Here is a 288,358-nt window from a genome sequence, read left to right as displayed (position 1 = left end):
TGCACATGGTTTTGCCCATTAGAGAAATATTTTGCTGTTGCAGTCAGGTCTGAATTAGGTCCCTTATGCAGTAAGGATTGGAATTTCTGATATAAAGCAGTTTCTGCGATCAAATAGTTGCCGCCCAGCAATTGAGAAATAACGCCCATTGCAGAAACTGTGACTGCATCGCAATATGCAGCTGATCGCAGAACCATGCGCAATTACCGGAACATGGAAGATTTTTCCTATCTGCGCCAGGTAAGGTCGGCTACAATTCTTGTGACACAAGAGGCTGGAAGTGGTCATCGCTGAATTCAGGGGCCCTCCTTAAAAACTCCTGGGACGCCTGCGTTTTCTCACACACACCCAGAAAATGGCAGGTTTCCACCCAGAAATGCCGGCTTCCTGTCAGTCAAACAGTATCTGCATTGTGATCACGATGTGTACGCATTTACTGTCGCTATTATTACTCGCACGTGCGCAATGCAAACACTGCTCATGCGCAGCCGCTCCATAATAAGCCGGATTGTGATTCGCAAATTTTGTAATCCTTATTGAATAAGGTCCTTGGATGGAAGGTGGGCGAGAGGCGGATGGGGATGACCCTGCTGTGTAATACACAGCGCTCATTATATTTATACAGGTAGCATCATATACAGGGCCGGTGCTAGAGTATTTGGCGCCCCCCTGCAAATTATAAATTTGCGCCCTCCCATCTGTAAAAAAGGGACAGGACGTGACGCAAAAAGGGATGTGGTCACACAAGAAAGGAGCGTGGCCCACAATTCAAATTACACCACACAGTATTACAATCATATTCACTTTACCCCAAACATAGTGCCCCTGCTTCATATTACACCCTCTAGTAGTGCCCCTTATTCATGTTACGTCACACAGTAGTGCCCCTTATACACATTACACCTCACAGTACTTATGCACAATGCCCACAGTAGTGCCACTTATTAGAGGTGTAGCTAGGTGCCATGATGCCCGGAGTAAGGGTATGTTTCAGCACCCCTTCCCTGTGTTGAATTGGAGGTATGTTACATTTGAAAAGAAAAATATATTTTAAAATTGTTGACATGGCCTGTTGTAGACCTTGAGGAGCTCAGGGCAAACGTTTCCTTTGGCGTTAGCCATGCTCGAGTCAGGGACAGTGTGCGCACCAAAAATATAGGGTTGTGGACACAGAATAGTAAAAATTCACATTTGACATTACACAGTAGTGTCCGTTTGTCACATTATACCGCACAGTAGTGTCCGTTAGTCACATTACACCGCACAGTAGTGTCCGTCAGTCACATTACACTGCACAGTAGTGTCCGTCAGTCACATTACACCGCACAGTAGTGTCCGTTAGTCACATTAAACCGCACAGTAGTGTCCGTTAGTCACATTAAACCGCACAGTAGTGTCCGTTTGTCACATTATACCGCACAGTAGTGTCCGTTAGTCACAATACACCGCACAGTAGTGTCCGTTAGTCACATTACACCGCACAGTAGTGTCCGTTAGTCACATTACACCGCACAGTAGTGTCTGTTAGTCACATTACACCGCACAGTAGTGTCTGTTAGTCACATTACACCGCACAGTAGTGTCGGTTAGTCACAATACACCGCACAGTAGTGTCGGTTAGTCACAATACACCGCACAGTAGTGTCCGTTAGTCACATTACACCGCACAGTAGTGTCCGTTAGTCACATTACACCGCACAGTAGTGTCCGTTAGTCACATTACACTGCACAGTAGTGTCCGTTAGTCACATTACACCGCACAGTAGTGTCCGTTAGTCACATTACACCGCACAGTAGTGTCTGTTAGTCACATTACACCGCACAGTAGTGTCTGTTAGTCACATTACACCTGACAGTAGTGTCTGTTTGTCACATTACACCTGACAGTAGTGTCTGTTTGTCACATTACACCGCACAGTAGTGCCCGTCAGTCACATTACACCGCACAGTAGTGCCCGTCAGTCACATTACACCGCACAGTAGTGTCTGTTAGTCACATTACACCGCACAGTAGTGCCCGTCAGTCACATTACACCGCACAGCAGCATCCCTTAGTCATATTACACCGCACAGTAGCGTCCGTTAGTCACGTTACACCGCACAGTAAAAGCCGCTTATACACGTTATGCCAGGTATAGCCCAACCCCGTCATACCTACCACCCTGCTACTGTAAATGTAGTACCTTCTGCTTCATTACTTTGAAGGCATAACTCTGATGCTCTGCCTTGGATCCACACTTGGGCGCTACTCCTACTCTACCCTCCTGGAGGTCCGTCACTCCAGCAGCAGCAGCTCTGGAGGATGTCGTCAGGTTTGGGGAGGGGGCAGGTAGAAATAATGCAGGCCTGGGACTGATGAAGGGACTCAGCGGGGGCCCTGGTCCACTGCACTCCTCCCTCCCTTCTTACTGGGCAGCAGCAACAGCATAAGTTCTCATCATGGCAGAGTGTGCTGTGCTGCAGTGCCAGAGAGGCTGCTGCTGCGGAGCCTCTGCCTGTTCCTGTATGGGTAGGTGGAGAGTGATCACACTGATCACGCTCCCCACTCGAATTGCCACTGGCTGAGGGGCTCCTCAAGGCCCCCCTACCCCGCTGGACTCTGCAAAGTTTAAAAACTAAAATTAAAACCACCAAAAGGGGGCGTGGCCACGCCAAACATGATTAGGTCACGCCCCTAAAAGTCTATCTGCCCTGCAAAACACTCAGCATTTGTCAGCAGCGCTGTGAGGAGGAGCCTGGAGGTGGGAGGAGGATGGGGGAGGAAGCTAGAGGGACCTTGCACTGAGAGCCGAGCTACAGCTGTCAGCGCCGTTACCTGTCTTCCACTATGACAGGCGCAACGGAGCTGGCAGCAGCAGGGACAAGGGTATGCAGAGTAGAGAGACCTCAGCGCCTCTTCAGCTGAGCGCCTCCCTGCACTGCATACCCTTGCTGAGCGGGTAGCACCGGCTCTGATCATATACTGGCATATAATATATATATATATATATATAGTGTATATTATATATACAGATGTAGCCATGCTCATCGTTGTGTATCGCGGCAGTGATGTTGTGACAAGTGTGCCCACTGCGTACGCATGCACACACCATGTTACCCTATGGAGCTAACACCCGCTGCAATCAGTATCACAGCGGCGCGGTCACACTATGCAGCAATGCGTGCTCATGTGTGAATGCATCACGGTATAGATGAGCGTGGCTACATCTGTAGTATAGGTGTATATAGGGAGAGAAAGCTATATCTATATCCTATCATGTGTATAACCTAGGAGAGTATCCCTGCTGTATAATAACACTGCACATTATACATATACAGTATATATAAAGATAGATGTTATTGGTATATAGTCCCTAGTGTATCATGTGTATAACCTAGGACAGCGTCCCTGCTGTATAATAACACTGTGCACATTATACATATACAGTATATATAGAGATAGATGTTATTGGTATATAGTCCCTAGCGTATCATGTGTATAACCTAGGACAGCGTCCCTGCTGTATAATAACACTGCACATTATACATATACAGTATATATAGAGATTGATGTTATTGGTATATAGTTCCTAGCGTATCATGTGTATAACCTAGGACAGTATTCCTGCTGTATAATAACACTGCACATTATACATATACAGTATATATAGAGATAGATGTTATTGGTATATAGTCCCTAGTGTATCATGTATATAACCTAGGACAGAGTCCCTCCTGTATAATAACACTGCACATTATACATATACAGTATATATAGAGATAGATGTTATTGGTATATAGTCCCTAGTGTATCATGTGTATAACCTAGGACATAGTCCCTGCTGTATAGTAACACTGCACATTATACATATACAGTATATATAGAGATAGATGTTATTGGTATATAGTCCCTAGCGTATCATGTATATAACCTAGGGCAGCATCCCTGCTGTATAATAACACTGCACATTATACATATACAGTATATATAGAGATAGATGTTATTGGTATATAGTCCCTAGCATATCATGTGTATAACCTAGGACACAGTCCCTGCTGTATAATAACACTGCACATTATACATATACAGTATATATAGAGATAGATGTTATTGGTATATAGTCCCTAGCGTATCATGTGTATAACCTAGGACAGAGTCCCTGCTGTATAATAACACTGCACATTATACATATACAGTATATATGGAGATAGATGTTATTGGTATATAGTCCCTAGCGTATCATGTGTATAACCTAGGACAGAGTCCCTGCTGTATAATAACACTGCACATTATACATATACAGTATATAATAAGAATTTACTTACCGATAATTCTATTTCTCGGAGTCCGTAGTGGATGCTGGGGTTCCTGAAAGGACCATGGGGAATAGCGGCTCCGCAGGAGACAGGGCACAAAAGTAAAGCTTTTACAGGTCAGGTGGTGTGTACTGGCTCCTCCCCCCATGACCCTCCTCCAGACTCCAGTTAGGTACTGTGCCCGGACGAGCGTACACAATAAGGGAGGATTTTGAATCCCGGGTAAGACTCATACCAGCCACACCAATCACACCGTACAACTTGTGATCTAAACCCAGTTAACAGTATGATAACAGAGGAGCCTCTGAAAGATGGCTTCCTAAACAATAACCCGAATTAGTTAACAATAACTATGTACAAGTATTGCAGATAATCCGCACTTGGGATGGGCGCCCAGCATCCACTACGGACTCCGAGAAATAGAATTATCGGTAAGTAAATTCTTATTTTCTCTATCGTCCTAAGTGGATGCTGGGGTTCCTGAAAGGACCATGGGGATTATACCAAAGCTCCCAAACGGGCGGGAGAGTGCGGATGACTCTGCAGCACCGAATGAGAGAACTCCAGGTCCTCCTTTGCCAGGGTATCAAATTTGTAAAAATTTACAAACGTGTTCTCCCCTGACCACGTAGCTGCTCGGCAGAGTTGTAATGCCGAGACCCCTCGGGCAGCCGCCCAAGATGAGCCCACCTTCCTTGCGGAATGGGCCTTAACAGATTTAGGCTGTGGCAGGCCTGCCACAGAATGTACAAGTTGAATTTTGTTACAAATCCAACGAGCAATCGACTGCTTAGAAGCAGGTGCACCCAACTTGTTGGGTGCATACAGTATAAACAGCGAGTCAGATTTTCTGACTCCAGCCGTCCTTTAAATGTATATTTTTAAGGCTCTGACAACGTCCAACAACTTGGAGTCCTTCAAGTCGTCTGTAGCCGCAGGCACTACAATAGGCTGGTTCAGGTGAAACGCTGATACCACCTTAGGGAGAAAATGCGGACGCGTCCGCAGCTCTGCCCTATGTCGAATGGAAAATTAAATAAGGGCTTTTATAAAACAAAGCCGCCAGTTCAGATACTCTCCCGGCCGAAGCCAGGGCCAGTAACATAGTCACTTTCCATGTGAGATATTTCAAATCCACATTCTTTAGTGGTTCAAACCAATTGGATTTGAGGAAATCTAAAACTACATTTAGATCCCACGGTGCCACCTTAGGCACCACAGGAGGCTGTATATGCAGTACTCCTTTGATAAAAATCTGGACCTCAGGGACTGAGGCCAATTCTTTTTGGAAGAATATTGATAGGGCCGAAATTTGAACCTTAATAGATCCCAATTTGAGACCCATAGACAATCCTGATTGCAGGAAATGTAGGAAAACGACCCAGTTGAAATTCCTCCATCGGAGCACTCCGCTGCTCGCACCACGCAACATATTTTCGCCAAATACGGCGATAATGCTTCGCGGTGACTTCCTTCCTTGCCTTTATCAAGGTAGGAATGACTTCTTCTGGAATGCCTTTTCCTTTTAGGATCTGGCATTCAAACGCCATGCCGTCAAACGCAGCCGCGGTAAGTCTTGAAAAAGACAAGGACCCTGCTGAAGCAGGTCCCTTCTCAGAAGTAGAGGCCACGGATCGTCCGTGACCATCTCTTGAAGTTCCGGGTACCAAGTCCTTCTTGGCCAATCCGGAGCCACTAGTCTTACTCCTCTTTGCCGTATAATCCTCAATACCTTTGGTATGAGAGGCAGAGGAGGAAACACATATACGGACTGGTACACCCAAGGTGTTACCAACGCGTCCACAGCTATTGCCTGCGGATCTCTTGACCTGGCGCAATAACTGTCCAGTGTCTTGTTGAGGCGAGACGCCATCATGTCCACCATTGGTTTTACCCAACGGTTTAATAGCATGTGGAAAACTTCTGGATGAAGTACCCACTCTCCCGGGTGAAGGTCGTGTCTGCTGAGGAAGTCTGCTTCCCAGTTGTCCACGCCCGGGATGAATACTGCTGACAGTGCTATCACGTGATTCTCCGCCCAGCGAAGGATCCTGGCAGCTTCTGCCATTCTGTTTCTTGTGCCGCCCTGTCTGTTTACATGGGCGACTGCCGTGATGTTGTCCGACTGGATCAACACCGGTCTTCCTTGAAGCAGAGGTTCCGCCTGGCTTAGAGCATTGTAGATTGCTCTTAGTTCCAGAATGCTTATGTGAAGAGACTTTTTCAGGCTCGACCACACTCCCTGGAAATTTCTTCCCTGTGTGACTGCTCCCCAGCCTCTCAGGCTGGCATCCGTGGTCACCAGGATCCAATCCTGCATGCCGAATCTGCGGCCCTCCAATAGATGAGCCTCCTGCAACCACCACAGAAGGGATACCCTTGTCCTCGGCGACAGGGTTATCCGCAGGTGCATCTGAAGATGCGACCCTGACCATTTGTCCAACAGATCCCTTTGCATGGAATCTGCCGAAAGGGATTGCTTCGTAAGAAGCTACCATTTTTTCCCAGGACTCTTGTGCATTGATGTACAGACACCTTTCCTGGTTTTAGGAGGTTCCTGACCAGGTCAGATAACTCCTTGGCTTTTTCTTCGGGAAGAAAAACCTTTTTCTGAACTGTGTCCAGAATCATCCCCAGGAACAGCAGACGAGTTGTCGGCATTAATTGGGATTTTGGAATATTCAGAATCCATCCGTGCTGCTTTAGCACCTCTTGAGATAGTGCTAAACCCATCTCTAGCTGTTCTCTGGACCTTGTCCTTATTAGGAGATCGTCCAAGTATGGGATAATTAATACGCCTTTTCTTCGAAGAAGAAATATTATCTCGGCCATTACCTTTGTAAAGACCCGAGGTGCCGTGGACAAACCAAACGGCAGCGTCTGAAACTGATAGTGACAGTTTTGTACAACGAACCTGAGGTACCCCTGGTGTGAGGGGTAATTGGAACGTGGAGATACGCATCCTTGATGTCCAAGGATACCATAAAGTCCCCTTCTTCCAGGTTCGCTATCACTGCTCTGAGTGACTCCATCTTGAACTTGAACTTCTTTATGTACAGGTTCAAGGACTTCAGATTTAGAATAGGCCTTACCGAGCCATCCGGCTTCGGTACCACAAAAAGAGTGGAATAATACCCCTTCCCTTGTTGTAGAAGAGGTACCTTGACTATCACCTGCTGAGAATACAGCTTGTGAATGGCTTCCAAAACCGTCTCCCTTTCTGAGGGGGACGTTGGTAAAGCCGACTTCAGGAAACGGCGAGGTGGCTCTGTCTCTAATTTCAACCTGTACCCCTGAGATATTATCTGCAGGATCCAGGGATTTACCTGCGAGTGAGCCCACTGCGCGCTGTAATTTTTGAGACGACCGCCTACCGCCCCCAAGTCCGCTTGCGAAGCCCCAGCGTCATGCTGAGGCTTTTGTAGAAGCCGGGGAGGGCTTCTGTTCCTGGGAAGGAGCTGCCTGTTGCTGTCTCTTCCCTCGTCCTCTGCCTCGTGGCAGATATGAATAGCCCTTTGCTCTCTTATTTTTAAAGGAACGAAAAGGCTGCGGTTGAAAAGTTGGTGCCTTTTTCTGTTGGGGAGTGACTTGAGGTAGAAAGGTGGATTTCCCGGCCGTAGCCGTGGCCACCAAATCCGATAGACCGACCCCAAATAACTCCTCTACGCATCGCCTGTCCACTGTCGTGTCCATAAAGCTCTTCTGGCCGAAATGGACATAGCACTTACCCGTGATGCCAGTGTGCAGATATCTCTCTGTGCATCACGCATATAAAGAAATGCATCCTTTATTTGTTCTAACGACAGTAAAATATTGTCCCCGTCCAGGGTATCAATATTTTTGATCAGGGACTCTGACCAAACTACCCCAGCACTGCACATCCAGGCAGTCGCAATAGCTGGTCGTAGTATAACACCTGCATGTGTGTATATACCTTTTTGGATATTTTCCATCCTCCTATCTGATGGATCTTTAAGTGCGGCCGTCTCAGGAGAGGGTAACGCCACTTGTTTTGATAAGCGTGTTAGCGCTTTGTCCACCCTAGGAGGTGTTTCCCAGCGCTCCCTAACCTCTGGCGGGAAAGGGTATAAAGCCAATAACTTCTTTGAAATTAGCAGTTTTTTATCGGGGCACCCCCCGCTTCATCACACACGTCATTTAATTCTTCTGATTCGGTAAAAACTACTGGTAGTTTTTTCACACCCCACATAATACCCTGTTTAGTGGTACCTGTAGTATCAGCTAAATGTAACATCTCCTTTATTGCCAAAATCATATAACGTGTGGCCCTACTGGAAAATACGGTTGATTCGTCACCTTCACCACCGGAATCAGTGCCTGTGTCTGGGTCTGTGTCGACCGACTGAGGCAAGGGGCGTTTTACAGCCCCTGACGGTGTTTGAGGCGCCTGGACAGGCACTAATTGAGTGTCCGGCCGCCTCATGTCGGCAAACGACTGCTTAAGCGAGTTGACGCTATCCCGTAATTCCACAAATAAAGGCATCCATTCTGGTGTCGACCCCCTAGGAGGTGACATCCTCATATTTGGCAATTGCTCCGCCTCCACACCAATAACGTCCTCATACATGTCGACACACACGTACCGACACACAGCAGACACACAGGGAATGCTCTATACGAAGACAGGACCCACTAGCCCTTTGGGGAGACAGAGGGAGAGTCTGCCAGCACACACCAAAAAGCGCTATATATGACAGGGATAGCCTTATGATTAAGTGCTCCCTTATAGCTGCTTTTATATTGATATATTGCCATTTATTTTGCCCCCCCTCTCTGTTATACCCTGTTTCTGTAGTGCAGTGCAGGGGAGAGACCTGGGAGCCTTCCTGACCAGCGGAGCTGTGACAGAAAATGGCGCCGTGTGCTGAGGAGATAGGCCCCGCCCCTTTTCCGGCGGGCTCGTCTCCCGCTATTTAGTACATTTAGGCAGGGGTAAATATCTCCATATAGCCTCTGGGGCTATATGTGAGGTATTTTTAGCCTTTTTAAAGGTTTTCATTTGCCTCCCAGGGCGCCCCCCTCCCAGCGCCCTGCACCCTCAGTGACTGCCGTGTGAAGTGTGCTGAGAGGAAAATGGCGCACAGCTGCAGTGCTGTGCGCTACCTTAAGAAGACTGCAGGAGTCTTCAGCTGCCGATTCTGGACCTCTTCTTGCTTCAGCATCTGTGAGGGGGCCGGCGGCGTGGCTCCGGTGACCATCCAGGCTGTACCTGTGATCGTCCCTCTGGAGCTTCATGTCCAGTAGCCAAGAAGCCAATCCATCCTGCACGCAGGTGAGTTCACTTCTTCTCCCCTCTGTCCCTCGTTGCAGTGATCCTGTTGCCAGCAGGAATCACTGTAAAATAAAAAACCTAAGCTAAACTCTCTAAGCAGCTCTTTATGAGAGCCACCTAGAATTGCACCCTTCTCGGCCGGGCACAAAAATCTAACTGGAGTCTGGAGGAGGGTCATGGGGGGAGGAGCCAGTACACACCACCTGACCTGTAAAAGCTTTACTTTTGTGCCCTGTCTCCTGCGGAGCCGCTATTCCCCATGGTCCTTTCAGGAACCCCAGCATCCACTTAGGACGATAGAGAAATGGAGATAGATGTTATTGGTATATAGTCCCTAGTGTATCATGTGTATAACCTAGGACAGAGTCCCTGCTGTATAATAACACTGCACATTATACATATACAGTATATATAGAGATAGATGTTATTGGTATATAGTCCCTAGTGTATCATGTGTATAACCTAGGACAGAGTACCTGCTGTATAATAACACTGCACATTATACATATACAGTATATATAGAGATAGATGTTATGGTATATAGTCCCTAGCGTATCTTGTGTATAGCCTAGTACAGCGTCCCTGCTATATAATAACACCGCACATTATACATATACAGTTTATATAGAGATAGATGTTATGGTATATAGTCCCTAGCGTATCATGTGTATAACCTAGGACAGCGTCCCTGCTGTATAATAACACTGTGCACATTATACATATACAGTATATATAGAGATAGATGTTATTGGCATATAGTTCCTAGCGTATCATGTGTATAGCCTAGGACAGTATTCCTGCTGTATAATAACACTGCACATTATACATATACAGTATATATAGAGATAGATGTTATTGGTATATAGTCCCTAGTGTATCATGTATATAACCTAGGACAGAGTCCCTCCTGTATAATAACACTGCACATTATACATATACAGTATATATAGAGATAGATGTTATTGGTATATAGTCCCTAGTGTATCATGTGTATAACCTAGGACATAGTCCCTGCTGTATAGTAACACTGCACATTATACATATACAGTATATATAGAGATAGATGTTATTGGTATATAGTCCCTAGCGTATCATGTATATAACCTAGGGCAGCGTCCCTGCTGTATAATAACACTGCACATTATACATATACAGTATATATAGAGATAGATGTTATTGGTATATAGTCCCTAGCATATCATGTGTATAACCTAGGACACAGTCCCTGCTGTATAATAACACTGCACATTATACATATACAGTATATATAGAGATAGATGTTATTGGTATATAGTCCCTAGCGTATCATGTGTATAACCTAGGACAGAGTCCCTGCTGTATAATAACACTGCACATTATACATATACAGTATATATGGAGATAGATGTTATTGGTATATAGTCCCTAGTGTATCATGTGTATAACCTAGGACAGAGTCCCTGCTGTATAATAACACTGCACATTATACATATACAGTATATATAGAGATAGATGTTAGTGGTATATAGTCCCTAGTGTATCATGTGTATAACCTAGGACAGAGTCCCTGCTGTATAATAACACTGCACATTATACATATACAGTATATATAGAGATAGATGTTATTGGTATATAGTCCCTAGTGTATCATGTGTATAACCTAGGGCAGAGTCCCTGCTGTATAATAACACTGCACATTATACATATACAGTATATATAGAGATAGATGTTATTGGTATATAGTCCCTAGTGTATCATGTGTATAACCTAGGGCAGAGTCCCTGCTGTATAATAACACTGCACATTATACATATACAGTATATATAGAGATAGATGTTATTGGTATATAGTCCCCAGCGTATCGTGTGTATAACCTAGGACAGAGTCCCTGCTGTATAATAACTAGAGATGAGCGGGTTCGGTTCTTCGGAATCCGAACCCGCCCGAACTTCATGTTTTTTTTCACGGGTCCGAGCGACTCGGATCTTCCCGCCTTGCTCGGTTAACCCGAGCGCGCCCGAACGTCGTCATGACGCTGTCGGATTCTCGCGAGGCTCGGATTCTATATAAGGAGCCGCGCGTCGCCGCCATTTTCACACGTGCATTGAGATTGATAGGGAGAGGATGTGGCTGGCGTCCTCTCCATTTAGATTAGAAGAGAGAGAGTGAGATTGATTTGAGACAGAGACACTTAATTTACTGGAGCTTAGGAGTACTGTAGAACTGTAGAGACTGTGCAGAGTTTACTAGTGACTGACCACAGTGACCACCAGACAGTGCAGTTTTATTTAATATAATCCGTTCTCTGCCTGAAAAAAACGATACACAGTGACTCAGTCACATACCATATCTGTGTGCACTGCTCAGCCCAGTGTGCTGCATCATCTATGTATATATCTGACTGTGCTCACACAGCTTATAATTGTGGGGGAGACTGGGGAGCAGTGCCAGTTATAGGTTATAGCAGGAGCCAGGAGTACATATTATTAAAATTAAACAGTGCACACTTTTGCTGCAGGAGTGCCACTGCCAGTGTGACTGACCAGTGACCTGACCACACTGACCACCAGTATAGTTAGTAGTATACTATATTGTGATTGCCTGAAAAAGTTAAACACTCGTCGTGTGACTTGTGTGGTGTTTTTTTTTTTATTCTATAAAAAACTCATTCTGCTGACAGACAGTGTCCAGCAGGTCCGTCATTATATAATATATACCTGTCCGGCTGCAGTAGTGATATATATATATATTTTTTATATCATTATTTATCATCCAGTCGCAGCAGACACAGTACGGTAGTTCACGGCTGTAGCTACCTCTGTGTCGGCACTCGGCAGTCCATCCATAATTGTATACCACCTACCCGTGGTTTTTTTTTCTTTCTTCTTTATACATACTACATCTCATTATCATCCAGTCTATATTAGCAGCAGACACAGTACAGTAGTCCACGGCTGTAGCTACCTCTGTGTCGGCACTCGGCAGTCCATCCATAATTGTATACCACCTACCCGTGTTTTTTTTTTCTTCTTTATACATACTACATCTCATTATCATCCAGTCTATATTAGCAGCAGACACAGTACAGTAGTCCACGGCTGTAGCTACCTCTGTGTCGGCACTCGGCAGTCCATCCATAATTGTATACCACCTACCCGTGTTTTTTTTTTCTTTCTTCTTTATACATACATACTACATCTCATTATCAACCAGTCTATATTAGCAGCAGACACAGTACAGTACAGTAGTCCACGGCTGTAGCTACCTCTGTGTCGGCACTCGGCAGTCCATCCATAATTGTATACCACCTACCCGTGTTTTTTTTTTACTTCTTTATACATACTACATCTCATTATCATCCAGTCTATATTAGCAGCAGACACAGTACAGTACGGTAGTCCACGGCTGTAGCTACCTCTGTGTCGGCACTCGGCAGTCCATCCATAATTGTATACCACCTACCCGTGTTTTTTTTTCCTTCTTTATACATACTACATCTCATGATCATCCAGTCTATATTAGCAGCAGACACAGTACAGTACGGTAGTCCACGGCTGTAGCTACCTCTGTGTCGGCACTCGGCAGTCCATCCATAATTGTATACCACCTACCCGTGGTTTTTTTTTCTTTCTTCTTTATACATACTACATCTCGGCAGTCCGTCCATAATTGTATACCACCTACCCGTGGTTTTTTTTTCTTTCTTCTTTATACATACTACATCTCATTATCATCCAGTCTATATTAGCAGCAGACACAGTACGGTAGTCCACGGCTGTAGCTACCTCTGTGTCGGCACTCGGCAGTCCATCCATAATTGTATACTAGTATCCATCCATCTCCATTGTTTACCTGAGGTGCCTTTTAGTTGTGCCTATTAAAATATGGAGAACAAAAATGTTGAGGTTCCAAAATTAGGGAAAGATCAAGATCCACTTCCACCTCGTGCTGAAGCTGCTGCCACTAGTCATGGCCGAGACGATGAAATGCCAGCAACGTCGTCTGCCAAGGCCGATGCCCAATGTCATAGTACAGAGCATGTCAAATCCAAAACACCAAATATCAGTAAAAAAAGGACTCCAAAACCTAAAATAAAATTGTCGGAGGAGAAGCGTAAACTTGCCAATATGCCATTTACCACACGGAGTGGCAAGGAACGGCTGAGGCCCTGGCCTATGTTCATGGCTAGTTGTTCAGCTTCACATGAGGATGGAAGCACTCAGCCTCTCGCTAGAAAAATGAAAAGACTCAAGCTGGAAAAAGCACAGCAAAGAACTGTGCGTTCTTCGAAATCCCAAATCCACAAGGAGAGTCCAATTGTGTCTGTTGCGATGCCTGACCTTCCCAACACTGGACGTGAAGAGCATGCGCCTTCCACCATTTGCACGCCCCCTGCAAGTGCTGGAAGGAGCACCCGCAGTCCAGTTCCTGATAGTCAGATTGAAGATGTCAGTGTTGAAGTACACCAGGATGAGGAGGATATGGGTGTTGCTGGCGCTGGGGAGGAAATTGACCAGGAGGATTCTGATGGTGAGGTGGTTTGTTTAAGTCAGGCACCCGGGGAGACACCTGTTGTCCGTGGGAGGAATATGGCCGTTGACATGCCTGGTGAAAATACCCAAAAAATCAGCTCTTCGGTGTGGAAGTATTTCACCAGAAATGCGGACAACATTTGTCAAGCCGTGTGTTCCCTTTGTCAAGCTGTATTAAGTAGGGGTAAGGACGTTAACCACCTCGGAACATCCTCCCTTATACGTCACCTGCAGCGCATTCATAATAAGTCAGTGACAAGTTCAAAAACTTTGGCCGACAGCGGAAGCAGTCCACTGACCAGTAAATCCCTTCCTCTTGTAACCAAGCTCACGCAAACCACCCCACCAACTCCCTCAGTGTCAATTTCCTCCTTCCCCAGGAATGCCAATAGTCCTGCAGGCCATGTCACTGGCAATTCTGATGATTCCTCTCCTGCCTGGGATTCCTCCGATGCATCCTTGTGTGTAACGCCTACTGCTGCTGGCGCTGCTGTTGTTGCTGCTGGGAGTCGATGGTCATCCCAGAGGGGAAGTCGTAAGCCCACTTGTACTACTTCCAGTAAGCAATTGACTGTTCAACAGTCCTTTGCGAGGAAGATGAAATATCACAGCAGTCATCCTGCTGCAAAGCGGATAACTGAGGCCTTGACAACTATGTTGGTGTTAGACGTGCGTCCGGTATCCGCCGTTAGTTCAAAGGGGACTAGACAATTTATTGAGGCAGTGTGCCCCCGTTACCAAATACCATCTAGGTTCCACTTCTCTAGGCAGGCGATACCGAGAATGTACACGGACGTCAGAAAAAGACTCACCAGTGTCCTAAAAAATGCAGTTGTACCCAATGTCCACTTAACCACGGACATGTGGAGCAGGGCAGGGTCAGGACTATATGACTGTGACAGCCCACTGGGTAGATGTATGGACTCCCGCCGCAAGAAACAGCAGCGGCGGCACCAGTAGCAGCATCTCGCAAACGCCAACTCTTTCCTAGGCAGGCTACGCTTTGTATCACCGCTTTCCAGAATACGCACACAGCTGAAAACCTCTTACGGCAACTGAGGAATATCATCGCGGAATGGCTTACCCCAATTGGACTCTCCTGTGGATTTGTGGCATCGGACAACGCCAGCAATATTGTGTGTGCATTAAATATGGGCAAATTCCAGCACGTCCCATGTTTTGCACATACCTTGAATTTGGTGGTGCAGAATTTTTTAAAAAACGACAGGGGCGTGCAAGAGATGCTGTCGGTGGCCAGAAGAATTGCGGGACACTTTCGGCGTACAGGCACCACGTACAGAAGACTGGAGCACCACCAAAAACTACTGAACCTGCCCTGCCATCATCTGAAGCAAGAAGTGGTAACGAGGTGGAATTCAACCCTCTATATGCTTCAGAGGTTGGAGGAGCAGCGAAAGGCCATTCAAGCCTATACAATTGAGCACGATATAGGAGGTGGAATGCACCTGTCTCAAGCGCAGTGGAGAATGATTTCAACGTTGTGCAAGGTTCTGATGCCCTTTGAACTTGCCACACGTGAAGTCAGTTCAGACACTGCCAGCCTGAGTCAGGTCATTCCCCTCATCAGGCTTTTGCAGAAGAAGCTGGAGACATTGAAGGAGGAGCTAACACGGAGCGATTCCGCTAGGCATGTGGGACTTGTGGATGGAGCCCTTAATTCGCTTAACAAGGATTCACGGGTGGTCAATCTGTTGAAATCAGAGCACTACATTTTGGCCACCGTGCTCGATCCTAGATTTAAAGCCTACCTTGGATCTCTCTTTCCGGCAGACACAAGTCTGCTGGGGTTGAAAGACCTGCTGGTGAGAAAATTGTCAAGTCAAGCTGAACGCGACCTGTCAACATCATCTCCTCCTTCACATTCTCCCGCAACTGGGGGTGCGAGGAAAAGGCTCAGAATTCCGAGCCCACCCGCTGGCGGTGATGCAGGGCAGTCTGGAGCGACTGCTGATGCTGACATCTGGTCCGGACTGAAGGACCTGACAACGATTACGGACATGTCGTCTACTGTCACTGCATATGATTCTCTCACCATTGAAAGAATGGTGGAGGATTATGAGTGACCGCATCCAAGTAGGCACGTCACACAGTCCGTACTTATACTGGCAGGAAAAAGAGGCAATTTGGAGGCCCTTGCACAAACTGGCTTTATTCTACCTAAGTTGCCCTCCCACAAGTGTGTACTCCGAAAGAGTGTTTAGTGCCGCCGCTCACCTTGTCAGCAATCGGCGTACGAGGTTACATCCAGAAAATGTGGAGAAGATGATGTTCATTAAAATGAATTATAATCAATTCCTCCGCGGAGACATTGACCAGCAGCAATTGCCTCCACAAAGTACACAGGGAGCTGAGATGGTGGATTCCAGTGGGGACGAATTGATAATCTGTGAGGAGAGGGATGTACACTGTGATATATCGGAGGATGATGATGAGGTGGACATCTTGCCTCTGTAGAGCCAGTTTGTGCAAGGAGAGATTAATTGCTTCTTTTTTTGGGGGGGTCCAAACCAACCCGTCATATCAGTCACAGTCGTGTGGCAGACCCTGTCACTGAAATGATGGGTTGGTTAAAGTGTGCATGTCCTGTTTTGTTTATACAACATAAGGGTGGGTGGGAGAGCCCAAGGACAATTCCATCTTGCACCTCTTTTTTCTTTAATTTTTCTTTGCGTCATGTGCTGTTTGGGGAGGGTTTTTTGGAAGGGCCATCCTGCGTGACACTGCAGTGCCACTCCTAGATGGGCCCGGTGTTTGTGTCGGCCACTAGGGTCGCTTATCTTACTCACACAGTCGGCTACCTCATTGCGCCTCTTTTTTTCTTTGCGTCATGTGCTGTTTGGGGAGGGTTTTTTGGAAGGGACATCCTGCGTGACACTGCAGTGCCACTCCTAGATGGGCCCGGTGTTTGTGTCGGCCACTAGGGTCGCTAATCTTACTCACACAGCTACCTCATTGCGCCTCTTTTTTTCTTTGCGTCATGTGCTGTTTGGGGAGGGTTTTTTGGAAGGGACATCCTGCGTGACACTGCAGTGCCACTCCTAGATGGGCCCGGTGTTTGTGTCGGCCACTAGGGTCGCTTATCTTACTCACACAGCGACCTTGGTGCAAATTTTAGGACTAAAAATAATATTGTGAGGTGTGAGGTATTCAGAATAGACTGAAAATGAGTGGAAATTATGGTTTTTGAGGTTAATAATACTTTGGGATCAAAATGACCCCCAAATTCTATGATTTAAGCTGTTTTTTAGTGTTTTTTGAAAAAAACACCCGAATCCAAAACACACCCGAATCCGACAAAAAAAATTCGGTGAGGTTTTGCCAAAACGCGGTCGAACCCAAAACACGGCCGCGGAACCGAACCCAAAACCAAAATACAAAACCCGAAAAATTTCAGGCGCTCATCTCTAATAATAACACTGCACATTATACATATACAGTATATATAGAGATAGATGTTATTGGTATATAGTCCCTAGTGTATCATGTGTATAACCTAGGACAGTGTCACTGCTGTATAATAACACTGCACATTATACATATACAGTATATATAGAGATAGATGTTATTGGTATATAGTCCCCAGTGTATCATGTGTATAACCTAGGGCAGAGTCCTTGCTGTATAATAACACTGCACATTATACATATACAGTATATATAGAGATAGATGTTATTGGTATATAGTCCCCAACGTATCATGTGTATAACCTAGGACAGTGTCCCTGCTGTATAATAACACCGCACATTATATATATATACAGTATATATAGAGATAGATGTTATTGGTATATAGTCCCTAGTGTATCATGTGTATAACCTAGGACATAGTCCCTGCTGTATAGTAACACTGCACATTATACATATACAGTATATATAGAGATAGATGTTATTGGTATATAGTCCCTAGCGTATCATGTATATAACCTAGGGCAGTGTCCCTGCTGTATAATAACACTGCACATTATACATATACAGTATATATAGAGATAGATGTTATTGGTATATAGTCCCTAGTGTATCATGTGTATAACCTAGGACACAGTCCCTGCTGTATAATAACACTGCACATTATACATATACAGTATATATAGAGATAGATGTTATTGGTATATAGTCCCTAGCGTATCATGTGTATAACCTAGGACAGAGTCCCTGCTGTATAATAACACTGCACATTATACATATACAGTATATATGGAGATAGATGTTATTGGTATATAGTCCCTAGCGTATCATGTGTATAACCTAGGACAGAGTCCCTGCTGTATAATAACACTGCACATTATACATATACAGTATATATAGAGATAGATGTTATTGGTATATAGTCCCTAGCGTATCATGTGTATAACCTAGGACAGAGTCCCTGCTGTATAATAACACTGCACATTATACATATACAGTATATATGGAGATAGATGTTATTGGTATATAGTCCCTAGTGTATCATGTGTATAACCTAGGACAGAGTACCTGCTGTATAATAACACTGCACATTATACATATACAGTATATATAGAGATAGATGTTATTGGTATATAGTCCCTAGTGTATCATGTGTATAACCTAGGACAGCGTCCCTGCTGTATAATAACACTGCACATTATACATATACAGTATATATAGAGATACTGTAGATGTTATTGGTATATAGTCCCCAGTGTATCATGTGTATAACCTAGGACAGAGTCCCTGCTGTATAATAACACTGCACATTATACATATACAGTATATATAGAGATAGATGTTATTGGTATATAGTCCCTAGTGTATCATGTGTATATAACCTAGGACAGTATCCCTGCTGTATAGTAACACTGCACATTATACATATACAGTATATATAGAGATAGATGTTATTGGTATATAGTCCCTAGTGTATCATGTGTATAACCTAGGACAGTGTCCCTGCTGTATAATAACACTGCACATTATACATATACAGTATATATAGAGAGAGATGTTATTGGTATATAGTCCCTAGTGTATCATGTGTATAACCTAGGACAGTGTCCCTGCTGTATAATAACACTGCACATTATACATATGCAGTATATATATAGAGAGAGATGTTATTGGTATATAGTCCCTAGTGTATCATGTGTATAACCTAGGACAGAGTCCCTGCTGTATAATAACACTGCACATTATACATATACAGTATATATAGAGATAGATGTTATTGGTATATAGTCCCTAGTGTATCATGTGTATAACCTAGGACAGAGTCCCTGCTGTATAATAACACTGCACATTATACATATACAGTATATATATATATATATATATATATATATATATATATATATATATATATATATACACAATAGGAAAGAACAGGTGGCACTCACAGTCTTGTAACTGGTGAAAAGCAACCTCCATGCCGTGGAGTCTTTATTGAAACAAACAGGTGACGTTTCGGGGACGTATCCCCTTCCTCAGACAACAACATAGTGCAGAAACAGTGTTTAAATAGACACATAAATCCCACTTACCCCCACGATCATGACTCTCAGCTGCGTGGACCACGGAGTGTCCGGCGTCTCGTGTCCCGCACTTCCGGTTTCGGCAGCACGGCCCGGCCGGAAGTGACGCGATCACGTCAGCCGGTTCCCGTGGCAACGCGCTGGGAGCCCTGAAACAATAACAAAACACAAATGTGACAATCTCATGTGATACAGCTGCTCACAAGTATAAAACACGCTCAACTGAGCTGGAGTGAGCATATAAACCTAATTATAGTGAATCCAACAATATGTCATATAAAAACAATTTAAAATATCCTATGTGTACTAACACCCTGGGACCAATTAACAACGAACCTTCTAAGATTTCTGAAATCCTGTTTATTATTTCAATGTGGCTTAAATCATATTATATCAATATAAATACCCATTGTATCGATGTTAAAAAAAAAAAAAAAAAAACATCGATGGATCTTTTTTATATTTATTATTTAGAAATTTATTTTTTAAAACCAAATTTATTTATTTATATCTTTATTTTTGGCCTTTTTAGACTTTTTAAGCTTATTAAATCTGAGAGGTGGGCAAGCTGGTGATGTGGCTGCTGTCCTTGGCCTAGTGGTGATAGCTATATAAAATTCATGAATAGGTGATTAATGAGGCAGACGGCTGGTTAGACAAGATACCAACTGTCACTCAAAGACGGAAGGGATTTAGGGAGTGAAAAACTCTATGAGAATGAGAAAAAATGAAAACCATGAAAATATCTGTCAAAAAGTACATGTAAACAAAGGGGGGAACCTGTACCAAGGAGGTGGTTATGGGTTTTTTGGGGGGCTGGTTCACAGGAAATTAATTAGACCCAGGGACTCATTTAGCCCCTTGGGCGCCAGGCAGTCCAGGCGAAAAATCCACTTGGATTCGAGTTGGAGTAGCTTTCTCCCCCTATCTCCCCCCCGGATGGATGCTGGTACGTGGTCAATTGCTCTGGACCTCAAACTAGCAAGGCTATGTTTGAATCTGGCAAAGTGCCTTGCCACCGGCTGCTCACTAGTCCCCGTGGCAATGGCTGCCCGAATGGCCGACCTCAGCAAGTTATTAGGAGGAGTGCCGGGGCAAACTTTATATATAGATGTTATTGGTATATAGTCCCTAGTGTATCATGTGCAGGGCCGGATTAACAATGGGGCGGATGGAGCTGCAGCTCCAGGCCACCCCAGCAAAATAGGCCCACAAGACCTGCTGTGTGCTGCTGCTGTACACAGGAAAACTTCTTTCCTGTTACAGCAGCGCAGCCTGCCAATGTTGTCCACGGCCCCTCAGCCCCACCCCCACCCCCCGCTGTGACCCCGCCCCCCGCTGTGACCCCGCCCCCCGCTGTGACCCTGCCCCGAATGCGACTTCCGTTCACATCAGCGGCGGATGAAACGCTGATGCCGGCACTGTAGATCTATGGTGGTACAATCAAAGGCTTCACTAGCTCTAGCCGTTCTGCATCGCACATGAAGGGAAAGCAGCACATGGGACTTCAAAGAGGTGCCGCAAGACTCCACCACCGCTGAGCCCAGCAGTAGCACAATGACAGCTGAGCAAGCAGCTCCGTGAAGGCGGCCTCAGCTCGGCAGGGTGACTGATCCTCATGTGGTAAGGTGTCACCCCTGCTGGCTGCCAGCCTGTCACTGTTGATGTAAAAAGCATAATCGAGACACTGACTCTAATATAAATATATATATATATATATATATATATTTATAAATAAATGTGCGTACTGTATAGTATCTGCATCTGTACAATAAAATATACAGTATGTATATGTGTGCAGTGTAAAATAATACAGAATATAGGACATGATGTAGGTGCAACACTGTGGGTGTAGGTGCGGCACCGTGCTTAAGAAATCACTCTCAGACAGCTATATTGTGTCGTCGTATCATTGCCCGTTTATTAAGTCATTTTCATTATGAAAATGTCTTAGTAAACGGGCATTGAAACGTTGACACAATATAGCTGTCTGAGAGTGATTTCTTAAGCACGGTGCCGCACCTACAGCATGTCCTTTGTATACTACCCTTGTGATGGCAACCAGCTGAATATAAGGGGGTCATTCCGACCTGATCGTAGCTGTGCTAAATTTAGCACAGCTATGATCACTTACACTGACATGCGGGGGGACACCCAGCACAGGGCTAGTCCGCCCCACATGTCAGGTCGCCCCACCGCACAAGTATAAGAGCATCGCACTGCGGCGCCGGCATATGCGCAGTTCTGACCTGCTTGCTGCGATGAACTGCTGCGAACGATCAGGTCAGAATGACCCCCTATGTCTGCAAGCCTTGGGAGTGCCGGTTAATGTGTATTATGGTCCTTATTCAGTATGGATCGCTTCTTCCTGAATAACGGGCCAGTGCGCACACGCAGGCAGGGAGATGCGATCTCATCTTAGTAATGCACACGCCTCTGCCTGACTGAAAGGCAGAAGCGTTCGCAGATCAGTGACGGGGGCGGTGCAGCAAAAACAGGGGCGGGTGGGTCGTTTTTTGGGCCAGCTGTGTGATGCCACTGCAAAGCGGCCTTGGGTGGCCCCCAGCATGCGATCGCCAGTATATATATATTATGTTTGTATCAATATTATGCTCATATTACATTGTATGCCATAGGTATGTGATCCCTTTGGAGGAATGCCGTTGTGAGATATACACTTTAACTCCCGTTTGATTTATTCAGAATGTAATTGTTTCTGTAGTTTAGCTGGTCATCAAAACTTCTGATCAGTGCTATGATATAATCCCTACTGCCAGTGGCATAACTAGACATTTCAGCACTATATGCAAGAAATAGCACTCCCCCATATTTAAAATAGGGCCAGTGCACATGGTAGATGCGGAACAAAAATATAGGGCTGTGGCCACAAAATAATATCAATTCCTATTATGCTACACAGTAGTCTCCATTATTCAAATTACGCCGCACAGTAGCACCACTTACACACATTACGCCAGGTAGAGCCTCTGTCACACATTACGCCAGGTAGAGCCTCTGTCACACATTACTCCAGGTAGAGTCACTGTCACACATTACTCCAGGTAGAGCCCCCTTTTGCACAATACAGCAGGCAGAGCTTTCTTTTACACATTACGGTAGGCAGTGCTCCCTTTTACACATTACTGCAGGTAGAGCTCCCTTTTACACATTAGGAAGGTAGAGCCCCCTTTTACACGTTACGCCAGGAAGAGTCCCCTTTTACACATTACGGCAGGAAGAGTCCCATTCTACACATTAAGGCCGGAAGAGTCCGCTTTTACACATTACAGCAGGAAAAGTCTCCTTTTACACATTGCAGCAGGAAGAACACCCTTTTACACATTACAGCAGGAAGAGTCCCCTTTTACACATGACGGCAGGAAGAGTTCCCTTTTACACATGATGGCAGGTTGAGTCACAAGAGAGAGGGGAGGTGGCAGAGAGAGGGAAGGGAGAGACAGATATTGTTGGGTGGGAGAGAAACAGAAAGGTGGCAGATTGAGAGAGTGGTGAGAAGGATACAGAGACAATGGGGTGGAGCACATGGGACGCACGCACGCACATACACACACACCCACAAAACACACACCTCTTTCTACCTATGTGATGATGGCAGCGGCTTCTGGAATTTCCTGAGTGGCTCCCGGCATCCCCTGCCGGGCTCCCGGCATTCCCTGCCCAGCTCCCGGCATTCCCTGGGAGGCTGCCTGGAGGGTGGTGCAAAGACACTGCTGCACTAGAGGGAAGGAGCAGGGTGGAGCACACGGGGAGCACCTGCTGTGCTTCCGGCAGAAGAGCTGGGCGCAACCCTACTATTCAGATATATTAAATTGCCTGCGCTAAAGGATTGAGCTGCTTTCTTGGGATTGATTTTTGTAATGTTTAAAAGAAAGCGCTAGGAATGTTAAATATATAATTGCGTGTGATAATTATTAAAATATAAATATGAATATAGATATAATTGTAAAGCGGTACCTGTAAAAAAGAAAATATAGTTATTAATATAATGTTTACACTCTTTTGAGTGAATGGGGAAATGGAGGTGGCCGGCAACACTTTATTTCTACTGAATGTCCATAAATTCCTACCTTTCCCTGTGCTTAACTTCGGTGCCGTGGAGAACACTGATTGCGGGGACCGCCGGGTGCCAAATGAGAAGCCGCTGGAAGCCGCTGTGAGCACTGCGGCTCTGATGTTGTTCGTCCACGGCTGTTGGTAGTTGGCGGTGCTGGCGGTACTTACGAGTCCCGCTGAGTCCAGGGCTGGCCGCGTTTGCGTGTCCCGCTGTGTCCTCCGAGATGTGCTCCGGCGTGATGTTATTACCGGCTTAAGTTGCAGCGGGTGTTGAATTCTGCTTGTGTTGCGGCTGTTGAAGAGTTTTCCTCCTTAGAGTGTAAATGATGATCCCCAACGCGTTTCATGCACTTCAATGCACTTTCCCTGTGCTTAACTTCGGTGCCGTGGAGAACACTGATTGCGGGGACCGCCGGGTGCCGATTGAGAAGCCGCCGTGTGATCCGAGCATCCACCTACTACACCGACTCTAGTGTAGTAGGTGGATGCTGGGATCAGCCGCACGGCGGCTTCTCAATCGGCACCCGGCGGTCCCCGCAATCAGTGTTCTCCACGGCACCGAAGTTAAGCACAGGGAAAGTGCATTGAAGTTAAGCACAGGGAAAGGTAGGAATTCATGGACATTCAGTAGAAATAAAGTGTTGCGAATAGAAATTTATTTGCAGTTTCTGAGTAGCTCCACACTTACTCTGCAAATCTTTCGTTCTCAATTCTGCTAAGCTAAGATTCACTCCCAGAGGGAGGCGGCCTAGCGTGTGCAATGCTGCTAAAATCTGCTACCGAGCGATCAACTCGGAATGACCCCCACTGTCCGTATGTGCACAGCGTCTATTCACCAGCAGAGACGACGCAGGACATGAGCAGCAACTCACAGAGCGCTGGTCCATGCCCCCATAGTAACAAAAATAGGGGCATGGCTTGTACACGAGGCCATGCCGCTAATTTTGGGCGCGCGCCTACGCCGCGCACAGATGTCTCTCCGATATTGTAAAGTACTGGGTGTAATATGGGAGAGGGGGTGTGTGTATAATGTAATGTATTATGGTGCTGTGTGTACTAGATGTAATATGTGTATACAGAATGTAAATATGGGCGTAGTAGTGTGTGTGTGTGTATATAATATACACACACACACACACGCGCACCGACACACCGACACCAGTGTATGTAGATTTCAGTTTTGTCCATCTCTTCTCACAAATGTCTCTCAAATGTACATGGTACATTAATATATCGTGCACCTACTGTATATTATTACTCTTTTTTGCTGCTTTTAGTAGTATAGTTTTCACCTGCCGTTGCAGGACACACCCCTGATTGCAATAAATACGCCCATAGGGCGTAGAAATGCCCTTGGCGCGGAGCTAGAGACGTACCTCAACGGCGCATTCTGCTGCCGCCTGGAATCTCCCTGAAACTAGTTTTCAAAAGTAGGCAAGTATGCCCTAGTGTATCATGTGTATAACCTAGGACAGAGTCCCTGCTGTATTATAACACTGCACATTATACATATACAGTATATATAGAGATAGATGTTATTGGTATATAGTCCCTAGTGTATCATGTGTATAACCTAGTACATAGTCCCTGCTGTATAATAACACTGCACATTATACATACACAGTATATATAGAGATAGATGTTATTGGTATATAGTCCCTAGTGTATCATGTGTATAACCTAGTACATAGTCCCTGCTGTATAATAACACTGCACATTATACATACACAGTATATATAGAGATAGATGTTATTGGTGTATAGTCCCTAGTGTATCATGTGTATAACCTAGTACAGCGTCCCTGCTGTATAATAACACTGCACATTATACATATACAGTATATATAGAGATAGATGTTATTGGTATATAGTCCCCAGTGTATCATGTGTATAACCTAGGACAGAGTCCCTGCTGTATAATAACACTGCACATTATACATATACAGTATATATAGAGATAGATGTTATTGGTATATAGTCCCCAGTGTATCATGTGTATAACCTAGTACATAGTCCCTGCTGTATAATATCACTGCACATTATACATACACAGTATATATAGAGATAGATGTTATTGGTATATAGTCCCTAGTGTATCATGTGTATAACCTAGTACATAGTCCCTGCTGTATAATAACACTGCACATTATACATATACAGTATATATAGAGAGAGATGTTATTGGTATATAGTCCCTAGTGTATCATGTGTATAACCTAGTACATAGTCCCTGCTGTATAATATCACTGCACATTTATTATACAGTATATATAGAGATAGAGGTTATTGGTATATAGTCCCCAGTGTATCATGTGTATAACCTAGTACATAGTCCCTGCTGTATAATAACACTGCACATTATACATATACAGTATATATAGAGATAGAGGTTATTGGTATATAGTCCCTAGTGTATCATGTGTATAACCCAGTGTTCGCAAATACGCGCTATAGCGCGTATTTTACCCGGATCTGAAGGTGGGGACTCACTTTTCAAAAATGTGAGGGTCCCCGGGGACGCGCTCCGCTGCAGCCAACTCCTTGTAAACTGACAGCGACGGCGCTTCTTGCACATACAGAGCGGAGGTGGAGCCTTACAACTGGCAGTCTGGCGGTGCCCCCTCCCCCTCCTGTTCACGTGCAGCGGCTTCACACGGGGGCCGGGCAGAGAGAGAAGACGGCTCTGCGGCTGCTGTACGCTGTGCTGCGGGCGGGAGGTGACTCACCAAGACTCTGAACTGCAGCTCCCTCCCAACCCTATATCTGCCTCCCTCTGCTGCCTCCAGTGTGCTCTCCCACGATCTGTGTGAAGGAGAGCAGCGGTGATCGGCCAGGAACCTCACCTCCAGCCCCTGCCGTGCTCTGCCAGCACACTGCTGCCGTGAGAAGAGAGGGCTGCACCGTCACCATCAGGTGTCCTCAGCTTCCCTACGGACGCCCAGCTAGCGGGCCTGTGACACGGGAGCCAGTTCCCGAGGTGGCCGCATTGGGTACACCCCCCCCCCCCCCATTACAAACTTCTTTTCACCACTTTTACCGGACGGAAGCAGCGGTGACAGCACAGGGCCCTGGTGCGGAAGGTACGTTCCCATATAGCAGGCGGCAGAGTGGGAGTGAGGTGAATGCACGGCACGGAGTCCTAGCTTTCATGTACATGGGTATGTAACTGAGTTGATCACCTTGAGTAATCTGTGCTCTCTAGAGTAGCTTTGTAGTAAGTGTGCCCCATGTACAGAGTCTTTAGTATATATAGCATTAAGGTATATGGCCTTCTTTACTGTGCTGCGGCGTCCTCTACCTGGTGCAATGTGTATAACGGGGTGCTCTACCTGGTGCAATGTGTATAACGGTGTGCTCTACCTGGTGCAATGTGTATAACGGCGTGCTCTACCTGGTGCAATGTGTATAACGGCGTGCTCTACCTGGTGCAGTGTGTATAACGGCGTCCTCTACCTGGTGCAGTGTGTATAACGGCGTCCTCTACCTGGTGCAGTGTGTATAACGGCGTGCTCTACCTGGTGCAGTGTGTATAACGGTGTGCTCTACCTGGCGCAGTGTGTATAACGGCGTGCTCTACCTGGCGCAGTGTGTATAACGGCGTGCTCTACCTGGCGCAGTGTGTATAACGGCGTGCTCTACCTGGCGGAGTGTGTATAACGGCGTGCTCTACCTGGCGCAGTGTGTATAACGGCGTGCTCTACCTGGCGCAGTGTGTATAACGGCGTGCTCTACCTGGCGCAGTGTGTATAACGGCGTGCTCTACCTGGCGCAGTGTGTATAACGGCGTGCTCTACCTGGCGCAGTGTGTATAACGGCGTGCTCTACCTGGCGCAGTGTGTATAACGGCGTGCTCTACCTGGCGGAGTGTGTATAACGGCGTGCTCTACCTGGCGCAGTGTGTATAACGGCGTGCTCTACCTGGCGCAGTGTGTATAACGGCGTGCTCTACCTGGCGCAGTGTGTATAACGGCGTGCTCTACCTGGCGCAGTGTGTATAACGGCGTGCTCTACCTGGCGCAGTGTGTATAACGGCGTGCTCTACCTGGCGCAGTGTGTATAACGGCGTGCTCTACCTGGCGCAGTGTGTATAACGGCGTGCTCTACCTGGCGCAGTGTGTATAACGGCGTGCTCTACCTGGCGCAGTGTGTATAACGGCGTGCTCTACCTGGCGCAGTGTGTATAACGGCGTGCTCTACCTGGCGCAGTGTGTATAACGGCGTGCTCTACCTGGCGCAGTGTGTATAACGGCGTGCTCTACCTGGCGCAGTGTGTATAACGGTGTGCTCTACCTGGCGCAGTGTGTATAATGGCGTGCTCTACCTGGCGCAGTGTGTATAACGTGCTCTACCTGGCGCAGCGTGTATAACGTGCTCTACCTGTTGCAGCGTGTATAACGTGCTCTACTTGGTGCAATGTGTATAACGGCGTGCTCTACCTGGCGTAGTGTGTATAATGGCTCTACCTGGCGCAGTGTGTATAACGGTGTGCTCTACCAGGCGCAGTGCGTATAACGTGCTCTACCTGGCGCAGTGTGTATAACGTGCTCTACCTAGCGCAGTGTGTATAACGTGCTCTACCTGGCGCAGTGTGTATAGGAGGTTCTACATGGTGCAATGTGAATTGGCACTATTATGTGGCCATTCCCCTTCCCCATGAAGCCATGCCCCTAAATTTTTGCGGCGCGCCTGCGGCGCGCACCGCCTGTGTTTCGGCTCTGGGAGGTGGAGCTCCACCTCACTTTCTGCCAAAGGGCACCAAAATATCGAGTTAAAGCTCTGGGGCAGAAAGTCCTGCATGCTACACACCCCAGCAGCACTGTCACCCCATTCCCACACCTTGCAACACCTCTGTAGTGTCCAAATAAGATTAATATTAATAAAAACCTTAATTCCGATGGAACCCAGAAAAGAACCTGTAGGACCCCAATTTTTAAAAGTGAGGGGTCCCTGGGACCCACTTTTTTTTGTGCTCAGCGCGATCACTGAATAACCTAGTACATAGTCCCTGCTGTATAATATCACTGCACATTATACATATACAGTATATATAGAGATAGATGTTATTGGTATATAGTCCCTAGTGTATCATGTGTATAACCTAGGACAGTATCCCTGCTGTATAATAACACTGCACATTATACATATACAGTATATATAGAGATAGATGTTATTGGTATATAGTCCCTAGTGTATCATGTGTATAACCTAGTACATAGTCCCTGCTGTATAATAACACTGCACATTATACATATACAGTATATATAGAGATAGATGTTATTGGTATATAGTCCCTAGTGTATCATGTGTATAACCTAGGACAGCGTCCCTGCTGTATAATAACACTGCACATTATACATATACAGTATATATAGAGAGAGATGTTATTGGCATATAGTCCCTAGTGTATCATGTGTATAACCTAGGACAGCGTCCCTGCTGTATAATAACACTGCACATTATACATATACAGTATATATAGAGATAGATGTTATTGTTATATAGTCCCTAGTGTATCATGTGTATAACCTAGGACAGTATCCCTGCTGTATAATAACACTGCACATTATACATATACAGTATATATAGAGATAGATGTTAGTGGTATATAGTCCCTAGTGTATCATGTGTATAACCTAGGACAGAGTCCCTGCTGTATAATAACACTGCACATTATACATATACAGTATATATAGAGATAGATGTTATTGGTATATAGTCCCCAGCGTATCGTGTATATAACCTAGGACAGAGTCCCTGCTGTATAATAACACTACACATTATACATATACAGTATATATAGAGAGAGAGGTAATTGGTATATAGTCCCTAGTGTATCATGTATATAACCTAGGACAGAGTCCCTGCTGTATAATAACACTACACATTATACATATACAGTATATATAGAGAGAGATGTTATTGGTATATAGTCCCTAGTGTATCATGTGTATAACCTAGTACATAGTCCCTGCTGTATAATATCACTGCACATTATACATATACAGTATATATAGAGATAGAGGTTATTGGTATATAGTCCCTAGTGTATCATGTGTATAACCTAGTACATAGTCCCTGCTGTATAATAACACTGCACATTATACATATACAGTATAAAATGATAGTTGATATAATTAGCCACTATATTTGGTTATAATAATCAAATGCTTTTTTTATATAAGGAAGATGTGAACGAGCTAGCCTTGGACATATGTTACTATATTTGAACTATGGAAAATAATGTAAACTACACGTTAGGCACGTACACCCTGGTTTCAAAAGGGAAGCATCTGGTAGTTCTCAGAGGACTTTGAGCACAACAGGTAAGAAGAAGTAGGGCAAGGGGTATGTACAGTTATATGATAATTATGCTAGACATTTACTGGAAATCGCCTATTAAAAGGGCACGTAGCTTACACTGAACCAATGTTTAGTCTGTAACCAGGGCCGTCTTAACAGCAGTGTAGGCCCCTGGGCACAGCAATGCACTGGGCCCCCTACCTATCCTCCAGCGGTAGGGGTGGGGGGTGCCCTCAGCGGCAGCTTTGATGTCCTGCGGGCGGTAGGGGGTGTTTTATCTTCCGCTGAGCATGTAGGACCTGGAGCAGTCATTTCTGCTAATTACTCCTTTACTGCACAGATGAGGCTTAACTGTAGAAGGGGCATTGGGCTGAATGAAGGGTGGTAGGGGGTGTTTAATACGTAGGGGAGGGTGGATAGTGGAGTGGGCTTAATATTCATAATTTTCCGGTGGGAGGGCAGCTTACTTGACTGCATATATCTCCAGTTCCTGAAAATAGATTTCTTAGCTTTGAATGGGCTAAAAACACTAAAGAGTCCCACCTTTCAGGAGGTACTGGGGACACCTTTCAGGAGGTACTGGGGACACCTGTCAGGAGGTACTAGGGACTTGGGGATCAGAGGTCAGGTGCCAGAGCAATTCACAGATGAAAATATAAAACTGCATATTAGGCCTGTGGAGCTGGAGCAGGGACCAGCTGCTGGAAGGCTGATATCTCTGATTCTGGGCATAGTAGAGACAAGCTGTCAGTGACCACTGAAAGGGGAGAGTCCCAGCTTTTGGATTATACCCTCACAAAAACTCTAAATCAGACAGAACCTGATATATCTGGCTGGGAAGAGCAATTAACAGGCTCAGATGGGGACCACTGCTTTCACGTTGGATATCTCCAAATCCCCAGGGCCGATTTTCAAAAATCTGGTACTCCTGGAAAGAGGGGACCCTCAGCTATCAGCCTAGGGCCCTTATAATCTTGGGGCCCTTGGGCAAGAGCCCATTGAGCCCATACGAATAGACGGCCCTGTCTGTAACCCCTCCTTTTGGGGAGGATATGTGGGCGGCATGTGGCTGAATGTGGAAATGTATGTGTATAAATATACAAGCTGACCAAAGTAAAGCAGAATACTTGTGAGACATATCCTGTGTATTTGTTTCATTGAGTGTTCTCCCAACGCGTTGGCCCCTGCTGCAAAGAGGTGACTTGAAACTTGAAGGACATTTCTTTAGTGACCAGACAGCGCTGATGAGTTCAGCTCCATCAATATAGAGATAGATGTTATTAGTATATAGTCCCTAGTGTATCATGTGTATAACCTAGGGCAGCGTCCCTGCTGTATAATAACACTGTGCACATTATTCATATACAGTATATATAGAGATAGATGTTATTGGTATATAGTCCCTAGTGTATTGTGTATAACATAGGACAGAGTCCCTGCTGTATAATAACACTGTGCACATTATACATATACAGTATATATAAAGAGAGATGTTATTGGTATATCGTCCCTAGTGTATCATGTGTATAACCTAGGACATAGTCCGTGCTGTATAATAACACTGCACATTATACATATACAGTATATATAGAGATAGATGTTATTGGTATATAGTACCTAGTGTATCATGTGTATAGCCTAGGGCAGAGTCCCTGCTGTATAATAACACTGCACATTATACATATACAGCATACTTGCCTACTCTCCCGGATGCTACGGGAGGCTCCCGTTTTTTTGGGTAGAGTGGGCAGGTCTCCCGCATCCTGCTCGCACCATAGTGATGCGAGCAGGATGGAGAGATTCGCGGGTCCGCCGGGTGGAGAAGGGGTTAAATGGTGCAAATCGCGTCATTTTAGCCCCGCCCCTTTCCCGCGGACCCGCGAATTGCTGCATTTCCCGATGCGGGGCTTAGTGATGTCACAGTCCCCCCCCCCCCCCCCCATCCCGAAGAAACCTGCAACGTCTCCTCTCCGGGCTTCTCCCGGAGAGGAGACTTACAAAGTAGGTAAGTATGATATACAGTATATATAGAGATAGATGTTAGTGGTATATAGTCCCTAGTGTATCATGTGTATAACCTAGGACAGTATCCCTGCTGTATAATAACACTGGACAGTATGTGTGTATATATATATATATATATATATATATATATATATATATATAGATAGATAGATAGATAGATAGATAGATAGATAGATAGATAGATAGATAGATAGATAGATATATATATATATATATATATATATATATATATATATATATATATATATATATATATATATATATATATATATATATATAGATAGATAGATGTTATTGGTATATAGTCCCTAGTGTATCAGGTGTATAACCTAGGACAGAGTCCCTGCTGTATAATATCCCTGCACATTATACATATACAGTGTGTGTGTATATATATATATATATATATATATATAGAGAGAGAGATAGATGTTATTGGTATATAGTCCCTAGTGTATCATGTACATAACCTAGGACAGAGTCCCTTCTGTATAATAACACTGCAGATTATACATATACAGTATATATAGAGATGTTATTGGTATATAGTCCCTAGTGTATCATGTATATAACCTAGGGCAGAGTCCCTGCTGTATAATAACACTGCACATTATACATATACATACAGTATATATAGAGAGAGATGTTATTGGTAGTAAATCCCAGCATATCATGTGTATAACCTAGGTTTTTTTCGCTGCGCTGCGATCCGTTCCGAACTGCGCATGCACCGCAATGCGCAGGCGCATCAGACGGGTACACAGTGGATCGTTGCTGAGCGAAGGATGTAATGAAGAATAACATCTAATTGCACGGACATTGACAGGAAGAGGGTATTTATGGGTGGCAACTGACCGTTTTCTGGAAGAGTTTGGAAAAACGCAGGCGTGTCCAAGCGTTTGCAGGGTGGCTGTCTGACGTAAATTCCGGGCACGAACAGTCTGAAGTGATCGCAGCGGCTGAGTAAGTTCTGGGCAACTCAGAAACTGCACAAAACATTTTTGTATTGCTCATCTGCACAAGCGTTTGCACACTTGCAAAGCAAAAATACACTCCCCTATAGGCGGTGACTATCTGATTGCAGTGCTTCAAAAAGTAGCTAGCGAGCGATGAACTCGGAATAGTCCCTAGCGTATAATGTGTATAACCTAGGGCAGCGCCTCTGCTGTATAATAACACTTGGAAGGCATGCTGTTCCTTGTAGTGCTAATGGGAGATCCTGGGGGTGGCTCCCAGGTAAGTTAGCCCTCTGACTGGATGCATTTTAGTATGAGCCTTTATCATGAGGCCTACTGTAGACAAATCACATGGGCACTGCCATTAGAGGTAGTGAAGGGAATTTAACCCTTCTTGTGCCTCCTCGATGTAACCATCTCTGGTACCAGTGAAAGCAGTTCTTAACCCCATACAGACAGCACACGAGTCAGTGGTTAAGAATTACTCTGCTTTATTATAAGGTTAACAAAGGTATATAAAGACAACGTACATGGGTGTAACCGACATGTGTTACACTCTCATTGGCTCGTTAGTAGTTACTGGGCAAAAGACAAAAACCTCTAAGAGAGTTAGAAACACAAACAGAAATAGAGATAACAGTTTTAGTCTGGAATGCAGCTCTCCCTGAGAGGGAGTCACAGACAGGCCTTGAATTGTATGAACAGATAAAGGTACCCTGTACAAAGTGGTACGTATATCTATTCAAACCCATAACAGTTCATATAACATATTTAACCCTTCAATCCCCTCTTAGAATCATATATTTATATAACATGATTCTTTTCATAGAGCTTTTTATTTCTATATTCAGTTAGGTATTGCTTATAGGCTGCAGGGGAGTTAGGAGGGATTGTAAGGACGGCTTCATACATAAGCGAGTTTTCAATACCTTTTGTGGCGAGTTTTCTGCAGCAGGGTATAATGCAAAAGAAAACACAAAAAATTGCTATCACAATCAATATGCAGATTCCTAGTTGAACAAGACCCTGTTTCCAATTTTCAAACCAACCAAAGTATTGGCTCCATGGGTTATCAATACCTGAATTCCTGTTTAGCTCTATGGATAAATCATCTAGTTTTTTTATGGCTAGGGTAACTTTACCATTTGGGAGGTGGCTTCTAGTTGCTCAGAAAGACCCTTAAGAGCATCTTTTGTGTCATTTACAAACCTCTGCTGATTATAGTAGATAGAATTAATCCATGCAACATTTTTATTTACAAATATTATGGGGATTAAGGATTCAAATCTTGCAGCTACTTCATCTCTAGCTTTGAATTTGTCTGGCACCCCTCTTGGGACCCCTATTGCATCAATATATACATGTGGATCAAAAACTACCTCCTGGGAGTTCCCTCTTCCTTCTATTGGGGGAAACAACAGGAGGGGATATTTGTTCATCATCTGGAAGAATGTGGAGCAGTTATTATTTTGGCAAGGGCACATTCCCCTTTCCATGCAGTGTCTAATTTAGTTCTTAGCTTCATATCTCCACAGATGTAATAAATGTCACCTAAAGACTTAGTTTGATTAACTAAGACGGTAGTTCTTTTTTCTGTACAGTACCCTGGAGGAAAGATTTTTAAATCCTTCCCTGAGGTAGTGTTTGATATATAGCAGGTGTAATTACCTGGGTATATGGTTATTGTGCTACCTGGGTTGGGGTTCTTTGATAGTATGGGGTATTCCTTTTTCCATGTTTCACAATCACTGTCATTGGTTTTTGTATCATTGTAGAGACTAAAAAGAAAACGGCTTTCTTGAGATAGTGGGATATTTAAAGGGACCGTGCCTAAATGAGGTCTAGATTTACCACATACATAACAATTGCTCACATTATGCTTCTTTATATTATATCTCATCCATTCCAACCCAAAAATTAATATCAGAAAATCCAGTCTCAATGGCCATAGTGTCTTTAAATGTGGGGTTATCTATGGCTATTATATCCTTGAATGTAGTTATGTGAGGCATGATGGGGTTGGGCCGTGGTTTGTTAGATTTTGAGCAGGGCGTACATGTCTTTTAGGTGAAATGTTTGTATTCCCTGTTATTATCTTTTGACTATAATGTCCACTTCCCCATCATTAAGGACTTGTTATTTTTATCCTTCTTGCTTAAAGCCTCGCTGGGTTTGTGACCCCAATCAATACCAGTGTTCCATCCCACGGCTCCCCACTGATCACAGTTCTTTCCCCAATTCTTGCTGGTAACACAAACATAAACAATTTCTGTTCCTATACCTAATCTATTTGCTCTAATTTTCCACATATAGTTTGAAAGAAAATCTTTATATTCTACAGTATATGTGGCCACATGAGTGCTGGATGAATTATACCATAGGGAGGTTTGTCCATTTGTTTGTGTAATATCTACTTCAGTTCTGGATATGGGTGTCTGATAGGCAAGTATAAGTAGGGTAATCAGAGTCCATATTTGAGTAGAATTCTGGGTTTGTTTTGTCAGCAAAAGGGTCCTCTTCTCCATGTTGGAGGTCAGGGCTGTCTGCCCCCGTTAGTACCTCTCTGGAATCTCCCTCACGGTCTGGTCTGGGTACCTTCTTTACTCGGGATGCATGAATCCAGGTGGGCCCCTCTTCGGTAAGGACAGCCGTCCTGGTCACTGCCACGACTTCCGTCTCTGGACCATAGGTGAAATCTCCTGGACCTTTATTCCTCGGGAGCACCTTCACAACGACTTTGTCTCCGACTTGAAAAGGATGTGTTGATTCCTATGGGTTAGAAGGATTTTTACAAACAACCTTGTGTTCAATTTCATCTAATTTCGTTATAAGGGACCTAACATATTCTTCCTTTATAAGTTCTAAATCACCTTCCTGTACTATTAATGGTTTCTTAGCCCAAGGTGTAGGGAAGAGCCTATCCATAAGTATTTCAAAGGGTGAATAACCTAGGGTCTTCATTCTGATTTCTGCTAGGATAATGGGAAGGACCTGTTTCCATTTGTGGAAGGTACCTCCTGTGGCCTTCCTTAGTTTGTCCTACCCCATGGTAGTGAACAATGAACAAAGGGGCACTTGTTTGGGGTATACAAGGTTTCCCCTCTTTGCAGATTAATCCTAATTTGGGATTTTTCTGCAATACAGGATATATCCAGTCATCCAAATCCTTGTTGGAGGCTGTGGCCTGTAGTTCCGTGATAAGATATTGATCATTAATGGCAGGGGGGGGGTCATGACAGTCATATGGGACTGGGCAATGGGTTGTAGAGCTGCTTCTTTGGCAGTTCTGTCAGCAAGGGCATTTCCTTCTGATATGTCGTCCCTGCCACCAGTATGGGCCCTACAGTGCAAAATTGCAATGTCAGAGGGCAGTGTGGTGGCATGGAGGAGGTTTGTTTTGGTACATTTGGCAGGCTCTGGTAAGGGCTATGAGCTCTGCAGCCTGTGCCGATTGGTAAGGTATGGGCTTTGCTTCAAGAATGTCATTGGGCAGGCGCACAACGGCATAACCTGCTTGGTATGTGGAGTCACTTGGTCTGCTACAGGAGCCATCAACAAAGACATTATCTGAACCGGGTATTGGCACAGGGGACATGTCTAATCTCGGGGAGGTCTCTGATTCTATTGATGCTGAGCAGTCATGGTCGTCAGGTATGTCATCTTGGGGACCCTTTTGTCCTAGGAGTGCATTAAGAATGGGTGCTGGGCCTGATGACGTGTTTGCATATTTGATGATGAGGGATGGGTTGCTTTGCAATAGGACTGCATACCCACTAAGGCGTTGGGCTGACATATGCTGTGTATGCAAGCCATTAAGTATTGCTACTGCATCATGTGTTGTGTGTAGAATTGTTGTGTGACCTAAGGTGAGTGTAGTTGCCATCTCAGCCACCATTGCACAAGCTGCCAGTGCTCTGAGGCAGGCAGGCATACCTTGGACCGACACAGGAATACCACCGGGCGCAGTTTGCCTCCATGTGAGTTAGTACCCCCGCCATGGTTTACAGTTGTCCCTTGCATATAAATGAAACGGCAGTACAGTTTGGGAGGCTCAGTGCCGAACTTTTTACCAACACACATTTTAGACTTTCATATGCAGTTAACATTTCTTGTGACCATTGAATCTGTTTAGGTTTGTTATTGAGAGTAGCTTGTCTCAAGATATTGTCATATTAGGAACAATCAGATATCCACTGTCTGCAATAATTAATCATGCCCAGAAAGGATAACATTTCCTTCTGAGTAGTTGGGGTGACCAGGCCCAATACAGACTGAATGCGTTGTGGACTGATTTTCCTTTCTCCCTCTGTGAGTACAAAACCCAGATAATCAACATGCTTTTTACACCATTGCATTTTTGCTTTTGACACTTTGTGTCCACATTCACAGAGCCAGTTTAACAGTTTGACTACAGAGAAGCAGATCATCTGCATACTGTAGCAGGACAGGACCATAGGGGGGTGCCAGGGAGCCAATGTGGCTTGGAGTACAATGCTATACACAACAGGTGAATAAACATACCTGTGGTAATCTGCACCATGTTAACTGCTTGCCCTCAAAAGAAAAAGCAAAAAGTAAAAAGTAACTGTGTCTGGGGGGTCCACTGGTATGCTGAAAAATGCATTTTTTTAATCAATCACTGAAAAAAAATGCAGCATCTACAGGGATGGCTGAGAGGAGTGAGTTTACATCAGGTACAATTGGTGCAATGGGAACAATTAGCTGATTAATTGCTCTAAGATCTTGCACAAACCTTATAGTCCCATCTACTTTTGCTACAGGGTTAACTGGTGTGCAGTGGGGATACTACATGTCTAAGAATGCCTTGCTCTAAAAATTGCTGTACCATAGGTCTAAGACCTTCTATTTTTTTCTTTTAGGATTCATGGTACTGGTCCCTACACAGGACACTGGTGGTGGCTTCACTGTCCTTCCAGTGACCAGTGAGCTGCATGAAAGTCGGGACACTCTCCTCCGGGCCCCGTCAGCGGGGCTGTCCCTGTCAGTCAATTTGGAACCTTGGGGCGTCTCTGGGAGTATTGTTAGTGTGGGCAGGTTCAGGCAGCAGTGGTTGTTTAAGTTTGCTAAGGGGGTAAGGACAGTCCCTAGCCCAATGTCCATCCTTGCCGCAATTAAAGCAGGATGTATGTCGTCTGCTCGGAGGTGCAGGGGGCCCCCTATTCTGTGGGGTGTCCCGCTGGCGGTGAGGGTTCCTGTACTGACAGATTTCCTCATTTCAAAACAACCTGCTGCTTTTTTTTCATATAAATGTTTTTCAAAATCTTTAAAATTATCAGAGATCCAACTGGAAACACTCTGTTTTACAGTTAATGACACTGTTGGCAACAAGTTGTTTATAAATGTAGAAATGAGTAAGTTGTGGTATTAACTAGGGTGAGACCTGCCTCCTCTGACCAACACTTTTAAATCACTTCCAGAATTCTGTTACTGATTCACTAGGTTTCTGTTTGCAAGCTACTGCTGCTGCTGGGACAGACCAGCACATTCTTTGCAGGTCTCACCCGGGAGGGGAGGGGAGGGGGGTATTCAGTCTCTTTACTCTGATCTAATCTCATATTATCAACAAGTAACTAACGTGTCTAAACTGAATTAATAACAATCTTTATCATAAAAAAAAAACATAGATTGTTCCAAACACAGTGTCATATAATGCGTGTACACTTATCACCCACGCAATATATTTCTAAAAGAATTCACAAATAACAGGGAAGGGAAACAATAGTCTATGTATGCATTCGGCTGATCTGATCATAAATCATTGGTAACATGTGGGATTACACATTCCTACATAAACTACCAGAGACAGAACAGAGAAGATTATTATTATTATTATTTATATGGCGCCACAAGGGTTCCGCAGCGCCCAATTACAGAGTACATAAGCAAATAATCAACTAGGAAAACAGCAACTTACAGTTGGCTACAGGGTAAATAAACATAGCTACATCAGCAGATGACACTGGAATAAGTATCAGGTGGCAGAAAGCTGCTGGATTTGGTGCAGTTGAAGATTATTAAAGTAAGAAAAGGGTAAGCACATGAGGGAGGAGGGTGAGTACAAAAGATAAGGAATAACAGCACAACTTGTGATACCAAATGTACGTACACTTACTACCCGTACAATTAATATCTCTGCAATCGTGGACAATGTTATTTTGTTACAAATCAACTTTCAAATGTACTTAAAATCACTGTAAACAACAATGCCCTCTGAGACTCAGCGCCCGTGCACTTACCACCCGTTCACTGAGTGTCCTTAATAGAAAAAATTACAATATAAGTACTTATAAGACAAACATACAAACATTTAGGTGATCAAATCGAGGAGGCGTTGTTATTTGGACTTCTCGTCCATCTTATGGTATCCCAGATACCTGTGCCTTTTAAAAATTTCGTGGACCCCTGGTCCTGGTATCCCTGATACCTGTGCCTTTTAAAGATTTCGTGGACCCCTGGTCCTGGTATCCCTGATACCTGTATGTGGCGCCCGGCGCCTTTAAGAAAACAAGTTTCTTTTCTGCCAAGTCCCAGACTTGGATTGTATTTTTGGTCACGTGTTCCCGGAACACGGAATGAGTTCAAATCTAGTAGTAATCGCAATCCCTGAACGGAAAAGACAGACAATAAAATTCTCTATCTTACCGGGCAGGGGACGATCACCTAGATTCCGGACCTAGCCCCCAGCTGAAGGGAATTTAACCCTTCTTGTGCCTCCTCGATGTAACCATCTCTGGTACCAGTGAAAGCAGTTCTTAACCCCATACAGACAGCACACGAGTCAGTGGTTAAGAATTACTCTGCTTTATTATAAGGTTAACAAAGGTATATAAAGACAACGTACATGGGTGTAACCGACATGTGTTACACTCTCATTGGCTCGTTAGTAGTTACTGGGCAAAAGACAAAAACCTCTAAGAGAGTTAGAAACACAAACAGAAATAGAGATAACAGTTTTAGTCTGGAATGCAGCTCTCCCTGAGAGGGAGTCACAGACAGGCCTTGAATTGTATGAACAGATAAAGGTACCCTGTACAAAGTGGTACGTATATCTATTCAAACCCATAACAGTTCATATAACATATTTAACCCTTCAGGTAGCGTCTAGTTTCCCTTCATAGAGAGGACCTTTCCCGTAAGCCCCCGGGTCCATGTCACAAACTATTTGGAATAGTAACGTGTGGCGAGTGAAGCAGAGCAGAGTGAGACACCGAGCCTGAAGCATGGCGAGTGTCCAATGTTACATAGAAAAAAAACAAAACCCTCAAACAACCGGAGAACGGAGAAAATATTTAGGTGCTGTAAGGGCGGAAGTTATCTACTGCCCTCTCATTATGTCACTTCCAGGTCCTGATCACGAAGGGAACATAGACACAACTGCCATTATGTAGTGTTAGGACTGCTGATATCAGAGACGCGGCCAGCAGCTAAACATGTCTTTGCAAATGCATGTGACCAATTTCTTTGAAATTCTATTAGCAGATAGGTTCAGGTATTGTAATTTTTAATGTGCTGGTGGATACCAGGGGGGGGTGGCGGGGGGGAAACCCGCTCTCTCTCTCTCTATCTGCTGGGTATTATTAGGTGCATCTACACACATGCATTTGTTTCTGCTGCTGAGAAAGTACTTCACTTTTATAATGGTATAAAATATTGAAAAATGATTTGCGCCTGAATTATTAAGTGGCTTAATCTTTTGTATGCAGTGGCGGAACTGTGGGAGGCAGTGGAGTCGGCTGCCGCCGGGCTCCTGACCTCAAGGGGGCACTTCTCCACTGTCTCCCGCTGCCTGACCATCGCCGCTGCTACTTTTTTACATTTTTTTTTTATCATTCTTGCAGACGGAGGGACTAGGGGCGGATTGGCCCAGCGGGACACCATGCGAGTCCCTGCTAGGCCGATCCCATGCAAACATCCGCAGCTGCTGGCCTCCGTGCTTCCGGGTTTGTGTTCCAGCAGCTGGAACACAACACAGAAGCTAATATCTGCTCCAGGCTCCAGTTAGCTGCCACTTCTGGGTGCTGTTAGCCGGGAGCAGTGTGTGCGGCTGCTGGGCTCGAGCTGTGTGGCAAGCCCCTTTTACACCTACGAGCACGGGTCGCAGCCGGGAGCCTGACACGGGAGCTGCCCCCTGCTGCGACCCGTGCTCGGTCCCTTTCCCATTAGCAGTCACAACCCGGCATATGCCGGGTTGGTGACGCTTCTAGCTACACGGCAGGGGCGGCGCAGGAAGATCACATGATCTCCCAGCGCCGCCCATCCATACAGTGTAAACGGGAGCCGTGTCGCATCGACACGGCTCCCGTTTACACTACACCCTACCCGGATCATTCCCGTGTCCTACCCAGGTAAATAGCCGGGTAGGATTCACGGGTCACTTGATCCGGGTTTACCCTTTTCCACTTGCCAAAAACACGGGTAAATGCGCGCCCCCGTGCATTTACCCGTGTTTTTTGAGCTAGTGGAAAAGGGGTATTAGTGGAAACGATGCACACCTGTTCCCATTGCCATTTGCTGTGTAGGGGCCGTTGTGGCCGGACAGAGCTGCCAGGGTCATCAGAGGTGAAGCTGCTCGCTCACCAGTATCGGGTAACTCACTATCTCGGGACATCTGATCTGCACGGCCACAGTCAATCCGGGTTGTGTGCAGCCCACTGCTTATTCATCTCCCCCTCCTGCAGCTCCTGCTGTTAACTGTTTGTTTACTGCCATTCCTGTAGCCAGGGCCCAAGGTGGGAGCACAGGAACTGATACTGTATGTGGTGGGAGTCGGCATTCCTAGGGATTGTGTCAGTGCACCTGATTTATGTATAACACATCAGATCCCCTGCATGCTCTGCATTGCACCCACACAGTAGGTAAACATAAGGCTGCAGGACCTGGCACTGCAGGGGTTACTTCTCCCTTCATCTGCTTCAGACAGTGTGCTGGGAGATGAGGATTGTCTGGTGATGGAGGACGATCTGATTGGATAGCAAGGAGACAGGTGGACTGTGCCTTGCTGAACACTGTCTGCAAGTGAAGTGGGAAAGGTCCCATCCAGGAAGGTAAGAGGACACAGAGAGGGAGGGCAGGGGCATGGTAAAAAGGATCACTATTGCATACATGCCTTCATGGGGAATTTAATAGCAATTACATTGGCAGCATCCATTTTTATTAGTAATTATTGGCTGCAATTAGTTTTTCTCTGACGTCCTAGTGGATGCTGGGAACTCCGTAAGGACCATGGGGAATAGCGGCTCCGCAGGAGACTGGGCACAAAAGTAAAGCTTTAGGACTACCTGGTGTGCACTGGCTCCTCCCCCCATGACCCTCCTCCAAGCCTCAGTTAGATTTTTGTGCCCGGCCGAGAAGGGTGCACACTAGGGGCTCTCCTGAGCTTCTTAGTGAAAGTTTAGTTTTAGGTTTTTTATTTTCAGTGAGACCTGCTGGCAACAGGCTCACTGCATCGAGGGACTAAGGGGAGAAGAAGCGAACCTGCCTGCTTGCAGCCAGCTTGGGCTTCTTGGCTACTGGACACCATTAGCTCCAGAGGGACCGAACACAGGCCCAGCCTCGGAGTCCGATCCCAGAGCCGCGCCGCCGGCCCCCTTACAGAGCCAGAAGCAAGAAGAGGTCCGGAAATTCGGCGGCAGAAGACATCAGTCTTCACCAAGGTAGCGCACAGCACTGCAGCTGTGCGCCATTGCTCCTCATACACACCTCACACTGCGGTCACTGAGGGTGCAGGGCGCTGGGGGGGGGCGCCCTGAGCAGCAATAAAAACACCTTGGCTGGCGAAAATACATCACATATAACCCCCAGGGCTATATGGATGTATTTTAACCCCTGCCAGAATCCATAAAAATGCAGGAGAAAAGTCTGCGAAAAAGGGGCGGAGCCTATCTCCTCAGCACACTGGCGCCATTTTCTTTCACAGCTTCGTTGGAGGGAAGCTCCCTGGCTCTCCCCTGCAGTTACTACACTACAGAAAGGGGTTAAAAAAGAGAGGGGGGCACTAATTAGGCGCAGTATTAATAAAACAGCAGCTATAAGGGGAAAAACACTTCTATAAGGTTATCCCTGTGTGTGTATATATATATATATATATATATATATATATAGCGCTCTGGTGTGTGCTGGCATACTCTCCCTCTGTCTCCCCAAAGGGCTAGTGGGGTCCTGTCCTCTATCAGAGCATTCCCTGTGTGTGTGCTGTGTGTCGGTACGATTGTGTCGACATGTATGAGGAGGAAAATGGTGTGGAGGCGGAGCAATTGCCTGTAATGGAGATGTCACCCCCTAGGGAGTCGACACCTGAGTGGCTGAGCTTATGGAAGGAATTACGTGACAGTGTCAGCTCTTTACAAAAGTTTGATGACGTGAGACAGCCGGCTACTCAGCCTGTGCCTGTCCAGGTGTCTCAAAAGCCATCAGGGGCTCTAAAACGCCCGTTACCTCAGATGGCAGATACTGACTCCAGTGTCGACGATTAAGAGACGAATGTGACTTCCAGTAGGGCCACACGTTACATGATTGAGGCTATGGAAAATGTTTTACATATTTCTGATAATACCAGTACCACTAAAAAGGGTATTATGTTGGGTGAGAAAAAACTGCCTGTAGTTTTTCCTGCATCTGAGGAATTAAATGAAGTGTTTGATGATGCGTGGGTTTCCCCCGATAAAAACTGTTAATTCCTAAAAAGTTATTAGCATCATACCCCTTCCCGCCAGAGGATAGGGCACGTTGGGAAACACCCCTTAGGGTGGATAAAGCCCTCACACGCTTGTCTAAACAGGTGGCACTACCGTCCCCGGATACGGCCGCCCTTAAGGAACCTGCTGACAGAAAGCAGGAAAATATCCTAAAATGTATATACACTCACACGGGTGTGATACTGCGACCAGCAATCGCCTCAGCCTGGATGTGCAGTGCTGGGGTGGCTTGGTCGGATTCCCTGACTGACAATATTGATACCCTAGATAGGGACAGTATATCACTGACTATAGAGCATTTAAAAGATGCATTTCTATATATGCGTGATGCACAGAGGGATATTTGCCGACTGGCATCAAGAGTAAGTGCGCTGTCCATTTCTGCCAGAAGAGGGTTATGGACAAGACAGTGGTCAGGTGATGCTGATTCCAAAAGGCATATGGAAGTATCGCCTTATAAATGGGAGGAGTTATTTGGGGTAGGTCTAACAGACATGGTGGCCACGGCAACGGCGGGGAAATCCACATTTTTACCCCAGGTAGCCTCTCAACATAAGAAGACGCCGTATTATCAGGCGCAGTCCTTTCAGCCCCATAAGGGCAAGCGGGCAAAAGGCGCCTCATTTCTGCCCCGTGGCAGAGGGAGAGGAAAAAGGCTGCAGCAAACAGCCAGTTCCCAGGAACAGAAGCCCTCTCCCGTTTCTGCCAAGTCCTCAGCATGACGCTGGGGCTTTACAAGCGGACTCAGGCACGGTGGGGGCCCATCTCAAAAATTTCAGCGTGCAGTGGGCTCACTCACAGGTGGACCCCTGGATCCTTCAGGTGGTATCTCAGGGGTACAAATTGGAATTCGAGACGTCTCCCCTTCGCCATTTCCTAAAGTCTGCTTTACCGACGTCTCCCTCCGACAGGGAGGCGGTATTGGAAGCCATTTACAAGCTGTATTCCCAGCAGGTGATAATCAAGGTACCCCTCCTACAACAGGGAAAAGGGTATTATTCCACGCTATTTGTGGTACCGAAGCCGGACGGCTCGGTGAGACCTATTTAAAATCTGAAATCCTTGAACACTTACATACAAAGGTTCAAATTCAAGATGGGGTCACTCAGAGCGGTGATTGCGAACCTGGAAGAAGGGGATTATATGGTGTCTCGGGACATCAAGGATGCTTATCTCCATGTCCCAATTTACCCTTCACACCAAGGGTACCTCAGGTTTGTGGTACAGAACTGTCACTATCCGTTTCAGACGCTGCCGTTTGGTTTGTCCACGGCACCCCGGGTCTTTACCAAAGTAATGGCCGAAATGATGATACTCCTTCGAAGGAAGGGAGTTTTAGTTATCCCTTACTTGGACGATCTCCTGATAAGGGCAAGATCCAGGGAACAGTTGGTAGTCGGGGTAGCACTATCTCAAGTAGTGTTGCGGCAGCACGGTTGGATTCTCAATATTCCAAAATCGCAGCTGATCCCGACGACACGTCTTCTATTCCTAGGGATGATCCTGGACACAGTCCAGAAAAAGGTGTTTCTCCCGGAGGAGAAAGCCAGGGAGTTATCCGAACTAGTCAGAAACCTCCTAAAACCAGGCCAAGTGTCAGTGCATCAGTGCACAAGGGTCCTGGGAAAAATGGTGGCTTCCTACGAAGCAATTCCATTCGGCAGATTCCACGCAAGAACTTTCCAGGTAGACCTGCTGGACAAATGGTCCGGATCGCATCTTCAGATGCATCAGCGGATAACCCTGTCACCAAAGACAAGGGTGTCTCTCCTGTGGTAGTTGCAGAGTGCTCATCTTCTAGAGGGCCGCAGATTCGGCATTCAGGACTGGGTCCTGGTGACCACGGTTGCCAGCCTACAAGGCTGGGGAGCAGTCACACAGGGAAGAAATTTCCAGGGCTTGTGGTCAAGCCTGGAGACATCACTTCACATAAATATCTTGGAGCTAAGGGCCATTTACAATGCCCTAAGCCAAGCAAGACCTCTGCTTCAAGGTCAGCCGATGCTGATCCAGTCGCACAACATCACGGCAGTCGCCCACGTAAACAGACAGGGCGGCACAAGAAGCAGGAGGGCAATGGCAGAAGCTGAAAGGATTTTTCGCTGGGCGGAAAATCATGTGATAGCATTGTCATCAGTGTTCATTCCGGGAGTGGACAACTGGGAAGCAGAGTTCCTCAGCAGGCACGACCTCCACCCGGGAGAGTGGGGACTTCACCCAGAAGTCTTCCACATGATTGTAAACCGTTGGGAAAAACCAAAGGTGGACATGATGGCGTCCCGCCTAAACAAAAAATTGGACAGGTAATGCGCAAGGTCAAGGGACCCTCAGGCAATAGCTGTGGACGCTCTGGTAACACCGTGGGTGTACCAGTCAGTGTAGGTGTTCCCTCCTCTTCCTCTCATACCAAAAGTACTGAGAATTATAAGACGGAGGGGAGTAAGAACTATACTCGTGGTTCCGGATTGGCCAAGAAGGTCTTGGTACCCGGAATTTCAAGAGATGCTCACGGAGGACCCGTGGCCTCTACCTCTAAGAAGGGACCTGCTCCAGCAAGGACCCTGTCTATTCCAAGACTTACCGCGGCTGCGTTTGACGGCAGGGCGGTTGAACGCCGGATCCTGAAGGAAAAAGGCATTCCGGATGAAGTCATCCCTACCCTGATCAAAGCCAGGAAGGATGTAACCGCAAAGCATTATCACAGCATTTGGCGAAATATGTTGCGCGGTGCGAGGCCAGTAAGGCCCCGATGGAGGAATTTCAACTTGGTCGATTCCTGCATTTCCTGTAAACAGGAGTGTCTATGGGCCTAAAATTGGGGTCCATTAAGGTTCAAATTTCGGCCCTGTCAATTTTCTTCCAGAAAGAACTAGCTTCAGTTCCTGAAGTTCAGACGTTTGTAAAAGGGGTACTGCATATACAGCCTCCTTTTTGTGCCTCCAGTGGCACCTTGGGATCTCAATGTAGTTTTGGGGTTCCTAAAGTCACATTGGTTTGAACCACTTGAATATGTGGACTTAAAATATCTCACATGGAAAGTGGTCATGCTGTTGGCCCTGGCCTCGGCCAGGCGCGTGTCAGAATTGGCGGCTTTATCCTGTAAAAGCCCTTATCTGATCTTCCATTCAGACAGGGCGGAATTGAGGACTCGTCCTCATTTTCTCCCTAAGGTGGTTTCAGCGTTTCATCTGAACCAACCTATTGTGGTACCTGCGGCTACTAGTGACTTGGAGGACTCCAAGTTGTTGGACGTAGTCAGGGCCCTGAAAATATATGTTTCCAGGACGGCTGGAGTCAGAAAATCTGACTCGCTGTTTATCCTGTATGCACCCAACAAGCTGGGTGCTCCTGCTTCTAAGCAGACTATTGCTCGTTGGATTTGTAATACAATTCAGCTTGCACATTCTGTGGCAGGACTGCCACAGCCAAAATCTGTAAAAGCCAATTCCACAAGGAAGGTGGGCTCATCTTGGGCGGCTGCCCGAGCGGTCTCGGCTTTACAACTTTGCCGAGCAGCTACTTAGTCAGGGGCAAACACGTTTGCTAAATTCTACAAATTTGATACCCTGGCTGAGGAGGACCTGGAGTTCTCTCATTCGGTGCTGCAGAGTCATCCGCACTCTCCCGCCCGTTTGGGAGCTTTGGTATAATCCCCATGGTCCTTACGGAGTTCCCAGCATCCACTAGGACGTCAGAGAAAATAAGAATTTACTTACCGATAATTCTATTTCTCGTAGTCCGTAGTGGATGCTGGGCGCCCATCCCAAGTGCGGATTGTCTGCAATACTTGTACATAGTTATTGTTAACTAAATCGGGTTATTGTTGTTGTGAGCCATCTTCCAGAGGCTCCTCTGTTATCATGCTGTTAACTGGGTTCAGATCACAGGTTGTACGGTGTGATTGGTGTGGCTGGTATGAGTCTTACCCGGGATTCATAAATCCTTCCTTATTGTGTACGCTCGTCCGGGCACAGTATCCTAACTGAGGCTTGGAGGAGGGTCATGGGGGGAGGAGCCAGTGCACACCAGGTAGTCCTAAAGCTTTACTTTTGTGCCCAGTCTCCTGCGGAGCCGCTATTCCCCATGGTCCTTACGGAGTTCCCAGCATCCACTACGGACTACGAGAAATAGAATTATCGGTAAGTAAATTCTTGTTTTTTTTTTCTATTGATGACCAATACAGTTGCTCATTACATTGGTCCAATAGGTAATCAAGGGGGTAATTCAGACCTGATCTCTGACATGTGGAAGGACGCCAAGCACAGGGCAAGTTCACCCCGCATGTCGGGTCCTGCCACCCCCCTTCCCCGCACGCAGACACGCGAAAGCATCGCACGGCGGCGGCGGCGGCGATGCTTTTGCATGGTTTGAGTAGCCCTCTGCCTATGCAGCCTGCAAAGGCAGACAGCTACCCACCATGGTTTGGGCCGCTGCGTGTGCGTTGACGCCCCGTTCCCGCCCTCCTCCAGGTCTTAAACTGCGTTCTGAAGAGAGCGCAGTTTAGGACCTTGTACATGTGCTTATTGACGTACGTGCATGTGACAGGGTCTAAATTAAGCCTCAAGTTCAGCTGTACGATCAGTGCAGATACATTCACGTGACAATTATTTCTTATTGTTATACATTTGTAGATACTTTTCTCTAACGTCCTAGAGGATGCTGGGGACTCCGTAAGGACCATGGGGATAGACGGGCTCCGCAGGAGACATGGGCACTTTAAGAAGAACTTTAGGTATGGGTGTGCACTGGCTCCTCCCTCTATGCCCCTCCTCCAGACCTCAGTTTGATACTGTGCCCAGAGGAGATGGGTGCACTGCAGGGAGCTCTCCTGAGCTTCCTGTAAAAGAAAGTATTTTAGTTAGGTTTTTTTATTTTCAGGGAGCCTGCTGGCAACAGACTCCCTGCATCGAGGGACTGAGGAGAGAGAAACAGCCCTACTTCTCTGAGTTTCAAGGTCCTGTTTCTTAGGCTACTGGACACCATTAGCTCCAGAGGGATTGGTACGCAGGTTTCATCCTCGCCGTCCGTCCCAGAGCCGCGCCGCCGTCCTCCTCGCAGAGCCGGAAGATAGAAGCCGGGTGAGTATGAGAAGAAAAGAAGACTTCATGATCTTCACTGAGGTAACGCACAGCACTGCAGCTGTGCTCCATTGCTTCCATACACCTCACATACTCCGGTCACTGTAAGGGTGCAGGGGGGGGGCCCTGGGCAGCAATATAAACCTCTCTAATGGCAAAAAAAAGTACCTATATACATGTACAGGTGGGCACTGTACATGTATATAAAGAGCCCCCGCTGTACAAGTATTTTGAGCGGGACAGAAGCCCACCGCCGAGGGGGCAGGGCTTCTCCCTCAGCACTCACCAGCGCCATTTTCTCCACAGCACAGTGCTGAGAGGAAGCTCCCCGGACTCTCCCCTACTTACTAACGGTGACAGTAGGTTTTTCAAGAGGGGGGGGCACATAATTGGCGTATGTAAAGTTATAACAGCGTTACTGGGTAAACATTCTGTGTTTTTTCCTGGGTCACATAGCGCTGGGGTGTGTGCTGGCATACTCTCTCTCTGTCTCTCCAAAGGGCCTGGTGGGGAACCTGTCTTCAGAAAAGAGCTTCCCTGTGTATGTGGGGTGTCGGTACCCGTGTGTCGACATGTATGAGGTTGAAGGCTCACCTAAGGAGGAGGGGGAGTGTATGAATGTAAGGTCCCCGTCGGCAGCGCCGACACCTGACTGGATGGATATGTGGAATGTCTTAAGTGCAAATGTGAATTTATTGCACAAAAGATTAGACAAAGCTGAGGCTAGGGAACAGTCAGGAAGTCAAACCATGCCTGTCACAATGTCGCCGGGACCTTCGGGGTCTCAGAAGCGCACACTATCCCAAATAGTTGACACAGATACCGACACGGATTCAGACTCAAGTGTCGACTACGATGATGCAAAATTACAGCCAAGAGTGGCCAAGGGTATTCGATATATGATTATTGCAATAAAAGAGGTTTTGCATATCACAGAGGAACCCCCTGTCCCTGACACAAGGGTATACGTGTAAAAAGCCTGAGGTCACCTTTCCATCCACACATGAGCTGAACGAATTATGCGAAAAGGCTTGGGAAACCCCAGACAAGAGACTGCAGGTTCCCAAAAGGATTCTTATGGCGTATCCTTTCCCGCAAAAGGATAGAATACGATGGGAATCCTCTCCTAAGGTGGACAAGGCATTGACATGCTTATCAAAAAAGATAGCGTTGCCATCCCAAGATACGGCTACTCTCAAGGATTCTGCTGATCGCAAGCAGGAGGTTACCATGAAGTCCAGTTATGCACATTCTGGTACATTACTTAGACCGACAATGGCGTCGGCCTGGGTTTGTAGTGCTGTTGCAGCATGGACAGATTTCTTATCAGCGGGGATTGAGACCTTAGATAAGGATACCATCTTCATGACCCTAGGGCATATACAAGATGCTGTGTTGTATATGAGGGATGCTCAAAGAGACATTTGTTTACTAAGTTCTAGAATAAATGCTATGTCTGTTTCTGCTAGGCGAGTCTTATGGACCCGACAGTGGACGGGTGATGCCGACTCTAAGAGGCATATGGAGTTTTTGCCTTACACGGGTGAGGAGTTATTTGGAGAAGGCCTCTCGGACCTCGTCTCCACAGCTACGGCAGGTAAATTTAATTTTTTGCCTTATGTTCCCTCACAACCTAAGAAAGCGCCTCATTATCAAATGCAGTCATTTCGTTCTAATAAAAGCAAGAAAGTACGTGGGTCGTCCTTTCTTGCCAGAGGTAAGGGCAGAGGAAAAAAGCTGCACACAGCTAGTTCCCAGGAACAGAAGTCCTCCCCGGTCTCTGCAAAGTCCACCGCATGACGCTGGGGCTCACCTGAGGGAGTCCGCTCCAGTGGGGGCACGTCTTCGACTTTTCAGCCACATCTGGGTTCATTCACAGGTGGATCCCTGGGAAATAGAAATTGTTTCTCAGGGATACAAGCTGGAATTCGAGAAGGTCCCCCCTCGCTGTTTTTTCAAATAGGCTCTGCCGGCTTCTCTCTCGGAGAGAGAGTTAGTGTTAAATGCAATTCAAAAATTGTATCTTCAACAAGTGGTAGTCAAAGTTCCCCTACCGCAACAAGGGAGGGGATATTACTCAACTCTGTTTGTGGTCCCGAAATCGGATGGTTCAGTCAGACCCATTTTAAATTTAAAATCCCTGAACCTATACTTGAAAAGGTTCAAGTTCAAGATAGAATCGCTCAGGGCGGTCATCGCTTATCTACAAGCTACAAGAATCAGGGCTAGGAAGCACAATATGCACTTGGGTCAAAAACTGGTTAGATAATAGGGAGCAGCGCGTTGTGGTTAATGGATCTTTCTCTGACGTCCTAGTGGATGCTAGGAACTCCGTAAGGCTCATGGGGAATAGCGGCTCCGCAGGAGACTGGGCACAAAAGTAAAGCTTTAGGACTACCTGGTGTGTACTGGCTCCTCCCCCTATGACCCTCCTCCAAGCCTCAGTTAGATTTTTGTGCCCGACCGAGCAGGGTGCAATCTAGGAGGCTCTCCTGAGCTTCTTAGGAAAAGTTTAGTTTTAGGTTTTTTATTTTCAGTGAGACCTGCTGGCAACAGGCTCACTGCATCGAGGGACTAAGGGAAGAAGTAGCGAACCTGCCTGCTTGCAGCCAGCTTGGGCTTCTTGGCTACTGGACACCATTAGCTCCAGAGGGACCGAACACAGGCCCAGCCTCGGAGTCCGGTCTCAGAGCCGCGCCGCCGGCCCCCTTACAGAGCCAGAAGCAAGAAGAGGTCCGGAAAATCGGCGGCAGAAGACATCAGTCTTCAACAAGGTAGCGCACAGCACTGCAGCTGTGCGCCATTGCTCCTCATACACACTTCACACTCCGGTCACTGAGGGTGCAGGGCGCTGGGGGGGGGGGGCGCCCTGAGAAGCAATAAAAACACCTTGGCTGGCTAAAGTTACATCACATATAGCACCAGGGCTAAATGGATGTATATTAACCCCTGCCCGATTGCAGATAAAAGCGGGAGAAAAGTCAGCCGAGAAGGGGGCGGAGCCTATCTCCTCAGCACACTGGCGCCATTTTCCCTCACAGCCCCGCTGGAAGGACGTCTCCCTGACTCTCCCCTGCAGTCCTGCACTACAGAAAAGGGTTAAAAAGAGAGGGGGGGGGGCACTAATTAGGCGCAGTATAACTATATACAGCAGCTATAAGGGGAAAAACACTCTATATAGTGTTATCCCTACATATATATATAGCGCTCTGGTGTGTGCTGGCATACTCTCCTTCTGTCTCCCCAAAGGGCTAGTGGGGTCCTGTCCTCTATCAGAGCATTCCCTGTGTGTGTGCTGTGTGTCGGTACGATTGTGTCGACATGTATGAGGAGGAAAATGGTGTGGAGGCGGAGCAATTGCCTGTAGTGGAGATGTCACCCCCTAGGGGGTCGACACCTGAGTGGATGGGCTTATGGAAGGAATTACGTGAAAGTGTTAACTCTTTACATAAGAAGTTTGATGACATGGGACAGCCGGCTACTCAGCTTGGGCCTGTCCAGGCATCTCAAAGGCCATCAGGGGCTCTAAAACGCCCGCTACCTCAGATGGCAGATACAGACGTCGACACGGATACTGACTCCAGTGTCGACGACGAGGAGATGAATGTAACTTCCAGTAGGGCCACACGTTACATGATTGAGGCAATAAAAACTGTTTTACATATTACTGATAGTACAACAGGTACCGTTAAAAAGGGTATTATGTTTGGTTAGAAAAAACTACCTGTAGTTTTTCCTGCATCTGAGGAATTAAATGAAGTATGTGATGAAGCGTGGGTTTCTCCTGATAATTCCTAAAAGGTTATTGGCAACGTACCCTTTCCCGCCAGAGGATAGGGCACGTTGGGAAACACCCCCTAAGGTGGATAAAGCGCTAACACGCTTGTCCAAACAAGTGGCGCTACCGTCCCCGGATACGGCCGCTCTTAAGGATCCTGCTGACAGAAAGCAGGAGACTATCCTAAAATGTATATACACACATACTGGTGTTATACTGCGACCAGCGATCGCCTCAGCCTGGATGTACAGTGCTGGGGTGGCTTGGTCTGACTCCCTGACTGAAAATATCTATACCCTTGATAGGGACAGTATATTACTGACTGTAGAACATTTAAAAGATGCATTTATATACATGCGTGATGCACAGAGGAATATTTGCCGACTTGCATCAAGAGTCAGTGCGCTGTCCATATCCGCCAGAAGAGGTTTATGGACGCGGCAGTGGTCGGGTGATGCCGATTCTAAAAGGCATATGGAAGTATTGCCTTTATAAAGGGGAGGAGTTATTTGGGGTAGGTCTATCAGACCTAGTGTCCACAGCAACTGCTGGGAAATCCACGTTTGTACCCCAGGTAGCCCCTCAGCATAGGAAGACGCCATATTATCAGGCGCAGTCCATTTCGGCCCCATAAGGGCAAGCGGACAAAAGGCTCCTCAATTCTGCCCCGTGGCAGAGGGAGAGGAAAAAGGCTGCAACAAACAGCCAGTTCCCAGGAACAGAAGTCCTCCCCCGTTTCCGCCAAGTCCTCAGCATGACGCTGGGGCTCTACAAGCGGACTCGGGTACGGTGGGGGCCCGTCTCAAAAATTTCAGCGCACAGTGGGCTCGCTCACAAGTGGACTCGCTCACAGGTGGACTCCTGGATCCTTCAAGTAGTATCTCAGGGGTACAAACTGGAATTCGAGACGTCTCCCCCTCGCCGTTTCCTAAAGTCTGCCTTACCGACGACTCCCTCCGACAGGGAGGCGGTATTAGAAGCTATTCACAAGCTGTATTCCCAGCAGGTGATAATCAAGGTACCCCTCCTGCAACAAGGAAAGGGGTATTATTCCACGCTATTTGTGGTACCGAAGCCGGACGGCTCGGTGAGACCCATTTTAAATCTAAAGTCATTGAGCACTTACAATGGTGTCTCTGGACATCAAGGATGCTTAGCTCCATGTCCCAATTTACCCTTCTCACCAAGGGTATCTCAGGTTTGTGGTACAGAACTGCCACTATCAGTTTCAAACGCTGCCGCTTGGATTGTCCACGGCAGCCCGGGTCTTTACCAGAGTAATGGCCGAAATGATGATACCTCTTCGAAGAAAGGGAGTTTTAATTATCCCTTACTTGGACAATCTCCTGATAAGGGCAAGATCCAGGGAACAGTTGGTGGTCGGGTGGCACTATCTCAAGTAGTGTTGCAGCAGCACGGTTGGATTCTCAATATTCCAAAATCGCAGCTGATCCCGACGACACGTCTTCTATTCCTGGGGATGATTCTGGACACAGTTCAGAAGAAGGTATTTCTCCCGGAGGAGAAAGACAGGGAGTTATCCGAGCTAGTCAGAAACCTCCTAAAACCAAGCCAAGTGTCAGTGCATCAATGCACAAGGGTTCTGGGAAAAATGGTGGCTTCTTACGAAGCAATTCCATTCGGCAGATTCCACGCAAGAACTTTCCAGTGGGAACTGCTGGACAAATGGTCTGGATCGCATCTTCAGATGCATCGGCGGATAACCCTGTCACCAAAGACAAGGGTGTCTCTCCTGTGGTGGTTGCAGGGTGCTCATCTTCTAGAGGGCCGCAGATTCGGCATTCAGGACTGGGTCCTGGTGACCACGGATGCCGGCCTGCGAGGCTGGGGAGCAGTCACACAGGGAAGGAATTTCCAGGGCTTGTGGTCAAGCCTGGAGACTTCACTTCACATAAATATCCTGGAGCTAAGGGCCATTTACAATGCCCTAAGCCAAGCAAGACCTCTGCTTCAAGGTCAGCCGGTGCTGATCCAGTCGGACAACATCACGGCAGTCGCCCACGTAAACAGGCAGGGCGGCACAAGAAGCAGGAGGGCGATGGCAGAAGCTGCAAGGATTCTCCGATGGGCGGAAAATCATGTGATAGCACTGTCAGCAGTGTTCATTCCGGGAGTGGACAACTGGGAAGCAGACTTCCTCAACAGGCACAACCTCCACCCGGGAGAGTGGGGACTTCACCCAGAAGTCTTCCACATGATTGTAGACCGTTGGGAAAAACCAAAGGTGGACATGATGGCGTTCCGCCTCAACAAAAAAACTAGACAGATATTGCGCCAGGTCAAGGGACCCTCAAGCAATAGCTGTGGACGCTCTGGTGACACCATGGGTGTACCAGTCGGTGTATGTGTTCCCTCCTCTGCCTCTCATACCCAAGGTGCTGAGAATTATACGGCGGAGAGGAGTAAGAACTATTCTCGTAGCTCCGGATTGGCCAAGAAGGACTTGGTACCCAGAACTTTAAGAAATGCTCACAGAAGACCCGTGGCCTCTACCTCTGAGAAGGGACCTGCTCCAGCAGGGACCCTGTCTGTTCCAAGACTTACCGCGGCTGCGTTTGACGGCATGGCGGTTGAACGCCGGATCGTAAAGGAAAAAGGCCTTCAAGACGAAGTCATCCCTATTTTGATAAAAGCCAGAAAGGATGTAACCGCAAAGCATTATCACCGCATCTGGCGGAAATATGTTGCGTGGGTGCGAGGCCAAAAAGGCCCCAACGGAGGAATTTCAACTGGGTCGATTCCTGCATTTCCTGCAAGCAGGAGTGTCTATGGGCCTCAAATTGGGATCCATTAAGGTTCAGATTTCGGCCCGGTCGAGTTTCTTTCAAAAAGAACTGGCTTCAGTGCCTGAAGTCCAGACGTTTGTTAAGGGAGTGCTACATATACAGCCTCCTTTTGTGCCTCCAGTGGCACCTTGGGATATAAATGTTGTTTTGAATTTCCAAAAATCACATTGGTCTGAACCACTTAAAACGGTGGATTTAAAATATCTCACGTGGAAAGTGGTCATGCTGTTGGTCCTGGCTTCGGCCAGGCGGGTGTCAGAATTGGAGGCTTTATCCTGTAAAAGCCCTTATCTGATTTTTCATATGGACAGGGCAGAATTGAGGACTCGTCCTCAGTTTCTCCCTAAGGTGGTTTCAGCTTTTCACCTGAACCAGCCTATTGTGGTACCTGCGGCTACTAAAGACTTGGAGGACTCCAAGTTGCTGGACGTTGTCAGGGCCCTGAAAATATATGTTTCCAGGACGGCTGGAGTCAGAAAATCTGACTCTCTATTTATCCTGTACGCACCCAACAAGCTGGGTGCTCCTGCTTCTAAGCAGACTACTGCTCGCTGGATTTGTAGTACAATTCAGTTTGCACATTCTGTGACAGGCCTGCCACAGCCAAAATCATGTTAAAGCCCATTACACAAGGAAGGTGGGCTCATCTTGGGCGGCTGCCGGAGGGGTCTCGGCTCTGCAACTTTGCCGAGCTGCTACTTGGTCAGGGTCAAATACTTTTGTAAAATCTTACAAATTTGACACTCTGGCTGAGGAGGACCTGGAGTTCCCTCATTCGGTGCTGCAGAGTCATCCGCACTCTCCCGTCCCGTTTGGGAGCTTTGGTATAATCCCCATGGTCCTTACGGAGTTCCCAGCATCCACTAGGACGTCAGAGAAAATAAGAATTTACTTACCGATAATTCTATTTCTCGTAGTCCGTAGTGGATGCTGGGCGCCCATCCCAAGTGCGGATTGTCTGCAATACTTGTACATAGTTATTGTTAACTAATCGGGTTATTGTTGTTGTTGTGAGCCATCTATCCAGAGGCTCCTTCTGTTATCATGCTGTTAACTGGGTTCAGATCACAAGTTGTACGGTGTGATTGGTGTGGCTGGTATGAGTCTTACCCGGGATTCAAAATCCTTCCTTATTGTGTACGCTCGTCCGGGCACAGTATCTAACTGAGGCTTGGAGGAGGGTCATAGGGGGAGGAGCCAGTGCACACCAGGTAGTCCTAAAGCTTTACTTTTGTGCCCAGTCTCCAGCGGAGCCGCTATTCCCCATGGTCCTTACGGAGTTCCCAGCATCCACTACGGACTACGAGAAATAGAATTATCGGTAAGTAAATTCTTATTTTTTCAACTTGGACTGAAGTGCTAAGTGGTGTGCCGCAAGGCTCAGTATTAGGACCGCTATTGTTCAATATTTTCATTAACGACCTAACAAGGTCTAGAGAGCATGGTGTCAATTTTTGCAGATGATACCAAATTGTGTAAAGCTATAAATACAGAGGGGGATGCTGAGTCGCTTCAGAACGACTTAGTTAAATTAGAAGCATGGGCAGCCAAATGGAGAATGCGCTTCAACACAGACAAGTGTAAGGTAATGCACTGTGGTAACAAGAACAAAAATTACACCTACCTACTAAATGGGGTAGAATTAGGGGATTCTGTACTGGAAAAGGAGATTAGGTGTCCTCATAGATAGGTAGCTAAGCAGTAGTACCCAAAGTAGGACTGCAGCAAAGAAGGCTAATGAGATATTAGCATGCATAAAACGGGGTATTGATGCTAGGGATGAGAGTATTATACTCCCGTTATATAAAACACTAGTGAGGCCACACCTTGAATACTGTGTACAATTCTGGGCACCGTACTACAAAAAGGATATCCTGGAGCTAGAAAATGTACAGATGAGGGCTACCAAACTAATTAAGGGCATGGAGACAATGGAATACAAGGAAAGGCTTGAAAGTCTAGGCATGTTTACATTGGAAAAGCGGAGACTAAGAGGGGATATGATCAACATCTACAAATATGTAAGGGAACAATACACAGCTTGCGCTGGACCTGTTTTTGGTTAGATCAACACAGAGGACTCGTGGACACTCGCTCAGGTTAGAGGAGAGGAGATTCCGCACAATACGGCGTAAAGGCTTTTTCACGGTAAGGACGATACGTGTTTGGAATTCCTTGCCCGAGGGAGTTGTAATGGCGGAATCTGTCAACACCTTTAAGAATGGGTTAGATAAATTCCTAATGGATAAGGATATCCAGGGGTATGGTGCATAGTCGTGCATTATAGTTACTATAAATAGGGATAAAATGCAACAGCTGACAGCAGCATCAGTCAGAAATTTTAGTCAAATCATCATGCATAGGAGACCACAAATAGGTTGAACTCGATGGGCAATTGTCTTTTTTTTCAACCTCAGATACTATGTTACTATGAAGCCAAAACAGGTGTCTGTGCATCACTGCACTCGAGTCCTGGGGAAGATGGTGGCATCATACTAAGCCATTCCCTTCGGCAGGTTCCATGCGAGAGCTTTCCAATGGGACCTGCTGGACAAGTGGTCCGGGTCACATCTTCTTATGCATCGGCGGATCACCCTGTCTCCCAGAGCCAGGATATCTCTCCTGTGGTGGCTGCAAAGTGCTCACCTCCTAGAGGGCCGCAGGTTCGGCATTCAGGACTGGATCCTGGTGACCGCGGACGCCAGCCTCCGAGGTTGGGGAGCAGTCACACAGGGAAGAAATTTCCAAGGTCTTTGGTCAAGTCTAGAGACTTGTCTCCACATCAACGCCCAGGAGTTGAGGGCCGTATTCAACGCCCTACGTCAAGCGGTGGCATTACTTCGCGGCAAACCAGTTCTGATTCAGTCAGACAATGTCACCGCAGTGGCTCATGTAAACCGCCAGGGCGGCACAAGGAGCAGAGTGGCAATGGCAAAAGCCACCAGGATTCTTCGCTGGGCGGAAAATCATGTCAGCGCACTGTCAGCAGTGTTCATTCCGGGAGTGGACAATTGGGAAGCAGACTTCCTCAGCAGACACGATCTGCACCCGGGAGAGTGGGGACTTCATCAGGAAGTTTTTGCGCAGATCGCAAGTCGGTGGGGACTGCCCCAAATAGACATGATGGCGTCCCGTCTCAACAAAAAGCTAAAAAGGTATTGCGCCAGGTCAAGAGATCCTCAGGCGGTAGCTGTGGACGCCCTGGGGACACCGTGGGTGTATCGGTCGGTCTATGTATTTCCTCCTCTTCCTCTCATTCCCAAGGTGTTGAGAATAATAAGACAAAGAGGAGTGAGAACAATCCTCATTGTTCCAGATTGGCCACGAAGGACCTGGCATCCGGATCTGCAGGAGTTACTCACAGAAGATCCGTGGCCTCTTCCTCTAAGACAGGACCTGCTACAACAGGGGCCCTGTCTGTTCCAAGACTTACCGCGGCTGTGTTTGACGGCATGGCGGTTGAACGCCGGATCCTTGCGGAAAAAGGTATTCCGGATGAGGTCATTTCTACGCTAACAAAGGCTAGGAAGGACGTGACATCAAAACATGATCACCGAATATGGCGAAAGTAAGTTTCTTGGTGTGAGGCCAGGAAGGCTCCTACGGAAGAATTCCATCTTGGCCGTCTCCTTCACTTCCTACAAACTGGAGTGAATTTGGGCCTAAAATTAGGATCTATAAAGGTTCAGATTTCGGCCTTATCCATTTTCTTTCAAAAGAATTGGCTTACCTTCCTGAAGTACAGACGTTTGTGAAGGGAGTACTGCATATTCAGCCTCCTTTTGTACCTCCAGTGGCGCCTTGGGACCTTAACGTGGTGTTAAGTTTCCTTAAGTCACATTGGTTTGAACCACTCAAAACGGTGGAGTTAGAATATCTCACTTGGAAGGTGGTCATGTTGTTGGCCTTAGCTTCGGCTAGGAGAGTTTCGGAACTCGCAGCTTTATCACATAAAAGCCCTTATCTGGTTTTTCATATGGATAGGGCGGAATTGCGGACTCGTCCTCAATTCCTACCAAAGGTGGTCTCATCCTTTCATATAAACCAACCTATTGTCGTGCCTGTGGCTACGCGTGACTTGGAGGATTCCGAGTCACTTAATGTGGTCAGGGCTTTGAAAATTTACGTTGCGAGAACGGCTTGTGTTAGGAAAACAGAGGCTCTGTTTATCCTTTATGCTGCCAACAAGCTTGGTGCTCCTGCATCTAAGCAGACTATTGCTCGCTGGATCTGTAACACGATTCAGCAGGCGCATTCTACGGCAGGATTGCCGTTACCAAAATCGTTAAAGGCCCATTCCACTAGGAAGGTGGGCTCTTCTTGGGCGGCTGCCCGATGGGTCTCGGCACTACGGTTGTGCCGAGCAGCTACTTGGTCGGGGTTAAAACACCTTTGCAAAGTTCTATAATTTGATACCCTGGCTGAGGAGGACCTCATGTTTGCTCAATCGGTGCTGCAGAGTCATCCGCACTCTCCCGCCCGTTTGGTAGCTTTGGTATAATCCCCAAGGTCCTTACGGAGTCCACAGCATCCTTTAGGACATTAGAGAAAATAAGATTTTAAACCTACCAGTAAATCTTTTTCTCGTAATCCGTAGAGGATGCTGGGCGCCCGTCCCAAGTGCGGACTACTTCTGCAAGACTTGTATATAGTTTTTGCTTACATAAGAGTTATGTTATTGTTCATCGGTGGTGGACCAATACTACCACACCTGGTTGCCAATATGGATTTAACGATGACTGGTAGCCAATAAAAATCGTTGTCAATTTGTACAAAAAATACAGTATAGAGCTAGTAATACAATGTACTTTATTTAATTTAACTTAATTCGATTTGCAAAGTGTAATATTGGACTAGACTAGACAGTATGCATTGAATATTTTCGTACTCATTTTTTTTAAATTGTATTAAGATAACATTTTCTACACTTGGGGGTAATTCCAGGTTGATCGCAGCAGGAAATTTTTTAGCAGTTGGGCAAAACCATGTGCACTGCAGGGTGGGCAGATATAAATAACATGTGCAGAGAGAGATAGATTTGGGTGTGGTGAGTTCAATCTGCAATCTAATTTGCAGTGTAAAAATAAAGCAGCCAGTATTTACCCTGCACAGAAACAAAATAACTCACCCAAATCTAACTCTCTCTGCAAATGTTATATCTGCCCCCCCCTCAGTGCACATGGTTTTGCCCAACTGCTAAGAAATGTCCTGCTGCGATCAACTTGGAATTACCCCCATGGTCTGGGTACACGCTACCTTACAAATATATGGAGGGGTGTCTGTTTCTGAATGTGTGTAAGTGAGAGGCATGTGTGTGTTTAAGTGAAGGAGGTGTGTGTGTGTGTGTGTGTGTGTGTGTGTGTGTGTGTGTGTGTGTGTGTGTGTGAAAGAGGCATGTGTAAGTGAGAGGCGTGTGTGTTTGTTTTATATATATATATATATATATATATATATATATATATATATAAAACGACACACCGCTGCGCCAAAGCATCTCCATCGAGACCCGCAGGCGGGTGAGGGAGCACTGTAGGTGTACTATAAAGGCATGCTGGTGTCTGTTTTATTGTAATGACTGACTTGGAGTGCGTCCACTTTCTATGTGTATCTATATTACTATTGGGAAAGGTACCTGAGCACGCTTCTACTGTTCACCCTGAGTGCCAGATAGTTACATATGGTATGTGTGTGTATGTGTAGGGGGACACCAACATTTATCATGCCTCCGGCCGACTGGGACGAACTTACGGCACCGAGTGTATGTAAATGAATGGCTCATGCTGGCTTTGGTTGGGGAAGGGAACCCAGAAATAAGAGAAGGCACATTCATTTGTAAGGTATATTGGCACTGTGCATGCACCTAGAGATCAAGAGAAGCCTGGCATGAGTGAGCCGTCAGTTGCCGGGCAGCTCTGCTAACGTCGGGTGTCTTTTTCTTGCTGTAAATGCATCTTATACACATTGCTATGAAAATAGGATGCACAAGCAGCTCCTGCTGATTCAAATGATATGCGGCATGCCTGTATTGTGTGTGAGACTGCAGATGTATCTGCTAAGGAAATTGTTATATTGTTTTTCTGGAAATCACTGTAACGTAGAAGTTTGTATGCAGATACAGCTGGACTCACACAAATAATATAGGCATGTTGCATATCATTTTAATCAGCAGAAGCTGCTTGTGCATCCTATTCATATTATTATGAGTATAAGATGCATTTATGACAACAAAAAGATGCCTGACGTTAGCAGAGCTGCCAGGCAATTGACAGCTCAGTCACACCAGGCATTTCTCAGTGCATGCACAATACTAATATGCCTTACATATATTGGTTCCCTTCCCCCAACCAAAGCCAGCAGTAGCCTTTCATTTACATCTGGTAGTGTACCGGACGTGTTTTGTTTGTCATTTACTAAGCAGTACACCCAGTCCATGAAATTACAAGTCTCACAGAGGGAAGGATTAGTGGTGTAGGAGGCTGCCTATAAAAGCAATGGGGAGGCCCAGGAAGAAGTACAGAAAACTCAGTCTCCTAAAAATAACACTCCTAGGGGGATATTCAATTTGGCCCGAAGAGACATCGGGAGTAAAAAACCCAGATGTTTCTTCAGGTGCTGCGGTCAGGCTATTTAATTAGCTTGGCCGGTAAAACCTACTTTTTCATCCGTAAACACACAGGTTCAGTGAAACCTGTGTGTTTTCGGGTGAAATAGCCCCGTTTTCGGATGAAAATTGGGCTGTTATCGGGCATTTTGCAGGCGAAGCAAAACCCCCGATAAGCCACGGCACGTGCTGGCTTATCGGGGCCAATTGAATAGCCCCCGGCGGCGATACTTATCACCCGGCACCTTCGGGACAAATTGAATAATCCCCATAATTTGAAAAGCCAAGCTTTTGTTGCATATTTGTATAAAAAGTAGTGATGAGCGGGTTCGGTTTCTCGGAAACCGAACTCCCCTGAACTTCAGCCTTTTTACACGGGTCCGAGCCGTGCTCGGATACTCCCGTGTGGCTCGGGTAAACCGAGCGTGCCCGAACGTCATCATCCCGCTGTCGGATTCTCGCGAGATTCGGATTCTATATAAGCAGCCGCGCATCGCCGCCATTTTCACACGTGCATTGAGATTGATAGGGAGAGGACGTGGCTGGCGTCCTCTCCGTTTATATAGTTGATAATAATTAATTACATACACTTACAGTTGATCTGATTGCTTATGCTTAGCTTATTGTGGGGAGGATTGGGGAGCAGCTGTTAGGAGGAGTACAGTGCAGAGTTTTGCTATCCGTTCTCTGCCTGAAAAAAACGCTCCATACCATATCTGTGCTCAGCCTCAGTGTGCTGCATGATATATCTGACTGTGCTGAGTGCTCACACTGCTTAATTGTGGGGGAGACTGGGGAGCAGCTATAGCAGGAGTACAGTGCACAGTTTTGCTGACAGTGACCACCAGTATACGTTTGTCTGCCTGAAAAACACTCCTGTGGTGTCTTTTTTTTTCTTTATACTATAAGTATTAACGCAGTCTGCTGACAGTGTCCACCAGGTCCATTATACTGTATATAGCAGTACGGTAGGCCACTGCTGTACCTACCTCTGTGTTGTCACTCTTCGACGTACATAAAGTATACTAGTATATCCATACATCTACATTGTATACCTGTGGTGTCTTTTTTTCTTTATACTATAAACGCAGTCTGCTGACAGTGTCCACCAGGTCCATTATACTGTATATAGCAGTACGGTAGGCCACTGCTGTACCTACCTCTGTGTCTTCACTCGTCGACATACATAAAGTATACTAGTATATCCATCCATCTACATTGTATACCTGTGGTGCCTTTTAGTTGTGCGCATTAAAATATGGAGAACAAAAATGTGGAGGTTAAAAAAATAAGTAAAGATCAAGATCCACTTCCACCTCGTGCTGAAGCTGCTGCCACTAGTCATGGCCGAGACAATGAAATGCCATCAACGTCGTCTGCCAAGGCCGATGCCCAATGTCATAGTGCAGAGCATGTAAAATCCAAAACACAAAAGATCAGTAAAAAAATGACCCAAAAATCAAAATTAAAAGCGTCTGAGGAGAAGCGTAAACTTGCCAATATGCCATTTACGACACGGAGTGGCAAGGAACGGCTGAGGCCCTGGCCTATGTTCATGGCTAGTGGTTCAGCTTCACATGAGGATGGAAGCACTCATCCTCTCGCTAGAAAAATGAAAAGACTTAAGCTGGCAAAAGCACAGCAAAGAACTGTGCATTCTTCGAAATCACAAATCCCCAAGGAGAGTCCAATTGTGTCGGTTGCGATGCCTGACCTTCCCAACACTGGACGGGAAGAGCTTGCGCCTTCCACCATTTGCACGCCCCCTGCAAGTGCTGGAAGGAGCACCCGCAGTCCAGTTCCTGATAGTCAAATTGAAGATGTCAGTGTTGAAGTACACCAGGATGAGGATATGGATGTTGCTGGCGCTGGGGAGGAAATTAACAAGGAGGATTCTGATGGTGAGGTGGTTTGTTTAAGTCAGGCACCCGGGGAGACACCTGTTGTCCGTGGGAGGAATATGGCCATTGACATGACTGGTCAAAATACAAAAAAAATCAGCTCTTTGGTGTGGAATTATTTCATAACAAATGCGGACAACAGGTGTCAAGCCGTGTGTTGCCTTTGTCAAGCTGTAATAAGTAGGGGTAAGGACGTTAACCACCTCGGAACATCCTCCCTTATACGTCACCTGCAGCGCATTCATCATAAGTCAGTGACGAGTTAAAAATCTTTGGGTGACAGCAGAAGCAGTCCACTGACCACTAAATCTGTAACCAAGCTCCTGCAAACCACACCACCAACTCCCTCAGTGTCAATTTCCTCCTTACCCAGGAAAGCCAATAGTCCTGCAGGCCACGTCACTGGCAAGTCTGACGAGTCCTCTCCTGCCTGGGATTCCTCCGATGCATCCTTGAGTGTAACGCCTACTGCTGCTGGCGCTGCTGTTGTTGCTGCTGGGAGTCGATCGTCATCCCAGAGGGAAAGTCGGAAGACCACTTGTACTACTTCCAGTAAGCAATTGACTGTCCAACAGTCCTTTGCGAGGAAGATGAAATATCACAGCAGTCATCCTGCTGCAAAGCGGATAACTGAGGCCTTGGCAGCCTGGGCGGTGAGAAACGTGGTTCCGGTATCCATCGTTACTTCAGAGCCAACTATAGACTTGATTGAGGTACTGTGTCCCCGGTACCAAATACCATCTAGGTTCCATTTCTATAGGCAGGCGATACCGAGAATGTACACAGACCTCAGAAAAAGAGTCACCAGTGTCCTAAAAAATGCAGTTGTACCCAATGTCCACTTAACCACGGACATGTGGACAAGTGGAGCAGGGCAGACTCAGAACTACATGACTGTGACAGCCCACTGGCTAGATGTATTGCCTCCCGCTGCAAGAACAGCAGCGGCGGCACCAGTAGCAGCATCTCGCAAACGCCAACTCATTCCTAGGCAGGCTACGCTTTGTATCACCGCTTTCCAGAATACGCACACAGCTGAAAACCTCTTACGGCAACTGAGGAAGATCATCGCAGAATGGCTTACCCCAATTGGACTCTCCTGGGGATTTGTGGCATCGGACAACGCCAGCAATATTGTGCGTGCATTACATCTGGGCAAATTCCAGCACGTCCCATGTTTTGAACATGCCTTGAATTTGGTGGTGCAGAATTATTTAAAAAACAGGGGCGTGCAAGAGATGCTCTCGGTGGCCAGAAGAATTGCGGGCCACTTTCGGCGTACAGGCACCGCGTACAGAAGACTGGAGCACCACCAAAAATGCCTGAACCTGCCCTGCCATCATCTGAAGCAAGAGGTGGTAACGAGGTGGAATTTAACCCTCTATATGCTTCAGAGGATGGAGGAGCAGCAAAAGGCCATTCAAGCCTATACATCTGCCCACGATATAGGCAAAGGAGGTGGAATGCACCTGTCTAATGCGCAGTGGAGAATGATTTCAACGTTGTGCAAGGTTCTGCAACCTTTTGAACATGCCACACGTGAAGTCAGTTCAGACACTGCAAGCCTGAGTCAGGTCATTCCCCTCATCAGGCTTTTGCATGAGAAGCTGGAGACTTTGAAGGAGGAGCTAAAACAGAGCGATTCCGCTAGGCATGTGGGACTTGTGGATGGAGCCCTTCATTCGCTTAACCAGTATTCACGGGTGGTCAATCTGTTGAAATCAGAGCACTACATTTTGGCCACTGTGCTCGATCCTAGATTTAAAACCTACCTTGTATCTCTCTTTCCGGCAGACACAAGTCTGCATAGGTTCAAAAACCTGCTAGTGAGAAAATTGTCAAGTCAAGTGGAACGTGACCCGTCAACAGCTCCTCCTTCACATTCTCCCGCAACTGGGGGTGCGAGGAAAAGGCTACGAATTCCGAGCCCACCCGCTAGCGGTGATGCAGGGCAGTCTGGAGCGAGTGCTGACATCTGGTCCGGACTGAAGGACCTGCCAACGATTACTGACATGTCGTCTACTGTCACTGCATATGATTCTCTCACCATTGAAAGAATGGTGGAGGATTGTATGAGTGACCGCATCCAAGTAGGCACGTCAGACAGTCCGTACGTATACTGGCAGGAAAAAGAGGCAATTTGGAGGCCCTTGCAGAAACTGGCTTTATTCTACCTAAGTTGCCCTCCCTCTAGTGTGTACTCCGAAAGAGTGTTTAGTGCCGCCGCTCACCTTGTCAGCAATCGGCGTATGAGGTTACTTCCAGAAAATGTGGAGAAGATGATGTTCATTAAAATGAATTATAATCAGTTCCTCCGTGGAGACATTCACCAGCAGCAATTGCCTCCAGAAAGTACACGGGGACCTGAGATGGTGGATTCCAGTGGGGACGAATTAATAATCTGTGAGGAGGGGGATGTACACAGTGAAAGGGGTGATGAATCGGACGATGATGATGAGGTGGACATCTTGCCTCTGTAGAGCCAGTTTGTGCAAGGAGAGATTGATTGCTTCTTCTTTGGTGGGGGCCCAAACCAACCAGTCATTTCAGTCACAGTCGTGTGGCAGACCCTGTCGCTGAAATGATGGGTTGGTTAAAGTGTGCATGTCCTGTTTATACAACATAAGGGTGGGTGGGAGGGCCCAAGGACAATTCCATCTTGCACCTCTTTTTCTTTTTCATCCACTAGGGGTCACTGGAGTACTCTTGGGATATGGACGGCTTCCACAGGAAGTAGGCACTGAATAAATTAATTTTGGAACTATATCTCCCCTCCATATCCCTGAGTACCCTCAGTGTTTTTTCTGTGCTCGACGCAGTTAGTAGGCTTGTGGCTTTGCTGCCACAGAGGTCCACATTTCATTGGATTGTTTTCTAAGTTTTTCCTTTTTCAACGATTTACCACATCCCATCCCCCTTTCCAATAGGCGTGGGTTAGGGATAGTAAAGGCTGCTTTAGCAGCTGTGGGTGTCGGACCTCTCTAAAAAGAGCTCCCTCACTACCACGTGCAGGACTAAAACCTGCAGTAAAGGCTGGACGGAACTTACAGAGAAGCCCCGTCATAGCCCTCATCACAGGGTCCAGGTATGTTGAACGGGGCGGTCAGCTCAAGCTGCCGCCCCACTGTGTGGGATACTGTGTGTGTGTGTGTGTGTGTGTGTGTGTGTGGCCCAGGCCCTCGATGCCGCTTTGGGCTCCCTCTCCACCATAGCCCGGCTCCGTGTATAGAGAACGGTATACGGAGCATGGGGGGGCACACAAATGAGAGTCAAAAGGCAGGTTTCTTATAGTGAGTAACTTTGCTGCCACAGTGATGTTCCCTGCACACAAAAATGTCAGGGTCACTGGATAAAATCTCATGATTCAACTCTTATTGATAAAGGAATACAGCAGCGCTGCATATGTATTACAATAGGCTATGAAGTCTTTGTTAAAACAAGATTAACCATGTTTCCTGTTGTATTTCCAGAATTTCCTGTGTTAGATCTCTCCTCCATTGAAGGCGCAGGGGTGTTAAGGGGAATTTGGGATCAGGCATATTGCTGGCGTGCACTGCACTTGGCCAGATATATATTTATAGAGACAACTTAGTGCTATTTACTGAGTCGTGCAAGTTGTCTGTCTTTGTTTTGTTTTTTGTATTGTCTGTCTGCATGAGTAAGACACCAGCAATTACTAATAAGCAGTTTCCCTGCCATGTCTAAAACATGGATATACATAATTATTTATATCATAACTGTTTATAATGATATTATCCTAAAGACTACAAATCTGAATCATGGTTGTGGCAGCCAAATACTGGCTTTGTTCAGTGTTGTAAAGTAAGATATGTTATAACATTTGGTCAGCACATGGTGCTTATAAAACAGTATCTGTGGAGCAGTATGAGTTCAGGTCTCACCTGCAGCAGCTTTGGCTTAATTCACTTGGCCACACCACACTGGATACGCCCAATCTCATCTGATTTTGGAAGCTAAGCAGTGTTGGGCCTGATTAGCCACCTGGGAGTACAAGGTGCTGTAGGTATTTTTAAGCTACAGCCACACCACACTGGATACGCCCAAACTCATCTGAGCTTGGAAGCTAAGCAGGGTTGGGCCTGATTAGCCACCTGGGAGTACAAGGTGCTGTAGGTATTTTTTAATCTACAGCCACACCACACTGGATTCGCCCAAACTCATCTGAGCTTGGAAGCTAAGCAGGGTTGCATACTGTTTTGCTATCTGGGGAAATCTGGCGATCCAACTACCAGTGATACATGCTAGTATCATGTATCACCAGTGATCACCTACATACATGTATTACATGCATCACCAGTGTACTACCAGTGATACATGCTAGTTTAAACAGTTAAAAATAGCTCAGTTTGGGCTTACACTATCAATATAAACCTACCATAGGTTTTATAGTCAGGATAGCTCTCCAGAGCGCGCTCCCGGCGCCGGCCACTAGAAGGGCCCATTAACTAAGCTGTGGTCAAGCAGCAGTCATCTCAGGTTTTAAGCCTGTGTGAGGTCACATTTAGTTTCAGACTTGTAAAAATGTGTTATACCTGTGTATCAGGATATGTGTATATGTATATATATATATAAGGTGTATGTGTGTGTATATATATATATATATATTTATTTATTAAAGTCTGAATTTGTGTGAATATACATTGTTGTATGTATGTGTGTGTGTGTGTATATGTATATATATATATATATATATATATATAAATATATATAGTATGCTAACATTAAAAGTCTATTTTGCAGTAAGCAAGAATTATTGGTCAGCACTCAGTGCTTATTAACAGTATCTGTTGAGCACTGCAAACATGGCCACACCTGCAGCAGCTTTGCTTATTGTTTTACAGGTGGCTCTGTAGCCAAGTGGTTAGGTTTCCGGCCACAGTGAACATTGTGTTTGCATGGACACTGGTTCAGATCCTGGTTTAACAGGTGTTTAAAAAAAAAAAAAAAAAAAACCATGGTAGGACCATTTTTGCTTTTAATGTTACTTCCTGGTTCTTTCTCGGAAGTTGCTGCCCTACAACACTTAGACTCTGGAGGAGCGGGGTGTTGTTAGGAGTGTAATTTATTAATTGTTTTGTACAGCATGACTCTACAGGAAGATTCACTATTGCTGGTATCCACATGCACGGTAATGCAGGTTTATACACACGTTACTTCCGTGGTGTACTTACTGGTTGGAGTACATGATCACTAAGTCTAATGCATAATCAAACAAGCAGCTTCGCTGCAAAGTCGGTCACACAGTGTGTCGGACAAATACGAATCTGGGCCAGTGGCGCAATGTATAACGCATCTGACTATGGATAACAGGATTGTAGGTCGTCTCCTACCTGGCTCGTTTAAGTTGCCGTGATCGTATAGTGGTTAGTACTCTGCGTAAAGACTGCACAGACAGTTTCAGTTACATTGTTGCGGTTGATTTGCCGCCAGCCCTCATAGCACCAGGCCAGTACGTCAGGTTCTCAGCGAAGGCTGAACAATTCCCAATCAGAGACCATTGCAATTATTGGGTGTTTTACTACATATCGGAGTATACCCTACACAGCAGTAGGGCTGTTGCTTCGCCCTGCTTTGGTAAGGGTTTGAGGTAACAAGGCTGTAGTGGCAGGGCATTCCAGTTCAGGTTTGCCCTAAATAAAGACCACCTTACACTTCTTGCTGCCTACATCTTCTTTGGACGTTGACAGTTGGTTCTTGCGTTTTCAGCTTCGCTAGTAGCGCATAACGTCCACTTTGGCTACGTTCCTAACAGGCGGAGACGGATTCCAAACGAGATAGATCGCAGACCAAGTGGGGAGGAAAATCTGATTTCCTACCATTGTCTACGCGAATTCCTGAATGATTCCGTCTCAACGACTTCAATTCCTAGGTATGATTCTCAATACGGTAAATCAAAGAATTTACATACCCGAACAGAAAGTACAGGTAATTCGTCATCTGGTACAATTAGTGCTCAAGCCACGCACAGTCTCGGTTCACTTGTGCATTCGCCTATTAGACACAATGGTGGCGGCTTTCGAAGCGCTTCAGTTCGGAGGACTTCACTCACGTCCTTTTCAATTGGATGTGTTCGCACAGTGGTGGGCTCGCATCTGCAGATTTACTGCAGAAGTGAGGTTGTCTCCAAGGGCCAGAGAGTCTTTACTCTGGTGGCTCAAAGTACAGAATCTAACCGCAGGGAAACGGTTCGGTGCCTGGAATTGGATAATTCTCACGGCGGACGCAAGTCTCAGAGGTTGGGGAGCTGTAGTTCAAAATTATCAGCTCCAGGGTCTCTGGGCAGATCACGAAAGATTGCTGTCTATAAATGTCCTGGAACTCCGGGCAATTTACAATGCGCTACGACAAGCAGTGCACAGGCTGCAGGCTCAGGCTGTTCAGGTGCAGTCAGACAATGCGACAGCAGTCGCATACATCAACAAACAAGGAGGAACGAAAGCCGTATGGCAATGCAGGAAGTACAGATGTGTCCACATACATCTTTGCTATATCCCGTCATGTATGACACAGTTTTGCATGCTATATACTCAGAGATTTAGTCATGTCTTGTGTTTTTTTCTTAAATTTGCTTCCTTAATATGTTACTTTATACATATTCTTTTATGGCAAACAAAAATTTTAAAATTCATCCACTCGCTTCTCATGAAAAACAGTTTAGCTGTGTTTTGCATGTTGTGCCAAATTTGTAAAAAAAAAAAAAAAGCAAAGATGTAAGTTGTCACATCTGTAGCTTGAATCCTCTATTGGGCCGAGTATCACCAAATGATATTGTCGGCTGTAGTCATTCCGGGAGTGGACAACTGGGAGGCGGATTATCTCAGCCGTCTGAATTTTCATCCAGGAGAATGGGCATTAAATCCAGAAGTATTTCACATGCTGGTCCAGAAGTGGAGTTACCCGCAGGTGGACCTGATGGCATCTCGCCACAATCATCAAACGCCCCAGGTCGTGTCCAGAATGAGAGATCCAAAGGCAGTGGCGGTGGATGCTCTCACAATCACGTGGCCATACAGTCTCGTGTATGTATCTATTTCCACCGTTTCCGCTGCTCCCTCTGTGGCTAAAACGGATCAAAGGGAGTCCGTCACAGTTATACTAGTGATGCCTCTTTGGCCTCGGAGAGCTTGGTTCTCGGATCTCCGCGGTCTACTCGCAGTCGGTCTTTGGCCGCTCCCACTACGTTCTGACCTGTTACAGCAGGGTCCATTCCTTTTACCCGATTTTAGCGCGGCCGCGTTTGACGGGGTGGCTGTTGAGACAGCCCTCTTAAGAAGAAAGGACATTCCAGAATCGGTTATTCCAACCATGTTACGAGCTAGGAAGCCGGTTACGGCAGCTCATTATTACAGAATTTGGCGTGCCTAGGTTAGATAGAGGTCTGAATTTATCCACACTAAAAGTGCGGATATCTGAGTTGTCCATTTATTTTCATAGTAGATTGGCCCTATTGCCGTCGGTTCACACCTTTTATGCAGGGTGTCCTCAGAATTCAGCCTCCATTCACTCTACCTACTGCGCCATAAGACTTGAATCTGGTTTTTAGATTTATTAGTCTTTTTATTATGAACCCTTACAACAAGTGGATATTAAATTTCTCACTTAGGAAAATAATGTTTCTTTTAGCCTTAGCGTCAGCAAGGCGTGTTTCAGATTGGGTGCTTTGTCGTGGAAACCACCGTATTTAGTGTTTCATGATGACAGAGCGGAATTCCGAGCGAATTCTGCTTTTCTACCAAAGGTAGTGTCATCTTTTCACATCAATCAACCAATAGTAGTTCCTATGTTAATAGGAGACTCTGGTAGGTTGGATGTGGTACGCGCTTTACGCATTTATGTATCCCGAACGTCGACCGTTCGTAAGACGGATACGTTGTTTGCTCTCTATGATGCTGCCAAGATGGGTTGGCCAGTTTCTAGGCAGACCATATCCAGTTGGATTAAAGTGACCATACATCAGGCTTACCTTCGTGCTAGGTTACAGCCGCCTACATCGATAACAGCTCATTCCACACGTGCTGTGGGAACATCATGTTCAGCGAGTCGTGGAGCTTCTACGACACAGCTTTGCCGGGCGGCTACATGGTCTTCGGTGCACACGTTTGTGCGCCTCTACAAGTTTGATACGTTTGCGGCATCAGCATCTAGCTTTGGCCGCCTAGTGATACAGGTGCCAAACAGCTCTCCCGCCCGCGGGGGAAACTTTGGTACGTCCCAAGAGTACTCCAGTGACCCCTAGTGGATGAAAAAGAAAATAGGATTTTGGTACTTACCAGGTAAATCCTTTTCTTTGAATCCATAGGGGGCACTGGACGCCCACCCAGAGCAGTTTACCTGGTTTGTGGTAGGTTCAATAGATTTTATGGTAACACACTTTCACCGACCTGGTTCAGATTAACAAGTTATGGTGTCAACTGTTTAGTTGTCAGTAATGTTGGGTCAACTTTATTGTTGTCCGTTATGTTATATGTAATGCTCCATTGTCAACCTCTCTATCGCTCCTGTTCGGCTCAGTAAAAAACACTGAGGTACTCAGGGATATGGAGGGGAGATATAGTTCCAAAATTAATTTATTCAGTGCCTACTTCCTGTGGAAGCCGTCCATATCCCAAGAGTACTCCAGTGCCCCCTATGGATTCAAAGAAAAGGATTTACCTGGTAAGTACCAAAATCCTATTTTTTCTTTCATTTTTCTTTGCGACGTGCTGTTTGGGGAGTATTTTTTTGAAGGGCCATCCTGCGTGACACTGCAGTGCCACTCCTAGATGGGCCAGGTATTTGTGTCGGCCACTTGGGTCGCTTATCTTAGTCACACAGCTACCTCGGTGCAAATTTTAGGACTAAAAATAATATTGTGAGGTGTTCAGAATAGACTGAAAATGAGTGGAAATTATGGTTATTGAGGTACAATGGGATCAAAATGACCCCCAAATTCTATGACTTAAGCTGTTTTCTAGGGTTTTTTGAAAAAAACACCCGAATCCAAAACACACCCGAATCCGACAAAAAAATTTCGGTGAGGTTTTGCCAAAATGCGTTCGAACCCAAAACACGGCCGCGGAACCGAACCCAAAACCAAAACAACAAATTTCCGGTGCACATCACTAATAAAAAGTAGCATTATATCTGTGTAAACATTAGCATTCAGTTTTTTTTTCTAGTTATCCCAAATCAAGTTCTGTGATACTTTATGTACAGATGCAGACATGCACACAGATATACAGTCAAAATTAGAAAAAAAAATAGTTTACTGTACTTCTTCCCGTGCCTCCCCATTGCATTAATAGGCAGCCTCCCCCACCCCAATCTCGCCTCCATAAGACTTGTGATTTTACGGACTGGGTGCACTTCTTAGTAAATGACAAACACAATACAGCCAGAACACTACTGTATATAAATGAATGGGTCATACTCTAATTTACTAAGCAATACACCCAATCCATGAAATCACAAGTCTCACATGGGTGGGGTTGGGGGAGGATGCCTAATAAAGCAATAGGGAGGCCCAGGAAGAAGTACAGTAAACTCAGTCTCATAAAGATAAGACTCTCATAATGTGAAAAGTCACACTTGTATATTTGTGTAAAAAGTAGCACATCAAGTTTTTTTTTCTAATTTTGACTGTATATCTGTGTGCATGTCTGAGTCTCTTTTAGAAAAAATAAGGGCCCTCATTCCGAGTTGTTCGCTCGGTAAATTTCTTCGCATCGCAGCGTTTTTCTGCTTAGTACGCATGCGCAATGTTCGCACTGCGACTGCGCCAAGTAATTTTGCTATGAAGATAGGATTTTTACTCACGGCTTTTTCTTCGCTCCGGCGATTGTAGTGTGATTGACAGGAAATGGGTGTTACTGGGCGGAAATACAGCGTTTTATGGGCGTGTGGTTGAAAACGCTACCGTTTATGGAAAAAACGCAGGAGTGGCCGGAGAAACGGGGGAGTGTCTGAGCGAACGCTGGGTGTGTTTGTGACGTCAAACCAGGAACGACAAGCACTGAACTGATCGCAGATGCCGAGTAAGTTTGAAGCTACTCAGAAACTGCTAAGTAGTTTGTAATCGCAATATTGCGAATACATCGGTCGCAATTTTAAGATGCTAAGATACACTCCCAGTAGGCGGCGGCTTAGCGTGAGCAACTCTGCTAAAATCGCCTTGCAAGCGATCAACTCGGAATGAGGGCCAAGAATTTACTCACCCGTAATTCTATTTCTCGTAGTCCGTAGTGGATGCTGGGTACTCCGTAAGGACCATGGGGATAGACGGGCTCCGCAGGAGACTGGGCACTCTAGAGAAAGATTAGGTTCTATCTGGTGTGCACTGGCTCCTCCCTCTATGCCCCTCCTCCAGACCTCAGTTAGGGAAACTGTGCCCGGAAGAGCTGGCATTACAAGGAAAGGATTTGGAATCCAGGGTAAGACTCATACCAGCCACACCAATCACACCGTACAACTTGTGATAACTATACCCAGTTAACAGTATGAACACAAGAATGAGCCCCATTAACAGATGGCTCAAACAATAACCTTTTAGTTAAGCAATAACTATATACATGTATTGCAGAGAGTCCACACTTGGGACGGGCTCCCAGCATCCACTACGGACTACGAGAAATATAATTACCGGTGAGTAAATTCTTATTTTCTCTGACGTCCTAGTGGATGCTGGGACTCCGTAAGGATTATGGGGATTATACCAAAGCTCCCAAACGGGCGGGAGAGTGCGGATGACTCTGCAGCACCGAATGAGCAAACTCAAGGTCCTCCTCAGCCAGGGTATCAAACTTGTAGAATTTTGCAAATGTGTTTGAACCCGACCAAGTAGCAGCCCGGCAAAGTCGTAAAGCCGAGACCCCTCGGGCAGGCGCCCAAGAAGAGCCCACCTTCCTCGTGGAATGGGCTTTTACAGATTTAGGATGCGGCAATCCAGCCGCAGAATGTGCAAGTTGAATCGTGCTACAGATCCATCGAGCAATAGTCTGCTTTGAAGCAGGAGTACCCAGCTTGTTGAGTGCATACAGGATAAATAGCGAGTCAGTTTTCCTGACTCCAGTCGTCCTGGAAACATAAATTTTCAATGCCTTGACTACGTCCCGCAACTTGGAATCCTCCAAGTCCCAAGTAGCCGCAGGCACCACAATAGGTTGGTTTACATAAAACGCTGACACCACCTTAGGAAGAAATTGGGGACGAGTCCTCAATTCCGCCCTATCCATATGGAAAATCAGATAGGGGCTTTTACATGACAAAGCCGCCAATTCTGACACGCGCCTGGCCGAAGCCAATAGCATGACCACTTTCCACATGAGATATTTTAGCTCCACGGTCTTAAGTGGCTCAAACCAAAGCGATTTTAGGAAATCCAACACCACGTTGAGATCCCAAGGTGCCACTGGAGGCACAAAAGGGGCTGAATGTGCAGCACACCCTTAACAAATGTCTGAACTTCAGGCAGTGAAGCCAGTTCTTTTTGGAAGAAAATCGACAGAGCCGAAATCTGGACCTTAATGGAACCCAATTTTAGGCCCATAGTCACTCCTGACTGTAGGAAGTGCAGAAATCGACCCAGTTGAAACTCCTTTGTTGGGGCCTTCCTGGCCTCACACCAAGCAACATATTTTTGCCATATACGGTGATCATGTTTTGCGGTCACATCCTTCCTAGCTTTAATCAGCGTAGGAATGACTTCCTCCGGAATGCCCTTTTCCTTTAGGATCCGGTGTTCAACCGCCATGCCGTCAAACGCAGCTGCGGTAAGTCTTGGAACAGACAGGGCCCCTGCTGCAGCAGGTCCTGTCTGAGCGGCAGAGGCCATGGGTCCTCTGAGATCATTTCTTGAAGTTCTGGGTACCAAGCTCTTCTTGGCCAATCCGGAACAATGAGTATAGTTCTTACCTTCTCCTTCTTATTATTCTCAGTACCTTGGGTATGAGCGGAAGAGGAGGGAACACATAAACCGACTGGTACACCCATGGTGTCACTAGAGCGTCCACAGCTATTGCCTGAGGGTCCCTTGACCTGGCACAATATCTTTTTAGCTTTTTGTTGAGGCGGGACGCCATCATGTCCACCTGTGGCCGTTCCCAACGGTTTACAATCAGCTGGAAAACTTCTGGATGAAGTCCCCACTCTCCCGGGTGGAGGTCGTGCCTGCTGAGGAAGTCTGCTTCCCAGTTGTCCACTCCCGGAATGAACACTGCTGACAGTGCCATCACTCGATTCTCCGCCCATCGAAGAATCCTTGTGGCTTCTGCCATTGCCACCCTGCTTCTTGTGCCGCCCTGGCGGTTTACATGGGCGACCGCTGTGATGTTGTCTGACTGGATCAGAACCGGTTGGTTGTGAAGCAGGGATTCTGCTTGACTTAGGGTGTTGTAAATGGCCCTTAGTTCCAGAATATTTATGTGTAGGGAAGTTTCCTAACTCGACTACTGTCCCTGGAAGTTTCTTCCCTGGGTGACTGCCCCCCAACCTCGGAGGCTTGCATCCGTGGTCACCAGGACCCAGTCCTTTATGCCGAATCTGCGGCCTTCGAGCAGATGAGCACTCTGCAGCCACCACAGCAGAGATACCCTGGCCCTCGGGGACAGGGTGATCAACCGATGCATCTGGAGATGCGATCCGGACCACTTGTCCAACAGATCCCACTGGAAGATCCTTGCATGGAACCTGCTGAAGGGAATTGCTTCGTAAGAAGCTACCATCTTTCCCAGGACTCGCGTGCAGTGATGCACCGACACCTGCTTTGGTTTCCGGAGGTCCCTGGCCAGAGATAATTCCTGGGCCTTCTCCTCCGGGAGAAAGATTTTCTTCTGTTCTGTGTCCAGAATCATGCCCAAGAACAGCAGACGCGTCGCAGGAATCAGCTGTGACTTTGGGATATTCAGAATCCAGCCGTGCTGATGCAGCACTTCCTGAGATAGTGCTATGCTGACTAGCAACTGCTCTTTGGACCTCGCCTTTATCAGGAGATCGTCCAAGTTCGGGATAATTATGACTCCTTTCTTTCGAACTAGCATCATCATTTCGGCCATTACTTTGGTAAATACCCTCGGTGCCGTGGACAGACCAAACGGCAACGTCTGGAATTGGTAATGACAGTCCTGTACCACAAATCTGAGGTACACCTGGTGAGGAGGGTAAATGGGGACATGGAGGTAAGCATCCTTGATGTCCAGTGATACCATGTAATCCCCTTCCTCCAGGCTTGAAATAACCGCCCTGAGCGATTCCATCTTGAACTTGAATCTTTTTATATACGTGTTCAAGGATTTCAAATTTAAAATGGGTCTCACCGGTTTCGGTACCACAAACATTGTGGAATAGTAACCCCTTCCTTGTTGAAGGAGGGGAACCTTGACTATCACCTGCTGCGAATACAGCTTGTGAATTGACTCTACAATATACAGTCCATATTTGATTTTTCATGAAGACCGGACTGAACTCGGGACCCGGCCTCAGTTTCTGCCTAAAGTGGTGTCAGCTTTTCACGTTAATCAGCCAATTGTGGTCCCGGTGTTGGCTGACTCTTCTGTTGGCCCAGAGTCCTTGGATAAGGTGAGGGCTCTGTAGATTTATGTCAAAAGGATTGCTCGTCATAGGAAATCTGACTTGCTGTTTGTTCTTTATGATGCCACCAAGATTGGTTGCCTGGCTTCAAGGCAATCTATTGCTCGCTGGCTCAGGTTGACTATTTAACAGGCCTATACTTTGGTGGCTCTGCCTTTGCCAACGTTGATTCAGGCCCACTCAACGAGGTCGGTCGGTTTTTTCTGGGTGACTGGGTCTTGGCCATACAGTTGTGCCAAGCTGCTACTTGGTCTGGCTCGAACACGTTTGTTAAATTCGATACCTTGGCCAAGGATGAACTTCAGTTTAGTCAGGCGGTTTTGCAGGGCTCTCAGCACTCTCCCACCCATTTTGGGAGCTTTGGGACTTCCCCACGGTACTAAAGTACAGTTCCCAGTATACACTAGGATGTTAGAGAAAATAGGAATTTAATACCTACCGGTAATTCCTTTTCTCATAGTCTGTAGTGGATACTGGGCGCCCACCTCTGTGCTTCGATTTCTGCTTACTGAATATGTGTTTTTGTTGGACCACTGTTGCGGTCCCTTTGACATGTTGGGTTTGCTTTGCTATCCTTGTTGTTATGGATTTGGCTATCCTCTGTCCCGGGTTAGCGCTCCTTTGTTGAATCTGGTTGTGTGTCGACTTGTTGCCTCACTGCTGTTGTCTGTTTCTTCTCTCGTGGTATGTCTCCTTGGGCACAGATTTCCTAGACTGAGTCTGGTAGGAGGGGCATAGAGGGATGGAGCCAGCACACACAACCTAAAGGTTTTTTAAAGTGCCAGGCTCCAGTGGACCCGATCTATACCCCACAGTACTAAATTACAGTTTCCAGTATCCACTACGGACTGCGAGAAAAGGAATTACCAGTAGGTATTAAATTCCTATTTTTTCCCTTTGGGGGCCAACTTATTTTATTGTTTTCTGTTTTCGCCAATGTGTATGTTTTTCTCGTGCGGGCCATGAGGGTTGCTTCCATTAATTTCCCGGCCTGGCTTCCATCCCAATCCTCCCCTTGCTATTTCCCTCTTTCTCATCTTTTCTTTCCTTTTCTTTGTTTATCCTACTGGTTTTACTATACCGTTATATTTGAGGACAATTTCCTCACTGTTCAATTTTCCAAAAATGGATCACTCATTCAAATGTGTATTTTGAGGCATTTAATTAATTACAATGTTATTTGATTTTGTGATCCTGGCACTGTATGGTCAATGTACTGTGCTGTGATCATCTCAATAAAGTATTTAAAAAAAAAATGTGGAAAATTATATAAAGCAAATTTTTTCCAGAAAAATAAGCGCTCTCATTAAATTTGGGGTACATAAAAATGGGTATAAGTATATATTTGGGTCATTTTATGGTACTTTAACAAAAAAGTGTAAACAGACAGATTACTCCCACCTGCAAGCCTAAAAACACTTGTCCTACTCATTAAGCACCCCAATATACCTGCCCCATACCTTGTACCCCAGTTTCCATAACTTAGCATTTTTTTACCCCAAAAATGACATGTCATGATTGGCTAATAAAAATAATTAACTTCTTCTAAGTCCCTCATTAGTCATTCAGGGGTGTGTCCCAGGGGTTCAGAAGCAAATCCCAACATTTTTAATATGGATTTTGCACTGCTTACCACCAGCTCAAAGATGGTGAAGAGAAATCCACGATAAACCCTATGGAGATTTATCAATAGTAACTTATCGACGCTAATAGCATACCAAATTATTGCATTTGTGATAAGTTATTGGTATACTGCAGCTAACTGGATACTGCCTAACTGTCATTTCATTGCAATTTGATGACACCATTTTTATTATAATTTTATTTTATTTTTATATATTTTTACTTCGCTGTTCAAGCATACAGTGATTACTCCCATTTAAAAAAAACAAAATTCTGACCCTAACTCACTCTCAAACTACCGCCTTATGTCTCAGCTCCCTTGTCTCTCTAAGCTACTTGAGAGACTTGCCTACACTCGAATCACACACTTTCTTAACTCACACAACTTATTGGACCCACTTCAGTCAGGCTTCTATTCCCAACACTCCACTGACTCCACAGCACTGACTAAAGTGGTTAATGATTTGGTCACTACAAAGTCTAAAGGCCATTACTCACTTCTTATTCTTCTAGATCTATCTGCTGCCTTTGACACTGTTGACCACTCTCTTCTCATACAGACACTACAATCCCTAGGTCTTAAAGACACAGCCCTTTCTTGGTTCCTATCCTACCTATCTAATCGCTCCTTCAGTGTTAGCTTCTCTGAATCTACCTCCCCTTCACTGGCTCTTTCAGTTGGAGTACCACAATGCTCAGTCTTAGGTAATCTGCTTTTCTCTCTCTATACCTCATCTCTTGGTAAAATAATCAGCTCTTTTGGATTTCAGTATCATTTGTACACAGATGATACTCACATCTACCTATCCTCCCCTGATTTGTCTCTATCTGTATTGGGCCGTGTCACTGAATGTATTTCTGCCATTTTATCTTGGATGACATCTCACCACCTCAAACTTAATATTTCAAAAACAGAGTTAATTATATTTCCACCGGCCAATAATAGGTACCAACCTGATATCTCTATCACTGTTGAAAACTCAACAATCAACCCTACCCCACAAGCTGACTGCCTTGGTGTCATTCTTGACTCTGATCTGTCTATTATTTCCCACATTCAATCTTTCTCAAAATCATGTTACATGCATCTAAAAAAAACATATCCAAGATACGACCATACCTTACACAAGACACCGCTAAAACTCTCTAATCCATGCTCTCATTGTCTCCTGCATTGATTATTGCAATAGTCTCCTAACTGGTCTTCCCAAAATGAGACTCTCACCACTACAATCCATTTTAAATGCAACTGCGAGGCTAATCTTCCTTGCTAGATGTTCATCATCTGCAGATCTAGTCTGTCAGTCCCTCCATTGGTTACCTGTATTCTGCCGTATTCAATATAGAATACTTTTGCTCACATACAAAGCCATTAACCAAACTACATCTCTTCTCATCTCACAATATCTCCCAACCCAACCTCTTCGCTCTTCACAAAATCTGCATCACTCATCCACATTCATTACTCGCTCCCACTCACGATTGCAGGACTTTTTTTGGGTTGCACCCACTCTGTGGAATGCCCTACCATGCGCAGTAAGACTCTCCCCTAGGATCCAAACCTTCAAGCGTTCACTGAAAACTTACCTCTTCAGTATCAAATTCCAGAACCGCCCTCATCTTTCATAAACTTTCCTGTCAAATTGCATCCACTCTGCACAGTCCACACATGTCTTCACATGTCTTCACTTGCCCTTCCTCCCGACCCTGGTTCAACAGTGCTGTATGACCATATCATACAGCTCACCAAGAATATTTGCAATCTTGTGGACAACTATGCAATAGACAGCACCCATCCTTGTGTATCCATGCCTATATACCTATAGATTGTAAGCTTGCGAGCAGGGCCTTCCTACCTCTATGACTGTTTATTACTTAGTTTTGTTATATCATTCTTATTTCTAATTGTAAAGCGCAACGGCATTTACTGCACTATATAAGAAACTGATAATAATAATAAAAAATAAATAATATATATTGTATCTGTGGCAGGAGGAAAGTGGTCTCTGTACTGCACATCTGACTGGAAATGGGAGCCCAGCAATTAGGCAACATACATAACGATACATCATGTTCCTTATACAATATAACACTACAACTGATTTACAAGGGTGATCTTCAGGCTATTAAATAACAATTTGTTTTATTTATTTTTTAGAGGTAACTTAAGGAGCTGGAGTCCCACTAAGAATAGAAGAAAAGGCTGCGGAAAGAGACTACGTGGAAAGGCTCCTTGTTTCCTGATCGAGCCAACTAAATATATAATTTCTTCTTAAGCCTCTGGAGGGTTCAAAAAAACTATTTTCATTTTCTGGATAGAAGTATATATCTAATACATGATGAGTCTCACAGGAGAGAGACCACATCTGTGTTCTGAGTGTGACAAAAGCTTTTCATTTAAATCACATCTTGTTATACATCAGAGGAGTCACACAGAAGGAGAAACCATTTACATGTTCTGAGTGCAACAAGTGTTTTTCCCATAGATCACATCTTAATAGACATCAAAGGAGTCACACAGGAGAAAAACCATTTAAATGTTCTGAGTGCAGCAAGTGTTTTTTCCGGAAGTCACTTCTTATGTTACATCAGAGTAGTCACACAGGAGAAAAACCATTTACATGTTCTGAATGTAGCAAGTGTTTTTCCCAGAAGTCATATCTTGTTATGCATCAGAGAGTTCACACAGGAGAGAAACCATTTAAATGTTCTGAATGTAGCAAGTGTTTTTCCCGGAAGTCACATCTTGTTCTACATCAGAGGATTCACACAGGAGTGAAACCATTTACATGTTCTGAATGCAGCAAGTGTTTTTCCCAGAAGTCATATCTTGTTATGCATCAGAGTAGTCACACAGGAGAAAAAACATTTACATGTTCTGAATGTAGCAAGTGTTTTTCCCAGAAGTCATATCTTGTTATGCATCAGAGAGTTCACACAGGAGAGAAACCATTTGAGTGTTCTGAATGTAGCAAGTGTTTTTCCATTAAGTCACTTCTTATTACACATCAGAGGAATCACAGAGGAGAGAAACCATTTCCATGTTCTGAATGCAGCAAGTGTTTTTCCAGGAAGTCACATCTTGTTATACATCAGAGGAGTCACACAGGAGAGAAACCATTTACATGTTCTGAGTGCAACAAGTGTTTTTCCAATAGATCACATCTTAATAGACATCAAAGGAGTCACACAGGAGAGAAACCATTTACATGTTCTGAATGCAGCAAGTGTTTTTCCCAGAAGTCATATCTTGTTATGCATCAGAGTAGTCACACAGGAGAAAAACCATTTACATGTTCTGAATGTAGCAAGTGTTTTTCCCAGAAGTCATATCTTGTTATGCATCAGAGAGTTCACATAGGAGAGAAACCATTTAAATGTTCTGAATGCAGCAAGTGTTTTTCCCGGAAGTCACATCTTGTTATACATCAGATGAGTCACACAGGAGAGAAACCATTTCCCTGTTCTGAATGTAGCAAGTGTTTTTACCAGAAGTCACATCTTGTTCTACATCAGAGGATTCACACAGGAGAGAAACCATTTACATGTTCTGAATGCAGCAAGTGTTTTTCCCAGAAGTCATATCTTGTTATGCATCAGAGAGTTCACACAGGAGAGAAACCATTTGAGTGTTCTGAATGTAGCAAGTGTTTTTCCATTAAGTCACTTCTTATTACACATCAGAGGAATCACAGAGGAGAGAAACCATTTCCATGTTCTGAATGCAGCAAGTGTTTTTCCCGGAAGTCACATCTTGTTATACATCAGATGAGTCACACAGGAGAGAAACCATTTCCCTGTTCTGAATGTAGCAAGTGTTTTTACCAGAAGTCACATCTTGTTCTACATCAGAGGATTCACACAGGAGAGAAACCATTTACATGTTCTGAATGCAGCAAGTGTTTTTCCCAGAAGTCATATCTTGTTATGCATCAGAGTAGTCACACAGGAGAATAACCATTTACATGTTCTGAATGTAGCAAGTGTTTTTCCCAGAAGTCATATCTTGTTATGCATCAGAGAGTTCACACAGGAGAGAAACCATTTGAGTGTTCTGAATGTAGCAAGTGTTTTTCCCATAGATCACATCTTAATAAACATCAAAGGAGTCACACAGGAGAAAAACCATTTAAATGTTCTGAGTGCAGCAAGTGTTTTTTCCGGAAGTCACATCTTATGTTACATCAGAGTAGTCACACAGGAGAAAAACCATTTACATGTTCTGAATGTAGCAAGTGTTTTTCCCAGAAGTCATATCTTGTTATGCATCAGAGAGTTCACACAGGAGAGAAACCATTTAAATGTTCTGAATGCAGCAAGTGTTTTTCCCGGAAGTCACATCTTGTTATACATCAGAGGAGTCACACAGGAGAGAAACCATTTGAATGTTCTGAATGTAGGAAGGGTTTTTACCAAAAGTCATTTCCTATTACACATCAGATGAGTCACAGAGGAGAGAAACTATTTGAATGTTCTGAGTGTAGCAAATGTTTTTCCCAGAAGTCACATCTTGTTATACATCAGAGGAGTCACACAGGAGAGAAACCATTTGAATGTTCTGAATGTAGGAAGGGTTTTTACCAGAAGTCAGTTCTTATTACACACCAGAGGAGTCACAGAGGAGAGAAACCATTTACATGTTCTGAGTGCAACAAGTGTTTTTCCATTAAGTCACTTCTTATTATACATCAGAGGAGTCACACAGGAGAAAAACCATTTACATGTTCTGAATGCAGCAAATGTTTTTCCCGGAAGTCAATTCTTATTATACATCAGAGCAGTCACACAGGAGAAAAAGCATTTAAATGTTCTGAGTGCAGCAAGTGTTTTTCCCAGAAGTCACTTCTTATGTTACATCAGAGGAGTCACACAGGAGAAAAACCATTTACATGTTCTGAATGTAGGAAATGTTTTTCCCGGAAGTCCCATCTTGTTAATCATCAGAGAGTTCACACAGGAGAGACACCATTTGAATGTTCTGAATGTAGCAAGTGTTTTTCCATTAAGTCACTTCTTATTACACATCAGAGGAATCACAGAGGAGAGAAACCATTTCCATGTTCTGAATGCAGCAAGTGTTTTTCCCGGAAGTCACATCTTGTTATACATCAGGAGTCACACAGGAGAGAAACCATTTCCCTGTTCTGAATGTAGCAAGTGTTTTTACCAGAAGTCACATCTTGTTCTACATCAGAGGATTCACACAGGAGAGAAACCATTTACATGTTCTGAATGCAGCAAGTGTTTTACTAGAAAGAAAACACTCAGTAATCACATGCAGAGTCACTCTGAGGGCCTGAATGCAGCTTGTGTATCATAAGTAATATAACTTATCACAACTGTATGAATTCAATGGAGCCAATATCTATTTTGGGAATATGACTAGTAGCAATATCTTTTGGGAAGTTTTGCAAATATTGAAACTAACATTGTTGTCTGCAATACAGGGTTTCTTGTTTGAAATATCTATTCACTGTGGTATTTCTTTTCTTCTCACTCACGGCATATTGTATTTATCATGAATATTGTGCTAAGTTCCAAATGCAAGTTAACCATGTGTGAATTTATCCCTAAATTATGATTTTGGTGTATTAAATGTTATTTTACTGTGAACCTTGGATTGTCTGCATCTTGTAGGCACTACCTATATTTATTGGATGTGCTGTTTTCCATACCATTACAGCATTAACAGAATCATTACTGACACCAGACACTCTAATTAAAGAAATGGGTTTAACTATAGAAAGATTACTAACAACTTTTACCCTAACAGCAGCAGCACACTATGGATGAGTGCACACAAGTACAGATAAGAGGACCCTGCTGTGTGTGATCATGTGCTGCTGTCTCTCTCTCCTGTCAGGGGTTCCCACAAGGGAGGATAATGAGAGTTGTCATCAGTGACTCCTCAGCAGCTACAGCAAATCACTATTTTTGCAAACAAACTCCTTAGTGTCACCCCTGGTATAATCTAAATAATCTGGAAGATTTGACATAAAGCAGGGCAGGAGATTTATGATTGAAGCAGGAGCCTGAGGTAGGTGAGTGCAAAATTGAGTGGTGGAATCTTGAGGTTCCCCTTACAGTAAACTTCCCAGTCACAGGTGAGCAGAGTGCGGTCTGTAACAGGTATAGGTACAGGTTGTAATTCCTACACCGTTCTCCTGATTTGGATGTAAATACCCTCAAATTAAAACAAAGTCTGCAGTTATAGCACATCAAGACAATTTTTATATTTTGGCCTCTATACACCACCACAATGGATTTGAAATTAAACAAACTTGTTTGTTTCATTTCAAATCCATTGTGGTGGTGTATAGAGGCCAAAATATAAGAATTGTCTTGATGTCCCAATATTTATGGACCTGACTGTAGCTGGGCGCAATTTCCTGACAAGATAACGGTCATGTATTGTGAGTTATTTTATCAGTTATTAAATCAGGGAATCAGTAGAGACTAAAGTCCCATATTATGTATGTTTCTTATCAAACCATTCGCTTCCCAGAGCGGTCATCTGCCCAATTCTCCCCCTACTCAGAAAGCAATGGGTCTGTGGTCACTCAGAATGGCCGAGGCTGAGATGGTATCGGGATGATTGGTCAACACTCAATAGGTCAACAGGCATCTGGTTGATGGGTTCAAATGGTCAACATGACAATAGTTAACCTTTTTTGGTGGGGTTTCAGTTTTTTTTTCTACTTTTGCTAAATTTACAATCCATGTCACAAATGATTACCTGTAGTAAGCCCGAAGCATGGCGAGTGAAATGTTTCTAGTAATGGTGGTCACATATGGTTAAACAAAAAAAGAACCCCCCCCCCAAAAAAAATAGTCAACATTTTTGTGTCCATCTTTGTACCGGTCAGCATTATATACTGTCTACCTTTAACCTTTTGACTATGTTGACTGTCAAATTTATTACTGTAGATTTTATAATCTACAAGCAATGACACGCTGGAGATGTTGTTTTTTCCACAACTCTTCATTACCTCCCACGAAATGGCCACTTCCTGTCAGTCACTTGCGAATGAATACTCACTGTGAGCGTAATCACAAATAAATTGTGTGGTTGCCCTGCAGCAGTGGCATAGCATACAACAAAGGATCAGGCTCACTATCTATGGGATTTCAACATTTGATTTCACATTTTCAAAATCCTCCTCTCCCAGTACATTATCCATTGGATTCCCTGCACTGGGATGTGTGTATATAACTGGTGTGGTCCTCTTCAGGAGAGCTTTTAAATCTCCACGTAAGCCAGAGAAAGCAGACCTTGCTGGGTCCCTTGTTTTATATATATATATATATATATATATATACTAGGTGATTCATCGTGCCCTATGGGTGCTCTTCACAACGTCGTAAGGGGCTACGCCCCCTTAACCCTTGCACACCCTTGTGGCGTGGAATATTTTTATTATATGGAGCATTACATCCAATCATAATTGTGTGAAAGGTTAAATATTGCACGGACAAGGGCGTTCAATGGTTAAGGGGTCGTAGCCTCTTGCAACGGCGTGAACAGCGCAGACAGGGCTGGGTGAATCACCTAGTAGGTGCTTTGGTTGGGGAAGTAGGGGGTGGGGGAAGAGGCGGATGGGATCCTGGGGTGCCACGGGAGGGGCGGTTGTGGTGGAGCCGCAGGTGGGGGTGGGTGCTGCGGGTGGTGGTCCACAGCCGCTTCGGGTGGGGGAGGAGCAGTTGCGGGGTTGCACCTGGTGGGGGAGGGGTGGGTGCGTCGGGAGGTACGGGGTCGCTGGGGGAGGGGGTCCGGAGCTATAGCGGGTGCTGGAGGGGGAGTGTGAGGGTGAGGCGGATGGGGCTCGGAGGTACTGTGAGTGGGGTGGCGGCGGGTAATGCTTCTCCTGTCAGAAGCTAAGCTGCTGTCTTCCCTTTGGCAGTGGCTCTCCCAGAGACTTGCACAGCAGCCAGTCACTATTGTTTGCGCCGGTGTCCCAATGCGCCGTATTACAGGGAAGTAGATGCACTCAATAAACTACAGCTCCCAGCAGCCCTAAGGGGCGGAATGCTTCGGCGCTAAGGGCTGCTGGGAGCTGTAGTTTATGTAGTGTGTCTACTTCCCTGTAATGCGGCGCGTTGGGACACTGGTGCTAACAATAGACTGGCTGGCAGAACTGACTGCCTGCCTGAATCAATATAAAAGGTGAGAGTGCTGTGCAGTGTGTATGTGTTTGTATATATATATGTGTGTGTGTGTGTGTGTGTATGTGTGACTGCATAATGTGTGTAAGCGTCACTGGTACAGGGGGCGTTATGTGTGTAAGCATCACTGGTACAGGGGGCATTACGTGTGTAAGCGTCACTGGTACAGGGGGCATTACGTGTCTAAGCGGCACTGGTACAGGGGGCATTATGTATGTAAGCGGCACTGGTACATGTGGCGTTACGTGTGTAAGCAGCACTGTTACGGGGGGGGGCGTGACGTGTGTAAGCGTTACTGGTTCAGGGGTGGTTACATGTGTAAGTGTCTCTACTACAGGGGTCATTATGTGCTCTGTGCGTTTGTAAAGTATACGAGGGTGAAAATTTATAGTTTGCAGGGGGGCGCTGAACACTCTAGCAACGGCCCTGACTGCACACCCACTGCACTGCGCTGCACTGTCACCTTTTACATTGATTCAGCGTCCAGACATTACCCTCCGCGATATCACCCCCTCTATCCGCTACAGCCCAGGTGCTGTGTTGTGGAGTCAGGGCCTCTGGGGATCTGGGCACGGCTGTGGCGGGGAGGCACTTCTGTGACATCACACGCAGCGGAGGCGGTGCAGGGAGGCCTATGAAAGTCTTCCGCTGCGCCGCTTTCATACACATCTATGCCGGTGGCCGCAGCAGCTTTTGTTCCACCTGCGGGGCGGCTAGGGAGTGGGGAATGTTGCTGCCGGAGGGGGCAGGTGGACTGGCAGCAATACATTGGTGGTCATTCCGAGTTGATCGTTCGCTAGCAGTTTTTAGCAGACATGCAAACGGTATGCCGCCGCCCACTGGGAGTGTATTTTAGCTTAGCAGAAGTGCGAACAAAGGGAACGGAGAGCGGGTCCAAAAATATTTTGTGCAGTTTCAGAGTAGCTTCAGACTTACTCGGTGCTTGCGATCACTTCAGACCATTCAGTTCCTGATTTTACGTCATGAACACGCCCTGCGTTCGCCCAGCCACGCCTGTGTTTTTCTGAACACTCCCTGAAAACGGTCAGTTGACACCCAGAAACGCCCTCTTCCTGTCAATCACTCTGCGGCTGCCTGTGCGACTGAAAAGCATCGCTAGACCCTGTGTAAAACGACATCGTTCGTTGTAATAGTATGCCGCACGTGAGCATTGCGCTGCATACGCATGCGCAGAAGTGCCGAGTTTTTGCCTGATCGCTGCATAGCAAATGAATGCAGCTAGCAATCAACTTGGATTGACCCCCATAGGACGCTGCAGTAAAAGGATGTTTTCCCTATCTACAGCGCAGAGGCTTGCTGCAGATGCAGTGACACACCCTCCAGCTGCACCTTTCTGGCAGGTACAGTCCCTTTTTTTATAGTCTTTACCGTTTTTTGACTCTTCAAGCTTCCTTTGAAAGTATAGGAAAAGGGGCGTGGCCACGATGCTGTACCCGTGGCCACGCCCCCTTTTCGCATGTGTATCAGTGTTTATGTGTAAATTGTTGGAGGGTGTGATGCTGCAGATGCAGTGGGGACTATATTGGGGTGTGGGCCTGGAGCTGCAGCTCCATCAGTCCCATTGCTAATCCTGCTCTGTGAAAACACAGCAGGCAAAGGGCAGAGCCTTCCATTGGATGTAACCTGTGTGGGAGGGCATTTCTCACCCAATCAGGTGTGGACTGGGTGTGATAGACCTGCCACTAACCCAATGAGAGCTCCTAGCCACGCCCAGCGTTAAAGGGCCAGGCACAGAATCACAGGGCTATTATATAGGAGATATATATATATATATGTATGTATATATGTAGCAAGATGTACAATGCATATATATATATTGTGTATATATATATATATATATATATATATATGGGGTTCAGAGTGGTTCTAAGGAGGTGGTTCAGTTAATCTTTCCCGCCACCCCTCTCTTGGGGCGGAGCATCTCTGAGATGGTACCTTGCCCAATTTAATTGTGGTTGCAGCACCTGTGAACGACCCCCTGCAACCGAAGCTAGGCTGCATATGCAGTAGTGATGAGCGGGTTCGGTTTCTCGGAATCCGAACCCGCCCGAACTTCACCTTTTTTTTACACGGGTCCGAGCGACTCGGATCCTCCCGCCTTGCTCGGTTAACCCGAGCGCGCCCGAACGTCATCATCCCGCTGTCGGTTTCTCGCGAGACTCGGATTCTATATAAGGAGCCGCGCGTCGCCGCCATTTTCACACGTGCATTGAGATTGATAGGGAGAGGACGTGGCTGGCGTCCTCTCCGTTGTATTAGGGGGAAAAAACTGAGTGACTTAGTTTTAATTGTGGGGAGGATTGGGGACGGGGAGCAGCTGTTAGGGAGTACAATGCAGGGTTTTGAGTTTAATCCGTTGTTTCTCTGCTTGAAAAAAAAACGCTTCACCATATCTGTGCTCACTCAGTGTGCTGCACTGCTGCATGATATATCTGTGCTGAGTGCACTTCTCACACTGCCTAATTGTGGGGACTGGGGAGCAGTTATAGCAGGAGTACAGTGCACAGTTTTGCTGACAGTGACCACCAGTCCAGTATACGTTTGTCTGCCTGAAAAACACTGTGGTGTTTTTTTTTTTCTTTCTTCATGCTAGTTTGTTTAGCAGTCTGCTGACACTGTCCACCAGGTCCGTTATACAGTATATTATATATATAATTAAGCACTAAGCAGCAGTACGGTAGGCCACGGCTGTACCTACCTCTGTGTCGTCCATAAGTATAAGTAATACTATACTATCCATCCATCTACATTGTATACCTGTGGTGTTTTTTTTTTCTTTCTTCATACTAGTTTAGCAGTCTGCTGACAGTGTCCACCAGGTCCGTTATACAGTATATTATATATATAAGCACTAAGCAGCAGTACGGTAGGCCACGGCTGTATCTACCTCTGTGTCGTCACTTGTCGTCCATAAGTATAAGTAATACTATACTATCCATCCATCTACATTGTATACCTGTGGTGTTTTTTTTTTCTTTTTTCATACTAGTTTAGCAGTCTGCTGACAGTGTCCACCAGGTCCGTTATACAGTATATTATATATATATAAGCACTAAGCAGCAGTACGGTAGGCCACGGCTGTACCTACCTCTGTGTCGTCACTCGTCGTCCATAAGTATAAGTAATACTATACTATCCATCTACATTGTATACCTGTGGTGTTTTTTTTCTTTCTTCATACTAGTTTAGCAGTCTGCTGACACTGTCCACCAGGTCCGTTATACAGTATATCATATATATAAGCACTAAGCAGCAGTACGGTAGGCCACGGCTGTACCTACCTCTGTGTCGTCAGTGCACTCGTCATCCATAAGTATAAGTAATACTATACTATCCATCTACATTGTATACCTGTGGTGGCTTTTAGTTGTGCGCAAAATATGGAGAACACAAATGTGGAGGTTAAAAACATAGGGAAAGATCAAGATCCACTTCCACCTCGTGCTGAAGCTGCTGCCACTAGTCAAGCTTGACAAGGAGGATTCTGATGGTGAGGTGGTTTGTTTAAGTCAGGCACCCGGGGAGACACCTGTTGTCCATGGGAGGAATATGGCCATTGACATGCCTGGTAAAAATACCAAAAAAATCAGCTCTTCAGTGTGGAAGTATTTCAACAGAAATGCGGACAACTGGTGTCAAGCCGTGTGTTGCCTTTGTCAATCTGTAATAAGTAGGGGTAAGGACGTTAACCACCTCGGAACATCCTCCCTTATACGTCACCTGCAGCGCATTCATCATAAGTCAGTGACAAGTTCAAAAACTTTGGGCGACAGCGGAAGCAGTCCACTGACCAGTAAATCCCTTCCTCTTGTAACCAAGCTCGCGCAAACCACACCACCAACTCCCTCAGTGTCAATTTCCTCCTTACCCAGGAAAGCCAATAGTCCTGCAGGCCATGTCACTGGCAAATCTGACGAGTCCTCTCCTGTCTGGGATTCCTCCGATGCATCCTTGAGTGTAATGCCTACTGCTGCTGGTGCTGCTGTTGTTGCTGCTGGGAGTCGATCGTCATCCCAGAGGGGAAGTCGGAAGACCATTTGTACTACTTCCAGTAAGCAATTGACTGTCCAACAGTCCTTTGCGAGGAAGATTAAATATCACAGCAGTCATCCTGCTGCAAAGCGGATAACTGAGGCCTTGACAACTATGTTGGTGTTAGACGTGCGTCCGGTATCCGCCGTTAGTTCACAGGGAACTAGACAATTTATTGAGGCAGTGTGCCCCCGTTACCAAATACCATCTAGGTTCCACTTCTCTAGGCAGGCGATACCGAGAATGTACACGGATGTCAGAAAAAGACTCACCAGTGTCCTAAAAAATGCAGTTGTACCCAATGTCCACTTAACCACGGACATGTGGAGCAGGGCAGACTCAGGACTACATGACTGTGACAGCCCACTGGGTAGATGTATTGCCTCCCGCTGCAAGAACAGCAGCGGCGGCACCAGTAGCAGGATCTCGCAAACGCCAACTCGTTCCTAGGCAGGCTACGCTTTGTATCACCGCTTTCCAGAATACGCACACAGCTGAAAACCTCTTACGGCAACTGAGGAAGATCATCGCAGAATGGCTTACCCCAATTGGACTCTCCTGGGGATTTGTGACATCGGACAACGCCAGCAATATTGTGCGCGCATTACATCTGGGCAAATTCCAGCACGTCCCATGTTTTGCACATACCTTGAATTTGGTGGTGCAGAATTATTTAAAAAACGACAGGGGCGTGCAAGAGATGCTGTCGGTGGCCAGAAGAATTGCGGGCCACTTTCGGTGTGCAGGCACCGCGTACAGAAGACTGGAGCACCACCAAAAAAACCTGAACCTGCCCTGCCATCATCTGAAGCAAGAGGTGGTAACGAGGTGGAATTCAACCCTCTTTATGCTTCAGAGGATGGAGGAGCAGCAAAAGGCCATTCAAGCCTATACATCTGCCCACGATATAGGCAAAGGAGGTGGAATGCACCTGTCTCAAGCGCAGTGGAGAATGATTTCAATGTTGTGCAAGGTTCTGCTGCCCTTTGAACTTGCCACATGTGAAGTCAGTTCAGACACTGCCAGCCTGAGTCAGGTCATTCCACTCATCAGGCTTTTGCAGAAGAAGCTGGAGGCATTGAAGGAGGAGCTAAAACAGAGCGATTCCGCTAGGCATGTGGGATTTGTGGATGGAGCCCTTCATTCGCTTAACCAGTATTCACGTGTGGTCAATCTGTTGAAATCAGAGCACTACATTTTGGCCACCGTGCTCGATCCTAGAATTAAAACCTACGTTGGATCTCTCTTTCCGGCAGACACAAGTCTGCAGGGGTTCATAGAACTGCTGGTGAGAAAATTGTCAAGTCAAGCGGAACGCGACCTGTCAACATCTCCTCCTTCACATTCTCCCGCAACTGGGGGTGCGAGGAAAAGGCTACGAATTCCGAGCCCACCCACTGGCGGTGATGCAGGGCAGTCTGGAGCGACTGCTGATGCTGACATCTGGTCCGGACTGAAGGACCTGACAACTATTACTGACATGTCGTCTACTGTCACTGCATATGATTCTCTCACCATTGAAAGAATGGTGGAGGATTATATGAGTGACCGCATCCAAGTAGGCACGTCAGACAGTCCGTACGTATACTGGCAGGGAAAAGAGGCAATTTGGAGGCCCTTGCACAAACTGGCTTTATTCTACCTAAGTTGCCCTCCCTCCAGTGTGTACTCCGAAAGAGTGTTTAGTGCCGCCGCTCACATTGTAAGCAATCTGCGTACAAGGTTACTTCCAGAAAATGTGGAGAAGATGATTCATTAAAATGAATTATAATCAATTACTCCATGGAGACATTCACCAGCAGCAATTGCCTCCAGAAAGTACACCAGAAAGTACACGGGGATCTGAGATGGTGGATTCCAGTGGGGACGAATTAATAATCTGTGAGGAGGGGGATGTACACAGTGAAAGGGGTGATGAATCGGACGATGAGGTGGACATTTTGCCTCTGTAGAGCCAGTTTGTGCAAGGAGAGATTGATTGCTTCTTTTTTGGTGGGGGCCCAAACCAACCAGTCATTTCAGTCACAGTCGTGTGGCTGACCCTGTCGCTGAAATGATGGGTTGGTTAAAGTGTGCATGTCCTGTTTATACAACATAAGGGTGGGTGGGAGGGCCCAAGGACAATTCTATCTTGCACCTTTTTTTTTCTTTCATTTTTCTTTGCGTTATGTGCGGTTTGGGGAGTATTTTTTGGAAGGGCCATCCTGCCTGACACTGCAGTGCCACTCCTAGATGTGCCAGGTGTTTGTGTCGGCCACTAGGGTCGCTTAGCTTACACACACAGCTACCTCATTGCGCCTCTTTTTTTTCTTCTTTGCGTCATGTGCTGTTTGGGAAGTAGTTTTTGGAAGGGCCATCCTGCCTGACACTGCAGTGCCACTCCTAGATGGGCCAGGTGTTTGTGTCGGCCACTAGGGTCGCTTAGCTTACTCACACAGCTACCTCATTGCGCCTCTTTTTTTCTTTGCGTCATGTGCTGTTTGGGGAGTAGTTTTTGGAAGGGCCATCCTGCCTGACACTGCAGTGCCACTCCTAGATGGGCCAGGTGTTTGTGTCGGCCACTAGGGTCGCTTAGCTTACTCACACAGCTACCTCATTGCGCCTCTTTTTTTCTTTGCGTCATGTGCTGTTTGGGGAGTAGTTTTTGGAAGGGCCATCCTGCCTGACACTGCAGTGCCACTCCTGGATGGGCCAGGTGTTTGTGTCGGCCACTAGGGTCGCTTAGCTTACTCACACAGCTACCTCATTGCGCCTCTTTTTTTCTTTGCGTCATGTGCTGTTTGGGGAGTAGTTTTTGGAAGGGCCATCCTGCCTGACACTGCAGTGCCACTCCTAGATGGGCCAGGTGTTTGTGTCGGCCACTAGGGTCGCTTAGCTTACTCACACAGCTACCTCATTGCGCCTCTTTTTTTCTTTGCGTCATGTGCTGTTTGGGGAGTAGTTTTTGGAAGGGCCATCCAGCCTGACACTGCAGTGCCACTCCTAGATGGGCCAGGTGTTTGTGTCAGCCACTAGGGTCGCTTAGCATACTCACACAGCTACCTCATTGCGCCTCTTTTTTTCTTTGCGTCATGTGCTGTTTGGGGAGTAGTTTTTGGAAGGGCCATCCTGCCTGACACTGCAGTGCCACTCCTAGATGGGCCAGGTGTTTGTGTCGGCCACTTGGGTCGCTTAGCTTAGCCATCCAGCGACCTCGGTGCAAATTTTTAGGACTAAAAATAATATTGTGAGGTGTGAGGTGTTCAAAATAGACTGAAATGAGTGGAAATGATGGTTATTGAGGATAATAATACTATGGGATCAAAATGACCCCCAAATTCTATGATTTAAGCTGTTTTTTAGGTTTTTTAAAAAAAAACACCCGAATCCAAAACACACCCGAATCCGACAAAAAAGATTCGGTGAGGTTTTGCAAAAACGCGGTCGAACCCAAAACACGGCCCAAAACACAAAACCCGAAAAATTTCAGGTGCACATCCCTAATATGCAGGCAGTCAGCCATCATTTTTCTTATCGGAATGGCTGTGTGTGACGTCACCCAAACGCCCAAAAAATGTCCCCGCCCCCATTTTCCCTGCACCGCCCCTACAATGCTCTGTTGCCGCCCCCGGCCCACCCTGCGAATGCCCCTGCTGTCAATCAGACATTAATTTCCAGCCAATGCGATCAGATTGCATTGGCTTGTGATGCACGTGCAGGATGGGATCTCCGTGTTCGCATTGGCAACAGGAATGGGGTTTTTGCGGTCGCATCGCTTAGCGACCTGAATAACCCCCTATGTGTGATATTCTGGAATCTGATGTGTGTTGGTAAGTGGCAGCTCTGTCCCTTCTTGTGGAGCCAATGGCCCTCAACTGGGAGTGTATCTTAGCATCTTAAGTGCGACCGATGTATTCGCAATATTGCGATCACAAACCTCGTAGCAGTTTTAGAGTAGCTTCAACCTTACTCTGCCTGTGCGATCAGTTCAGTGCTTGTCGTTCCTGGTTTGACGTCATAAACACACCCAGCGTTCGCCCAGACACTCCCCCGTTTCTCCGGCCACTCCTGCGTTTTTTCCGGAAACGGTAGCGTTTTCATCCACACGCCCATAAAACGCCGTGTTTCCGCCCAGTAACACCCATTTCCTGTCAATCACACTACGATCGCCGGAGCGAAGAAAAAGCCGTGAGTAAAAATCCTTTCTTCATAGCAAAATTACTTGGCGCAGTCGCAGTGCGAACATTGCGCATGCGCACTAAGCGGATTTTCATTGCGATGCGATGAAAAATACCGAGCGATCAACTCGGAATGAGGGCCAATGTCTCCAACCCTAATGAAGAGAGAGACCAAACACCCATGAATGATCACCACTTTAAAGAAAAAATTATGGGGCCCATTTATTGAGTGATAAAACTTGTTGTGAATGATAAGTAGCGCTCCAGCCAATCAGCTCCCAGCTGTGATGTGTTCAGCTCCTCTCAGTCATGTGTTTTAAAAATGCTGATTGGTAGGACCACCATTTACCATACATAACGAGTTTTATCACTTGTTGATAAATTAATCCCTTAGTGTAAAGCACATGGGGGGTAATTCCAAGTTGATCGCAGCAGGAATTTTGTTAGCAGTTGGGCAAAAACATGGGCACTGCAGGGGAGGCAGATATAACATGTGCAGAAAGAGTTAGATTTGGGTGGGTTATTTTGTTTCTGTGCAGGGTAAATACTGGCTGCTTTATTTTTACACTGCAAATTAGATTTCAGTTTGAACTCACCACACCCAAATCTAACTCTCTGCACATGTTAAATCTGCCTCCCCTGCAGTGCACATGGTTTTGCCCAACTGCTAACAAAATTCCTGCTGCGATCAACTTTGAATTACCCCCATTATGCGTTTTGGTGAGTGTTTTCATTGTTCATGTCCAACCTACCGGGAAGCAATTATAGCACAAGGTCCATTATTTCAAAAGTGACTCAGACTAAAATATTTGGAAGCGGACATTTCAAAATAATTATTTCAGCATTAAAAAAATTTTGGCATTTGGTACAGTTGAGCTGACGTACAGTATATAGGCCCTCATTCCGAGTTGTTAGCTCGTTATTTTTCTTTCGCAACGGAGCGATTAGTCGCGCATGCGCAATGTCCGCAGTGCGACTGCGCCAAGTAAATTTGCTATGCAGTTAGGTAATTTACTCACGGCATTACAAGGTTTTTTTTTCGTTCTGATGATCGTAATGTGATTGACAGGAAGTGGGTGTTTCTGGGAGGAAACTGGCCGTTTTATGGGTGTGTGCGAAAAAACGCTACCTTTTCTGGGAAAAACTCGGGAGTGGCCGGAGAAACGGAGGACTGTCTGGGCGAACGCTGGGTGTGTTTGTGACGTCAAACCAGGAACGACAAGCACTGAACTGATCGCAGATGCAGAGAAAGTGTGGAGTTACTCAGAAACTGCTAAGAAGTGTCTATTCGCAATTTTGCTAATCTTTCGTTCGCAATTTTGATAAGCTAAGATTCACTCCCAGTAGGCGGCGGCTTAGCGTGTGCAAAGCTGCTAAAAGCAGCTTGCGAGCGAACAACTCGGAATGACCACCATAATGATTTGGTGAAACTGAAGAAAATAGGGGCCTGATTTCAAGCTGCACACCAGGGGGTCAATTCAATTGAAAGCAAATTGAACAGCTATTCAATTCAGCATGAAGTTAAGTCGGTGAATGCCCATTCTCCTGGATTAAACTGAGTTTTGTTGGTAGAACGGTCATTCTCTGACATAACTGCTCGGCACAATGCTGTTCTGTTGGGAATCCGCCTCATGCCAGCACTTTTTGTCAGATTTCTGCTTGCACCCCTTGGGGGTTGCAAGAAGAATCTGCTTCCTGTGACAAATGATTTATGTAACAGAAAAATTAAATATTGCTGGGGATCACACTTTTCATTGTCCTTCTCCCATCTTAGAAAAGTCTAGAACAGGAAATGAACATCCTTGCTTTCATGAATTGGAGTCTTAGCCTTACTTACCACACTCGATGCTGCCAAATCATTGCTCTTTACACATACCCAGTGTCTTAGCATAAACCCAGTTCTCAGCATATGTGTAAAAAAAATGCTGGCTGCATGGGTGCTCCCACTTTGAATTTTTCTGTCTGCAGTGCTCACATGATCATGACCGCCTATGGACTTCAACTGATGCCTATTTAAATCCCTTCAGGAGACCAGCACATTCTCAGCAACTTCTTGAAATAGTTCCTGGTCCCCAGGCTTCAGCCATTCCTGTACTGTTCCTATTTTTGCTATTGTGCTTCTGTATCTGACCATCTACAGTGTTCATCTGTCATCTGTATCCTGCTGAGTGGACTCCTGTTATCTACAAGCAATCCTAGGTTTGGAGTCCTCAGCAGTCTGCTACTATCCTGGCTTACACCCACTATTTCCATTTGCTGTAGTTGTTCCAGAAAATCCCCAAGCAGTGAGTGCATATCTGGAGTCTCACTCTTTCCCTCTGGCTGATATCCATAGGTCGATACTGTTTGGTTTCTCCTGTTGAGTTACTACATTGGGGCTGTTCCTGAGTGTCAAGTCTGGTTCCAGGTTGACCTGGCTGGGTCTATCCAGGGTCCCAAATCTCTGCTTTCAGTTTCAGAGTTTTGGATTCTGATTCCACTTCCAGGCCTGTGAATCAGGGTGTGAGTTCCAGGATGATATGACCCTTGTGGTTGTTCACCGCGAGTGCCTTCATACCAGACATGGGTTCTGAGCTGAGTTTCTAGGCTGCAGGTTTAGTACAATGCACATCTGAGTTTCTCCAGTTGTGTTGTCTGAGTTCCCTTTTAGCTCCTATGTTAGGGGCTGGGGTTTAATTTCTGTTCGTTCAGTTCCAGGCTCTCTTGGCTGGTATTTCAGTTATGCTCTTGCAGATTTCAGTCCAGATTGACACTCTGTGTTGTTGGGATTACCACAGACGTATCAGCTATAGTTCATTACTGCTCCATAAGCTGACTACTAATTAAGTCTCTTAGTTTCACTTACACTTCTGCTTCAATTGGTACCAAGGGTCCCAAGACAGATCTGAAACCTGTGAATCCTGTGATACTTACGATCTTGGTACTGTTCTCCTCTGAGACTCACTCCAACCTCCTCCCTCAGATTTACGAATCAGGTCCTCCTTTTCCTATGTGGTCCCAAGTTTGAACTGTCCTGCAGCTACTCTGGCCCTATGTACTCATGTACCACTTACAACACAATATTGGATTTTGAATAATTTCTCTGAGGCAACATGTCTGTATTCTGGATCCCATGTGGTTTGAGACATAATTCCATCTGATTGGACATTGGCCTTCTCCTTCTCCTTCAGATGAAGACCATTCAACATCAGAATTGCACTCTTGTCTCTGTAGTTGTATTCTCATTTATATAATTGCCTCCTCCCCTTCTTGTTTGTGTTATAGGCTATTGAAGTTGAAGATAATGGACGTGCTGAGAGCAAGGACCTTCGAACATATTGTTAATAGTTTACCCTTTTTTGGCCTCAATTATTTATTTCTTATACTGTTGCCATGATACTGTTATGTGTGACTGTTTTTTTAATCTAAATCTTGTTATGCTATATTATTTGCTCTTGGTTATGGGATCAGAAGATACCTTCTTTATTATTACAGTATTTTTTATTCTAGGCCCTATGCTCTTATCTGGTAAATTTGCTTCCCCTCCCCCTCTCAAAGCAGCTGTTCCTGCTCCATCCTTACCTCATTTTCTTTTTGATTTTCCTCTCTCTCCACTTACTCATCATCCCTACTTTTTTTTACTGTTTTGTACACATTCCCTGGTGTGTCATGCCACTCCCATGACCTCGCGCTAGGTTTTCTCCTTAGGGATCCTTGTGGCTTTGGTCATTCATCGAGACATCAAAGCCTTGGCAATACCTTTCCCTTGCCATCATTTTACTGTTATGGCTCTTTTCACCCTTATTCCACTCTCACATTGGCAATCTTTCAGTTCTCCTCCAATTCTACTGCAATTTGGTCATTTTTAGTATCCATGTGCTGCCCACCTTCCCCTGGTTTCTCAGCGCTCTTCTCCATATGATCCTCAACTAATCTTCATAAATAAACCCATTAGAGTCTTCAGTTTGAATGTGTTGGAAATAGATTCCTTATATCAACGTCCTACGGTTGTCTGTTCAATACCCTTGAACATCAGTCAATGGTTCTGTACTTAGCAGCCGGCTGGAGACCAGAAATAATGAGACAACACACAGGAGATATGTAGAAGCTCAGCAGGTCATTTCTGATCTGACTCGTTGCTCTAGGAGCCTTAATTTATACACAAATGAACAAAAGAATAAAGGTATGGCAGTGTGTCTGCCAATCAAAGTACACCGTGTGCAAAGATAAACAATTATTTAATTAAACCAATTATAGCATTCCTGAATATATTCTTATCACTGTTCGCTCATTAATTTAGTGAGAAGGCCTTCTTCTTATCGCCATCTGGACATTAATCTTAAAAGCCTTCTTTCCATTGCCACCTGTACATTCCAAAACATACTCCTTTAATGTTCTCATCATGCAATTAAAGTTTTATCTTAGCCTGGGAGTTAACTTAATGTCCTTATGACTGCAGCTGGAGAAATCATATTGCTCTTAACAAAATAGTTTCTCACAGAAATATCTAAGTAATTAATGTAAGGAATTTACATATACCAGCTGGCTATGTTCATTGATTATTGCAATAAATCATGCTAATCAAATTGTTAGACATAGAATCACATAACTACTTATTGGGTTGAAACTTATTTGATAGCATTATACGTGCTTTTAGTTACTAAATACAAAGCTTACAACAGTTATAAAGAGGATTTTATATTTAAAACTTTTCAAATTCCTTTAAAACGGTTTAATTTCATTTTTCTGTGCGTCTTGCCAATATCTGGGAATCTTGCCAAAAAACTCCTTTAATCTGCAGGTGTGAATTCTTTTAGGCTTATTAGCCGAATGAGCTACCATATACATATAGGGAGTTGTTTGACCTTAAAGTTTATAATTTTTTTAACAAGCTACTGCTTCTTACCATATTTCTCTTATCAATAATTTTCGTTTATGCAAGTACAAAAATGAACTTAATAAGCTCTTAAAGGGGTAGGTAGGACTAATAACCCATGTATGCATCTGAGCTGATCCTTGACCATTAGCAATATGTTGGAGTGCATATTTCTTATACAGGTTGCTAGGCCTAAGGGTCTCATGCATATATCATATAAATGTCAGCATTACTTATAAACCTATAAAAAATAGTTTAAAATACATCTAGAATGGCTGCCATTATACAAAATGGCTGATAGCTGCTTTAGCATAATGCTGTCTCTATCAGTCTCTTCTTTTAATAATAATCTGACATTACAGTATATCTGGCATTACAATTTCTCTGCCTAATGAGTCTAAGCAGACAGTCTAGCTATGATGGTTCTAAAGGCTATATCCCTGCAAGATGGTGCTTTCACTCTGTCTGACGGTGGGTTGATGACCGTTCACTCATATCTATCAAAGTAGACTTCACGGCTCTTTCTTGCCAGACTTTTCTGTAAGTCCTTAAACTTGGAAGTATCAAAACCGTTCTTTACTTGTTTCTTGCAAACTGAAAAACAGCAAAGCAGTATCTTAAAACATGGCTATATTATAGTTGCTAAGCCACCAATGTTTAACAAAAACATAAAAATTACAAAAATCCATCCTTTGATTCCACTAAACCACTAAGTAGGATTTAGCCATGATAACCATCCCCAGTCACCCTCTAGAATGTCAGGGATATTGTTTTTGTTGGCATATGCATGTTTTTAGTTTTCTATTTCTTGGACATGCCATTGAACCACTTCTTGTGCATCAACTGTTTCATTAGTGATAAATGTACAACACATTCTATCTGTCTGGGTATATAATGTCATGCAATAAATACTAAAGTTCAAAATATAATGCCCCATAGTGGCCTGTCTGATTTAGGCCCAATTTGTCTCTGCATGTTTGTGTATTTCATTGTTTAAACTTAACTTGGGCAAGTTTGCAGTGGGACCCAATTCTCTCCCTCTCAATTTTCACAGAAGTGGGAGTGTTCAGCAACACTTGATATGGACCATCAAATCTGGGCTTAAGTGACTTTTTCACGTGTCCTTTCAGATACAATCTCCTGGTAAAAGCCTGAGGGGATTCAGATCTGCTCCTGATTCTGGGAGAGAGGCAAAAACTAGAGAATACAGAGGTGTCCGTTTCTTCAGTAAGTCTTTTTTTAACATATGCAGTCAAATTACCATATTTATGCTGTAACTCTTGTGGATAATAACATCCTATCTTAGGTATACTATTAAACAAGATTTCATAAGGTGAATAACCTGTGGTTTTACTGAGAGTGGTTCTACTATTAACTAGTTCTAAAAATAAACACTTTAGCATCCCTTTCTGGTTTCTGTGACACACTCACTAATCTGATACAGTAACTTCTGGTACTCCATATCTGCAAAAAACTTCTGAACTTAATTCTCTAGCTACTGATTTTGCTGTAGCTTTCGCCATTGGTCACTGAAAACTGAAAATGTCTGTGGCTACGAATACATCTTTGGAAGCTTTTTATAGTCAATTTGCAGTCTTCAAAATGGAAAACAACTGTTGGGGATTGCTCCAAGGCTTGTCTTGACCTTCTGTCCTGGATTGGACATTTCCACATATCCAGCAGGCTAGTACAAACTTGGATGCATCTGGATAAAATTCAGGAGCTATCCATCTTTCATTAACTAAATTTCCCATTTGATCCTTTCCCAGGTGTGTAAGTCCATGGCTGACTTAACACATAAGTATAACTTATCTTTTAATTTCCATAAGCCAATTTCTTTTTCTTTTCTGTGTCCTCCATGCTGCTTTTTCTTCAGGACCTGCTTGTTCCTGAAATGTCTTCAAATCCTGTAGATCAGGCATTTGAGGCTTTGTTTCTTCTGTCTGTGTAGTGTAGATTGCTACATTCACTGGTTGTTTGGTTGCTTTCTTTATCCACAGGCTACTCTCTCATTCTCTCCTGCTTTGTTCTGAAGTTCGATCAGTGTAGCATAATCAGGCATTTTGGTCTGGCGCTGGAATGGTTACTTTACTGTATAGGCTTGCCCTTTCTGCTGGGGGCATTTTGCTGCCCTCTTGGCTTCAGCATCTTGCCAGATTGTTACCTCTTGTTTCTTGAGTGTCGTTTATTGCGTGTGCCTGGATCGTTATCACTGCAACTTTTTGTGGCCCTTGCAGAGCTCTGAACCGGTGTCTGATCAGTGAAGCATGTTGTATATCTTTGCCACTTGCTGTCTTGAAGTCTATGCTTTTCCATATTTGCCCATAACCTTGTGCTGGGATGGTAAGGATCCTGAATCCACAGTAGTTACTGCATATCCTGTATAAGGAATCCCATCCTCATAGTATCTTGAACCATCCACATATAGCTCATGGTGAGCATTGAGTAGGGCTGTATCTGTAACATGTGGCAAAGGTTGAGTTTCTTGTTCCATTAAAGACCATCATGGGAAAAAGAAAAAAAAGAAATTTTTTATTAGTAGAACTATCATCTTGCTCTGGACTGGCCCTCTGGTCCTGCGTCCATGATGATCTGTCTGTATCTTCCTTTTCTGGACCACCTTCCTGGCCCTCATCATCATCTTCTTGCTGCTCCATCAATAGGGAAGATAATCTGTTTCTCCCTCCTTTTTGAATCTTGAGATTCAACACCTTTATTAATGCTGGTAAAAGGGTTGCTGGGGTGAGGGTAGTACATCTTTTGATGATTACATTTGTTGCACTTAGCAGTACTACTTCATACTTGGTCAGCCTCGCTGTTGACAGGTGCTTGTTGAAGCTTCTCTGTACCTGCATGCAGTACCTGGATGATAAGCTCATGATAAGCTCATGATTCAGCACTATGCCTGTGCTCTTGTTCTCTTCTAGGACTGCTGCTGCCACTGCTCTGATGCAGGTAGGTGCTCCTTGAGTAATGTTGTCAAGCTTGCTTGAGTGGTAGGCCACTGGCCTTTGCTTTAGTCCATTAATTTGAGGACTCCCAGTGCATGGCCTACTTTTTCATGACAAGACAAGGTAAAAGATAATCTGTAGTCAGGTAGTCCTAGGGCTGGAGATGAGGCAACTGCTGCTTCCAATTGTTCAATTGCTTCATTCATCTGTTGCTGTGTAGGATGTGGACCCTCCCTTCCTTTCTGTGTTGTCATACAATGCTTGCATGTAGACAGGTGCTAGAGGTATCCATTTTCTGTAGTATCCCACTAGGCCCAGGAATGATCATCTGACTTGCTTGACACTAGTTGGCATCTTAGCTTGCTTTATGAATTTATTTCTCTCTTCTGTTAGATATCGGGTACCTTGAGTATCCTAGGAAGATTACCTTTTGCGTTGCTAGCTGCAATTTCTTCTTTGAGGCTCTGCAGTCTTGTTCTTCCAGACTCTTCAATAAGGACACTGTCTCTTCTTGGCACCTTTTTCAGTGGTGGTGGCAATCAGCAGGTCATCTACATACTGTATCAGCTGTATGTTTACTGGATAGAGGGGTCTCCATGCTTGTAATATTGTAGACAGGGGTTTCAGTGAAATCACTTGGTGATGTGCCCCCCTCCCCCCCCCCTTCAGGGCAGTCGTGTCCAGCTGTATTGTTTACCCTTATGTGTAGTAAGGGGGTACTGCTTGATGGACACTGGTACTGTTCCTTTTTTCAGTTGCAGTTGTACTGGCTGTACTCTACGAAGGCCCACATCCATTTTTCCTTGAACCATAATCTATCAGGGACTGATGATGTCCATGCTGGGAGTTGCTGTTCCTCTTCATCTTTCGTTTCCCGGGAGGTAGACTTGTATAGCAGCTTCTATTTCAGGTTGTATCTTTGCTGGAATGTTGCTGGTACGCTTAATGCCTTTTGTGGTGTACTGGATTGTTGCTTGCATTACGACTAGGATGTCCGCTCCCAAAAGGTTGACTGGACAGGTGGGTGAGGTCAGGAATGCCGCTGGGACAGGCGTGGCTTCATTATTGATGAGTAAGGGTATCATCTTACTTTCTTGCAGGGGTAGGGCTTGACCTCCCAAAACAGTTGCTTTGATGGCCTGATCTGTAAGCAAATGTGGAGGAATCTGGTTGTGCACAAAAACAGTTCTTTATGCCCCTGTGTCTATTTAAACAATCAAGTTCTTGTCCTGTGGGTAAAGTCACTGTAATGGTACCTTTTATTGAAATGTCAGTTGCCCAGGATACACAGATACTGTCGCTGACACAGGGGTTGTGCAACTTCATGCTCTGTCATCTTGTGCATGTTGGTTTACATTTGGCTGGTCACAAGTTTGCTGTTGTCTCTGTGTGAATCTAAGATATTTTCTGCAATCCTTCTTCTGATGATGGATCAAAGATGGTTGAGATGATCATAGACTTCAGGAAGCATCCCTCTACACTCCCCCCACTAACAGTTGCGGGCAGCGCAGTAGCGGTAGTCAAATCCTTTAGATTTTTAGGCTCCACAATTGCTAGGGATCTGAAGTGGAAGGCCAAGATCGATGGCATTGTGGGGAAAGCCCAGCAGAGGCTGTACTTCTTACACCAACTTAGGAAGTTCAAACTGTCACAGGAACTCCTGGTGCTCTTCTACTCAGCTATTATCCAATCCATTATCTGCACCTCGATAATAGTGTGGTTTGGCTCAGCCTCAACTCATGACAGGAACAGACTACAGCGAATAGTGGGGGCAGTGGAAAAAATCATAGCGACAAATCTCACGGCAATTGAGGATATATATCGGGCAAAGGTTACTAAGCGGGTAGAAAGGATCATCGGTGATCACTCCCACCCTGCTCACAACATGTTCAGAAGGCTGCCATCAGGGAGGCGGTATGGCTCACAACTAGTGAGAACCGCGGCAGACACAGTCAGGAACAGTTTTTTTCCCCAACCAACTACCCTAATAAATTCGATGGGCGCAGAGCCCATTTGAACTACAATTCAACCTGGCACATGTAACTAAGTACCTATCAGGCGGCTATTCCCCATGTGTGTTTTGGTCTTGTTATGTATGTATACTGTCTGAGAGCGGTGGCTATCGGAAACAAATTCCTTGTGTATTGTGCACTGATATACTTGGCAATAAAGTGATTCTGATGTCCTGGGAGCTTACACCAAAAACATTTGCCAGTCATGTCATTACCTTGTGCATCCATTTGTTTCCTTGTTTGGTGTGGCTTTCCTTTTTATCCACTCCTGGGTCTTGTGGTCCATACCTTTGGGGTACCCTGTATCAAGTGAACAGTCACTGCAGGAGTTTTAGACATGCGTTTGTCATTCTTTTCCTTTTCCACATCCTCTATTCCTTCCAGCACCTGTATCTGGAAAAGCTGAGATCTTAATTCATTCTTTAAACCATGTAAAAAAACTTTGTCTCTAACATTCTGGCTCCTGCAGTGTCGCATACTGGATATCCTTCATCCTCTTGTCTAACCACAAGTTTATCTTAGTACTGGCGTACATTGTCTGTTTTCTGTACAATATCTGGTGTTGCGGGTGCGGTTTCTTGTATTTGGAAATATCTCCACTGTACTCTTGCTAAGAGATTTGATCCACTTGCTCTAGTATATCTTTTGTCTGCTGCTGGCCTGTCTGCAATTTTCTTTCTCTACCGCCAGCTGCATCTCGGGCAGCCATTTGTTCCATAAGGGAATATTTTCCAGAGCCTACTGCTGTTCTAATAATTTGCTCTAAATCTATCCAGCAAGGTCTGTATATACCACATACTTGTGACATTTGCTTAAGAAAATAAAAAAATAAATATATATATATACACAGAGGAAAAACCACAGCACTCACCACACCAGAAGCGGGGCACAGCTATGCACTTACCACTCACAGGGTGGGGTGCATGTAACACCGCACTCTCCACCACAGAAGTGGGGTACACAGCTGTACTTACCACTCACAGGGCGGGGTGCATGTAGCCCATGACCACATCGCTCTAATAAATACAAACAGAGAACCCAGCACTCACCAAAGTAAACTCACTTATCCTCAACAATTCAATAAATAAATGATGGGGGTTTAGTTGGTGGATTGGCCAATGCACGGAAGCCTGCATACCGATTTTCAAGGTAACCCACCTTCATGCAGGATCTACACTATCACAGAGTCTTAGAACCTGACTACCACACTGCTGCATCATCTGCCTGCTAGATGTAATGTGTACCTGCCACAAACTTTATGGCTTTTAAAGGCACACTAGTCACCTATTGCACTGGCTCAAAGATGATTGCTAAAGAACAGCTGAGACAGGTTCAGGATAATAAAGTCCACACAGGGGTGCATGAGAAAGCTAGTGGCCACGGTTAATAAGAGCTAACCATAGATTAACCCCTTCGTATACACACAGAGGAAAAACCACAGCACTCACCACACCAGAAGCGGGGCACAGCTATGCACTTACCACTCACAGGGTGGGGTGCATGTAACACTGCACTCTCCACCACAGAAGCGGGGTACACAGCTGTATTTACCACTCACAGGGCGGGGTGCATGTAGCCCATGACTACATTGCTCTAATAAATACAAACAGAGAACCCAGCACTCACCAAAGTAAACTCACTTATCAACAATTCAATAAATAAATGATGGGGGTTTAGTTGGTGGATTTGCTAATGCACGGAAGCCTGCATACCGATTTTCAAGGTACCCCACCTTCATGCAGGTCCTACACTATCACAGAGTCTTAAAACCTGACTACCACACTGCTGCATCATCTGCCTGCTAGATGTAATGTGTACCTGCCACAGACTTTATGGCTTTTAAAGGCACACTAGTCACCTATTGCACTGGCTCAAAGATGATTGCTAAAGAACAGCTGAGACAGGTTCAGGATAATAAAGTCCACACAGGGGTGCATGAGAAAGCTAGTGGCCATGCAAAGCAGTCGGCACTCCTCAGCTCTGTCCACAACTTGCTCCGTGCCAGGACAAGAAATTCACATAGATCCAGAAAAAAAGAACGGCACTGGAGACAGCAATATGCAGAAGAAACTTGTATTCAAAAGGCAACAGCCGTTTCAGGGCATCTGCCCCTTCCTCAGGCCCAATACATAGTACACTGTCTCCAGTGCCGTTCTTTTTTCTGGATCTATATATATATATATATATATATATATATATATATATATACAGCAGGATTTTTCCTTTATATCTGGAATTTAATTTACAATTCTCAACATATCAGACTGAAACCATGGTGTGTAATGTTCCTGATCAATATGTCTGGGGTTGTAATATCGGATTAATTTTCCCCTTCATTAAAACTGTATTTCAGAAACTTTAGGTATTTCAAATAAGATCAAAGTACAGTAGTAATGAGTCACTATACTACTGTCTCCAAATACCTAACAGCTGAGAACTTTTTTTTTAAAACCAAAACTAGAATACACATTGCTTATATTTAAAATGACTTATAGAAATATATAAATCTACATAAGTATGCGTGACTACCCATTAATATAATTTACAGTCATAAACATTTTACATCTGTATGTGTGTACATATTACAGTATGCTCTTTCACGCAGAAGCATTATTTATACATACTTTTTCTTTAACTCTTTCCTGAGCCACATTAAAACCTTTCAGCTTATAAATGAGGGGGCAGCAAAACTGCAGTTTCCACTACATGTACACATTGCTGTTTCCCTGTAATCTGCAGCAGTGTGCATGTAATATAAAAATTATAACAGAGGGTTAGACATTTCTCTCTAATAAATCAATGCATGTGCAAAGTCTGTTTTTTTTCTAGGAGCATTATGTTGCCAAGACCTGTGGCATTATTATTTCTATATATACAGGTAATGTATTGAACCTTAATTTCCTGAGACAGTTTGCCAAATTTTTAGTGTCAGAAAAACCCTTTTTATTAATTCAGTGTTTGTTATTTCCTTCAAGCCTTCTCCATTGGTCAGGATCCAGTGTCCCTTCCTCTGGAAAGTTTGCCCTTTTAAAAATCGCACCAATATCATTACGTGCCTTTTGCCCCTCCCTATCACTGAAAATCCCCAGGGGAGGCCTCTCCCTGGTTTTCCTACATGAGCACCCAACTCATGAAGGATCAGTTCACCTTGTGACATCTTTAAGGGCTGTAACCATATATAGTCCAGGAGGCGGCTCTGAATAAACACCTCTACCCTTGTGGCCAAAGAGTTTCTCAAATCCATCTGTGGACAGATGACTGGTGTTGTGGCATTGCCTGTTCCTCCTTGTGATGGTGGAAAATCAATCACCAATGCTACCCAAGTGAGCCCTGTATAAAAGACTGCTTCTTCTGTACTGCTGAGGTGTGTCCCTATGATTATTGTTATATTACTCTGGGAATCTGTACCTCATCCTACATAAATTCATCCCCGTATCATGTATTCTGTTGCCTCTGGTATTCTTGGAATACCCCCCATCCCCTGCTATTTTTGGAATATAGTCCCCTGGAGTTTGAAAAATTATGTGTCCCATACACCTGGGGCAATCATACCTGAGCCCCCTCTCTATTGACTCCAGCATGCACTTAGGGCAATGATACCCGAACTCCATTTCTATTGAGTCCATCTTACCCTTAAGTCTAAATTACAATATACAATATGTCTTATAATGTGTGCACGACAATCTAGACAGTGGTTCCCTACAAAACTGAAATCACTTTGTGGCAATATCCCCTTAACTTCACAATATTCTGGTTCAGGCTTAAGATTATACCATAATAATAATGAACATTTACAATGCTGACATGTCCATTGAGAAAGAGAAAAACTTTTTTTTTGTAAATGTACACTGAGAGAGCAATCAAGTTGAAAATCAATCTTTAGATTACTCACCAGGGTTTTTGTCAGTGGTTGTATACGAGCATCATCTGCTGGCAGGAGCATTAGTGAACCCAGGTCACAAGCCCCCATGTAACTGTTGGAGATAGACTCTGAATATCAATATCCTTCAGTTGTCCGTTAAATACCCTTATATGTCAGTCAATGGCTCTGTACTTAGCAGCCAGCTGGAGACCATAAATAATGAGACAACACACAGGAGATATGTAGAAGCTCAGCAGGTCATTTCTGATCTGACTCGTTGCTCTAGGAGCCTTTATTTATACACAAATGAACAAAGGAATAAAGGTATGGCAGTGTGTTAGCCAATCTAAGTACACTGTGTGCAAAGACAAACAATTATTTAATGAAACCAATTATAGCATTCCTGAATATATTCTTATCACTGTTTACTCATTAATTTAATGAGAAGGCCTTCTTATCGCCATCTGGACATTAATCTTGAAAGCCTTCTTTCCATTGTCACCTGGACATTCCAAAACATACTACTTTAATGTTCTCATCATGCAATTAAAGTTTTATCTTAGCCTGGGAGTTAACTAAATTGCCTTGTGACTACAGCTGGAGAAATCATATTGCTCTTAACAAAATAGTTTCTCACAGAAATATCTATGTACTTAATTTAAGGAAATTACATATACCAGCTGGCTATGTTCATTTATTATTCCAATGAATCATTCTAATCAATACCAAATTATGAGACATAGAATCACATAACTACTTATTGGGTTGAAACTTATTTGATAGCATTATATGTGCTTTTAGTTATTAAATAAAAAGCTTACAACAGTTATAAAGATGATTTTATATTTAAAACTGTTGAAATTCCTTTAAAACGGTTTAAGGTAATTTTTCTGGGCATCTTGCCAAAATTTGGGAATCTTGCCAAAAAACTCCTTTAATCTGCAGGTGTGAATTATTTTAGGCTTATTAGGCTAATGTGCTACCATATACATATAGGGAGTTGTTTGACCTTAAAGGTTATAATTTTTTTAACAAGCTACTGCTTCTTACCATATTTCTTTTATCAATAAGTTTTGTTTATGCAAGTATAGAAATGAACTTAATAAACTCGTAAAGGGGTAGGTAGGACTAATAACCCATATATGCATCTGAGCTGATCCTTGACCATTAGCATTATGTTGGAGTGCATATTTCTTATACAGGTTGCTAGGCCTAAGGGTCTCATCCATATATCATATAAATGTCAGCATTACTTACAAACCTATAAAAAATAGCTTGAAATACATCTAGAATGGCTGCCATTATACAAAATGGCTGATAGCCGCTTTAGAATAATGCTGTCTCTTTCAAATGTTAATGGGCTAAACTGTCCCAATAAGATAATTTATCTTACGTCCTAGAGGATGCTGGGGTCCACATTAGTACCATGGGGTATAGACGGGTCCACTAGGAGCCATTGGCACTTTAAGAGTTTGAGAGTGTGGGCTGACTCATCCCTCTATGCCCCTCCTACCAGACCCATTTTATAAAATGTGCCTGGAGGAGCTGGTCACAGCTATGGGAGCTCTACAGAGCTTCTTTAGAAAAATGTTATTTTAGAGTTTATTATTTTACAGGGAGGCTGCTGGCAACAGCCTCCCTGCTTCATGGGACTAAGGGGGGAGTAGTGTCTGCCCTGCAGTGTCTGAGCCACTATCTCTGCTAACAGGACACTGGGCTCCTGAGGGTATCGATCTTCCCTGCCACAGCATCGCTCACCCCAGCAGCATGTCGCCAACCCCTTACAGAGCCAGAAGATTGGTGGCGAGTGAGTCACCGACCCTCCTAGCAAGCGGGGGGGGGGGGGGGGGGGGGCGGTGTGAAGATGGCAACAGGGTATGGAGCGCAGTACTAACAGCGCTCCAGGGATCAGCAGTACATAGTGCGGCGCTGTGAGGGGTGCCCTGAGCCAGCACCTACACCCTACACTGACATTCCAGCCCCTGGATCGCTTCCAGCATAATTCCTCAGGCCAGTATAACCTTCTGAAGAGCGGGAAGACAGCGCCATTTTGGGGGCGGAGCTTCTCAGACTGGACCCAGCAACGTTCATCGCCTTTTTCCTGTCTGCACAATGCTGTCAGTGAAGAGCAAGTCCCTCCAGAACAACTCCAGCTATCTCTCACGGTACCAGTGGGTTGTAGAAGGTGGGGGAGTCTGTATACAGACTGTGTAACCTATTAAGGTGCACAGTAAGCACCAGTAGGGGTCTCCCTTTACCTAAAAAGCGCTGTGTGTGGGTTGGCTCCAATCTCTGTGTCTCTCTTGCCATTCTTGGGGGTTAAACTCTCTCTGCCCTCCCCTGTGTATGTGTGGAGTGTCTGTGGTCTCCATTAAGCTATGTCCAGGGAGTCTGTGTCATATGCTGCAGAGGATATTTCCTCTCAGGATTATCTCATTCCATGTATTCAGGATTGCACTCTTTTAGCACAGATTCCAGCAAGGGAGCCTGAGTGGTTATCCTCTATCAAATCTATGATTTCTCAGATTTCTACTAGGGTTGCACAGAATGAGTCTGCAACTCAGGCTTTACAAAACTCTATGGCAGTCTGGCCCAGGTCTGTTACCTCAGAGCCCCCCATTGTATATTCCCAAAAAGTGCTCTTACACAGATTATGCAAGATGACACGGATACCAATTCTGACACTGAGGACGGTGATGTTGCAGGGGTCAGCATCCCTTGCTAAAGGGGTGCAGTTGATAATAGAGGTTATCAGGGATGTGTTGAATATTGCTGAACAACACCTGAGCAGGTTGAGGAGGCTTACTTCACTGAAAATACGAAAGCCTCTCTAACCTTCCCTGCGTCAAAAGAATGAAATGCTGTTTTTGGAAAAGCTTGGGAAAACCCTGAGAAAAAAATCCAGATCCCTAAAAGGGTCCAGGTGGCATCTCCTTTCCCTGTGGAGGAAAGGAAAAATTTGGAAAACTCGTCCATTGTTGACGCGTTTATCCAGACTCTCAAAAAATGTAGTTTTTACCTGTTGCAGGAACCTCCACCTTGAAATAGCTGGCTGATTATAAAATTGATAATATGCTCAAATCCATGTACACGGCTTCAGGGGCTATACTATGTCCCACTATTGCCAGTGCCTGGATTGCCAAAGCTATAGTAAAGTGGTCAGGCACGTTACTTGAAGGTTTGGATACTATGGATAAACCTGATGTTGAATTGTTTTTGCGTAACATTCAGGATTCAGAAGGATTTCTGGTAGAAACCATGAAAGTCCTGGGTTCCATGGCTGCAGGAATTTCTTCCATGTCTGTCTCAGCTTGTCGAGGACTGTGGCTGTGACGGTGGTCTGCCAACGCAGAATCCAGGAAAAGTGTGGAGACCCTACCCTACACAGGTCAGGCTCTCTTTAGGGAAGCATTAGATGTGTGGATCTCCACGACTACAGTGGGTAAGTCACCTTTTCTTTCCTCAGCTGCACCTGCTACGAAGAAACCCTTTTCTTCAACTGCATTGCAGCCCTTTCGGGCTGCCAAGCCATGAAAGACCAGAAACCTGCTTTAGGTACGCCGGAGTCCTCTGCATGATGGTGGACTGCACGCCCTGGAGGTGGGGCAGGTGGGAGCGAGACTCAGGCATTTCTGTCATCTCTGGGTGTCGTCCGGCCTGGATCCCTGGGTGTAAGATATCATGTCCCAAGGGTACAGGCTGGAATTTCAAGATCTCCCTCCTCACCGATTCTTCAAATCAGGCTTGACAGCTTTGCTGGCAGACAGGGCTGTCCTGCAGGCAGCCGTCCAGAAGTTGGTGGAGGCACAGGTAATTGTACTGGTCCTTCCTCATATGCAAAACAAAGGTTACTATTCAAACCTTTTCTCGTGATACTGAAACCGGATTGTTTGGTCAGGCCCATTCTGAACCTAAAATCACTAAACCCCTTTCTGAAGGAGGTCAAGTTCAAAATGGAGTCTCTAAGGGCAGTGATATCAGATCTGGAAGTGGGGGATTTCCTGGTATCCCTGGATATCATGGATGCGTACCTCCATATCCGATTTGGCCGCCGCATCAGGCTTATCTCCGATATGCACTGTTGGACTGTCAGTTCCAGGCTCTGCCATTTGGCCTCTCCACAGCACCGAGGGTTTTCACCAAGGTGATGATGAAAATAATGGTTCTCCTCCACAGACGGGGTGAACATAATTTCATATCTGGATGATCTACTGATAAAGGCATCGTCCAAGGAGAAGCGGTTACAGTCCATCCTTCTCATGACCCACCTGCTCAGGGAACCCGGTTGGATCCTGAATCTTCCAAAATCAAATTTGGAACCAACCAGGAGGTTGTCCTTTCTGTGAATGATACTCGACACAGAAGTGCAGAGGGTGTTTCTTACAAAGGGAAAAGCGTTGGTGATACAAACAATATTCCCGGTGTCTGTTCATCAGTGTATTCGCCTTCTGGGAAAGATGGTGGCCTCATACGAGGCTCTTCAGTATGGGAGGTTTCATGCTCGGTCCTTCCAACTGGATCTTCTGGACAAGTGGTCGGGATCCCATCTACATATGCACCTGAGGATATATATGTCACCAAAGGCCAGGATTTCAATCCTCTGGTGGTTGTAACTACCTCAACTTCTGGAGGGCTGCAGGTTCGGGATTCAGGACTGGATCCTTCTAACCTAGGATGCAAGTCTCCAGGGCTGGGGCGCAGTCACTCAAGGGGAGACCTTCCAAGGAAGGTGGTCAAGTCTGGAAGCCGGCCTGCCGATAAACATTCTAGAACTGAAAGCCGTCTATAATGGTCTTCTCCAAGCGGCCCATCTTCTGAGAAATCGGACCATTCAAGTGCAGTTGGACAATGTAATGACAGTAGCTTACATCAACTGACAGGGCGGAACGCAGAGCTGCAATGTCAGAGGTAATAAGAATCGTCTTCTGGGCAGAAAAACACGCGTTGGTGCTGTCAGCAATCTTCATTCTGGGAGTAGACAACTGGGAGGCTGACTTTCTAAGCAGACACAATCTCCATCCAGGAGAGTAGGGTCTCTGTCCGGAGGTGTTCAAGGATGTAACAGATCTTTGGGGAGTACCTCAAATCGACATGATGGCCTCTAATCTCAACAAGAAGCTTCTGCGATATTGTTCCAGGTCGAGGGACCCACAAGCAGTGGCGGTGGATGCCATAGTGACTCTGTGGGTTTTCCAGTGGGTGTACGTGTTTCCACCACTCCCACTCATTCCAAGAGTGCTACAGCTCATAAGGAGAACAAGGGTTCAAGCGATCCTCATTGCTCCAGACTGGCCAAGAAGGTCTTGGTACGCGGATCTTCTGGATCTACTGCTAGATGAGCCAAGGCCTCTTTTTCTTCGGGAGGACCTGTTGCAGCATGGGCTGTTCGCCTATCAAGACTTACCGTGGCTGCGTTTGATGGCATGGAGGTTGAATGCCAGATACTAGCTCAGAAGGGCATTCCGAACAAGGTTATTCCTACCCTGATACAGGCTAGGAAAGGAGTAACATCTAAACATTACCATCATATTTGGAAAAATATGTATCTTGGTGTGAGTCCAAGAATTTTCCTATGGTGGAGTTTCAACTGGGATGGTTTCTCCTCTTCCGGCAAGCAGGTGTGGATATGGGCCTGAGGTTGGGATCCATAAAGGTATAGATTTTTGGCCCTATCCATTTTCTTCCAGAAACAGTTGGCTGTCCTCCTTGAGTTTCAGACTCTTTTGAAGCGAGTTCTGCACATCCAACCTACCTTTGTACAGCCTACGGCGCCCTGGGATCTTAACGTGGTGTTGCAGTTCCTCCAGTCGGACTGGTTTGAACCTCTACAGGAGGTTGAGGTCAAGTTTCTCACGTGGAAGGCTGTCACTTTGTTGGCCTTAGCTTCTGCTAGACGTGAGTCAGAGTTGGGGGCTTTGTCATGTAGAAGCCCATACTTGATCTTCCATGAAGATAGAGCTGAGCTATGGACACGTCAGCAGTTTCTTCCGAAGGTTGTGTCGGCATTTCATATCAACCAACCTATTGTGGTGCCAGTTGCGACTGACTTCTCAATTTCATCAAAGTCCTTAGATGTTGTAAGGGCTCTAAAAATCTATTTGAGGAGGGCTGCTCATCATAGAAAATTAGACTCGCTGTTTGTCCTGTATGATCCCAAGAAAATGGGGTGTCCTGCTTCTAAGCAGAAGATCTCTCGCTGGATTAGGTTCACTATCCACCATGCGTATTCTATGGTGGGATTGCCGTGTCCTTCATCTGTTAAGGACCACTCTACTCATAAGGTGGGGTCATCCTGGGCAGCTTCCTGGGGTGTCTCGGCGTTACAACTTTGCAGAGCAGTAACTTGGTCTGTGTCGAACACGTTTGCAAAGTTCTACAAGTTCAATACTTTGGCCTCCTGAGGACCTGAAATTTGGTCAATCTGTTCTGCAGGAGCCTCCACGCTCTCCCTCCCGTTTTGGGTGCTTTGGTACATCCTCATGGTACTAATGTGGACCCCAGTATCCTCTAGGACGTAAGAGAAAATAGGATTTTGGTTACCTACCGGTAAATCCTTTTCTCGTAGTCTGTAGAGGATGCTGGGTACCCGCCCAGCACTTTGTTTTCCTGATATCGTTATTTGGTTCAGTACAACTTTGTTTTAGTTGAGTACTGCATTGTTACTTGGTAAGTAATGTTTCAGCGGCTGCTGAGTTTCAAGCTAGTTAGCTTGATTTGCCTTGTATGTGTGAGCTGTTGTGAATCTCGCCACTATCTGTGTATAATCCTTCTCTCGAAGATATCCATCTCTTCGGGCACAGTTTCTAGACTGAGTCTGGTAGGAGGGGCATAGAGGAGGAACCAGCCCACACTCTTAAAGTACAAATGGCTCCTTGTGGACCCATCTATACCCCATGGTATTAACGTGGACCCCAGCATCCTCTACAGACCACAAGAAAAGGATTTACCGGTAGGTAACCAAAATCCTATTTATGGCACTGTAATTCTTTGTGACAAAAGGCTGATATTATTTTGTTACAGGAAACTAATTTTAAACATATTTACCCCTGGCTGACTTCTATATCCTTGCTATTCTTTTAATCTACTACAGGGCTGGCCAAACCGGTCCTCAAGATCCAGGGCTGGCAACAGAAATCTTGGGGCCCGGTACAGTGTTGTCTCTGGGGCCCCCTCAGATTATATATAAGAAACTCTTAACATGAGGAAAGACTCACCTGCGCTGCACTCCCCAGTATCTAGACCGGAACAGCAGGTACCATGCAGACCTCACACCACTACAGAAGAGGCCGGCACAGGGCACGGGAATCATGGTCAGGGGAGCTGCCATGTCCCATTACTGAGCTGGACCCGGATGAGCGGGTGCACACTCGCGCCACACAGTCACTGTGTGTGAGAGGCTCCTGTCACTCTCTACAGGTCGCTGCCATATTTGGACAAGATGACTAACATCACTGCCGGCCACTAAGTGGTGTATCCCTGGGGCCCCTCTTAGTCTTGGGGCCCGGTACAGGTGTCCCCTTTGACCCCCCCTGTCGCCGGCCCTGTCAAGATCTACCAACTGTTCATGTTTTCCAGGCCTCCTAGGGATCTGTAGAATTGTCAGTTAGGAATGAATGCAGCACATCTTAATTAGTAATGACTACACCTGTGCACCAGCTAGGTGGTCTGGAAAATGTGAACTGTTGGTAGATCTCGAGGACTGGTTTGGCCAGCTCTGTTCTATTAGTTTTAAGAAAAAAATTGGGATGTCCATTCCCATGTGAACATGTGGACTTTGTTTCTGAATTTGTTATCTCCTATCTGGACCCAGTTATGAAAGACCCAGACATATGAGTGAGACCCCTAGAGCCTTCTACTGAGATCTTCTGCCAATAACAACAACCTATTGTTCCCATAGAGCAGACGTTCCCAAACGCGGTCCTCAAGGCACCCCAACAGTCCAGGATTTAGGTATATCCATGGCTCAGCACAGATGGTTAAATTAAATTGACAGAGTTGCTAATTAAGTCACCTGTGGCCAAACATGAATACATTTAAAACCTGGACTGTTGGGGTGCCTTGAAGACCACATTTGGGAATCTCTGCCATAGAGGTTTTTTTTTAAACTATTTTTTTTTTAGACATCATGGAATGTACATATAAAGATCATGTTGGCATTTTAACATTCGTAATGAAACACTTTACAATTGAGCGTTGTACCATTAATTCACATAGTGTCATAAGAAAGCAATAAAAGGTAATACACAGTATACAATGATTCTTAGGAGTCACTCGTGTTATTATGAATAATATGAATAGCCTTGAGGGGAGCCGCCATCAACCCCCAGTCCTTAAACCAATGATATAGGTTGGTCTTGTGCTGCTAGTCTAGTTTGATACCACGTGGTGTTCTTTAAACTATTATGAATCTGTAACCGCGTGGTGAGGGGTAGACTGGAAATATAAGATTCCCACAAAGTAAAAAAATCGACCCACTAGTTTACCTTTATCAACAATAGCTTCCACCCAATCCATCCGGAATAGGTGGTGCAGTTTAGTTAGAAATAAAGGTATCTGTGGAGGCGTGCTGTCTATACAACTCACCCGCGGCCCGTCTATCAAATATACCGCTCACCCGCGGCCCGTCTCTCATACGTACCCCTCACCCGTGGCCCGTATCTCATATGTACCCCTCACCCGCAGCCCGTCTCTCAAATATACCCCTTACCCCATACTTGTCTACCTGACCCTCTCCATGAGGGAGAAAATGTTCTGTTCCTGGACTTTTCTGGTAATGTATGATTGCCATCACCTGTGGTGAAACACCTTTCTTATCAATTACCTAGCTCACCACAGGTGATGGCAATCATACATTACCAGGAAAGTCCAGGAACAGAGCATTTTCTCCCTCATGGGGAGGGTCAGGTAGGCAAGTATGCCTCACCCGCGGCCCGTCTCTCAAATATACCCCACACCCGCAGCCCGTCTCTCGCAATACCCCTCACCCACAACCCATCTCTCAAATGTACCCCTCACCGGCAGCCCGTCTCTCAAATGTACCCCTCAACGTCAGCCCTTCTCTCAAATGTACCCCTCACTGGCAGCCTGTCTCTCATATGTACGTACCCCTCACCCGCAGGCCGTCACTCATATGTTGGGTTGGAATCTTACTGTCACATTTTTTCACATACACTGTTCTACCTCAGGTTCCATCACTCGCATTCACATCATTTGAAGTTCACTCTATCAGGATTTTCACCCTGTTCTCTCTGCGTGTTGCAGCTATCTATCGCCCTCCTGGGCTCCCACACTTCTTATCCTCTGATATCTCCACCATCATTATGGGCGATTTCAATATAGCTCTTGACAGTCTGCAATCTGTTCATGCATCCAAACTCCTCTATCTAACCACCTCTCTTGGCCTAGCTCAATTGTCCGACTCCTCTACTCACCAGGAGGGCCACTGCCTTGAATTTCCTGCTAAGAAAGTATATTTGTTAGGTTTTTTATTTTCAGGGAGCACTGCTGGCAACAGACTCCCTGCATCGAGGGACTGAGGAGAGGAGAGGGGAGCAGACCTACTTAAATGATAAGCTCTGCTTCTTAGGCTACTGGACACCATTAGCTCCAGAGGGAGTCGGAACACAGGTTCGCCCTGGACATTCGTCCCAGAGCCGCGCCGCCGTCCTCACAGAGCCAGAAGCCAGGTGAGTATGAGAAGAAAGAAGGCTTCAAAAGGAGGCAGAAGACTTTGTGAGCTTCACTGAGGTAACGCACAGCACGGCAGCTGTGCGCCATTGCTCCCATACACCTCACATACTCCGGTCACTGTAAGGGTGCTGGGGGCGGGGGGGGGGGGGGGGGGCGCCCTGGGCAGCAATATAAACCTCTTATTTGGATAAAGAGAGCATATATACAGCTGGACACTGTATATATGCATGAGCCCCCGCCAATTTGACACTTTTAGCGGAACTGAAGCCCCCCGCCAAGGGGGCGGGGCTTCTCCCTCAGCACTCACCAGCGCCATGTTTTTCTCCACAGCACCGCTGAGAGGAAGCTCCCTGGACTCTCCCCTGCTTATACCACGGTAGAAGAGAGGGTTTCAAAGAAGAGGGGGGGGGGGGCATAATTCGTTGCAGATATTAATAAAAGCGCTACGGGGTAAACATAAAATTGTGGTGTTTTTCCTGGGTCATATTGCGCTAGGGTGTGTGCTGGCATACTCTCTCTGTCTCTCCAAAGGGCCTTGTGGGGGAACTGTCTTCAGAAGAGCATTCCCTGAGTGTGTGGTGTGTCGGTATGTGTGTGTTGACATGTCTAAGGTAAAAGGCTCTCCTTTGGAGGAGATGGAGCAAATGTGGGTGTGTGTGGTGTCTCCGTCGACAACGCCGACGCCTGATGGGATATGTGAAATTAAGGGCTAAGATGAATTTATTACACAAAAAATTAGAGAACAGACAGGGAATCTACCCATGTCTGTCCCTATGTCACAGGGACTTTCAGAGTCTCACAACGATCACTATCCAAAATAATAGACACTGATATCGACACGGAGTCTGACTCCAGTGTCGACTACGATAATGCAAAGTACAGCCAAAATTGGCAGAAAAGTATTCAATATATGATTATTGTAATAAAATATGTTTTGCTTATCACTGATGACTCATCTGTCCCTGACACGAGGGTACACATGTTTAAGGGGATGAAAGCTGAGGTAAATTTCCCTCCTCTCATGAAGAAAAAGAGCGTGAATCTCCAGACAAGAAGCTGCAGCTTACCAAAAAGAATTCTCAGGGAGTATCCTTTCCCTAATGGGGCCAGGATACGATGGGAATCTTCCCCTAGGGTGTACAAGGCATTGACACGTTTACCCAAAAAGGTAGCGCTGTCTTTACAGCTATCCTCAGGGATCCTGCAGATAGCATGCAGTAAAAGTACTTTGAAGGCCATTTACACACATTCTGGTATACTACTCAGACCGGCGATTGTGTCGGCATGGGTTTATAGCGCTGTAGCAGCGTAGACAGATATCTTATCTGCGGAGATTGAACCCCTAGATAAGGATACCATGTTATGATGTTGCTTGAAAATGGCTAATTAAAGCCGAAACGTTGCTAAAACTGCTGTTAGAGTTTTACTTATTGAACGAGTCCGCTGAGTGCCGTATCTTGGAGGAATGTACGTACCAAATTAATGTGCACCGCGGCAGGATGACGATGAAGTGAGAGTGCCGGTTACCAGTTCGATATATATATATATAAATATATATATATATATATATATAAGGCATGCCCAAAGAGACGTTAGTCTACTAGGTTCTAGAGTCAACGCTATGTCGATTTCTGCTAGACGTGTCTTGTGGCACATGCAATGGACAGGTGATGCCGATTAAAAGAGGCATATGGAGTTGTTGCCTTACAAGGGTGAGGAATTGTTTGGAGAGGGCCTCTCGGATATCGTCTCCACGGCTACGGCAGGTAAATACATTTTTTTACCATATATTCCCTCACAATCTAAGGAAGTGCCTCATTATCAAATGCAGTCCTTTCGTTCCAATAAAAGCAAGAGAGCACGTGGTTCATCCTTTCTTGCCAGTGGTAAGGACGGAGGGAAAAAGCTGCACAACACAGCTAGTTCCCAGGAACAGAAGTCCTCCCCGGCCTCTGTTAAATCCACCGCATGACGCTGGGGCTCCCCGGAGGGAGTCAGCTCCTGTGGGGGCACGTCTTCGACTGTTCAGCCACGTCTGGTTCCACTCACAGGTGGATCCATGGGCAATAGAAATTGTTTCCCAGGGTTACAAGTTGGATTTCGAAGAAGTGCCTCCTCGACGTTTTTTTCAAAACGGCCCTACCGAAACAACCCCTGGAAAGGGAGATAGTGTTACATGCGATTCACAGATTGTGTTTGCAACACGTGGTGGTAGAGGTTCCCCTGCTTCAAAGAGGGCAGGGGTACTACTCAACTCTGTTTGTGGTTCCAAAACTGGACGGTTCGGTCAGACCCATTTTAAATTTAAAACCCCTGAACCTTTACTTAAAACGGTTCAAGTTCAAGATGGAAGCACTGAGGGTGGTCATCGGGGAGATTTTTTGGTATCTCAGGACATAGAGGATGCATACCTACATGTCCCCATATAACCTCCTCATCAGGCGTACCTGAGATTTAAGGTACAGGATTGTCATTACCAATTTCAGACGTTGCCGTTTGGGCTTTCCATGGCCCCGAGACTTTTCACCAAGGTAATGGCGGAAATTATGTTGCTCTTGCGCAAGCAGGGTGTCACAATTATCCCGTTCTTGGATGATCTCCTCGTAAAAGTGAAATCACGGGAGAAGTTGCTGAGCAGCGTATCACTTTCACTGAATGTGTTACAGCAACATGGCTGAATTCTCAATATTCCAAAGTCGCAGCTGAATCCTACAACTCATCTGCCCTTCTTGGGTATGATTCTGGACACAGACCAGAAAAGGTTTTTTCTTCCAAAGGGAAAAGCGCAGGAACTCATGACTCTAGTCATGAACTGGTTGAAACCACAACAAGTGTCAGTACATCATAGCACTCAAGTTCTGGGAAAGATGGTGGCAACATACGAACGAAGCCATTCCATACGGCACCTTCCAATGGGACCTATTGGACAAATGGTCCGGGTTGTATCTGCAATTGCGTCAGCGGATCGCCCTGTCCCCCAGGGCCAGGGTACCTCTCTTGTGGTGGCAAAACAGTGTTCACCTTCTAGAGGGCCGCAGGTTCGGCATTCAGGACTGGATCATGGTGACCACGGACGACTTCGCAATCGACCAGTTCTGATCCAGTCGGACAACATCATCGCAGTAGCTCATGTAAACCGCCAGGGCGGCACAAGGAGCCGAGTGGCAGTGGCGGAAGCCACCAGAGTTCTTCGCTGGGCGGGGAATCATGTCAGCGCTTCGTCAGCAGTGTTCATTCCAGGAATGGATGACTGGGAAGCAGACATCCGCAGCAGACACGCTCTGCATCCGGGAGAGTGGGGACTTCATCAGGAAGTCTTTGCGCAGATTGCAAGTCAGTGGGGACTACCCCAAAGAGACATGATGGCATCCCGTCTCAACAAAAAGCTACAAAGGTATTGCGCCAGGTCAAGAGACCCTCAGGCGGTAGCTGTAGACGCCCTGGTGACACCGTGGGTGTTCCAGTCGGTGTATGTGTTTCCTTCTCTTCCTCTCATACCCAAGGTGTTGAGGATAATAAGAAAAAGAGGAGTGAGAGCAATTCTCATTGTTCCAGATTGGCCACGGAGGACCTGGTATCCGGATCTGCAAGAAATGCTCACAGAAGATCTGTGGCCTCTTCCTCTAAGGCTGGACTTGTTACAACAAGGTCCCTGTCTGTTCCAAGACTTACCGCAGCTGCGTCTGACGGCATGGCGGTTGAACGCCGGATCCTAGCGGAAAAAGGTATTCCGGATGAGGTCACTCCTACGCAAATAAAGGCTAGGAAGGACGTGACATCTAAACATTATCACCGCATATGGAGAAAATATGTTTCTTGGTGTGAGGCCAAGAATGCTCCTACGGAATAATTCCACCTGGGCAGTTTTCTTTGTTCCCTTCAAACTGGAGTGAATTTGGGCCTGAAATTAGGCTCCATTAAAAGTTCAGATTTCGGCCTTATCCATTTTCTTGTACCTCCGGTGGCGCCTTGGGACCTTAACGTGATGTTAAGTTTACTTAAGTCACATTGGTTTGAACCATTTAAGACAGTGGAGTTGAAATATCTCACCTGGATGGTGGTCATGTTGTTAGCCTTGGTTTCGGCTAGGCGAGTTTCGGAATTGGCGGCTTTATCACATAAAAGCCCCTATCTGGTTTTCCATATGGATAGAGCGGAATTGTGGACCCGTCCTCAATTCCTACCTAAGGTGGTCTCATCCTTTCATATGAACCAACCTATCGTCGTGCCTGTGGCTACACGTGACTTGGAGGATTCCGAGTCCCTTGATGTGGTTAGGGCTTTGAAAATTTACGTGGCCAGAACGGCTAGGATCAGAAAAACAGAAGCACTGTTTGTCCTGTATGCAGCCATCAAAGTTGGCGGCCCTGCATCAAAGCAGACTATTGCTCGCTGGATCTGTAACACGATTCAGCAGGCACATTCAACGGCAGGATTGCCATTACCAAAATCGGTTAAGGCCCATTCCACTAGGAAGGTGGGCTCTTCTTGGGCGGCTGCCCGAGGGGTCTCGGCACTACAGTTGTGCCGGGCTGCTACTTGCTCGGGGTCAAACACCTTTGCAAAGTTCTATAAGTTTGATACCCTGGCTGAGGGGGACCTCCTGTTTGCTCAATCGGTGCTGCAGAGTCATCAGCACTCTCCCGCCCGTTTGGGAGCTTTGGTATAATCCCCATGGTCCTTACGGAGTCCCCAGCATCCTCTAGGACGTTAGAGAAAATAAGATTTTAAACCTACCGGTAAATCTGTTTCTCGTAGTCCATAGAGGATGCTGGGCGCCCGTCCCAAGTGCGGACTACTTCTGCAAGACTTGTATATAGTTATTGTTTACATAAGGGTTATGTTATAGTTTCATCGGTCTTGGACTGATGCTATGTTGTTTTTTTCATACTGTTAACTGGGTAGTTTATCACAAGTTATATGGTGTGATTGGTGTGGCTGGTATGGATCTTTCCCTTGGATTAACAAAAATCCTTTCCTCGTACTGTCCATCTCCTCTGTGCACAGTTTCTCTAACTGAGGTCTGGAGGAGGGGCATAGAGGGAGGAGCCAGTGCACACCCAGAGTCAAGTTCTTTCTTAAAGTGCCCATGTCTCCTGCGGAGCCCGTCTATCCCCATGGTCCTTACGGAGTCCCCAGCATCCTCTACGGACTACGAGAAATAGATTTACCGGTAGGTTTAAAATCTTATTTTCATCCTCCTACTCCACTACCTCTACTCTTGATCCTATACCCTCACAGGTCAGTAAAACTTTGTCTCCTGTGCTTGTCCCAATCTTAACTAAAATATGTAATCTCTCTCTCTCTACTGGTAACTTTCCCTCTCTGTTTAAACATGCAGTGATTACTCCCATTCTCAAAAAACACAACTCTGACCCAAACACACTCTCTAACTACCGTCCCATTTCTCAGCTACCCAGTTCCTCCAAGCTACTTGAGAGACTTGCCTACACTCGCCTCACACACTTTCTTAACTCGCACAACTTATTGGACCCACTTCAGTCAGGCTTTCAGGCCCAACACTCCACAGAGACGTCACTGACCAAAGTAGTGAATGATTTGGTCACTGCTACCGTGTTTCCCCGATAATAAGACACTGTCTTATTATTTTTTTTGGACAGAAAAACACCAGAGGGCTAATTTTCAGGGGAGGGCTTATTTTAATGAACAATAATTATTTTATCCTCCATCATGCCCCCTGAGTGCTTATTTTATCCTCCATCATGTCCCCTGAGTTCTTCTTTTATCCTCCATCATGCCCCTTTTATCCTCCATCATGCCCCTTTTATCCTCCATCATGTCCCTTTTATTCTCCATCATGCCCCTTTTATCCTCCATCATGCCCCCTCACTCCCGCTTACATACCGGGTTTTTATGTTGTCCTGCCTCAGCTCTCCTCCGCGGCACTGCTCTCAATGGCGCCAGCAAGCAAATCACTGGGGAAGAACAGGATGACGCGCTCACTGCTGCAGCTCTGATTGGATGCAGCTCGGAGCGCGGCGTGCGTTTCACCCGGGGGGGGGGGGGCGACGACGACGGTGCATACAGAGGGTACCGTAATGTCGCGTGTAGCGCAGGGGATCACCTTCACTACAGTAGCAATCTCAATAGGGCTTATTTTCGGGGGAGGGCTTATTTTAGAGGAATCTTAAACAGTAAGGAGAGGGCTTATTTTTGGGATAGGTCTTATTATCGGGGAAACACGGTAGATCAAAAGGCCATTACACACTACTTATTCTTTTAGATCTCTCTGCTGCTTTTGACACTGTTGACCACTCTCTTCTCATACAAACACTACAATCCCTAGGTCTTCAGGACACAGCCCTCACTTGGTTCTCATCCTACCTATCTAATCGCTCTTTCAGTGTTCACTTCTCTGATTCTACCTCCTCTTCTCTACCTCTATCAGTCGGAGTACCGCAAAGCTCAGTCTTAGGTCCTCTGCTTTTCTCAATCTGTACCTCCTCTCTTGGTAAACTAATCAGCTCCTTCGGATTTCAGTATCATTTGTACGCTGATGATACTCAAATCTACCTATCCTCCCCAGATTTATCACCATCTGTATTGGCTCGTGTCACTGGATACCTGTCTGCCATTTCATCTTGGATGTCGTCTCGTCACCTCAAACTCAACATTTCCAAAACAGAATTAATTATTTTCCCACCAGCTAAGAGTAGTTACCAACCTGATATCTCTATAACTGTTGACAATGCAACTATCCACCCTACCCCACAAGCTCGTTGCCTAGGTGTCACCCTTGACTCTGAACTGTCCTTTGTTCCACACATTCAATCTGTCTCTAAATCATGTTACATGCACCTTAAAAACATATCCAAAATACGCCCTTATCTTACACAAGACACTGCAAAAACTCTAATCCATGCACTCATCATCTCCCGCATTGATTATTGTAATAGTCTCCTTACTGGTCTTCCCAAAACATAGGCTCTCACCACTTCAATCCATTTAAAAAAAAAGCTGCGAGGCTAATCTTCCTCGCCAGACGTTCTTCATCTGCTGATCCGCTCTGTCAGTCCCTCCATTGTTTACTGGTATTCTACCGTGTCCAATATAAAATACTTTTACTTACATACAAGGCTATTAACCAAACTGCACCATCATACATCTCCTCAGTCATCTCAAAATATCTCCCTACCAGACCACTCCGCTCTGCCCAAGATCTGCGTCTCTCATCCCCATGAATTACCTGTTCCCACTCAAAATTATAGGACTTTACTCGGGCTTCACCCACTCTGTGGAATGCACTTTCACGCACAATAAGACTCTCCCCTAGTCTCCAAACCTTTAAACGTTCCCTGAAAACTCATCTCTTCAGACAAGCCTACCAAATTCCAGACCCACCCACATAACCTTCAATGCTTCCCTATCCAGTTACATCCTCTCTGTACAGTCCACATAAACTCACATTGTGTCTTCCAACATTGGTGGGTGATCATATCATACAACCCATTAAGAACCTAGCAATCTGGGGAACCATTATGTAACATGTAGCATCAATCCTTGTGTATCAATGCCTATTTCCCTATAGATTGTAAACTTGCGAGCAGGGCCTTCCAACCTGTCTGACTGTCTGTCTGTCTGTCTGTCTGTCTTTGCCCAGTTTTGTTCTATTACTGTTGTTCTAATTGTAAAGCGCAACGGAATATGCTGTGCTATGTAAGAAACTGCAAATAAATAAATAAGAAAATGTACCCCTCATCCGCAGCCCGTCTCTCATATGTACCCCTCATCCGCAGCCCGTCTCTCATATGTACCCCTCACTCGCAGCCCATCTCTCATATGTACCCCTCACCCGCAGCACTTCCCTTGCTTGGCTCCTATCTGCTTAATAACAGCATGTCTCTCACACATCTCCTCATGTCCAGCATATAACTACCCTCACTCAACCCTCCATGCTCCCAGACATTTCCATCACACACTCCCTCCTTACCAGGGGCGTATCTACCCTTTGGCCAGGATGGCACTTGCCAGGGGTGCCCGCAGATAAGGGGCGACATCCAGCTGTGCCACCCGTGGCCAAGGGATGGAGCTCTGCAGTCTCTAAAGGCGCTGTGGCAATCAGCGTGGGACTGACCAAGTAGACGGCGAGGGAAGGATACTGAAATTGTGCACTCCTGAGTCCCGACCCTGTTACAGTATAAAATGCCCCTCAGCTGCTGCTCCACCACGTCCCTCCTGGCTCTGACCCTTTCAAAAATGATTAATCCCTACCACCGGTAGGCGGAGTTCTCCAGGCCCATGCCCACGAGTCACTGCTGTACATTATGTGCCAGTTGTAGAGGCAGCGCGGGGAACATCAGAGGAGGTGCCCGCCATGAATTAATTACACAGTGGGCAAGGAGATGGCTGGAGTCAGCTGCACAGCCATACCTTGAAAGTTCGAGATAGCTGTTGAATTTCAGCGCTTCGAGTCAGAGCCTGCCCCCTGCTGACATCGTGGTCAGCCCAAGCAGTCCGTGACAGTGTGGAGAAGGGGGATTTGTGTATGTGTGTGTGTGGGGGGGGGGGGGGGGGGATGGGATGTGTATGACTGTGAGGGAGCTGTCAGTGTCAATGGGGAGAGGAGCAGGGGGGGGGGGGAGTGATGAGAGTTGTCAGTACAGGGGAAGAGAGAGAGAGAGAGAGAGAGAGAGAGAGAGTGTGTGTGTGTGTGTATATATATATATATATATATATATATATACACTAGATTTAGGAGTGTGTGTTTGTGAGAGGTTTCAGTTGGGGGATTAGAGTTCATACAGTAATTAAGTGTTTTGATATGGAGAACTACATCTCCCAGCAAATACAGTGTGCTGGGATGCTAATAAGCTTTATTTAAAAGTTTAAAAAACATCGCTTTCTCATACGTCCTAGAGCAGTGTTTCCCAACCACGGTCCTCAAGGCACACTAACAGTCCTGGTTTTAGTGATATCCAGGCTTGAATGCAGGTGACTTAATTAGTAGCTCAGTTATTTTGTTTTAACCATCTGTGCTGAAGCCTGGATATCACTAAAACCTGCACCGTTGGTGTGCCTTGAGGACCGCGGTTGGGATTGCCTGTCCTAGAGGATGCTGGGGTCCACTTCATGACCATGGGGGTATAGACGGTTCTGCAGGAGCCATGGGCACTCTTAAGACTTTTCAATGGGTGTGAACTGGCTCCTCCCTCTATGCCCCTCCTCTAGACCTCAGTTTTTGAAATGTGCCCAGGCAGACTGGATGCACTCTAGGGGAGCTCTACTGAGTTTCTCTGAAAAGACTTATGTTAGGTTTTTTACTTTCAGGGAGAACTGGTTGCAACAGACTCCCTGCTTCGTGGGACTGAGGGAGCAGACGTAGGAACCAACTTCCTGAAGAGTTTCATGGCTCTGCTTCTGGATGACAGGACACCATTAGCTCCTGAAGGGTACTGAATGCTAGCCATGTCTTGATGCTCACTCCCACAGCACGCCGTCACCCCCCTCACCTGCCCACACACATAGGCACTGCAGGGTGCAGGGCGGGAAGGGGGGGGGGGCTGGGTAGCAAAAACACCTCTATAAACTGGTAAAAAGGGGCCAGTATAAATATTATGCAAAGTCTCTGAGGTAAAAACACGCCATTGTGGGGGCGGAGCTTCTTCTTCAGGCAGCCAGCACACTGCTCAGCTCCATTTTCTCTCCTCAGGTTGCAGAGACAACGCTGGTCCTCCTTCACTTCTGACTACAAGTATCAGGGTGTAAAACAGGAGGGGGCACAAGCGAATTTGGTGCTTTACAAGTGTGTTTTACTGTGTAAAAAGCACTGCATGTCAGTGGGCATTCTGTGTTCACAGGAATTAGATACTGGCGCTGGGGTTGTGAACTGGCTGCTCCTAAACTGTGTCCCTCTGACAGATTTTACTGTGGGTCTGTCCGCTATAAGTCCCAGTGTGTCTGTGAGTGTGTGTTGTACATGTGTGTAAGACATGTCTGAGGCAGGGAGTTCTTTCCCGGAGGAAGGCATTTTAGGGACACAGAGTTGTAATGTGGTGGCGCTGCCGGCACACCAAGAGCCTGCATGGGTGAAAGAAATACGTGATAGTATGCATCATATCAATAGGAGATTAGATAAATCTGAATCTCATGCTGAGTGCTGGAGAAAATCTGTGGAGGATGTGATTTTTCAGGGCTTTGTTCTTCCATCCGCAGGCGACCCCTCTGGGTCACATAAGAGACCATTTGCGAATATTGGGGGTCATTCCGAGTTGTTCGCTTGTTGCCGATTTTTGCAACGGAGCGATTAAGGCAAAAATGCGCATGGTACGTAGTGCGCATGCGCTAAGTATTTTAGCACAAAACTTAGTAGATTTACTCACGTCCGAACAAAGAATTTTCATTGTTGAAGTGATCGGGGTGTGATTGACAGAAAGTAGGTGTTTCTGGGCGGAAACTGACCGTTTTCTGGGAGTGTGTGGAAAAACGCAGGCGTACCAGGATAAAACGTGGGAGTGTCTGGATAAACGGGGGAGTTGCTGGCCGAACGCAGGGCGTGTTTGTGACGTCAAACCAGGAACGAAATGGGCTCGAGCTACTCAGAAACTAAGAATTTTCTATTCGCAATTCTGCTAATCTTTCGTTCGCAATTCTGCTAAGCTAAGATACACTCCCAGAGGTAGGCGGCCTAGCATGTGCAATGCTGCTAAAATCTGCTAGCGAGCGAACAACTCGGAATGACACCCCATTGTGAATACGGATACCGACATGGTCTCTGATTCTTGTGGCGACGATAGTGACTCCAGAGAAATAGATCAGAAATTGGCAAAAAATATACAATATATGATTGTAGCTGTAAGGGAAGTCCTGGAAGTCACGGAAGCCACTCCTGTACCTCAGGAGAAAGCTTATTTCTATAAAGAAAAGAAATCCAAGGTCACCTTCCCTCCTTCCCACGAGCTTAATACTCTCTTTGAAGGAATGTAGGTGAATCCCGAAAACAAATTTCGTATTCCCAAGAGAATTCAGATAGCTTATACTGGAGGACAGGAAAAAATGGGAGTCACCCCCTGTGTTAGACAGTGCACTGTCCAGATTGACAAAGAAGGTAATTCTCCCTGCACCTGGCACGGCTTCACAAAAAGAGCCGGCAGAAAGAAAGATGGAAACTACATTGAAATCCATTTATGTTGCCAATGGTACACTGCTCAGACCCACTATTGCTTGCGCGTGGGTGAGTCGCGCTATTGAAAAATCGTCAGAAAGTGTGTCATCAGAAATTGACACAATTGATAAAGATTAGATACTCCTTAAGTTAGGGAATATCAAAGACGCTGCCGCATACATTCTAGAAGCGATGAAAGATATTGGACTCTTGAGTTCACAAGCCGCTACCATGGCAGTATCGGCTCGGCGGGCGTTGTGGATTCGCCAATGGAACGTGGATGCAGATTCCAAAAGAAATATGGAGGCTCTCCCATATAAAGGTGAGGCCTTGTTTGGCGATGGACTGGATGCGTTAGTCTCGGCGGCTACCGCAGGTAAGTCGACATTTTTGCCCTCTGCGCCTGCACCGGCAAAAAATACATAACGCCCGCACATGCAGTCCTTTCGGCCCAATAAATACATAAAAGCAAGAGGTTCCCCCTTCTTTACAAGTAGGGTAAGGGGAAACGGAAAGAAGTCCACAGTGGCTTCAGGTTCCTAGGAGCAGAAGTGTACCCCTACTTCTGCCAAAGCTTCAGCATGACGCTGGGGCTCCCTTTGCGGGAGGCCGCTCGGGTGGGGGCACATCTCAAACCGTTCAGTCAAGGTTGGATTCTGTCTGGCCTGGATCCCTGGGTGTTGCAAATAGTGTCCCAGGGATACAAGCTGGAGTTTCAAGACGTTCCCCCATGCCGATTTTTCAAATCGACCTTGCCAGCTTCTCTTCCGGAAAGGGAAGCAGTAACAGCGGCAATCCAAAAATTATGTCAGGATCAGGTCATAATCCTGGTACCTTTGTCACAACAAGGGGAGGGGTTTTATTCAAGCCTTTTTGTAGTTCCGAGGCTGGATGGCTCGGTCAGACCGATCCTAAACCTAAAAAATCTGAAACTCTACTTGGAACGATTCAAGTTCAAAATGGAATCACTGAGGGTCTCTCCACGGCGCTGAGGGTATTCACCAAGGTGATGGCGGAGATGATGGTTCTCCTGCATCAAAAAGGAGTCAATATAATTCCTTATCTAGATGATCTCCTGATAAAGGCGAGATCCGGGGAGCAGTTGTTACTAAACATCACACTCTCCATGTCAATACTCCAACAACATTTTTGGACCATAAATTATCTAAAGTCACAGTTGGAACCGACGACAAGATGGTCTTTTCTCTGGATGAGTCTGGATACAGAAGTTCAGAGAGTTTTTTTTCCGGTGGAAAAGGCTTTGGAAATTCAGAAAATGGTCAAACAAATATTGAAACCATCAAGTGTGTCGATCCATCAGTGCATTCAGTAGTTGGGGAAGATGGTGGCGGCCTACGAGGCCATATAGTTTGGCAGGTTCCATGCCAGAGTATTCCAGTGGGACCCGTTGGACAAGTGGTCGGGATCCCACCTGCACATGCACCGTAAGATAATCCTGTCGTCAAAAGCCAGGATTTTGCTCCTGTGGTGGCTACACAGTTCTCACCTACTAGAGGGACGCAGGTTCGGGATTCAGGACTGGCTCCTGGTAACCATCGATGCAAGTCTCCGAGGCTGGGGAGCTGTCACTCAGGGAGTAAGCTTCCAAGGAAAATGGTCAAGTCAGGAAGCCTGCCTTCACATAAACATGCTGGAATTGAGAGCCATTTACTATGTCCTTCAACAAGTGGTACATCTTCTTCAAGATCATCCCGTGCAGATCCAGTCAGACAATGTAACAGCAGTCGCGTACATAAACAGGCAGGGCGGAACGAAAAGCAGAGAGGCAATGGCATAGGTGATTAGGATCGTCCTCTCGGCAGAAAGACATGTAAAGGCTCTGTCTGCAATTTTAATTCCAGGAGTAGACAACAGGGAAGCAGACTTCCTCAGCAGACACGATCTCCATCCAGGAGAGTGGGGACTCCACCAAGAAGTCTTCGCAGAGGTGACAAGTCTTTGGGGAGTTCCTCAAGTAGACATGATGGCATCTCGTCTCAAGAAGAAGCTTCAGAAATATTGTTCCAGGTCGAGAGACCCTCAAGCAATAGCAGTGGATGCGCTGGTGGCCCAGTGGGTGTTCCGGTCGGTGTATGTCTTCCCTCTACTTCCGCTGATCCCAAAAGTGCTCAGGATCATAAGAAGAACAAGAGTTCGATCAATTTTCATCGCCCCAGACTGGCCAAGGAGGGCTTGGTATCCAGATCTTCAGGAGTTGCTCATAGAAGATCCTCGGCCTCTTCCTCTTTGCGAGGACCTGCTGCAGCAGGGGCCATGCGTGTATCAAGACTTACCCCGGCTACGTTTGATGGCATGGCTGTTGAGCGCCGGATCTTAACCCAAAAGGGTATTCTCAAGGAAGTCATCCCCACCTTTATTCAGGCCAGGAAAGGAGTAACGTCAAAACATTACGACCGTATTTGGAGAAAATATGTGTCTTGGTGTGAATCCAAGAAGGCTCCTATGGAAGAGTTTGAGTTGGGACGTTTTCTCCATTTTCTGCAGGCTGGTGTGGAGGCGGGCCTCCGATTGGGATCAATCAAGGTCCAGATTTCGGCCTTGTCTGTGTTCTTCCAAAAACAATTGGCCTCTCTTCCAGAGGTTCAGACCTTCGTGAAAGGGGTTCTGCACATCCAGCCTCCTTTTGTGCCTCCAGTGGCACCATGGGACCTTAACGTGGTGTTGCAGTTCCTTCAATCGGATTGGTTTGAGCCTCTACAAGAGACAGAGTTGAAGTTTCTCACTTGGAAAGTGGTGATGCTTTTGGCATTAGCATCCGCACAGTTGAGAACTCGTCAACATTTTCTTCCAAAGTTGGTTTCTTCTTTCCATATAAACCAGCCTTTTGTGGTGCCAGTAATTACTGACACGTTCACTGAGTCAAAGTCTCTAGATGTGGTTAGGGCTTTGAAAATTATGTCGCTAGAACAGCTCGTATACGGAAAGCAGTCGTTGTTTGTCCTGCATACTCCCAATAAAATTGGGTGTCCTGCTTCCAAGCAGACTATTGCGCGTTGGATCAGAAGTACGATTCAGCACGCTCATACTACGGCTGGATTGCCGTTACCGATGTCGGTGAAGGCCCATTCCACTAGGAAGGTGGGCTCATCCTGGGCGGCTGCCCGGGGGGTCTCAGCATTGCCGAGCAGCTACTTGGTCGGGGTCAAACACATTTGCAAAATTCTACAAGTTTGACACCTTGGCCGAAGAAGACCTCAAGTTCGGTCAATCAGTGCTGCAGGGTCATCCGCACTCTCCCGTCCGTACTGGAGCTTTGGTATAAACCCCATGGTCATGAAGTGGACCCCAGCATCCTCTAGGACGTATGAGAAAACAGGATTTTGATATCTACCGGTAAATCCTTTTCTCCTTGTCCGTAGAGGATGCTGGGCGCCCGTCCCAGTGCATACTTTACCTGCAGTTTAGTTATTAGTTACACATGTTGTGTTATCTTAGTTCAGCATGTTGCTGCAATTGGTTCATGCCTGTTGGCGTGTGTTATGTTGAATGCCATGTTGTGCGGCATGGTTGAGGTGTGAGCTGGTATGAATCTCACCATTAGTATTAAAGTAAATTCTTTCCTCGAAATGTCCGTCTCCCTGGGCACAGTTCCTACAACTGAGGTCTGGAGGAGGGGCATAGAGGGAGGAGACCACTGTTCACACCCATTGAAAAGTCTTAAGAGTGCCCATGGCTCCTGTGGAACTGTCTATACCCCCATGGTCATGAAGTAAACCCCAACATCCTCTATGGACTAGGAGTAAAGGATTTACCGGTAGGTATCAAAATCCTGTTTTTATGACTGCAATGGTTAAAAATAAGAATTTACTTACCGATAATTCTATTTCTCGTAGTCCGTAGTGGATGCTGGGAACTCCGTAAGGACCATGGGGAATAGCGGCTCCGCAGGAGACTGGGCACAAAAGTAAAGCTTTAGGACTACCTGGTGTGCACTGGCTCCTCCCCCTATGACCCTCCTCCAAGCCTCAGTTAGGATACTGTGCCCGGACGAGCGTACACAATAAGGAAGGATTTATGAATCCCGGGTAAGACTCATACCAGCCACACCAATCACACCGTACAACCTGTGATCTGAACCCAGTTAACAGCATGATAATAGAGGAGCCTCTGGATAGATGGATCACAACAACAATAACCCGATTTAGTTAACAATAACTATGTACAAGTATTGCAGACAATCCGCACTTGGGATGGGCGCCCAGCATCCACTACGGACTACGAGAAATAGAATTATCGGTAAGTAAATTCTTATTTTCTCTGACGTCCTAGTGGATGCTGGGAACTCCGTAAGGACCATGGGATTATACAAAAGCTCCCAAACGGGCGGGAGAGTGCGGATGACTCTGCAGCACCGAATGAGAGAACTCCAGGTCCTCCTCAGCCAGGGTATCAAATTTGTAGAATTTTGCAAACGTGTTTGCCCCTGACCAAGTAGCTGCTCGGCAAAGTTGTAAAGCCGAGACCCCTCGGGCAGCCGCCCAAGATGAGCCCACCTTCCTTGTGGAATGGGCTTTTACAGATTTTGGCTGTGGCAGGCCTGCCACAGAATGTGCAAGCTGAATTGTATTACAAATCCAACGAGCAATAGTCTGCTTAAAAGCAGGAGCACCCAACTTGTTGGGTGCATACAGGATAAACAGCGAGTAAGATTTTCTGACTCCAGCCATCCTGGAAACATATATTTTCAGGGCCCTGACTATGTCCAACAACTTGGAGTCCTCCAAGTCACTAATAGCCGCAGGTACCACAATAGGTTGGTTCAGATGAAACGCTGAAACCACCTTAGGGAGAAAATGAGGACGAGTCCTCAATTCCGCCCTGTCTGAATGGAAGATCAGATGAAGGCTTTTACAGGATAAAGCCGCCAATTCTGACACGCGCCTGGCCGAGGCCAGGGCCAACAGCATGACCACTTTCCATGTGAGATATTTTAACTCCACAGATTCAAGTGGTTCAAACCATTGTGACTTAAGGAACCCCAAAACTACATTGAGATCCCAAGGTGCCACTGGAGGCACAAAAAGGAGGCTGTATATGCAGTACCCCTTTTACAAACGCCTGAACTTCAGGAACTGAAGCTAGTTCTTTCTGGAAGAAAATTGACAGGGCCGAAATTTGAACCTTAATGGACCCCAATTTTAGGCCCATAGACACTCCTGTTTGCAGGAAATGCAGGAATCGACCTAGTTGAAATTCCTCCATCGGGGCCTTACTGGCCTCGCACCACGCAACATATTTTCGCCAAATGCGGTGATAATGCTTTGCGGTTACATCCTTCCTGGCTTTGATCAGGGTAGGGATGACTTCATCCGGAATGCCTTTTTCCTTCAGGATCCGGCGTTCAACCGCCCTGCCGTCCTTGATGGAGCAGGTCCCTTCTTAGAGGTAGAGGCCACGAGTCCTCCGTGAGCATCTCTTGAAGTTCCAGGTACCAAGTCCTTCTTGGCCAATCCGGAGCCATGAGTATAGTTCTTACTCCCCTCCGTCTTATAATTCTCAGTGCTTTTGGTAAGAGAGGAAGAGGAGGGAACACATACACTGACTGGTACACCCACGGTGTTACCAGAGCGTCCACAGCTATTGCCTGAGGGTCCCTTGACCTGGCGCAATACCTGTCCAATTTTTTGTTTAGGCGGGACGCCATCATGTCCACCTTTGATTTTTCCCAATGGTTTACAATCATGTGGAAGACTTCTGCTGAGGAAGTCTGTTTCCCAGTTGTTCACTCCCGGAATGAACACTGCTGACAATGCTATCACATGATTTTCCGCCCAGCGAAAATCCTTGCAGCTTCTGCCATTGCCCTCCTGCTTCTTGTGCCGCCCTGTCTGTCTACGTGGGTGACTGCCGTGATGTTGTTCGACTGGATCAGCACCGGCTGACCTTAAAGCAGAGGTCTTGCTTGGCTTAGGGCATTGTAAATGGCCCTTAGCTCCAAGATATTTATGTGAAGTGATGTCTCCAGGCTTGACCACAAGCCCTGGAAATTTCTTCCCTGTGTGACTGCTCCCCAGCCTCGCAGGCTGGCATCCGTGGTCACCAGGACCCAGTCCTGAATGCCGAATCTGCGCCCTCTAGAAGATGAGCACTCTGCAACCACCACAGAAGAGACACCCTTGTCTTTGGTGACAGGGTTATCCGCTGATGCATCTGAAGATGCGATCCGGACCATTTTTCCAGCAGGTCCCACTGGAAAGTTCTTGCGTGGAATCTGCCGAATGGAATTGCTTCGTAGGAAGCCACCATTTTTCCCAGGACCTTTGTGCACTGATGCACTGACACTTGGCCTGGTTTAGGAGGTTTCTGACTAGTTCGGATAACTCCCTGGCTTTCTCCTCCTGGAGAAACACCTTTTTCTGGACTGTGTCCAGGATCATCCTTAGAAATAGAAGACGTGTCGTCGGGATCAGCTGCGATTTTGGAATATTAAGAATCCAACCGTGCTGCCGCAACACTACTTGAGATAGTGCTACCCCGACTACCAACTGTTCCCTGGATCTTGCCCTTATCCGGAGATTGTCCAAGTAAGGGATAATTAAAACTCCCTTCCTTCGAAGGAGTATCATAATTTCGGCCATTACTTTGGTAAAGACCCGGGGTGCCGTGGACAAACCAAACGGCAGCGTCTGAAACTGATAGTGACAGTTCTGTACCACAAACCTGAGGTACCCTTGGTGAGAAGGGTAAATTGGGACATGGAGATGAGCATCCTTGATGTCCAGAGACACCATATAATCCCCTTCTTCCAGGTTTGCAATCACCGCTCTGAGTGACTCCATCTTGAATTTGAACCTTTGTATGTAAGTGTTCAAGGATTTCAGATTTAAATTAGGTCTCACCGAGCCGTCCGGCTTCGGTACCACAAACAGCGTGGAATAATACCCCTTTCCCTGTTGTACCTTGATTATCACCTGCTGGGAATACAGCTTGTGAATGGCTTCCCATACCGCCTCCCTGTCGGAGGGAGACGTCGGTAAAGCAGACTTTAGGAAACGGCGAAGGGGAGACGTCTCGAATTCCAATTTGTACCCCTGAGATACCACCTGAAGGATCCAGAGGTCCACCTGTGAGTGAGCCCACTGCACGCTGAAATTTTTGAGACGGGCCCCCACCGTGCCTGAGTCCGCTTGTAACACCCCAGCGTCATGCTGAGGACTTGGCAGAAAACGGGAGAGGGCTTCTGTTCCTGGGAACTGGCTGTTTGCTGCAGCCTTTTTCCTCTCCCTCTGCCACGGGGCAGAAATGAGGAGCCTTTTGCCCGCTTGCCCTTATGGGGCCCAAAGGACTGCGCCTGATAATATGGCGTCTTCTTATGTTGAGAGGCTACCTGGGGTAAAAATGTGGATTTCCCAGCAGTTGCCGTGGCCACCAGGTCTGTTAGACCTACCCCAATTAACTCCTCCCTTTTATAAGGCGATACTTCCATATGCCTTTTGGAATCAGCATCACCTGACCATTGTCTTGTCCATAACCCTCTTCTGGCAGAAATGGACAGCGCACTTACTCTTGATGCCAGTCGGCAAATATCCCTCTGTGCATCACGCATATATAGAAATGCATCTTTTAAATGCTCTATAGTCAGTAATATACTGTCCCTATCTAGGGTATCAATATTGTCAGTCAGGGAATCCGACCAAGCCACCCCAGCACTGCACATCCAGGCTGAGGCGATTGCTGGTCGCAGTATCACACCCGTGTGAGTGTATATACATTTTACTGCTTTCTGTCAGCAGGTTCCTTAAGGGCGGCCGTATCCGGGGACGGTAGTGCCACCTGTTTATACAAGCGTGTGAGCGCTTTTTATTCACCCTAGGGGGTGTTTCCCAACGTGCCCTATCCTCTGGGGGGAAGGGGTATGATGCTAATAACTTTTTAGGAATGAACAGTTTTTATCGGGGGAAACCCACGCATCATCACACACTTCATTTAATTCCTCAGATGCAGGAAAAACTACAGGCAGTTTTTTCTCACCCAACATAAAACCTTTTTAGTGGTACTGGTATTATCAGAAATGTGTAAAAACATTTTCCATAGCCTCAATCATGTAACGTGTGGCCCTGCTGGAAGTCACATTCGTCTCTTAATCGTCGACACTGGAGTCAGTATCCGTGTCGGCGTCTGTATCTGCCATCTGCGGTAACGGGCATTTTAGAGCCCTTGATGGCTTTTGAGACCCCTGGACAGGCACAGGCTGAGTCGCCGGCTGTCTCATGTCATCAATCTTTTGTAAAGAGCTGACACTGTCACATATTCCTTCCTTAAGCTCAGCCACTCAGGTGTCGACTCCCTAGGGGGTGACATCTCTATTACAGGCAATTTCTCTGCCTCCACATCATTTTCCTCCTCATACATGTCGACACAACGTACCGACACACAGCACACACACAGGGAATGCTCTGATAGAGGACAGGACCCCACTAGCCCTTTGGGGAGACAGAGGGAGAGTATGCCAGCACACACCAGAGCGCTATATACATACAGGGATAACCTTATATAAGTGTTTTTCCCCTTATAGCTGCTGTATTGTTATACTGCGCCTAATTAGTGCCCCCCTCTCTTTTTTAACCCCTTTCTGTAGTGTAGTAACTGCAGGGGAGAGCCAGGGAGCTTCCCTCCAACGGAGCTGTGAGAGAAAATGGCGCCAGTGTGCTGAGGAGATAGGCTCCGCCCCCTTCTCTGCGGCCTTTTCTCCCGTTTTTCTGTGGAATCTGGCAGGGGTTAAAATTCATCCATATAGCCCTGGGGGCTATATGTGATGTATTTTCGCCAGCCAAGGTGTTTTTATTGCTGCTCAGGGCGCCCCCCCCTAGCGCCCTGCACCCTCAGTGACCGAAGTGTGAAGTGTGCTGAGGAGCAATGGCGCACAGCTGAAGTGCTGTGCGCTACCTTGGTGAAGACAGGATGTCTACTGCCGCCGATTTTCCGGACCTCTTCTTGCTTCTGGCTCTGTAAGGGGGCCGGCGGCGCGGCTCTGGGACCGGACTTCGAGGCTGGGCCTGTGTTCGGTCCCTCTGGAGCTAATGGTGTCCAGTAGCCTAAGAAGCCCAATCCACTCTGCACGCAGGTGAGTTCGCTTCTTCTCCCCTTAGTCCCTCGATGCAGTGAGCCTGTTGCCAGCAGGTCTCACTGAAAATAAAAAACCTAAAACTAAACTTTCACTAAGAAGCTCAGGAGAGCCCCTAGTGTGCACCCTTCTCGGCCGGGCACAAAAATCTAACTGAGGCTTGGAGGAGGGTCATAGGGGGAGGAGCCAGTGCACACCAGGTAGTCCTAAAGCTTTACTTTTGTGCCCAGTCTTTTGCGGAGCCGCTATTCCCCATGGTCCTTACGGAGTTCCCAGCATCCACTAGGACGGCAGAGAAAAGGGAGAGCTATAAATCATTTTATCGGTGAATGATCGCAGTTTGAGCTGTTACATGTTACTGAACCACCTATCCCTCCACACTCACTACCTGTCCTCAGAATACATTTACCATCCCGGCAGACGGTGTAACGGTGGTAATTTAACCGACGCCGGAATCCTGACACCACTTGGGAGACTGGTGCTGGCACACCGACAGCCAACATCCCGAAGGCGAGTATTGGAGGGAGGGTTAGGACCGGGGTGGGGGTGTTAGGGAAGGCATTAGGAGGGGAGGTGGGGAGTTAGCCCTACCTGCCACCCCCCGAGGGTTAGCCCTATCTTTCACCCCCAGTGTAATAGGATATTAGGATTGGGGATGGAGGGGGGTAGAAATACTTACCCCTTCCAAAGTTGGGATTTTTAATGTCTGGATGCCGTGGTCAGTCATGTGACCGCTGGTATCCCGACCACCGGATGCCATACCCAACCCCCTTTACTTTTTCAGGCATTTCTATCTCTCCTCTCTCTATGGTGTTCCGATTGCCCACTTTCTCTTGTGCTTTACTCTCTCTCTCCTTCATCTAGAGCATCAGCTTCTGTTGTCCACTTTACCCTTATTTTTTCCAGTGTTTCTCTCTCTCTCTCTGATGTAATGAGGATGTATGGTATAGAGGGATCAGTAATGCATTGTACTGTATACAGGGGTCAGTGATGTAGTGTAGGGTATAGATGCGTCAGTGATGTAGTGTAGGGTATAGAGGCGTCAGGGATGTACTGTAGGATATAGAGGCGTCAGTGATGTACTGTAGGGTATAGAGGCGTCAGTGATGTAGTGTAGGGTATAGAGGCGTCAGTGATGTACTGTAGGGTATAGAGGCATCAGTTATGTAGTGTACGGTATAAAGGGGTCAGGGATGTAGTGTAGGGTATAGAGAGGTCAGGGATGTAGCGTAGGGTATAAAGGGACACAGTCTGCGCTGACAAGGGGTCTCCCTTTGCTGAAAGCGCTGTGTGTGGGTTAGCTCCGATCTCTGTGTCGCTCCCACCTATCTTGGGGGGGAAACTTTCTGCCCCCACCTGTGTGTGTGGAGTGTTTGGTGGTCTCCTTTAGCTATGTCCAGGGACACTGTGTCATATGCTGCAGAGGATTTATCCTCCCAGGATGATCCCATTCCATGTAATCAGGTTAGCACTAGTTTAGCACAGATATAAGCAAGGGAACCAGAGTGGTTTTCCTCTATCAGGTCTTGGATTTCCCCAACGTATGATCAAAGTAAGGGCATTGGAACACATAGGAAATGTCCGGAATGCTAGGTCAGATGCTTCAAAATTCAAGACATTGACTACAGTCTCAAAACACTTCCTTCAAGTCCGTGACAGTAGAACCCAAGACCTCTGCAGATTTTTGGTCTGGAACATATAAGAGTGGGCCTGCGGGGAGGTGATGTAATGACGACTTCAGAGAAAGGAATTAGAATGGATTTTCAAATTACATACATTAATACCCAGAAGGTTGAATGAGAATATAAATTATAGTGTCTTTCTTAAATAATTTATAGACTCCAAGTAGATCTCCAGACCCTCATATTTGAGGCCTCTTTCAAATCAGTACATATTTCTAAAAATGAGGCTTCTTTCAAATCAGTACATATTTCTAAATAAATGTCTTCAATATTTATACTTCAATGAAGATATAACAATAGCCCTATTTTCTAACATCTTCTTCCTATTAGTGTTAATTAGGAGAGGCTTATCAAAATGGACAAATGGTTGTTCTGATAAATTTGTTTAATGAAACAAACTTAACCAATTTGTCTGTAAATCCATTTTTGTCTGTTTTCCAGGGTTTGAGAGCAAATAGTCAATTGTCATTTGCTCCCAGACATTGCCAGATTTTCTTTCCAATCAGGCAGATTGGACAGATAATCTTTAAGTGTGTAGGGCCCTTTACACTTCTCTCCTGAATATTTCATGCAGCTTCAAGCTCCTACACTTTATTTCAACACATGTAATCAATCATGTATATCAATGTCTTTTGTCACCAATCAATAGTTAGTGTTCAATCACCAGTCACATACAACACCTAATTCATTCTATTTCTGCACTTTCACCACACATTGATATTACATGTATGTCACATTATTTATTGATTCATATTTTATTCATCTCATTTTAAAATAATTAACAAGCAGCTATTCAACACTACAGTGACATATATTTTTTCACATTCTTTCCAATTAAACAGCGCTCATTTAATTTATACCCTTTTTAATAATGTAGCGCCCACCCTGTTTCCACTCAATCACATAGTTCACTTTGCCCTACTCCATGTCCCCCTTTTTTGCCCTCTCCAATAATTATTTTTGTTAGTTAGGTCCAACAAATCAGGAAAATCCCATTTAAATAAAATAAAATAAAAATAGTGTATATGGGACTTGATACAACCACACTTTACCTGCTATGCTTATAGCTACGGGAAATAGAATTCAAATGTCTTTCATCCCCCTATAATACAGATAATTTATGCTCAACGTTATAAACATATTCATCACTTCAATATGTCCTAATGGAAATTAAACATCTGTACAAAATTCCTTGTAAATGCTCAAATTAATTTATTACCCCAATATGTCTTAGTACAAATTAGCAATGCCTAATCCGGCTTCATAATACGAGATTAGAATCAGAAGTCCACAAAATTCAATGCGATTGTATTAGAAAAGTGCCAATTAATTTCAGCCATTATGATTGGTTAGCTCGATCCTTTTATTCAGCGCTGGAGCTTATGATTGGTTAGCTCGATCCTTTTATTCAGCGCTGGAGCTGAGAGAGTGAGGCTTCTGTGAACAAGCCCAATGGTGAAACGTACGTCGGGATGAGCGTCATTCGGTGATGTCATCGGCCATGCCTTATTCCGTACCGGGCAGCCATACTTTTGTGGCGTGTGAGGACTTTGGTGAGACAGGAGAATGCCGGGCGGTGATGGCTCCATAGACCAGGCCAACAAGCACGCACACAGGTGTGAGTGGGGTGTCGTACGGTATGCCAGCGCTCGGGCTCCCGGCGCCCAGCATACCGGCGCCGGGAGCCCGACTGCCGGCTTACCGACAGCGTGACGAGCGCAAAGGAGCCCCTTGCGGGCTCGCTGCGCTCGCCACGCTGCGGGCGCGGTGGCGCGCTACACTAATTTATTCTCCCTCCAGGGGGGTCATGGACCCCCATGAGGGAGAATAGTTGTCGGTATGCCGGGTGTCAGGATTCCGGTGCCGGTATACTGTGCGCCGGGATCCCGACATTCGGCATACAGAAGACCACCCATGCGAGTGGTAACATCTATTCCCCGCGGTTGCACTCCCATGTCTCCCCCTCCTCCACTCATGTAATACCAAAAAGGGAAAATTTAACAAGGGGATCACACTGTTACTACTGCTGCACACTTTTGCAATTTACTTTCAAACAGTGGAAATATATTTCCCTTGCTCTATATCCATACACTCAGGTTGGATACAATTGCCATATGTGTCATAAATGTTTCCCCTTTTTTGCTTAAAATGTATAATTGTTACAAGAGTGGAATATAATGTTAAGAATCACTCCTTGTTTAAATTATGTCTTTTGGATGCAACAGGGATACAGCTGTAATTAATTCTTTGCCTAACACAGATGCTGCTACTCGTTATTTCACCTCAAAAACAATACAAGTATATAATGATTTGGAGGTTAAGATATTAATGAGAACCCTCCATTTTCTTTTGAGAAATAATCTCTATTATTACGTGTACAGTCTCGGGTTAAAATATACGCAGAGACTATGCTCAATAGCATTAGGAGAGAGTGTGGATGGTATAGCGTAGGTCACTTGCTTAATTTCATTTGTGCCATATCACTCTCCCCTCCGATTGACAGCAGTGGAGTTTAGCGTTCTCTTTTTCTCAGTGCATATTATGCTGCTATTGCAAGATATAAAAACAGAGATACCTAGGGATGTCTTTATTTTGATATTGGAAGTGTTGCTCAATATAGAAATGCAATTTGCCTATATAATTTTATACTCTATGTGCTTTGCCTGACAACAGTACAGTTTAGCTTCTCTAAATGTATATTCTGTTGTTAACATCAAAAATGAAATGTGATTCACCTGCATAAATTTATACTTTACCACGTTCTCCTCTGCCTGACAGTGGTACAGCTCAGCCTCTCCAAATGTATATTCTGTTGCTATTACAAAAAACAGAGGTATCTAGGGATTTTCTTGCCCTGGTTGACCTTCTTCACAATTTGAAAGTGATTTGGTACAGACATATAATTATTTAGAAAGTTAAGACACCGGTGAGAACTTTTGCTTATACTGTGAGCTGTACTTATTTTATATTATTATATATAATTTTCTTTGTTTGCACATGTGATAAAGTTGTGTGCTGGTTAAAACACATGCAGAGACTGGCCTCAGCCCTGTTAGGTACAAATGAGGGTATTGAAACCGTATACCATATATGTTTGAGAACCTTGATATATGAGTGAATTATAAATAATTTGTGGTATAATAGACTCATACCTTATATCAAATAACATTCTTTGTACTCAGTCACTCTCTCTCTTCTGGCTGACAGCAGTGCTGAGGAGAGCTCAGCTCCCTTCAGCATACATTTTGCTGTCACAACAGAAAGCAGAAGGTGTCTATTTCTTTTTTCAACAAACTGAGAAAAGGTTTGGTATTACTACAATTCTCAGTGGAATTTTTCTATTCTATTTCATATCTTCTTCCTGTTTCCAATACTCTCTCATCTGGAAAAACCAAGGAATCCACAACCCTTTGACTTACAGAAGGCCAAGTACAGACAGCAGAAGTGGGTTCTTTCTTCCTTCTGGTATTATCCACAATTAGTGCCCACGGTTTCATTATCCTGGAAATTGCCTGATCCTTACAAATTTCGGAAGCTGATAGGATAGACCTGGTCAGTACCTGGATGGGAGACCACCCAGGAACACTGGGTACTGTGGGCATTTTCTGGATGTCCCCTTTATTCACCTCTATCTAGAATTTAGGTGTACAGCGAGTGTTCCTGAATCCTGATACAGCATCCTGATTTTTAAATATCTTCACCACCCTTGTTCTTGAACCTATGATAATCTGTTGATAAGTTCAAGACTTAATAACTAAATAAAGAACGTTTCAGGACCATTTGGTTTCTATTCTAGATTTAATTTTTTGAACCACTTTTTGGTTTCTATTTTAAATTTAAACAGAATAAAGGTTACGTTTTAGATTACTCATCAATACACTGTTTATTGCAAAATTATATTTTGGTTATATCTATGCCAATTCATGTTGAAGAGTGCTCCCAAGAAGGATTTTTTTTGTCTTTTCTTTCCCTATTTCTACATGTAGCTGTTCTACAAAAAGATTTTTGGGAGCACTACCAATAATAAAGTGTTGCAAAATTGTTCATAAACACCATGTATATTGGTAACATATATATGTACATATGTGGATGCTTAGCTTCTTTGGATGTTGTGTAAGTTGGTGCGGGACTGATAACTTGTATTACAAATTTATATGGCATTACCCCTGAATTTATATGGCAGCACCCCTGGAGTTGTAGGACATGGTCACGCAGGATGGCACTTTGAAAAACTAGTCCCCAAACAGCACATGATGCAAAGAAGAAAAAGAGGTGCAAGATGGAATTCTCCTTGGGCCCTCCCATCCACCCTTATGTTTTATAAACAGGACATGCACACTTTAATAAAACCAATCATTTCAGCAACAGGGTCTGCCACACGACTAGAGATGTGCACCAATTTTTTTTTAAGTTTTGTGTTTTGGTTTTGGATTCAGTTCCGCGGCCATGTTTTGGATTCGGACTTGTTTTGTCAAAGCCTCCCTGAAATTTTTTTGTCGGATTCAGGTGTTTTTTTTCAGAAAACCCTCAAAAACAGCTTAAATCATAGAATTTGAGGATAATTTTGATCCCATAGTATTATTAACCTCAATAACCATAATTTCCACTCATTTCCAGTCTATTCTGAACACCTCACAATATTATTTTTAGTCCTAAAATTTGCACAGAGGTCGTTGGATGACTAAGCTAAGCAACCCAAGTGGGCGGCAAAAACACCTGGCCCATCTAGGAGTGGCACTGCAGTGTCAGACAGGATGGCACTTAAAAAAATTAGCCCCAAACATCACATGATGCAGAGATAAAAAAAGAGGTGCAAGATGGAATTGTCCTTGGTCCCTCCCACCCACCCTTATGTTGTATAAACAGGACATGCACACTGTAACAAACCCATCATTTCAGCGACAGGGTCTGCCACACGACTGTGGCTCAAATGACAGGTTGGTTTGGGCCCCCACCAAAAAAGTAGCAATCAATCTCTCCTTGCACAAACTGGCTCTACAGAGGCAAGATGTCCACCTCCTCCTCATCGTCCGATTATCAGGATTCTGATTTTGTCTGTCCCCGGAGGGGGCACTAGTGGGTCAGTGTTGGAATGACGTATGAAACGTGGAGGTTGCATAAAAAGTCCTGCGCATATGCGCTGATGTTTATTAAACACAATGGTCACAGAGTAATGATAGAGCAATGGATGATAACTTAGAACCGGCAGTAACAGAGATGTAATAATAAGCAGTAACTGGAATAAAAGGTAATCAAAAGTCTCTGGCAACACAAATATAGAAGATAACTTGATGACTGAATGCAAATGGTTTCAAGCAAAACAGTCTCTGGTAACATAAACGTAGAATAATTTGGTAACTGGATGCAAATGGTTTTAAGCAGAATAAAGTCTGATAAACACAAATAAGGAATGAAGATAACTTGATAATTGAATGCAAACGGTTTTGAAAAATATAAAGTCACTGGTAACTATGATTGATGCAAACAGAACTCCGGTAATTGTAAAAAGCACACAGTCTCTGTAACATAAAAGTTCTTTAGCCAAGCAAGGCCCAGGCAGGAGACCGTACTAACTCAGCATGTTTGTTAAGCGCTGGATGCAATGCACAGAATGGAATGCTGGTAGCAAGGTGCATAGGTTAGGCAATGAATATCACCTGAGGAGAGTCTCTTACTGCAGATGATTAGTAGCAGGCTGTGGCTGGAGTATGAAGCAGGCAGGAGAACTGAAGACTGGAGAATGAGACAACGAGAGTATCCACGGTAACCACTGGAGACAGGAGCACAGGGACCCATGACACACCAAATGTGACTCGTCCAAAGCGATGAGACTGAGCCAGGAACTGGAGTTTATACCCCTTGGTCTGTGACAATTGGATGTTGCATCTCTGTAAGAACACACCCCGCTGGATTGGGTGTCCAGATCAGCTGTGAGTGAGCTGGAGCTAATTATTCATCAGGAGAGTAATACTGCAATGCACTGCTGATTGCTGGCTGGGCTCAGTAGTGCACCGGGAGTAAATGCTGTTAACTAGAAGCACTGTGTACTCCAGGCTGCTGGCTGAAACCAATAGTTTACCAAATTATAGTACTGGTTGGGTGGAGCACAGTGAGCTGTAGGCTGCAGGAGACTGAAGACTGGAACTGCTGGGACCTGTAGTTCCACAGGTCCAATTCACAGGGGATACTCTGAAGACAGAGAACTGAAGCCAGGAGACCCCTGTTCACAGGAAGTGATGCGATGGAGAATGCAGATTCCTGACACCGATTCCTCACCCCTTTCACTGTGTACATCCCCCTCCTCACAGATTATCAATTCGTCCCCACTGGAATCCACCATCTCAGGTCCCCATGTACTTTCTGGAGGCAATTGCTGGTGAATGTCTCCACGGAGGAATTGATTATAATTCATTTTGATGAACATCATCTTCTCCACATTTTGTGGAAGTAACCTCATATACCTATTGCTGACAAGGTGACCGGCTGCACTAAACACTCTTTCGAAGTACACACTGGAGGGAGGGCAACTTAGTTAGAATAAAGCCAGTTTCTGCAATGGCCTCCAAATTGTGTCTTTTTCCTGGCAGTGGCCCTCATTCCGAGTTGTTCGCTCTGTGTTTTTCATCGCATCGCAGTGAAATTCCGCTTAGTGCGCATGCGCAATGTTCGCACTGCGACTGCGCCAAGTAATTTTGCTATGAAGATAGTATTTTTACTCACGGCTTTTTCTTCGCTCCGGCGATCGCATTGTGATTGACAGGAAATGGGTGTTACTGGGCGGAAACACGGCGTTTTAGGGGCGTGTGGCTGAAAACGCTACCGTTTCCGGAAAAAACGCAGGAGTGGCCGGAGAAACGGTGGGAGTGCCTGGGCGAACGCTGGGTGTGTTTGTGACGTCAACCAGGAACGACAAGCACTGAAATGATCTCACAGGCAGAGTAAGTCTGAAGCTACTCTAAAACTGCTACGAGGTTTGTGATCGCAATATTGCGAATACATCGGTCGCACTTTTAAGAAGCTAAGATACACTCCCAGTAGGCGTAGGCTTAGCGTGTGTAACTCTGCTACATTCGCATTGCGAGCGATCAACTCGGAATGAGGGCCAGTATACGTACGGACTGTCTGACATGCCTACTTGAATGGGGTCACTCATATAATCCTCCACCATTCTTTCAATGGTGACAGAATCATATGCAGTGACAGTAGACGACATATCAGTAAACGTTGGCAGGTCCTTCAGTCCGGACCAGATGTCAGCACTCGCTCCAGACTGCCCTGCATCACCGCCAGTGGGTGGGCTCGGAATTCTTAGCCTTTTCCTCGCAGCCCCAGTTGCGGGAGAATGTGAAGGAAGAGATGTTGACGGGTCACGTTCTGCTTGACTTGACAAGTGTCTCACCAGCAGGTCTTTGCACCTCTGCAGACTTGTGTTTGCCGGCAAGAGAGATACAACGTAGGCTTTAAACCTAGGATCGAGCATGGTGGCCAAAATGTAGTGCTCTGATTTCAACAGATTGACCACCCGTGAATCCTGGTTAAGCGAATTAAGGGCTCCATCCACAAGGCCCACATGCCTAGCGGAATCGCTAAATTTTAGCTCCACCTTCAATCTATCCAGCTGCTTCTGCAAAAGCCAGATGAGGGGAATGGCTTGACTCAGGCTGGCAGTGTCTGAACTGACTTCACATGTGGCAAATTCAAAGGGTTGCAGAACCTTGCACAACATTGAAATCATTCTCCACTGCGCTTGAGTCAGGTGCATTCCCCCTCCTTTGCCTATATCGTAGGCAGATGTATAGGCTTGAATGGCCTTTTGCTGCTCCTCCATCCTCTGAAGCATATAGAGGGTTGAATTCCACGTCGTTACCACCTCTTGCTTCAGATGATGGCGGGTCAGGTTCAGGAGTGTTTGCTGTTGCTCCAGTCTTTGGCATGTGGTGGCTGAATGCCGAAAGTGGCCCGCAATTCTTCGAGACACCGACAGCATCTCTTGCACACCCCTGTCATTTTTAAAAAAATTCTGCACCACTAAATTTAGTGTATGTGCAAAATGTGGGACGTGCTGGAATTTGCCCACAAGTAATGCACGCACAATATTGGTGGCATTGTCCGATGTCACAAATCCCCAGGAGAGTCCAATTGGGGTAAGCCATTCTGCGATGATGTTCCTCAGTTTCCGTAAGAAGTTGTCAGCTGTGTGCCTCTTATGGAAAGCGGTGATACAAAGCGTAGCCTGCCTAGGAACGAGTTGGTGTTTGCGAGATGCTGCTACTGGTGCCGCTGCTGCTGTTCTTGCTGTGGGAGGCAATACATCTACCCAGTGGGCTGTCACAGTCATATAGTCCTGAGTCTGCCCTGCTCCACTTGTCCACATGTCTGTGGTTAAGTGGACATTGGGTACAACTGCATTTTTTAGGACACTAGTGACTCTTTTTCTGACGTCTGTGTGCATTCTCGGTATCGCCTGCCTAGAGAAGTGGAACCTAGATGGGATTTGGTACCGGGGACACTGTACCTCAAGAAATTGTCTAATTCCCTGTGAATTAATTGTGGATACCGGACACATGTCTAACACCAACACAGCTGCCAAGGCCAGAGTTATCCACTTTGCAGCAGGATGACTGCTGTGATATTTCATCTTCCTCGCAAAGGACTGTTGGACAGTCAATTGCTTACTGGAAGTAATCCAAGTGGTCTTCCGACTTCCCCTCTGGGATGACAATCGGCTCCCAGCAGCAACAACAGCAGCGCCAGAAGCAGTAGGCGTTACACTCAAGGATCCATCAGAAGAATCCCAGTTAGGAGAGGACTCGTCAGACTTGCCAGTGACATTGCCTGCAGGACTATTGGTGTTCCTGTCTAAGGAGGAAATTGACACTGAGGAAGTTGGTACTGTGGTTTGCACTGGGAGCTTGGGTACAAGAGGAAGGGATTTAGCTGTCAGTGGACTGCTTCCGCAGCCACCAAAAGTTTTTGAACTTGTCAATGACTTCTGATGAATGCGCTCCAGGTGACGTATAAGGGAGGATGTTCCTAGGTGGTTAGCTTCCTTACCCCTACTTAGTACAGCTTAACAAAGGCAACACACAGCTTGACACCTGTTGTCCGCATTTCTGTTAAAATAATTCCACACCGAAGATGTGATTTTTTTTGTAATTTGACCAGGCATGTCAATGGCCATATTCATCCCATGGACAACAGGTGTCTCCCCGGGTGCCTGACTTAAACAAACCACCTCACCATCAGAATCCTCCTTGTCAATTTCCTCCTCAGCACCAGCAACACCCATATCCTCCTCATCCTGGTGTACTTCAACAGTGACATCTTCAATTTGACTATCAGGAAGTGGACTGTGGGTGCTCCTTCCAGCACTTGAAGGGGGCGTGGAAATGGTGGAAGGTGCCACCTCTTCCTGTCCAGTGTTGGCAAGGTCAGGCATCGCAACCGACACAATTGGACTCTCCTTGGGGATTTGTGATTTAGAAGAACGCACTGTTCTTTGCTGTGCTTTTGCCATCTTAACTCTTTTCAGTTTTCTAGCAGGAGGATGAGTGCTTCCATCCTCATGTGAAGCTGAACCACTAGCCATGAATGCAGGCCAGGCCCTCAGCCGTTCCTTGCCACTCCGTGTCGTAAATGGCACATTGGCAAGTTTACGCTTCTCCTCAAACGATTTTAATTTAGATTTTTGGGTAATTTTACTGCACTTTAGTCTTTTGGATTTTACATGCTCTCTGCTATGACATTGGGCATCAGCCTTGTCAGACGACGTTGATGGCATTTCATCATCTCAGCCATGATTAGTGGCAGCAGCTTCAGCACGAAATGGAAGAGGATCTTGATCTTTTCCTATTTTACCCTCCACATTTTTGTTCTCAATTTTGTAATGTGTGGAATTATATGGTAGTAATACACTGCTCCAAAAAATAAAGGGAACACTAAAATAACACATCCTAGATCTGAATGAATGAAATATTCTTAAAAAATACTTTGCTCTTTACATAGTTGAATGTGCTGACAACAAAATCACACAAAAGTTATCAATGGAAATCAAATTTATTAACCCATGGAGGTCTGGATTTGGAGTCACACTCAAAATTAAAGTGGAAAAACACACTACAGGCTGATCCAACTTTGATGTAATGTCCTTAAAAGAAGTCAAAATGAAGCTCAGTAGTGTGTGTGGCCTCCACGTGCCTGTAAGACCTCCCTACAATGCCTGGGTATGCTCCTGATGAGGTGGCGGATGGTCTCCTGAGGGATCTCCTCCCAGACCTGCACTCAAGCATCCGCCAACTCCTGGACAGTCTGTGGTGCAACGTGGCGTTGGTGGATGGAGCAAGACATGATGTCCCAGATGTGCTCAATTGGATTCAGGTCTAGGGAATGGGCGGGCCAGTCCATAGCATCAATGCCTTCGTCTTGCAGGAACTGCTGACACACTCCAGCCACATGAGGTCTAGCATTGTCTTGCATTAGGAGGAACCCAGGGCCAACCGCACCAGCATATGGTCTCACAAGGGGCTGAGGATCTCATCTCGGTACCTAATGGCAGTCAGGCTACCTCTGGCGAGCACATGGAGGGCTGTGCGGCCCCACAAAGAAATGCCACCCCACACCATTACTGACCCACTGCCAAACTGGTCATGCTGGAGGATGTTGCAGGCAGCAGAACATTCTCCTTGGTGTCTCCAGACTCTGTCACGTCTGTCACATGTGCTCAGTGAGAACCTGCTTTCATCTGTGAAGAGCACAGGGCGCCAGTTTCGAATTTGCCAATCTTGGTGTTCTCTGGCAAATGCCAAATGTCCTGGACGGTGATGGGCTGTAAGCACAACCCCCACCTGTGGACGTCGGGCCCTCATACCACCCTCATGGAGTCTGTTTCTGATCGTTTGAGTAGACACATGCACATTTGTGGCTTGCTGGAGGTAATTTTGCAGGGCTCTGGCAGTGCTCCTCCTGTTCCTCCTTGCACAAAGGTGGAGGCAGCGGTCCTGCTGCTGGGTTGTTGCCCTCCTACGGCCTCCTCCACGTCTCCTGATGTACTGGCCTGTCTCCTGGTAGCGCCTCCATGCTCTGGACACTACGTTGACAGACACAGCAAACCTTCTTGCCACAGCTCACATTAATGTGCCATCCTGGATGAGCTGCACTACATGAGCCACTTGTGTGGGTTGTAGACTCCGTCTCATGCTACCAGTAGAGTGAAAGTACTGCCAGCTTTCAAAAGTGACCAAAACATCAGCCAGAAAGCATAGGAGCTGAGAAGTGGTCTGTGGTCACCCCCTGCAGAACAGATCCTTTATTGGGGGTGTCTTGCTAATTGCCTATAATTTCCACCTGTTGTCTATTCCATTTGCACAACAGCATGTGAAATTGATTGTCAATCAGTGTTGCTTCCTAAGTGGACAGTTTGATTTCACAGAAGTGTGATTGACTTGGTGTTACATTGTGTTGTTTAAGTGTTCCCTTTATTTTTTTGAGCAGTGTATATCAATAGCAATGGCCTACTGTACTGTACTGTACTGTACTATATATGTATACTGCTGGTCACCAAAATGCTGCACTGTCCTACTATATACTGCTCACAATAATGCAGCACAGAGATAGTATACTTGACACAGAGCTGCAAGATACACAGCAATGGCCTACTGTACTGTACTACTATAATACTGCTGGTCCCCAGTATGCAGCACACTGAGCACAGATATTTGCAGCACACTGAGCACAGATATGGAGTGTTTTTAGGCAGAGAACGTAGATATTTTCAGCACACTGAGCACAGATATTTGCAGCACACTGAGCACAGATTACGGAGATTTTCAGGGAGAGAACACAGCCACGTCCTCTCTGTTCACTTTCCAATGCACGAGTGGAAAATGGCAGCGACGCGCGGCTCTTTATATAGAATACGAATCTCGCAAGAATCCGACAGCAGGATGACGTTCGGCAGCGTTCGGGTTAACCAAGCAAGGCTGGAAGATCCGAGGCTGCCTCGGGCCCATGTAAAATAGGTGAAGTTAGAGGTGGTTCGGATCTCGGCTAACCGAATCCGCTCATCTCTACACACGACTGTGGCTGAAATTACTGGTTTGTTTGGGCCCCACCAAAAAAGAAGCAATCATTCTCTCCTTGCATAAACTGGCTTTACAAAGGCAAAAATGTTGACCTCATCCTTCGATTCCTCACCCCTTTCACTGTGTACATCCTCCTTCTCACAGAGTATTAATTTGTCCCCTCTGGAATCCACCATCTGTACTTTCTGGAGGCAATTGCTGGTAAAGGTCTTCCAGGAGGGACTTATAATTAATTTTGATGAACATCATCTTCTCCACATGTTGTGGAAGTAACCTCCTATGCCGATCGCTGACAAGGTTACCGGCTGCATTAAATACTCTTGGAATACACACTGGAGGGGAGGCAACTTAGGTAAAATAAAGCCAGTTTGTGCAAGGGCATCCAAATTGCCTCTTTTTCCTGCCAGTATATGTACAGACTGTCTGACATGCCTACTTGAATGCTGTCACTCATATAATCCTCCACCATTCTTTCAATGGTGACAGAATATTATGCAGTGACAGTAGACATGTCAGTAATCATTGGCAGGTCCTTCAGTCCGGACCAGATGTCAGAACTTGCTCCTGACTGCCCTGCATCACCGCCAGTGGGTGGGCTCGGAAATCTTATCCTTTAACTCGCAGCCCCAGTTGCGGGAGAAAGTGAAAGAGGAGCTGTTGATGGATCACGTCCCACTTGACTTGACAATTTTATCATAAGCAGGTCTTTGAACCTCTGCAGACTTGTGTCTGCTGGAAAGAGAGATACAACGTAGGCTTTAAACCTAGGATCAAGCACGGTGGCCAAAATGTTGTGGTCTGATTTCAACAGATTGACCACCCTTGAATCCTGGCAAAGCAAATGAAGGGCTCCATCCACAAGTCCCACATACTTTGCAGAATAGCTCCATTTTAGTTCCTCCTTCAATTTATCCAGCTACTTCTGCAAAAGCCTGATGAGGGGAATGACCTGACTCAAGCTGGCAGTGTCTGAACTGACTTCACATGTGGCAATTTCAAAGGGTTGGAGAACCTTGCACAAGACAGAAATCATTCTTCACTGCGCATGAGTCAGATGCATTCCCCCTCCTTTGCCTATATCCTAGGTGGATGTATAGGCTTGAATGGCCTTTTGCTGCTCCTCCATCCTCTGAAGCATATAGAGTGTTGAATTCAACCTCGTTACCACCTCTTGCTTCAGGTGATGGCAGGGCAGGCTCAGACGTGTTTGATGGTGCTCCAGTCTCCGGCATGCAGGGGCCGAATGCCAAAAGTGGTCCGCAATATTTCGGGCCACCAACAGCATCTCCTGCATGCCACTGTAATTTTTTAAAAAATTCTGCACCGCCAAATTAATTGTATGTGCAAAACATGGGACGTGCTAGAATTTGCCCAGATGTAATGCATGCACAACATTGGTGGAGTTGTCCGATATCACAATTCCCCAGGAGAGTCTAATTGGGGTAAGCCAATGTGCAATAATGTCCCTCAGTTTCCGTAAGAGGTTGTCAGCAGTGATACATAGGGTAGCCTGCCTAGGAATGAGTGGCCGTTTGCAAGATGCTGCTACTGGTGCCGCTGCTGTTGTTGTTGCTGCAGGAGGCAATACATCTACCCAGTGGGCTGTCACAGTCATATAGTCCGTAGTCTGCCCTGTTCCACTTGTCCACATGTCCGTGGTTAAGTGGACAGTGGGTACAACTGCATTTTGTAGGACACTGAGGACATTTTTTCTGAATTGATACCGGGGACACAGTACCTCAAATAATTCTCTAAGTCCCACTCAACCAATGGCGGATACCGGAACACGTCTAATACCAACATAGCCGTCAAGGCCTCAGTTATCCGCTTTACAAAAGGTTGACTGCTGTAATATTTCATCTTTCTCACAATGGACTGTTGGACAGTCAATTGCTTAGTTGAAGTAGTAAAAGTGGTCTTCCGACTTCCCCTCTGGGATGACGATTGACTCCCAGCAGAAACAACAGCAGCAGTGGCAGCAATAGCAGCAGTAGGCATACCACTCAAGGATCCTCCCGAGGAATCCCGGTTAGGAGAGGACTCATCAGTCTTGCCAGAGGCATTGCCTGCAGGACTACTGAGGTTTATGGCTAAGGAGGAAGTTGACATTTAGGGAGTTGGTGGTGTGGATTGCAGGAGCTTGGATACAAGAGGAAGAAGGGAATTAGGTGCCAGTGGACTGCTTATGCTCTTACCCAAAGTTTCACAACTTGACTCTGACTTCTGATGAATGCACTGCATTTGACTTATAAAGGAGGATGTTCCTAGGTGGTTAACGTCCTTACCCCTACTTATGACAGTTTGACACAGGCATCACAAGGCTTGACACCTGTTGTCCAGATTTGTGAAGAAATAATTCCAAAGAGGTGGCTGTTTTGGTATTTTGCTCAGGCATCACAATGGACTTGTCACGATCCGGGTAATATCTCATTTGTATTTACCGTCCAAATGCCTCCTGAAACTGTTCCAGTGTTCCAAGCCTGGATTCCATCTGCACTGTCTGCGTGTAGCACGCTGCATCCCATTGCCTCAAGTCTCTTCATTGTGATTCTGGCAGCTTCATGGTTAAAACTCACATGCAAGTTACAAACAGTCTTTCCCTCCAAATTCAAACATGGGCGCAGCCATGTTTATTTACATCACATGTTACCTTTCAGTTTATCAGCTGCACTCTGGTCTCTACCTAATTATTTAGCAACTGCACTCTGGACTCTGCTTAATCAGCCAGCCAATCCTTGCTTCCCAGCAGGTATAAATATCCTGTTCCTGGGCTGGAAAGATGTTAGTCCTTCAGTTGTCATCTTAGTGATACCAGTCTCCTCCTATTGTGGTCGTTCCTGCCTGTAAACTCCACTAGAGACTTGCACCATTTCCACTCTCCATGGTGCAGCCTGACTCTGCAGTGTCTCATCATTGCACCCTGCATCCGGCAGATTACTATAACACCGGCTTCCAGCGGTGCCCTGTCTCTATATTCCCGTAATCTGCGCTCACAAGCATCTCCTGTATATGTTCTTAAGCATCTCCTGTAATCTGCGCTTACAAGCATCTCCTGTATATGCTCTTAAGCATCTCCTGTATATGCGCTCACAAGCATCTCCTTTATATGCTTCTAAGCATCACCTATATAACTCCTCGCTCTCAAGCTACAGTTTGCATTCCAGCATTATTAACACAGCTCTTAAGTGCATTGGTGTGGTAAAGGACTCACCATCTCCAGGTCTTTTAAGACTGTTCTATTGTACCACACCTACAGTAGTCGGCAATAGCGTTCAGTTGTAACAGGGCTTCTTCATCCCACAGATAACAGATGTCTCCCCAGGTGCCTCATTTAAGCAAACCACATCATCAGAATCCTCATCAACTTCCTCCTCAGTGCCAGCAACACCCATATCCTCATCCTGGTGTATTTCAGCAGTTCAATTTGAATATCAGAAACTGGACTGTGGGTGCTCCTTCATGCATTTGCAGGGGGTGTGCAAATGGTGGAAGGAGCCACCTCTTCACATCCAGTGTTGGAAAAGGTCAGGCATCGCAACTGCTGACACACTTGGACTCTCCTTCTTGGGGATTTGTGATAACATCTTAGAATGCACAGTTCTTTTCTGTGCTTTTTCCAGCTTAACTCTTTTCATTTTTCTAGCAGGAGGATGAGAGCTTCCATCATTATGTGAAGCTGAACCACTAGTCATGAACATAGGCCAGAGCCTTAGCCATTCCTTGGCACTCCGTATCGTAAATGGCATATTGGCAAGTTTACATGTCTCCTCAGACCATTTCAATTTATTTTTTTATGTCTTTTTACTGAAATTTGGCTTTTTACTGTACTAAGGCATCGGCCTTAGCAGACGACATTGATGGGATTTCATTGTCTATGTCATGACTAGTGGCAGCAGCTTCAGCACTAGGTGTTATGTTCTGTGTACTGGGTACCCAGGGGGTCGGGTGGCAGCAGAAGAGTTCCGAGTACAGACACAAGAGGTTCCGACTGAACTGGGGCACGCAGCAACACCTAACGAGAATCCCTGACTCCGTTGTCCTTCCCTGTGGTCGATCAATGCCTGCAGGACTATGGTTTCTTGTGCCCACAGCAGCCGCATTTGAATGGGTGGATTAGGTTCGCACAGACTCTGATGCCCCCCGGTCTTAATTGATGACAAGGCGTTAACCGAGACAAGCCAGAACAAGGGGAAAACTAACTAAGGCAGACACAATGAAAACAGGGAATGATATAAACAAAATAACAAGGTAGTTATGTGCAGCGTGGCCTCCAGAACAGCAAACAAAGTAATGCAGCCTAACTGCCAAATACAACCCTATCGCAATCAGGCGAGGACAAAAATGCAGGAATCTCCTCAAAAATTACACAACCAAAAATAAAGAAAGAAAATACGTCTGCTCACGACACCGCGAGAGGTGCGCACAGGAAACGACCGGAACCTTAAAGCTTCAGATACCGGACCACTCCACTGGATGGCAAACCAGGAGAAAAGCAGGAACCGATCCCTCTGGCCAAACTCACTGGACACCGGATACCAGGGAACACGAGCTGGAAGCAGGGACACACCAGAGGCAGGAAGACAGACTCCACAGGAAGCTATCACTGGCGGGGCTGTCCTATTCTGGCTCCCACAAGAACCTCTGCGGTCCAATTAGCAGGCAGCCCAGTCCCCTGAATCCTGATTAAAGCAGCTGCCTGCTGGCGCACAGTGCGCGGCATCCCAGCTGCTTAGTAACAGCCGGTACTGCAGTACAGGGCGGCCGCCTGGCATCTCCGGTTGCTAGGCAACTGGCCGGGGACAGGGAGTCAACGGCGGAAGTGACGCACCGGCCCCGTTGCCTAGCAATGGCCGGGAGTCGGCGCGCCCCGCTGCCACTGACACTTTTAGCCTCCAAATTTTTGTTCTGCATTATTTTTCTGGTGTTATATAACACAATATGTGGCACAGGAGAGCGTACCCCTACACCTCACAGGGCAAACCCTGTAAAAATTATTTGGATTAAATATTAATAACCCCATTATTTGAAATAAATAATATACAGCACAGGACAGCACCACTGAACTTATATGGTAGCACCACTGGACTGATGCAGGACAACACAGCACCACTGCAATGGAATGGATTTATACAGCAGCACTGGGCATATGGAGTAGAGGACACCACCACTGTGAATGGTCACTGGACTGTCTGACTAATGCATAGGACACTACCACTGGTCTGATGCAGGACAACACAGCAACACTTTAAGGGACTTATTAATATATATTATACAGCAGCACTGGGCATATGGAAGCAGAGGACACCACTGTGAATGGTCACTGGACTGACTGATGCACAGGACACTACCACTGGTCTGATGTAGGACAACACAGCTAATTATACAGCAGCACTGGACATATGGCAGCAGAGGACACATTCACTGTGACTGGACAGATTCAGCACAAGACACAGACACTGAGGACACAAAGAGAACAGAGACATGTCCTCTCTATACACTCTCCAATGCCGCAGTGAAAATGGCGGCAACGCGCGGGTCTTTATATGGAATCCAAACCCTGTGAGAATCCGACAGCGGGATGATGATGTTTTGCCTCGTTCTGGTTTCTGAGACATGCGGGAAAACCTGAGCCTGAATCGGATTCGGGCCCGGAGCATGAAAGCCGGTAGGGTTCGGTATTCAGAGAACAGAACCCGCTCATCCCTATTATATATGTGTAAAAAAAGGAGATTAAAATCCCCTTTACCTCAACGCCAGTCTGGGTCTGCAGCGGGCACAGCAGCCCGCTGACTGACAAGCCCTTATGCCACCATTGTCACCGGGGACCCAATAACCGGGACCCTGGTGTAGTAACTCACTGCATCATGTCTAGTTCAGCATCTGTTAGGGGTGGCAGCATGCTGCCCACATGGACTCACACCCTGGGGGCATGAGAAACTGCGCCACAGGAGCTCAGTGTCCTGTCATGCGGGATATGAACCATTAACTCTATAGGAAGTTGGTTTAGTCCCCCATTAAGTTACACGATGCAGGCAGACTGGTTGCCAACCAGTGTTGCATGAAAATAAACCAAATAAAATTCTAATGAAAACTCTCTGGAGCTCCAGAGGAATGCACCCAACTCCTTGGGCACATTTTTCTAAACTGAGTCTGCAAGAGGGGCATAGAGGGGAGGAGCCAGCACACACTATTGATTTCTTATAGTGCCAGGCTCCAATGGACCCAATCTATACCCCATGGTACTAATGTCACCCCAGTATCCACTAGGACATTAGAAAAGCATACATAACATAGGACTGCCAGTCTCTACTGATTCCCTGATTTAATAACTGATCAAATAACCCAAAATACATGACCGTTATCTTGTCAGGAAATTGCTCCCAGCTACCTATACCTGTTACAGACCGCACTCTGCTCACCTGTGACTGGGAAGTTTACAGTAAGGGGAACCTCAGGATTCTGACACTCAATCTTGCACTCACCTACCTCAGGCTCCCACTTCAGTCATAAATCTCCTGCTGCCCTGCTTTGTATGTCAAATCTCCCGGATTGTTCAGATTATGCCAGGGGTGACATTAAGGAGTTTGTTTGCAAAAACAGTGATTTGCTGTTGCTGCTGAGGAGTCACTTCTGACAACTCTTATTATCCTCCCTTGTGGGAACCCCTGACAGGAGAGACAGCAGCACATGATCACACACAGCAGGGTCCTCTTATCTGTACTGGTGTGCACTCATCCATATTGTGCTGCTGCTTCAGTTAGGGTAAGAATTGTTGGTAATCTTTCTGTAGTTAAACGTTTCTTTAATCATACCGCTTTCCCATCGCTAACCTGGTAAGGAACCGGCTTTTGAACATGCTTCCGACCTGGTTCTGAACACCCTTTCACATCGCATTTTGGAGCCGTGTTATTACCGTGTTATTCTCAGGTTGGTGCATTTCACTGAACTCAGTTCACCCATTGAAAACAGTATGATGTCATTTTAAATGGACTTTTCTGTCTCACATTGATGTGGTTTGAAAGGTATTACAAGGAGGGGCTGGGGAGTGCTCAGTAGTGCAGCACTCATGGCCGACACAGCACATGTCTCTATAGACTTTGTGATAGTCTCAGCTGTACAGCTCTTGAATTCAGCCTGTGAGAGGATATTTGAGCTTCTCACATTCTGTAGCTTGTTCAGCAGCTATGTTATGAGAAGGAGGAGGCTGCAGTATTTGAGAGACACTGCCATTCATCACCGACAATACCTGCGCAGGAGATCATTTGTACCAGCTTCTGTGACCACCATACTCAACCTTAACCTCTCTACACAACGAAGATTGTGGGCTAGAGAACGGCAGCATGGGCAAGTTTTTATGCAAAGTGTGAACTTTCGGGATGTTCAGTGGAAGTTTAACTTCAGAATGTCACGTCAGACATTCCACTACCTTTTGGATTTAATGTCCCCAGCACTTTATAGACAGTCCACAAACTTCAGGTCACCAATAAAGCCAAGCAGGAGGCTAGCTATAGCATTGTAGTGGTACGCCACTCCAGGTGAATATCGCACAATTGCTTGCCTCTTTGGTGTGGGGATATCTACTGTTTGCACCATTGTACATGAGGTGACCAGAGCATTGGTGGGCAGCCTATACCACAGATTTATTTCTCTGCCGCAAGGCCAGTGTTTGGCTGAAACAATTAAGGGATTTGTGGGGTCTGGATATCCACAGTGTGCAGGTGCAATCGATGGTACCCAAACCCCTATAATCGCACCTTATGATAATCCTGCTGACTATTACTGTTAGGCGCCATGGTCAGCGATGTCCTCATGGCCCGGCGCCTAGCAACTAGGGATGCCGTGCGTGCTAGCCGCTGGCTCCCTAGCAATGCTGGGACGCCGGGCGCGCTGAGCCGCCTGGACCCTAGCAACGGGGACACCACAGGCGGACCGCGCTCCCCATTGCAGGGTTAATCAAGTTAACCACACACACACTGGTCTTCTGGTCGTGCAGCAAGGCAGCTGCACGGCGTTTATGCTAATCAGGCTCTGAACATCTGATTGGAGGACTCCCTGCTAAATACCATCTCAGTGCTTCACACAGACGCCGGTAATAGCTTCCTGCATGCTGCTTAGGTTTGCTGAACGTCTGTTCCAGTCCTGCTGTGTCCGGTCATTCCTGTCCTCAGACTTCCTGAATCTTGGAGTTGTCATCTCATCCCAAGGAGTCTTCTGGTCCTCAATTGCCCGCAACAGTCGCCAGAGAATCTCGCGTGGTTTTCGTGAGTTGCGGCTTTGCTGTGTGCTGCGGCTCAGCCCGCTTCATTTTGTATTCTGTTTCGGAGCATTTGCGGAGGTTTCCGCTTCCACAAGTCCTCTCCGGAACTCGGCGGTGCCGGGTAGGAGAGTGGACAAGTGGGTATTTTGGTTGTCCTTTTCCATGGTGGTTTTTCCGCACATATTCTAGTTTTAGGTTAGTTTGTAGCCCCTGGCTTTGTTGTTTAGTTAGAGGGCCCCTTGTTATCACCCTGTCTCGGATTTCTCTTTGTCTCCCATTAAGACCTGAGGGGGCAGCGGAGTTGGGCAGACGTAATCCGCCCTTCAAACGCGGCTGCCATGGGCTCAAGCAACCATAGTCTCGCAAGAGATTTCTGACAGCACGGAGTTAGGGCGCCAGGGGCTATTTCCGTTCCCGCTCCCTTTCCCAGCATTACGTTCCAGTGCTCAGGTCCTTGCTATAAGATCTCCCCAGACCAGAGTGCTGGAATCATAACAATTGCAACAGAAAGGGATGGCATTCCATTGTTTTGCAAGATGTGGTGGATCATAAGTATTGGTAAGAATGTTCTGGCCAGTGGCCCTCATTCCGAGTTGTTAGCTCGCTAGCTGCTTTTAGCAGCTGTGCAAACGCTAAGCTGCCGCCTTTTGGGAGTGTATTTTAGCTTAGCAGAAGTGCGAACGAAAGGATCACAGAGCGGCACCAAAATATTTTTGAGCAGCTTCAGACCTACTCCTGGATTGCGATCACTTCAGACCATTTAGTTCCTGTTTTGACGTCACGAACACGCCCTGCGTTCGGCCAGCCATGCCTGCGTTTTACCAGGCACGCCTGCGTTTGTATCTGACACGCCTGCATTTTTCAGCACACTCCCTGAAAATAGTCAGTTACCTCCCAGACACGCCCCTTTCCTGTCAATCACTCTGCGGCCAGCAGTGCGACTGAAAAGCTTCGCTAGACCTTGTGTAAAACGCATCGGCTGTTGTAAAAGTACACTGCATGCGCATTGCGCCGCATACGCATGCACAGAAGTGCCGCTTTTTTGCCTAATCGCTGCGCTGCGCACATTTTCAGCTAGCGATCAACTTGGAATGAACCCCAGTGTGTTTTCTTAATGCTTATTGTTTAAAACCCCTTTTAAAATATAATATTTTTTTTTTTTCGCTTCACAGATGTATTCATTGGTTGGCCGTGACGGACACATGACGCTCGAGTGCTTGCTAACTCGAATCTATACCGCCTAGCAGAGGACAAGCAAGGGGGCTACCTTTTTCCAAGAGAGGTAATATTTTTTAATAATTATTTTAATAATTTTGAAAACATGCCCAGTAAAAGATGTGTTATTAATTCTAAACTCACGCAATGTTCATGAATCAAGCAGGTAATAGAAGAATGCAATTTAATTTACATTGAGACCAAATAGTTATCGTTACCTTCAAACATGCTTCCTATGTACCCACCAGCCTGCCCATCACAGAGGAGTCTGCTCATATGTGTATACATATTTCTTGTTACTAATGTACATTTTTTTCTCTATATTCATACTAGAAAACTACATTTGTGGACGGAGTGGAAATCCCGGTACACATAATTGGTGATGCAGCCTACCCGTTATGGCAATGGCTCATGAAGGGGTTCACCCAACATGTCCAGCTGAGCCCCAATCAAATTACATATACGCACACTCTGAGCTAGGCGAGAATGGTGGTAGAAAATGCCTTTGGACGATTAAGAGGACGTTGGCGCTGTCTTATGAAGCGCAATGATGTAAACATTACCATCATGTCTAACATTGTTGCAGCATGTTGTATTCTGCATAACCTATGTGAATTTCAGAGGGGGGAATTCTTACCAGAGTGGACAGTGCAGGACTCCGTTGTGTACCCAGCACTTGATTGTGAGTCCTATTTGGGTGACCATTCTGGAAGTGCAGAACAGATGAGTTCTGCTATAATAACCAACCTTCCCTCATTACTCCGTTAAGTTTTTTCAGTTTTTATATTCTGTTAATTGTTGTTGCTTCAAAAAATAAACCTGTTTAGTTGACGTTCTGCTACTGTGCCGATAACAGATGTACAACATCAATACCCAATTTGTAATGGATGTGTCAAGCATTTTGTTTGTAAGGAAGTAAAAATTCCAAAGATTAACAAAAGGTCAGAGACCTTATAATTTTAATATATATAAAACTTTGGTAAATAAAGAAGTGATATATTTACAGTAATAAAAGACAAACCAGTAATAGTGTAGGAAAAACACTCCCATTAATTTGAAACCAACTTTTTTTTAAAACAACAACCATTTCAGATAAATTACGGTAAACAGGAGACTCTGTAGTTGTCTCCGTTTCAGGAGGTCATTGGGTGTGTTGAGGTTGGGTATGTCGAGGATGGGTATAGTGAGTTTGAGTTAGTGGAGGTGGGGTTTGTTGAGGTTGGTTATGTCGAGGATGGGTATATTGGGGCATTTGTTGAGCTGGGGTATGTTCATAGTAGGGGGGGGCAGGGTTATACTGGGGATACTGTTGAGGGTAGTTTGGAGGCGGGTGCTGAGGTGGCACTGTGTGCAGCCCTTCAATGAATTGGAACATTCTGTCAAATGTGTTGTTCATGTCTTGCTCTGCCTGCAAAAATCTCTCTAGACATGCATATTCTCGATCACCCATGGCAGCATCCCATCTGCTCTAATTTCACCACCAGGACAGTGGTCAGAATTTTTGCAATCTGCTCCGTTTTGCATGGGCGGCGCCTCCTTGGCGGGACAGTATATACTGTGGACACAAGTCAAATAATTTTGGTATTGGAATTTACATGAGTTTATACAAAATAGCAGTGTTGTTTGCGAACATGTCTGTGGCCTCCTCCCACGTACACACTGCGTATACTCTGCAACATTTATCATTCTTAATTGTATGCATTTATTTAGTAATGTATGAGTAATTATTTTAAATAATTTATTAAGTTAATGTTATTGTTAATATTTAATGACGTTAATATTTAGAGTTGTTAGTTTATGTTAGTTGTTAATGTTAGTTATTATGTGTTTTTTATTGTTGTTTTATTATTATTATTATTTTTTTGCTTTTTCCACGTAAAGGCTGCGTTTGTACAGTTGGGTCTATTTGACTTGTCCCAGCCTGTATGTCTTCTGGTGCATCAGTGGTTGGAGTTCTGCTGGGTTCGTGTCCAATTGGGTCAGGCACAGTGGTTTGCATCTGTTGCATATTTTTATCCAGTACAAGTGGTAGGGATGGTGGTGATCGAGTGTCTGGGTCCTGTACGCTGTAGGTGGATTTAGCAGCTCAGGCCTGGCTTGTGTCTGCTGCTGCTAGGCTGGAGGATAGGTTAACAGGTATTGTAAGTACTGTGTGGCTAAATATGGTGGCACACTGCTTGTAATATTGCCACTTCATACAGGCAGCATCACTTCTATTTCGGTTGTGGTCGTGGACCTTATTGAAATTCCTATTAAGTGCCTTTAATTTATTGATTACCTGCTGTGAGGTATGCTGGAAACCAGAGGCTGCAAGCATCTTTGTGATGTTTTTATAGGTTATCGCATCCTTTAGAGTCCCTGTAATTTGGTTGGCAATTTCAGCCTCACCTCTTATCCCCAACAACTCCCTAACTTTATCCTCACTCCAGGTTGCCATATTGTCCAAGCACTGTATCACTGTTTACAGAGTGCTGCCTGTTATTTCCGGGTTCAGGCTGGTGACATCATACAGGGAGACAACCTATCACCTCTTTTTTAAGATTCCCGGGTTGAATATACCGGGTCTGAGGCTTTCACACTGCCAAATGAACCGGTTCCAAACCATGTAGGATTCTTCTTTTAACACGGGTTGAAATACTGGGTTGTTTGACCCGGTAAATTCATAATGGCTTTTTCACACTGCAGCTCAAACCGGGTTGACATGGTAAAAACTCTGCAATATACCAGGTTTCTGATGCGATTTGAAAGGGGTATTAGAGTATCTGGTGTCAGTAATGATTCTGTTAATGCTGTAATGGTATGGAAAACAGCACATCCAATAAATATAGGTAGTGCCTAAAAGATGCAGACAATCCAGTGTTCACAATAAAATAACATTTAATACACCAAAATCATAATTTAGGGATAAATTCACACAAGGTTAAATTGTGCTGAGTGATAAGAAAAGAAATATCACAGTGAATATATATTTCAAACAAGAAACCCTGTATTACAAATAGCAATGTTAGTTTCAATACTTGCAAAACTTCCCAAAAGATATTGCTACTAATATTATATAGAAATATCTCACACAACAAGCATTTAAGCAGAGACACGCCCTTTGGGCAGAGTATGACACGCCCCCTCGGTGGTACGGAGCAATTTGAGCCGCACATCCTACTGTAATCTCCCTGATTCTAGTTTTCAAAAGTAGGCGAGTATGGATATACAGTACATACACCAAAACACATATAAAAGGAGAAAGTCCAAATAAACCTACAGTTGTATAATCTGCCCCAAGGGACATTTGCATGGGAAAATGGACAGTTTATCAATTACACTGATTTCCAAAAACGTCAGAACATTTGCTATTTAATACAGAGTAAATATTTTCCTCGGGATGGGCACCCAGCGAGCAGTGTATGCTAATATGGGGGAGCAGATCAGTGCAATCAGTGTGCGTCTTTTACCCTTTCTGGGCGGCTCGGCACATGCCATTTTTAGCAGTAGCAGTTTCGAGAAAATTGTAATTTCATCCTCTGCCTGTTTTGTTCACTTAATGCAATGCGATCGCAGGATCTGTTCTGCACATGCCCAGAAGGGTACTACACATGTGCCGGTTCCCCATCAGGAAATTGCACAGAGGATCGTGATTACACTCCTTACTGAATAACCACCTACACTGGCTAAGCTGTGCGGCAGGGGGATTGTTTTACTCCAAGTTATTCCTCGTGAGGACAGGAGACAAGGAAAGACAGCAGCAAAGCAGGGAATACTAAGTATCGTTCCTTCTACAGAGCAAACCCTGATTGGCAGGAAGACCCTGTGTTTATATTTCATCCACAGCTATAACATGACATAAATAATCTAATTGCTGAGTAGTAATAATTAGAAATGATTGTTTGAGGTTTTTAATATTGTTTGCCAGATAGTCATCGTTACATGATCACCTAAGTATAGTCCTGGGTCTATCTTCTAAAATTAAGAAGAGGAATGGACAAAAGTATTAGTATTGATGAAATTATTTTATTCAGTGAGTGTTATGGACAACTGCTAGTTTCTACTGAAACTTGGTGGGATGAATCTCATGATTGGACAGTCAATCTAGAGGGTTATACACTGTTTAGGAGAGACAGACTAAATAAAATGGGTGGAGGGGTGTGTCTTTACGTAAAGCCGTTTTTAAAACCTAATATATGGGAAGATATTCAGGAGGGGACTGTAGACACTGTTGAGACATTATGGGTAGAAATTGCATGCGGGGAAAAAGGAATAAAAAAGTTAGTATTGGGTGTATGCTATAGGCCGCCTGGTATCAACGCATCTGATGATGAATTGTTACTAAAGCAAATTGAAAGAGCAGCAGGAGTAGGAGACATAGTAGTGATGGGAGATTTTAACTATCCAGAGATAAACTGGAAAAACGACTTATGTGATACTGCTAGGGGCAATATGTTTTTAAACACACTTAATGATAACTACTTAGTCCAACTAATTGAGGAACCACAAACACAATATTCCTGGCACTGCAATTGTCGGATTTGAAAGCAGCTCTCTCAGGGGTACTAGGTCATTTACCCCAATATAGACCAGAAAAAATACAATATGAGAGTGCGCTTTTCAAATCCAATGTAGATTTTATTAAATTTTAAATAATTGAGGAACCAACTAGGTACAATGCAATCTTAGACCTGGTATTAACAAACAATGGGGATTTGGTATCAGGTATTATAGTAGGGGAACCCATAGGAAACAGCGACCACAATATGGTCATATTCAATATCAGTTTCTATAAATAGCCCTATACTGGCTCAACTAGGACTTTAAACTTTAGCAAAGCAAATTTTTAAAGGATGAGAGTATTTTTCAGGGATATTGAATGGGAAGGTTTGTTTTTAGGAAAAAATACTATGGAGAAATGGGAGGTACTAAAATTCCTGCTAGCTAAAAATACACTCAAATGTATTCCTATGAGTAGCAAAAAAAGGAATAAAAATCATAAACCGATGTGGCTTAACAAAAAGATTAAGGAACTTATGGGCAAGAAAAGGCGAGCATTTAAAAAATACAAATCTGACGGGAAAGCAGAGTCATTTCAGCACTATAAGGAATGAAACAAAATTTGCAAAAAGGAAATAAGAGCGGCTAAAGTAGAAGCTGAAAAACTAGTAGCAAAGGAAAGCAAAGCGAATCCCCAAAAATTCTTTAAATACATTAATAGCAAGAGATTAAAGAAGGAGAGTATAGGCCCTTTAAAAGACAAGTTGGGAGTCTTAAGCAAAAATGATAATGACATAGCGGACACACTAAACGAGTTTTTTTCAACAGTATTCACTAGAGAGGACCCAATTCAGGGACTGACACACAATCTCAATAATGAGAATATCACACTGATAGGTACTTATTTAAGCGAGGAAGTAGTCTGTGACCGATTAAAACATTTAAAGATTAATAAATCACCAGGGCCCGATGGCATTCATCCAAGGGTTCTAATGGAGCTTCACTCTGAACTGGCAAAACCGCTATCTTTGATCTTTAAGGATTCAGTTATATCAGGTATGGTTCCCAAAGACTGGCGTATAGCGGAAGTAGTGCCTATATTCAAAAAGGGAAGTAAAGCTGAACCAGGTAATTATAGACCAGTTAGTCTTACATCTATAGTGGGGAAAGTATTGGAAGGTATTCTAAGAGATAGTATTCAGAAGTTCCTTGAAACCAATAAGGTCATTAAAAGGAATCAACATGGGTTTATGAAGGACAGATCCTGTCAAACCAACTTACTTGGCTTTTATGAAACAGTAAGCGCAAACCTAGATCAGGGTAAAAACGTGGATGTAATCTTTTTAGACTTTGCCAAAGCGTTCGATACTGTACCACACATGAGACTTATCTACAAGCGACAAGAATTAGGGCTAGGAAGCACAATATGCACTTGGGTCAAAAACTGGTTAGATAATAGGGAGCAGCACGTTGTGGTTAATGGATCTTTTTCAACTTGGACTGAAGTGCTAAGTGGTGTGCCGCAAGGCTCAGTATTAGGACCGCTATTGTTCAATATTTTAATTAACGACCTAACAGAAGGTCTAGAGAGCATGGTGTCAATTTTTGCAGATGATACCAAATTGTGTAAGGCTATAAATACAGAGGAGGATGCCGAGTCTCTTCAGAACGACTTAGTTAAATTAGAAGCATAGGCAGCCAAATGGAGAATGCGCTTCAACACAGACAAGTGTAAGGTAATGCACTGTGGTAACAAGAACAAAAATTACACCTCCCTACTAAATGGGGTAAAATTAGGGGATTCTGTACTGGAAAAGGACTTAGGTGTCCTCATAGATAGCAAGCTAAGCAGTAGTACCCAAAGTAGGACTGCAGCAAAGAATGCTAATAAGATATTAGCATGCATAAAACGGGGTATTGATGCTAGGGACGAGAGTATTATACTCGCGGTATACAAATCACTAGTGAGGCCACATCTTGAATACTGTGTACAATTCTGGGCACCGTACTACAAAAAAGATATCCTGGAGCTTGAAAAGGTACAGAGGAGGGCGACCAAACTAATTAAGGGCATGGAGACGATGGAATACAAGGAAAGGCTTGAAACACTAGGCATGTTTACATTGGAAAAGCGGAGACTAAGAGGGGATATGATCAACATCTACAAATATATAAGGGGACAATATACAGAGCTTGCGCGGGACCTGTTTTTGGTTAGATCAACACAGAGGACTCGTGGACACTCGCTCAGGTTAGAGGAGAGGAGATTCTGCACAATACGGCGTAAAGGCTTTTTCACGGTAAGGACAATACGTGTTTGGAATTCCCTGCCCGAGGGAGTTGTAATGGTGGAATCTGTCAACACCTTTAAGAATGGGTTAAATAAATTCCTATTGGATAAGGATATCCAGGGGTATGGTGCATAGTCATACATTATAGTTACTATAAATAGGGATAAAATGCAATGGCTGACAGCAGCATCAGTCAGAAATTTTAGTCAAATCATCATGCATAGGACACCACAAATAGGTTGAACTCGATGGACAATTGTCTTTTTTCAACCTCAGATACTATGTTACTATGTTACATGAATGGTTATTACTAGTGATGAGTGGGTTCAGTTCGTCGGAATCCGAACCCGCCCGAACTTCACCTTTTTTGCACGGGTCCGAGCAACTCGGATCCTCCCGCCTTGCTCAGTTATCCCGAGCGCGCCCGAACGTCATCATCCCGCGTTCGGATTCTCGTGAGATTCGGATTCTATATAAGGAGCCGCGCGTCGCTGCCATTTTTCACTCGTGCATTGGAGATGATCGTGAGAGGACGTTGCTGGCGTCCTCTCAGTTTCTATGTTCAGGGGCCTGCAAATATCTGTGCTCAGTGTGCTGCAAATATCTGTGCTCAGTGTGCTGCAAATATCTACGTTCTCTGCCTGAAAAATGCTCCATATCTGTGCTCAGTGTGCTGCAAATATCTGTGCTCACACTGCTTTATTGTGGCGACTGGGGACCACCAGTATTATATAGGAGGAGTACAGTGCAGAGTTTTGCTGACCAGTGACCACCAGAATTATACGTTCTCTGCCTGAAAAACGCTCCATATCTGTGCTGCATTATAGTATATATAGGAGTACAGTGCATAATTTTGCTGACCACCAGTATATAATATATAGCAGCACGGTACAGTAGGCCACTGCTCTACCTACCTCTGTGTCGTCAAGTATACTATCTATCTATACCTGTGGTGCATTTAAGTTTATGTGTGCTGTTTGGGGACTATTTTTTGAAGTGCCATCCTGTCTGACACTGCAGTGCCACTCCTAGGTGGGCCAGGTGTTTGTGTCGGCCACTTGGGTCGCTTAGCTTAGCCATCCAGCAACCTTGGTGCAAATTTTAGGACTAAAAATAATATTGTGAGGTGTTCAGAATAGACCGGAAATGAGTGGAAATTATGGTTATTGAGGTAAATAATACTATGGGATCAAAATGACCCCCAAATTCTATGATTTAAGCTGTTTTTGAGGGGTTTTTGTAAAAAAAACACCCGAATCCAAAACACACCTAAATCCGATAGAAAATTTTTAGGGAGGTTTTGCCAAAACGCGTCCGAATCCAAAACACGACCGCGGAACCGAATTCAAAACCAAAACACAAAACCCGAAAAATGTCCGGTGCACATCACTAGTTATTACAGATATGGGGCCGGATGTAATGGTTTGGAAATGGCCAGAGCTCCGAGACTCCGGCCCAACTTGTACTTTTTTTCAAAGCAGCAAATGTTTACATGGCAAAAGCAGACTCAGAGCTCCGGCCGTCTTGCAAGCCATTACATCCAGCTAATTATTTGCACATGAGGGGGGGGGGGGGGTCATTCTGACCTGATCAAATGCTACACTTCTTCCCAGCGTGCGATCGGGTCAGAACTGCGCATGCCGAGCAACAACGCCCGGAAACAAAGAAAGCGGTTGCAGTGGCGACCGCAAGAAGATTGACAGGAGGAAGGTGTTCCGGGGCGTTAACTGACCGTTTTCCGGGAGCGGTCCGGCGAACGCAGGCGTGTCCAGGCCTTTTGAGGGCGGATGTCTGATGTCAAATCCGGGACCTTCATCCATGGACCCGTTGCACAGGGTAAGTCAGTCTAGGGCTACTCTTGTTTTACTGGAAACTTTATTGCACAAGCGATCGCAGCCCTGCTATGCTAAAATACACTGCCCCATAGGCGGTGACTAGTTGAGCGCACCTGCAGCAAAAAGTTGCTTCGGGTGAACAACTCGGAATGACCCCATGGTCCTTCAGTCTATGTGCAGGATAGATCTGTCTGAGTTACATCACTGAGTACTATGGACCTGATTCATAGCCAGATCTGCGCCCATCTCCTCACATGCTGGGGGCCGCCCAGCACAGGACAAGGCTGCCCGGTATGTGTGATGGTCTGCCTCCTAATGTATCTGCAATTAGATTGTGGATGCATGAATCTAAGGTTGACCCCCGGCAGTGCAGTCTGCCTGCGCTGTCAGAAGTTTGGCAGCCATTTTTTATAATTAGAGTGGCTGCATGTGACATCACGCAGCTGCATCAGAAACCGTTATGGCATGACCCCATTGGGGCTGCCCCGCACCCAATGCTGTGTCGCCACCCCACAGCAGCAGCTGCTCTCAATCATCTTACAGCCACATCCTTCCTGGATGCAGCCACGAGAAGGGTCACACATGTGCATTGTGGACAGTGCATGTGCGCAGACCACCCAAATGCAGACGCTGCGTACAGATGCACAGCTGCGTACAGGTCTGAATGTCAAGGTTAGTATTGTGTATATTATTACTGTCATACTAGTTTCATTTATTGTGAAGGAACTTTACTATTAGCCTGGTACACAATGTGCACAACTTGGGACTTATTTAAGTACATGATGTGGAAAGCAAGAATGTGCTGTAACCCATAGCAACCAAATATCAGCTATAAGCTGTCTAGTGCCAGCAAACAAACAAGTGTTAAAATTCGGTTGCTATGGGATACAGACGACCAGTGTTATACTTACACCATTTTACTAAACAGTAGTAGTAGTAATATAAAAGGTATTAGAGAAAGAACACGGAGGAATAAGAGACCAGAGGAAAGACCTGTAGCGGTTATACTGTAGTTACTACACATTGTTTTTCGAAAGCCACAGATTTTCACTCCAAAGAGCAATAGAAATACAAGCAAAACAAGCCTGAATTTACATGTATTATTACTGCCCTTTAACACCCAGTGATCATAGACAGTAAGAATCAATGGCTTTGAAAAACTGATATTTAGTAAATATAATGGTTGTCGGTTGAAAATCTCAAGCAACCAGGAGTCCTGTGTGACTCCTCTGATGTATGAGAAGATGTGACTTCTGGAAAAAACATTTGCTGCATTCAGAACATATAAATGGTTTCTCTCCTGTGTGACTCCTCTTATGTATAGTAAGAAGTGACTTCCGGGAAAAACACTTGCTACATTCAGAACATGTAAATGGTTTCTCTCCTGTGTGACTCCTCTGATGTATAACAAGCACTGACTTCTGGGAAAAACACTTGCTACATTCAGAACATATAAATGGTTTCTCTTCTGTGTGACTCCTCTGATGTAGAACAAGCTCTGCCTTCTGGGAAAAACACTTGCTACATTCAGAACATATAAATGGTTTCTCTCCTGTGTGACTCCTCTGATGTATAGTAAGAAGCGACTTCCAGGAAAAACACTCGCTGCATTCAGAACATTTAAATGGTTTCTCCCCTGTGTGACTCCTCTGATACAAAACAAGATAAGATTTTGTGGAAAAACATTTGCTACATTCAGAACATGTAAATGGCTTTTCTCCTCTGTGAATCCTCTGATGTATAACAAGATAGGACTTCTGGGAAAAACACTTCCTACATTCAGGACATTTAAATGGTTTCTCACGTGTGAATCCTCTGATGCAAAACAAGATCTGATGTTGTGGAAAAACATTTGCTACATTTAGAACATGTAAATGGTTTTTCTCCTGTGTGACTCCTCTGATGTATAGCAAGAAATGACTTCTGGGAAAAGCACTTGCTACATTCAGAACATATAAATGGTTTCTCTCCTGTGTGAATCTTCTGGTGACTAACAAGCTGTGACTTCTGGGGAAAACACTTGTTACATTCAGAACATTCAAAAGTTCTCTCCTGTGTGACTCCTCTGATGTATAATAAGATATGACTTCCGGGAAAGCCACAGATTTTCACTCCATTTGTGTGCTGGATTTAAAGGGCAATAGAAATACAAGCAAAACAAGCCTGAATTTACATGTATTATTACTGCCCTTTAACATCCAGCGATCATAGACAGTGAGAATCAGTGGCTTTGAAAAACTTATATTTAGTAAATATATAACGGTTGTCGGTTGAAAATCTCAAGCAACCAGGAGTCCTGTGTGACTCCTCTGATGCAGGAGAAGATGTGACTTCCGGGAAAAACATTTGCTGCATTCAGAACATATAAATGGTTTCTCTCCTGTGTGACTCCTCTTATGTATAGTAAGAAGTGACTTTTGGGAAAAACACTTCCTACATTCAGAACATTCAAATGGTTTCTCTCCTGTGTGAATCCTCTGATGTATAACAAGAGATGACTTCTGGAGAAAACACTTCCTACATTCAGAACATGTAAATGGTCTCTCTCCTGTGTGACTCCTCTGATGTATAACAAGCTCTGACTTCTGGGAAAAACACTTGCTACATTCAGAACATATAAATGGTTTCTCTTCTGTGTGACTCCTCTGATGTAGAACAAGCTCTGCCTTCTGGGTAAAACACTTGCTACATTCAGAACATATAAATGGTTTCTCTCCTGTGTGACTCCGCTGATGTATAACAAGATGTGCCTTCTGGGAAAAACACTTGCTGCATTCAGAACATATAAATGGTTTCTCTCCTGTGTGACTCCTCTGATGTATAACAAGATTTGACTTCTGAGAAAAACACTTGCTGCATTCAGAACATATAAATGGTTTCTCTCCGGTGTGAATTCTCTGATGTCTGAGAAGATGTGGTTCACGTGTAAAGCTTCTGTTACACTCAGAGCACAGATGTGGTTTCTCTCCTGTGTGACTCCTCTGATGTATGAGAAGATGTGATTTACGTTTAAAGCTTCTGTCACACTCAGAGCACAGATGTGGTTTCTCTCCTGTGTGACTCCACTGATGTATGAGAAGATGTGCGTTACATGTAAAGCTTCTGTCACACTCAGAGCACAGATATGGTTTCTCTCCTGTGTGAATCCTCTGATGCATGATAAGATGTGATTTAAGTGTAAAGCTTCTGTCACACTCAGAGCACAGATGTGGTTTATCTCCAGTGTGACTCCTCTGATGTCTGAGAAGCTGTGATTTAAGTGTAAAGCTTTTGTCACACTCAGAACACAGATTTGGTTTCTCTCCTGTGTGAATCCTCTGATGTGTAACAAGATGTGACTTCTGGGAAAAACACTTGCTACATTCAGAACATGCAAAAGGTTTCTCTCCTGTGTGACTCCTCTGATGTATGATAAGATATGATTTATGTGTAAAGCTTTTGTCACACTCGGAGCACAGATGTGGTCTCTCTCTTGTGAGACTCATCATGTAGTAGATAAAAACTACTATCCAGAAAATGAAAAATGTTTTTTGAACCCTCCAGAGCCTTAAGAAGAAATTATATCTTTAGTTGGCTAGATCAGGGAACAAGGAGCCTTTCCACGTCGTCTCTTTCCACAGCCTTGTCTTCTATTCTTATTGTAACTCCAGCTCCTTATGTTACCTGTAAAAAAAAAAAAAAAGTGTTATTTAATACTCTGAAGATAACCATTGTAATAAGTTGTAGTGTTATATTGTATAAGGAACATGAGGTATCTTTATGTGTTACCTAATTGCTGGGCTCCCATTTCCAGTCAGATGTGCAGTACAGAGACCCCTTTCCTCCTGCCACAGATACAACATTATATATATATATATATATATATATATATATACACGTCTGGGTTGATCCCTTTAGGAGCACAAACAAGGGCAAAGTTATCCGCAAAAGAGAAAAGAGAACAAGGAGGGGGGGCCAAAGCAAAAGGCTCAAACCCCGCCAAGAAACCACCCACGACACGAAAGAAATAATTATCAACTTATCCTCATATGATTTATCTACAGCAGAAAGCTCATTATTGAGCAAAGGATTGTCATATATCCCGACTACTTATTTTGACGATTTTAAATGGCAGCAAGAAAAGCATCAACTATTCAGAAAACTGAAGATTAAAGAATTTTTTCATAGATCAAATCCATTACAACAAGTGGAACCAACGAAACCCATTCCTGAACAACTTAGAAAAATAACACCAAAATCAACATTTGACCCTAACACCAATAATGCGAGTTTCAAGACTTTTATGCGTATAGTTGACAGAGGGATACAGGATACTACGAAAGGTCCTAGAGAGATTCATCCCAATTTGTCTCCAGAGGAGAGAGGAGCAGTGGAGTCCCTGTCCAGGAATAGCAATATGATTATAAGGCCAGCGGATAAAGGAGGGGCAATTGTCCTCCAGGACATTCAAGATTATCGCCGTGAGATTCAACGACAGTTGATGGATGTGAAAACATACCAACTACTAATGGGGGACCCGGTAGATACTTTTCACAAAGAGTTAGGAGACATCTTGAGAAATGCTGTCCAGAAAGAAATTATTGAACAGAAATTGGCTGATGTATTGTTACCTAAGTACCCAGTGGCACCGTTACTTTATACACTACCTAAAGTTCATAAGGGGTTAAACCCCCCACCGGGACGCCCTATTGTTTCTTCTAGGGGCTCTCTTACACAGCCAATTTCTACATACTTGGACACTATCCTTCAACCCTTAGTCCAGCAACACAAGAATTTTCTGTTAGATACTACCATGTTTCTGAATAAACTGACTGCATTACGAGACATCCCGGATAATTCCTGGATGGTCTGTGCGGATGTAGTCAGTTTATATACAATAATCCCACATGATGCTTGTTTAGATGCAGTAAAAAGATTTTTGATGGGGAGTAATACTGTTGATTTGGCATTTATTGATTTTTGTTTGGAATTGTTGGAGTTTATTTTGAAAAATAATTATTTTTTGTTCGATAAAAAATATTATATCCAGTTAAGTGGCTGCTCAATGGGCTCAGCAGTAGCCCCGGCAATAGCAAACATATTTATGTTTGGGGTTGAGCAAGAGATGTTTTTTATGGATCCAACAATATCATCCAATATTGTATTATACACTCGCTTCATTGACGACCTATTTATTATATGGTCAGGGTCTGAGGAATCGTTGGTGAAATTGATTGAAGTTAATAACTCTAGCGAAAATCCTGTTAAATTGACGTACCGCATGAGTAAGGATTGTATTGATTTTCTTGATGTGGCCATTAGATTGATTGACAACCAATTTGAAACATCTGTACATATAAAATCCACAGACAGAAATACATTGTTACAGTATAATAGCTGTCACCCTGTCAAATTAAAAAATTCATTACCCTACTCTCAGATGTTACGTATCTGGAGGATTAATTCTAATAGTGGAGTGGCAGAAGAACAAATAAATGCACTCATAGAGAAATTAGTAGTAAGGGGTTACTCCAGAGAAATGTTATTACACACTAGAGATAAGGTTCAGAAAATAGACAGAAAGATGTTACTCAAAAAAACGGTTAGGAAACAACAGAGCAAGAGGATGCCGATTGTGAACCAATTCAATACCCAATCAGGAGAGGTGAATAAGATAATTAGAGATAATTGGCACATCATTAAATCAGACCAACAATTGCCGTTTGTGGATGTAAACCCCATGCCATGTTACACTAGAGGTCAAAACCTTAGAGATTTATTGGTACGGGCTGATATTGGCAATTATGTAGAAAATAAACCGGTACATTTTCTTTCTAAGAAAGCTTTTGGTTGTTTTAAATGTGGTTGCACAACTTGTAGCTATCTTATACCCGGTGATTCATTTTATCACCCCCATACGGGCAAGAAATTTCTTATCCGTCACCACCTTACTTGCAACTCGAGTTACGTAGTATACCAAATAATCTGCCCCTGTGGTCTCTCTTACATAGGGAAGACACAAGGGAGGTTTAAGGATCGGATGACTGCACATAGATCCGCAATAAGAGCAGCATTGAATAGTAGCACGAGATCAGAACAACCTGTTGCACGTCATTTTGCAGAGTTTAAACATTCCATTGCCAGTATTAAATATAGAATGATTGACTGGGTAAAAAAACCAGTGAGAGGTGGTGATAGGAATCGTTTGTTAATCCAGAGAGAGGTGCAATGGATTCACCGACTGGATGTTGTAGCCCCGCGGGGATTAAATGAGTATTTGAGTTTTAGCTGCTTTGGATAAAGAACTATTAAAAAATAAAAAAATTATTCATGAATGCATGCTAATTGTCAAAAAAGATAAGTTTGTTTCTATATATTAACCATGTATTTTTGAAATTACAGGTCCGTTATTTTAAATGTGTATTTGTTGTCATGGTGATGGGTGTCACTTTAGAATGACGTAATCAGCCGTGGCCGAAAAAGAGGAGGGTTTTCCCTCAGCTGTCGGCGCGGCGTTTCTCACGGGTGCACGTGTACTTAAGGTATGTAATGTCTCATTTTTCTAATAAACCTGACGATAGTGCTTGCGAGCATTGAAACGTTGTTGAAACAGTATTGACCTTCAGACTGTGTTTGTGATACATCGAGTGCCGCACCTGGGTAACTATATATATATATATATATATATATATATATATATAGCAGAGTTACAGGCGGCACTCACGGACTCATTCAAAAACGACCAGGAACCCCGGGTCTGTGTACACAGACCCGGGGTTCCTGGTCGTTTATGAAGGAGTCCGTGAGTGCCGCCTGTAACTCTGCCATATTATCACATAACAAGAGGAGGGCACCCGGCATATTGTTCGGTTGTTTCACTTGGAGTGCCGGTTGATATATATATATATTTCAATAAAAGAGCTGCGCAGTAGATACACTTTCCTTTTTCTCATATCCAATAAAAGATTTGAAAAGTCCCATGTCCCGTTTTCTTAATGATGTATGCTGCCGCTTCCTCCGTTTAGGAATTGTAACCACCAATTCCAATACACATGTAACGAAAGAGAAGTGGAGGGCGCAGGTATGAGTAAAAGATTCACAATTTCATTTATTTAGAAACAAATGCTCACATACATCTCAGCTTAAAATGTTGCGTTCCGTCCTTCACATAGCAGTCAAGCCACGGATCCGCTCTCTCACACAGCCGGTCTTCCGTCTCTTATCCGAGAAACGCCAGCAGTTGATTTTTCTCACCGGGACTGGGATCAGGTTGTGACCGTCTCTCACCAGCTCCACAGGCCACGCCCAACGCGTTTCGTCTACGGACTTCGTCAGGGGGTGTGGCTATGCATCATCTTACATTTCATTTATACCATCAGAAACACCTGTTTATTATAATCATCTAGGCCTATGCAATCTACAATAATTAAAAGCAACTGGACTAACCAATTATATACACACATATAGATACTAAAACCTTTATACGTTTCCAACACATTTGCTCCCAATTTGATTTCTTTACTAACAAGTTATCATATAGTTACCCGTATAACATTATTTCACAAATCATTGTTTATACAATAATTATCATATAAAAATACATTAACCAGCAGAGAAAATCTAAAAATGTAACAATATAAACACTATAAACAGTACAGATACTCCCAAAATTCGTACATTGACATATTATACCCTGAAAAGAGAGTGAAAAAAGTAATGAATACTAAATAGAATAAGCTGAATAGCATCCATAAAACGGAACATTAATTGGCAATAGATACTTCATAATAAATCCTTTCAATGGGTACCAGCACGCATAACCATTTAGAGATACTACTATTTGTCTCAAGCAGTTTTTTCTTATTAACCCATTCCAACCTACACTTCAATATACCATACAGAACTCAGCTCACAATGAGGCAAAGGGATCAATGATCCGACTACAGTGCCGCAAAGAGCGAGCTATCCACAGTACAACTAATGTAAGAAGGGGGTTATATCATAATTCTCGTTCAATCCTGATGGACTTATTGTTTCTAGCGCATGGATCCAAAAGACCTCCCTCTTACTAAGCTGTTTTAATATATCCCCCCCTCTCTCATCCAGCCTCACATGCTCCAATGCTTTGAAACTGAATTTATTTAAATCACCACCATTACACTTAAGAAAATGCCTCGGAACACTATGTTCCTGGCATTTATTCATAATACTTCTTGTGTGTTCTAACATCCGGATTTTTAACTGGCGCTTTGTTTTACCTATATAGCGTGCCCCACAGGCGCACTCCACCATATATATCACACAGGAGGTTTGACAGTTAATTATTTCTTTAATAACCCAATGCTTACTTTTATCCCTGTTCCAGATTTTCTTTCTTTCTTTACTCACAAAGGAACACATTTTGCATCTACCACAAGGAAAGAAACCAGTGGTTTTCTTCAACCAGGAATCATCTTTTATTCTTGGTAGATTACTGGGTGCCAGGGTACTTTTCAGGTTCCTTGCCTTTCTAAAAACAACCTGAGGTTTTTCTGGTAGCAACCCTTTGAGTACCGGATCTACTAACAGAACATCCCAATGTTTAGCAAGAATATTCTTAATCTCCCTACTTTTAACATTATAACCAGTGACAAATGGTATCAAAGTATTTGTACTTTCATTTTTATTTTTATATGACAGAAGACTATTTCTATCCGCCTTATCTGCTTTTTCCTTACATTTATCTATTAGGTGCAAAGGGTACTTCTTTTCCAGGAATCTATTTTTATATAGTGCTATTTGTTGCTCATACATTACTCTATCTGTACAATTACGTCTCACCCTCAGGAACTGAGAGTAGGGTATATTCGAAATCCAGTTTTTATAATGGCAGCTATTGTAATGCACGTAATTATTACTGTCGACCTTTTTTATATATGTATAAGTACTAATAGTATTTCCCGGCTCCCATCCACCAGTGTCAATTACCAAGTCCAGGTACTCTATTTTCTCAGTTTGAAAGTTAGATGTAAATCTTAAATTAAGACCATTATCATTTAAATATAGCATAAACGTGTCAAATTCATCTTTACTGCCCCTCCAAACCAATAGTATGTCATCTATATATCTATGGTACGTAACAAGTGATCCAGAAAAAGGGTTATTACTATATTTCCTTGTGGTAGATGCAAAATGTGTTCCTTTGTGAGTAAAGAAAGAAAGAAAATCTGGAACAGGGATAAAAGTAAGCATTGGGTTATTAAAGAAATAATTAACTGTCAAACCTCCTGTGTGATATATATGGTGGAGTGCGCCTGTGGGGCACGCTATATAGGTAAAACAAAGCGCCAGTTAAAAATCCGGATGTTAGAACACACAAGAAGTATTATGAATAAATGCCAGGAACATAGTGTTCCGAGGCATTTTCTTAAGTGTAATGGTGGTGATTTAAATAAATTCAGTTTCAAAGCATTGGAGCATGTGAGGCTGGATGAGAGAGGGGGGGATATATTAAAACAGCTTAGTAAGAGGGAGGTCTTTTGGATCCATGCGCTAGAAACAATAAGTCCATCAGGATTGAACGAGAATTATGATATAACCCCCTTCTTACATTAGTTGTACTGTGGATAGCTCGCTCTTTGCGGCACTGTAGTCGGATCATTGATCCCTTTGCCTCATTGTGAGCTGAGTTCTGTATGGTATATTGAAGTGTAGGTTGGAATGGGTTAATAAGAAAAAACTGCTTGAGACAAATAGTAGTATCTCTAAATGGTTATGCGTGCTGGTACCCATTGAAAGGATTTATTATGAAGTATCTATTGCCAATTAATGTTCCGTTTTATGGATGCTATTCAGCTTATTCTATTTAGTATTCATTACTTTTTTCACTCTCTTTTCAGGGTATAATATGTCAATGTACGAATTTTGGGAGTATCTGTACTGTTTATAGTGTTTATATTGTTACATTTTTAGATTTTCTCTGCTGGTTAATGTATTTTTATATGATAATTATTGTATAAACAATGATTTGTGAAATAATGTTATACGGGTAACTATATGATAACTTGTTAGTAAAGAAATCAAATTGGGAGCAAATGTGTTGGAAACGTATAAAGGTTTTAGTATCTATATGTGTGTATATAATTGGTTAGTCCAGTTGCTTTTAATTATTGTAGATTGCATAGGCCTAGATGATTATAATAAACAGGTGTTTCTGATGGTATAAATGAAATGTAAGATGATGCATAGCCACACCCCCTGACGAAGTCCGTAGACGAAACGCGTTGGGCGTGGCCTGTGGAGCTGGTGAGAGACGGTCACAACCTGATCCCAGTCCCGGTGAGAAAAATCAACTGCTGGCGTTTCTCGGATAAGAGACGGAAGACCGGCTGTGTGAGAGAGCGGATCCGTGGCTTGACTGCTATGTGAAGGACGGAACGCAACATTTTAAGCTGAGATGTATGTGAGCATTTGTTTCTAAATAAATGAAATTGTGAATCTTTTACTCATACCTGCGCCCTCCACTTCTCTTTCGATATATATATATATATATATATATATATATATATATATATATAAAACAAATCAAATTATAATAAAAAAATGTCATCAAATTGGAATTAAATGATAGGAAGTATCGAATTAGCTGCAGTACATTGATAACTTATCACAAATGCAATCATTTGGTATCCTGTTAGCGGGGATAAGTTATTATTGATAAGTCTCCATAGGGTTTATCGTGGTTTCTCTTCACCATCTCTGAGCTGGTGGTAAGTAGTGCAAAATCCCTATTTAAAGCTAAAAATGTTGGGATTTGGTTCTGAACCCCTGGGACATCCCCCTGAATGACTAAATGAGGCACTTGGAAGTTTTTAATTATTTTTAATTTGCCAATAATGACGTAGTTTTTTGGGTCAAATAATGCAAAGTGATGGAATTGGGATACAAGGTGTGAGACAGGTATATTGGGGTGTTCAATTAGTATTTTTAGACTTGCAGGTGGGAGTAATCGGTCCTTTTGCTCTTTTTTTAAAGTCCCCTAAAATTACCCAAATATATACTTATGCCCATTTTATGTACCCCAAATTAATGAGAGCAGTTATTTTGCTGGGAAAAAAATTGTTTTATATAATTTACTGCATTTTAAAAGAATGCATATAACAGAAATTTGACCCAATTTAATGAACTAAATACTTAATTAAGGCCACTAATAGACTTCTACAATGTTTTCCTGTGTTACAGTAGTTTGACTTTTTTGGGGGTACAGGCAGAATTCCTCACTTTCTCCAATGCCAGCTAGAATTATCACGCGATTCCTGTTATTGCCATTTTGGAATAGTATAGGTGTAATAAAGGGGAGCGCGCAGGCTGCGATAACCTGATATTTTGGGAGGTAGGTGTGATAACATTAGCTGTGATCTCAGATCGTGTTATCAAGGCTAATTGGATACCCCCCTTGGTAAGAACTCTGATCCCTCCCCCCAGTGTCAGAGATGCACAGGAGTGAGCGGACAGTGGGGAAGGGAGGAGAGGTGTGGAGAAAGGGTTTCATACAAAATCTATTTAATGATATTCTGATCTCCTGTAAAAAGCATAGATAGGTGATATATGCTACAAATCTGCCCATACCTCCCGTCAGCTGATGCACCAGGATGCTGCCACTTTCTCTGCACAAGTCATGGAAATGGGGATAATGTGACACACTACAATCATTCTGAGCAGCGTGTGTAGAGGAAACAGCAGCATTCCAGGATCTGTAACCTGAGCAACCAGTATATATAATAGCACATAGATGTCTATGTAAGAGACACGGGTAGGTTTGGTGCTTGTGTTCAAGACATATCAGGAAAATCTGAATTTTCTTATATACTTTCCAAAAAATCTGTTTCTCATTGTCCAACTGGTGTCACAGACGGTAGAGTTTGTGAATCCGTTGTATGTGTGCTAGCGGTAGAAGTGCATGCCTCTGCAAGGAGAAAACGAGGACGACGAATGTAGCTTCTTCTCATATGCTTTTATTAACAAAAAGACATATAATAGCAAATATTTAAAGAACAAAGATGAAGAATTCCAAAAGATTAGGAAGCAGAGTATTCATGGGCAGAGTTATTGAAAAAGTCTGCATAATAAGTAAGTGATTGTCTGATATGGCTAAAGAATACTAAAAGAGTTTGTACGTTGGATAGTTAATTGTCGTGGCTGAAAAGCACTGAAGGAGTTTTGCAGAATGGATGATTGTTAGATATGGCTGAAGAAAACGGTAGGAGTTTTGCAGAATGGATGATTGTTAGACGTGGCTGAAGAGCACTGCAGGACTGCTGGGAAATCCTCTATGGATAGGACTCCAGGAGACACTGTCCTAAGTGGCAGGCTTTGACACGTGGGGCTGGGGTAACCACTGGCAGTTGTGCAGCAAACCACAGCTGAGGTGACAATTCCATGGAGCTGAAAATCCAAGGGACATTGGAAAGGAAAACAGGTGGACCTGTGGGAGCGCAGAGCTAGGACACTTGTACAGGGACAGAAATATAAAGCACTGCTCCCTTTTACCAGAGAGCTCACACTGTGATTGGCTGGAAGAGACCAGAGACCAAATCCCATTGGCATACTATGAATTGGTCTCCAACATGGCAGTCCCCAGTACTGCAGACATGCCAGAAAAGGACATCTTGCTCAGGTAGCCTCCCTGCACAGTGCGGCAGAGCATGGGATCTTACACAGGCAGCCTCCCTGCACAGTGCTCCAGTGGCAGCAGGCTGCACAGTCACCAGCTCCCTCTCAGCTACAGCACACCAGCGGCCTTCACAGACCTCTGCCACCACAGAGCTAGACATCTGACAGAGCCCCCGGAGGCCATCACCAGAGGTGAATCCCCGCTCCATAACAACTGGGGGACATGCCTTACAGTTGATGCTAGATTCAAGTGGCCTAAGGGACCTTTTACATTAGGAGGAGCCACAACACAAGAGGGAGGAGCACTGCCAGTGGGAGAGTTCCTCTACTATCCACGCCACCAACTATTACCTTTAGTAATCAGGTGGCGAGCGGAGTGGAGCGAGCTACCGAGCCCGAAGCATGGCGAGCGAAGCGAGCCCGCGAGAGTACTTTTTGGGTACCCTGGTTGGCCATAGCTCCTCCCCCTGGTGACATGTCTCCTCCCCTAGTGACATCAGAAGGTCCCTTCTCCACTCCGATTTAGAACCAACCCCGTCAAGTAGGACAACAGTGTGTACACTAACAAAGCCCTAATGGAGACACCACATTCAAATTAAAAAAACAAAACCAGAAACAGGACAAAAACAGTATATCATAAGGGAGGGAAGGCAGTTTACTCACATGGACTATGAGAAACAGTTGTAACAGTCAGTACTCAAAAACACTGCATCCAATCAGAGGGCCAACTGCTTACACAAACATCCTGATTTCTCTACCTCCATTCAGGGGGGCAACTGCATATGCTAGGATTTCTCGCAGCGAGCCTATAAAGGGTGTGAATGCTTTGGAATTACCATGAGCAATACACAACATCCAAAACAGGCATCCCAAGACACAAAAGGTATTGAGAATCTGTAAAATTTCATAAACGTGTGCAGGGAAGACCAGCTCGCTGCCTTGCTAAGCAGTCTGATCAATATAGATGGCTAGACTCTGTCACGATCCGGGTATCTGGACGCCATTACTTACCCTTCAGATGCCTCCTAAGGCGGGCTCAGCGTTCCAGGACCGGATCCCGCTGTTCCTGAGTTTCCACATGCAGAGTGTCAGAGTGGTGTTTTCATCAGCCGCGGCCTCCGCTGTGCCCGCGTGGTTAAATGTGCATCTATCAGCCTGGCGTCTCCTGTCTCCGGTGGCCGGCGCCGCCATTACTGTTTCCCAGACCACATGGATTACAAACCAAACTTCCCTCCAAGTGTCTGCATGGGCGCAGCCATCTTGGATTCTGTCATCTGATCATTTCCACCAATTTGCTGTCTGTATTGTTGATTTGCATAATTGCCTAGCCAACCCCTTCCTTGCTGCAGGTATAAGTAAGCTGTGCCTGAGCAAGGAAGACGTCAGTGCTTTGGTTGTCAAACCTAGTTCCTGTTTGTCTCTCTCCTGTGATTGTCTTCCAGGTTCCAGCTCCTGTCTCAAGACTTCCACCATAGAGACCCGCACCAGCATTCCACCTGCGGTGTAGCCTGACTCTCCAATCCATTGTGGATTCATCTGTTTCCAGCTACAAAATTACCTGCTTCCAGCTCAGCTTCCAGCAGAGTACAGCTTCCCTTAAAGGGCCGGTGTCCTTTCTACACTTTACCACTCTCCACCGGTATTATTATTTCTCCGCTCTCAAGTTCTACATTTCAGTTCATATTTCATCGCTCCCAAGTTCATTTATTATTTAACTGGTTCCAGCCAGTATCCACTCCGTGCTAACAACAGTCTGGTTCCAGCCAGTATCCACAGCAGCTGTTTTACCTTCAGCAACCCAGCTTTTCCTGGAACACCAGCTGGCACAATCCTGGGTTATCTCCATTGTTACAGTCGGGCCTGGTAAGGACTTTCCATCTAGAAGATCATAAGAACTATCTCACACTACCAGTGCCCTGTGGCTCCTGCCATCCTGTAGTACTCAGGAACTGTATTTATTCTTTGCTGACTTTTACGTTTTCTTTTACTGCTGCTGTGTTGCGGAGTTGTCATAATAAACATCATTGACTTTTATCCAAGTTGTCGTGGTCACGCCTTCGGGCAGTTATTATTCATGTTACTTACATGTCCAGGGGTCTGATACAACCTCCCAGGTTCCGGTACATCTCAGCCCCTACAACTGAGGCTGCCTCCCGTCAGCTCAGGCCCTCAGTTGTGACAGTAAGCACTGACCTAATGAATCCAGCCGGAGACCAGGATCAAGCGGCCAGGCCGATGCAAGAACTGGCAGCCCGACTAGAACATCAGGAGGCTGCACAGGGCCACATCATCCGCTGTCTCCAGGATCTCTCTACTCGGCTGGATGGGATTCAGACAACTCTCCGTGGATCAGGCGCGTCTGGTGCGTCAACCACAGTGACTCCAGCTATAACCCCACCCACCTTACCCATTTCTGCTCCACGTCTTCATCTTCCAACGCCAGCAAAATTTGACGGATCTCCAAGATTCTGCAGGGGATTTCTCAACCAGTGTGAGATTCAGTTTGAGCTACAACCTGGCAATTTTCCCAGTGACCGTACAAAAATTGCCTACATTATTTCTCTTCTCAGTGGCTCAGCCCTTGATTGGGCATCACCGTTATGGGAGAGGTCCGACACCCTGCTATCTTCTTACACTGCATTCGTGTCAACATTCAGGCGCATCTTCGACGAGCCAGGCCGGGTAACTTCAGCTTCGTCTGAGATTCTCCGTTTACGCCAGGGATCACGTACTGTAGGACAATATCTTATACAGTTCCAGATCCTGGCATCCGAACTGGCATGGAACGACGAGGCCCTGTATGCTGCATTCTGGCATGGTTTATCCGAGCGTATTAAAGATGAGTTAGCTACCAGAGACTTACCCTCCAAGTTAGATGAGCTAATCTCACTTTGTACGAAAGTTGACTTACGTTTCAGGGAGAGAGCAACTGAGCGTGGAAGATCATCTGCTCCAAAATCTTCTGCTCCTCCTCCTCGCCAACTGTCACCAACTAAAGATGAACCCATGCAAATTGGCCGTTCCCGTTTAACTCCTGCTGAGCGCCGAAGACGTCTCTCCGAGTTTCTCTGTCTGTATTGTGCAGCTCCGTCTCACACCATTAATGCCTGTCCCAAACGTCCGGGAAACTCCAAATCCTAGCTCGCCAAGGAGAGGGCCGGCTAGGAGTAATGATCTCCTCTCCATCTCCTCAAGATTGTAAACTCCCAGTCTCGCTTCAAGTTGCTCAACGTTATCAGAACGTCATTGCCCTCCTGGATTCCGGAGCAGCTGGGAACTTTATTACCGAAGCCTATGTTAAACGGTGGTCCCTACCCACCGAGAGACTTCCTTCGTCCTTTTCCTTAACTGCTGTGGATGGCAGTAAAATTTTTGATACAGTTATTTCTCTAAGGACTCTACCAGTTCGTCTGAGAGTGGGAGTTCTTCATTCCGAACTTATTTCACTTTTAGTGATTCCAAGAGCCACACATCCTGTGGTCCTGGGCCTTCCATGGCTCCGTCTTCACAATCCTACAATTGATTGGACGACTACGCAAATCCTGGCATGGGGTTCCTCCTGTACTAATACATGTTTGTTTAAAGTGTTGCCTGTCTGTTCATCCTCCCCCAGGTCGTCTGATGTTCCACCTCCTCCATATCAAGATTTCACGGATGTGTTCAGTAAAGCTTCTGCTGATATCCTTCCTCCTCATAGAGAATGGGACTGCCCGATTGATCTCGTTCCAGGGAAGGTTCCACCTCGAGGCCGAACTTATCCGTTGTCTCTCCCCGAGACGCATTCTATGGAGGAATACATTAAAGAGAACCTAGCAAAGGGGTTCATTCGACCTTCTTCTTCTCCAGCCGGCGCAGGCTTCTTTTTTGTAAAGAAGAAAGATGGTGGTCTGCGGCCGTGCATCGACTACAGAGGTTTGAACGACATTACCATCAAGAACCGCTATCCTTTACCCCTGATTACTGAGCTCTTTGACAGAGTTAGCGGAGCTACCATCTTTACAAAGTTGGACCTGAGAGGTGCATACAATCTCATCCGGATCCGTGAGGGTGACGAGTGGAAGACCGCATTTAACACCCGTGACGGACATTATGAGTACCTCGTCATGCCCTTCGGATTGAGCAATGCTCCAGCTGTCTTCCAGCATTTCGTCAATGAGATCTTCAGAGACATTCTATACCGTCATGTCGTGGTCTATCTAGATGATATCCTCATTTTTGCCAACGATTTAGAGGAACATCGTTTCTGGGTAAAGGAGGTTCTGTCCCGTCTCCGTGTCAATCATCTCTACTGCAAATTAGAGAAATGCGTCTTTGAAGTCAAGTCCATTCCGTTTCTAGGGTACATTGTGTCCGGTTCCGGACTAGAGATGGATCCTGAGAAACTACAAGCAATCCAGAATTGGCCGGTACCCTTAACCCTCAAAGGGGTCCAGAGGTTCTTAGGGTTCGCCAATTATTACCGAAAGTTTATACAAGACTTTTCCACCATTGTGGCGCCTATTACTGCTTTCACCAAGAAGGGTGCTAACCCGTCCAAGTGGTCTGAAGAAGCCATGCAAGCTTTTCATCTTTTAAAACAGAGGTTCATCTCTGCACCTGTCCTGAAACAGCCTGACATCGACTCTCCTTTCATCTTAGAGGTGGATGCCTCCTCCGTTGCAGTAGGAGCGGTGTTATCTCAGAGGGCTAAAGATGGTCATTTACATCCTTGCAGTTTCTTCTCACGGAAGTTCTCCCCAGCGGAGCGCAACTATGCCATTGGCGACCAGGAGTTGCTAGCCATCAAGCTCGCTCTAGAGGAGTGGAGATATCTGTTGGAGGGAGCTTCTCATTCAATCACCATCCTTACAGACCACAAGAACCTTCTATATCTAAAAGGCGCACAATGTCTCAACCCTCGTCAGGCCAGATGGGCACTTTTCTTTTCCAGGTTCGACTTTAAACTCCAGTTCTGTCCGGGCTCTCAGAATCGCAAGGCCGATGCCCTTTCCCGCTCATGGGAGCAAGAAAATGAGTCAGAGTCTTCAGACAAGCATCCTATTATAAATCCGTTGGCATTCTCCACGGTAGGGATGGACTCTACGCCCCCCATCAGGGAAAAGTTTTGTGAAGCCGACACTAAGGAAGAAGCTCATGCATTGGGCCCATGCTTCCCGTTTTGCCGGACATACAGGTATCCAAAAAACCCTGGAGTTTATCTCTAGGTCCTATTGGTGGCCAACTCTGAAAAAGGACGTTTTGGAGTTTATTGCATCTTGCCCAAAGTGTGCTCAACATAAAGTATCCCGCCAGTCGCCTGCGGGGCAACTGGTTCCACTATCTGTTCCCCGTCGACCATGGACCCATTTGTCGATGGATTTTATTACAGATTTGCCCATGTGCAACAAGTTCAATACCATCTGGGTGGTAGTTGACCGGTTCACCAAGATGGCACACTTCATTCCTCTCACCGGTCTTCCGTCAGCTTCCAAGTTGGCTCAAGTATTCATACAAGAGATCTTCCGACTCCACGGTCTTCCAGAAGAAATTATCTCAGATCGAGGAGTTCAATTCACAGCCAAATTCTGGCGAAGTTTATGTCAAGTCCTCCAAGTCAAGTTAAAGTTTTCCACGGCTTACCATCCTCAGACCAATGGTCAAACTGAGAGGGTGAATCAGGACTTGGAGGCCTTCCTCCGCATCTATGTGTCCTCCTCTCAAGATGACTGGGTTCAATTACTTCCCTGGGCCGAGTTCTGTCATAACAACCAGTATCATTCTTCATCTTCTTCAACACCATTCTTCACCAACTTTGGATTCCACCCTAAAGTCCCTGAGTTCCAACCGCTTCCAGCAACTTCTGTTCCCGCAGTGGATATCACCTTGCATCAGTTTGCCAATATCTGGAAGAGCGTACGATCAGCTCTGCTCAAGGCATCGTTCAGGTACAAGAAGTTTGCGGATAAGAAGCGTCGAGCAGTTCCTGCTCTCAAGGTGGGTGATCGGGTATGGTTATCCACGAAGAATTTGAGGTTAAGAGTTCCCAGTATGAAGTTTGCACCTCGCTACATCGGTCCTTTTAAAATTGATCAAGTCATCAATCCTGTTGCTTACAGACTCCAGTTACCTCCCTTCTTAAAAATACCCAGGACATTCCATGTTTCCCTGTTGAAACCGCTAATCTTGAATCGGTTTCATTCCTCACTTCCACCAACTCCGAAAGTCCAAACTCAACGAGGCGTTGAGTATGAAGTGGCCAAGATCCTGGACTCACGTCACCGTTACGGTCAACTTCAGTATCTCATTGACTGGAAGGGCTATGGTCCTGAAGAACGCTCTTGGACCAATGCCTCTGACGTCCATGCTCCTGCCTTGGTCCGAAATTTCCACGCAAAGTTTCCTTTAAAGCCTAAGAAGTGTCCTGGGGCCACTCCTAAAGGGGGGGGTGCTGTCACGATCCAGGTATCTGGACGCCTTTACTTACCCTTCAGATGCCTCCTAAGGCGGGCTCAGCGTTCCAGGACCGGATCCCGCTGTTCCTGAGTTTCCACATGCAGAGTGTCAGAGTGGTGTTTTCATCAGCCGTGGCCTCCGCTGTGCCCGCGTGGTTAAATGTGCATCTATCAGCCTGGCGTCTCCTGTCTCCGGTGGCCGGCGCCGCCATTACTGTTTCCCAGACCACATGGATTACAAACCAAACTTCCCTCCAAGTGTCTGCATGGGCGCAGCCATCTTGGATTCTGTCATCTGATCATTTCCACCAATCTGCTGTCTGTATTGTTGATTTGCATAATTGCCTAGCCAACCCCTTCCTTGCTGCAGGTATAAGTAAGCTGTGCCTGAGCAAGGAAGACGTCAGTGCTTTGGTTGTCAAACCTAGTTCCTGTTTGTCTCTCTCCTGTGATTGTCTTCCAGGTTCCAGCTCCTGTCTCAAGACTTCCACCATAGAGACCCGCACCAGCATTCCACCTGCGGTGTAGCCTGACTCTCCAATCCATTGTGGATTCATCTGTTTCCAGCTACAAAATTACCTGCTTCCAGCTCAGCTTCCAGCAGAGTACAGCTTCCCTTAAAGGGCCGGTGTCCTTTCTACACTTTACCACTCTCCACCGGTATTATTATTTCTCCGCTCTCAAGTTCTACATTTCAGTTCATATTTCATCGCTCCCAAGTTCATTTATTATTTAACTGGTTCCAGCCAGTATCCACTCCGTGCTAACAACAGTCTGGTTCCAGCCAGTATCCACAGCAGCTGTTTTACCTTCAGCAACCCAGCTTTTCCTGGAACACCAGCTGGCACAATCCTGGGTTATCTCCATTGCTACAGTCGGGCCTGGTAAGGACTTTCCATCTAGAAGATCATAAGAACTATCTCACACTACCAGTGCCCTGTGGCTCCTGCCATCCTGTAGTACTCAGGAACTGTATTTATTCTTTGCTGACTTTTACGTTTTCTTTTACTGCTGCTGTGTTGCGGAGTTGTCATAATAAACATCATTGACTTTTATCCAAGTTGTCGTGGTCACGCCTTCGGGCAGTTATTATTCATGTTACTTACATGTCCAGGGGTCTGATACAACCTCCCAGGTTCCGGTACATCTCAGCCCCTACAACTGAGGCTGCCTCCTGTCAGCTCAGGCCCTCAGTTGTGACAGACTCTCCCCGACCCGGCAAAGCTTCAAACGGGCACTAAAAACCCACCTATTCATCAAAGCATACCCTCCCGATTCAGAACCTAGTCTGGAGGCCGCTCCTCCATCCTCCTGCCTCATGCCTTGAACATCTTAGCTCTGCTTACACACTGCCATCATGCTACCTCCGGCTTACTTGCACCTCATGTCATCTGTCCATCAACCCTTCCCTCTAGATTGTTAGCTCTTCAGAGGAGGGCCCTCTTTCCTCTTGTTATCTAAGCCCTCTTCTCCATACATTTCATGCACAGCTCTCCCCTACTCAGCAACCATCTTTACCCGCTTTTTCTCCTGCTGGTCAAGGCTCATCTCCATCTATGGCCACCAGCTCTGAGCTGGTGATAGATGTTGTTAAAAGATACCTGTATGTTCCTGAATAGAGTCTTGTCCAGTATTGCATCTGTGTCCAGGTCCTGTCTGATACTGGAATCCTGTATACTCAGCTCTGGCAGAGTCCAGAGCTTCCTGTGAGCTGTTCCTGCTCTGGAGAAAATTCCCTGTCCGGTGTTCTGTATCCAGTCATCTTGTTCCGGTGGTCCTGATCCCTGGTGTCGGAAGCTAATCCTTGTACTTCTCCCTGCCTTCCTGTCGGTTGTTACCGATGTTGTGAGTAGCGGCCTTCAGCCACGCCTTGTGGCCTTGGCTGTGGAATTACGTTTAATCTTGTTCCTTTTGGTGTTTTTGTGGAGATGTTCCGCCATAGAAGTCCTAAATGGTATACGGCGGGGCCGTGTAGGGTTTGGATAGCGTACCTTGGTTTCCTTTTTCTTTGGAGGCCGTGCTGTACACACTATTAATTTGTAGTTCTGTAGGAGCCCCTAGCTCAGTTTTTGTGTTTAGTTAGAGGTCCCTTTATCATCCCATCTCCATTTACGCCTTGTCTCATACTAAGACCGGGGGGCATAGGAGTTGGGCAGACCTAATCCGGCCTTCAAACGTGGCTGCCCTGGGCCCAAGAACACAGTCTCGCAGGCATACATGGACCACACGGGTGAAACAATGGAGTTAGGTTGCTAGGGGTTATTATTTATTCCTAGTCATCATTTCAGTGTCATGTTCTTGTGCTCGGGACTTGCCACTCCATATCTTTCGTTCAAGGCACAAAGAACGTAACACAAAGGATCTGTGGGATGCCAGATGCACATTTGGATACTGGGGAGTCCATATGTGTATCTGGCACTGGGGGGTCCATATGTGTATCTGGCACTGTGTTTGGCACTCCTGGGGGCATATGCATATCTGGCACTGGGGACATATGCATATCCGGCACTGGGGGGGGGGGCATATGTGTATCAAGCACTGGGGGGCATATGTGTATCCAGCGCTGGGGGGCCATATGTGTATCTGGCACTGGGAACATATGCGTATCTGGCACTGGGAACATATGCGTATCTGGCACTGGGGATATATGCATATCTAGCACTGAGGACATATGCGTTTTTGGCACTGGGGGGTCCATATGTGCATCTGGCACTGGGGGGCATATGTATATATGGCACTGCTGAGGGCATATGTGTATCTAGCACTACAGATTGTTTGGCATTGCTCATGTATATATTGCACTGCAGATAGGAGTACAAATGTCCGGCCTGCACCTTTCTTGTGAGAGGACACCCCTTTTGTAGCCCTTTAAGAATTTTACTCATCAAAGGGCGCCAAAAATAGGATTTTGGTACTTACCAAATAAATATTTTTCTTTTAATCCATAGGGGCACTGGAGTACTCTTGGGATATGGACAGGGTGTTAGCAGGGATAGGCACAGTTAAATATTTACATTAGTAACCCTCCACCCCCACCATACTCCCAAAAGAACCTCAGTGTATTTTTTACTGAGCTGAACAGGAGCAATAGAGAGGATGAACAATGGAGAATTACATAGAAAATTATAACATAACGGACAACTATAAAGTTGACACATAACATAAGATAACAATCACCTTAACATTTGAACAAGTCGGTGAGAATGTGTTACCATAAGATCTACTGAACTTACCACAAGCCAGGTGTAACTGCTCTGGGTGGGCATCCAGTGCCCACTGTGGATTCTAAGAAAAGGCTTTATCTGGTAAGTACCCAAATCCTATTTTCTTTTTCATCAACTAGGGGTCACTGGAGTACTCTTGGGACATTCCAAAGTTTCCCCCTTGGGCAGGAGAGCTGGTTGGCACCTGTAATACTAGACAGCCAAAGCTAGATGCTGATGCCATAAACGTATCAAACTTGTAAAAGCGCACAAACATGTGCACTGATGACCATGTAGCTGCATGGCAAAGCTGCGTCGTGGAGGCCCCAAAACCTGCTGCTCCTGACATTCCAACAGAATGAGTGGAATGTGCTGAAATAGATGCAGGAGGATATAAACTAGCACGAAAATAAGCCTGACCAATGGTCAGCTTAATAATCCATCTAGCCAACGTCTGTCTGGAAGTTGGCCAACGTATCATGACTGCATCATAGAGAACAAGCAATGTTTAGGTTTTACGTACTGTTGATGTTCGGGCTACATAAATATGAAGCACACGAACCACATTCAAAGTTGCTGGAGTTCCTGAACCATCTGAGGAAACAGGAACGATTGGTTGTTTGATGTGAAAAAAAAAAGATAATTACTTTTGGTAGAAAAGCGGGATTCGTCCAAAGTTCTGCTCTGTGATAATGAAACACCAGATACGGGGGGTTGCATGACAAGGCACCCAAGTCTGAAACACGCCTTGCCGAAGCGAAGTCTAGGAGAAACCCTGTTTTCCAAGTTAGAAACGTAACATCCACCTGTTGTAAGGGTTCAAAAATTGAAGAGCCCCATGGAGCTGTAGGTGGTATGAATGGAGGTTGAACTCTAAAGACACCTTGCAGGAAAGTGTGAACTGTTGGCAAAAGAGCCAAATGCCTCTAAAAGAAAATTGACAAGGCAGAGACCTGCACCCTCAGTGTAGCCAAACGTAGTCCTCTATCTAATTCAGTCTGTAAAAACTGCAAAAGACGGGATAACTTGAAAGAAGATGATGTCGGAAACTTCAGAGCTTCACACCAACCTATATAAGCTCGCCAAATCCTGTGATTATGAGCTGTTGTAACTGGCTTCCTAGCATGTAACATGGTTGGTATAACCGACTCTGTAATGCCCTCTCATCTTGAGAGCAATTTCAACAGCCACCCTGTCCAACGCAGCCATGCTAAATCGGGGTAAAGGAACGGACCCTGTCTGGACTTAGCGGAAGCGGCCACGGATCATCTGCGAGTACCATGGAGATCCGAGAACCACGTTCTCTGATGCCAATGAGGCGCCACTAGTATGACGGTCGTGGATTCTATTTTGATCCGCTTTAGCAAACGTTGAAGCAGCAGAAATGGTGGAAACAAATTCACGAGGCTGTACGGCCAAACGATTGTGAGAGCATCCACTGCCACTGCCTTTGCATCTCTTGTTCTTGACACATACTGGGGAGTTTGATGATTTTCACGAGATGCCATTAGATCCACCCACTGCTGGACCAATATCTGGAACACCTCTGGATGTAAAGTCCATTATCCTGGATGAAAATCCTGATGGCTGAGATAATCTGCTTTCCAGTTGTCCACTCCTGGAATGAATTGCAATAAGAGGAAAGTGGAAAGGCGGGAAACTGTTGCACTGGAATGATTGTGTCTATCCCATTTAAGTATGTATAAATAAAGAGATACCCCAAATCTTAATACTGTATTAATTAGTCATACAGTTTGTGGGGGTGCTACCACAGATCATGTAAGAGTACATGTGGAATGAGAAAGGGGAAAAAGAAAAAGGATCTGTTTCTGGTGTACTACTGTCAAAGTCGAAAAATATCATAGTTCACAATGCCTTGTACTAACCCCAATGCACATGCCCGCTGCTCGTGCGTTCAGTCTGCCGTGCGTGCACATGTCCGCAAATTGCGTAAACTCGCTCCGGCGTTTACGCGCGTGATATGCGTATTTACGGTAGAGTTTGTGAGCTTGTAGCGTGCGACTCGTTTATAGCATAGTTAACTCATATAGTGTGTTTTGTAGATAATATTCCCCTTAATAATGTCTGCAAGTATGTTTAGTGTAAATAGTTCATGGACATGAGGATTCCTCTTTGCATGATATGAAGGGTCAGGCAAAGGTTGAACGGTGGTGTCTAGTATCCAGCCATACAGTATTTTATTAGAAACATTCCGGTGTTGGTTAGGAAGAGATTGGTCGCTCCTGCGTATAGTTATGTATAAAAGTAGTTTACAGACATTTACTGTATTTGCAGTTCATTATCCATGCGGCGGGAATCCTGTGGATACCTCCCACCTGAGCAGTTTGAAATAGTCACAGCCCACCTGTTCGAATCCACCTATGACATTTCTTTATAATGCAGAGACACATTCCTGTGTCCAATGGACAATGAGATTATAGGGACCATTGTATTGTACTGTAGGGTGTGTATATAAAGGCCACTGTTCCCTGACCGGCCAGTACTCTCTCTCTCATCAACATTTATCTAGCTGATAATTGGAGGACTGGATCCGGGTTGCGCAAGCGAGTGTTCCCATATATGGTATGTTCTCTGTAGCCACTTTGTTACCCATTTATGTATGCCATTCATTCTCACCCTATGTACTTGTGTTTGCGAACGTTCGCTATTGTTTATATTTGTATTATGTTATTCTGTGTAGTTATTAATGTTAGGTTTGTAGTGTATAAGCTGTAACTGTTTTTCCCCTTTTTCATACTAAAATCATCTAAGAAGGTGTTGGAACCTTACTAAGTATTGTGTGTTTCACCATTTATTACTAAGGGTTTATGAGCATCTCAATTGCTCAAACAACTTGCTTAATCACAAGTTTAACTAGTGTTACAGCATTGCAGTATCTCGGTACTAAGGTTTACAGTATAAACATAGTCTGTGTTTAAGGTATAAAAGGTTATTGACTGTGTGTGCGCTCACTGTGTGTATTCCGTACACCCAGCGCAGCGTGTGTACGTAACTTGCTTACCACATGCAAAGTCTTTGTACGGAAACAGCGTACAAAGTACGTAGCACGTGCACATGGTTTAGCGGCCATTACGGCTCCACGGTTTTAGGTCATAGCTTATGTTAAAAAGTAAATATTAGACTTTATCACTAACTAATGAATTTAGGTAAAATGTAACTTTTAATTTATTTCTTAAAAATTTATATGTGGTAACATGTTCCATTTCATGTCCTCTGAAATAACTTCTGCGAAATTAAAAAAAAAAAACATGTACATTTAATGTGATGACATAACAAGACTGTGAATTACAAAAGACAGGATGAACTCCAAAATAGTATATAAGTACCAAACAATTGAATTCTTTCTAATCATATATGCTTACAATTCTATGCACACACAATTATTGTTAAATTATCATTTTCTTGATGAAAGGTTGAAATAGGGAGGTCCTATTGTATACAACACACCTCCGGAGAGATAGGATATAAGCAATCCATATATCTATTGAAAGATGTAATATCTATTTGTAATAGTAGGAAGATAATTTGAAAATAAAAGGGAAGATCACTCAGTAATTCATTCCCATATTATGATATAATGAGGTCTGACACTGATAATAAGTGAGAGACCCTGAGGAATCAAACCAAACATATAAGGGTAGTTATCAGCTTTAGAGTTACCAAAAGGATTTGATGCTAGTAAATGAATAAAACTCACTGGTGACGTTATTATAATATATTAAAATACTCATCAATCTAACAATGGTGGTCATTACGAGTTGATCGCTCGTTATTTTTCTTTCGCAACGGATTGATTAGTCGCTAATGCGCAATGTCTGCAGTGCGACTGCGCCAAGTAAATTTGCTATGCAGTTAGGTATTTTACTCACGGCATTACAAGGTTTTTTCTTCGTTCTGGAGATCGTAATGTGATTGACAGGAAATGGGTGTTTCTGGGCGGAAACTGGCCGTTTTATGTGGGTGTGTGAAAAAACGCTACCGTTTCTGGGAAAAACGCGGGAGTGGCTGGAGAAACGGGGGAGTGTCTGGGCGAACGCTGGGTGTGTTTGTGACGTCAAACCAGGAATGACAAGCACTGAACTGATCGCAGATGCCGAGTAAGTCTGGAGCTACTCAGAAACTGCTAAGAAGTGTCTACTCGCAATTCTGCTAATCTTTCATTCGCAATTTTGATAAGCTAAGATTCAGTCCCAGTAGGCGGCGGCTTAGCGTGTGCAATGCTGCTAAAAGCAGCTTGCGAGCGAACAACTCGGAATCACCCCCAATACCTGACACTATAAGTGAGAGACGATTCACTAACACACACTGTGGAGATACATGTGAATGACACTTGACACTATGGTGGTCATTCCGAGTTGATCGCTCGCTGCCGTTTTTAGCAGCATTGCAATCATGCAAAAAATGGGCTGTTCTGCGCATGCGTACGGGCCGCAGGGTGCACGCGCTAAGTTCTTTCACAAAAAACTATGCAATTTTACACAGGGCCGAGTGACGCTTTTCAGTCGCTCTGCTGATCGTTGGGTGATTGACAGGAAGTGGGCGTTTCTGGGTGGTAACTTGCCGTTTTCCGGGAGTATGCTAAAAAACGCAGGCGTGTCAGGTAAAAATGCAGGCGTGCCTGGGGAAACGGGGGAGTGGCTGGCCGAACGCAGGGCGTGTATGTGACGCCAAACCAGGAACCAAACAGTCTGCAGCGATCGCAATCTAAGAGTAGGTCTGGAGCTACTCAGAAACTGCAGGGAACTATTTAAATAGCAGAACTGCTAACCTTTCGTTAGTAGTTCTGCTAAGCTAAGATACACTCCCAGAGGGCGGCGGCGGCCTAGCGTGTGCACTGCTGCTAAAATCTGCTAGCGAGCGATCAACTCAGAATCACCACCTATATGCGAGAGGTGACCAGCTGATCCAACTGATATTATATATGTAAAGTACTGTCATTCTATAACTGGACTCAATATATGAGAAATGTCTCGGATTACACTTTATTACAATTATCACTCTAGTGCACAGGTTCTCAAACGCGGTCCTCAGGACCCCACACAGTGCATGTTTTGCAGGTATGCTCACAGAATCACAAGTGAAATAATTAGATCCACCTGTGAACCTTTTAAAATGGGTCAGTGAGTAATTAATACACCTGTGCACTTGCTAGGTTACCTGCAAAACATGCACTGTGTGGGGTCCTGAGGACCGAGTTTAAGAACCTGTGCTCTAGAGCATGGGTTCTCAAACTCGGTCCTCAGGACCCCACACAGTGCATGTTTTGCAGGTAACCCAGCAGGTGCACAGCTGTATTCATTACTCACTGACACATTTAAAAGGTCAACAGGTGGAATTAATTATTTAACTTGTAATTCTGTGAGGAGACCTGCAAAACATGTCCTGTGTGTGGTCCTGAGGTCTGAGTTTAAGAACCTATGCTCTAGAGCAGGGCTGGCCAAACCGGTCCTCGAGATCTACCAACAGTTCACATTTTCCAGACTACCTAGCTGGTGCACAGGTGTAGTCATTACTAATTAAGATGTGCTGCATTCATTCCTAACTGACAATTCTACAGATCTCCAGGAGGCCTGGAAAACATGCACTGTTGGTAGATCTCAAGGACCGGTTTGGCCAGCCCTGCTCTAGAGAATATAAGTAACCTTCTTCCCTACTATTATTTTCATACAAGTAAAAAAAACATATATAGGTTTGCTAGTCCCACATTTATTAGTGTGAACAGAATCGGAGAATTAGGATTCATATATCATGATGACCTCCCACTGAAGAAACTTGTGGCATGTAACTGTTGATAGAGATAAAGCTTAGCTACCATGCTTAATTATAATAATGCAATTCATTTTAATATTAGAAAGAGATTTGATTAAACTAGCTTTGAACATATGGAAAATATAAAAGCTTTATATAACATTGTGTGTGAAAGTGAGCATCTGGCACCCTGCTCTCTCCTCAGAAATGGAAAAATAAGAATTTACTTACCGATAATTCTATTTCTCGTAGTCCGTAGTGGATGCTGGGGACTCCGTAAGGACCATGGGGGATAGCGGCTCCGCAGGAGACTGGGCACAAAAGTAAAGCTTTAGGACTACCTGGTGTGCACTGGCTCCTCCCCCTATGACCCTCCTCCAAGCCTCAGTTAGGATACTGTGCCCGGACGAGCGTACACAATAAGGAAGGATTTTGAATCCCGGGTAAGACTCATACCAGCCACACCAATCACACCGTATAACTTGTGATCTAAACCCAGTTAACAGCATGATAACAGAGGAGCCTCTAGAAAAGATGGCTCACTACAGCAATAACCCGATTTTTGGTAACAATAACTATGTACAAGTATTGCAGACAATCCGCACTTGGGATGGGCGCCCAGCATCCACTACGGACTACGAGAAATAGAATTATCGGTAAGTAAATTCTTATTTTCTCTGACGTCCTAGTGGATGCTGGGGACTCCGTAAGGACCATGGGGATTATACCAAAGCTCCCAAACGGGCGGGAGAGTGCGGATGACTCTGCAGCACCAAATGAGAGAACTCCAGGTCCTCCTCAGCCAGGGTATCAAATTTGTAGAATTTTACAAACGTACTTGCTCCTGACCAAGTAGCTGCTCGGCAAAGTTGTAAAGCCGAGACCCCTCGGGCAGCCGCCCAAGATGATTCTTGTGGAGTGGGCATTTACAGATTTTTGGCTGTGGCAGGCCTGCCACAGAATGTGCAAGCTGAATTGTACTACAAATCCAACGAGCAATAGTCTGCTTAGAAGCAGGAGCACCCAGCTTGTTGGGTGCATACAGGATAAAACAGCGAGTCAGATTTTCTGACTCCAGCCGTCCTGGAAACATATATTTTCAGGGCCCTGACAACGTCTAGCAACTTGGAGTCCTCCAAGTCCCTAGTAGCCGCAGGCACCACAATAGGTTGGTTCAGGTGAAACGCTGAAACCACCTTAGGGAGAAACTGAGGACGAGTCCTCAATTCCGCCCTGTCCGAATGGAAAATCAGATAAGGGCTTTTACAGGAAAAAGCCGCCAATTCTGACACGCGCCTGGCCCAGGCCAGGGCTAACAGCATGACCACTTTCCATGTGAGATATTTTAACTCCACAGATTTAAGTGGTTCAAACCAATGTGACTTTTGGAACCCAAAAACTACATTGAGATCCCAAGGTGCCACTGGAGGCACAAAAGGAGGCTGTATATGCAGTACCCCTTTTACAAACGTCTGAACTTCAGGGACTGAAGCTAGTTCTTTTTGGAAGAAAATTGACAGGGCCGAAATTTGAACCTTAATGGACCCCAATTTCAGGCCCATAGACACTCCTGTTTGCAGGAAATGTAGGAATCGACCCAGTTGAATTTCCTCCATCGGGCCTTACTGGCCTCGCACCACGCAACATATTTTCGCCAAATGCGGTGATAATGTTTTGCGGTTACATCCTTCCTGGCTTTGATCAGGATAGGGATGACTTCATCCGGAATGCCTTTTTCCTTCAGGATCCGGCGTTCAACCGCCATGCCGTCAAACGCAGCCGCGGTAAGTCTTGGAACAGACAGGGTCCTTGCTGGAGCAGGTCCATTCTTAGAGGTAGAGGCCACGGATCCTCAGTGAGCATCTCTTGAAGTTCCGGTTACCAAGTCCTTCTTGGCCAATCCGGAGCCACGAATATAGTGCTTACTCCTCTCCATCTTATAATTCTCAGTACCTTGGGTATGAGAGGCAGAGGAGGGAACACATACACTGACTGGTACACCCACGGTGTTACCAGAGCGTCTACAGCTATTGCCTGAGGGTCCCTTGACCTGGCGCAATACCTGTCGAGTTTTTCCCAACGGTTTATAATCATGTGGAAGACTTCTGGGTGAAGTCCCCACTCTCCCGGGTGGAGGTCGTGTATGCTGAGGAAGTCTGCTTCCCAGTTGTCCACTCCCGGAATGAATACTGCTGACAGTGCTATCACATGATTTTCCGCCCAGCGAAGAATCCTTGCAGCTTCTGCCATTGCCCTCCTGCTTCTTGTGCCACCCTGTCTGTTTACGTGGGTGACTGCCGTGATGTTGTCCGACTGGATCAACACCGGCTGACCTTGAAGCAGAGGTCTTGCTAAGCTTAGAGCATTGTAAATGGCCCTTAGCTTCAGGATATTTATGTGAAGTGATGTCTCCAGGCTTGACCATAAGCCCTGGAAATTCCTTCCCTGTGTGACTGCTCCCCAGCCTCGCAGGCTGGCATCCGTGGTCACCAGGACCCAGTCCTGAATGCCGAATCTGCGGCCCTCTAGAAGATGAGCACTCTGCAACTACCACAGGAGGGACACCCTTGTCCTTGGTGACAGGGTTATCCGCTGATGCATCTGAAGATGCGACCCGGACCATTTGTCCAGCAGGTCCCACTGGAAAGTTCTTGCGTGGAATCTGCCGAATGGGATTGCTTCGTAGGAAGCCACCATTTTTCCAAGAACCCTTGTGCATTGATGCACTGAGACTTGGCTCGGTTTTAGGAGGTTCCTGACTAGCTCGGATAACTCCCTGGCTTTCTCCTCCGGGAGAAACACCTTTTTCTGGACTGTGTCCAGGATCATCCCTAGGAACAGAAGACGAGTCGTCGGAACCAGCTGCGATTTTGGAATATTGAGAATCCAACCGTGCTGCCGCAACACTACCTGAGATAGTGCTACACCGACCTCCAACTGCTCTCTGGATCTTACCCTTATCAGGAGATCGTCCAAGTAAGGGATAACTAAAACTCCCTTCCGTCGAAGGAGTATCATCATTTCGGCCATTACCTTGGTAAAGACCCGGGGTGCCGTGGACCATCCAAACGGCAGCGTCTGAAACTGATAGTGACAGTTCTGTACCACAAACCTGAGGTACCCTTGGTGAGAAGGGTAAATTGGGACATGAAGGTACGCATCCTTGATGTCCAGAGACACCATGTAGTCCCCTTCTTCCAGGTTCGCAATCACTGCTCTGAGTGACTCCATCTTGAATTTGAACTTCTGTATGTAAGTGTTCAAAGATTTTAGATTTAAAAATCGGTCTCACCGAGCCGTCCGGCTTCGGTACCACAACAGTGTGGAATAATACCCCTTTCCCTGTTGCAGGAGGGGTACCTTGATTATCACCTGCTGGGAATACAGCTTGTGAATGGCTTCCAAAACTGCCTCCCTGTCGGAGGGAGACGTCGGTAAAGCCGACTTTAGGAAACGGCGAGGGGGAGACGTCTCGAATTCCAATTTGTACCCCTGAGATACCACCTGAAGGATCCAGGGGTCTACTTGCGAGTGAGCCCACTGCGCGCTGAAATTCTTGAGACGGGCCCCCACCGTGCCTGAGTCCGCTTGTAAAGCCCCAGCGTCATGCTGAGGGCTTGGCAGAGGCGGGAGAGGGCTTCTGTTCCTGGGAACTGGCTGATTTCTGCAGCCTTTTTCCTCTCCCCCTGTCACGGGGCAGAAATGAGGAACCTTTTGCCCGCTTGTCCTTATGGGAACGAAAGGACTGCGCCTGATAATACGGCGTCTTCTTATGTTGAGAGGCGACCTGGGGTAAAAACGTGGAATTCCCAGCTGTTGCCGTGGCCACCAGGTCTGAAAGACCGACCCCAAATAACTCCTCCCCTTTATAAGGCAATACTTCCATATGCCGTTTGGAATCCGCATCACCTGACCACTGTCGTGTCCATAACCCTCTTCTGGCAGAAATGGACAACGCACTTACTCTTGATGCCAGTCGGCAAATATTCCGCTGTGCATCACGCATATATAGAAATGCATCTTTTAAATGCTCTATAGGCAATAATATACTGTCCCTATCTAGGGTATCAATATTTTCAGTCAGGGAATCCGACCACGCCAACCCAGCACTGCACATCCAGGCTGAGGCGATTGCTGGTCGCAGTATAACACCAGTATGTGTGTAAATCCATTTTAGGATACCCTCCTGCTTTCTATCAGCAGGATCCTTAAGGGCGGCCATCTCAGGAGAGGGTAGAGCCCTTGTTTTGACAAGCGTGTGAGCGCTTTATCCACCCTAGGGGGTGTTTCCCAACGCACTCTAACCTCTGGCGGGAAAGGATATAATGCCAATAACTTTTTAGAAATTATCAGTTTTTATCGGGGGAAACCCACGCTTCATCACACACCTCATTTAATTTCTCAGATTCAGGAAAACTACAGGTAGTTTTTCCTCACCGAACATAATACCCCTTTTGGTGGTACTCGTATTATCAGAAATGTGTAAAACATTTTTCATTGCCTCAATCATGTAACGTGTGGCCCTACTGGAAGTCACATTTGTCTCTTCACCGTCGACACTGGAGTCAGTATCCGTGTCGGCGTCTGTATCTGCCATCTGAGGTAACGGGCGCTTTAGAGCCCCTGACGGCCTATGAGACGTCTGGACAGGCACAAGCTGAGTAGCCGGCTGTCTCATGTCAACCACTGTCTTTTGTAAAGAGCTGACACTGTTAATTCCTTCCAACAGTTCACCCACTCAGGTGTCGACCCCCTAGGGGGTGACATCCCTATTACAGGCAATTTGCTCCGCCTCCACATCATTTTCCTCCTCATACATGTCGACACAAACGTACCGACACACAGCACACACACAGGGAATGCTCTGATAGAGGACAGGACCCCACTAGCCCTTTGGGGAGACAGAGGGAGAGTTTGCCAGCACACACCAGAGCGCTATATATATACAGGGATAACCTTATATAAGTGTTTTTCCCCTTATAGCTGCTGTATTGTTAATACTGCGCCTAATTAGTGCCCCCCTCTCTTTTTTAACCCTTTCTGTAGTGTAGTGACTGCAGGGGAGAGCCAGGGGAGCTTCCCTCCAACGGAGCTGTGAGGGAAAATGGCGCCAGTGTGCTGAGGAGATAGGCTCCGCCCCTTTTTCGCAGACTTTTCTCCTGCTTTTTTATGGAATCTGGCAGGGGTTAAAATTCATCCATATAGCCCTGGGGGCTATATGTGATGTATTTTCGCCAGCCAAGGTGTTTTTATTGCTGCTCAGGGCGCCCCCCCCTAGCGCCCTGCACCCTCAGTGACCGAAGTGTGAAGTGTGCTGAGGAGCAATGGCGCACAGCTGCAGTGCTGTGCGCTACCTTGGTGAAGACAGGATGTCTTCTGCCGCCGATTTTCCGGACCTCTTCTTGCTTCTGGCTCTGTAAGGGGGCCGGCGGCGCGGCTCTGGGACCGGACTCCATGGCTGGGCCTGTGTTCGATCCGTCTGGAGCTAATGGTGTCCAGTAGCCTAAGAAGCCCAATCCACTCTGCACGCAGGTGAGTTCGCTTCTTCTCCCCTTAGTCCCTCGATGCAGTGAGCCTGTTGCCAGCAGGTCTCACTGAAAATAAAAAACCTAAAACTAAACTTTTCACTAAGCAGCTCAGGAGAGCCACCCTTCTCGTTTTGGGCACAAAAATCTAACTGAGTATTGGAGGAGGGTCATAGGGGGAGGAGCCAGTGCACACCAGGTAGTCCTAAAGCTTTACTTTTGTGCCCAGTCTCCTGCGGAGCCGCTATCCCCCATGGTCCTTACGGAGTCCCCAGCATCCACTAGGACGTCAGAGAAATATCTATATGTAGCTCCAGATAATCAGAAGGACAAGGGGCATATGAAGTTATATAATTGTGTTAATCATTTACTGCCAATATACGTGTATAAATATCGAAGCTGACCAAAGTAAAGCAGATTACTTATGAGACATGCGGCTGTATGTGTCTTCTTGAGTTCTCTCAGCAATACATTACGACCTGGTATCCAGAGGTGACATGATACTTGAAGGGACCAAACCAGGGCTACCTAGACAGCTCTATCATTCATGGGGGCTCGTCCGGGATGACTAATTCAAGAAGAGACATCTAATGAATACTTTCTGTTTTGGAATTGACCGGCTCTCACAGACTCTGATAATACCCGGGTTAGTAATAATTGTTACTAATAATTGTTACTCAAAATCAGATTCTCTGAGTGTCGTTCTAAGTACATTATAGAGAAAAAAAATATTTCATTTATGTCCTTTTTGACCGTCATCATAGAACCCGATTATCTTGTCTCACATGAATTATGTTGTATTGCGCAGCTAAAAATTATTGCTTGTTGTAATCTAAGGCAGATACAGGTGTATTGCTTGCGCAGCTAAAAATTATTGCTTGTTGTAATCTAAGGCAGATACAGGTGTATTGCTTGCGCAGCTAAAGTTTATTGCTTGTTGTAATCTAAGGCATATACAGGTGTATTGCTTAGCTAAAGTGCATTGCTTGTTGCAGCTACAGTCTGTGTCTATGTCTTATTAGCGCATGCGCCCACAGAATAATTGGAATAGTATACAAAGGCGTACCTAGTTTGCAATTGTGTGCGGTACAGAGGTGTACCAAGGTTAATTATTATGCAGGATTTACCCAGTGTTTTTTGCAACATAGATAACCATCTCAGAATAGGAAAGGCATTTTAACAGAATTTGCTAGTATTGTGGGATATCATTTGGATGCTCAATTGTTGTCAGTGCTTAGAAATGAATTCTTTGGCCCTCATTCCGAGTTGATCGCTCGCAATGCGAATGTAGCAGAGTTACACACGCTAAGCCGCCGCCTACTGGGAGTGTATCTTAGCATCCTAAAAGTGCGACCGATGTAATTGCAATATTGCGATCACAAACCTCGTAGCAGTTTTAGAGTAGCTTCAGACTTACTCTGCCTGTGCGATCAGTTCAGTGCTTGTCGTTCCTGGTTCACGTCACAAACACACCCAGCGTTCGCCCAGGCACTCCCACCGTTTCTCCGGCCACTCCTGCGTTTTTTCCGGAAACGGTAGCGTTTTCAGCCACACGCCCCTAAAACGCCGTGCTTCCGCCCAGTAACACCCATTTCCTGTGAATCACATTACGTTCGCCGGAGCAATGAAAATGCCGTGAGTAAAATTACTTTCTTCTTAGTAAAGTTACTTGGCGCAGTCGCAGTGCGAACATTGCGCATGCGTACTAAGCGGATTTTCACTGCGATGCGATGAAAAAGAACGAGCGAACAACTCGGAATGAGGGCCTTTATGCGTAGCTGATTAACCTACTGATCATTTTTTAAAATACCAGCAGTGTGTCCAACAAGTTTTCAGAAATGTTAGAAGACTGAATATGGTGTTTTAGATTGCATGTATTGTAAATGTGATATAGTACAGTCTAATCAAGTTAAGTTAATTTTCAGTAGAAACAAAAATAGGCTGAGAAAGGTTTGTGTCCAGACAAAACTTATAGCCAGTGATACACAGATACTTCTCGTTCAAGGACATATCCCTCTTCACCGCAGGTGGATTCGGCCACACCCAGAGGGCTTAATTACCCCAATGGGAGGGAAAGGGAGTAGGATGAAGCGCTTAGCAGAACGTGAGGGAAGGTGAGGAATTAAGCGTATTAACGCTATCCTTAAAAGAGCTAATTTTCCAAAAGATGGAATCTTAGATACAGAGGCTTGGAAAAGGTTCCAGGCCACAGATAGTCACTGGTTACAAAAGAAAGGTTATTTGGACACTGTAAATATATGGCTTATTGTTTCCCAAGAACTGGAAGATGAGGAAAGAATTAGACAGGAAGATTGTAGGTCTAATATAATACCACCACCCAATATTACAATAACATGTTATGCTATTTATAATGATGGAAATGTGGAAAAGGGGTTCAGCCCCCTCAGCAGTATCAATGCATGCAGAATCAAGGACACATGATAAAGCAGGAGTTTTAACTCCTTCAGCAACATATGCAGAACAAATGACACCTGAAAAACGTTATGAAAATACTTTAAGTTATGAAAAAAATCCAGAAGGTACACTGGTTCTTAGAGATGTTATCCACTACCCTGAAAGAAAGTGTCTTTATTGTGGGAGATGTGTTCCAGAGGGCAGTGAAAAATGTTTCTTTTGTGGTAACTGGGTAGAGCCAAATTCAGGACCATGTGAATCACAATATGTTAATGGAGGGGGAAATGTTAAACCAAAAACTCCAGGGATATTTAGGAGGTTGTGGAACTTTGCTAGTAGTCCTAACAGAGATCCAAGAGGAATATCTCGTAAAAATTACAATGTAATGCCTGTTAGAGTTAGTAGTCATGCTAATCCCAGACATACAACTAATTTACCTGGTGCTGATGGTTACATTGCAGAATATGTGGAACAGGAACAGTACATACCGTGTTTCCCCTCAGACATTATGCGAATTGTAAATGAGTTACCCAATATCAGAAAAAGCCCAGCAGAATTTGAAAAAAAGATTAAACAAGTGTATCTTGTGTATAGACCATGTTGGGTGGATTTAGAACAGATTCTTAGAGCTTCCATAGGAATAGGTGAATATAATATGCTTCTTGCCATAGCTCCCCAGGAGGCTGATGGTGATAGGGGGAAAATTGAGAATGCTCCCCTTGAAGCCAACCGCTATACTATGGCTTCAGGCTCACAACTGTTGTATAGAGTACAAGTCAGATGTAAGCAAATCAGAGACCCTTCCCCAGCTGAGCCTGATCTGATACAGAAAAACCTCAGCATAAGGGAATATTATGACAGACTGTCTGTTAAACAAGAAAATTAAGGTTTCCCCATTGCATAGCCTAATAATGCCAGACTGTTCAAGACTAGATTCCTTAATGGACTTAGACCTGAATATAGGCAGCAGTTGTATGCTGTCAGACCAGAAGCAAATTTGATGAACATTTCCTCACTAGTAGAAGTCCTAGAAGGGATTCAAGATAATGAGAAAGAAAGGAGAGATTAGAGAACTTCCAAAGCACCAGCTGTTACTATACATGTAGTGCAGGTTGCCCAGTTTAACACCAAGACAAATAAGGTCCAAAATCAAGGTAAATGTGTTAATAACTCCAGGGCCTACACCACAAGAAATGTGCAGGGTGAAGACATGACTGGTAAATGTTTTTGGTGCAAGGTTTCAGGTCATCAGAAGAAGGAAAGCAGAAAATATCAGACATGGCTGAAATCTAAGGACTCTGTCCCAATCTTCACGGTACAACAGGAATGACTGAATCCTGCTACGGGGTCCACCTACTCAAGTGACACCTACACTGACCCCATAAAAGGTACTGTTATGCTTACTCTACCTACAGGAAACACCCTAGAATGCCTTTTGGACACTGGAGCAGCAGTCACTGTACTTAAGAAAACTGATGTCCCAAAAGAACTTTTAACCAATCACTATGTCGATGGGACAAGACTGGGAGGACAGCCCCTCCCTCTTCAAAGAAGTAAGCCAACTTCTCTCCTTATAAATGATGAACTTACACCTGTACCCATTGAATTTCTGACTTCACCTACATGCCCAGTGAATTTGTTGGGAGCTGATATCCTTAACATCATGCAAGCTACTATTCAGTATACCCCACAAGGAATCAAGTATACCAGCAATATTCCAGCTATCATGAAGCCCAACATTGAAGCAGCAATTGAAGTTTATCTACATGCAAGTTTTGTATGACAGCACAAAGAAAGATGATTCAATCTACACCACAGAACAAGTTGAAGAAGCAGTTCAGAACCTCAAGGCTGCCATAGCATCTCCACCGGCATTGGGTCTGCCAGACTACACCAAACCATTTACTCTTTATTGCCATGAGGAGAAAGGCCATGCACTTGGAGTCATTACACAGACGCATGGAAGCAAGCAACGTCCAGTGGCTTATCTTTCAAGCAAACTGGACAACATTATCCAAGGAGCACCCACCTGCATCAGAGCAGTTGCAGCAACAGCAGTTCTCAAATAGAAATGCATAGACATTGTGCTCAATCATATACCAATCATCCAGGTACCGCGTGCGGTGACTGAAATACTACAGCAAGCCAGAACCAAGCACTTATCAGCTGCAAGACTCACCAAGTATGAAGTAGCTCTACTAAGTGCCACAAATGTCACCATCAAAAGATGCACCACCCTCAACCCAGCAACTCTACTACCAGCCCTATTGCAGGAAGAAGGATCAGAGTATGAATCTCTAGATTCAAAAGGAGGGAGAAGAGAGACATAATATCTCTAGCAATGGTACCCAGAATAACCAGGATGATGAGGACCACTTGAACTATGGGAATGCAGAAATTGATGAAAATATTCACAATAAAAAAATGTTTTTTCCATGACTGCATGGCACTGATGGAACAAGAAACTCAACCACTACCTCATGTCACAGACACAGCCCTTCCTGATGCACAGCACAATCTCTATGTGGATTGTTCAAGATACTATGAGGATGGGATTCCTTATACAGGATACGCAGTAACCACTAAACATGAAGTTGTGGACTCAGGATCCCTACCATCCCAGCACAGGATTGTGGGCCAGATATGGAAAAGCAGAGGCTTCAAGAAGGCAAGTGGCGAAGACATACAACGTGCTTCACTTATCAGACACCAGTTGAGAGCTCTGCAAGGGCCACAGAAAAGGTTGCAGTAATGAAGATCCAGGCACATGAAGAAATGACACTCCTGAAACAAGAGGCAACAATCTGGCAAGATGCTGAAGCCAAGAGGGCAGCAAAATGCCCCCAGCAGATAAGACAAGCCTATACAGTAACCATTCCAGTGCCAGACCAAATGCCTGATTATGCTACGCTGATTGAACTTCAGAACAAAGCAGGAGAGAGTGAGAAAGAAGCCTGTGGAAAGAGAAAGCAACGAAACAAACAGTAAAAGGTAGCCATCTACACCACACATACAGAAGTAACATAAAGAAGCAAAGCCTCAAATGCCTGATCTTACAGGATTTGAAGAAATTTCAGGAACAAGCAGGTCCTAAAGAAAAAGCAGCATGGCAGAGCAGAGGAGCCAGACAAGAAGAAGAAACTGGCTTATGGAAATTAGAAGCCATGGACTCCCACACCTGGGAAATGATCAGATGGGAAACTTAGTCACAGAAAAGATGGATAGCTCCAGAATTTTATCCAGATGCAACCAAGTTTGTACAAGCCTGCTGGATATGTGGAAATGTCCAATCCAGGACAGAAGGTCAAGACAACCCTTGGAGCAATCCCCAAAAGTTATTTTCCAGACTGCAAATTGACTATAGCTAACTGCCAAAGATGTATTGATAGTCACAGACATTTTCAGTTATTGGCCAATGGCAAAAGCTACAGCAAGATCAATAGATAGAAAATTAGGTTCAGAAGATATTTGCAGATAAGGAGTACCAGAAGTTACAGTATCAGATAAGTAATGCTGCATTCACACCGCAAATGCCGGATCCTACCCGGTAAGGGAAACGTGTCCTTACCGGGTGGGATCCGGCATTTGCGCTCCGTTGCAGGCTTTCCGACCCGGCAATATACCGGGTCGGTTGCCATAGCAACGGAGCTCAGCAGCAGCAGCAGGGGCGGGGTGGAGGCGGCGTCGGGAGATGAGCTCATCTCCAGCGCCGCCTCTCCCTGTCTTGTGAATGGGAACCGTGTCGCATCGACACGGCTCCCATTCACACCGCACCTGACCCGGTAATCAACCCGGGTAAAACCCTTCTTTTTTACCGGGTTGATTTACCGGGTCAGGCGACCCGCTAAATCTGCCAGTGTGCTTTCACATCGCACACTGACCCGGGTCGACACGGCATATTGCCGTGTCGATACCGGGTTATTTGTGCGATGTGAAAGGGGTATAAGTGTGTCACAGAAACCAGAAAGGGATGCTAAAGTGTTTATTTTTAGGACTGGTTAATAGTAGAACCATGATCAGTAAAACCCCAGGTTATTCACCTTATAAAATATTGTTTGATAGCATACCTAAGATAGGATGTTATTATCCACTGCATATGTTAAAGTCTTACTGAAGAAACTGACACCTCTGTGTTCTCTAGTTTTTTCTCTCTCCCGGATTCAGGAGCAGATCTGAATCCCCACAAGCTTTAACCTGGAGATTGGGTGTATCTGGAAAGACACGTGAAAAAGTCACTTGAGCCCAGATTTGATGGTCCATATCGAGTGTTTCTGACCACGCCCACTTCTGTGTCAATTAAGGAAAGAGAAACTTGGGTTCCACTGCAATTTTGCTCAAGTTAAGTTTGAACGATGAAATATGCAACCATGCAAAGGCTAATTGGGCCTAAACTAGACAGACCACTATGGGTCATTATATTGGGAACTTCAGTACTTATTATAGTCATAATATACTCTATAGCTCTCACAGGAGAGGGCAGAGACTGGCATGTCCGCCAATCCAAAGTTACGTACCAGTGTCTAGTATATAAGTGTATACTTTTTATATAGATAGTATATAAGTGTGGTATCACACTAGAGCTTGTGTTAGTCAAGTTAAAGATCATGAAATCTCTAGAAGTTCAAAGATACCAGTTAATTTAGAAATGCTGGGCTCACATGGGCCCACATCTGGAAAAGGAGGGGAATGGACATCTGTCCCTACTACATATAAGAGTATAAGAGATTTTAATTTGTTTAGAGCAATTACATGCTACTAAAATAGAGTAATATTTTTTAGAATATGTATGAAGAGAACTCCAAAAATGCGTTGTATATTTATTACTAATGAAACAAATAGTGCGCAAGAAGTCATTTAGAGAAATGTTCTGCTTAAATCAAGCTAATTGGTTTAGCGGGATCAAAGAGTAGATTGTTGAAATAGTGATATTTTTATTAAAAATTGTTGGCTTAGCAAATTGCATATATCTGAATTTAAGATGCTATTTTGTTTCCCTTCCTTTCAGCTTGAAAGAAATTTGTAAGGTGTAAACTCAAAGAAGAAACTACAGAAGAGCTTGGCAAGAAGGAGCCGTGAACAGTCTACCTTAATGGATATGATGTGAACGGTTCTTTACCTTCCGTGGGATAGAGGGACAAGCACCGTCCTATGGGAACATAGCCTTTAGCACCATTATAGCTAGACTATTTGCTCAGTCTCTTGTAGGTAGAGTTTATGTGATGCCTTGTAGCTCAACTGTAATGTCATATTGTAATACCAGATAAACCTGTAATGTTTGATTATTATAAATAGGAGGGAAAATTATAATAATGCAATTCATTTTAATATTAGAAAGATTTGATTAAACTAGCTTTGAACATATGGAAAATATAAAAGCTTTATATAACATTGTGTGTGAAAGTGAGCATCTGGCACCCTGCTCTCTCCTCAGAAATGGAAAATATCTATATGTAGCTCCAGATAAGCAGAAGGACAAGGGGCATATGAAGTTATATAATTGTGTTAATCATTTACTGCCAATATACGTGTATAAATATCGAAGCTGACCAAAGTAAAGCAGATTACTTATGAGACATGCGGCTGTGTGTGTCTTCTTGAGTTCTCTCAGCAATACATTACGACCTGGTATCCAGAGGTGACATGATACTTGATGGGACCAAACCAGGGCTACCTAGACAGCTCTATCACTGTGTAACATTTGCTGCAGGACGTGAATGATTATTATGTTACTAAATTCCATCCAAACATTATGTCTAGGCAGTGAGCCAGGGACCCAAGAAATAAATAACAAGTGACACAGTGTTCCAAATTTATGACTATCGTTTACAACTGTATCCAACCTTTCTGCAAGGCAGTTTATTCAAATCTCTAAAAAAGAGTACACAAAAAATAAATGTGACATACAAATATCCATAACATTTATTAGAAATAGATATAAAATAATAGGGATTTGTACAGAGACATTCTATTTGGAGAACAGATACGAAAGAGACGCGCATTAGTTTTTTTAACATTTTTGTTTATTCTACTTTCTCTTTTGTCTTTTGTAATTCACGGTCTTGTTATGTCATCACATTATATGTACATGTGTTTTTTTAAATAATTTCGTAGAAGTTATTTCAGAGGACATGCAATAGAACATGTCACCACATATATATTTTTAAGAAATGAATTAAAAGTTAAGTTTTACCTAAATTCATTAGTGCACCAGAAACGGATCCTTTTTCTTTTTCCCCTCTCTCATTCCACATGCACTCCTGGAAGGAACACTGGCAACTTCTCGCATGGCCGGGTGACTTCGAGTTCCTCCTTGTTTGTTGATGTATGCCACTTCCGGCATGTTGTCTGACTGAACCTGAACAGTCTGAGACTGGAGTATTTGAACTGCCTGACACAGAGCGTTGTAGAATGCCTTGAGTTCCAGGACATTTATCTCTCTCAGTCTGACCAGAGACCCTGAAATCGACGATGTAGGGCCACTGCTCCCCAACCTCTGAGACTTGCATCCATCGTCAAAATTATCCAATTCCAGACCCAAACTGTTTTCCCACGGTGAGATGCTGTACTTTGAGCCATCAGAGTACTGATACTCTGGCCGTTGGAGACAACTGCACTATTGATGAGAGCCTGACCACTGTGCTAGAAGATCTAGCTGAAAAGAATGTGAGTGAAATATTCCAAACTGGAGTGCTTCGAAAGACGCCACCATCTTTCCTAACAGTCGAATGCACAAGTGCACAGAGTGTGTCTGTGGTATGAGCACTAACTGAACCAGATGACAAATACTTTGTGCTTTCTGTTCTGGCAGGTAAATTCGTTGATCCACAGTATCCAGAATCATTCCTAGGAATTGAATTAGTTGACACCGAACCGGGCTTGATTTCTTGAAGTTGACAATCCAACCGTGCTGAACTAGTACATTGGGGGTAATTAAGACTGCTAACAAAATTGCTGCTACGATCAGGTCTGAATTAGGCCTATGTACGTTAGTAAGGCATGTTGAAGGAGTATTTGTTGAGACGTAGCCTTGATGAGAAGGTCATCTAAGTACGGAACTATTATCAAACCAACCGTCTTGGGTTTTATGAAACAGTAAGCGCAAACCTAGATCAGGGTAAAGACGTGGATGGAATCTTTTTAGACTTTGCCAAAGCGTTCGATAATGTACCACACATGAGACTTATCTACAAGCTACAAGAATCAGGGCTAGGAAGCACAATATGCACTTGGATCAAAAACTGGTTAGATAATAGGGAGCAGCGAGTTGTGGTTAATGGATCTTTTTCAACTTGGACTGAAGTGCTAAGTGGTGTGCCGCAAGGCTCAGTATTAGGACCGCTATTATTCAATATTTTAATTAACGACCTAACAGAAGGTCTAGAGAGCATGGTGTCAATTTTTGCAGATCATACCAAATTGTGTAAGGCTATAAATACAGAGGAGGATGCCGAGTCTCTTCAGAACGACTTAGTTAAATTAGAAGCATGGGCAGCCAAATGGAGAATGCGCTTCAACACAGACAAGTGTAAGGTAATGCACTGTGGTAACAAGAACAAAAATTACACCTACCTACTAAATGGGGTAAAATTAGGGGATTCTGTACTGGAAAAGGACTTAGGTGTCCTCATAGATAGCAAGCTAAGCAGTAGTACCCAAAGTAGGACTGCAGCAAAGAAGGCTAATAAGATATTAGCATGCATAAAATGGGGTATTGATGCTAGGGACGAGAGTATTATACTCCCATTATATAAATCACTAGTGAGGCCACACCTTGAATACTGTGCACAATTCTGGGCACCGTACTACAAAAAATATATCCTGGAGCTTGAAAAGGTACAGAGGAGGGCGACCAAACTAATTAAGGGCATGGAGACAATGGAATACAAGGAACGGCTTGAAAGACTAGGCATGTTTACATTGGAAAAGCGGAGACTAAGAGGGGATATGATCAACATCTACAAATATATAAGGGGACAATACACAGAGCTTGCGCGGGACCTGTTTTTGGTTAGATCAACACAGAGGACTCGTGGACACTCGCACAGGTTAGAGGAGAGGAGATTCCGCACAATATGGCGTAAAGGCTTTTTCACGGTAAGGACAATACGTGTTTGGAATTCCAGGGGTATGGTGCATAGTCATGTATTATAGTTACAATAAATAGGGATAAAATGCAACGGCTGACAGCAGCATCAGTCAGAAATTTGTCAAATCATCATGCATAGGAGACCACAAATATGTTGAACTCGATGGACAATTGTCTTTTTTCAACCTCAGATATTATGTTACTATGTTACTATCATTCCCAAGGACCTGAGATGAGCTATCATCACAGACATCACCTTTGTGAATACCTGAGGTGCTGATGAGAGGCCAAACAGTAGTGCCTGAAATTGATAATGGTTTTGTTGTATTGTGCACCTTAAGTACGACTGATGCGGTGGGCAAATTGGAATGTGTAAGTACGCATCCTTCAGATCCAGCGAAATCATGGACCTGATTTTAAAACTGCAATCCCTGACCGCAGGGTTTCCATCCCGAATCTGTAGTAAGTGACGTACTGATTGAGCACCTTTAGGTGCAATATTGGACAAACTGAGCCACCCGGCTTTGGTACTACAAAAGGATTGGAATAATAACCTTGATGCCGTTTGGTGAACTGGAACCTGAATCCAAACTGCTGAATCTACAAGAGACTGAATCACGGTCTGTAGAACCGCCATTGTGTCACTGATGCTGAAGTGAAGAGGAGGTATAAAGAGGAGCTGGCTCTGTGCATCTTGAAGACAAGTCATTTGAATTGGGGGTACTATTATATGACCAGGCTGCTTCTTTGTGAGATCAATGTCCCTTTATACGGTATGGGAAGCAGGGCATTAAATTATAGTTTGCAGGTGGGTGCCAAAAACAATAGCACTGGCCCTGGCTCCCCTTAATGTGAGGATGGGGGGGGGGGGGTAGGTAGCAGGGTAAATGAGTTCCACCACCTCTCCAGGACCACTTTAAGCCCTGAACCTGAGAAACCTTTTGTCCAATTTAGGACTAAGTAACATGTCTTCAGTAGAAGGCAACACCTCTGCCTGGTTTTGACTGAGCCTCTGTTAGCTAAAAAATAGTGACCAAAGCATCCAACGGCCGCACTAATGGAGTTTAAAATTTGATAAGTGACTCGTCCAACATCCATAGAGGCCATAGCCAAATAATCAGCCGATTCACAAATGTGATCGGCAAGAAGTATAAATTAGTCTGAGAAAAAAAAACCTTGTTGGAGGCCTAACCTGCGCTTTTTAGCCTAGGCTCCTATAGCCTTGTTACCGAAAATCTAACTAAAGCAGGTCTAAGCAACACCCCTGCTGCTGTATAAATGGACTTTAGCATGGACTCTAGCATACGCTCAAACGGATCTTTAAGCATTGCTGCGGCAGGACCTGGAAATGTCAAATTTTTTCCTTGTTAGCAAATAAAGACCTCATATTTTGACAGAAGTGTCTCTGCCTCAGTGAAATGTAGTACCTGGCATACTGGGTGGCTGAGGGTATCGGTAACTTTACTAACTGACTCCCAGCACCAATGGATCTTTCACCTTCTGTTATTGAGATTCCAGGCCTGGCATTAAATCACCCTATTGTATTATGAGACAAAGGATGACTGCTGTTAGAATTATAACTAGGGATGAGCGGGTTTGGACCCCAGAGAGTCGAACCCCCCCGAACTTCACTCTCCAAGTCCGGATCTGAGCCCGGCTCGGGACTGCCCACCAAACTCAGAAACCAGAATGAGGCAAAACGTCATCATCCTGTTGGATTCTCGCGGGATTTGGATTCCATATAAACAGCCGTGCATAGCTGCCATTTTCACTCCAGTCCTGGAGAGTGTAGCGAGAGGATGCGACTCCTCAGTGCAGGAAAGTGGTGTGGCACTTGGGTGGGGTGGCGACCTGCTCTTTTGTATCATTCCAGTGGTGCTGTCTTGTGCTGCATCAGTCCAGTGGTGGTGTCCTGTGATGCCGTAAGTCCAGTGGTGGTATCGTGTGCAGCCCTAAGTCCAATGCTGCTGCCGTATAGGTCCAGGGGTACTGCCATATAAGTCCAGTGGTGCTATACTGTGCTGTATATTATTTACTCCAAATAAAGGGGTTATTAATATTTATTCCAAATCATTTTTACAGAGTTTGTCTTGTGTGCTGTAGGAGTACGCTCTCCAGTGCCGCATATTGTTATATAATTCCAGAAAAATAATGGAGAACAAAAATTTGAAGGATAAAATAGGGAAAGATCAAGAACCATTTCCTCCTACTGCTGCTGCTGTTGCTTTTGGGAGTTGATCGTTATCCCAGAGGGGAAGTCAAAAGACCACTTGTACTACTTCAACTATGCAATAGTCCTTTGCGAGGAAGATGAAATATGACAGTAGTCATCCTGTTGCAAAGCGGATAACTGAGGCATTGACAGCTATGTTGGTGTTAGACGTGCGTACGGTATCCGCCATTAGTGCAGTGGGATTAAACAATTGATGAAGGTACTGTGTCCCCGGTACCAAATCCCAACTAGATTCCACTTCACTAGGAAGGCGATACTGAGAACGTACAGAGACGTCAAGAAAAGTATCCTGTGGGGCATATTTATTAAGCCTGGTGAAGTGATAAAGTGGAAGGTGATAAAGCACCAGCCAGTCAGCTCCTAACTGACATTTTTCAAACCCAGCCTGTAACATGATAGTTAGGAGGTAATTGGTTGGTACTTTATCACCGTGCAATTTATCACTTCACCAGGCTTAATAAATCTGCCCCTCAGTGTCCTAAAAAATGCAATTGTACCCATTGTCCACTTAACCACGGACATGTGGATAAGTGGAACAGGGCAGCCTAAGGACTATATGACTGACAGCCCACTGGGTAGATGTATTGCCTCCCGCAGTGGCACCAGTAGCAGCATCTCACAAACGCCAGGTCGTTCCTAGAAATATGTATAGAATGTAGAGATGTGCACCGGAAATTTTTTCGAGTTTTGTGTTCGGTTCCGCGGCCGTGTTTTGGATTTGGACGCATTTTGGCAAAACATCCCTGAAAAATGTTTGTCGCATTCAGGTGTGTTTTGGATTCGGGTGTTTTTTATTCCAAAGATCCCTCAAAAATAGCTTAAATCATAGAATTTGGGGGTAATTTTGATCCTATAGTACAGGGCTGGCCAAACCGGTCCTCGAGATCTACCAACAGTGCATGTTTTCCAGGCCTCCTGGAGATCTGTAGAATTGTCAGTTAGGAATGAATGCAGCACATCTTAATTCGTAATGACTACACCTGTGCACCAGCTAGGTAGTCTGGAAAATGTGAACTGTTGGTAGATCTCGAGGACCGGTTTGGCCAGCCCCGCTATAGTATTACTAACCTCAATAACCACAATTTCCACTCATTTCCAGTCTATTCTGAACACCTCACAATACTTTAGTCCTAAAATTTGCACCGAGGTCGCTGGATGACTAAGCATAGCAACCCAAGAGGGCGGCACAAACACCTGGCCCATCTAGGAGTGGCACTGCAGTGTCAGACAGGATGGCACTTAAATAAATTAGCACCAAACAGCACATGATGCAAAGAAAAGATAAAAAGAGGTGAACTGTGCTGGACGGCTAAGCTAAGCGACATAAACACCTCAATATCACAGGAATTATTCGTTCTAATCAATGTATTATTGGTCCAAATTACTGGAAGAAAATGACAAAAACACTGGAATTATTCTTTCTGATCAATGGTATTATTGGTCCAAATCACTGGAAGAAGACGGACGTTTTTGAGATTATGGAGACAATGTTTTTGAATATAAATCCTAAAGCAGGTGGTGTATTAGAGCAAAAGAGTGCAAGAGACCAGCCATGCAGTTTCTGAAATATTATGACAAAATGTTACTGTATTTCATAAGCACTCATTCCTAACTCTGCTAAGTACTGTTTGGTATACTGTATCTGTATCTGGCTTCCATGAGGTAGTTGTCCATTATTTCAGCTTCCATTGACCTTTTTGAAAGCGGCAGAAGTTATTATTTCCTTTTTTTAATTTTTATTTTCCCCCATTTTTAATTTTCTCCTGCATAGCCCAGTAAAATGTTGCAATGTTAAGTATTGACTTGTGCCTTCTGGGGGTCCACTTCCTCACCAAACCCAGCCAAATCTCATCCTGATTCCTAACCCTCTATTCCACGTTGTCTATGTACCCCATCTCTGTCTACCCCTCCCCTTTAGATTGTAACCTCTCACGAGCAGGGCCCTCTTCCCTCATGTGCTTATATACTGTTGGTCACCAAAATGCCGCACAGATATGGAATGGATACTTGCAGTGACACAGAGCTGCAAGATACAGCAATGGCCTACTGTACAACTATATACTGTTGGTCACCAAAATGCTGCACTGTAATACTATATATACTGCTCACAAAAATGCCGCACAGATATGGAATGGATACGTACAGTGACACAGAGCTGCAAGATACAGCAATGGCCTACTGTACAACTATATACTGTTAGTCACCTAAATGCTGCACTGTAATACTATATATACTGCTCACAAAAATGCTGCACAGATAAGGAATGGATACTTGCAGTGACACAGAGCTGCAAGATACAGCAATGGCCTACTGTACTGTACTACTATAATTATTATATACTGGTGGTCCTTAGTCCCCACAATGCAGCACACTGATCAGATATTTGCAGCACACTGAGCACAGATATAGAGCGTTTTCAGGCAGAGAACGTAAATATTTTCAGCACACTGAGCACAGATTATTTGCAGCACACCGAGCACAGATTATTTGCAGCACACCGAGCACAGATTATTTGCAGCACACTGAGCACAGATATTTGCAGCACACTGAGCACAGATATGGAGCGTTTTCAGGCAGAGAACGTAGATATTTTCAGCACACTGAGCACAGATTACGGAGTTTTTCAGGGAGAGAACGCTGCCACCTCCTCTCCGTTCAATCTCCAATGCACGAGTGAAAATGGCGGCAACGCGCGGCTCCTTATACAGAATACGAATCTTGTGAGAATCCGACAGCGGGATGATGACGTTCAGGCGCGTTTTGGTTAACTGAGCAAGGCGGGAAGATCCGAAGCTGCCTCGGAACCGTGTAAAATAGGTGAATTTCGGGAGGGGGGGGGGGGGGGTTTGGATTCCGAGGTATCTATAGTGAGCGCTATTCTTTTTTAGGAAGTTTCAATTTACAGTCCAAGTTAAATGAGCTTGATTTGTATTGTAACAAAACAACGCAGTATTTTGGGAGGATCGCAAAGCAGCAAAAAAATAAAAAAAATCGCAGAAAATGCGGAAAATCTCTAAATCTGCATCATATACCACAAAAACTGAGAAAAAAATGCAACTTCTGAGATGAAGCAAAAACTGCATATGCACTAGGAAAAGTAGGCGTGTAGTACTAAAGGGCTGGACTCGCATAAAATACGAGCAGGGGTGTGTTGCAGGGCGTATGCTGATGTTCGGTAGGCATTGCATACGCAATTTTTACAATTGATCGCACATTTATGTTGTGCAGTTTCTGAGTGACTACAGGTCAACCTTAAAATCTGCACAAGCTGACCTCAATTGTAGACTGTTTGATGTGTACTGCAATCATTGCTTCATAACGCCCAGCTGAAGACGCTCACACCTCAGACCACAAATCACTTCATTCCGCTGTATTGACACTTCTAAACATGTAAGGGAGCTTTACACTCTGTAACACGTTTCTTTATAAAATATATGTTAGTAACATAATTGTTTTTACACTTACTAACAATCGAGGTCTGATAACAACACTATTTTTTAAAAGCAAACGTTGATTAACATTTCCAAGCATTTTGTTTTGTAGGGTCGGCTTAATGTTTTTTAGTTCCTAATAGGTTTTTAATGCTTTTTAAGCAACCGACACGTTTTTTGTTAACAAAACATACCCACATACATTTGGTTACTTTTTTTTATTTTTTAATATCGCTACACACACACAAACATATGTTCAAGAACAGCAACACCATTTTGAAAAAAAATTTGGGCCAGGGAAGTAGGTTGTGCAAAATTTGAGGTTAAAACGCAGTTGTTTGCCAAAATTGCAACATCAGAAACCTGTAAGCAAAAAATGCATAAAATTGTGAATTTATATGCAAATAATGCATATTTTTTTAGGTCTTCGCAATATTTGCACATTTCACAAGCCCACCTTGTTTTTGTAACATTAAATTAGTGTTGCAGTTTTTCCATTTTGGCGTGCTTTCGCAAACAGGTTATCATAGGTATAAAGGGACAGTGGACATACATATGTACACACATTATACATACAACATTAAAAAGCAGAATAATAAAATATTGCACACACCCTGCATGTAAACCTTTGTGAAGACAGTCTCAGGGCTATTTATCATGAATTTTGAAACAGGACTTCTGACTGTTTAAGGCAGCGATTTTCAACCTATTTTTACATCTTGGCACACCGAACAATATTTTAAAATTGCCAAGGCACACCATCAGTTCCCCACAGAAAAAAAACAAAAAACACACATTGGCCCTCATAGTAAAAAAATAATAGTCCATTCATACAGTGGCCTACACAGAAAAAACAATGACAATGCTCCCCACATAAATCATATTGCTCCCCACATGAATTATTCACATTGTTACCCCCACAAATCCATAAATCCTTATTTTCCTCACACAAACCCTATTGTTCCCCACAGGAGAAAAAAAATAACAAATATTAGACTCTACCGGTCAGCTGTCCTCCTCCCTGTCCCTCAGTGGCAGGGTTTGTTCATAGTGGAGTGCTGCTTATATGGAGCAGCGGGCGGTTGGGCAGGTGTGGATGTGGGTGGGCAAGGATAGCTGTGTATGCAGGCAGGAACTGGAAGATGTGTATGCAGGCGGGTGGGCTGTCTGGGTGGTTAGACGTGGCGGCTGTGACCTATGATATCTGTTATTGGTCCAGGGGAGAGAGATCTCTTGTTCATGATGTGTTATTGGTTAGTTTATATGCAAGCAATGTCCAATTTAATGATGTAATTATAGATGTTAGCCACTGGTTTCTTTCGGCACACATGCTGTATTTCAGGAGATTATTTTGTTCACTTTAGAATGTGGCTTCATATTCATACATTTAATCATAACTAATCATTGCAATGTGCTACAAGCTAACCATAGCTATCAAATTAACACACACATTTTCCTGATCATTTTGACACCAAGCATGACATGTTTAACTTGTTCCGTTCCAATAATACATATGTATATGATGTTATAACTCTCTTATATAACTACATTATAATGTCTGGTGCTTGACATGTTTAATTTATGTGTTGTCTCTGCATTGTGATTCTGGCAGCTTCATGGTGAAACTCACATTCAAGTTAAAAACAATCTTTCCCTCCAAAAGCTAACATGGGCAGAGCCAAGTTTTCCTGGTCACATGTTACCTTTCAGCCTATCAGCTGCATTCTGGTCTCAGCCTAATTATCCAGCAGCTGCACTTTAGACTCTGGTTAATTGCTTAGCCAATACCTGCTTCTCAGCAGGTATAAATATCCTGTTCCTGGGCTGGAAAGATGTCAGTGCTTCAGTTGTCAATCTCAGTGATACAGGTCTCCCTGCTTTGTGGTTGTTTTGCTCTCTTCAGGTATTTCAGCTCCTGTCTTCAACTCCACTAGAGACCCGCACCAGTTTAACATCCCTCGGTGCAGCCTGACTCTTTAGTGTTCTAACATTGCTCCCTGCGACTGGCAGTGTCTAACACCGGCTTCCAGCATCCAGCTTCCAGCGGTGTCCTGTCTCCAGTCACCATTGGTGTTCCGCCATCGATCTCCATTCACCATCAGTGTTCCACCATCGATCTCCATTCACCATCGGTGTTCCGCCATCGATCTCCAGTCACCATTGGTGTTCCACCATCGATCTCCAGTTATCATCGGTGCTCCGTCATCGCTCTCAAATAAATCATCGCTCTTCAGTTTTAATCGATCTCTAGCTACATTGGTGCTGTTGCACTTCACACAGTTCATCATTCGTCCGGTTCCACCCGGCCTACTCAGCAGCACAAGTATTCATACTAGTACAACCAGCTTCCAGAGAACAGCTGCTGGTCAGTTCCTGACGCTTTTCTAGAACTCAGCGGATGAGTGCAGGACAAGGACATACCATCTCCTAGGCCTACCTAGACCTCTATATTGCCGCACCGGTATGCTTCTCCATCACTACTGCTTTTAACAGGAACTGTGTATTGTCATTTCTCTTACCATATCTGACACTGCTGCCAAATGTACCACCTGAACTGTGTTTGAATAAAACCCGTTAACCTCACTCCAGTTGTTGTGGTCACGCCTTCGGGCTTGGGTATTGCATGTCCAAGAGTCCCATACTACCTCCCAGGTTCCACTACACACCAGTCCCTACAACTGAGGCTTCCTCCAGTCAGCACCAGCCCTCAGTTGGGACATCTTGTTTGGAAGCAGGCTGACGGACAGCCCAGTTTTGTTTAGGTTTGTGCTTAGTGGTTTTGGCAGCACAAGCCTTCTTTGGGTACGCCAGACCATTTGCTTTTCCTGGAGGTCGAAAGGAATGAAAAGTAGTACTCAGCCTTCGTAGCAGAAGGATTAGTACTTGGGAGGAATGCAGTTTTTGCTAACACCAAGTAAGTCACAATCTTGGTCAAATCCTCCCCAAAAAGGATATCTCCCTTAAAACGGAGCACCACCAGAGTCTTCTTGGAGTCTAGGTCCACTGTCCAGGACCTTAACCACAAGATTCGGTGTGCCAGTATAGACATAGTAGATGCTTTGGCTGCCATTACACCTACCTCAGTGGCTGCCTCCTGTATATAGTGGGAGGCTGTGGTAATATAAGACAGATATTGTCTCGCAGTATTAGAAAAATGTTGAGGTAGCTCATCCTCAATTGCCTGAATCCATGCTTCAATTTATTTTGCAGCCCAGGAGATTCCTATAGTGGGTCTATGTACAGCACCTGTAAGGGAGTAAAGAGGCTTCAGGCATCCCTCCACACGCTTATCCATCGGTTCCTTTAGTGAGGCAACGGTGGTGACAGGCAGAGTAGATGACACCACAAGGCGGGCGACATGAGAGTCCACCGGTGGTGAGGTTTCCCACTTGTTACTCAACTCTGCAGGAATAGGATAACAAGCTAGCATCTTTTTGGACAGGGAAAACTTCTTTCCTGGCGACATCCATGATTCCTGACATATTTCAACTAAATGGTCAGAATCTGGGAATACTACTTTAGCATCCTTCTGACGTTTGACCTTATCTGGCTTTTTAGAAGTGGTAGTGGGTTTAATCTCATCATCTATTTGGAGAATCCACTTAATAGCCTCCACTAGGTCAGGAACATCAACCTGGGTTGTAGAATCCTCATCATAAGCAACTATATGAGTGTCTGAGGGATCAGTATATTCCCCATCCTCATCGGAAGAATGATCCAAAATATTGGTAGATTGTAAGGAAGAAATTGCCCGCTTAGCCTTAGAGGCCCGTGGGATAGACTTCAGTTTAACCAGTGAATGATGCAGCTGTAATTGGGTAGACAGAGTATCCGCCCAAGGCAGATTTACTACTGGGACAATATGTGGCTGTAATGGCACAGGAGGCCCCACAGGGGGTGTAAGACATGTAACAAGTGTATTTAGCATACTTGAAAACATTGCCCAAGGTGGATCTTGATTGACAACTGTAGCAGACTGACTGGGAGATGTATGCCTGAACCTTCAGCTGAGATTTCCCCCTCAGGAAGATCCGTGGTGCCAGCACTGCATGATGCAAGAGTATCTGCAGATTTCCCACCCTATAAGGCAGACATTCTAGTAAATGTAGCCATAGAGCGTAGTAGTACAATATAGCTAGACAAATATGATACCTGAAAAAAAACACCTGAGTCATAGGTCAGCAAATAAAGCGCACAAACAGAGGAATTAAGCGATATGGGGTGATTGAAACACACAGTGAAAAATACTAAACAGTATATGCTGTGTAGCACTATATATGTGACCCTGACACACTTAGCAACCCAGGGTATAGAATATAGTGCTAGCAAGTAGTGGGATACACGAATAGAAATCCACATGGCATCTTACAGGCACACACTGTCAATGCAGAAATACAACATATAAACCACTCTGGACTAGTAAATCACTATAATAGGAAGGGGATAATACCCTGAAACTTAACCATTAAATTGGCCCAGTGGGGTCTTTTTTTGCACTTAACCTGCCTGGTGAAAGTCTCTTTGTGCCGCCCATACAAAATATATATAATATATTTTATATATATATATAATATATATAATATATATATATATAATATATATATATATATATATATATATATATATATATAGGTTCTCAGAGAACCATACCCTACCGAACTTCACCATTCAAGTCCAGTTCCAAGCCAAGCTCGGGTTTTCCTGCCTGACTAGGAATCCAGAAAGAGGCAAAACGTCATCATCCCGCTGTTGCATTCTTCTGGGGTTTGGATTTCATATAAGGAGCCGCGCGTTGCTGCCATTTTCACTCCGGCATTGGGGAGTGTACAGAGAGGATGTGTCTCTGTTCTCTCAGTGTCCGTGCCTTGTGCTGTATTTGTCTAGTCACACAGCAGCCTCGGTGCACCTCTATTTCTTCTTGCATCATGTGCTGTTTGGGGCATTTTTTTTTATATCTGCCCTCCGGTCTGACACTGCAGTGCCACTCCTAGATGGGCCAGGTGTTTGTGCCGCACACTTGTGTCATTTAGCTTAGTCATCAAGCGACCTCGGTGCAACCTTTTGGCCTAAAAACAATATTGTGAGGTGTGAAGTGTTCAGAATATACTGGAAATTAGTGGAAATTAATGTTATTGAGGTTAATAATACCGTAGGTCAGTGGTTTCCAAACTTTTTTGAATCACAGCGCCCTAGAATATCAGAATTTTTTTCACAGCACCCCTAGGCCAAAATTTCTTATTGAGAAATGTAGAAAGAAATATTACATTAAGTAGAACGTGTTTATATGTTATCCTTAGGGTCAGTTGTGTGGTGAGGGACAAGATTTGCTTCTGTTTGGCCACATATTTTATGACTGGCAGCTACCAGCACTGGTTTTGCCTATTATATTGAACATGAATAATTTGAATTGGTCCTGGACTACCAACCCAGGGCACCCCTGCAAGTGTCCTGAGGCACCCCAGGGAGCCATAGGTTCAAAATTATCCCCAAATTCTGTGATTTTAGCCGTTTTTAAATCATCCAGATACAAAACACGAGTGGGTGGTTTTGGCAAAACCAAGCAAAAACCAAAACACGAAAGTGGAGTTAGAACCAAAACACAAAAAGTGCCAGCAGCACATCTCTAATATTTATATATATATATATTTTTATATATATATATATATATATATATATATATATATATATATATTAATATCTATTAATATCTATATATATATATGGACATATGGACATGTAAGCAGACAAACATCCAAGAAGAACGACACTGGCAGCTTGTATCAGATGATACACTGTATTGTAAGGCACACGTTTCGGAGCTCACGCCCCATCCTCATTGTATCGATACTGAGGACGGGGCATAAGCTCCGAAACATCTACCTTACAATACAGTTTATCATCTGATACCAGCTGCCAGTGCCGTTCTTCATGGATGGATATATATATATATATATATATATATATATATATATATACACATATATATACATACACACACACACAAAACTGTCCACAAAGTGGGGATGCACTCTCGCTGTGAAGAAAAGATCCAATTTTGAACAGTCGAAAAATTACCGTAGTTTAAGGTCAACGTTTCGGCCTGTAAACAGGCCTTTCTCAAGACCGGTGAACCAGCGGGTCAAATGTTCAATTGCATTGACAGTACAGACAATCTGTAGGAACAATGATTACAGTTAAAATCACATGCCTCACCGGTCCCTGAAGGACCCACACCAAAAGCAGAACAGATATGTGGAACTAATTCCAGTGCAAATTTGTGCTTATTACGCAATATGATCACCCACATGTGCATCCTCCACCTAGTGATCAATGGGTGACCCATACCTGTGACGCCTCATCCTTCACCTGATTACATATAGTATCAACACAACACCATGTCACTGAACAACCGGCAATCCATTGTACATCACACTGTAATGATAACAAGGGTATGAAACCTAATTATAGACCATATCACATAATGTGGGAGCATTAATCAATTCCCATACACAACAAATTGGAAGCAATAAAAATTACCTCATGTGTGGTATATAGTCAATATAATCCCTGGATGCAGACACATCTGTTACTGTTAACAGTGCTGCAAAGGGAGAAATTGTCCCACGATAGGACGCTATGATGTACAATTCTGTCGGCGATGGACAGCGATTTTAAACAAATGCTCACTAGACCTCATATTATTAGTCATTGAGCAATCAAAGAAAGAATTGGAGGTCATGAAAAATAAGATCAGTGCATTTGAATTAATACATACTCCGGCACTACAAGCTGACAAAGAAGAAGGTTGGATGGAAAAAATACAACACCAAGTATCTCAATATAAACGAGAACTGATTGCCTTTAAAAAAGAAAAATTATTAAAGGTTGAGCAAGACTATGAGAAACACTCTGTATATAGATGGCTCTCGGACAACAGACCAGAAGGCAAAAGGCGACCTTTTTTTCGCAGAGACCGGAGACCTTTCACGAGATTTGACACAGAATCATCACAGGAGACTAACAGTGACACAGAAAGATCCAACCAAGCAGCAGCCCCTTTAGGGGTGAAAACAAGAGGTGGAAGATACCCAGACAAAGATGGCGGACGAGGAGAAGCGGCCAAAACGAAAGGCAGAGGAAGAGCAGGTCGTCCTCCAACATCCAAAAAGACCTAATAGTTAATCTGTCTTCCTATGAATTGACCCCCACAGAAAAAAGCGTGTTAAATAAGGGATTGTCATTTATTCCATCGGTCCCATTTGATCCACTGCAATGGAATATTGAGAAACATTCTCTGCAAAGAAAAATTAAGTTGAAAGAACACTTCCAAGATAAGCCAGAACATTCCTTAAGGGAACAACGTCCTATTCCTATACAATTAAAACCATTTGTTCCTAAATCTTCTTTTGAGCCGATATCATACAACCCCAGCATAAAAACATATATGAGGTTGCTGGAGCAGGATGTGGAGTCAGTTACTAAGGGTGAGACCTCGGGTCACCCTAATCTGACACTGCAAGAAAGGGAAGCCTTGAAAACACTGTCTAGTAATCATAATCTAATAATCCGCTCAGCGGATAAAGGAGGAGCAATTGTCCTCCAAGATTTCACTGATTACAATAATGAAGCTTTGTTACAATTGTCAGATTCTCAGGTGTATACGAAATTACAGTCTAATCCCACAGGTCTTTGTAAAAAAAGACTCCTGGGAATACTGCAACAAGCTTTAACAGTAGATTTAATTTCTGAAGATGTGTTTAATATTTTGATTCCAGATTATCCGTTAGTACCCATTTTTTATCTAATCCCCAAAATTCATAAGGGTATAAATCCTCCGCCTGGCCGTCCAATTGTGTCGGCCAGAGGATCTTTACTGCAACCGACAGCATGTTTATTAGATTCTTTGTTGCAGCCGCTAATTCGCAATGAACCTCGTTTTTTGCTTGATACAACTAGTTTACTCAATAATCTGAAGGGGTTAACATCAATTCCGAATGACACTTGGTTGGTGACCATTGATGTAATAAGTTTATACACTTCTATACCACATCAATTTGGTTTAGCCGCAGTTAAAAAATTCTTATTAAAGAAAGGGGCATTTAGTCCAGCTAAAATCGATGTATTATTACAGTTGTTGGAATTAATCTTGACGATGAATTTTTTTCTTTATGATAAGCAATTTTATATGCAAATAAGGGGGTGTGCGATGGGTTCCTCTGTGGCTCCAGTGTACGCAAATATAGTGATGTTTGAGGTAGAAGAGGATTTATTTTATAATAATCCTCTATTCCCCTCCCATGTATTGTTGTTTAATAGATACATAGATGACTTAATTGTATTATGGAAAGGCAACCATACATTATTGCAAAATATAATTGAAGCGTACAATGCCACAGAGGGACCCATCAAGTTCACGTTTTGCATGAATCAAGAGAGTATTGACTTCCTAGACGTTAATATACAAGTCAAGAACTCTGTCCTGACCACTACTGTGTTTACAAAACCTATGGATAAACAGCAACTTCTTCATGCCACTAGTTGTCATCCAAAATCAATGACAAGAGGACTCCCTTATTCACAGATGATTCGAATCAGACGGATCAATAGTAATAGTAAATTAGCGGAGCAACAAATTGATTCTTTAATTGATAAATTGCTTGACAGAGGATATTCTTTAAAAGCATTAAAAACATCAAAAAACAAAGTAATGGCCTTAGACAGAGACACATTACTTACTACTAACAAGAAAATGAAGGGGGATCAATCGGTCTTACCATGGGTGAATAAATTTAATGTGAAATCACCACAAATTAATTCTATTTCCAAAAAATATTGGCCAATTATTAGTTCAGATAATAATTTACATCTGGGAAAAACTAGATTAATGCCGTGTTATTCACGAGGTCAAAATCTTCATGATTTATTAGTGAAAACTGATGTCGCAAAACTTAAGAGAGAACATAAAGGCAAAAAATCTTTTTTGCCACAGGTTACAAAACTAGGCAACATTAAATGCACATGTGTAACATGCCAATTCCTTCTTGCAGGAAACTTTTTTAATCATCCGCACACTGGGCAAAAAATCCCCATTCAACATCAATTTACTTGCAATTCGATGTTTGTTATTTATCAGATTATCTGCCCGTGTGGCTTGAGCTACATAGGCAAAACCGAGCGAAAATTTAAAGAAAGGATGGCAGCTCACAGGTCAGCCATCCGCAATGCCTTGGACACAGGTGATAGTGAGCAGCCTGTTGCTCGGCATTTTGCTCAGTTCAAACATCCAGTATACAGCATCAGATATAGGATGATAGACTGTGTGCTGAGTGATATAAGAGGAGGCAATAGAGGAGCGAAATTAATACAATTGGAAACAAAATGGATTATGCGGCTAGGGGTAATATATCCCAGGGGCCTAAATGAAATGATTTCTTATTCATGTTTTCTGAAATAAAAAAGGTGCCGTAACTCACTTGTAGCCAGTGATAAATAGTAGGTATAAACAGTTTTAAATAATTTTATATAAGGCAAAATAATGCAAAATATTCCTAACATACATGTGCTTAATGCAATAGAGTAAAAGACAAGTACAATTATATGCTTAGGATGCTATTTCTATTATCTATTATATGTTCACAGCTAACGATTTTGTTTACTGCATACGAGCTTGGTTGTTATGGTGATGGGTGTCAATTGCACGGCGCCGTCGGTTGACGATGACGTCATCTTCCATGCGGCTCGGCGGGTGAGTGGTCCCAGCATGAGCCGGTGGGAATGCACACAGGGTGACTATAAAGGTATGTACATTATGTTTTATTCTTTATTAAAGCCTGACGACAGTAGGTGTGTCTACTGAAACGTTGCTGCAAAATATTGGAGTTTTGTGGAATTATTCAAGCCTAGAGTGCCGCATCTTCTTTGCATATATATATATATATATATATATATATACACATATATATACATACACACACACACAAAACTGTCCACAAAGTGGGGATGCACTCTCGCTGTGAAGAAAAGATCCAATTTTGAACAGTCGAAAAATTACCGTAGTTTAAGGTCAACGTTTCGGCCTGTAAACAGGCCTTTCTCAAGACCGGTGAACCAGCGGGTCAAATGTTCAATTGCATTGACAGTACAGACAATCTGTAGGAACAATGATTACAGTTAAAATCACATGCCTCACCGGTCCCTGAAGGACCCACACCAAAAGCAGAACAGATATGTGGAACTAATTCCAGTGCAAATTTGTGCTTATTACGCAATATGATCACCCACATGTGCATCCTCCACCTAGTGGTCAATGGGTGACCCATACCTGTGACGCCTCATCCTTCACCTGATTACATATAGTATCAACACAACACCATGTCACCGAACAACCGGCAATCCATTGTACATCACACTGTAATGATAACAAGGGTATGAAACCTAATTATAGACCATATCACATAATGTGGGAGCATTAATCAATTCCCATACACAACAAATTGGAAGCAATAAAAATTACCTCATGTGTGGTATATAGTCAATATAATCCCTGGATGCAGACACATCTGTTACTGTTAACAGTGCTGCAAAGGGAGAAGGTCCAGTGTCAACATCAGGTACAAGCAGTAAAGAGAACTACATACAACTAGGGACATATAAATCATGCAGCCAATAACTCACTCAGGTCTGGAGGCGTCTTGCTTGTGTCTGCATGACCCTCCTGATCCTAGAGTGTATTTAAATACCGGTTGCGTCACTTCCGGTGAGCGCGGTAATATAATATACCACACAAAGCATCCTCAAGTCAAAGGACACATACCACCATAAATAAATGCTCATCAGGCCACAATCTGCCTAGACAGGGCCTCCACCAAAACACCCATTACTCATATCAATCGCCGCCGGCACTAGCCCAGAAGACGCCGCCGACGCTGGCCCGGAACCATAGTGCGTTCCACCGCGGCGAAAGTGACTAGTGCGCTGCGTTCCACGAGGCGGAAGTGTCATATCCATCAGTGTGGGATCCACACCGTCGATGTGCGTTCCACACCGTCAGTGTACATTCCACGACTGCGGAAGTGTCATAACCTATCGGTATTACAAAACATCTACTCAATGTAACAATTACTTGGAGATTCAACGGTATTATAGTAAACAGGGATGGGCATATTCCATATGACAATGACACAGTGTGTGTATATATCAGACAGCGTGTACGGTCTATATGAGGTCAGACCTAATGGCCATATCCTCAGATCACCATGGTCATCATCAAAATTACATAAAATGATACTGGATATCACCCCCCATGAATGTTAGCAATCAGCTAACAATAAGGTGGTGAACAGGTGTTGAACAACACCTGATCTGCCAATACTTTAAATGGGTCAAAAATCTAAACAAATGAATATTCGGTGTGTGGTGAGCCAGAGACCGGTGAGTTCACAGATTGAGCAAACTTACACATCTACTAAATCATATTACACACAGACACACACTAATAATAATATGTACAAAGACATACACAGAAAAAAACCAATACCTACATACAAAAACACATGAAAAAATAATAATACAGGAATACAACATGCAATCAGTTGGGTATTAACCCAACAAGGACTTAAAGATCCACCTACACAGGTGTTGCAGATACGTACATATGTGTCAACCACCCGCTCCAGCCTCCTGTATAGGGGACATAGCCTCAAATCAAGTTCGCTCGGGCCAGAAAGTGCCAATTACTGGACCTACAGGAATACATTGAGGGGATTACCCTCATTGAGTCCTCTTGGAGTCACAGTATCTAATGTGTGGATCCAATAGCACTCCCGACGTTTAAGGGCAAGTGTTCTATCGCCCCCTGTGTGTCTCGGTGGTACCCAGTCTATAAGTCTACATTTCAGGCTCGCTACCTGGTGTCGTGCCTGTACAAAATGTCGGGCCACCGGTTTATCCGTTTGTCCCGTCTGTAATGCTGTATGAATGGATGACCTATGGTTTGCCATCCGGTCCCTAAAAGTCTGTGTAGTGAGCCCAACATAGCACAACCCGCATGGGCATTTAAGCAAATAAACAACATAGTCAAGTCTGCAATGCAAGTGGTACCTGATCCTGATCTTCCTACCTGTGTGTGGATGATTAAAAAAAGTGCCAGTTTGCATAGACCGACATGTGGTACAGTTACCACAAGAGAAACAGCCTGGCTTGGCCTGCATCACTGTGTTCGAAGTGGATTGTCCCGTGGGCTTGCCCGGGAATAATGTAGGACGCATCAGTAATTGCTTCAAATTGGCTCCTTTCCGATACGCCATCATCGGTGCTCGAGTATGCTTAAACAGAAGATCATCATCCGTCGATATAATCGGCCAATGACGATGTACAATTTTATTGATCATGGAGGAGTTCCCATCGTACTGAGTGGGGAAAATCATCCTATCATCAATTTTCTTTTTTGGAATAGCGCCAGTAAATATGCCTTGGGCTCTTTCAAGACATTTGCGAAGTGTACCTGCTGCATACCCTCTCTCTAAAAAGCGGGAGGTAATCTCGGCACATTGTTCTTGTCTAAGGTCCACCTCTGAGTTTATTCTCATAGCTCGTGGGGAGTATGCAACGCCACGTGGGAAGGTAATGGAGTCACAGCACAGGATGTCAGACTTACATTCAATACAGTGCTGTGATCTTGAAGTCTTCTAAATAACTCTTTTCAGGCCTGCCCAGCGCAGCCCCACCTGTTAGTGACTTGCTCTGCAGGCACCAACTTACAAAACGATCTCCAGTGACTGTAGGCGGGGATATAGAGGAAGTGGTGCAATGCATCCTGGGAACAGTCAAAGCTTTGCCAGTTTGTGACTCGGATCAAGATCCAACTTTACACCCCAATGTATTCCCTGTGGAATCCCAGTGTACCCCGCAGCAGAAATATAGGTAATATATAAACCCAACTCACTCCCCTTATAAGCATTGGTAAGCTGAATGGCTGCCCCTCCCCATAGCCCGGCAGCTATATGTGAGCTGACCGTGGCGGAAACTTGGGGAGCGTTGATAGCGCAATGTAATTGCATGAGGGTTGGAGCACGCAGAGCACAGCAGTGATGTGCGCCAAGCGGGGACAGCATGTGCTGACCGTGGTGCTATGGGGAATGGAGGCGAGCCAAGTGGGGACAGCATATGCTGACCGCGGCGCTATGAAGAACTGAGGGGGGGGGGCGGCGGCAGAGGCACTGTTAGGAGCCTGTAATGAAATTCCCCAGTGCAAAACCGTCCCCACGGAGCGGCGGCAGCATAAACTGACCGGCCACTCCTTACCTTCTCCCAAGTTCTGGATATCTCTGTCGGGGCTTCTGTATAAGCTCTGATAGATTCCAGGAGTGCTATGACAGGGATTCTCTTCAAGCTTCGTCCAGCTCCTTCAGCCTTAGGCTGAAACCAGCAAATGCTGATTTAGGTCTATGGCGGGGTTCCTTGTCTGAGCGTCGACAAGCCGTGCTGCCTCAGCAGCACACACAATACTGGACCCAAGCTTCTTAATACACTGGGAAGGGACTGGTATAAAAATAAAAAAAAAGTATTTGTAAAATAAAAATGAAGTGTGGAGAATCCTCCAAACATGTGACTTCCCGGCGAGGCACAAAAGTACACTGAGGTAACTTTGGGAGTAGGGAGAGGGTGGAGGGTTACTAATTTAAATATTTAAAATGTGCCTATACCTGCTAATGCCCCGTCCATATCCCAAGAGTACTCCAGTGACCCCTAGTGGATGAAAGAGAAATGGTTTGCTTACTAAAAAAAAAAAAAAAGGTCGGCCCGGACCTGATGATACATTAGGGACTATATACCAAGAACATTTATCTCTATATATACTCTGTATATGTATAATGTGCACAGTGTAATTATACAGCAGGGACTCTGCTCTAGGTTATACACCTGATATGCTAGCTTTTGCCATTGGCCAATAACTGAAAAATGTCTGTGACTATCAATACATCTTTGGCAGTTAGTTATAGTCAATTTGCAGTCTGGAAAATAAATTTTGGGGATTGCTCCAAGGGTTGTCTTGACCTTCTGTCCTGGATTGGACATTTCCACATATCCAGCAGGCTTGTACAAACTTGGTTGCATCTGGATAAAATTCTGGAGATATCCTTCTTTCTGTGACTAAGTTTCCCATCTGATAATTTCCCAGGCGTGTGAGTCCATGGCTGACTTAACACATACGGGGGTATAAGCTTCTGGGTAAGTATAACTTTTCTTCTAATTTCCATAAGCCAGTTTCTTCTTCTTGTCTGGCTCCTCTTCTCTGCCATGCTGCTTTTTCTTTAGGACCTGCTTGTTCCTGAAATTTCTTCAAATCCTGTAGATCAGGCATTTGAGGCTTTGCTTCTTTCTGTTACTTCTGTATGTGTGGTGTAGATGGCTACCTTTACTGGTTGTTTCGTTGCTTTTCTCTTTCCACAGGCTTCTTTCTCACTCTCTCCTGCTTTGTTCTGAAGTTCAATCAGCGTAGCATAATCAGGCATTTGGTCTGGCACTGGAATGGTTACTGTATAGGCTTGCCTTATCTGCTGGGGGCATTTTGCTGCCCTCTTGGCTTCAGCATCTTGCCAGATTGTTGCCTCTTGTTTCAGGAGTGTCATTTCTTCATGTGCCTGGATCTTCATTACTGCAACCTTTTCTGTGGCCCTTGCAGAGCTCTCAACTGGTGTCTGATCAGGGAAGCATGTTGTATGTCTTCGCCACTTGCCTTCTTGAAGCCTCTGCTTTTCCATATCTGGCCCACAATCCTGTGCTGGGATGGTAGGGATCCTGAGTCCACAACTTCATGTTAAGTGGTTACTGATCCTGTATATGGAATCCGATCCTCATAGTATCTTGAACCATCCACATAGAGATTGTGCTGTGCATCAGGAAGGGCTGTGTCTGTGACATGAGGTAGTGGTTGAGTTTCTTGTTCCATCAGAGCTACGCAGTCGTGGGGAAAAAAAAATTATTGTGAATATTTTCATCACTTTCTGCATTCCCATAGTTCATGTGGTCCTCATCATCCTGGTTATTCTGGGTACCATTGCTAGAGATATTATATGTCTCTCTTCTCCCTCCTTTTGAATCTAGAGATTCATACTCTGATCCTTCTTCCTGCAATAGGGCTGGTAGTAGAGTTGCTGGGTTGAGGGTGGTGCATCTTTTGATGGTGACATTTGTGGCACTTAGTAGAGCTACTTCATACTTGGTGAGTCTTGCAGCTGATAAGTGCTTGGTTCTGGCTTGCTGTAGTATTTCAGTCACCGCATGTGGTACCTGAATGATCAGTTCATGATTAAGCACAATGTCTATGCATTTCTGTTTGAGGACTGCTGTTGCTGCAACTGCTCTGATGCAGGTGGGTGCTCCTTGGATAATGTTGTCCAGTTTGCTTGAAAGATAAGCCACTGGACGTTGCTTGCTTCCATGCGTCTGTGTAATGACTCCAAGTGCATGGCCTTTCTCCTCATGGCAATAAAGAGTAAATGGTTTGGTGTAGTCTGGCAGACCCAGTGCTAGTGGAGATGCTATGGCAGCCTTGAGTTTCCAAACTGCTTCTTCAACTTGCTCTGTGGTGTAGATTGGTACATCTTGGCCAAATCGATTACCGTAAACCAGGCGGGACCGTAAGAAGGTGGGATCTGATTCAGCAAGGTATGAGGATTTGGTACAATAGGAGAATTGATCACCAGTCTCTTGTTGACTTCTCTTAGATCATGAACAAGTCTATATTGTACTTCTTGTGCTCCATCTTGACCTTGACCACCTTTCTTTTTCACAGGAAACAATGGAGTGTTCCATGGGGATCTACACTGGACAATGATCCCATTTTCTTGAAAGGCTGGGATTTGCTTTGCAATAGCTTCAGTTTGTGCAGTGGTAAGGGGATACTGCCTTATTGAGACAGGTATGGTTCCGGGCTTGAGCTGCAGGTGGACAGGTCGAACTCGTAGTAGTCCAGTATCCATCTTTCCTTTTGACCATAGTCTGTCCGGGACTTGAGAAGTAACCCATTCTGGAAGGGTTAATTCTGAGCTGGGCTTGGCAGTTTCTTGTAGTAGGAAAACTTCAATTGCTGCTTCAATGTTGGGCTTCATAATAGCTGGAATGTTTGCTGGTATACTTGATTCCTTGTGGGGTATACTGAATAGTAGCTTGCATGATGTTAAGGATATCAGCTCCCAACAAATTCATTCTTTGAAGAGGGAGGGGCTGTCCTCCCAGTCCTGTCCCATCGACATAGTGGCTGGTTAAGAGTTCTTCTGGGACGTCAGTTTTCTTAAGTACAGTGACTGCTGCTCCAGTGTCCAAAAGGCATTCTAGGGTGTTTCCTGTAGGTAGAGTAAGCATAACAGTACCTTTTATGGGGTCAGTGTAGGTGTCACTTGAGTAGGTGGACCCCGTAGCAGGATTCAGTCATTCCTGTTGTACCGTGAAGGCTGGGACAGAGTCCTTATATTTCAGCCATGTCTGGTATTTTCTGCTTTTCTTCTTCTGATGACCTGAAACCTTGCACCAAAAACATTTACCAGTCATGTCTTCACCCTGCACATTTCTTGTGGTGTAGGGCCTGGAGTTATTTACACCTTTACCTTGATTTTGGACCTTATTTGTCTTGGTGTTAGACTGGGCAGCCTGCACTACATGTATAGTAACAGCTGGTGCTTTGGAAGTTCTCTTATCTCTCCTTTCTTTCTCGTTATCTTGAATCCCTTCTAGGACTTCTACTAGTGAGGTAATGTTCATCAAATTTGCTTCTGGTCGGACTGCATACAACTGCTGCCTGTATTCAGGTCTAAGTCCATTAAGGAACCTGGTCTTGAACAGTCTGGCGTTGTTAGAGTATTCCCTTATGCTGAGGTTTTTTTGTACCAGATCAGGTTCAGCTGGGGAAGGGTCTCTGATTTGCTTACATCTGACTTGTACTCTGTATAACAGTTGTAAGCCTGAAGCCATAGTATAGCCGTTGGCTTCAAGGGGAGCATTCTCAATTTTCCCCCTATCACTATCTGCCTCCTGAGGAGCTATGGCAAGAAGCATATTATATTCACCTATTCCTATGGAAGCTCTAAGAATCTGTTCTAAATCAACCCAACACGGTCTATACACAAGATACACTTGTTTAATCTTTTTTTCAAATTCAGCTGGACTTTTTCTAATATCTGGTAAGTCATTTACAGTACGCATAACCTCTGAAGGGAGCCAGGGTATGTATTATTCCTGCTCCACATATTCTGCAATATAACCTTCAGCCCCAGGTAACCTGTCAGTTGTATGTCTGGGATTAGCATAACTACTAACTCTAACAGGCATTACATTGTCATTTTTATGAGATATTCCTCTTGGATCTCTGTTAGGACTACTAGCAAAGTTCCACAATCTCCTAAATATCCCTGGAGTTTTGGTTTAAAATAACCACGGGTAGGTACTAGGTGGTATACAATTATGGATGGACTGCCGAGTGCCGACACAGAGGTAGCTACAGCCGTGGACTACCGTACTGTGTCTGCTGCTAATATAGACTGGATGATAATGAGATGTAGTATATATAAAGAAGAAAGAAAAGAAAAACCACGGGTAGGTACTAGGTGGTATACAATTATGGATGGACTGCCGAGTGCCGACACAGAGGTAGCTACAGCCGTGGACTAACGTACTGTGTCTGCTGCTAATATAGAGTCTAGACTGGATGATAAATTATTGATGAGATGAAATCAATATAATATCACTGTACTGCAGCCGGACAGGTACTATATATATTTATTATGTAATGACTGATGACGGACCTGCTGGACACTGTCAGGTCAGCAGCACAGCACCGCAGACTGCCAGTCTGCTACAGTAAGCTACTATAGTAGTATGTAATAGTATAAAGAATGGAAAAAAAAAACCACGGGTAGGTGGTATACAATATTATATATATATATATTATATATATGGGGAGTCCCACACTCTCACCCAGCGCAGGTAACGGCTGGGGTGCCAAATCAAAGTCTGATCCAATCACTGGGTCAAACTCATAGTACAGTACAGTGTTTCTCCACATTAACCGTGGAGAAAGATAGCACTCTCCAGACTTGTTATAATATATGCAATAAAGTCATTTATTCACAAAACTTGGTTCCATGTGTATCTTCATGTCACAAGCAGGGTATATAATAAGTGAGCCTTTTTGTTATATACCCTGCTTGTGACATGAAGATACACATGGAACCAAGTTTTGTGAATAAATGACTTTATTGCATATATTATAACAAGTCTGGAGAGTGCTATCTTTCTCCACGGTTAATGTGGAGAAACACTGTACTATATATATTATATATATATATATATATATATATATTAAACTGGTGGTGATTGATTATTAAACTGGTGGTCAGGTCACGTTGCAACTTGCAACTAGTACTCCGAGGCCTAAGCAGACAATCACAAAATAAAAAATATATTATTATACTGGTGGTCAGTGTGGTCACACAATGGCATTGTGGCACTGACTCTGGCAGCAAAAATGTGCTGTGCACTGTACGTTATATGTGTACTCCTGAGTCCTGCTCTCAGACTCTAACTGCTCCCCACTGTCAGTGTCTCCCCCACAAGTCAGATAATTAATACAATACACTGCAGTCACACTATCTAATCTTCTTATCTATATCACTTCAGCAAGTAGTATATATAGTAGTATAGTAGTACTCCTCCTAAGTAATAATGCTCCCCAAAATTACTACTAGTACTGTGTCTCTCTCGTCTCTCTCTACTGTGTCTCTCTCTCTACTGTGTCTCTCTCTCTCTTCTCTAAACGGAGAGGACGCCAGCCACGTCCTCTCCCTATCAATCTCAATGCACGAGTGAAAATGGCGGAGACGCGCGGCTCCTTATATGGAATCCGAGTCTCGCGATAGAATACGAGCCTCGCGAGAATCCGACAGCGGGATGATGACGTTCGGGCGTGCTTGGGTTAACCGAGCAAGGCGGGAAGATCCGAGTCGCTCGGACCCGTGAAAAAAATATATGAAGTTCGGGCGGGTTCGGATTCCGAGGAACCGAACCCGCTCATCTCTAGTATTTTCATAACGTTTTTCAGGTGTCATTTGTTCTGCATATGTTGCTGAAGGAGTTAAAACTCCTGCTTTATCATGTGTCCTTGATTCTGCATGCATTGATACTACTGAGGGGGCTGACCCCCCCTTCCACATTCCCATCATTATAAATAGCATAACATGTTATTGTAACATTGGGTGGTGGTATTTTATTAGACCTACAATCTTCCTGTCTAATTCTTTCCTCATCTTCCAGTTCTTGTGAAACAATAAGCCATATATTTACAGTGTCCAAATAACCTTTCTTTTGTAACCAGTGACTATCTGTGGCCTGGAACCTTTTCCAAGCCTCTGTATCTAAGATTCCATCCTTTGGAAAATTAGCTCTTTTAAGGATAGCGTTAATACGCTTAATTCCTCTCCTTCCCTCACGTTCTGCTAAGCGCTTCATCTTACTCCCTTTCCCTCCCATTGGGGTAATTAAGCCCTCTGGGTGTGGCCGAATCCACCTGCGGTGAAGAGGGATATGTCCTTGAACGAGAAGTATCTGTGTATCACTGGCTATAAGTTTTGTCTGGACACAAACCTTTCTCAGCCTATTTTTGTTTCTACTGAACTTGTCTGACTGTACTAAATCACATTTACAATACATGCAATCTAAAACACCATATTCAGTCTTCTAACTATTCTGACAACTTGTTGGACACTGCTGGTATTTTTTTTTTAAATGATCAGTAGGTTAATCAGCTAAGCATAAAGGATATGGTTCATTTCTATGCACTGACAACAATTGAGCATCCAAATGATATCCCACAATACTAGCAAATTCTGTTAAAATGCCTTTCCTATTCTGAGATGGTTATCTACGTTGCAAAAAAATAAGAATTTACTTACCGATAATTCTATTTCTCGAAGTCCGTAGTGGATGCTGGGACTCCGTCAGGACCATGGGGAATAGCGGCTCCGCAGGAGACTGGGCACAAAAGTAAAAGCTTTAGTACTACCTGGTGTGCACTGGCTCCTCCCCCTATGACCCTCCTCCAAGCCTCAGTTAAGATACTGTGCCCGGACGAGCGTACACAATAAGGAAGGATTTTTGAATCCCGGGTAAGACTCATACCAGCCACACCAATCACACCGTATAACTTGTGATCTAAACCCAGTTAACAGCATGATAACATGAGGAGCCTCCAGAAAAGATGGCTCACTACAACAAAACCCGAATTTTGGCAACAATAACTATGTACAAGTATTGCAGACAATCCGCACTTGGGATGGGCGCCCAGCATTCACTACGGACTACGAGAAATAGAATTATCGGTAAGTAAATTCTTATTTTGTCTGACGTCCTTGTGGATGCTGGGACTCCGTCAGGACCATGGGGATTATACCAAAGCTCCCAAACGGGCGGGAGAGTGCGGATGACTCTGCAGCACCGACTGAGAGAACTCCAGGTCCTCCTCAGCCAGGGTATCAAATTTGTAGAATTTCACAAACGTGTTTGCCCCTGACTAAGTAGCAGCTCGGCAAAGTTGTAAAGCCGAGACCCCTCGGGCAGCCGCCCAAGATGAGCCCACCTTCCTGGTGGAATGGGCATTGACAGATTTTGGCTGTGGCAGGCCTGCCACAGAATGTGCAAGCTGAATTGTACTACAAATCCAACGAGTAATAGTCTGCTTAGAAGCAGGAGCACCCAGCTTGTTGGGTGCATACAGGATAAACAGCGAGTCAGATTTCCTGACTCCAGCCATCCTGGAAACATATATTTTCAGGGCCCTGACTACATCCAGCAACTTGGAGTCCTCCAAGTGCCTAGTAGCCGCAGGTACCACAATAGGCTGGTTCAGGTGAAAAGCTGAAACCACCTTAGGAAGAAATTGAGGACGAGTCCTCAATTCCGCCCTATCTGAATGAAATATCAGGTAAGGGCTTTTATAGGATAAAGCCGCCAATTCTGATACGCGCCTGGCTGAAGCCAGGGCCAACAGCATTACCACTTTCCATGTGAGATATTTTAAGTCCACTGTGGCAAGTGGTTCAAACCAATGTGATTTTAGGAATCACAAAACCACATTGAGATCCCAGGGTGCCACTGGAGGCACAAAGGGAGGCTGTATATGCAGTACCCACTTGACAAACGTCTGGACTTCAGGAACTGAAGCCAATTCTTTCTGGAAGAAAATCGACAAGGCCGAAATTTGAACCTTAATGGACCCTAATTTTAGGCCCATGGACAGTCCTGTTTGCAGGAAATGCAGGAAACGACCTAGTTGAAATTCCTCTGTCGGGGCCTTCCTGGCCTCGCACCACGCAACATATTTTCGCCAAATACGGTGATAATGTTGTGCGGTTACATCCTTCCTGGCTTTGATCAGGGTAGGGATGACTTCCTCCGGAATGCCTTTTTCCTTCAGGATCCGGCGTTCAACCGCCATGCCGTCAAACGCAGCCGCGGTAAGTCTTGGAACAGACAGGGTCCTTGCTGGAGCAGGTCCCTTCTTAGAGGTAGAGGCCACGGATCCTCCGTGAGCATCTCTTGAAGTTCCGGGTACCAAGTCCTTCTTGGACCATCCGGAGCCACGAGTATAGTTCTTACTCCTCTCCGTCTTATAATTCTCAGTACCTTGGGTATGAGAGGCAGAGGAGGGAACACTTACACTGACTGGTATACCCATGGTGTTACCAGAGCATCGACTGTTATTGCTTGAGGGTCCCTTGACCTGGCGCAATACCTCTCTAGTTTTTTGTTGAGGCGGGACGCCATCATGTCCACCTTTGGTTTTTCCCAACGGTTTACAATCAAGTGGAAGACTTCCGGATGAAGTCCCCACTCTCCCAGGTGGAGATCGTGTCTGCTGAGAAAGTCTGCTTCCCAGTTGTCCACTCCGGGAATGAACACTGCTGACAGTGCTATCACATGATTTTCCGCCCAGCGAAGAATCCTTGCAGCTTCTGCCATCGCCCTCCTGCTTCTTGTGCCGCCCTGTCTGTTTACGTGAGCGACTGCCGTGATGTTGTCCGACTGGATCAACACCGGCTGACCCTGAAGCAGAGGCCTTGCTTGACTTAGGGCATTGTAAATGGCCCTTAGTTCCAGGATATTTATGTGAAGTGACGTTTCCATGCTTGACCACAAGCCCTGGAAATTTCTTCCCTGTGTGACTGCTCCCCAGCCTCTCAGGCTGGCATCCGTGGTCACCAGAACCCAGTCCTGAATGCCGAATCTGCGGCCCTCTAGAAGATGAGCACTCTGTAACCACCACAGGAGAGAGACACCCTTGTCCTTGGAGACAGGGTTATCCGCTGATGCATCTGAAGATGCGATCCGGACCATTTGTCCAGCAGATCCCACTGAAAAGTTCTTGCGTGGAATCTGCCACCATTTTCCCCAGGACTCTTGTGCATTGATGCACTGACACTTGGCCTGGTTTTAGGAGGTTCCTGACTAGCTCGGATAACTCCCTGGCTTTCTCCTTCGGGAGAAACACCTTTTTCTGGACTGTGTCCAGAATCATCCCTAAGAACAGCAAATGTGTCGTCGGAATCAGCTGCGATTTTGGGATATTTAGAATCCACCCGTGCTGTCGTAACACTACTTGAGATAGTGCTACTCCGACTACTAACTGTTCCCTGGATCTTGCCCTTATCAGGAGATCGTCCAAGTAAGGGATAATTAATACGCCTTTTCTTCGAAGAAGTATCATCATTTCGGCCATTACCTTGGTAAAGACCCGGGGTGCCGTGGACAATCCAACCGGCAGCGTCTGAAACTGATAATGACAGTTCTGTACCACAAACCTGAGGTACCCTTGGTGAGAAGGGCAAATTGGGACATGGAGGTAAGCATCCTTGATGTCCAGAGACACCATATAGTCCCCTTCTTCCAGGTTCGCCATCACTGCTCTGAGTGACTCCATCTTGAATTTGAACCTTTGTATGTAAGTGTTCAAGGATTTCAGATTTAAAATAGGTCTCACCGAGCCGTCCGGCTTCGGTACCACAAACAGCGTGGAATAATACCCCTTTCCCTGTTGCAGGAGGGGTACCTTGATTATCACCTGCTGGGAATACAGCTTGTGAATGGCTTCCAATACCGCCTCCCTGTCGGAGGGAGACGTTGGTAAAGCAGACTTCGAGACGTCTCCCCCTCGCCAATTCCTGAACTCCAATTTGTACCCCTGAGATACTACCTGCAGGATCCAGGGGTCCACTTGCGAGTGAGCCCACTGCGCGCTGAAATTCTTGAGACGGCCCCCCACCGTGCCTGAGTCCGCTTGTAAGGCCCCAGCGTCATGCTGAGGACTTGGCAGAAGCGGGGGAGGGCTTCTGTTCCTGGGAAGAGGCTGTCTGATGCAGTCTTTTTCCCCTTCCTCTGCCCCGGGGCAGAAATGAGGAGCCTTTTGCCCGCTTGCCCTTATGGGGACGAAAGGACTGAGCCTGAAAAGACGGCGTCTTTTTCTGCTGAGAGGCGACCTGGGGTAAAAAAGTGGATTTCCCAGCAGTTGCCGTGGCCACCAGGTCCGATAGACCGACCCCAAATAACTCCTTCCCTTTATAAGGCAATACTTCCATATGCCGTTTTGAATCCGCATCACCTGACCACTGTCACGTCCATAACCCTCTTCTGGCAGAAATGGACAGCGCACTCACTCTTGATGCCAGAGTGCAAATATCCCTCTGTGCATCTCGCATATATAGAAATGCATCTATTAAATGCTCTATAGTCAATAATATACTGTCCCTATCCAGGGCATCAATATTTTCAGTCAGGGAATCCAACCAAGCCACCCCAGCGCTGCACATCCAGGCTGAGGCGATTGCTGGTCGCAGTATAACACCAGTATGTGTGTATATACTTTTTAGGATATTTTCCAGTTTTCTATCACCTGGTTCCTTGAGGGTGGCCGTATCAGGAGACGGTAACGCCACTTGTTTTGATAAGCGTGTGAGCGCTTTATCTACCCTAGGGGGTGTTTCCCAACGCGCCCTAACCTCTGGCGGGAAAGGGTATAATGCCAATAATTTTTTAGAAATTATCATTTATCATTTTTTTATCGGGGGAAACCCACGCTTCATCACACACCTCATTTAATTCATCTGATTCAAGAAAAACTACGGGTAGTTTTTTCACACCCCACATAATACCCTTTTTTGTGGTACTTGTAGTATCAGAAATGTTCAAAACCTCCTTCATTGCCGTGATCATGTAATGTGTGGCCCTACTGGAAGTCACGTTTGTCTCCTCACCGTCGACACTGGAGTCAGTATCCGTGTCTGTGTCGACCATCTGAGGTAACGGGCGCTTTAGAGCCCCTGACGGTTTTTGAGATGCCTGGACAGGCACTAGCTGATTAGCCGGCTGTCTCACGTCGTCAACTGTCTTTTGTAAAGTGCTGACGCTATCATGTAATTCCTTCCATAAAACCATCCAGTCAGGTGTCGACTCCCTAGGGGGTGACATCACTATTACCGGCAATTGCTCCGCCTCCACATCATTTTCCTCCTCATACATGTCGACACAAACGTACCGACACACAGCACACACCGGGAATGCTCTGATAGAGGACAGGACCCCACTAGCCCTTTGGGGAGACAGAGGGAGAGTTTGCCAGCACACACCAGAGCGCTATATATATACAGGGATAACCTTATATAAGTGTTTCTCCCTTATATAGCTGCTGTATTGTTTATTATGCCAATTAGTGCCCCCCCTCTCTTGTTTTACCCTGTTTCTGTAGTGCAGGACTGCAGGGGAGAGTCAGGGAGACGTCCTTCCAGCGGAGCTGTGAAGAAAAATGGAGCTTGTGTGCTGAGGAGATAGGCTCCGCCCCCTTCTCGGTTGCCTTTCTCCCGCTTTTTGTGGAAAACTGGCAGGGGTTAAAATTCATCCATATAGCCCAGGAGCTATATGTGATGCATTTTTTCGCCAGCCAAGGTGTTTCTATTGCGTCTCAGGGCGCCCCCCAGCGCCCTGCACCCTCAGTGACCGGAGTGTGAAGTGTGCTGAGAGCAATGGCGCACAGCTGCAGTGCTGTGCGCTACCTTGTGGAAGACAGGACGTCTTCTGCCGCCGATTTTCCGGACCTCTTCTGTCTTCTGGCTCTGTAAGGGGGCCGGCGGTGCGGCTCTGGGACCGAGCTCCAAGGCTGGGCCTGTGATCGGTCCCTCTGGAGCTAATGTCCAGTAGCCTAAGAAGCCCAATCTACTCTGCACGCAGGTGAGTTCGCTTCTTCTCCCCTTAGTCCCTCGATGCAGTGAGCCTGTTGCCAGCAGGACTCACTGAAAATAAAAAACCTAAAACTAAACTTTTCACTAAGCAGCTCAGGAGAGCCACCTAGTGTGCACCCTTCTCGTTCGGGCACAAAAATCTAACTGAGGCTTGGAGGAGGGTCATAGGGGGAGGAGCCAGTGCACACCAGGTAGTACTAAAGCTTTTACTTTTGTGCCCAGTCTCCTGCGGAGCCGCTATTCCCCATGGTCCTGACGGAGTCCCAGCATCCACAAGGACGTCAGAGAAACACTGGGTAAATCCTGCATAATAATTAACCTTAGTACACCTCTGTACTGCACACAATTGCAAACTAGGTACGCCTTTGTATACTATTCCAATTGTTCTGTGGGCGCATGCGCTAATAAGACAGACACAGATTCAATCATTCAGCATACATATAGAACATACAAACATATGACAACAACTGAAATATGCCTTACGCCTTATGCCTTCGCTTTATACTGTAGCTGCAACAAGCAATGCACCTTAGCTAAGCAATACACCTGTATATGCCTTAGATTACAACAAGCAATAAACTTTAGCTGCGCAAGCAATACACCTGTATCTGCCTTAGATTACAACAAGCAATACTTTTTAGCTGCGCAATACAACATAATTCAAGTAATCTAGGCTTGGAGACACGATAATCGGGTTTCTTTATAATGACAGTTCAAGGAAAAACATAAATGCACATTGTCTCTATAATGGATTTAGAAGTACACTCAAGGAGTCCGACTTTGAGCAAAATATGGTTTTACTCACCCAATGTGAAATCAGAGTCCCTGAGAACAATTCGCCTCCAACACAGAAACTCTCATTAGATGCCTTTCCTTGTGTTAGTCATCCCGTAGAGTCCCTCATTATTGATAGAGCTGTCTAGGTAGCCCTGGTTTGGTCCCTTCTAGTATCATGTCACCTCTGGATACCAGGTCGTAATGTATTGCTGAGAGAACTCAAGAACACACACACAGCCGCATGTCTCGTAAGTAATCTGCTTTACTTTGGTCAGCTTCGATATTTATACACGTATATTGGCAGTAAATGATTAACACAATTATATAACTTCATATGCCCCTTGTCCTTCTGCTTATCTGGAGCTACATATAGATATTTTTCATTTCTGAAGAGAGAGCAGGGTGCCAGATGCTCACTTTCACACACAATGTTATATAGAAACACGCTTTTATATTTTCCATATGTTCAAGCTAGTTTAATCAAATCTCTTTGTAATATTAAAATGAATTGCATTATTATAATTAAGAATGGTAGCTAAGCTTTTATCTCTATCACTATATACCAATAACAACTATCTCTATATACTGTGGGGTATATTTACTAAAATTCGTAATTTTCAGAATGAGGTTAAAGTTCCAACACGAATGACATCAAATGTGTGAAATTGGAACTTTTTGAATTTATTACGACTAATTTACTATGCTGTTGTATTCTGCATTTTCGTGTTTTCCAATGTCAATGTCATTTGTATTTTTTGGCAGTGTTTTACGGGAGTGAATAGTAAAACACTGCCGACATTAACACAATGAATCTCGGCCGGATCTGTGAGATCCGTACAGGGCTTCATTGTGCACCTTTCGTAAAAAAAAATAAAGTGTTAAAAATAAAAATGTGTGGGGTTCCCCCTCCTAAGCAAAACCAGCCTCGGGCTCTTTGAGCCGGTCCTGGTTGTCAAAATATGGGGGGGGGGGAATGACAGAGGTCCCCCCATATTTCATCAACCAGCACCGGGCTCTGCGCCTGGTCCTGGTGCAAAAAATACGGGGGACAAAAAGCGTAGGGGTCCCCCGTATTTTTTGAACCAGCACCGGGCTCCACTAGCCAGGTACATAATGCCAGGGCCGGGGGACACATTTATTGTGGTCCTGGCAGCCCTGGCATTACATCCCTAACTAGTCACCCCTGGCCGGGGTACCCTGGAGGAGTGAAAACCCCTTAAATCAAGGGGTCCCCCCCCCTCCAGCCACCCAAGGGCCAGGGGTGAAGCCCGAGGCTGTCCCCCCCATCAAAGGGTGGCGGATGGGAGGCTGATAGCCAAGTGTAAAAAATCTGAATATTGTTTTTAGTAGCAGTACTACAAGTCCCAGCAAGCCTCCCCTGCAAGCTGGTACTTGGAGAACCACAAGTACCAGCATGCGGTGGAAAACCGGGCCCCGCTGGTACCTGTAGTACTACTACTTAAAAAATACCCAACAAAAAACAGGACACACACACCATGACAGTAAAAGTTTATTACATACATGCACACCTACATACATACATACATACATACATACATACCTATGTTCACACGAGGCTCGGTCCTCTTCTCCATGTAGAATCCTCGTGGTACCTGTTGAAAAAATGATACTCACATAATCCAGTGTATCTTCTGTTCTTTGTATAATCCATGTACTTGGCAAAAATCAAACCGGAAACCCGACCACGCACTGAAAGGGGTCCCATGTTTACACATGGGACCCCTTTCCCCGACTGCGAGGACCCCCCTGACTCCTGTCAAAGAGGGTCCTTTCAGCCAATCAGGGAGCGCCACGTCGTGGCACTCTCCTGATTGGCTGTGACATCAGAATCTTTTGTGGCAGGGGATAGCAAAATGTATAGCTTCACCACTGCACACGAGCCGGATCTCATCACTGAGAGAATGTCAGCAACCATTCATTATAGCATTTTTTTCAAAAACGTTAGTAGCTCTTCAGGAGGTTTCATTTTTCTTAAGTAGCTCGCACCCCAATTAAGGTTGGTGACTGCTGCCCTATGTTATACACATGATACACTAGGGACTATGTACCAATAACATCTATCTAGTGTTCATTCTAGCACCCTGCACCTTTCACAACCCATACAGTTCTGCTTTCTTGCCTGGGGTGTCACTGTCTGCTCTAGTGCTTCTATCATACTATGGTCTTTATCTTAGTGCCGAGATCCAGATCAGAGTGTGCTATAAGCACCAGAGCAGAGAGTGACACCCTAGGCAGGGGAGAGGAACTGCATGGGTTGTGAAAGGTGCAGGGCGCTAGCATGAAAAAAAATAAAAATTATATATATATATATATATATATATATATATATTTTATGGCTGCTCCGGCACTCCACAGAGTCCGATGCTGGACTCGACCTGCTCTGGTGCCCTCCCCAACCGGGGACCGGTGGTATGTAGTGGAACAAACGAGGCGGCACTCAGAGACTTTCAATTCAAAAGTATAATTGGTGCAAAAAAAGGTCACATCAACGTTTCGGGTACCTGGTCCCCTTCTTCAGGATAACGACAGTGCAAAAACAACAGTGTTTATATAAGGTATAAAACACTTACCCCCCTGACCCCATTCGGTCACATGCTGCAACGCTGACCGCCGGCCGCACATGCCTGACTTCCGCCCGGCTCACTGACGTCACTACGGCGATGGAGGTGACGTCACCAGCACCCACTACGTTGCCATGGACACCGCTCACGGCATGTGCAATGCCCGGGCGTCTCCTTCTGGCCGCATGTGACGTGTCAGTCCAATCACCCCGAGTCTCGCGGGATCTGGAGCCATGATGCGGGAGCCAGCTGCGTTGCCACGGCAACGTTGTATGCTGTGACATAAACAAACCATGAACACACAAATGACAGTGATCAAACTATAAGATGACCTCGCTGGGTCAATATACAAGTGATATTGAGAGTAAAGTGCTAGTGCAAGCTGCCACACCAGTTAAAAATAGCAATTGCAGATATATAAAAAATTATATTGACTAAAGTACATGATAACAACATCTGGCAGTGTTTATATTGCTATGCTGCTGAACATCTCCTATATCCACAACATCCTAAATGCTAGGGCAATAAAAGCATGTGACCCTATGCACATGTAATGTCGGAGAAAACTTCAAGTGCCCGCATTGCGTTCCTGTTTAAAATGGAACGTGCAGTTTAAGGAGTACTATAAACCATGGGAGAATCACAGAAAGTTAATGAGCCCCAAATTTTCATTTAGACCCCCAGGCTTCAAGGTGTTTAGTCTATAAATCCACATGGACTCTAATTGCAGTAACTTGCGACCCCTATCACCCCCTCGTATCGAATCAGGCACATGGTCAATGATCCGATGTTTAAAGGTGGCCATGGAATGTCTATGTGTCACGAAATGTTTGGCCAACGGCTGATCACCATTGCCTGATGCCAAAGCATTCCGAATGGCCTGTCTATGCTGGGCCATTCTGATTTAGAACCGGCACTCAGTTTTGCCGATATAATACCGCCCACAGGGGCAGATGATGGCGTAAATCACAAACTTCGTGCTGCATGTGAGGGGCCATTTGATTTTGTACTGTTTACCAGAAAAGGGGTGAGCTATGGTGGTCCCTGGTGACATGTGGGAGCATGTTGTGCAACCTGTACATTTAAAACAGCCGTTACGTCTGGTTAAAAAATGTGTAGGATTTACTTTGAATTTGGACATATCGGTTTTAACCAGGATGTCCTTGATACTCCTGCCCTTTTTGTAACTGGGCATAATGCGCTTATCATGTAGCATTTGCAACTCGGGGTCTGATGCCACTATTGGCCATAGTTGTCCAAGTCGGTGTTGCGTTTCCTGACTAGATACATCGTAGTCCCACACCCAAGGGATAATTTTGGACATGTCTTTGGTGCGTTTAGGCTTGACCCCGCTAACTTTCTGTGTGGCTTCTGCCTTGAGACGAGCTGCTACAGTTCACCCTAACATACAATTTTTTCATTTTTGATGGCAGATTCTACAGGCAGCGAAACGCAACACCGACTTGGACAACTACGCCATCATCTGCCCCTGTGGGCGGTATTATATCGGCAAAACTGAGTGCCAGTTCAAAATCAGAATGGCCCAGCATAGACAGGCCATTCGGAATGCTTTGGCATCAGGCAATGGTGATTAGCCGGTGGCCAAACATTTCGTGACACATAGACATTCCATGGCCACCTTTAAACATCGGATCATTGACCATGTGCCTGATTCGAGACGAGGGGGTGATAGGGGTCGCAAGTTACTGCAATTAGAGTCCATGTGGATTTATAGACTAAACACCTTGAAGCCTGGGGGTCTAAATGAAAATTTGGGGCTCATTAACTTTCTGTGATTCTCCCATGGTTTATAGTACTCCTTAAACTGCACGTTCCATTTTAAACAGGAACGCAATACGGGCACTTGAAGTTTTCTCCGACATTACATGTGCATAGGGTCACATGCTTTTATTGCCCTAGCATTTAGGATGTTGTGGATATAGATGTTCCGCAGCATAGCAATATAAACACTGCCAGATGTTGTTATCATGTACTTTAGTCAGGGCCGAAACTAGGATTTTTTGTCACCCGGGGCAAGGTAGTCATTTGACCCCCCCCCTACCCCCCGCAAAAAAAATATATATATATTTTACAATAAATAAATAAAAATAATAAATTTTACACAGTACGCTGGCAAGTGTCCCCATTTTACACATAGCGGCAGGCACAGGTCCCCATTTTACACAGTACGCTGGCAAGTGTCCCCATTTTACACATAGCGGCAGGCACAGGTCCCCATTTTACACAGTACGCTGGCAAGTGTCCCCATTTTACACATAGCAGCAGGCACAGGTCCCCATTTTACACAGTACGCTGGCAAGTGTCCCCATTTTACACATTGCGGCAGGCACAGGTCCCAATTTTATACATTGCGGCTGGTGGTGGAGGGAGAGAGAGAGAGAGGAAGGGAGAGGGGCTGACTTACATTTGAAGCGGTTCTCGCCGCTCTTCAGCCGCCTCTCCCTCGTCTGCGCGGCTCCGGGCTCCCCCTTCTCCCTCCTCCGGCGGGGTTTCGTGGAATGACGCGTTTGCGCCGTGACGTCACGACGCAATCGCGTCATTCCGCGAAACCCCGCCCCCGAGCTGGGCACTCGGGAGAAGGGGGTTTAAAAGTAAGTGCCGCGGCGGGTGTTAGGGGGTCTCGGCGCCCCCTCCAATCTGGCGCCCAGGTCGCCTGCCCCCCTAGCCCCCCCTAGTTTCGGCCCTGCTTTAGTCAATATAATTTTTTATATATCTGCAATTGCTATTTTTAACTGGTGTGGCAGCTTGCACTAGCACTTTACTCTCAATATCACTTGTATATTGACCCAGCGAGGTCATCTTATAGTTTGATCACTGTCATTTGTGTGTTCATGGTTTGTTTATGTCACAGCATACAACGTTGCCGTGGCAACGCAGCCGGCTCCCGCATCATGGCTCCAGATCCCGCGAGACTCGGGGTGATTGGACTGACACGTCACATGCGGCCAGAAGGAGACACTCGGGCATTGCACATGCCGTGAGCGGTGTCCATGGTAACGTAGTGGGTGCCGGTGACGTCACCTCCGTCGCCGTAGTGACGTCAGTGAGCCGGGCGGAAGTCAGGCATGTGTGGCCGGCGGTCAGCGTTGCAGCATGTGACCGAATGGGGTCAGGGGGGTAAGTGTTTTATACCTTATATAAACACTGTTGTTTTTGTACTGTCATTATCCTGAAGAAGGGGACCAGGTCCCCGAAACGTTGATGTGACCTTTTTTGCACGTTTTGCACCAATTACACTTTTGAATTGAAAGTCTCTGAGTGCCGCCTCGTTTGTTCCACTATATATATATATATATATATATATATTTGATCCGGCACTCAAAATAAAGTCTCTCAAAGTAATTTCGCTCTGGTGCCTTCCCTGGGTTTGTGACCCTGTAGTAGCTTGCAAAAGAAAGGGCGGCACTCTCCAGGCTTTTTTTAAATTTACCATAGCGTCCTTTATTCCTACGTTACGTTCCGGGCTCTCGCCCGTCGTCAGGTATAATCATATGATTGTCCCTGACGACGGGCGAGAGCCCGAAACGTAACGTAGGAATAAAGGACGCTATGGTAAATTGAAAAAAAGCCTGGAGAGTGCCGCCCTTTCTTTTGCAAGGATAGAGATAGAGATAGAGTCACCATGCAGGCGTCCACCGCCCACCCGCACCCAGCATCCCACTCCCTGCTCCCCGGCTGCAGCAGGCACCGTGGGCTGGGTGGACGCCTGCTGCAGCCGGCACCATTGAAAGACACTAGAGATCATAATTGACCTCTAGTGTCTGTGCGCCACTGCTATGGGAGAGATGTCATGACGTCTCTCCCACAGAGAGGAGCCGACGGTGGCCAGAGATGGAGGGCAGCACAGCAGCGGTCCAGAAGCATGAGCAGAGCTGGTAATTATTGTTTTATTTGTTTTTTTTTGTGTTTGCAAGCAGCGCTACTACAGGTGCACAGCTACGGCCACACCCCTTCCCCGTGAAGCCATGCCCCTACCCTATGAAGCCACATCCCTATACTTTGCACACTAGGGACTATATACCAATAACATCTATCTTTATATATACTGTATGGGAGTCATTCCGATTTGATCGCATGTAGCAACTTTTTGCTGCTCGTGCGATCAACTAGACGCTGCCTATGTGTGAGTGTATTTTAGCTTAGCAGGTCTGCAAACGCTTGTGCCGCCCTGCTATGTGAAAAAGTTTCACTCAAAACAAGAGTAGCCCTGCAGCTACTTACCCTGTGCGACAGATCCAGCGATGAAGGTCCCGGTCCCGACGTCAGACATCCGCCCTCCGTTCAACTGGGCACGCCTGCGTTCTTCTTTCCACTCCCCAAAAACAGCTGGACATCTTCTTGCGATCACATTTGTTGCTGTCGGCGGCGTTCCCTGTCGACAATTGCCACCAGGCAACGATGTGTGTGCACATGCACATTTCCGACCCATTCACACCGCAGCAAAGAACCGCTGCGTGCGAACGGGTCGGTATGATCCCCTATATGTATGATGTGCAGTGTTATTATACAGCAGGGACGCTGCCCTAGGTTATATACATGATACACTAGGGACTATATACCAATAACATCTATCTCTATATATACTGTATATGTATATTGTGCAGTGTTATTATACAGCAGGGACTCTGTCCTAGGTTATACACATGATACACTAGGGACTATATACCAATAACATCTATCTCTATATATACTGTATATGTATAATGTGCAGTGTTATTATACAGCAGGAACTCTGCCCTAGGTTATACACATGATACACTAGGGACTATATACCAATAACATCTATCTCTATATATACTATACTGTATATGTATAATGTGCAGTGTTATTACACAGCAGGGACTCTGTCCTAGGATATACACATGATACGCTGGTGACTATATACCAATAACATCTATCTCTATATATACTGTATATGTATAATGTGCAGTGTTATTATACAGCAGGGATACTGTCCTAGGTTATACACATGATACACTAGGGACTATATAACAATAACATCTATCTCTATATATACTGTATATGTATAATGTGCAGTGTTATTATACAGCAGGGACGCTGTCCTAGGTTATATACATGATACACTAGGGACTATATACCAATAACATCTATCTGTATATATATACTGTATATGTATAATGTGCAGTGTTATTATTAGAGATGAGCGGGTTCGGTTTCTTTGAATCCGAACCCGCACGAACTTCACTTTTTTTTTCACGGGTCCGAGCGACTCGGATCTTCCCGCCTTGCTCGGTTAACCCGAGCGCGCCCGAACGTCATCATGACGCTGTCGGATTCTCGCGAGACTCGGATTCTATATAAGGAGCCGCGCGTCGCCGCCATTTTCACTCGTGCATTGAGATTGATAGGGAGAGGACGTGTCTGGCGTCCTCTCCATTAGAATAGAGATAGATAGATTAGATAGAGAGAGATTGTGCAGAGTCGCAGACAGAGTTAGTTTACCACAGTCAGTGACCAGTGCAGTTGCTAACTTTTATTTAATATAATATATCCGTTCACTTCTCTCTGCTATATCCGTTCTCTGCCTGAAAAAAAAAACGATACACAGCACAGTCAGTCACACAGTGTGACTCAGTCTGTGTGCACTCAGCTCAGCCCAGTGTGCTGCACAGTCATCAATGTATAAATTAAAAGCTTATAATTAATTGTGGGGGAGACTGGGGAGCACTGCAGGTTGTTAGCAGGAGCCAGGAGTACAATTATATTAATTAACAGTGCACACTTTTGCTGCAGGAGTGGTGACCAGTGCCTGACCACCAGTATAGTATTGTTGTATACTACTAATATCTCTTTAAATATCAACCAGTCTATATTAGCAGCAGACACAGTACAGTGCGGTAGTTCACGGCTGTGGCTACCTCTGTGTCGGCACACGGCAGGCAGTCCGTCCGACCAGAATTGTATTATTTATTATATACCTACCACCTAACCGTGGTTTTTTTTTCATTCTTTATACCGTCATAGTGTCATCCTAATTGTTACGAGTATACTACTATCTCTTTATCAACCAGTGTACAGTGCGGTAGTTCACGGCTGTGGCTACCTCTGTGTCGGCACACGGCAGGCAGTCCGTCCGACCAGAATTGTATTATTTATTATATACCTACCACCTAACCGTGGTTTTTTTTTCATTCTTTATACCGTCATAGTGTCATCCTAATTGTTACGAGTATACTACTATCTCTTTATCAACCAGTGTACAGTGCGGTAGTTCACGGCTGTGGCTACCTCTGTGTCGGCACACGGCAGGCAGTCCGTCCGACCAGAATTGTATTATTTATTATATACCTACCACCTAACCGTGGTTTTTTTTTCATTCTTTATACCGTCATAGTGTCATCCTAATTGTTACGAGTATACTACTATCTCTTTATCAACCAGTGTACAGTGCGGTAGTTCACGGCTGTGGCTACCTCTGTGTCGGCACACGGCAGGCAGTCCGTCCGACCAGAATTGTATTATTTATTATATACCTACCACCTAACCGTGGTTTTTTTTTCATTCTTTATACCGTCATAGTGTCATCCTAATTGTTACGAGTATACTACTATCTCTTTATCAACCAGTGTACAGTGCGGTAGTTCACGGCTGTGGCTACCTCTGTGTCGGCACACGGCAGGCAGTCCGTCCGACCAGAATTGTATTATTTATTATATACCTACCACCTAACCGTGGTTTTTTTTTCATTCTTTATACCGTCATAGTGTCATCCTAATTGTTACGAGTATACTACTATCTCTTTATCAACCAGTGTACAGTGCGGTAGTTCACGGCTGTGGCTACCTCTGTGTCGGCACACGGCAGGCAGTCCGTCCGACCAGAATTGTATTATTTATTATATACCTACCACCTAACCGTGGTTTTTTTTTCATTCTTTATACCGTCATAGTGTCATCCTAATTGTTACGAGTATACTACTATCTCTTTATCAACCAGTGTACAGTGCGGTAGTTCACGGCTGTGGCTACCTCTGTGTCGGCACACGGCAGGCAGTCCGTCCGACCAGAATTGTATTATTTATTATATACCTACCACCTAACCGTGGTTTTTTTTTCATTCTTTATACCGTCATAGTGTCATCCTAATTGTTACGAGTATACTACTATCTCTTTATCAACCAGTGTACAGTGCGGTAGTTCACGGCTGTGGCTACCTCTGTGTCGGCACACGGCAGGCAGTCCGTCCGACCAGAATTGTATTATTTATTATATACCTACCACCTAACCGTGGTTTTTTTTTCATTCTTTATACCGTCATAGTGTCATCCTAATTGTTACGAGTATACTACTATCTCTTTATCAACCAGTGTACAGTGCGGTAGTTCACGGCTGTGGCTACCTCTGTGTCGGCACACGGCAGGCAGTCCGTCCGACCAGAATTGTATTATTTATTATATACCTACCACCTAACCGTGGTTTTTTTTTCATTCTTTATACCGTCATAGTGTCATCCTAATTGTTACGAGTATACTACTATCTCTTTATCAACCAGTGTACAGTGCGGTAGTTCACGGCTGTGGCTACCTCTGTGTCGGCACACGGCAGGCAGTCCGTCCGACCAGAATTGTATTATTTATTATATACCTACCACCTAACCGTGGTTTTTTTTTCATTCTTTATACCGTCATAGTGTCATCCTAATTGTTACGAGTATACTACTATCTCTTTATCAACCAGTGTACAGTGCGGTAGTTCACGGCTGTGGCTACCTCTGTGTCGGCACACGGCAGGCAGTCCGTCCGACCAGAATTGTATTATTTATTATATACCTACCACCTAACCGTGGTTTTTTTTTCATTCTTTATACCGTCATAGTGTCATCCTAATTGTTACGAGTATACTACTATCTCTTTATCAACCAGTGTACAGTGCGGTTTTTTTATACCGTGGTTTTTTTATACCGTGGTTTTTTTATACCGTGGTTTAACCGTGGTTTTTTTATACCGTGGTTTTTTTATACCACCTAACCGTGGCAGTCCGTCCATAATTGTATATATAGTATACTAGTATCCAATCCATCCATCTCCATTGTTTACCTGAGGTGCCTTTTAGTTCTGCCTATAAAATATGGAGAACAAAAAAGTTGAGGTTCCAAAATTAGGGAAAGATCAAGATCCACTTCCACCTCGTGCTGAAGCTGCTGCCACTAGTCATGGCCGAGACGATGAAATGCCAGCAACGTCGTCTGCCAAGGCCGATGCCCAATGTCATAGTACAGAGCATGTCAAATCCAAAACACCAAATATCAGGAAAAAAAAGACTCCAAAACCTAAAATAAAATTGTCGGAGGAGAAGCGTAAACTTGCCAATATGCCATTTACCACACGGAGTGGCAAGGAACGGCTGAGGCCCTGGCCTATGTTCATGGCTAGTGGTTCAGCTTCACATGAGGATGGAAGCACTCAGCCTCTCGCTAGAAAAATGAAACGACTCAAGCTGGCAAAAGCACAGCAAAGAACTGTGCGTTCTTCGAAATCCCAAATCCACAAGGAGAGTCCAATTGTGTCGGTTGCGATGCCTGACCTTCCCAACACTGGATGTGAAGAGCATGCGCCTTTCACCATTTGCACGCCCCCTGCAAGTGCTGGAAGGAGCACCCGCAGTCCAGTTCCTGATAGTGAGATTGAAGATGTCAGTGTTGAAGTCCACCAGGATGCGGAGGATATGGGTGTTGCTGGCGCTGGGGAGGAAATTGACCAGGAGGATTCTGATGGTGAGGTGGTTTGTTTAAGTCAGGCACCCGGGGAGACACCTGTTGTCCGTGGGAGGAATATGGCCGTTGACATGCCAGGAGAAAATACCAAAAAAATCAGCTCTTCGGTGTGGAGGTATTTCACCAGAAATGCGGACAACAGGTGTCAAGCCGTGTGCTCCCTTTGTCAAGCTGTAATAAGTAGGGGTAAGGACGTTAACCACCTCGGAACATCCTCCCTTATACGTCACCTGCAGCGCATTCATAATAAGTCAGTGACAAGTTCAAAAACTTTGGGTGACAGCGGAAGCACTCCACTGACCAGTAAATCCCTTCCTCTTGTAACCAAGCTCACGCAAACCACCCCACCAACTCCCTCAGTGTCAATTTCCTCCTTCCCCAGGAATGCCAATAGTCCTGCAGGCCATGTCACTGGCAATTCTGACGAGTCCTCTCCTGCCTGGGATTCCTCCGATGCATCCTTGCGTGTAACGCCTACTGCTGCTGGCGCTGCTGTTGTTGCTGCTGGGAGTCGATGGTCATCCCAGAGGGGAAGTCGTAAGACCACTTTTACTACTTCCACCAAGCAATTGACTGTCCAACAGTCATTTGCGAGGAAGATTAAATATCACAGCAGTCATCCTACTGCAAAGCGGATAACTGAGGCCTTGACATCCTGGGTGGTGAGAAACGTGGTTCCGGTATCCATCATTACTGCAGAGCCAACTAGAGACTTGTTGGAGGTACTGTGTCCCCGGTACCAAATACCATCTAGGTTCCATTTCTCTAGGGTTGCGATACCGAAAATGTACACAGACCTCAGAAAAAGAGTCACCAGTGTCCTAAAAAATGCAGCTGTACCCAATGTCCACTTAACCACGGACATGTGGACAAGTGGAGCAGGGCAGGGTCAGGACTATATGACTGTGACAGCCCACTGGGTAGATGTATGGACTCCCGCCGCAAGAACAGCAGCGGCGGCACCAGTAGCAGCATCTCGCAAACGCCAACTCGTTCCTAGGCAGGCTACGCTTTGTATCACCGGTTTCCAGAATACGCACACAGCTGAAAACCTCTTACGGCAACTGAGGAAGATCATCGCGGAATGGCTTACCCCAATTGGACTCTCCTGTGGATTTGTGGCATCGGACAACGCCAGCAATATTGTGCGTGCATTACATCTGGGCAAATTCCAGCACGTCCCATGTTTTGCACATACCTTGAATTTGGTGGTGCAGAATTTTTTAAAAAACGACAGGGGCGTGCAAGAGATGCTGGCGGTGGCCAGAAAAATTGCGGGACACTTTCGGCGTACAGGCAGCACGTACAGAAGACTGGAGCACCACCAAAAACGCCTGAACCTGCCCTGCCATCATCTGAAGCAGGAGGTGGTAACGAGGTGGAATTCAACCCTCTATATGCTTCAGAGGTTGGAGGAGCAGCAAAAGGCCATTCAAGCCTATACAACTGACCACGATATAGGAGGTGGAATGCACCTGTCTCAAGCGCAGTGGAGAATGATTTCAACGTTGTGCAAAGTTCTGATGCCCTTTGAACTTGCCACACGTGAAGTCAGTTCAGACACTGCCAGCCTGAGTCAGGTCATTCCCCTCATCAGGCTTTTGCAGAAGAAGCTGGAGACATTGAAGGAGGAGCTAAGACAGAGCGATTCCGCTAGGCATGTGGGACTTGTGGATGGAGCCCTTAATTCGCTTAACAAGGATTCACGGGTGGTCAATCTGTTGAAATCAGAGCACTACATTTTGGCCACCGTGCTCGATCCTAGATTTAAAACCTACCTTGGATCTCTCTTTCCGGCGCACACAAGTCTGCTGGGTTTCAAAGACCTGCTGGTGAGAAAATTGTCAAGTCAAGCGGAACGCGACCTGTCAACATCTCCTCCTTCACATTCTCCCGCAACTGGGGGTGCGAGGAAAAGGCTCAGAATTCCGAGCCCACCCGCTGGCGGTGATGCAGGGCAGTCTGGAGCGACTGCTGATGCTGACATCTGGTCCGGACTGAAGGACCTGACAACCATTACGGACATGTCGTCTACTGTCACTGCATATGATTCTATCACCATTGATAGAATGGTGGAGGATTATATGAGTGACCGCATCCAAGTAGGCACGTCACACAGTCCGTACTTATACTGGCAGGAAAAAGAGGCAATTTGGAGGCCCTTGCACAAACTGGCTTTATTCTACCTAAGTTGCCCTCCCACAAGTGTGTACTCCGAAAGAGTGTTTAGTGCCGCCGCTCACCTTGTCAGCAATCGGCGTACGAGGTTACATCCAGAAAATGTGGAGAAGATGATGTTCATTAAAATGAATTATAATCAATTCCTCCGCGGAGACATTGACCAGCAGCAATTGCCTCCACAAAGTACACAGGGAGCTGACATGGTGGATTCCAGTGGGGACGAATTGATAATCTGTGAGGAGGGGGATGTACACGGTGATATATCGGAGGATGATGATGAGGTGGACATCTTGCCTCTGTAGAGCCAGTTTGTGCAAGGAGAGATTAATTGCTTCTTTTTGGGTGGGGGTCCAAACCAACCCGTCATTTCAGTCACAGTCGTGTGGCAGACCCTGTCACTGAAATGATGGGTTGGTTAAAGTGTGCATGTCCTGTTTTGTTTATAGTTACAACATAAGGGTGGGTGGGAAGGGCCCAAGGACAATTCCATCTTGCACCTCTTTTTTCTTTTATTTTTCTTTGCGTCATGTGCTGTTTGGGGAGGGTTTTTTGGAAGGGACATCCTGCGTGACACTGCAGTGCCACTCCTAGATGGGCACGGTGTTTGTGTCGGCCACTAGGGTCGCTTATCTTTCTCACACACACAGTCAGCTACCTCATTGTGCCTCTTTTTTTCTTTGCGTCATGTGCTGTTTGGGGAGGGTTTTTTGGAAGGGACATCCTGCGTGACACTGCAGTGCCACTCCTAGATGGGCCCGGTGTTTGTGTCGGCCACTAGGGTCGCTTATCTTTCTCACACAGTCAGCTACCTCATTGCGCCTCTTTTTTTCTTTGCGTCATGTGCTGTTTGGGGAGGGTTTTTTGGAAGGGACATCCTGCGTGACACTGCAGTGCCACTCCTAGATGGGCCCGGTGTTTGTGTCGGCCACTAGGGTCGCTTATCTTTCTCACACAGTCAGCTACCTCATTGCGCCTCTTTTTTTCTTTGCGTCATGTGCTGTTTGGGGAGGGTTTTTTGGAAGGGACATCCTGCGTGACACTGCAGTGCCACTCCTAGATGGGCCCGGTGTTTGTGTCGGCCACTAGGGTCGCTTATCTTTCTCACACAGTCAGCTACCTCATTGCGCCTCTTTTTTTCTTTGCGTCATGTGCTGTTTGGGGAGGGTTTTTTGGAAGGGACATCCTGCGTGACACTGCAGTGCCACTCCTAGATGGGCCCGGTGTTTGTGTCGGCCACTAGGGTCGCTTATCTTTCTCACACAGTCAGCTACCTCATTGCGCCTCTTTTTTTCTTTGCGTCATGTGCTGTTTGGGGAGGGTTTTTTGGAAGGGACATCCTGCGTGACACTGCAGTGCCACTCCTAGATGGGCCCGGTGTTTGTGTCGGCCACTAGGGTCGCTTATCTTTCTCACACAGTCAGCTACCTCATTGCGCCTCTTTTTTTCTTTGCGTCATGTGCTGTTTGGGGAGGGTTTTTTGGAAGGGACATCCTGCGTGACACTGCAGTGCCACTCCTAGATGGGCACGGTGTTTGTGTCGGCCACTAGGGTCGCTTATCTTTCTCACACAGTCAGCTACCTCATTGCGCCTCTTTTTTTCTTTGCGTCATGTGCTGTTTGGGGAGGGTTTTTTGGAAGGGACATCCTGCGTGACACTGCAGTGCCACTCCTAGATGGGCACGGTGTTTGTGTCGGCCACTAGGGTCGCTAATCTTACTCACACAGCGACCTCGGTGCAAATTTTAGGACTAAAAATAATATTGTGAGGTGTGAGGTGTTCAGAATAGGCTGAAAATGAGTGGAAATTATGTTTTTTGAGGTTAATAATACTTTGGGATTAAAATTACCCCCAAATTCTATGATTTAAGCTGTTTTTTAGTGTTTTTTGAAAAAAACACCCGAATCCAAAACACACCCGAATCCGACAAAAAAAAACCGGTGAGGTTTTGCCAAAACGCGGTCGAACCCAAAACACGGCCGCGGAACCGAACCCAAAACCAAAACACAAAACCCGAAAAATTTCCGGCGCTCATCACTAGTTATTATACAGCAGGGACGCTGTCCTAGGTTATACACATGATACGCTAGGGACTATATACCAATAACATCTATCTCTATATATACTGTATATGTATGATGTGCAGTGTTATTATACAGCAGGGACGCTGCCCTAGGTTATACACATGATACGCTGGGGACTATATACGAATAATATCTATATATATATATATACTGTATATGTATAATGTGCAGTGTTATTATACAGCAGGGACGTTGTCCTAGGCTATACACATGATACACTAGGGACTATATACCAATAACATCTATCTCTATATATACTGTATATGTATAATGTGCAGTGTTATTATACAGCAGGGACGCTGCCCTAGTTATATACATGATACACTAGGGACTATATACCAATAACATCTATCTCTATATAGACTGTATATGCATAATGTGCAGTGTTATTATACAGCAGGGACTCTGTCCTAGGTTATATACATGACACACTAGGGACTATATACCAATAACATCTATCTCTATATACTGTATATGTATAATGTGCAGTGTTATTATACAGCAGGGATACTGTCCTAGGTTATACACATGATACACTAGGGACTATATACCACTAACATCTATCTCTATATATAATGTATATGTATAATGTGCACTGTGTTATTATACAGCAGGGCCGCTACCCTAGGTTATAAACATGATACGCTATGGACAATATACCACTAACATCTATCTCTGTATATACTGTATATGTATAATGTGCAGTGTTATTATACAGCAGGGACTATATCCTAGGTTATACACATGATATACTAGGGACTATGGCCCTCATTCCGAGTTGTTCGCTCGGAGATTTTCATCGCATCGCAGTGAGAATTCTCTTAGTGCGCATGCGCAATGTTCGCACTGCGACTGCGCCAAGTAACTTTACTATGAAGAAAGTAAGTTTACTCACGGCTTTTTCATCGCTCCGGAGATCGCATTGTGATTGACAGGAAATGGGTGTTACTGGGCGGAAACACAGCGTTTTAGGGGCGTGTGGCTGAAAACGCTACCGTTTCCGGAAAAAACGCAGGAGTGGCCGGGGAAACGGTGGGAGTGCCTGGACGAACGCTGGGTGTGTTTGTGACGTCAGCCAGGAACGAAAAGCACTGAACTGATCGCACAGGCAGAGTAAGTCTGAAGCTACTCTAAAACTGCTAACTCGTTTGTGATCGCAATATTGCGCATACATCGGTCGCAATTTTAAGAAGCTAAGATTCACTCCCAGTAGGCGGCGGCTTAGCGTGTGTAACTCTGCTAAATTCGCCTTGCGAGCGATCAACTCGGAATGAGGGCCCATATACCCATAACATCTATCTCTATATATACTGTATATGTATAATGTGCAGTGTTATTATACAGCAGGGACTCTGTCCTAGGTTATACACAGGATACACTAGGGACTATATACCAATAACATCTATCTCTATATATACTGTATGGGGTATATGCAATTGCGGTCGAATTCCCGAAATTGTCGAATTTCGGGTCATTTTCGACCAAAAAAAAAAAATCGCCTATGCAATTCAGTGCTTTCCGACCAAAAAAACGGACTTTCAAAATTCGACTTTTTGAAATTCGAATTTTTGCAAATTCGACTTTTCTGCAATGATACAAGTGCTGCAATTCGACCAAAGCATATTCAATTCAAGTTTGGAAATTTGACAGCAGTGCTTTTAGACAGCAAATTCGTCATTTTCAATCCGCCACACTTTGGAGGGTGAAAACAAATAAAAAAAATGTAAACATGTTTTTTTTTGTGTTTTTTGGGGGGGGAATAGCAGATCTATTTATATTAGAAGGGATTAGGTACTTTTTTTTTTTTTTTGGAGGCACAAATATTATTTATATATTTTTTAAAATATATTTATTTTTTATTTTATTTTTTTATGCTGGAACGGTAAAATCATAAAAAAAAAATGGCGTGGGGTCCCCCCTCCAAAGCATAACCAGCCTCGGGCTCTTCGAGCTGGTCCTGGTTCTAAAAATGCGGGGGAAAAATTGACAGGGGATCCCCCGTATTTTTAAAGCCAGCACCGGGCTCTGCGCCTGGTGCCAAAAATACGGGGGACAAAAAGAGTAGGGGTCCCCCGTATTTTTAACACCAGCATCGGGCTCCACTAGCTGGACAGATAATGCCACAGCCGGGGGTCACTTTTATGCCGTGCCCTGCGGCCGTGGCATCAAATATCCAACTAGTCACCCCTGGCCGGGGTACCCTGGGGGAGTGGGGACCCCTTCAATCAAGGGGTCCCCCCCCCAGCCACCCAAGGGCCAGGGGTGAAGTCCGAGGCTGTCCCCCCCCATCCAATGGGCAGCGGATGGGGGGGCTGATAGCCTTTTGTGATAATAAAAAGATATTGTTTTTTCCAGTAGTACTACAAGTCCCAGCAAGCCTCCCCCGCAAGCTGGTACTTGGAAAACCACAAGTACCAGCATGTGGGAGAAAAACGGGCCCGCTGGTACCTGTAGTACTACTGGGAAAAAAATACCCAAATCAAAACAGGACACACACACCGTCGACAGTAAAACTTTATTTCATACGTCGACACACACATACTTACCTATGTTCACACGCCGACATCGGTCCTCTTCTCCATGTAGATTCCACAGATACCTGAAAAGAAAAATAAGATTTTACTTACCGATAAATCTATTTCTCGTAGTCCGTAGTGGATGCTGGGACTCCGTAAGGACCATGGGGAATAGCGGCTCCGCAGGAGACAGGGCACAATAATAAAAGCTTTAGGATCAGGTGGTGTGCACTGGCTCCTCCCCCTATGACCCTCCTCCAAGCCTCAGTTAGGATACTGTGCCCGGACGAGCGTACATAATAAGGAAGGATATTGAATCCCGGGTAAGACTCCTACCAGCCACACCAATCACACCGTACAACTCGTGATCTGAACCCAGTTAACAGTATGATAAACGCAAAGGAGCCTCTGAAAAGATGGCTCACAACAATAATAACCCGAATTTTTGTAACAATAACTATATACAAGTATTGCAGACAATCCGCACTTGGGATGGGCGCCCAGCATCCACTACGGACTACGAGAAATAGATTTATCGGTAAGTAAAATCTTATTTTCTCTGACGTCCTAGTGGATGCTGGGACTCCGTAAGGACCATGGGGATTATACCAAAGCTCCCAAATGGGCGGGAGAGTGCGGATGACTCTGCAGCACCGAATGAGAGAACTCCAGGTCCTCCTCAGCCAGGGTATCAAATTTGTAGAATTTAGCAAACGTGTTTGCCCCTGACCAAGTAGCTGCTCGGCAAAGTTGTAAAGCCGAGACCCCTCGGGCAGCCGCCCAAGATGAGCCCACTTTCCTTGTGGAATGGGCTTTTACTGATTTTGGCTGTGGCAAGCCTGCCACAGAATGTGCATGCTGAATTGTACTACAAATCCAACGAGCAATCGTCTGCTTTGAAGCAGGAGCACCCAGTTTGTTGGGTGCATACAGGATAAACAGCGAGTTAGATTTTCTGACTCCAGCCATCCTGGAAACATATATTTTCAAGGCCCTGACAACGTCAAGCAACTTAGAGTCCTCTAAGTCCCTAGTAGCCGCAGGTACCACAATAGGTTGGTTCATGTGAAATGCAGAAACCACCTTAGGTAGAAATTGAGGACGAGTCCTCAATTCTGCCCTGTCAGAATGAAAAATTAAGTAAGGGCTTTTATATGATAAAGCCGCCAATTCTGACACACGCCTGGCTGAAGCCAAGGCTAACAGCATCGTCACCTTCCATGTGAGATATTTTAAGTCCACAGTGGTAAGTGGTTCAAACCAATGTGACTTTAGGAAACTCAACACAACATTGAGATCCCAAGGTGCCACTGGAGGCACAAAAGGAGGCTGTATATGCAGCACCCCTTTTACAAATGTCTGAACTTCAGGTACTGAAGCCAGTTCTTTCTGGAAGAAAATCGACAGGGCCGAAATTTTAACCTTAATGGACCCTAATTTTAGGCCCATAGACAGTCCTGTTTGCAGGAAATGAAGGAAACGACCCAGTTGAAATTCCTCTGTAGGGGCCTTCTAGGCCTCACACCACGCAACATATTTACGCCAAATGCGGTGATAATGTTTTGCGGTTACGTCCTTCCTGGCTTTGACCAGGGTAGGGATGACTTCTTCTGGAATGCCTTTTTTCCTTCAGGATCCGGCGTTCTACCGCCATGCCGTCAAACGCAGCCGCGGTAAGTCTTGGAACAGACAAGGCCCCTGCTGTAGCATGTCCTTTCTTAGAGGTAGAGGCCACGGTTCGTCCGTGAGCATCTCTTGACGTTCCGGGTACCAAGTCCTTCTTGGCCAATCCGGAACCACGAGTATAGTTCTTACTCCTCTCCTTCTTATGATTCTCAGTACTTTTGGTATGAGAGGCAGATCTGTCCAGTTTTTTGTTTAGACGGGACGCCATCATGTCCACCTTTGGTTTTTCCCAACGGTTTACAATCAGGTGGAAGACTTCTGGGTGAAGTCCCCACTCTCCCGGGTGAAGGTCGTGTCTGCTGAGGAAGTCTGCTTCCCAGTTGTCCACTCCCGGAATGAACACTGCTGACAGTGCTATCACATGATTTTCCGCCCAGCGAAAAATCCTTGCAGCTTCTGCCATTGCCCTCCTGCTTCTCGTGCCGCCCTGTCTGTTTACGTGGGCGACTGACGTGATGTTGTCCGATTGGATCAACACCGCCTGACCCTGAAGCAGAGGTTTTGCTTGACTTAGGGCATTGTAAATGGCCCTTAGTTCCAGAATGTTTATATGAAGACATGTTTCCATACTTGACCACAAGCCCTGGAAATTCCTTCCCTGTGTGACTGCTCCCCAGCCTCTCAGGCTGGCATCCGTGGTCACCAGGATCCAATCCTGAATGCCAAATCTGCGGCCCTCTAGTAGATGAGCACTCTGCAGCCACCACAGAAGAGACACCCTTGTCCTTGGCGACAGGGTTATCCGCTGATGCATCTGAAGATGCGATTCGGACCATTTGTCCAGTAGATCCCACTGAAACGTTCTTGCATGGAATCTTCCGAATGGAATCGCTTCGTAAGAAGCCACCATTTTTCCCAGGACCCTCGTGCACTGATGCACTGACCATTAAATAGTAAATGGTGTGGATATATAGTTAAGATATATTTATTTAGTGTATTCATGTGATGTAAGAATATGTTGCAACAACCTAATTTATACCTAATATAAATTATACTAAAAGGAACCTAACTTGTGGTGTTTACTTACCTGAGGTAATGGTTATAAGAGAAAATTGAATAAAGATAGGGTACGGTGAAAACTGTAAGAAATAACATAACAAAAGAAAGTTAGAGGGTTTTTCCCAAGTTTACCCTTTATTGATATATCAATATCTACTATAAATTTGGGTGGAGGCACAAGAAAGAAAGTAACGATTTAGTAACCCCTACCTCACATTTCACCAATTAGGGTTACATAATAGAGAGCATGTAAAATCCAAAAAACTAAAGTTCAGTAAAATGACCCAAAAATCTAAATTAAAAGTGTCTGAGGAGAAGCGTAAACTTGCCAATATGCCATTTACGTTACGGAGTGGCAAGGAACGGCTGAGGCCCTGGCCTATGTTCATGGCTAGTGGTTCAGCTTCACATGAGGATGGAAGCACTCATCCTCCCGCTAGAAAACTGAAAAGAGTTAAGATGGCAAAAGCACAGCAAAAAACTGTGCGTTCTTCTAAATCACAAATCCCCAAGGAGAGTCCAATTGTGTTGGTTGCGATGCCTGACCTTCCCAACACTGGACGGGAAGAGGTGGCTCCTTCCACCATTTGCACATCCCCTGGAAGGAGCACCCACAGTCCAGTTACTGATAGTCAAATTGAAGAAGTCACTGTTGAAGTACACCAGGATGAGGATATGGGTGTTGCTGTCGCTGAGGAGGAAATTGACAAGAAGGATTCTAATGGTGAGGTGGTTTGTTTAAGTCAGGCACCCGGGGAGACACCTGTTGTCCGTGGGATGAATATGGCCATTGACATGCCTGGTCAAATAAAAAAATAAAAAATCACCTCTTCAGTGTGGAATTATTTTAACAGAGATGCGGACAACAGGTGTTTAGCCGTGTGTTGCCTTTGTCAAGCGGTAATAAGTAGGGGTAAGGATGTTAACCACCTAGGTACATCCTCCCTTATACGTCACCTGGAGTGCATTCATCAAAAGTCATTGACAAGTTAAAAAACTTTGGGTGGCAGCGGAAGCAGTCCACTGACAACTAAATCCCTTCCTCTTGTGCCCAAGCTCCTACAAACCACACCACCAACTCCCTCAGTGTCAATTTCCTCCTTAGACAGGAACACCAATAGTCCTGCAGGCCATGTCACTGGCAAGTCTGACGAGTCCTCTCCTAACTGGGATTCCTCCGATGGATCCTTGAGTGTAACGCCTACTGCTGCTGGCGGTGCTGTTGTTGCTGCTGGGAGTCGATCGTCATCCCAGAGGGGAAGTCAGAAGACCACTTGTACTACTTCCAGTAAGGAATTGACTGTCCAACAGTCCTTTGCGAGGAAGATGAAATATCACAGCAGTCATCCTGCTGCAAAGCGGATAACTCGGGCATTTGCAGCTGTGTTGGTGGTTAGACGTGTGTCCGGTGTCCACCGTTAATTCACAGGGACTTAGAGAATTTCTTGAGGTAGTGTGTACCCGGTACCAAATACCATCTAGATTTCACTTCTCTAGGCAGGCGATACCGAGAATGTACACAGACGTCAGAAAAAGACTCACCAGTGTCCTAAAAAATGCAGTTGTACCCAATGTCCACTTAACCACGGACATGTAGACAAGTGGAGCAGGGCAGACTCAGGACTATATGACTGTGACAGCCCACTGGGTAGATGTATTGCCACCCGCTGCAAGAACAGCAGCGGCGGCACCAGTAGCAGCATCTCACAAATGCCAACCTGTTCCTAGGCAGGCTACGCTTTGTATCACCGCTTTACATAAGAGGCACACAGCTGACAACCTCTGATGGAAACTGAAGTACATCATCGCAGAATGGCTTACCCCAATTGGACTCTCCTGGGTATTTGTGACAACGGACATCGGACAACGCCACCAATATTGTGCGTGCATTACATGTGGGCAAATTCCAGCACGTCCCATGTTTTGCACATACATTGAATTTGGTGGTGCAGAATTTTGTAAAAAACGACAGGGACGTGCAAGAGATGCTGTCGGTGGCCCGAAGAATTGCGGGCCACTTTCGGCATTCAGCCACCGCGTACAGAAGACTGGAGCACCAGCAAACAGGTGGTAACGAAGTGGAATTCAACCTCTATATGCTTCAGAGGATGGAGGATCAGCAAAAGGCCATTCAAGCCTATACATCTGCCCACGATATAGGCAAAGGAGGGGGCATGCACCTGTCTCAAGCGCAGTGGAGAATAATTTAATTGTTGTGCAAGGTTCTGCAACCCTTTGAACTTGCCACACGTGAAGTCAGTTCAGACACTGCCAGCCTGAGTCAGGTCATTCCCCTCATCAGGCTTTTGCAGAAGCAGCTGGAGAGATTGAAGGAATAGCTAAAACGGAGCGATTCCGCTAGGCATGTGGGACTTGTGGATGGAACCCTTAATTTTCTTAACCAGGATTCATGGGTGGTCAATCTGTTGAAATCAGAGGACTACAGTCTGCACATGTTCAAAGACCTGCTGGTGAGACACTTGTCAACTCAAGCGCAACGTGACTCATCAACAGCTCCTCCTTCACATTCTCCCAAAACGGGGGCTGCGAGGAAAAGGCTAAGAATTCCCAGCCCACCCGCTTGTGGTGATGCAGGGCAGTCTGGAGTGAGTGCTGACATCTGGTCCGGACTGAAGGACCTGCCAACGATTACTGACATGTCGTCTACTGTCACTGCATATGATTCTGTCACCATTGAAAGAATGATGGAGGATAATATGAGTGACAGCATCTAAGTAGGCACGTCAGACAGTCCGTACGTATACTGGCAGGAAAAAGAGGCAATTTGGAGGCCCTTGCACAAACTGGCTTTATTTTACCTAAGTTGCCCCCCCTCCAGTGTGTACAACGAAAGAGTGTTTAGTGCAGCTGGTCACCTTGTCAGCAATCAGCGTACGAGGTTACTTCCAGAAAATGTGGAGAAGATGATGTTCATCAAAATGAATTATAATCAATTCCTCTGTGGAGACATTCACCATCAATTGCCTCCAGAAAGTACACAGGGACCCGAGATGGTGGATTCCAGTGGGGACAAATTAATACTCTGTGAGGAGGGGGATGTACACAGTGAAAGGGGTGAGGAATTGGAGGATGATGATGAGGTGGACATCTTGCCTCTGTAGAGCCAGTTTGAGCAAGGAGAGATTGATTGCTTCTTTTTTTGATGGGGGCCCAAACCAACCAGTCATTTCAGCCACAGTCATGTGGCAGACCCTGTGGCTAAAATGATGGGTTTGTTAAAGTGTGCATGTCCTGTTTATAAAACATAAGGGTGGGTGGGAGGACAATTCCATCTCTTTTTTTTATGTTTGCATCATGTGCTGTTTGGGGCCAAATTTTTTGAAGTGCCATCCTGTCTGACACTGCAGTGCCACTCCTAGATGGGCCAGGTGTTTGTGCAACCCACTTGGGTCGCTTAGCTTAGTCATCCAGCGACCTTGGTGCAAATTTTAGGACTAAAAATAATATTGTGAGGTGTTCAGAATAGACTGGAAATGAGTGGAAATTATGGTTATTGAGGTTAATAATACTATAGGATCAAAATTCCACCCAAATTCTATGATTTAAGCTGTTTTTGAAAAAAAAAAAAACAATTCCAAAACACACCCAAATCCGACAAAATAAATTTCAGGGAGGTTTTGCCAAAACGTGTCCGAATCCAAAACACGCTGGCGGAACCGAATCCAAAACCAAAACCCGAATAATTTCCGGTGCACATCTCTACTATATACCAATAACATCTATCTCTATATGTACTGTACATGTATAATGTGCAGTGTTACTATACAGCAGGGACTCTGCCCTAGGATATACACATGATACACTGGGGACTATATACCAATAACATATATCTCTATATATACTGTATATGTATAATGTGCAGTGTTATTATACAGCAGGGATACTGTCCTAGGTTATACACATGATACACTAGGGACTATATACCAATAACATCTATCTCTAGATATACTGTATATGTATAATGTGCAGTGTTATTATACAGCAGGGACGCTGTCCTAGGTTATATACATGATACACTAGGGACTATACACCAATAACATCTTTCTCTATAAATACTGTATATGTATAATGTGCAGTGTTATTATACAGCAGGGACTCTGTCCTAGGTTATACACATGATACACTAGGGACTAATACCAATAACATCTATCTCTACATATACTGTATATGTATAATGTGCAGTGTTATTATACAGCAGGGACTCTGTCCTAGGCTATACACATGATACACTAGGGACTAATACCAATAACATCTATCTCTACATATACTGTATATGTATAATGTGCAGTGTTATTATACAGCAGGGACTCTGTCCTAGGTTATACACATGATACGCTAGGGACTATATACCAATAACATCTATCTCTATTTATACTGTATATGTATAAATTGCAGTGTTACTACATACCTCCCAACTGTCCTGATTTTCGCGGGACAGTCCCATTTTTTGGGGACTGTCCCGCTGTCCCACCCGCGGGCCGCAGTGTCCCGCGGTGGGGGGGGGGCAGTTGGGAGTCTCTGTGTCTCGCTGCCCTGCTTAGCAGAGCAGAGCAGCGGAGAATAGACGCTGTGCGCATGCCCACAGCGTCTGTTCACTGGAGACAGAGGGAGAGAGTGACGAAAATGGGGGCGTGGCTCGCGATCGTGATAGCGCTAGCCTCATTAGCGCAGTCTGGTCACTAAAGAAAAGTCCTTCAATTATCAAGTCACCTCTTTGAAGCAGGGGCCAACACGTTGGGAGAACACTTAATGAAACAAACACACAGGATATGTCTCACAAGTATTCTGCTTTACCGAGTTAAAAAACACATATTTATAGGCATACAGTATACATCTGGTTTTAATTGTCCAGCTTACATTTCTTTCTCCAAAGGAGGGGGCACAGTTATTTTCCATTCATTTCGTAACATACATTGCACAGGGTGGTCATTCCGAGTTTTTCGCTCGCAAGCCGATTTTAGCAGAGTTGCTCATGCTAAGCCACCGCCTACTGGGAGTGAATCTTAGCATCTTAAAATTGCAAACGACGTATTCGCAATATTGCGATTACACACCTCGTAGCAGTTTCTGAGTAGCTTCAGACTTACTCAGCATCTGCGATCAGTTCAGTGCTTGTCGTTCCTGGTTTGACGTCACAAACACTCCCAGCGTTCGCCCAGACACTCCCGTGTTTCTCCAGCCACTCCTGCGTTTTTTCCGGAAACGGAAGCGTTTTTCCCCACACGCCCATAAAACGGGGTGTTTCCGCCCAGTAACACATATTTCCTGTCTATCACATTACGATCGCCTGAGCGAAGAAAAAGCCGTGAGTAAAAATCCTAACTTCATAGCAAATTTACTTGGCGCAGTGCGAACATTGCGCATGCGCACTAAGCGAAAAATCGCTGCGATGCGATGAAATTTACCGAGCGAACAACTCGGAGTGAGGGCCAATATCCAGTAAATCCTATAGCATAATCATCTCATACATTGCCAATTCTTTTCTGCTACGTTAGCATTTCTTTAGCACATACTGTTTATTGTTCCTACATTCTTTCCATAGACTGCATACAGCCATTTCCTGTCTTCGTGGACAATATATAATGAATACCAGATGTTAGTTTTTCTCTAAAAACCAGTATGAAGATTTCTTATCTTATACTTCATATACCTTCGTTTAGAATATGTCCAAGCTTTATTTAAACACATTACTTTCTTATATATAAAGCATTTAATTATTATAACCCAATATAGGCCCTCATTCCGAGTTGTTCGCTCGGAGATTTTCATCGCATCGCAGAGAGAATTCTCTTAGTGCGCATGCGTAATGTTCGCACTGCGCATGCGCCAAGTAACTTTACTATGAAGAAAGTATTTTTACTCACGGCTTTTTCGTCGCTCCGGCGATCGCATTGTGATTGACAGGAAATGGGTGTTACTGGGCGGATGTACGGCGTTTTAGGGGCGTGTGGCTGGAAACGCTACCGTTTCCGGAAAAAACGCAGGCGTGTCCGGAGAAACGGTGGGAGTGCTTGGGCGAACGCTGGGTGTGTTTATGACGTCAGCCGGGACCGAAAAGCACTGAACTGATCGCACAGGCAGAGTAAGTCTGAAGCTACTCAAAAACTGCTAACTCGTTTGTGATCGCAATAATGCGCATACATCGGTCGCACATTTAAGAAGCTAATATTCACTCCCAGTAGGCGGCGGCTTAGCGTGTGTAACTCTGCTAAAATCGCCTTGCGAGCGAACAACTCGGAATGAGGGCCATAGTGGCTAATTATTAACTCTATCAATCGCGGGTCTTCCCTCGAAGCCACGCCCCTTTTCGTATATCACGCCCCTTTTCGGGAGCATGTGTCCCTCCTTGGACAACTGGAAAGTTGGGAGGTATGTTACTATACAGCAGGGACTCTGCCCTAGGTTATACACATGATACACTAGGGACTATGGTGGTCATTCCAAGTTAATCGCTCGCTGACGTTTTTTCGCACACAGCGATTAGGCTAAAATTGGCATTTCTGTGCATGCGCATGGGCCGCAGTGCGCACGTGCAACGTAATTTCACAACAAACGAAGCAATTTTACACAGGTCACAGCTGCGCTTTTCAGTCGCACTGCTGATCGGTGAGTGATTGACAGGAAAGGGCCATTTCTGGGAGGTAACTGAGCGTTTTCCGGGAGTGTACTAAAAAACACAGGTGTGTCAGGTAAAAACGCAGGAGTGGCTGGGGAAATGGGGGAGTGGCTGGCCGAACGCAGGGCGTGTTTGTGACGTCAAACCAAGGAACTAAACTTAAGGCCCCCATCCACTAGTCAGATTTGGGCAGTTTTCTTCAGATTTCGATGCATCTGACCGTCATATCTGAAGAGAAGTGTCACATTGGATGGCTCTTCAGATCCAATGCTCACTCCCGTGTCAGATATGTCTGAACTACAGATCTCTGAGGCTGCCCCAACTATTTATCTGAATCTGAAGAAAACAGGTGCAAATCGGATTGTTTTTTTTACTTCAGATGTATCTGATCAGATTCATCTGAAGCGTCACTTGACTGGCATCTCCCTGACCACTCCCACCCACCAAGAGGGGGAACAGCGGCAGCAGCAGCATCAGATCAATCACATGTAGCATGTGTGCATCAGATATATCTGATGCGATCTGGCACATGATATATTGCATCAGATATATCTGAAGTGAATGTAATGAAAATTAAGCCCAGGGTCTGATCCAATTCCCGGGACGCTCCCGGGAGAGTTCAAGAGAAATCTGATGCTATCTGCAGTTCAGACAAGTCTGAGTAGTGGATGGCCACCTTTACTGTAGCGATCGCAATCTAGGAGTAGATCTGGAGCTACTCAGAAACTGCAGATAAATATTTAATAGCAGAACTGCTATTCTTTCATTCGCAATTCTGCTAAGCTAAGATACACCCCCAGAGGGCGGTGGCCTAGCATGTGCAATGCTGCTAAAATCAGCTAGCGAGCGATCAACTCCGAATCACCCCCTATATACCAATAACATCTATCTCTATATATACAGTATATGTATAATGTGCACAGTGTTATTATACAGCAGGGACTCTGTCCTAGGTTATACACATGATACACTAGGGACTATATACCAATAACATCTCTCTCTATATATACTGTATATGTATAACGTGCAGTGTTATTATACAGCAGGGACTCTGTCCTAGGTTATACACATGATACGCTAGGGACTATATACCAATAACATCTATCTCTATATATACAGTATATGTATAATGTGCACAGTGTTATTATACAGCAGGGACTCTGTCCTAGGTTATACACATGGGCCCTCATTCCGAGTTGTTCGCTCGTTCTTTTTCATCGCATCGCAGTGAAAATCCGCTTAGTACGCATGCGCAAAGTTCGCACTGCGACTGCGCCAAGTAACTTTACTATGAAGAAAGTATTTTTACTCACGGCTTTTTCATCGCTCCGGCGATCGTAATGTGATTGACAGGAAATGGGTGTTACTGGGCGGAAACACGGCGTTTTAGGGGCGTGTGACTGAAAACGCTACCGTTTCCGGAAAAAACGCAGGAGTGGCCGGAGAAACGGTGGGAGTGTCTGGGCGAACGCTGGGTGTGTTTGTGACGTCAACCAGGAACGACAAGCACTGAACTGATCGCACAGGCAGAGTAAGTCTGAAGCTACTCTAAAACTGCTACGAGGTTTGAGATCGCAATATTGCGAATACATCGGTCGCACTTTTAAGAAGCTAAGATACACTCCCAGTAGGCGTAGGCTTAGCGTGTGTAACTCTGCTACATTCGCCTTGCGAGCGATCAACTCGGAATGAGGGCCATGATACTGTATATGCATAATGTGCAGTGTTATTATACAGCAGGGATACTGTCCTAGGTTATACACATGATACACTAGGGACTATATACCAATAACATCTATCTCTATATATACTGTATATGTATAATGTGCAGTGTTATTATACAGCAGGGACTCTGTTCTAGGTTATACACATGATACACTGGGGACTATATACCAATAACATCTATCTCTATATATACTGTATATGTATAATGTGCAGTGTTATTATACAGCAGGGACTCTGTCCTAGGTTATACACATGATATGCTGGGGACTATATACCAATAACATCTATATATATATATATATATATATATATATATATATATACTGTATATGTATAATGTGCAGTGTTATTATACAGCAGGGACGCTGTCCTAGGTTATATACATGATACACTAGGGACTATATACCACTAACATCTATCTCTATACAGTATATAGGCCCTCATTCCGAGTTGATCGCTCGCAATGCGAATGTAGCAGAGTTACACACGCTAAGCCTACGCCTACTGGGAGTGTATCTTAGCTTCTTAAAAGTGCGACCGATGTATTCGCAATATTGCGATTACAAACTACTTTGCAGTTTTAGAGTAGCTTCAGACTTACTCTGCCTGTGCGATCAGTTCAGTGCTTGTCGGTCCTGGTTGACGTCATAAACACACCCAGCGTTCGCCCAGGCACTCCCACCGTTTCTCCGGCCACTCCTGCGTTTTTTCCGGAAACGGTAGCGTTTTCAGCCACACGCCCCTAAAACGCCGTGCTTCCGCCCAGTAACACCCATTTCCTGTCAATCACATTACGATCGCCGGAGCGATGAAAAAGCCGTGAGTAAAATTACTTTCTTCATAGCAAAGATACTTGGCGCAGTCGCAGTGCGAACATTGCGCATGCGCACTAAGTGGATTTTCACTGCGATGCGATGAAAAATACCGAGCGAACAACTCGGAATGAGGGCCCTAGTGTATATGTATAATGTGCACAATGTTATACAGTAGAGGCAATCGCTGTCAGCATCTCACTGGGCTCCCATGGTGCGCGAGCGCACTCCACATAGGGATTCAGACTGCGATCGCTGCAGCATTCCAGTCTGAGTTAGGCCTATGGTTTTGCCCATTAGAGAAAGATTTTGCTTTTGTGATCAGGTCTGAATTAGTCCCTAGGTCATGTGTGGGGGGCTGTTCACACATACCATGTTTGGTGCCCACAGACGTCTCTCACACACCAGGCACATCGCTCACCTCACTGCCGGTCACCGTCACCTCCTCTCCTGTAACCCGCCAACTACACCGAAAAATAAGCCCAGCACCAGCGTCCTCACTCCAGCTGCTCCTCTCTCCACACACAGTCACACACAGGAAACTTCTCCTCCCCCCTCCTTCCCCTAATCCATGTCCTCCACTCTGAGCTCACACAGAGCCTCTCTCTCACTTCCTGATTGTATTAACTCCTTCAGCTCCTGAAGTGGTGACAGCCCCATAGTAAAGCAGGATAATGCAATGTATAACAAGACTAGGCATGTCCTCTAAGACATAACATGTACATGTACACACATGTTTATATATATATATATATATTACATACATTCATAGGAGAGCAACCAGCGGCACTCTGGAGACTTCTTCAAAGATAATAAAGTGCAAAGATTTTAATACATGTTCAAACATACTTGCCTACCTGACCCTCTCCATGAGGGAGAAAATGCTCTGTTCCTGGACATTCCTGGTAATGTGTGATTGCCATCACCTGTGGTGAGCTAGTTAATTGATAAGAAAGGTGTTTCACCACAGGTGATGGCAATCATACATTACCAGGAAAGTCCAGGAACAGAGAATTTTCTCCCTCATGGAGAGGGTCAGGTAGGCAAGCATGTGTTGAAATCAGGTGATATATATATATATATATATATACACTGCTCAAAAAAATTAAGGGAACGCTAAAATAATATATCCTAGATCTGAATGAATGAAATATTCTTATTAAATACTTTGTTCTTTACATAGTTGAATGTGCTGACAACAAAATCACACACAAATTATCAATGGAAATCATATTTATTAACCCACGGAGGTCTGGATTTGGAGCCACCCTCAAAATTAAAGTGGAAAAACACACTACAGGATGATTCAACTTTGATGTAATGTCCTTAAAACAAGTCAAAATGAGGCTCAGTAGTGTGTGTGGCCTCCACATGCCTGTATGACCTCCCTACAACGCCTGCTCCTGATGAGGTGGCTGATGGTCTCCTGAGGGATCTCCTCCCAGACCTGGACTAAAGCATCCGCCAACTCCTGGACAGTCTGTGGTGCAATGTGGCATTGGTGGATGGAGCGAGACATGATGTCCCAGATGTGCTCAATTGGATTCAGGTCTGGGGAACGGGCGGGCCAGTCCATAGCATCAATGCCTTTGCCTTGCAGGAACTGCTGACACACTCCAGCCACATGAGGTCTAGCATTGTCTTGCATTAGGAGGAACCCAGGGCCAACTGCACTGGCATATGGTCTCACAAGGAGTCTGAGGATCTCATCTCGGTACCTATTGGCAGTCAAGCTACCTCTAGCGAGCACATGGAGGGCTGTGTGACCCCCCCAAAGAAATGCCACCATTACTGACCCACTGCCAAATCGGTCATTCTGGAGGATGTTGCAGGCAGCAGAACGTTCTCCTTGGTGTCTCCAGACTCTGTCACGTCTGTCACATGTGCTCAGTGAGAACCTGCTTTCATCTGTGAAGAGCACAGGGTGCCAGTGGCGAATTTGCCAATCTTGGTGTTCTCTGGCAAATGCCAAACCTCCTGCACGGTGTTGGGCTGTAAGCCCAACCCCCACCTGTGGGCGTTGGGCCCTCATACCACCCTCATGGAGACTGTTTCTGATCGTTTGAGTAGACACATGCACATTTGTGGCTTGCTGGAGGTCATTTTGCAGGGCTCTGGCAGTGCTCCTCATGTTCCTCCTTGCACAAAGGCGGAGGTAGCGATCCTGCTGCTGGGTTGTTGCCCTCCTAAGGCCTCCTCCACGTCTCGTGATGTACTGGCCTGTCTCCTGGTACCGCCTCCATGCTCTGGACACTCTGCTGACAGACACAGCAAACCTTCTTGCCACAGCTCGCATTGATGTGCCATCCTGGATGAGCTGCACTACCTGAACCACTTGTGTGGGTTGTAGGGAGGTCATACAGGCACGTGGAGGCCACACACACTACTGAGCCTCATTTTGACTTGTTTTAAGGACATTACATCAAAGTTGGATCAGCCTGTAGTGTGTTTTTCCACTTTAATTTTGAGGGTACTACAATACCAGACCTCCATGGGTTAATAAATTTGATTTCCATTGATAATTTTTGTGTGATTTTGTTGTCAGCACATTCAACTATGTAAAGAACAAAGTATTTAATAAGAATATTTAATTCATTCAGATCTAGGATGTGTTATTTTAGTGTTCCCTTTATTTTGTTGAGCAGTGTATGTATATATATATATATATATATATATATATATATATTGTAATACTGTGGGGTGCAAGGCACCTCTTCCTGGGGGAATATGGCAGCATGCAGCAGCTGAGGAACAACACAAGTCCAGTTTCTGGTACAACTGGCCCTGGCCAGTTTTATTGAAACAGAAAAATAAAACAAAACACCAAAAGAAAATACCTTGCCTGTCCGGCACTAACTAAACACAGGATATTCCTAACGGTCACTAAACAAAAACAAAGAGTTCTCCAGTAAATACTGTGTAGCTTACTTGTGTCAAAAAGCGTGTTCCTCTCACACAGACTCTGCAGCCTTCCCAGGCAGTCTGCCCATACTAATCAGGCTAGCAGACCTATAACACTCTTTCACAGCTGAAACCCTGATTAGCCCTCTGTGAGGCCAAAGACCCGAACTGGGCCCAATGGCTAGAACTCTCCTTATCTCTCTCTCAGAGCCTATACTCAGCTTTTACATCAAACTGAAAAGGTTCTGACAAAACCAAAAGCATTTTTCCTAGAAGTTAACACTTTCTAAAACATGTAAGACAAGAACCTGGGACAAACATACCTGCCCTCAAACACTATCCCAGTGTCCTTGTCACATATCCCCCTCCCCTGTTTCGACCTAGGGGCCGGAACACTTGTAGCCCCCAAACAGAAGATGCGAGACAATGCATCTGCGTTGGCCAATTGTGTTCCCGGTCTATGTTCGACAGTAAACTTAAAGTCCTGCAACGCTAGAAACCATCTAGTTACACGAGCATTCTTGCCTCTATTTACATACATCCATTTTAAAGGGGCATGGTCTGTCACTAGTCTGAATTGTCTACCCAAGAGGTAATATCTCAAGGTATCTAGTGCCCACTTAATGGCCAAGCCTCCTTTTCCACAATGGCATACCTTTTTTCATGCTCATTGAGTTTCCTATTCAAATAAATGATAGGGTGTTCGTCCCCATCTCTGGTTTGGGACAGCACAGCCCCTATCCCTACCTCTGAGGCATCTGTCTTGTCGAATACTGTGACTGAGGCAACCTGCTGAAGGCCTAACAGTTATGTGTGTGCACTACGGGATAGTACATATATTATGTATACATCCAATAAGTATATTTAATTCACTAGTATAATATGAAAGCATAACAGAATCCATTTTGATTCTAGCTAGATGATATAGCAAATTCATCTTGAACTTTATACACACCCTGAGAGAAAAACAACTTTGTTGGCTGAGTATTGTTTCCAACTACGCACTTTCTAAAAGCTCATAGAGACCAGATGTAATTCCTAATATGGACACAGTTGAATATCACGAGTATCTTTTTAGTATTCTTGACAATTGTCCCAATATTGCATAACTCTATTGCCTAACATTGTATTCCTGAGGTATGAAATCATATGGGAGGGATATACAAAAGGGGCGTAACTGTGTATTATATAAAACTCATTGTTGATACGTGTATGTGGTTGTTAAATGATTTGACACAGGACGAGAGAATGCTACCTCTCCCCTGTATACGGACGTGGCCCTTTGAATAAATAATAATTGATTTTTATAAATCCATTTTCAATTCATTAATTTTACCTAACAACCCAAACAGCAACAAGATGGTTAATTTAGTTAATCCAGAAGAATTTAACAGATGGGGGCTATGTCCTTGGAACTATAGATCTCGATCTCTTCATCAAATTCTCAAAGGGGTGTGCCAGCCAGCCAGCAGCTGATGATGGAAGGAACATCCCAAGTCATTACAGCACTGGTAAGTATAGAATACCATGGTATGTGCTGTATTCCAGTACATGCTGTTTCTATACCTGCCAGCTGTCTGTGTGATTGTATTTTTTATAATATGAGAATAGGAGTGGAGATATTGATAAAACTAGTAAAATAACTCAGGGACCTGTTTGTTGTTGCTTGTTTGTAAAATTAATACCAAAATTATGTCCAAATCGGTTGAAGGACCAAGTAACTCGGAAATGATGATTGACAGATGCTGTTGCATGTAAATAAGAATACCAAAATTAATTCAAAGATTTGAGCAAAGAAACAGTGACCTGTGTTTTTCACTCTATGAATGATTGCGTGAATAAGTGCTTTGGACCAAGGGCCAAATAAAGTAAAAAGCACATAGATCACCTCCCCTTGTTAGTCAGCTACACATGTGTAAGAAGAGTACTTTAAATAAATAGAGTGAACAACCCGAGGTTATAGGGATTATATGTAATTGAGTGTAATAATATATTGTAATACTGAGCTACTAAGAGCTGCTGGTTGTTTTAAGCATAACCTAAGCATGTTGCTTTGTGATTGTAGTTGTGATAAGAGGATCTACTGCAGCTTCCCAGTTGACAGACGTGTCGCGTGTGTGAAAAATTGCAGGGATTGCAAATTTTTCCAGCGTATGGGAAGGGCAGGGAGGATTAACTCTAAGTGTGCATATCATGTATGGAAGAAATATTCCATAGAAGCACAAATTTTGTATAGTACTGTGACAAAGGGTACAGTATATGTTTTGCATTTCAATCATGCTGTATAATATTGGCCTGATCAACCAATACTAAGCGTATTTTGAAATCAGCAAAACTGTTGAAATCTGCAGGAAATTGAAGTTTGCAAACTGTATTTAAATTTTTGTGTTATGGTTTTGTGTGTGGAACATAATGTTCAGTTAAGTATATTCTCAGATCTGTGTCTAATAGAAACCTTCTGTCTGTGATTGGCATGGTTACAAGTTTTGAAATAAAGTTTATATATATATATATTTGTGAACGGAGGAAACAAAAGTTGATGTCCGTGTTCAAAATGGCTTTTGGCAGATCTGTAGTTAAAAATATGTGTTTATCTAATGTTACTATCTAACTATGAAGTGAAGTTTCCATATGGTATTGTTTAATACGCAAATATTCTTTAATGCAATATATTGTGAGAAGGTCTGCCAGCAGAAAGAAAAAAAGAAAAGAAAAACCCCTTCAGTTTCCAATGCTGTGAAGCACAGAGAGCACGGAGAGCTGTAACAGCGCAGAAACGTGCCCCCTCCTTTCCAGCAGCAGTGTAAGCCATGACGCAGCAAAGGAAAAAAAAGTGTTCAGTGAGCTTTGATTTTTTTCATCTAACAAGATAGATCATAATAAGCATAAGTCAGTGGTTTCCAAATTTTTTCTTAATCATGTGGCCCTAGAATATCAGAATTTTTTTTCACGACACCCCTAAAAAAAATAAAATGTATTATTGAGAAATGTAAAAATAGATATTACATTAAGTAGATGGCGTTTATATGTCATCCTTAGAGTCAGTTGTGTGGTGAGGGACAAGATTTGCTTCTGTTTGGCCACATATTTTGTGACTGGCAGCCACCAGCACTGGATAATTTGAATTGGTCCTAGACCACCAACCCAGGGAACCCCTACAAGTGTCCTAGGCACCCCAGGTAGCTACGGCACACAGTTTGGGAACCTCTGCATAAGCAATACTCTAGAAATGTTTGTTATACAAACTATCTACTCTAGTTTAATATAAGAACTAATATCTTAACCAGATAACCTGTAGAAAATTCTGCCAATTTCTTTCTACAGCATAACTGTAATCAGAAAATATAAGAACAAAAAATCCCAGCAACAGATATGGGCTAGAGATACGCTAACAGCGTTAAAGCTAACAGATCTGCATCTGGCAGACAGTCAAGAAGACAACGCCCTAACTCTGGTGAACTAGACGGGGAAAAGGAGTTTTCCAAGCAGTAAAAACAGCAGCTAAAATCATAGGGAAAGATAAAGGAATACGTATTCTTTAATGTATATGCTGTAAATCAAACATTGCGACAAGCAATTAATCACTACAATTCCAGTATTAACATACTTTTAGACAATTCTTCAAAGTTATTTGGAAGAAACCTAATGTAAAAGTTACAGTGTAAAATCATACTACATCACAGATTAGGTATTTCTAAAGATTCCAGGAAGAATAAAGTAGGAACAGATTAAGTTGGATGCATAGCATATCTATATATCACTTACCCTGGGTTCGTGAGGTAAAAATATATGCTTGCTAAAATCCATCTCATTGTATAGGCATCGATATAATACGTTGCAAAAGTTCTTAGTGGACTGCACAATATGCAGTGATGAACCAGGTTCCGTAGCCAGGAAGTGTGGGGATATAATCGTATACAAAAGCACAGATAAAAATAGGAGCGTTGTTAAGTTTGTAAGTGATTTTTCAGTGAATATGTATATGTGCCAAGGCATTCCATAGGATGGACACAGTCCAAGAAAAGTTTGCTTGGAAGCACATAATTGGTGTGCATGAGAAACGTACAGTTTGTGTGGACTGGCCAGTCTGAATGATATGTTGAGATAAGTAAAGAAATGTACCCAGTATGTGGATGATATACCTTTGTGCTATAAATTATTTGAAGTATTGGTGTCAGATACTAAACAGTTGTGTTTTCTTGCAGAAAAAAAAGACACAAGGTGTCGCAAGACAAAAGTCAACGGTGTGCTGACATAGTTAACTACCTAGATCATTATTTGGCGCTAGGCCAAAGATAGTTAAAACCCTTAGAGGGTGGAGCCTTGGTATACATTTATTGATAGACAGATATGTATGACCAGATGATAAATCTCTAGATACAGTAATTTTTTTTGGGAAATGCTATATGCATACATTTAAGTTCATAACCAAAGAAATTATAGAAGGTAATACAATATTACACTTTATCATGAATAAGACATTATGGATACACAGTCAGAGCCAAATCATCCACTTATGCATAAGCAAGAACATATATGTTTAATACTGAGTATATATGTTTAATACTGAGGTTAAGCAGTAGATAGTATATGATGTGTACATTTTACCTCTGACAGTATACAACTTAGATATAAAATGCAATAGTGTAGCTTACAGAAGGATTTCAGATTTGAAGATATATCCCTTCACTCAATAGGGGATATATGAACCAACAGGGAAATTGTAACAAATGATTTGTTCCATGAAAAATGTGTTTATTAGGACACATAAACTCACTGACATACTACATACATAAAGTGCATGGGTGAATCTGGACCAGTTAAAGTGACCGTGTGATAGATGTAAATCTCTCACCATATAATGGGATTGCGGTGGGCTAGCTTAAAGAAGCAACATGGGTCCGAGGCTGAAAATAGCCTAGGCACCACCGCAGATGGTTTATTCAGCGTATCAGTCCTTTTACTTGCTTCACTGACCCTCGTCACCCGATTCCCCTGTCCAAGAACCTATCCTGGTAGGGTTTCCTCTGGTGGCACAGTGATGCCCAGCTCAGAGTGTTTCCTGCTGATGATTCACAGGATCCACCACAACTTAGATACAGCTGCATACTTGTCTTCCTCACCCCCAAAAGTGGGGAGTATATGGAATATAATGTGGATGAGTAAGACAATTATATAATAAATTGATAATAAGAGGGATCGTGATGGTGATAAAGAAAGCTATAGCATGTTTACTGCAGATGATTGGGTTGATTAAAAACAACATTGTTTTAATACAACATAGTTTAATGCTAAAAAAAAAAAAAAGGAACTATAGTACGTGTAACAGGTGTTAAGGAGGTTTTTGAGAGACGAATAATAAGACCAGAGGTGTGAGCTATTGTTTCAAAGACAGTAAAGTTTCTTTACTGATAGAAAGAGTTTATAGGAGTTTGAAATATATTTTGTGTTTAATATGTGTAATGTTGAGAATAAAAAGTCATAATGTGACAAGGAAAGTTTAAAGAATTAAGCATTATTAATCTACAAAAGAGACAGGAAAGGCAGAATTTGAATCATGGCATGGTCCAATCGTTGGTTCAATAGTGGTAGAATTACACCTAAGCCTCTGCTTTGTCTCTCTTCTATATCATTTTTTTGTTATTCTTTTTGGAATCCAGCAAAGATATGTTATCCAGCAAAGATATATTATCCAGAGACTGATTCAAAACTACAAAATGATTTGACGATTCAAATGTGTCACACAAATTATTTAAACAGTTACAAGAATATCAAAAGCTGCAAGAACCTTGGAAAGATATTTAACCAACACGAAAACACACAGTCCGGCACAGGACAATCACTAAAGAGAGTGAAGATGGTGTTATGGTGAGAAGTTGTTTATGTTTTGGTTCCATTACAGATCGCATAGGATGGTCCTTGGCAAGTACCGCTGACTCTGATACAGCCGTTGCAAAGGCTGCAGAAGAAGGACACCTAGATCCATGAGCTTGCAATGAAATGAAAAGGTCAGAGACCAGAGCTTAAAGGAACCTAACACTAAAAACAATTGTATGGAGATACAGAGACTTTTACTACTGTTACTACCACAGAGTTGTATTTGAATGAACCCTTCAATCAAGATAGAGATGATTATGATCATTGATAATAGACTATGTGCTTATAAGCTAATATCCTACAGAACTTTTAACATTTCTGAAAGTATACGGGAGCGACGTTATTTATAACAGCATTAGGACTTAATTTATTTATTTTTCTTTGAAGAGAGAGCGAGCAAACGTGTGGTGTAGGTATGAGTACTCATCCATTATTGTGGATGGGAATTATTTCAATAAGACCCTTCCTTCCTCTTTTCTTTTCTAAGCAGGAAATCCAGAGGGATTTATGACTGGTGTAACGAACACACACTTTGAAAAACGTGGTTGTGAGTATTATACTCCACTTGAAGACAGATGTATAGATTAATGCATGGATAATTTAAATAATTTAGGATATTATTCTGAGGAGTATCCAGTCCAGCAATACCATTAATTGTTGGAAAGATTTTAAGTACTGCAGCTATATAAATTGTATTGCTAATCATTATTTAAGACTATTATAATTGTTAGATATGTATACATAGACAATAGCAGGCCAAAGTTCTCTATGCAATTTACATTTGATGTGATTACCAAAACTTTATAGAGTCGTGACTCGTGATAATAGTGAAACACGGTACATGTGTATAGATACAACAGTATCTCAAGAAAGAACCACTGGTGATAATATTAGCTACACATATCGGGTGTATTTCAGTTAGTGGAAATAAAATAGGTCAATAATACACGAAAAAAAATTATCTTATGTAGATAGAAAAGGTTGATTTAAGGGAATGTGAAAGGATTGTTACAATATACTAACCTAAGGTTTCTAGATGTGCTAGATATAATGAGTTAGGTATATAAATAGTAATGGTTACATAGGATGTTCATTAAAGTTTATGATTTAATAAATGTATTTTACCAGGAGTAGATTCAAAGGTTAAAAGAAGATATCATACATAACGGGGAATGGTAGTTGTCACCATGTCCTTAGGATATGATATATAATTGGTTACCTATTAATTCTAAAAATGTTTGTTATTTAAGAAGATTGATTTAGCAATTTTATACAAAAACATATATTAACTTGAGAAAAGTTTTCTTTCAGGATGAACTATTCCTAAAAAGAGTAATTGACTCAGTAATCAGGAAACATGTTCCTGCCACCAGAGTATCAATAAAACCTCGAAGTGGTAAAGGTGGCTAATAAGTTCTCCTATGGCTAATGAAGTCGTATGATTAATCAACTGGAAGTTGATGTTTTTCAATTAAATTATTGATAACATGATTGGATATTCCAGAACTGTGGACATTTATGATGATTCCAGGACATGGGACATGAACTATTACGATACCATATTGTTCTACATTTTTTTAATACCACAAATTGGAGGATATTGTTGATTTCCGGAAACAGCACTTTAAGCTCACTGCTGTGCTTATTTGACCAAAGACATTACGGATCATGACACGTGTAATTCCAAGTATATAAAGGAGGCACATGATAAAAAAAAAAGAACTTTAACCAAGGCATTATGATATGGACTGGAAAAGATAAATGTTTAAATCCTAGTATTCAATTTTCAGGATTAGGAAAATGTTTTTTAAGTATATTGTATGTGATTGTATGTGATGATGTATTCTGTGATGAGGTTTATTCTTTGGTGACCCCGATGTGATTATAGACATTCATTTGATGTTCACCGCATACAGGTGCGGCCTATGTTGTATTTAGAAGGCTACTGTCAAACGCAGAATAGCAATACTACATGAAGTGATTATTAGTTAACTATACGTTCCCAGAAATTCTCCTAAGATGACAGGGCACATGGATAATGTCCCTGATCAAAGGGTGGCGCTGTCGAATACTGTGACTGAGGCAACCTGCTGAAGGCCTAACAGTTATGTGTGTGCACTACGGAATAGTACGTATATTATGTATACATCCAATAAGCAAAGGGTTCTCATATTCACTAGTATAATATGAAAGCATAACAGAATCCATTTTGATTCTAGCTAGATGATATAGCAAATTCATCTTGTTTCCAACTACGCACTTTCTAAAAGCTCATAGAGACCAGATGTAATTCCTAATATGGACACAGTTGAATATCACGAGTATCTTTTTAGTATTCTTGACAATTGTCCCAATATTGCATAACTCTATTGCCTAACATTGTATTCCTGAGGTATGAAATCATATGGGAGGGATATACAAAAGGGGCGTAACGGTGTATTATATAAAACTCATTGTTGATACGTGTATGTGGTTGTTAAATGATTTGACACAGGACGAGAGAATGCTACCTCTCCCCTGTATACGGGCGTGGCCCTTTGAATAAATAATAATTGATTTTTATAAATCCATTTTCAATTCATTAATTTTACCTAACAACCCAAACAGCAACAAGAGGGTTAATTTAGTTAATCCAGAAGAATTTAACAGACTGTACCACAAATTCTTTTGAAAAATCTGGTGTTATCAATACCGGTTGTGAACACAAAGCCACTTTTAACGCTTGGAACGCTTTTTCTGCATCAGGGTTCCATTTCACCATATTTGACTGCTTTCCTTTGGTAAGGTCTGACAACGGCACCGCCATGGTCGCAAAATTGGGAATAAACCGTCTATAGTACCCAGTTATTCCCAAAAAAGCCCTTACCTGTTTTTTATTCACTGGACGAGGCCAGTTTTGAATAGCATCAATTTTATTCAATTGGGGCCTAATCAGACCTCTGCCTATGGTAAAGCCCAAGTATTTGACCTCCTCCATTGCGAGGCAGCAC

General features: G+C 44.8%; 1 protein-coding gene, 1 long non-coding RNA gene and 2 pseudogenes across 2 annotated transcripts; 2 read left to right on the top strand and 2 right to left on the bottom strand.

Moving 5' to 3' along the window:
• The window catches only part of LOC134936107 (zinc finger protein 850-like), an 85,141-nt pseudogene extending 492 nt beyond the window's left edge, over positions 1-84,649 (top strand).
• Positions 84,650-101,409: 16,760 nt separating this feature from the next.
• Positions 101,410-163,048, top strand: LOC134936113 (uncharacterized). The gene is made up of 3 exons (XR_010180455.1): positions 101,410-101,502; positions 162,189-162,298; positions 162,565-163,048. It is a non-coding gene; the product is annotated as an uncharacterized LOC134936113 (long non-coding RNA).
• Positions 163,049-167,797: 4,749 nt separating this feature from the next.
• On the bottom strand, positions 167,798-172,966 carry LOC134934239 (gastrula zinc finger protein xLCGF3.1-like; annotated as a pseudogene).
• Positions 172,952-277,110, bottom strand: LOC134936110 (zinc finger protein 182-like). The gene is made up of 2 exons (XM_063931022.1): positions 277,012-277,110; positions 172,952-174,499 (listed from the first exon to the last, which is right to left on the bottom strand). The coding sequence occupies exon 2, from the start codon at positions 174,322-174,324 to the stop codon at positions 173,116-173,118; it is 1,209 nt and encodes a 402-aa protein (XP_063787092.1). The 5' UTR covers positions 174,325-174,499; positions 277,012-277,110; the 3' UTR covers positions 172,952-173,115.
• Between the last annotated feature and the right edge of the window lie 11,248 nt (positions 277,111-288,358).

Source organism: Pseudophryne corroboree, chromosome 6 (assembly GCF_028390025.1).
Source record: "Pseudophryne corroboree isolate aPseCor3 chromosome 6, aPseCor3.hap2, whole genome shotgun sequence".
Taxonomy (NCBI): domain Eukaryota; kingdom Metazoa; phylum Chordata; class Amphibia; order Anura; family Myobatrachidae; genus Pseudophryne; species Pseudophryne corroboree.
The sequence above is the reverse complement of the archived record's forward strand: the minus strand, read 5'-3'. Positions and strand labels throughout refer to the sequence as shown.

Excerpts from the sequence above, each read along its gene's own strand:
- LOC134936110 (XM_063931022.1), bottom strand. The coding sequence starts at position 174,324 with ATGATGAGTCTCACAAGAGAGAGACCACATCTGTGCTCCGAGTGTGAC.